The 205,556-nt window shown below is 46.3% G+C and overlaps 3 protein-coding genes across 6 annotated transcripts; 2 read left to right on the forward strand and 1 right to left on the reverse strand.

Moving 5' to 3' along the window:
• Positions 1-935: 935 nt before the first annotated feature.
• Positions 936-86,416, reverse strand: usp28 (ubiquitin specific peptidase 28). 4 transcript variants are annotated; one of them, XM_038778849.1, is made up of 26 exons: positions 86,159-86,416; positions 58,939-59,016; positions 51,712-51,844; positions 51,235-51,358; positions 49,805-49,967; positions 43,289-43,375; positions 42,848-42,985; positions 41,239-41,309; positions 40,671-40,747; positions 39,669-39,817; positions 36,990-37,117; positions 35,688-35,783; positions 32,000-32,182; positions 31,117-31,334; positions 30,744-30,814; positions 29,262-29,490; positions 27,828-28,028; positions 22,624-22,763; positions 18,542-18,709; positions 16,682-16,777; positions 10,837-11,015; positions 9,607-9,685; positions 8,638-8,717; positions 5,643-5,766; positions 3,074-3,269; positions 936-1,370 (listed from the first exon to the last, which is right to left on the reverse strand). In XM_038778849.1, the coding sequence occupies exons 1-26, from the start codon at positions 86,201-86,203 to the stop codon at positions 1,195-1,197; spliced, it is 3,429 nt and encodes a 1,142-aa protein (XP_038634777.1). In that variant the 5' UTR covers positions 86,204-86,416; the 3' UTR covers positions 936-1,194. The 4 variants fall into 4 exon arrangements, with proteins under 4 accessions (XP_038634777.1, XP_038634778.1, XP_038634779.1 ...); XM_038778850.1 differs by lacking the exon at positions 58,939-59,016; XM_038778851.1 differs by lacking the exon at positions 18,542-18,709.
• A 4,017-nt stretch (positions 86,417-90,433) lies between these two features.
• htr3b (5-hydroxytryptamine (serotonin) receptor 3B) lies at positions 90,434-125,891 on the forward strand. The gene is made up of 10 exons (XM_038778808.1): positions 90,434-90,499; positions 91,729-91,840; positions 105,629-105,786; positions 109,114-109,158; positions 110,844-110,953; positions 112,611-112,780; positions 120,264-120,421; positions 121,137-121,347; positions 124,093-124,296; positions 125,226-125,891. The coding sequence occupies exons 1-10, from the start codon at positions 90,434-90,436 to the stop codon at positions 125,507-125,509; spliced, it is 1,518 nt and encodes a 505-aa protein (XP_038634736.1). The 3' UTR covers positions 125,510-125,891.
• Positions 125,892-147,501: 21,610 nt separating this feature from the next.
• On the forward strand, positions 147,502-172,308 carry htr3a (5-hydroxytryptamine (serotonin) receptor 3A). Its single transcript, XM_038778810.1, has 9 exons — positions 147,502-147,565; positions 153,005-153,165; positions 156,178-156,222; positions 158,349-158,458; positions 160,464-160,633; positions 163,977-164,143; positions 165,689-165,899; positions 168,304-168,537; positions 172,025-172,308. The coding sequence occupies exons 1-9, from the start codon at positions 147,502-147,504 to the stop codon at positions 172,306-172,308; spliced, it is 1,446 nt and encodes a 481-aa protein (XP_038634738.1).
• Positions 172,309-205,556: the final 33,248 nt, after the last annotated feature.

Raw genomic sequence — 205,556 nt, forward strand, 5'->3', positions numbered from 1 at the left:
CCCGGACTCGCAAGCCAGGGGAAATAGCCTCTCAGTATCTAACTATTCAGCCCTCTTTAGAATGTCATGGGCTGGATTCTCTGTTTTCGGGACTATGTCTCCATGCCGTTGTGAAAACTGTGGTCTTTTACGCCAGGAAAACTGGCATCAAAAGGCCACTGATTCCCCGTTTTGCTGGGGGCTAGCAGACAGCTGTCGTGGAGCTCGCATCTCCAGCTGCCGATGCGGCCCCCCGCACTTCCGGGTCAGAGGCCATGCATGTGCACGGCGGCGGCCTCCAGCGGCCACGCTGTGCTCCATGGCGGACTCAGCCCGTGGACCTGGACCGCCAAAATAGTGCCCCCGATCGGCTGCTCGTCCAACCCAGACCGCCGCGCACATAGCCCCCAGTCCCGAATGAGGCCCCCCCTGCCTTCCGAACGGCCCTCCCCTGACTGTGGCAGCCGCGGGCTGAGTCCGTAGCCGCCTGGTGAATTTCCCGAATGGCAGGACCACATTAGAAATAAGCCGTCGGGAATTCGGCCGGTCGGGGACCTGTTCTAATACCTCCTTATGTGGCTCAGTGTCAAATTTTGTTTGCTAACTCTCCTGTGAAGTGCCTTGCAATATTTTGTTATAGAGTAATCATTATTGTTACAAGTAGGCTTACATTGACACTGCAGTGAAGTTACTGTGAAAATACTCGTGTCGCCACACTCCGGTGCCTATTCGGGTACATGGAGGGAGAATTCAGAATGTCCAATTCACCTAACAAATCTTTAGGAACTTGTGGGAGGAAACCAGAGGAAAGTTGCTACAAGTATGTTGCTTTCATTTCTGTCAGCAGTTTGCCCCACCCTCCTGTTGTGGTTTGCAGGCTTTCAGGATTTTTTATTTTTAAATAAAAACATGCAAATGCTCATGCAATTGTAAAAAAAGTACTTACACACTGCAAGGAAATAAAACACAAAAGGTATTTATTGCACAACAAATACAAAATAAACGGTCACATGAAAATAAAGGCACGCAATATTTCACATAACCATTGCTATTCTGCACCTGCACACCCGCCCCAGTCCTGATGTAACAGATAACAGTGATTGACAATTAACTGCAGGATCAATGCTTGCAAAGGGCTTTGGTACTCAAAGACCGCACATTTGAATGGGTCCAGTGTTCAAATTTCCAATCTTGAGCTGTCGTCTGGTGGAATAGCTATTTGACGGTGACTGGCGATGTGCTGTGAATTGACTCCATTACTGCAGCAAACCTGTTACAAAGGTCATGGGGTGAGTTTGGGCGAATCTTTGGTGGCTCTCGAAGGATTCGAACTTCGGCAGAACAGTCCAAAAGTCTCGGGAGGAATTCGGTAAGTTTCTCCTGCAGCCGAGCTGTAAAAGAAAGTTACATTTCAGGCATTTGTTTGAGGCATAAATAACAGCTCTGTGTTAACAGAACATATTCTCAGGCCATCTCCAAAACAACTCACATCCAACAAGTTACAAGTCCCGATGAATATAGAAGTCAGTTTTGTATGTACATAAATGGCCAGTTATTTGGTTTTTGGTGACAGTCGGTGTGGTGATTGTCCCCCTAAGGGCAACACAGCAGAGTAAGCGTCACCTGGCCTGGGTGACCTATAGGGACTCAGTGGGGAATCACCCCAGGGGGAGTAGCTCTCCTGGGCAGCATGGTAGCACAAGTGGATAGCACTGTGGCTTCACAGCTCCAGGGTCCCAGGCTGGTTCACTGTCTGTGCAGAGTCTGCACCTTCTCCCAGTGTCTGCGTGGTTTTCCTCCTGGTGCTCTGGTTTCCGCCCACAGTTCAAAGACGAGCAGTTTAGGTGGATTGGCCATGATAAATTGCCCTTAGTGTCCAAAAAGTTTAGGAGGGGTTATTGGGTTACAGGGATGAGGGCTTAAGTGGGTCGGTGCAGATCCAATGGGCCAAATGGCCTCCTTCTGCACAGTATGTTCTGTTCTATATGTATTTTAGAATTTGCTTCAAACATGCTACTGCTTTTTAAGGTCACTAAATAAATCCCAACTGTAATGTTCACTGTTCACCAATGAAGTCTCTGAAAGTGCATCATTACAGTGGATTGAAGGGTGAATGTTGGCCAAGAAATTAGGATAACCTCCTGCCCTTCTTTCCATAATGCCACAGGATCCACCTGAGCCGCTCCAGCAGGCGCAGCAGGCCTTGATTTGACATTGTATCAGAGAGATGGCTCCACCAGTAATTCAGCACTTTGAAGTATGCTTGGACACCAGGTTGGGGCAGCACGGTAGCATTGTGGATAGCACAATCGCTTCACAGCTCCAGGGTCCCAGGTTCGATTCCGGCTTGGGTTAGGTGGACTGGCCATGATAAATTGCCCTTAGTGTCCAAAATTGCCCTTAGTGTTGGGTGGGGTTACTCAGTATGGGGATAGGGTGTTGATCTTGGGTAGGGTGCTCTTTCCAAGAGCCGGTGCAGACTTAATGGGCCGATTGGCCTCCTTCTGCACTGTAAATGCTATGTAATAATGCAGAATGGTTGTATAAAAACAACAGTATTAGCCAATATATTAAAGCTTGTGGTTTAAAACCCTTTTGGGCTGAATTATTTATCACAAAAGCAAATATGACCAGAAATTCACAAAAAACAAACAAAAGATTGAGATCAGCTGTAATGCCCCTCATAGCTACGATCATAATTAAAACGGTTCTATTGTTGACCAGTCTACCAAATTCTAGCAAGGACTCAAAAACAAATGCCCACTTGATTCAGAACAGAGGTGCCCAAAAGTATTGGGAGTCTTCAAGGATAGATTGACAGAGCTACTTCCAGCAGGAGGGTCAGTAACTGGAAGACAGTCAGTTGACAAAAGAGTTAGAGGTGGGATAAGGACGAGTTATTTTATGCAGTGCGTTCAGGTGATTTGGAAGGCGTTGCCTGAGAGAGTGGTGGGAACAAATTGGATCGTAACATCGGAAAGGGAATTGGATATTTACTTGGAAAGTTCTTCCAAAGAGCTTCCACAGTTGTGCTGGGCAAAATGGCCTCCCTCTGCAGTATCCGACTGAGAACAAGTGGTTCACAAAGACTTACAATCCATGTCTTCGCCGAGGTAGGAACACCAGTGGTTTCTCATCATCTCCACCGCAGCCAGGTCTTCCTTGGCGAGCTCATTGGTAACTATCAGGTGCATGCACGGAATGACCATGTCGTTCATTATGCTCAACCCTTCTGCTACATCGTTTTCATTGCCACTTTCAAACAGGTCTGCTGCAGAGGCATTCAGCTCCTGCAATGATAGGTGTGACATTAGTGAAAGGAATGCAAAAATTATGGAACAATAATATGAAGCGTTCAGCCCTCCACTATCAGGCAGCTGTGTTTTCTTTTCCACATTTTGTTGGTGTTGCTGATACTTGTCTATCAACTCGGGTCATTACCTGGCAAAGACAGCAGGCAAAATACCTTCTTCTAGGCTGCTGAACTAGCATTCTCTAACCAGCCACTCAGAGAAAAGTGTTTTTTTTCCCCAGGGAAACACTGTGTAGACTTCCCTACCTGTGTGAGCACCTGGCTTCCACTCTGTATTTGTGTTCATGGACACACGGAGAACTATCAAGATAGATTGAAAAGGTTGGGGCTCTTTTTTGGGGAGCCAACGTCAAGATTGAGGGTTGACCAGACGGAGATCTTCATCATTCCAATAGGGATTGATAGGGTAGAGATAGAGATTATGCTTCCACTGGCAGACAAGAACAGAATTAGAAGTCCTCAATGGAACTCAGGAGATTTTATCTTTATCCACAGACTAGCTAGTATATATAACTTTCTACCAGGGGTTGAGGTGAGTAGCATTCAAAGGGAAGCAAGGTGAGCAGACAAGCAAAAAAGGGATAGAAAGTTATGTTGATGAGGTAGGTAGGAGGAGGTTTCTTGTGAAACATGAACACCAGCATGGATCGGAGCAGAATGGCCAACATCTGTGCTATAAGTTAACACTTTAGAACTGTTGCCACATTACATAGAATATGCATCAGAGAAACAGGCCTTTGGTCCCTTTCCTTAGGTTTGTACTCCACACAAGTCTTCCCCCATTGTATGTACTTTATCTCGGTCTTTCAGAATACCTTTCTGTTCCCTTTTCTCTCATGTATCCATTTAATTTAATTCTGAAGTCATCTAAGCTATTTGTCTCAATTATTCCCCGAGGTAGCAAGTTTATTCTAATCAACTTTGGGATTTAACGGGACTGTCGGTTATTGGCCTATACGGAAAACATCAGCACAAAGATTCTCAATGAATTTTTCCTAATCGACTGCACACCAGAAAAAGTAGATTTAACAATTGCGAGAAGCGGAAGAGCGAGACAGAGAAGTAAATACAAAGTTAGAAGTCAAATTAGAATTAGATGGGGGAAGAGAGAAATAACGAGAGGAAAGAAAGATTTGTTTTTAAAAAAGCCAAAAGAAAAGCAAAAAGCAATTTACATTACAAAATCTCCAACAATATTTTATTACCTCTAAGAACGAGAATCCATTGCTTTAATTGTTCCCTATCTGGGGCAAGTGTGGTATCGCAACAGCAAAATGTTCCTTACGTTGAGAAGTTTCGCTCTTAACTTTATATGATGAGTTTAATTGGCAATTAATATGCAACTGTATCAACGTCTTGAGAGTCATGGGAGGTTGATGTCTAGCTGACATTTCGACAAGGCTAATGGCCGAGTGGTACAACAACCTGTGGATGACCCCCAAATCAAAGGGTTCCTTGCCACAAGATGATGGATGATTTACTAATTAATAAGGGCATCCACCATTAAACTCGCAGTGATGGTGGCTGCAAATTCTGTCCCAATGCATCTGACAAGAGCTGGCTGCTGTCCAGTTCAGGACTGGGACAGAGATGCTGTAAGTGATGCTCAGCTGCAGGAGCTGCAGCCCAAGTCTTGAATGTACCCGGGACGCGTGAAGCTCACCTAGACGTCTTTCAGCGCCCTGAAACTGGCGGGAAGCAACAGCAGTAGACATTGTGGCATTATAGAAATGTACAGCATGCGAAGAGTTAATGTCATGTTACAATTAGCCACTAGATGGAGCTAGGGACAGTACTATAAAAGGCACCGACTCTTCGGCTTCTGGGAGAGAGTGGAGTAGAGGAGAAGAGATTGGAGTGAAGTGCATAGTAGAGCTAGAGAAGATAGAACATAGTTACAGTTAGAGTAGAGTGAGTGTAGTTTAATATAATCTATTTGTTTACTATAGGAATAAGTGTCAAACGTTAATTTTAGTGTAAATAAATTTAGCTTTGTTGATGAACATTGCTTCAAGTGTCTTTGTGAACACTACGCTTTCCATCCTGAAGTCAACCTCAAAGATCACCACAGACACCAACAAAACATTAAAAATGGCAAGAGCTGAAGATCTGTAATAGAACTGGAAAACACTTGAAACACACAACTGCAGTGATATCTGGTGGATAAGGCATGATTAACTTTTTGAACAATGGGTATTTCAGATCTGACAAGGCTACACCTGAAATATTAACCTGCCCTCTCTCTTTCAGATGTTGCATTTTCCCAATTTTCTAAAGTTTTCAACAACAGTGCCAAACCTTGCCCCATGTATTTTACTTGGTATACCTCTTCTAAAAAATAATAACTGACCAAAAGGCACTTTCTCCTGTAATATGCAATTAGTGTATCATCAATCCCTCTGTTCTTCCCGTTCTTCAGCAGCTTCAGATTGCTATGGTACGCATGAACCAAGTAAGTCAGAGATTCACGACATCTACAAGTAGATACAAAATATTAGTGCAAGTACTTCATTAAGTACATCCATGAACCTACCATGGATATAAGAACCGTGAATATCGAGAAGAGGAAGAGGACACTCAGTTCTCTGCCCTATGGTGTACACCTTTTCCGGTAAATCTCAAGCCAAGAGTGTCCTATCTTTCCGTAAACACGGAGACACTCTTTAACCCGCAACAATCTGACAGACGCGAGTCTCACTTCAGAGCCTTAGCACATAAAACAATTTGGCACTCTACTGGAAGAACTGAAGCGATGCCACTCTGCAAAGTGCTGTCTTTCCAATGAGATATTAAGGGCGAAATTCTCCCAACGGGAGACAAAGTGCCGACGCAGGAGTGAAAACGGGAGTGTTTCACTCTGGCGTCGGAGACCGCTCCTCGCCCCATATTCTCCGACCCCCAGGGGGCTAAGAGCCGCACCGCGTCAATTTCGCACGCCGGGCCTTGGCGCCGCGTCAAAGCGGCGCCGCGTAAATGATGCAGCCGGCGGCGCTTAAATGACGTCACCCGCGCATGCGCAGGTTGGCCGGCGCCAACCCGTGCATGCGCAGTTGCCATCCTCTCCCCGTGGGCGCCCTGCAAGACATGGAGGACTGATCTTGCGGGGTGGCGGAGGAAAAAGAGTGCGTCCTTTAGAGACGCCTGCCCGCTGATCGGTGGGCACCAATCGCGGGCCAGACCCCTACTGAGCACCCCCCTGGTGCTCGATCCTCCCCCCCTCCCTACCCCCCCACAGGCCTCTCACGCAGCGTTCGCGCGCTGTTCACACCGGCAGTGACCAGGTGTGGTTGGCGCTGGCGTGAACCCGTCGGATTGGGCAGGCTGCTCGGCCCAATCGGGCCGGAGAATCGGCGCTCGCCTATTAGAAACAGCGAGCGCCGATTCTCTGAGTGGCCTGTCGTGAATCTCAGCACGCCACTTTGGGGGGGTGGGATGTGGGAGAATCGTGTGCGGGTGCCAGGGCGGCGTGGCGGGAATCGCCCGGCACTCCCGCGATTCACCCACCCGGCGTGGGGGTCGGAGAATCGCGCCCTAAACATCTGCCCTCACCTGGGGACATGGAAGATCCCACGGTACGTGAGTGAAGAGCTTGGGCATTCTCCCCAGTGTCTGGACAACATATGTCCCTCAAACAACATTACTAAAGTAGATTATACGATCATTATTACATTGCTGTGTGTAGAAGCTCGCTGTGGGTAAATTGGTTATAATATTTCCTACATTGCAACACTGTTAATACTTCAAAAAGTACTTTACTGGCTGCAAAATATTGTGCCACCTGACATTAGGTGCCACAGAAATGCAAGTCCTTTTCTTTTCCGTCTCTCACTGAGCCAACTTGATCCCATTCATTGTGTACTTAAGACGGCCATTCCATTTGCCAATGTGGAATACTTAATATTTATCAGCAATCAACTGTTATTTGCAGCTTGTATTGCTCCTCAAGCTCTTTTGCTGCACCTCCTCTTTCTCTCTACTGCCCCCCTACTTCAGGACACGTTGTCAACCTTGGATACAATGAACCTGTTCTACTTTAGGCCTTTTGGAAAGATAATAATAATAATGTAGATTAGCTACACCATTAAAATAAGTTTCCAAATAAATTTACAGAACTCTCTGACCCTGTGAGAATCTCATCACTGGGAAAAGGAGGAAGCTGCAGTTACTAATTCCTCACACCCCACCCTATATGGAGCCTTGTTAAAGCCTTCTCCAGATTAGTTGGGTGCTCCTCCTCTGTGGCTCCCATGATTAGCTCATCAACTAAATAGACGACTACCGTAGGCAAATCTTGCAATAGGCTCTCCAATGTGTGTTGAAAAATTGCACAAGCAGACGAGACTTCAAACGGCAATGTGGCGTAGTGGCAGAGGCCCTTGTGTGTATTAACAGTGACAAGCTCCCTGGAAGCCTCGGCCAGCTCTAGCTTCTGGTATGCATGGCTCATGTCTAACTGCGTGTATGTTAGACCTCTGTTTAGGTTTTGGGTACATGTCTAATTTTTGGTGTCCGGTTTATTGTTATTTTGTAGTCTCTGCATATTCCTACAGTGTTATCTGGCATGACCACTGTCTTTCTTCGTGGCAATTTGAAGATGCTTCCGTTGATCCTCATTGCCAAAGTAATAATTCAAAGATAGGCGACCACCAAGGTTAGTAACTAAACAAACTATTTACGATAAGGAATAAACTATGTGCAAAGTATAAGAGACTATAACGAAAGAGAAAATGATCGAAAATGAGCTTTGACAAAGAGTCATTGGACTCGAAATGTTAGCTCTTTTCTTTCCCTACAGATGCTGCCAGACCTGCTGAGAATTTCCAGCATTTTCTCTTTCGTTTCAGATTCCAGCATCTGCAGTAATTTGCTTTTATAAGAAACTATAAGGCTGGCTATAAGACAGTGCTCAGCTCCAGGATGCGTGCTCTTCGGCCCGAATGGTTCAACGGGTTATATAATAATAATAATTTTTATTAGTGTCACACGTAGACAGACATTAGCACTGCAATGTAGTTACTGTGGAAAGCCCCCAGTTGCCACATTCCTGTGCCCGTTCGGGTACACAGAGGGAGAACTCAGAATGTCCAAATTACCTAACATGTCGCCCCCCCCCACCCCACCCCCACCTTAAAGGGGCACGCTATCACACAATCCATTCCCCTATGGCCCAGGAAAAATTTGGATATTCCCCGTGTTGCAATCGCAGCCTTGCATTCAGCTTGTGCCACTACTTGCAAAGAGGTGGGAGGCACTGTATGTTCAGACAGGAAAGCGCGGGTCACACAATTAACTCTTCAAACATTCCAAAAGAGAATCTCACTGCTTTCGAAACATTCAATACATACTTTCCATTCTGATAGCACTCCAGCCCGGTCAGAAGATAGACGGAAACCTTCCGGAACAGACTGTAGTCCTCGTGCCATTCCTGCAAATGAAACCAGGAGCCACATTATTGAAATGTGATGAAAAAAGGTGCCAAGAGCCGACCCATCCTGGCCATTGTTTGCTGCCATTGTACGTGGCGCGGGTGCAAATTTGCTGCCTATGACGGCATATTTATACGGCCAATATGCAACTCCAAGGTTTATTTGCCACCCAAACACAGGACAGAAACAAGAGGTACTGATTCTCAGGGAAACCCAAAAATGGGTTTCCAACTTGACAATGATAGGAACTTTACAGTAAAAGCGAAAAATCTGGGGCCCCAGATATACAGGATGCACGTGCAACAATGCTCAATATCCGAAAATACGAAGTGAAAGGAGTAGGCCATTCGGCCCCTCATGTTTGCGCCGCCATTCAATAAGATCACGGTTGATCTGATTGTAACCTCAACCCCACAAACCTGCCGACCCCCAACAACTTTACATCCCCTTGATAATCATGAGTCTATCTAGATCTGCCTTAAAAATATTCAAACACTCTGTCTCTACCGCCTTTTGAGGAAGAGACTCATGACCCTCAAGTGAATAAAATGTATCCTCATTTCTGTCTTAAATGAACGACTCCTTATTTTTCAACAGTGGTGACCCCTAGTTCTAGATTCTCCGACAAGAGGAACCATCCTCTCCGCATCCACCCTGTCAATACCTTTGAGGCTCTTAAACGTTTTGATCAAGTCGCCTCCTACTCTTCTTAACTCCAGTCCTAACCTCTCCAACCTTTCCTCATAAGACCACCTGCCTATTCCTGGTATCAGTCAATAAACCTTCTCTGAGCTGCTTCTAATGCAGTTTTGTCCTTTCAGCTCTATGTTAAAGTGCATAAAAATATCTCTGCAATAGAAATCACACAACAGGCGAGTGCAGTCGCACCTTGTACTCCTGCATGTCCATATCAGAGGGTCCAATGAGCTTCAGTTTTGACTGTGCCACCTTCATTATACTTATGGATCTACGAGTTGAACACAAAATAGTTTGATTACATTTTGGAGCAATGTTCCAGTTGGAAGATGGTTAAATACATTTTGATTTGAGAGTCAGTGGGTCAGACTGTCTCCTTTCACCTTGGGATCTGAGGTCCGACACGTCCGACAGGGAGTAAGGTCATTTCTCTGTCAGTTGCTTATATTCCAAGTTTAATCATGTTTACACAGTTCCCAATGGGTAGCAGCATTTCACAGCACGAAGCTATCCTGCAACTTGCAGTGAAAAGATCAAAAACCTCAAGAATTGCGTGTGAAACAGGAAATTTCACAATCTGGTTTGGCCTGACGCACTTGTTTTTAAATCCGAAGGCTTAACCTACATCTTTATTATTGTCACAAGTAGGCTTACATCAACGCTGCAATGAAGTTACTGTGAAAATCCCCGAGTCGCCACATTCCAGCGCGTGTTCAGTTACACTGAGGGAAAATTCAGAATGTCCAATTCACCTAACAGCACGTCTTTCGGAATTGCGGGAGGAAACCGGAGCACCCGGAGGAAATCCACGCAGACACGGGGAGAACGTGCAGACTCCGCACTGACAGTGACCCAAATGGGAATCAAACCTGGGACCCTAGAGCGGCGAAGCAACAATGCTAACCCCTGTGCTACCATGCCGCGACTCTCTGCTGTGTTACACCCAATCTAAATGCACATTCCCAGTAATATTACCAAGTTTGCTTTATTGACCAGTTATGGTCTAAATGTCACTTGGTTGAATCCAAGGAGGCAGACTTTTGGAATGAAGTAAAGCTCTAACTCTGAATTGACATTGTATGTACTTAGTGTTGCCATGAAATGCAAACTGGCAATAAGACTGCAGGGTTTTCAAACTTGATGCTGAAGCAGCGTGCAGAAAGGAACTCTCCAGGAATATCCCCCCCCAGTCCAACATTGATGTCCCTTACTGAGCACAATAACACATTCTCCTTCCTTAGGTCATTTTGGCTTGGTCTCACACTTTGTTTAATGACGAGCCTGTGAAGCACTTTGGGGCGTTTTATTACATTACTGTATAAATATAAACTGTAGCCGCTAATGATGTATGAAGGGTGGAGAACCAGACTTTGAAAGGTGCAGTTGCATATTTGACACACGCGTGGTTAAATCGATCTCTACCTTTCATCGTAGCTCAGGTTCTTATCTGCAAACTGCTCCAGGAGTGTCCGCTCGATCACCCGCTTGGAAGCTTTATTCTGGAAGAAGTAGATGAGGACGTGCTGGAGCCGAGGATCATTCTGGGGTGTTGGTTTATCCTTCGCCAACTCAAACAGCCGTGAGTATTCTTCATGGAATGCCTAGGCATGATTTTGGGGGGGGGGGGGGGGGGGGGGGGGAGAAGAGAAAGATCAAGATACAATTCAGCACTAAAATCTGTCCAATCGTGAAAACCTAAAATTATTTTTTTTTTTTTTTTAAATGCTGGAATATATTCAACTGCCCCCACGCCCCACAAAAAAAAACTTAAAATAGGAAAGGTGGAGAGGGTTCATAATTGCTGTGCAGCAAGCAACACAGCTAATTTATGGGACCGATCAGGTCAAGAGGTGGGGCTGGGGAGTAGAAGTGCTCTTACACGAACTCCGATAAAGCGACTCCACACAGATCACTAACTTGTGAGCTGTAGTATGTGTAGTTTTGGTCTCTGCATTTAAGGAACGATATGGTGGAAGTAGCACAGCAAAAGATCACCAGATTGGTTCCTGGATTGCCTTGTGGTAAGAGGCTGAGTAAATTGGGTCTTTTTTCTCTTGAGAATGAGAGGTGAACGCATTGAAACATGCAACGTTCTGACGGGGCTGGAGAGGGTAGAGACAGAGGCTGTATTCTCTGACAGGGGAATATAGAATCCATGGAATCCCTACAGCGCAAAAGGAGGCCATTCAGCCTGTCAGGTCTGCACCGACCCTCCAAAAGAGCATTCCGCCCAGGTCCATTCCCCCGTATCCCCATAACCTAACCTGCACATCCCTGAACACAAAGGGACAATTTATCATGGCCAATTCATCCAATCTGCACATCTTTGGACTGTGGGAGGAAACCGGAGCACCCGGGGGAAACCCACGCAGACACAGCGAGAAAGCGCCAACTCCACACAGTCACCCAAGGCTGGAATCAAACCCGGATCCACCGTGCTACCCAAGGGATGTTCTTGCCTTCAAGATGCTGACAGATCGAGTCATGTTTTTCTGTTTTGCCCAGAGACCCGACAATCTAGGACTCATATTTGACACACAATTTATAATAATAATCTTTATTATTGTCACAAGTAGGCTTACATTAACAAGGTGAAAAGCCCCGAGTCGCCACATTCCGGTGCCTGTTCGTGTACACAGAACGGGAATTCAGAATGTCCAAATTACCTAACAGTACGTCTTTCGGGCCTTGTGCGAGGAAACCAGAGCGCCCGAAGGAAACCCACACAGACACGGGGAGAATTTGCAGACTCGCACAGTAAGTGACCAAGGCTGGAATCGAACCTGGGATCCTGGCACTGTGAAGCAACAGTGCTAACCAATGTGCTACGCTGCTGCCCACTCTTGATCTTAGTGACACATCATTTTACATTCCAACTTCTAACATGTCAGAAGGCTTTTTTCACTTCAAGATAACAAGCAGCCAACCTTTTAAATAAAGCCATTTATAGACAGTGCAGTAATTAAGAGGGCTGATACATCAATGTCAAAAAACGTGCAATGAAGCTGTATCTTAGTTACTATCCTTCAAATTAATTATCATAACTATTGTGGATCAGAACACATGTTTAATATCCTAATGGGATTGAATTAGTGCCACCTCAAGATGTTTCTAGGCGTGTGATGTGATCATAGGTGCCTGTAATCACTCACTTAAGTGCTGATTTTGGAATGATTGGTGAGAGAAAATGATTCTCACATAAAGAATAAAAGGCTCCCATTAATTTAAATGAGTGTAAAATGCAAATACACTACCAACAGCATGGTGGAGAAAGGGAGACCCCTGCCAAAGTTCAGCTAGATTTCATTCAAGCTACAACTGTTGTGTTTGTACAAAGTGATTTCACTTTGCACAGATGCTTTGCTGGTAGTTGCATGTGCAGCCTACGGCTGGATTCAGGACTTGACTGGACACTGGACTGAAGCAAGTGATCTTCTCTGGCGTGAGGAAACCCAATTCATGGGGAAGAAGTGGCGTAGTGGTATTGTCACTGGACTAGTAAACCAGAGACCCAGAGCTCCAGGGACCCATGTTCAAATCCCACCACTGCAGATGGTGAAATTTGAATTCAATAAAAATCTGGAATTAATGATGAACGTGAAATAATTGCCGATTATCGTAAAAACACATCTGGTTCACTAATGTCCTTTAGGGAAGGAAATCTGTCATCCTTACCTGACCTGGCCTACATGTGACTCCAGATCCACAGTAATGTGGCTGACTCTTAACTGTGCCCTCAATAGTGAACAACAAATGCTGACCCAGCCTGTGATGCTCAAGTCCCGTGAACTCCTCGATACCAATTCATGTGACACAGGCTGGGTCAGTGCAAAGCGGAAACATCCTTCAAACTTTGCAGAACTGATGAATTATTAGACACAATATTTAATTTCCTAAAGTTCAATATTGCATTCATTGGAAATATTTTCCTGGTCAGTGAACACCAAGCCTATTTCCCCACTCTATCAGATCATGGCTGCTGTCCTTGTTTCTCTAATGCTCAAAACCCACAACTATCAAAATTATATCTCAATTTTCAATTGATTCCCAACTTCAAACGTTTCTTGGGGGGGGGGGGGTCCACTACACTTTACGTGATGTCCCCTTCCTGACATCATTTTTGAACGACCGAGCTCTAATGTTAATGCTCTGCCTCCTTCCACTTGGCTTCATCCACCAGAGGAAATAGTTTCGCTTTATCTACCCAATCAACTCATTTCATCACTTCTTAATCTGCTTTATTCATGAGGGCCAAGCCTAGACTAGCAGTGCGGAAATTATAGCACTGATGGCTCAAAATATCTTCCATATGTTTGACAAAATGACACAATTTCGTCCTTAGATGTCACTATCGTTTGAAATAGGCAGAAAATATTATAACTGTAACACCATTGTCTAAATTGACAGTCCATTAGCCCTATATCTAACTATCAAACATCTTGGGAATCAGTTAAACAAAACAGTGGGGATGGACAGGGGGGTGTCATGGTTACTAATCATGCATATTCAGAAGTGCAAAACATGATTGTTATTGGAGCAATTTCATTTCACGGGTTCTTTGCTGTTCTTCATTTCAGGCAACACGACAGATGCACAGGCCAGAGGATTTGGGTGACCAAGCCTTTGTGGGTCACTTTAGTGTACAATGCAAAGTTTAAATCGATAGTTTCATCAATGTGCAGGTGCCTCGAATTGTTGGCACAAACCTATCTATCATTAGAGAATCTATCGTTAGATAAGGGCAGCAGGGTAGCATGGTGGTTAGCACAATTGCTTCACAGCTCCAGGGTCCCAGGTTCGATTCCCGGCTTGGGTCACTGTCTGTGAGGAGTCTGCACATCCTCCCCATGTGTGCGTGGGTTTCCTCCGGGTGCTCCGGTTTCTTCCCACAGTCCAAAAGATGTGCAGGTTAGGTGGATTGGCCATGATAAATTGCCCTTAGTGTCCAAAATTGCCCTTAGCGTTGGGTGGGGTTACTGGGTTATGGGATAGGGTGGAGGTGTTGACCTCGGGTAGGGTGCTCTTTCCAAGAGCCGGTGTAGACTCGATGGGCCGAGTGGCCTCCTTCTGCACTGTAAATTCTATGATAATCTATGATTAACTGCGACCCTTTCCAAAACCTCCAGGGCCACCATATTCAAAGACGACAACCAATCAAATAAGACACTTAAACACAAGTAGTACGTACTCATGGGCTGAATTACAAGGTCCCGGAGGTAGTGAGTGGCCCCTGCCTGGGTCAGTAGTCCACCAGCCATTCAAGAGGTGCAATAATAGATTTACAGTGCCAGTTAATAGTCGCACAAGGTCAAAAACAATGGTGCAATTTCCCATCAAATAACTTGTTAAATTCAGTAGCTACAGCTTGGGAATGAGCCATACTGGCCTGGGAGGTACAACTAAAAGGAAATAAAAAATGTTGGAAAAATGAAATAAAAAAATAAAATTCTGGGTTACCTCCTAAATGTGTTTTCCCATTCCGTTAATCTACTGTGCATTTTCAACAATTTCTACTCTTGTTCCATGGGTTTGAGCTAAAACCCTGCTGCCTGTATCCTAACTCTCACCAAATCCCATTCATGCATCACTTCCTGTGCTCACTGACCTGCACTGACTCTGATCCAGCAAAGCTTCAATTTTAGAATTCTCGGCTCATTTTCATATGGTCCCACCCCCTTCAGCCTTCAGAGATAGCCTCCAATTCGAAGCTTTGGAGCACCCCAAATAATATTTTTTTAATATATAAATTTAGAGTACCCAATTTTTTTTTTTCCAATTAAGGGGCAATTTAGCATGACCAATCCACCTAACCTGCACATCTTTTTGGGTTGTGGGGGTGAGACCCACGCAGACACGGAGAGAATGTGCAAACTCCACACAGACAGTGACCCAGGGCCGGGATTCGAACCCGGTTCCTCAGCGCGCAGTCCCAGTGCTAACCACTGTGCCACCGCGCTGCCCAGCACCCCAAATATTAATTGCCCCACCAATGCAGACTGGGTCCCAAGGTCTGGAATTCCCCCTTTAAGCCTCTCCGTCTCTCTCTACTTTTAAGATGCTCCTTAAAATCTATTGCTTTTTCACGGTGCCGAGGACCCGGGTTCGATCCCGGCCCACTGTCCGTGTGGAGTTTGCACATTCTCCCCGTGTGTGCGTGGGTCTCACTCCCACAACCCAAAGATGTGCAGGGTAGGTGGATTGGCCACGCTAAATTGGCCCCGAATTGGAAAAAAAAAAGAGAATTGGGTACTCTAAATTTTTAAAAAAATCTATTGCTTTGGCCAATATGATTTTGGTCACCTGTCCTAATAGTTCCTTATGTGGCTCAGTGTCGAATTTTGTCGAATATCGCACTGACAAAGCACATTGTAACTAGAAATGCAAGTTGGGGCAGCACGGTGGCGCAGTGGGTTGGCCCTGCTGCCTCGGGGCGCCGAGGTCACAGGTTCGGTCCCGGCTCCGGGTCACTGTCCGTGTGGAGTTTGCACGTTCTCCCGGTGCTTGCGTGGGTTTCGCTCCCACGGCCCAGGGATGTGCAGGCTGGGTGGATTGGCCATGCTGAATTGCCCCTTAGTTGGAAATAATTAATTGGGTACTCTTGATTTAAAGAAAAAAAGAAATGCAAGTTGGAGTTGCAGGTATCAGTTTTAATTCCAGGTTTATGGGTTATGTGGAGTTAGCCAGTTGCCACAGCAGCATCACTTTCAACATCATTGGGAGTTGGGATCTGACAAAGAATCATCCAGATGCAAAATGTTAGCTCCCTTTTCTCTCCACAGATGATGTCAGATCTGCTAAGATTGTCCAGTTTTTTCTGTTTTGTGTTTCAGATTCCACCTTCCGCAGTAATTTGCTTTGAGGTTTTCTGCCCCTGGTTGCTATCCAGTGGTCTGCTTGGGTCAGTAATTGCAAGTGTGGATGCCAGACAAGTGACTTTAAAAAGGGAATTGGATGAATGATTGAAGGGCGATACATTTGCCGGGTCATGGGGGAACAGCTGAGACATTGCGACTAATTGGACAATTCTTTCAAAGAGCTAGCACGGACACAATAGGATGAACGGCCTCCACCTGTGCTGTAAGGTTGTGTCAGAAACTGCCTCAGCATGAGGAGCTTAGAAATAGAGGAGAGGGAGTTGGAAGTTATCAGAAGACATTAAATCCATAAAATATTTACAATACCAAGGCAGAAAATCAGCATAAAAAACATCTGCAAAGTTGCATTCACAGCAAAGCACAAGACTCGCAGAGCACTTAATATTATGTACCTTTCTGAACCCTGCCTCGGCCCCATCCCGATCATAGGCTTCTCTGGACTTGGCAATAGCCAGGATGATGCCTTGCATAGCCGGGCTTAACATTTCCTGCCACAAGAGGGCAGAAAGAGGAAAGACAGCAGGAATAGACAAAGAGAGACAGGTCATCAAACCACAGAGAAATATAGGACCCAAGTCTTAACGTACACCACAAAATCATTCATTAACAACATCTACACATGGATGGCAATGAGGGAGATATTGGGCTATTGAGATATTGAGTACCTTGTCCAGAAGGACATAAATTGAGAAGCAGCTCAGTGTTTATAAGCAGGGGAGGTATTTACTCGGAAAGTAAGGATAGGAGAAAGGAAGAATAACTGAAGTTACATAGAACATACGGGGCAGAAGGAGGCCATTCGGCTCATCGAGTCTGCACCAACTCACTTAAGCCCTCACTTCCACCCTATCCCCGTAACCCATTAACCCCTCCTAACCTTTTTTGGTCACTAAGGGCAATTTATCATGGCCAATCCACCTAATCTGCACATCTTTGGACTGTGGGATGAAACCGGAGCACCCGGAGGAAACCCACGCAGACACAGGGAGAACGTGCAGACTCCGCACAGACAGTGACCCAGCGGGGAATCGAACCTGGGACCCTGGAGCTGTGAAGCCATAATACTAATCACTTGTGCTACCGTGCTGCCCTTACAATTAAATACAAATAGAGGCTTCAGGGCTGCGGGCCTATCCCGACACCTACATTCTTAAAAGATGTGCGTCCGTCTATATCCATCTCTTCACGTTTCTGTACTGTTGACTTATTAACAATTTTTTTTCCTGTCGCAATCTAGACTAGGTCAGTAGTTACAGGAGCCCCACCCCCCGCTCCCACAGGGAATGCACCAACATTCTAAGGGAGTCCACAGGGAATCTGTACTACCAGAAACAGTAATGGATGAGAGTTCCAACGTGGCTTTTCAAAGGAGAGTGGACAATTATTTCAGAAAGAAAATAAGTGCAATATAACAGAGAAAGGGTGGTTGGGGGAGAGGGGGGGGGGGGGGGGGGTTAATGGATAGCTCTTTCAAACTCAAAGACCATACAACAACATTACCTGTGACTTAACATGCGCTGTGACAAGGTGGCAAAATATTAATTCGTTCCAGAGCCATTGTGTAAAAATATTGAGGAAAATTAGGCATTTAATTGATTCAATGCACATTACAGGGTACAAATTGGTTTCGGAAGGGGAAATTGGACAGGTTGAAAACCCAAACTAGTCTTATCCCTTTACAGAAGTCAAGTTATGGAGCGGCAATGATAAAGTTGCAGGAAAAAGTCCCAAGCCCAGTGGTGCACAACATGTGGAGAGGGTTAAGCAGTGGGACAGACTGTGAACATGCTGTACCTCGCACTGGAGTAAAACATGGCATTATTAAAAATAAAAAAGATGGTATCTCGCAAAATAAACTTTTTTTGCATTTACAATTACCTTAAAAAGCATTTTTCTAACTTTTAAGTATATTTCTGGCAAATTTAGGGCTTCACATTTGCATCACCTACTATAGTAACTGTATGAAAGAGTTCTACTTCACAATGACACTATCGTTACAGTGTGACTACAGCCAAGACCCCAAACCAATACTGAAGTGAATACATCCTGCAGGATGGAATCTCATGCTGGGCTCACACTGGTCTACACCACTGCACAGGGTCAGCACTGGTGCTAAAATTAAGGAGCGATCTTTCCTCTTTGAATTTTAATCTGAGTCACTTCAAAAGATAATTGAGGGACCACAGATACCCCTTCAGCAAAGAATGGTTAATGATCTCAGCTGGTTATAAGGTCTTCCATTGACTTGGTACCTCCTCATTGTAACCATCAGCATCGTGTCGAACCGTAACCGTCCCAACATTAGGTATCTCCACCTCAGAGATTTGGGTAGCAGTGCTTTCAGGCTGTTGTACTTGCTCTCTGGCTGGCTCTGGCTCAGGCTCCACTGCAGCTTCCCTGGTCTCCTGCTCTGTATCTGACTAGCTCAGCCATCATTTAGGGTGATGGGGAAGAGCAGAAAGGAAAGTGAACAGGAGGGAGGGAGGGAGGGAAGAAGTAGAAAAGAAAAGATGATAGAAGCAGGTAAGAATGATAATCAAGTTAGGCATGACAGAGCGCAAATATTGGTGCTAAAATACCATCACACCCCTCGAGCAAAAGGGCATTATGTTTGGGTACAACTGTGGTGCAGTTACTACTGGACGAATAATCCCAAGCCCTGAATTAATGACCTGGAGACAGGAATTCAAATCCCACCGCGGCAGCGTGTGAATTTATACAAAGTAATGGTGACCATAAAGTTAATAAAAATCCAGCTGGTTCACTAATGTCCTTTCGGAAAGGAAATTGGCCATCCTTACACGATCTGGCCGACGTAGGACTCCAGAGTCACAGCAACAAGATTGGCTCTTAACTGCCCTCAAACAGCTGAGAAAGCCACTCAGTTGAGCCAAGAGCTACAAAAAGCTATAATCTACACGGACCTCAGCGGTTCAAGACGGTAGCTGACCAAACGTTTTCCGAGGGAATTAGGGAATAGTTGGTGAACTTGCCAGCAGCTTCCACATCCCCAAGAAAAAGGTTTGAAAGATACATGTGATTGTTAGATGGGGAATAGGGAAATTGTTGCTCCCACTGTATAGCTCACACATAAAGGATAGGCACCAGGACAGGGTCGTGAAGGGTTACGGTGCCATAGTACATATTCAGTAAGTGTAAGGTGATGCATTTAGGAAAGCCCAACAAGACAAAGGAATATACAATGAATGGAAGGACCCTCAGAGGTACAGAGGATCAGAGGGACCTTGGGGCACCTGTCACAATCAAGAGAGATTGTTTTCCTTGAAGCAGAGGAAGCTGAGGGAGGACCTGATTGAGGTGTATAGAATTGTGAGGGGCATAGGCAGAATGGATGGGAAAGAACTTTTCCCCTTTGAAGAGGGGGTCAATAACTAGGGGGCATAGGTTTAAGGTAATGGGCAAGATGAACAGGATGTCTAGAGGAGACGAGAGGAAAAACATTTTAACCTAGAGAGAAGTGGGAATCTGGAACTCACTGCCTGAAAGGGTGGTAGAGGCAGAAACCCTCACAACATTTAAGTAGTATTTAGATGAGCACTTGAACCACCAATGCATACAAAGCTATGGGCCAAGTGCTGCAAAATGGGATTAGAGTAGATGGGTGTTTGATGGCCGGCGCAGAAACGAAGGGCCGAAAGGCCTCTTTCCTTTCTGTAAACTCTGTGACTGTGAGGAAAGGAAGGAACTGTGTCTTTCAGTAGAGGAGTGGAATTTACAATATAAATGAATCTGCCAAACAATGTTTCTTGGAAATGAACTAGATGATCAGCTGGACTTCGCTCATCAACCATATCACTCCTTGGTGTAGTCAGACCTTACGTCAGCTCCTCCTCTCACTCATTAATCCCTGTTTAAATGGTTCTAAACACACAAATTAAACACATCTCCACTGATGATTCATGTGGACTGTGGAATCCTCTTCAACTGTGCAAGCTCATCGCCCCGTGGTCCTGACCGCTCCCATGTACATCCCACAAAACTGTGCCATCTCGATGTACCAACACGCTGCATTAGGACTTGCCTGGTGCTCATCCATCTCCTGGTCACATTCCTCAGAAATACCTCAAGGTACTTCGCATACAATTGCTTTTTATTTTTAATTGCAATGAATACCTCGAGGCAGGCAAATCTCACAGTCCACTTGCCCCGGACTCCAATGACCAGTTAATCAGTTTACAGCAGTGCTGGATAAGAGGGGAATCCTGCTCAGGACACTTGGAGAAGATCTTGCCCCAATCCCCTTGTGGTCATGTGAATTTGAAAATCAGCCTGGATTACCTGAAGGGGAATATCTCTGACAATGCAGCCGTCCTCATCTAGTGCAGTAGCGACCAAATTACTTCAAAATGCAGCCACATTGTTCTTAGTTTCAGAGCACAAATTGATATCAAAACATGTGCTGCAGCCACATTCCACAAAGCACAATAACCACGCAAACAGCAAGCTAATCGGTTTCTTGTTTCGGGAGGACTGATAGTCAGGATACTGGGAGAAATTCTTTCCGAGAATGCAGTAGACCCTTTGCTGCCCGTCTATCTACTACAGGAACAGATAAACCGCTCTTTAGATTAATTAATTGACCAAAGGATTGGTGGATCCGTCTATTGTGGGGCTCATGGACATTCTTTTCATTAAAATGTTTTTGTAAAAATCAACAAATTATCAAAATCTGATATTGCTTCCAAAAGGAAGTTAATATTTCGCGCCCCCCACCCCCGCCCAAGCACAGAAAATGGAGTGTCCACCCACACAGATCACTAGAAATCAAAAAGATTTGTACTAAAAGCAATCAAAAAGGGTAAAGAATACTTTTGCATTCATCTCAAGGGTCTGGAATACAAGGGAAAGCAGATATGGTTGGAGGGAACACAGTTTAGATTGTTTAGGATAATACCCGGATTCCAAGGTCTAAATTAAATGGAGAACTTGCACAAAACACGGTTACATTCGCTGAAGGAGCAATTTGATCAAAGTTTTGAGACATCAAAAGTAATAGAACATAGAACATAACAGTGCAGTACGGGCCCTTCGGCCCTCGATGTTGCGCCGACCTGTGAAACCATCTGAAGCCTATCTGACCTACACTATTCCATTTTCATCCATATGTCTATCCAGTGACCGCTTAAATGCCCTTAAAGTTGGCGAGTCTACTACTGTTGCAGGCAGGGCGTTCCACACCCCTACTACTCTCTGAGTAAAGAAACTGCCTCTGACATCTGTACTATATCTACCACCCCTCAATTTAAAGCTATGTCCCCTCGTGTTTGTCATCACCATCCAAGGAAAAAGACTCTCACTGTCCACCCTATCTAACCCTCTGACTATCTTGTATGTCTCTATTAAGTCACCTCTCAGCCTTCTCCTCTCTAACGAAAACAACCTCAAGTCCCTGAGCCTTTCCTCGTAAGACCTTCCCTCCATACCAGGCAACATCCTAGTAAATCTCCTCTGAACCCTTTCCAAAGCTTCCACATCCTTCCTGTAATGTGGTGACCAGAACTGCACGCAGTACTCCAGGTGCGGCCGCACCAGAGTTTTGCACAGCTGCAGCATGACCTCGTGGTTCCGAAACTCAATCCCCCTACTGATAAAGCTAGCACACCATATGCCTTCTTAACAGCCCTATTAACCTGGGTGGCAACTTTCAGGGATTTATGTACCTGGATGCCGAGATCTCTCTGTTCATCTACACTACCAAGAATCTTGCCATTAGCCCAGTACTCTGCATTCCTGTTACTCCTTCCAAAGTGAACCACCTCACACTTTTCCGCATTAAACTCCATCTGCCACCTCTCAGCCCAGCTCTGCAGCTTATCTATGTCCCTTTGTATCCTATAACATCCTTCAGCACTATCCACAACTCCACCAACCTTTGTGTCATCTGCAAATTTACTAACCCATGGAGAGGGTAGATGGAAATAAACCACTGTTTGGGAATTCTATGATTAGATTGGAACCAAACATTTCCAGAGTGAAATTAGAAAAATATTCCATATACAAAGGCTGGTAGAAGTCTGGAACTCTCTTTTGCAAATGGCAACTGGTGCCAGGTCAAATGTTAAGTTTAAACCGGAGATTGATACATTTTTGTTAACCCAAGGTATGAAGGGTATAGGGAACAAAGGCAGGAATATGGAAGTGTTAGATTAACCGTGATTGCATTGACTGGTGAGATAGGTCCCGGGCTAAGTGGCACTGTACTGTTGCTATGTTCATACCTAACCTGCTTAAAACTGCAATGTCATTTTTCTATTATAACCTCTACAGTAGGGAAGGTGCCAGTGAAATGATTGGGTACACCTCAGACTCTCACCTCCTTCAAAGCAGCCTCTGCCCCAGCGCTCTGGTAAGAGGTTGCTGCTTTCTCAATAGCCTGGGCAGTCTGCTCCTTCACCATGGCAGCGTGCTTGGCAGAAACAGAGCATGTATTCTGCTGGCAGGTTACAACCTCTTCTGTGGGGTACAGAACAAAATAACAATTGGGAGAGAGAATCACCAAACTTTAGACACAGTAATGCAGCAATAATTGATCTATCAAAGGAGAGTTAAGAATGTTGGTCAAAAATTTTAACTCATAGCCTTAAGATTACATATATATATATATATATATATATATATATAAAACAAAACAAAACATGATGTATTAGAATTGTGGACTGCATTAATCAGTATCTAGGAATAATGTAATCTGATGCCTACAGACATAAAATTATTAACCTATCCTTCCTCTCCAGAATATTGACATCCATTCCAAGGCTAACATAATTAGAAACTTGTAAGATGCGGAGAGAAGCTCGGCATTTTGCATTTCAACAAAATATAGACTTGATCTGTGTTCATGGTCAGTTACGTCCCAGAGTCCAACAACCCTAGAGAGCTCTGCACTGGATTTCTGCACTCCTTCAGTTCTGGCCCCTTGTGCATCGCTTACCATTGTCGGTCATGCCTTCAACAGCCTAGGGCCTGTGACATTGTCATAAATGTAAGAAATGCAAGGGTTAATGAAATGTCTAGATCAGCTACTAGAGGGAGCTAGAGTTACAAGTATACAAGACATTGATGTGAAGCCTTGGGGGAGAGATGTGAAGGAGATAGCTCAAGTGCAGACTGAAGGAAAGATAGTGTGAGTGAAAGCAGATCATAGTTTATATCTTTATTAACCTATTAGAGAGATTAGCAATAGATGAATATAGATTATATGTTAATTATCAACTGTGTATTATATAGGAGTAAGTGTCGAATCCCATTAAGTAGTGTCAATAAATATATACTTTGTTCAAGTTAAAGCTATTTTGTGGTCTTTGTGAACAGTACGTTAACCATCCTGAATTTAGCAACACAAAGTACACCACAGGGCCCAGCGCTGGAATTCCTTCCCTAAACTCTCCAACGCTCTCTACCTCTCCTCCTTTAAGGCACCCCTTAAAAAATATCCCACTGACCAAACATTTGGTCACCATTTCCAAAATTTTCATGAATCAAGGATTCGAGCACTAAGGCAATATGGGTGGAGCTAAGAAATAGGAAGGGTTCAGTAACATTGTTGGGACTTTACTACAGGCCTCCCAAAAGTGAGCATGAAGTAGAGGTACAAATATGCAGACAGATTATAGAAAAATATAGGAGCAATAGGGTGGTTGTGATGGGAGATTTTAACTTCCCCAACATTGAATGGGATTCGTGTAGTGTTGGAGGCGTAGATGGAGCAGAGTTTGTAAGGAGCATCCAGGAGAGGTTTTTAGAGCAGTATGTAAATAGTCCAACTCGGGAAGGGGCCATACTGGACCTGGTATTGGGGAATGATCCCGGCCAGGTGGTTGATGTTTCAGTCGGTAATTACTTTGGGATTAGTGATCACAATTCCGTAAGTTTTAGAATACTCATGGACAAGGACAAGAGTGGTCCGAAAGGAAGAGTGCTAAATTGGGGAAAGGCAGAGTATAACAAAATTCGGCAGGAGCTAGGGAATGTGGATTGGGAGCAGCTGTTTAAGGGTAAATCCACATTTGAAATGTGTGAGACTTTTAAGGAAAGGTTGATTAGAGTGCAGGACAGACATGTTCCTGTGAAAATGAGAGATAGAAATGGCAAGATTAGGGAACCATGGATGACGGGTGAAATTGTGAGACTCGCTAAGATGAAAAAGGAAGCATACATAGGATCGAGGCAACTCAAAACTGATGAAGCTTTGGAGGAATATCGGGAAAGTAGGACAAATCTCAAACGCGCAATAAAAAGGGCTAAAAGGGGTCATGAAATATCTTTGGCTAACAGGGTTAAGGAAAATTCCAAAGACTTTTATTCGTATGTAAGGAGCAAGAGGGTAACGAGGGAAAGGATTGGCCCACCCAAAGACAAGAGAGGGAATTTATGCGTGGACTCAGAGGAAATGGGTGAGATTCTTAATGAGTACTTTGCATCGGTATTCACAAAGGAGAGGGACAAGATAGATGTTGATGCTAGGGATGGATGTTTAAATACTCTAGGTCAAGTTGTCATACAGAAAGGGGAAGTTTTGGGTATTCTAAAAGACATTAAGGTGGACAAGTCCCCAGGACCGGATGGGATCTATCCCAGGTTACTGAGGGAAGCGAGGGTCGAAATAGCTGGGGCCTTAACAGATATCTTTGCAGCACCTTTGAGCATGGGTGAGGTCCCGGAGGACTGGAGAATTGCTAATGTTGTCCCTTTGTTTAAGAAAGGTAGCAGGGAAAATCCAGGGAATTACAGGCCTGTGAGCTTGACGTCAGTGGTAGGCAAACTGTTGAAGAAGATACTGAGGGATAGGATCTATTCACATCTGGAAGAAAATAGACTTATCGGTGATAGGCAGCATGGTTTTGTGCAGGGAAGGTCATGTCTTACAAACGTAATAGAATTCTTTGAGGAAGTGACAAAGTTCATTGATGAGGGAAGGTCTGTAGATGTCATATACATGGACTTTAGTAAGGCGTTTGATAAGGTTTCTCATGGCAGGTTGATGGCAAAAGTGAAGTCGTATGGGGTTCAGGGTGTACTAGCTAGATGGATAAAGAACTGGCTGGGCAACAGGAGACAGAGTAGTGGTGGAAGGGAATGTCTCAAAATGGAGAAGGGTGACTAGTGGTGTTCCACAGGGATCCGTGCTCGGACCACTGTTGTTTGTGATCTACATAAATGACCTGATTAGCAAGTTTGCAGATGATACTAAGATTGGTGGATTTGCAGATAGCGAGGAGGACTGTCAGAGAATACAACAAAATATAGATAGATTGGAGAGTTGGGCAGAGAAATGGCAGATGGAGTTCAATCCAGGCAAATGCAAGGTGATGCATTTTGGAAGATCAAATTCAAGAGCGGACTATATGGTCAATGGAAGAGTCCGGGGGAAAATTGATGTACAGAGTGATCTGGGAGTTCAGGTCCATTGTACCCTGAAGGTGGCAACGCAGGTTGATAGAGTGGTCAAGAAGGCATACAGCATGCTTGCCTTCATCGGACGGGGTATTGATTACAAGAGTAGGAAGGTCATGTTACAGTTTTATAGGACTTTGGTTAGGCCACATTTGGAATACTGCGTGCAGTTCTGGTCGCCACATTACCAGAAGGATGTGGATGCTTTGGAGAGGGTGCAGAGGAGGTTCACCAGGATGTTGTCTGGTATGGAGGGTGCTAGCTATGAAGAAAGGTTGAGTAGATTAGGATTGTTTTAGTTGGAAAGACGGAGGTTGAGGGGGGACCTGATTGAGATACACAAAATTATGAGAGGTATGGACAGGGTGGATAGCAACAAGCTTTTTCCAAAGAGTGGGGGTGTCAGTTACAAGGGGTCACGATTTCAAGGTGAGAGGGGGAAAGTTTAAGGGAGATGTGCGTGGAAAGTTTTTTACGCAGAGGGTGGTGGGTGCCTGGAAAACTTTACCAGCGGAGGTGGTAGAGGCGGGCACGATAGCATCATTTAAGAGGCATCTAGACAGGTATATGAACGGGCGGCAACAGAGGGAAGTAGACCTTGGAAAATAAGAGACAGGTTTAGATAAAGGATCTGGATCGGCGCAGGCTGGGAGGGCCGAAGGCCCTGTTCCTGTGCTGTAATTTTTCTTTGTCTTTGTTCTATGTAGTGTCAAATTTTGGCCCAACAACAAACTCACCCACCAAAGTTTTTTTAAATGAGCCGCAGCAAGTAGAACCTGTGACTAAAACCACCGCTATCTCTTTTGATAAAATCACAATGATTTCTCCACTCCCTGTTCTGTCAGGGCGGGTCAGTAAGTGCAACCACCTCAGCGCCCTGCTAGTGCTCAAAGCTCAGCTTCCTCCTCGATGTGCTCTCCATCACTTCCAACCCTGGAATATCTGTCCCACCTCATGTCCGCCCTTTACCACAGAATCTCCAGTCCATTCTTTAATTCCCCTCAAGACCTAACTCGCCCTGTTAGCTACTCTGTCAGCTCCACAAGCTTGAAACCAACCAAAATGCTGCATTCTCATCAACACTCTGGCCTGCACACCCTCTAACTGTTTCTATCAAAATTTTTCTCCTGGTTTTCACAATCCCTTCATGACCCTTACCACCCCATGGTGATGTCCTGTCTTCAACCTCTGATGTCCACTCCGCTCTTCCAAAGCCTCCAATTTCCCACCTACCCATTAGTGACCCCTCATTCAACTATTGTATCCCTTCTGGAATTCTCGTTCCAGTTCCTCTGCCTGGCCACCATGCTGTCCATTTACAAAAATACATCTTCAGTTTCCCTCTTTGCCCCTAATTGGGATGCACGCTCTCCTTTTCTTCCTCACTGTGAATTACTCAGGCATCTTCCTGCACGAGGAACCTCAATGCAAGATACTACTTTAAGCTCCAATAAGCCATTGCATGTGTTTCCTTAATTGAGACATACAAACTCATTCTTTGCCTGTGCTTCAAAATTATGGATCTCCTTCGTCCTGTTAGCTCTCAGAGCTTAATGAAGCCGAATCATTATTCCTTTATCTTGGCTTCTCTCCTACTCTTTGATACATGGGTAATCGTTCTTCTCCCAGCTCTTTGAAATAACTATCTAATTAACCCCATTTCCCTGCACTTTTCCCACAACCCTAAAAATGTTCCTCCAAGTATTGATTCAAGTCCCTTTTGATAGTTACAATTAAATTGCCTTTTCAGGTCGTGCTTTCCGGATCAAAAAGCTTCCCATAAAAATTCTCATTTTCCCCCTAGTTCTTCAGCCAAGTACCTTAAAAGTGCATTTTCTCGTTACTGACCATCCTGCCAGTGGGAAGTTCTCACTATATGCTCCTCGCAACACTATATCATTTGGAGCAACTCAATTAAATGTCGCCTTAGCCTTCTCTGCTCGAAAGAGAACAATCCAGCTTCACTAATCGATACATAAATGGAAACAAACATCCCTAAGACTGTTCTTGTAAATCTCCTCTGCATTCTCTCCAAGGCCTCGACATCTGTCCTGTGGTCTAGTGCCCAAAACTGGACACTGTTCACATTGTTTTGTCTCGATGTCCCACTAAGACGACAAGTACCTTCCTTAAGAGTGACCACAGGCTCCTGAACCTCTGCCGCGGGGATAAGCTCCTTTTGCGGAATCTTTCGGACCTGCTCCTCATTCCACTCGTCAAGTTCTTGCATAAAGTGCTGGTTGTCTTCACGAACGTACTGCCTGAGTTCGGGTGGAAGGGCATGGATGGCTTTCAAAATCTGCCCAGTTTCCACATCGGTATCCTCTGCAATTTGGATAAAACTAATTATTTTTCAGTACGTCGAGTAAAAAAAAAATACAAAAATAGGCTAAGGACTTTTCAACTGGATTGCATTCTTGGTCAAACCAGGAGTTGGCCATTTCAGACTGAAGTGAGGAGAAGTTTTTTCACTCAGAGTGAATCCTTGGAATTCCACATCTCATTAGCCTGTCAATGCTCAATCATTGGGTGTACTAAAGACTGAGGTTGATAGATAGTTTGTCACTATAGACATCAATGTATACGGGGGGGGGGGGGGGGCAAGAAGGGAAAGTGGAGTTGACCTAGAAGATCAGTTATGATCTTATTGAACGGTGCAGTAGGCCCGAGGTCTGACTGGTGCCCACTCCTATTTCTGACGCTCTTGTAAACAGGAATGTATGCACTTCTTACCTTTCACAGGGATATTCTGTCTAAGGATGGCCGTCTCTGCAACTATTTTGCAAATTTTAAACTAATATCAAACCATCAGTACAGTAAGCGGTACACTTTGTGCCCAAAAACGGGTACCAACCATGCCATACATGGCTAGGCCAACATGGCTGTGATTTTGATGGTTTTTGACAGAGGGAGAAAGGTTGGGCAGGGGACTGGAAAACCAAACTGATGTACTCCATATTGTGCAATGGATTGCTAAATCACTAGGCATACTGTGACTAGTCTCAAACAGAAGAGCCCTGACTTGAAATGCTAACCCAGGGTGGTTAAGGTCTCCAGTGGAAGTTGATCTAAAAGGACTTCCAGGGAATGAGATTCTGTCACCACCACCACTTGCTTCTGTGTGTCACCTTTAGTGTAGCAAACATCCCAAGGTGCTTCACACAAACATTATTAGCTAAAATTTGACATTGAGCCACATAAGGAGGAAAAAGGACAGATGATTAAAAGTTTGGTCAAAGACATTGGCTTGAGGAACTTCCAAAAGGAGAGGGAGAACAAGAAGGAGAGAGGGGTTTAGGGTGGGAATTCCATAGTTTAGAGTCTTGGCAGCTGAAGGCATGGCTATCAATAATAGGGAAATTAAATCAATGATGCTCAAGAGGCCAGAATCAAAGGAATGCCAATATTTCGGATTGTTGAAGGGGTGAAGGAGGTCACAGAGATAAGGAGACATGAGGATTTAAAAAAAAACAAGGATGTGAATTTTAAAATGGACTGTTCACCTGGATAAGCAAGATTAGAAAATGAACATAGATAGTGGAAAGGTCCATCTTTTACCTGCAATGAGTTGTGGTAAATTATCATTGATGTACATCAGACAATAAGCACTGGCATTCCGCGACCCTCCGTATGAATCTCGCTGCAGCTCTTCCCACGACGATTCTGCTACTGAGACATCGTTGTACTTGAGCCACATGCTCTGGCTGTGGTCATAGATGTAGGCCCAATAATGGCCAGCCGAAGCCTGGCCTTCGTGTACCAGCACTGCGTGAAGTCGATAAGGAACCTAATTGACAGACAAGGAGACGTCAGTTCATTCAAAAGCAAAAATCCCATCTGCGCAGAAATAACTAACACGGTGGAAATCAGACCCTGATGTACCACGCTTGCTTGGCCATCTCCATAGTTACCAACAGTGTATTACAGTTGACCCCAAAACCCGTATCCCAATCTAGTGGTGTAACTAGCACTGGAGTAAAAATCATCAGTGCTACTGGAATGTTGCCAGGACCCATGGCTTTGGCTGTGTCCAGTGTACTCAACCACTTCTCAGTATTACGTGGAGTGAATCAAACTGAACAAAGACTGACACCTTTGATGGTGGCGTCATGAGGAAGAAGTCAAAGGGCATCATGCTGATTGGCACTTCTGGCTGAAGAGGATGGGGCTTCCTCTTCCCATGCGTTGCTTAACCATCCGCCACTGCTGTTTGCGACTGGGCCTGACAGCACTCCCCAGCTGTCACAGCTCTTAGCTGACCCAGCGAGGGTGAGGAGATTTGAGAATCCAGGAACTGCCAAGTCTGGACGGTCATTTTAACATCATATTACAGTAGCCCACCGTTATACCGCGCTCCGCAATACCGCGGTTCGCGATATACGGCGGGGGGGCTTATGGACCCCAACTGTCGGCTTCCCTCTCCGGATCAAAGTGAGCCGGCCGCTGAAATTGACACTGCCGGCTGATTGGAGGGAGAGAGCGGCCGGCAGTGTCAATTTCAGCGGCCGGCTCACTTTGATCCGGAGAGGGAAGCTGCTCTCTCACTGAAACAATCAGCCGGCCGCTGAAATTGACACTGCCGGCTGCTCTCTCCCTCCAATCCAACTTTTAAGTTTTAATGTTTCTGATTGGAGGGAGAGAGCAGCCGGCAGTGTCAACTTCAGCGGCCGGCTGATTGTTTCAGTGAGAGAGCAGCTTCCCTCTCCGGATCAAAGTGAGCCGGCCGCTGAAATTGACACTGCCGGCTGATTGGAGGGAGAGAGCAGAGAACACAGGAGGAGGTCATACGGGCCTCTGCAAGACCAGCATTGTCTCACATCGCCCCTCCCCTCTGTAGCCCTGTATTCTAAAATTAACCCCCATCGTGGATATCCGCGGCTCGGATGCAACGCGGGTGGCTATCTTGGACCCCAACACCTGCGTTATAAAGGGGGACTACTGTATTGCCATATGCACTGGGCCAAAAAAGGAGCTAATTTTTTCACCCGAGATGCTGATGGCTACATGCACCCGAGGAACAGACGTGGATTTGGTCTTTACCTGACACACTAAGCTGTCCATGTACATCTGTTCAACTGACTGTGAGATCTGTGTGATGTTGTCCTTTAGATCTTCAAATAAAAAAGGTACAAACAAATTAAAAGGGTGGGTGAATGAAGTGGACCGGCAATTCTTCGTTTCTTCAACCTTACATATCTGGTTCTGATGAAGGATCATCAAGCCGAAACGCAGATTTCTCTTTCTCTGCGCAGATGCTGCCTGAACAGCTGTATACTTTTGGAATTATCTATTTTTATTACAGATTTTCAGCAACTGCGGTATTTCACTTTTGTATTGTATTGCTGTGCATCTAATTCACTATCTCTTCCAAGCACAGTCACAGAGGTTTCCATTTGGTTCTCAGTCTGTTTACCTGTAATATCATGTTCAACCTCTGTCCTCCAACGCTGAAGGCAGTTCTCCAAGAATTTGAGCTCTTCTGCTGTGATGTGTTGGGGTGCAGGATGTGCCTGCATTTCCATGGGGGGTCTGGTCTGGGTGAACGGCTTGTGCACGGTTGCATGGGGTGGTTGCGGTGTGCTCGGGGGATGTGTAGTTTCGGGGGTTTCGGCAATCAGCGATTCTGAGGAACTGAACAGAAATTGAACTGAAGCATGTAGGTGTTGCACGGGCTCAGTGCTACTTAATTCAGTTCTGGATGGGCGCAGATGCAACAACACTCGAAAAGCTTGCCCCATTGAGGAGGAGGCATTTTGCTGAATTTTGGCACTCCCCCACCACCGTAAATGCCCATTCCCTCGCCGTGGAAATCACGCTCAGTTTCACATTCTCCGGCAAGTCGCACATCACACTAACATGGACAAATATCACCCCCATTTGTTTATTCTCATTAGATCAAAATCCTGGAAATCCCTGCCTGACAGCACTGTGGGAATGCCGTTATCACACAGGCTGCAGTGGTCTCAGAAGTTAACTCACCACTGTTGCCTCAGTGGTAGCTTCTCAACAGCACCTGGAGAACGGCAATAAAAAAACAGCCTTGCCAACAAATGCCCACATCCTATGAATTTTTAAAAAGTCAGTTCTCAGTTTCTTTCCCAATGAATTCTCTTTCTCCCTCTATGTTTGTTCAATTTACATGGCAAACTCATGATTGAAGATAGCAGACACAGTACAATGAACCTCACACTATGGTTGCTCAATCGCTCCTTTGTGGAGCTTCCAAGGAAGGTTACTTTATGCGAAAGGCGCGACGTAAACACAAGGAGCTTCTCCCCCCCTCCAGATAGGATTACCTGATTTGCATCCCTGATGCCGTGTTAGTGTTAGGATGAGATTTTGTTGCCGGTGTTGGCAGTGTGCCCACAACGTCCTGAGTGGGGGGCACGCATGATGGTTTGGTCTTGGTAAACTCCCAGACATACTGCAGCATGTCAGCCAAGGGGTAACGTTCGGGACCAGATCCATAATTCATATACCTAAAAACGAGGGGGGAAAATAGGAAAAAAATCAACTCCTTTATCTAGAATTTACAGGCCATTTGGTCTAAATGGTCCAAGATACTGTGTATACTCCACACCATATACCCCCCACACCATACTTCATCACAGCCCATCAAATTTTCATTTTTTCTCACCGAATTTTATACTTTTGCCATAAATGCTATTTGCCTCAACTACTCAATGTGATTTCAACTTTCACATTCTAACCACCATCTCTGGTCAAGAAATTTAACCTGAATTTCCTGTTAAGATTTACAGGTGACAGCGGGCGGCACGGTGGCGCAGTCGTAAGCACTGCTGACTCACAGCGCCGAGGTCCCAGGTTCGATCCCGGCTCTGGGTCACTGACCGCGTGGAGTTTCCACATTCTCCCCGTGCATGGTAGCACAGTGGTTAGCACTGTAGCTTCACAGCCCAAGGGTCCCAGGTTCGATTCCCGCTCGGGTCACCGTCTGTGCGGAGTCTGCACGTTCTCACCGTTTCTGGGTGTGTTTCCTCAGGGTGCTCCCGTTTCCTCCCACAAGTCCCGAAAGATGTGCTGTTAAGGTAATTTGGACATTCTGAATTCTCCGTGTACCAGAAAAGGCGCCGGAATGTGGCGAGTGGGGGCTTTTCACAGTAACTCCATGGCAGTGTTGATGTAAGCCTACTTGTGACAATAAAGGTTACTAAAAAAACAAATTGCCACTTAATTGGAAAAAAATGAATTTGGTACTCTAAAATTCAAAAGAAAAAAAAAGGGAAAAAGATTTATTGGCGACTGTGTGTTGAATATTTACCATCCCTTGTTTTGAATCAACTCACAAGTGAAAATATTTTCTCCACATCTACCCCATCAAATCCGTCCATAATTTTATACCCCCTCATTTCTGGCATCAATACCGATTTACTACTACTAACCCGAGAAAAACAAAGCCAAGATTATTTTTCTCTAAAGTTCCAAATACCAAGTTTCCTTTTGGACCCCACAGCTTTTCAATGATGTTAACTTTAGTAAGGATGTGAAGGCTTTACAGAGGATGGAAAGGTGATTTCCCTGAAAGGAAATAGGAGATATGGGGCTTCAATTATGTGGAGAGGCATGGGGTGCTTGGATTGTTGTGTTTAGTGCAGATAATGTTACGGGGAGAATTAAGAGGTGTTCAAAATGATGAAGGATTTTGGAAGATTAATAAGGAAAAATTGTTTTCGTTGGCAGGAGGGTCATTAAACAAAGGCCACAGATTATGAATAATTCACAAAACAAGCAGGGGAGATTTTCTTTCAACCCAGTGAGGTGTTATGGATCAGGAATGCACTGTATCAGGCGCCGGAATGTGGCGACTAGGGGCTTTTCACAGTAACCTCATTTGAAGCCTACTAGTGACAATAAGTGATTTTCATTTCATTTCACTGTCTAAAAGGGCGGTAGAAACTGAATCAATTGTAACTTTCAAAAATGAATATATCTGCGAGGGGCAGAGGATTTACAGTCACAATATGGTAACTGGATGCATAATGGAAGAGGAAAACAAATTGCAATGCTAGGGAGAGAACACACTGGAGTGGGACAAACTGCGTATGACTTTCAAAGATCCATCAGAGACATGAAGGGTTGAATATCTCTTTCTGTGTTGTGAGATTCTTTAGCGCCGTCCGTGAAAACACTAGACTGAGCCTGAAGCAAGGTGAATTTTCACAGATTGTTCAGTCTCACGATTAGACAGACAAGGTATGCAGGGATTTTTCAGTCCATGCAAGCTGCAGACTGATGTCCTTTATCATCATGTCATTGCAAGAATGGAAGTGCAGCCCATTCTTATGATCACGTAGAGGAAATATAGCAGCAGAATGGAAAAGAAGTTCCTGATTATCTACATAAAGTGCACTCCAATGTGTAATTGGACTACCTACAGTCTTAACTGAGGTCTTTCATTTCTCTAACATCTCACACCAATGCTTTCTACTACGTCTATCATTCAATCAACCTCTATCCTTTACCGGAGCACAGATCACTCATTCTTCCCTCATCCCTTTCCTTCTTTAGAAGCCACCCATTCCATAACAGCATCCGGTTCTTTGATGTTGAAATGTGAATCGCACTTTTCTGCAACCACAGATGCTACATGGCCTGCTACGTGCATTTCCATCACTGTCACGCATTTCCAGTTTTGCAGTTCTTTACTCTTGTTAAACCGGAGCGTTGGTTAACACCATCATGAAAGTAGTTTGAGAAACGTATCGACCAAAATCATTAAGTCTCCATAACCTAGCATGACCAGCTGAAACTTCCAATTTGATAAAACTTAATTGAAACTGGTGTGGGCACTTCCATTTCTCACTCCAACCACCGCCGAGGTCTGATCACGTGTCCCTGGTCTACTGGCCCAAGGAAAGTGCCAGTCTTTTCTCCTTTCTAGTTTCAACGAGCTGGTTCTGTGTATCCAACTTTTTCCTGTTTGTATTCCAGACTGAGCAAAATTTGCAGCTTAACATGGGCGATAGGGGAGGGGAGTGAACTTGCTGAGATTGTGAGAACTTCAAAACAGAGAATGATAGGTTGTTTGTCAATGGGATCAAGGGATATGGAATTAAGGCAGAAAAATGGAGCTGAGTTGGAGATTAACCGCTGTCTAATGGAATGGCAGAACAGGCTCGAAGGGCTGATCGGGGCTTCCTGTACTTGTATATCCGCAACAAGCTAACTGTAGGATGCTGGTTAACACGTTCCCATCAAATGGCCGCTTGTGCTATTGCAGTGCAGCAGCATCTCGAACAAACAAATTAAAGGAATGGCAGAAAGGAAATTAATGCCAGCGAATTCACCAGACAGCAGAAATAATTAAACCAAATGAAGAATTGGAACCAATGGACGTAGGGTTTAGATTAGGAAGGATATCAATTTCTTTGAAGGGTTATGGAATAGATTTACTAGAATGGTGTCAGGGAAGAGGGACTTCAGTAATGTGGAGCCGCTGGAGAACTGGTTTGTTCTCCTTAGAATGGAGAAAATATGGGGATTTGATGGAGGTGTTTAAAATCATGAATGGTTTCAAAAAAGTAAATCAGGAGATACTTTCCACGGTGAGTAACCGGAGAAAATGGAACTGAAGTGAATTGCGAAAGAATTAAGAGTGAAATGAAGAAACAAACTTTTTATTTTAAGAACAGCAAGGTGCCGTGATCTGGGGCAGACTGCCTGAATAGTCGGTCGAAGTAGGTTCAAAGTAACTTTTGAAAAAGGAATGGGCTAAATACTTGAAGGGAAAACAATTACAAAGAGCAGGGGAGTAGAGTTAATTTGATAACTCTACCAATGTGGTAGCACAGGCACAATAGTCTAAATGGCTTCCCTTCTACACTGTACCACTCCATGATGGCACTCAATCACTTCAGTCCAGACCATCACTGCTGTAAGTTAGATAAGGTTGTCAGCCCTTTAATCGAAGCTGATACAAACTCAGGTCTAAGTGTATAACTGTGTCTGATTGCACGCTGGTACCTCTCCAGTCGCTGCTGTAGGACGGTTGACTGTTCTTTCAGCTTCTTCACCTCCTCCCTCCTGCTGCGGGTGAGTTCCTTGTTCTTGTGTAGATACCTGTGCACACATAAGCAGGAGGTTAAGGCCACATTTACAGTGTCAAATGGCTTACGCTTCACAAAGTGGAAGACAGCCACTATTGGTATCCAATTTTTCTTTTTTTCACTCATAGGATGTGTGCATCACTGGCCTTTCACAGCTAATGAATTACTAATGAAGGTCATTGCTGTAATGCAGTGAAACAAGCAGCCAATTTGTACAGCAAGGAGATAATGACCAGCTCATGTGTTTCAGTGACGTTGGTTGAAAGATAAAAGTTGGGAGACTGGAGAATGTTTGCGCCCTTTTTTTAAAATAGTGTTGTGAAATCTTTTATGTCCACCTGAGTCCAGATGGGGTGGTATTCTCTCTCGTGGCATTGGAGTGCCAGCCTGGATTATACAATCAAACCTCTGGAGAAGGCTTTGAACTCACAACCTTCTGCGTCAGAGTTCAAGAGAGGATAATTAAAACAATTTGAAACGTGTCCACTGGATTCACACCTCAACCCCCACTTTGAAATTGCACCGACCTTCAACTTTCCTCAATAGTGTGAATATCTCCCCTCCGTCACCAAGGGTACAAGTAACAGCAACAGGAAAGGACATAATTCAACCTCACCCGTTCACATTTCAGATAAGAAAGCGGAGTTTAGTAGCTCTAATTAAAGCCTAAGAACAAATGGGAAATTGAGAAACATTAGCCCATCAAAATTAGGGCTTGGATATCTGGGCATTTTAATGCAAGTTCTGTTAATGCAATGCACACTCTCTCACAGTGGACTGGAGCCAAAGAGATGATGGACCATTTCTGTGGTGGTCTATTCCAAAGTCAAGTCTTACAAGTCTCCAATTTACCCAGGAGGACCTCAGATCACCTGCGCTAGCCAACTCCAAAGTCTGCAATTAAATCTCCTAGCTGCATTAAACAAACACACTGTCCTTTGCAATGTTTCCTACATTCCAGGAATGATCAAACTGACACAAGAAATCGCTTCTTTGGCTGCAAAGCCCTTTGGCATTTACAAAGGTTGTGAAAGGTGCTATAAAAATTCAAGTCTTTGCTTCTTTATATCTGGACTTGTAAGTCTATCTATCTACAACATCAGACAAATTGACTCTACACAGAAGACCCTCTCAAGAGATTTGCAAGCCATCCAAATTACATTTAGAATTTCATTGATTCCCTATAAAACATTTTTCATTGCCCAGCAGATCGACTCACCTGTCCATATAAATGATATGAGGAAATTCCAGTTTCTTGTGTATTTTTTCTGGTCTGCCCAAAGACTGATTGAACTCAAATCTAGAGAGTTCAAAAGTCAATACAGGAGGTAGTTTTGTAAACCAGTTCTGGAAAAGAAATAGACAGAATTAAATATTGAGAGTGTTTAAAGTTCATCACTTATTGGCTAACTTCACACACAGCATGATAGAATGTACTTAAGTAATTCATAGATTAACCTAGAAGGTAAGAAGACACATCTTGTAAAGTGATAATGTTCCTCATTACAGCCCTTTAATTTGACTCCACTGTAACAGTTAAATAAGCAAATTTGCAACCACAAGTAGCTGTATGATGCAGGATCAGTTATCGACCTAGAAATTCAGGCATTAATTTGTGGGTGCGAGGGGAGAGGAAAGGCGAGGCACGGTGGCTAGCACTGCTGCCTCTCAGTGCCATAGATCCAGGTTCAATTCCGGCCTTGGCTTTCTGTTTGTGTGAAGTTTGTACTTTCTCCCGATGTCTGCGTGGGTTTCTTCCGGGTGCTCTGCCCACAGTCCAGAAATGTGCAGGTTAGTGTTATGTGAGAGTACCTTTAAGAAATGGGTGTTTATAAATGGGTATGTATATAAATATCTGTAGTGAGAGTACCTTTAAGAAATGGGTGTTTACTACTCTGCAGTGATGTCAGAAAGTGATTGGAGCTGGGTTGTCTGTCAGCTTTTTACTTTCGTTTTAGGCTGTTTGCTGCAGGGTGTGTTTTAGTTTAGTTTTCAGAGCTGGATAGCTGCAGTCACAGCCAGAAGGTGTACGAGTCTCTCTGTAATCTAAAAACTGTAAATCGATCCTTTGGTGATTTAAAACTAATAACTGTTCTCAGTGACTTTAACCTGATGTGCTTCTGTTAAAAGTTATTTTTTAAGTCTTCTGGATGTTAAAAGGACAGCTTAAGGATTACTTTGTGTTTTATTCTTTGGGGGTTGTATTTGAATTAATGGTTGCTAAGATGTTCACTGTATGTTTTAAAAAGGTTAACTTGAGATCATAGAATAAACACTGTTTTGCTTTAAGAAAATACTTTTCCATTTCTGCTGTACTACACCTGTAGAGTGGGCCGTGTGCTCCCCATACCACAATCTATTAAAATTTGTGGGTCAGGTGAACTCCATGATACACTTTGGGGTTCTCTAAACTCTGGCCCATAACATTAGGTAGATTGGCCATGCCATTAATATAAATGCCTCTTAAGAGTCCAAAGGTGTGCAGGTTAGGTGGGATTACGGGGTTGTGGGAATAGGGCAGGAGAGTGGGTCTGGGTGAGGTGCTCTCTCGGAGGGTTGGTGCAGACCCAATGGGCCAAATGGCCTCCTTCCACACTAAGGATTTTATGAATTATATGGAAGTTATAATCCCTGCATCCTCTCATCCCTGTGTTTCTTTTATTTATTATTTCATAGGATGTGGGTGTCATGACGAGGGCCGGCATCTATTGCCATCGTCATCTGTTTTGCAAAAATATATTTTAATCATAGAATATCTGAAAAAAAAAGTACGAAACATGCAAATTGTCCTAACAGGAAAATGCGATGATATTCACATTCCCTAGTGGCACAGCGGTTAGCACTGCTGCCTCACAGTGCCAGGGACCTGCGTTCGATTCCAACCTTGGGGATTGCCTGTGTGGAGTTTGCACTTTCTCTTCATGTCTGCGTGGGTTTCCTTCGGGGGCTCCAGTTTCCTCCCACAGTCACAAAATGTGCAGCACTGAAAATATGCCTACACCACATGAACCACAGCAGTTCAAAGCGGTGGCTCACCACTACCTTCCCGAGAATAATTTATAACGGTGATCCTGCATCCCATGGACAAATGTTAGGACTCCAGAACTCAATTCTATGAAGACAAGATTTTGGCATTTTTACGGGCCAGGGTTTAGAGACCACCAAAGAATATCGTGGAGTTCACCTGACCCACAACTTAAAATAGATTTTGGTTATGGGGAGCACAAGGATCCACTTTACATGTGTGGTGCGACAGAGAGCTAAAGTACATTTAAAACAAAACAATGTTTATGAACCCAGTTAAGATTTTATAAACACACAGTAAACATTTTATCAACTACAAACACTGATACTTTCCCAAATACAATATTCTATAGTAACCCATAATATCTTCCCAAACAACATCCATAAGTTAAATCCTTTTTAAAATAAAGACATCAGGTTTAAATGCTCTACAGAAATAGGTATTACTTTGAAATCATCAATGATCTGGAGACATTCTTTAGCTTGTAGAGAGAGAGATCATTACACAGCTGCTTGCTTTGAATGCAGCTCGCCACCTCTGAAAAACGCACTGTTGCTGCCAGCTCAAAAACAAAAGTGAAAGTCAGACAGCCCAGCTCCAACCACACACTGACATCACTGCCGCTATTTGATAAAGGTACATCCACCTGACAAGCATAATATCTGAAGCATTGGTGTATTATAGATCGTGCTTTCCGGTTCCATAGAGGAATGTTTGATGCACGTTTCCTAAATTGGTTAGGGGCCTCACTTTCACTCTTAGCTAGGCAGGTTGGAGATACAGGGATGAGTCCAGTAAGAGTAATTTGGAGGAATGCGTGCATGAGCTGCTGGCTATTTCTCCTCAACGCACGACATTCGAAAGACAGCTCACCTCTTGGTCAGATGTGACCGACTGATCCGAATGCAATGTCTCTATCTCCCCAACCACCATGGCTCCTTCCAGACACTCATGGAGATCGTTGAAGCCATTAACCTGCAGAGGATACTGTCCGAACGTTTCAATGTTAGAGAACATTTTGCCTGTATTAAGAGTGGCAGAGAGAGATAAGAGAATCTCAGCCTGTTTCACACGATGCACCTGTTACAATGACATAATGCAGCTCAATATTCAGATCAATCTGTTCATGCTTTGTCAGGAAAACAGCGACTGTTTTCATTCACATCAGCTGTAACTAGTGTTAAAAACAAACTTTAAAAAAAGTTATATAAATGAGAGCTTGCTGAAAGGGTGATCAGTCAAATTTCTGCTGTTTGGAGGAGTTAAATCTTAAATAATATAATGACCTTCCTGTACAGTCAAAGGTATGGTTGTATGGTGGGTGTATTATTGTACTAATGTTACAGAGACAGAAGTTCAAATAACACCATGGCAGATGTGGAAATTAAACTCAGTTAACTAAATAAATCTTGGGAAAAAAAGCTTATATCAGTAATCGTAACTATAAAACTACCAGACTGTCATAAATCCATCTGGTTCCCTGACGCCCTTTAAGGAAGGAAATCTGCCATTCTTAGCCAGTCTGATCTACATGTGACTCCAGACCCACAGCAATGTGGTTAACTCTTAACTGCCCTCTGAAATGGTCAAACAAGCCAGCCAGTTAAATTCACAAAGATGCCCCTTCTCCACCTTCTTCGAGGGTAATTAGTAACGGGTGATCAATACTGGTCTTGTCAAGATGAATTAAGAAAAAAATTAACCAGCGCATCAGGGATGGATTGATAATCAATCTCCCAATAGTCACAGGACAAGCTGTCAACTTATCCTGCTTATTCCGAGCAATTTATAAAGATATGACAAAAGTGACAACTATAAATAACTTTTGACTAGTTAATGAAGAAGAGTTGACAAATCACAGCATGATTTTCGTACCATCGTGGATGCCTTCAGCCAGGAACGTCCCATAGAAGAGTTCCACCATTGGGTTTTGTGATTTTTTGTGTGAATTTCTGCAGCATATCAAAGACAGTGAATATTTTTAATTACATCCAACAGCCTCCTTTTAATAGTTAATTGAGACAAAAGACAGAATAAACAGCTGCAGTGCCACATGATAGACTTATTAGAAAAACTGATTAATGAGACGGTTAAAAAAATTGGCACAGCAGAGAGTCGGATGGATGGTTGTTCGGCAGGTGAAGCGCACAGTGGGATTCCGCAGGAGAGTGTTGGTGATAGAATTGGGGAAGCTGGCTGAAAATAATTACTACCGAGTATGGAGGAGCTCAGCGGGGATACGAATCATGCAGCCAGAGGAGATTTCCATTACATTTTCCAGTAACTCAATGACAAAATAATTATAACTCCCGTTTTTGTATTTTAAAACCATGAACTACGATTGTTAATTGATGATGAACCTGGTATCTACTGCAGGTAACAATGATCCCTCTGGCATCCCTTCACATGGAATTGCCCTTCAAGTACAGCGAGCTTAACTTACTTTCTATTTGTTGCCATTTGGAATGCATCCTCCAACCAGTCCAGGAGTTTGTGGGTAAACTCACTCACATCCTAGTGTTTAAAAAAAAAAAGAATAATGCAGGCAGCAATAAGAGGTTTGTTCAAATAAACACAGCTCTTGACCTGCTCTTAATGTCCCCCATTCCAGATACACTAACCCCAGATTAGGTAGGACCTCGGGTTAATGCCTCCTCTGAAAGGTGGCACCGCCGAAAATGTAGCTGGGCTGAAATATTAGCCTATGTTAGGAGCTCAAACCCTGGCATGGGGTTCAAAACTGAGGTTCCTAACTCACAGAATAAAATAATGTGAATAAAGTAACAGCCTCCCTGAACAGGCGCCGGAATGTGGCGACTAAGGGCTTTTCACAGAACTTAATTTGAAGCCTACTCGTGACAATAAGCAATTTTCATTTCAAGTAACGCCAGCAAAGCAATGCCAAGAGACTCAAACTGACAAGGGTCCAGATCTAGGAGTCAATGTACAGCCCTAGGACCAACTTCAGTATTGAGCTAAGGAGAAGTTAACTCAAGTTACAACAAAACGACCTGAAGAAATGGGCAGGGCCTCCAACCAAAGAGAGACCATCACTGACGATGCATCGCTTTTCTACAATACTGCATTTGCCCATGTTATGTGGCAAAACATTTATTTTTGCTTCAGAGGTTTCAATAGTGCCAAACAAGCACTAGAAGCTTTCAGACTTCACTTAGGAAATTCTTCCACAAGGTGAAATGGATCTGAAATCATTTCCTATATTTTCAGTTGTGATGTGCCTATCAGCATAGTTGCAATGGATGAAGCAACTTGAAATATCGGAAATGCAAAGGAAGTAATATTGAAATAAATGGAGCAAAGTGTATGGTAAGATGTAACTTATTCAGCACACCAGTTGAGTGACCTACATTCATTCGGCATTCTATGAGTCATCAAGTCAGCCCAGTGTTAAATGCGTTATATTTCAATAACAGTACATCAGCAGGTAACGTGTATCAGATTCTGAGGGAGCCCGATAGGGTAGGTGGAGAGAGGATGTTTCCTTTTGTGGGGAAATCTAAAACAAGGGTGCACAGTTTAAAAACAAGATGTCTCCAATTTAAGGTGGAGATGAGAAGGATTTTCTTCCCTAACTCTCTCTCTCTCAAGAGGGTAGTCAGTGGGTGGAATTCACTTCCCCAACAAACTGGAGGCTGGGTCACTGAGTATGTTGAAGGTTAACTCAGACAGATTTTTAACCTACAAGAGATTCAAGTGTTAAGGGGGCCAGGCAGGAAAGTAGAGTTAAGGCCACACTCGGGTCAGTCATGATATTATTGAATGACGGAGCAGGCTCAAAGGGCCAAATGGCTTACTCCTGCTCCAATTTCTAACCATCTTATCTTATTTAACGCAAATCAGAAATCCTGCAACTTTCCAACTGAACCATTAACTTATGATTTTCTTCCACATGTTGGCTAATCTAGAGGATATAATTCTAGAATTTTCCAGTTATCAGCTTTGTGTTCAAATCCCGCAATCTAGTTGCACACCTCTATTGATTTTAGAATTTCTGCACGATTTTGAGTATAAGGAGTGATTCTCAGACCCACCTGCTGTGCTTCGCTTGATCGAAATGCGTCCTTAAGGAGATCTACTGCATTTGATGGATCAATGTACTTCCGCTTGGAGGCAACCATCAAGGCGAACAGACATCGCAGTTCTTGCATAAATGCCAAGTTTCGCTGCTCCTGGTCAGTGAACAGCACAATTAGGAATTTGCAAGTGACGACTGAATGTATTCAACCCAAGCGGCCCAGGCCAGTGTTGATGCAGCACACAACCGCCCCCTGTTCTATTTCACCTCACCTGACCCCTAAAACTGATCTTCCCCACAAGCGGACTTTTACCCAATTGAAATTAAACCCTTTCTAATTTGAAAAGCCTCTAATAGATCACTCCTCCGCATGCATGGTCTTTCTCGATAGTTCTAAAATCTTAATTCTGGGATCACCCCTTTGTAAATCTCTTTTTCATTTCACAGGTGAACTTACAGCGTGGCTTCTGCAGTTTTCGTGTGGATTTTCTGGTATTGTGTAGTTCAGCACTAGCCGTCGGAATTCAGGCAGTTGGAATAGGGACTAAAATCAAGATATACAAAAGAGTTAAAAGCATTGCGCAGAAACTCAACTGGACCAAAAACTGTTCTCTGTAAATTGCAAACAGCCTCTTCCCAAAGGTGCAGAACAGAAATTAATGGCCATCACACAGGATTCAACTGGACTTGCTCCGTAGCTTACAGGTATATCACTGCCCCATCAGTTAATCAGGAAATAATCCCAAAGATATTTTCACTGCTCACATTTGCACTAACAATTCCCACAGAATAAACATTGGAGCAATTGCACTTAGCAGCACTTCAATCAGTGTCTGATGTGTTATTAAGTTTTGGGAGTACGGAACCGAGGATATAAAGACCGTAATCTATTTCCTATTGTTATTGCTAGTTCGGGTGAAAGTACACGCTAGCAACAGAGGAATTACTCAATGAAAAAAAGACCAAGGTTTATCTAGTCCACTGTCTACTATCCCAATCGTTGCATGATGCAATGGCAACGGACTAATTAGAGCACAACTGTTAAATCAGGGCTTCAGGAGAACTCCCCATCTTCTCTTTGAAATAATGCCATGGGATATTTTACATCTACCCTCCGGGCTTGAATCCACAACTTTCTGAAGCAAAGAGCGCCATCGATGGCTGACACAAATCATCCAGAACAGCTGGAACTGTGCTGACAAACACAAGAACCTGACAATATCACAGCCTTGGGGAGAGCTATGCCACTCTCAGCATTGAGTTACACTGCAGTAAATATGTACCACCACTGAATTGTCAACAAAGGGAGGTATCTGTAACTCAAGTCATTGCTTGAACAGTTTTAGCTTAGGGGAAAACAAACATCGTGTACTATTGCTTCTGCTGTATTTTCTTAGTGTCAACAATGTGAACCGTTGCTTATCATCCCTGATCATGTTGCTTCACTGTGTTGAATTTATAGCTGGTGGTTGAGCAGGTAAACTCAAGGCGTGCTGCAATATTAAGTCACGCAGACCAGTGAAATCCCAGGTTCAGTCGCTAGTCCTTTCTGAATTAGGTGATGTGAGCCTATGGCTGTGCTTCAACTGACCTCGGTATCTTTGGTGTGAGGCCCTGTGCTCTCTGATCTACTGCAGTTAATGGTCCAGTGCCATTCTCAAAATTCTCATCTTGCGTTTCAAATCTCTCTCCACTGCCATGCCTCTCCCCATTTCCGTCAGCACTTTGACTCCTGAAGATCTCAATGTTCCTCCCAATCTGGACTCTTGTCCATGTACACTGAACAAGTTACATTTGTTTCTTAGGTCCTGAGCGCTGCAATTCCTGCCCTAAACCTGTCAGCCTTTCTCACTCCTTCCTTTAAAACCCAAATTTCAAATAAACTTTTGAGGTTTTTTTTTAAAATTTAGAGTACCCAATTCTTTTTTCCCAATTAAGAGGCAATTTAGCGTGACAAATCCACCTACCCTACACATCTTTGGGTTGTGGGGATGAGACCCATGCAGACACGGGGAGAATGTGCAAACTCCACACGGACAGTGACCCAGGGCCGGGATCGAACCTGGGACCTCGGCGCTGTGAGGCACCAGTGCTAACCACTGCGCCACCGTGCTGCCCCAATAAGCTTTTGAGTTACCTCCCACAAGATTAGCTCGCTCAGTGTCAACACGTTAGCTGTATTTTAATTGTGTTAAATTACGAAGGTCGAGGGCATTGATTTGGGGTTTCACTTGAGCATGTTTAAAGACACGCTTACTGAAACTCTGGTGTCATTAAGCCAAGAGGTGTAATACTAGGGTGTAATACATGGGGCTGGTTTAGCTCACTGGGCTAAATCGCTGGCTTTTAAAGCAGACCAAGCAGGCCAGCAGCCTCCCCGAACAGGCACTGGAATGTGGCGACTAGGGGCTTTTCACAGTAACTTCATTGAAGCCTACTCGTGACAATAAGTGATTTTCTTTTTTGTTTTTTCACTTACAGTTATTTAGAGTGAAACATTACAAGCCTGAGTGAAGATTGGCTCCCGTATAATCCTTCACCAACTGGGATTCCGAATTAAAACATCTGCAAGTGGCTTAGGAAACTTTACAAGTTAAAAGTGATGATGAAAAGTGTGTCGTAATGAAGCAGGGTGCGGCATGGTGTCTGTTCCCGATTCCTATCTAGTGCCTTCTACAGGAAATGTTCAAGCATTCATATTAGATAATGACAAAAATCAAAGTTGATCTTAATGTTCCCCAACAGTGAAATAACGCATTGATAGTCACTGTTCAGACTCACAGGTCACATGAGAAAAATAGCTCAGGGGAGAAAGTTAGGGGAGAAAAGCCACAGAAGGATAAAAAAAAATCAGAGACAGGGGGCGCAACCAGAAAGGAAGGGGGGGAATTCTCCCATTCTGGGACGAGGTCCTGTTGTGCAATGGGAACATGGAGGGCGCGAATCTCCGGCCACGTTGGGCTCGTGCTTGAGCGCAACGCAGCCGGAGAACGCTCGGAGAGGTTTCCAGTGAACATTCCAACAGGCTCTGTGCCTCCCGGGATTCTCCAAAATCTCGCGCGACGTGCCCCGCCCCAAATGGCCGTGATCGACTGGCCTCCCTCGATTCTTTGACTTCCTCAGGGAGGCTGCAGCCGGGTGCTGATCAGTGCCGGTCCATATAAACGTGGACCAGACAGAACGGCACCGAGGGGGTCTCCCGGGCCACCGGAGACCCCTGGGTGGTCAGCGCAAGTGTAGGGTGGCCCCCTGGACCTCCCTCTGGAACGCGGGCACAGTGGCACTGCCCAGCTGGCACTGCCAAGGTGCTCGGATGGCACGGCCAAGCCAGCAGGAGGACTGCCTGGGTGCCAGTGCAAGGGTGCCAGAGTGCCACTGCAGGTGCACTGCAAAGGGCCAGGGCGAGGGGGGTCATGCCCATAAAATGTGTGTGGAAGTGGGGTTTGAAGGGTGGGAGAGTGCAGGACAGATAAGTAGGGTCTCTGGGAGGTTGGGTGGGGGACCTGAAGAGGGGGGGGGTTTGAGTGGTAGTGTCCATCTGTGTGGAGGGGTGACATTGCCCATGAGTGGGAGGGTGTGGGGGACCCACAAGCTAACCGAGAGATCGGGAACCCTTTCAAAATGGCAGCCCAATCTCCGAGTTCAGCTCCACAGTGCTAAAAGAAATCCTAAGTATGGGCCAAACTGATGAGAAACACCCCAGGGCCCAAAAAAGTGACTAAGTGTCATTGAACAGCGGTGGGGAACTCTCATTGTGGAGGCTGATGGGGAAAAATTTATTTATTCGGCCCTGACCTTATTAGTTATGCAACTGGTGTTTTACGCTAGCTTCCATGGTGGGGCATGTCTAATGGCATGTAGTCAACCATTGTATCTCGATGCCCAACATCACTGACCCACTATTGAGGAAAGATGGTGGACCTCCCAATATTGAAGATTGATCTCCAGTAGCACTCTGAAGCCGGAGGATGGGCCCCCTCATGGACACTAAATCTGGAAGATCCACTTGCAGATACTCACCCGACCCCTGCTGCGGTGTTCCGGATGCCAAGGTTGATGGCGGCCTCCATCCTGAAATCCAGAGGCAGCCCCAAGCATTGTTCAGGCGAGTCCCGACATCCACATGTCCGTTATTCCAAACGTGTTTCCCACCAGTGAGTTTTCCCGTTGCCGCGCAGAGAATCAGATGTAGGTGGCCGGGCCTTCATCTGCACCCCATTAACAAGATGTTCAGTTTCACACTGGCCTCCAGTGGGATTTCTGACCCACCATGGCGGGCCTTGGAAGAAATCCACCCAAAGGGTGGGTGGGAAGGATAAAGGCTACTCCCAAATTAAAGGGCAGAGTGGAGAGGGCACCAAACAGTCATGGTGAAGAGTTGGAGCCATGTTTGGCTGATAGTTCTCCCTATTCCATAGACCTTCATGTGCCCGACTGTCCACTCTTCCTTCCCCCACCCCCACCCACCACTCAGTTATTGCACCTATTCAAAGGCACACTTAATTTATGATTCTACAGTGAAAATGTTCTTTGAAAGATGTATTTCTCATTCTATTGACTGAAAAATTAAATTCCCTTGAGTTTTAACCCCGCTGCAGTTTTAAATGCAGGATGTGATTGGATCTACAGATCTCAGTTGACCCATTTTCACCTGTTTACCTCTTACTAAGGTCAGAACTGTTCCAATAAACATAACAAGATACGCCTTCTGTCTCAGCACATTTGCGGCCATCTGATACGAACCTTCTAATGATACTCAATGCGAATTTTGTGCTCAGTGCCAAATGAGATTGGATGAAAAGTCATCCATCTCAAAAGACAGATGCTCTCCACAGATGCTGTCAGACCTGCTGAGATTTTCCAATTTTCTATTCTTGCTCAAAACTTGAGGTTTGATTTGGATATCTTAATTCTGCAGCCAATTTGGCTGGAGCTCAGGGAACGAATCACAAGGATTAGATTCCCAGTGAAAATGCCATTTCCATGATCTCTCCGTTTGCTACAGTGCCTTCTGATTGGTAGACTTGAGCAGAAGATGCCATGAAACCCACAAAGTGCACTGGCAACTCTGAATTTCATCTAAACATTTGGTGCTCCAATCTCAGTAACTCACCAAGGTTTATTGGACAGCACCTCCATGACCACTACCATCCAAAAAGACAAGAGCTGCAGGCACCTCGGAACCCCACCACCTGGAAGTTCCCCTCCAAGTCACTCACCATAACAGCACAGCGGGTGTACCTACAACTTAAGGACTACAGCGTTTCAAGAAGGCAGCCCGCCACCACCTTCTGAAGGGCAACTAGGGATGGGCAATATATGCTGCTCTAACCAGCGACTCCTGCATCCCATAAATGAATTTTAATTTTTTTTTTTAATTCTGCCTTCGTGAATTCTTCAATCATCTATCTATTTGTTTGTGTTTAAAGTGAATTCTTTATGCTTTTATGTTTAATGCTTTTCTTGCCATGTATTTGACTCGCTTATTTCTCCCATCATCTCTGCCCCTCTTGTACCACTGGCCAATCCTCACGTTCCCAATCAGGTGGGTTGGGAGAATCACCCCATACTTCGCACCTCTTCCTCTTCAACCTCCTTAAAGAGACATGGCACAGCTGGGAGCACTGTTACCCCGGAGTCACAAGCTTCTGGATTTAAGACTCCTGCTCGGATTTCTGGTAAAATGTCGAAACTGACATTCCAGCGCAGTACTGAGGGAGTGCCGCACTGTTGAAAGTGTGGCGTTAATCCAAAGCCCCAGATGCCCTTTCAGGTCAATATAAAAGATGCTCTGGCATTATTTTGAAGAAGAGTCAAAGAGTTATCACCTGTATCCTGGCGAGGAATTGAGTTTCGGAGCCACGAGGCCATGTTGCAGCTGTACAAAACTCTGTTGCAGCCGCATTTGGAGTATTGCGTGCAGTTCTGGTCGCCGCATTACAGGAAGGATGTGGAAGCATTGGAAAGGGTACAGAGGAGATTTACAAGGATGTTGCCTGGTATGGAGGGAAGATCTTATGAGGAAAGGCTGAAGGACTTGAGGCTGTTTTCGTTAGAGAGAAGGTTAAGACGTGACTTAATTGAGGCATACAAGATGATCAGAGGATTAGATAGGGTGGACAGTGAGAGCCTTTTTCCTCGAATGGTGATGTCTAGCATGAGGGGACATAGCTTTAAATTGAGGGGAGATAGATATAGGACAGATGTCAGAGGTAGGTTCTTTACTCAGAGAGTAGTAAGGGCGTGGAATGCCCTGCCTGCAACAGTAGTGGACTCGCCAACACTAAACGCATTCAAATGGTCATTGGATAGGCATATGGACGATAAAGGAATAGTGTAGAGGGACTTTAGAAGGGTTTCACAGGACGGTGCAACATCGTGGGCCGAAGGGCCTGTACTGCGCTGTAATGTTCCATGTTCTATAATATTAGTTGCTGAACCAACATCACAACAACAGATGTTTGTTTTTTTTGGTTGGGGGGGGGGGGGGGGGGGGGGGGGGGGGGGGGGGGGGAGAGGCTTGCTGTGTACAAATTGTCTGCCACATTTTCTACATTACAACAGAGACCACACTTCCAAAGTACTTAGCCACCTATAATGTGCTTTGATACATCCAGTAGTCATGAACACCATTGTGAAATAAATTATTTTTCTCTTTACCTCTTTGGCAAAGGTACCTAAATATCTCTATGTAGCTTGGTGTAAAATTTAATTTCATAACTGCTTCTATGAAGTGCCTTGGGATGTTTTGCTACAATAAAGGTGCTTAACAAACGCAATTTATTATTATTGCACTGTTACAGATGAGGAGAGCTACGAGGTAAGAAAGTAATAGATATCCACACAGCCGGAGATTGGCGACAAGGGGGTTTTCACAGTAACCTCTTTGCATTGTTAATCTAAGCCTACTTGTGACACTAATAAAGATCATTATTATTAGGCTTGTGTTCTCCTTAGTACTCAGCCTCATTACCTGTATTACTGCACTGAACCAGCAGGTGTTTCCAACATTCTTGAGTCCCACCGGCCACTTGTCCTCACGTTTCCGATCGTGTGGGTTGGGGGAATCGCCCCATACTTCGCACCGCTTCCTTTTCAACCCAACTTTATTCTCACTGGCATTCGTGTCACCCGCTCTGTAAGAAAAGAGCCAATTCTAGTACATACAAACCAAGAGGCCCAAAATTACACACGGACACGTGATTAAATCTACATCAAGTTGGGACAAAAAAAAAAGTGGTTTTTAAAATCAGGAAGCACATTTACCAAATAAACCAAAGAGGGGAGAGAGTGGGGCGAACAGACCCACTCGGATTTAAAGTCTATTACTCCGAGGGGGGGGGGGGGGGCGCAACAAAGACCAGAGGCTGGATTTGCCGCTGCTGGGATTCTCCGTTGCGCCGGCAGCCCGTGGATTTCCCGACGGCGTGGGGCTGCCCACAATGTGAAGCCCCATCCGCCGGCTGGCGAGATGGAGAATTCTGGGGGTGTGCTGCACCAGAAATCTGGCGCGGCGGGACGGAGAATCCTGCCCCGGGCGTCTCCCACAAGAAACGACCGGTTGGAAAGTTTCAGTTTAAGACGCTGTTCCCAATCAGTCCGGGACTAAAATAGACAGTGACTTGAAATCCAGAAAGGAGTTTCAAAACAAGCTCAGGGTGAGGATGGGGTGAGATCAGGAAAAAACAAAAAAGACTCAAAGGGCTTGTTTTCTTTAATTAATTCATGTTACGTCAGCTATGTTAGCCCATCCCTAATTGCACTTGAGAATGTGGTGGCGAGCTGCCTACTCGACAGCTGGGTGGCTTACTCAGACATTTCTGAGGGCACTCAAGTCGAGTGTTGGGTCTGAGTTGTTACAGGTCTGGGTCTGGAATCACACATAGGCTTGACCAGATTAGGATGATAGTTCTTTCTTCCCCTGAAGGACACTGGTGAAACAGATGGCCTTTTATAACAATCAGTAGTTTCGGGGTCACAATTCGAGATTTATTTTCGTTTTAAATCCAATGTATTTAGCTAACTTAATTTAAATTCCCCAGCTGCTCAGGGTACTGAATATATACTGTCTGGATCATTAGTCCAGTAAGATAATCACAGTACAACCATCCCCCACAGGTGCCGTGCTTTCATACTGGGATAGTGTTCCCTCCCCCCTTGACAAAAGGCAGTTGGGTTGAGCTTTACAGAAAAAGCCGATTGGACGGTCAAAGCAAAACAACAAATCGAGAGCTGTGAATAAAAAACACACTGCACAAATTCTTAAATGGAACTTGGCATCGAGTAAACTTTCAAGGCTCATCCCAGATTCCTGAACAGTACTGATTATTGTGACTTGTACCAAAAAAAAGGGAAATAAAGGGCCTATTCAATTCTTAAATCCAATAATATGTAGCACTATACTGGTTAGTGTCCTGAGTCTCTGTAGCAATTTCAGCTTCTTTCTGTAACTTCTCGCTTTCTTTCAAGCTCAGTGCTATCGCCTTCTGGAGGTCCTCCTTCTCATCGTGAGTGAGGTCAATGACACCTGAAAAAAAAATAGTTACCATTGGTACCGGTTTACGAACCAGAAACTGGGCTGAAATAACAACATTATTCAAGTTGCTGCAGATAGTTTTTCAGATGGTGGTTGTACTTTTTAGCTTGCACTGTGAGTAGGCAGGGGTTTTCTTTTGATTAGTATTCGTACTGATGACGGAACTGATACAAGTGACGGGGGGGAGATGGGCAATACACATGGTGTACTGCAGTTATTCAGAGGCGCACAATGCAACCTTTCTCTCCGCTGATCAGCTCCTTCCCTCAACACGGTCTCCTCCTTCACCCAAACCAAATAGCGCCATGCTGAAGAGAGGTCAGCATCAGACTTAAGGTACTCACTCCCACGTGGCTGGCTGCCCGTGGCTCCGCTAGACTCGTTGTCTGGTTCATTGGCTGTCGCTCCATAACCCGGTTCCCTAGCGCTTTCATCGGTGAGGAAGCTCACCGCCCGATTCACATCCCTGTTGCTGACCTGCAAATAGACAATAATCACGTTAAAATGTTACAATTCAACATGCTCGTCAAAGCCAATTTTATAAAAAGGAAATAGAAATTATTTCTAATAAATTTTTCTGCAAGGCGAGTGGATTATTTGAACACTGACCTTGGAACATATCAGAGAGAGGATGTTAGCTTTAAAGAGGAGCTGACTAAATATATCATCCCTCTCAGCCTTCTCCTCCCTTAAAACCTACTTCTTTGACCAGGTTTTTGGCCACTTGCTAATTTCATACGTGGTTCATGCGATATGTGCCTGAATGCATTGTAATGTGAATTTGCTTGGCAGAGCAAGGGTTAACATAGGACTGGAGAGTGGCACTGCCCATGGTGTGAGGTATGCAATCACATGGTAGGAGACCCACAAGAAAACAGTCAAAGCAGCACTCTGTCAGTAGCTAACCTGCACGGTGCAGCACCATGTAAGACCATACTTGCAACTGTAAATAGTTAAAGCCGACCAATAAAAGGTGCTCATGTTCAAAAAGGAAGTCGCAAGATCTCGTCAATGAGACACCATCACAGCAAGACAAAGAACCCACATTCTGAAAAATCAGGGCTAGAAAGTTTTCTCGGATGACACCCCCATGGTGCGCCTTGGGACGCCTGACCAATGTTAAAAGAGCTATACAAATGCAGGAGGTTGTTGTACAGAGTGATGGAAACATCCATGCAGTTATTTGCTGATTTGGGCAAGCGGTGGGGTTTCGTCACTGATGTCATGTTGTAAATGCTTGAGAGGGGGAGATAGTCGTCCTCTATCGGATTGCCATTTAGTAGCCACTCCCTCCTCTCCCTCAGTCTGCAAGCCAGTAGCAGAGTGAGGGTAGAACGGAGCTCGAAAATCCACAGTCCACTTATCCTCACTGCATTGACTCACCCACATATAGTGGATAAGGCAGCAGATGGTTACACGAAGAAACAGTGCGCATGAGAAATGGAGAAACGATGGGTGAAAAACATAGAACATAGGAACATAGAACATACAGTGCAGAAAGAGGCCATTCGGCCCATCGAATCTGCACTGACCCACTTAAGCCCTCACTTCCACCCTATCCCCATAACCCCTCCTAACCTTTTTGGACACCAAGGGCAACTTTATCTGCACCGGCTCTTGGAAAGATCACCCTACCCGAGGTCAACAACTCCACCCTATCCCCATAACCCAGTAACCCCACCCAACACTAAGGGCAATTTTGGACACTAAGGGCAATTTATCATGTCCAATCCACCTAACCTGCACATCTTTGGACTGTGGGAGGAAGCCGGAGCACCCGGAGAGAACCCGCGCAGACACGGGGAGAACGTGCAGACTCGGCACAGACAGTGACCCAGCGGGGAATCGAACCAAGGACCCTGGCGCTGTGAAGCCACAGTGCTAACCACCCATGCTACCGCGCTGCCCCTACCTTGGCTCACAAGAATTAAGGGCCCCATCAGTACGAGGAACCGGAGTCATCAGCAATGCACCTCGATTGTTCACTTTGCTGGCTTCCATACGCGAAAGGGTCGACGTCAGCCCAGATTGCAACCACCTTACCTGTGGTTTCAGAGCTTTGGGAAGGAGGGAGAGGCATGATTTAGGAAGTGGGGGGGGGGGGGGGGGGGGGGGGGGGGGAGAATTGGATTTTACATTAGTCAGGGGCACGGAGACAGGAGGAATGATTCCTTGAATTGGGTAGAAAGTCACTGATCAAAACATGTCTGCATGTGGTGATAGGAAACAACACAGAGAAGTGAAGGAGCTGCTACGGAAAGTAAATCAGCTGAAACTCCAGGTGTGTATAAAGGAAATGCCGTGTTACTCAAGAAGTCTTTCTTTGGGTCAGCTATTAAACTAAGATCTTGCTCAATGAAACATTCAAAGAATAATCAAGAGTTCTCCTGGTGCTCGAGCCATCTCTCCCTTCTTCAGTGGAACAAAAAACAAACAAATTGACTGGTCATTTCTCCCAGTGCTGGCTGTAGAATCTTGCTTTGTGCTAAACAAAATGGTTGCACATGTGCTAATACAGGCATTTCATTTCAAAGCAACTTACTGTACGTGAAAGGTTTTGAAGAGGTGCATTAGGTACCGTACAAGAGGTGTTTTCTTCCACAGATTCAATCACTAAAATGGATGGCTACAATTTCAGACTTCTGCCACCAGAGGCCACAAGTGAGTTATGTAAACGCGATACCATGCCTTTGCAAAAGGAACCAAGTTCTTCAGTTACTGGGGAGCGTGGCCCTGCTGTTACAGACAGCACGCTACATCCATGCCATTAACTATCTGGCACTTGGCATGCTCAGTGTGAATAATCACATCTCTGGACACATTCACTGGGGAAAATTGCAGCAGATTTGCAGGCAAGTCAGATGGAAGATCCACTTTACAATATCCGATTGAAATCCATAGAAACCCTACAGCGCAGGAGGTCATTTTCCCCATCGAGTCTGCACCGACCCACCCAAAGAGACTCTATCTAGGCCCATTCCCCAGCCCGATCTCTGTAACCCCATCTGACTTGCACATCTTTGGACACTAAGGGGCAATTTAGCGTGGCCAATGCACTTGACCTGCACATCTGTGGACTGTGGGGGAAACCGGAGCACCCGGAGGAAACCCACACAGACACAAGGAGAACGTGCAAACTCCACACAGTTACCCAAGACTGGAATTGAACCCAGGCCCCTGGTGCTAATCACTGTGGCACCAAGAGACAGCTACTTTGGTGATGCCTTGGACATCATCAGAACACGGGGCAGCACGGTAGCATGGTGGTTAGCATAAATGCTTCACAGCTCCAGGGTCCCAGGTTCGATTCCTGTCTGGGTCACTGTCTGTCTGTGTGGAGTCTGCACGTCCTCCCCGTGTCTGCGTGGGTTTCCTCCGGGTGCTCCGGTTTCCTCCCACAGTCCACAGATGTGCGGGTTAGGTGGATTGGCCATGCTAAATTGCCCGTAGTGTCCTAAAAAGTAAGGTTAAGGGGGGGTTGTTGGGTTACGGGTATAGGGTGGATACGTGGGTTTGAGTAGGGTGATCATTGCTTGGCACATCATTGAGGGCCGAAGGGCCTGTTCTGTGCTGTACTGTTCTATGTTCTATGTTCTAACACTATATGGTGCCTCTGCTTTTCCCAAGCCTGTTGCTTCCACCACCTCTATCAGACAATTGTTTCCACACCATTATGCAAAACTATATAGAATTTATAGCATAGAAACAGGCCATTTGGCTTCACCTGCTCACATCAGTGTTCATGATTCACATCAACCTTCACCCAGCATATTTCCTCTCGCCCTTTCTCCCTCATGTACCCATCCAATTTCCTCCAAAATGCATAGAACTACATCCAATGCCAGAAAATGGGTTCCTTCATGCTCGGGGGTGGCGTAGGTGTTCTAGGGTGGCACAAAAACCATGGCCAGCATAGATGTCCTCTTCAATTTATTCCTCCCGCATCCCCCCAGACTCATGCCCACCGGAGATGCATGGACAGGAACAACTATCAATGCAAAAAAAGCTCCTCGTACTTAAAAGAAAAAGTGAATTCCACACTTGTTAAGACACGTCGGAATGAAGAACGTACTACAACCAGGAAAATGACAGACAGCTTGGAGTACCGTCTTAGGATCTGGAGAAACAATCTCAGGCCCGACACCCGTAGCGCTACAGGTTCTGCTCCTTTGGATACATCCTGAAGTGTCAGAGACACGGAGCGAGGGTGGGAGAGATTGAATGGAGTCCAAATCAGCTTTTTTATTTAAATTCATTTATAGGATGTGGTTGGCACTGGTTGAGCCGGCATATATCACCCATCCCTAATTGCCCTTCAACAGAGTGGGTTTGCTGGGCCATTTCAGAGGGCGTTTAAGAGTCAACCGCATTGCTGTGGATTCGGAGTCACATATAGGCCAGACTAGGTAAGGACGGCAGATTTCCTTCCCTAAAGGATATTAGTGAACCAGAAGGTTTTTTGCAACAATCAAAATGGTTTCATGGCCATCATTAGATGCTTAATTCCAGATTTTTATTGAATTCATAGTTCGCCATCTGCCATGGTGGGATTCGAACTCTGACACCAGAACATTACCCTGGGTCTCTCTCTGGATTACCAGTCCAGCGACAATACCACTCTATCACTGCTTTCCCAATTTGGGAGCCCAAGACCTATTTGCTTCAGTTGAACTGATATTTAATAGAACATAGAACAGTACAGCACAGAACAGGCCCTTCGGCCCTCGATGTTGTGCCGAGCAATGATCACCCTACTCAAACCCACGTATCCACCCTATACCCGTAACCCAACAACCCCCCCCTTAACCTTACTTTTTAGGACACTACGGACAATTTAACATGGCCAGTCCACCTAACCTGCACATCTTTGGACTGTGGGAGGAAACCGGAGCACCTGGAGGAAACCCACGCACACACGGGGAGGACGTGCAGACTCCGCACAGACAGTGACCCAGCCGGGAATCGAACCTGGGACCCTGGAGCTGTGAAGCATTTATGCTAACCACCATGCTACCGTGCTGCCCAAACGGTGCCTAATCTGTTGGAAATTCTGAGTCAACCACCATTCAACGTTGGATTGGCAGGTGGACAGGATAATTGGGGTAGAAATGATGATGAGTTAGAAACATAACACGGTTATCTGGATCCACATCAAGAGGAGCATATGCATCATCAACTTGCATTTTCTATTGCATCTTGAATGTTCTAAGATGCATCATAGGGGCATATGAAACCAAATCTGTCACTGATCCACCATCAGAGATGTTAAGAGAAGTGATCAAATTCTTGGTCAATGTGATACCAGGTTAATTCACCTTAGAAAACCTTTTGCAGCTGTGCCAGTCACAAGCGAGATGCCTTTGTGTCAAGCTAGTGGTAAATGTTTACTGGTTTGTGCGTATGTAAAGATATTGCTTGGGTAAAGGAATAGTGCGAATTTGAATTGTCTTCTTGTGTCTGTAATGAGATCTTTCCAACCTTTTTGTCTGGTGTAAGATGGTTCTTTTTTTTTGTTTCACAAATATTTTATTCTGGGTGTTAAAGGTTTACCAGCAGACTCTTGTGAATTTGCTCGGCTCAGTAGCTCACATCCCCAGTATCGGGGGGGAAAAAAGCTAGGATCTATCAAGCCAGGTTTCACTCTTGTCCAGTATTATCAGCAAGCAGTAATGATCTGAAACTTGCTGTCCCACAAGGATGCTGGATGTGTAGATGATGAACAGTTCCACAGGGAAATTGGATGGGTATTTCAGGGAAATAAGCTTGCAGGGTTCTGCAAGGAGAGTGGGGAAATGGCACTGACTAGATTCCTCTGCAGACATCGGGAATGCAATCGGCGGGACCTATTCTCTAGATCCTCCACCTTCTTCAGGAGCCTTTTCTGCTGGTCTCTCAACATCCCCATCTCCACCTCTATTGCTGTTTGGTTTTCCTCGTGCTCGGTCAGTGCCTTCTCTACTTTCTGGATTGCCTGATCTTGAACATCCAATCTCTGTTCCAGCCGAGCAATCAATTCCCGAATCAGGTCCAAGCATTCCTGTTTCTGCTTGGCGAAGTCCTCTTGGATAAACATCATCAACTTCTCCGCCGACCGCTGGGTCGTCGAGCCAGAACTCCGCTCGTCCGCCATGCTTTTTCCCGCTGCAGCGTCAACCCAGGCCTTCTCTGTTCGCCTATTTCTTCCTTTGCAAGCACTCCTGGTCTACCTATCCATGCACTGGTGTGGGACTCATCCTCACAGTTGCATCCACTATCGATTTTTCCAAGTAAAATCCAAGAAAAAAATTGGGGGGGGGGAAGATCCAAAGGTCCGTCCTGAGCGGGAGCTACCAAATGTGCGACCTTCTCCTTCTAGGGGCAGCAGGGTAGCATGGTGGTTAGCATAAATGCTTCACAGCTCCAGGGTCCCAGGTTCGATTCCCGGCTGGGTCACTGTCTGTGTGGAGTCTGCACGTCCTCCCCCTGTGTGCGTGGGTTTCCTCCGGGTGCTCCGGTTTCCTCCCACAGTTAAAAGATGTGCGGGTTAGGTGGATTGGCCATGCTAAATTGCCCGTAGTGTCCTAATAAAAGTAAGGTTAAGGGGGGGGGTTGTTGGGTTACAGGTATAGGGTGGATACGTGGGTTTGAGTGGGGTGATCATGGCTCGGCACAACATTGAGGGCCGAAGGGCCTGTTCTGTGCTGTACTGTTCTATGTTCTATGTTCATGGCTGCCACCGGAAGTGTAGCTGGAATATAGTCAATTGGCTAAATGGCCTCCTTCTGTGCCATTAAGACTCGATGATATGATATAAAATAATCTGCTCAATATTATCCAAAGATAATTTTTTAAAGCATTCTGCATCCATTACCACAGTTATTACTGACCAGGCTTTTCTTTACGGAGTTGTTCTGTCAAATAAGCAAGGTTGAACAGTACTCTACTAATCAAGACATAATTCTCTTATATATTTCAACTAAAGTGACGGAAGAAGGGTTAGTTGTTCCTGATGCTGTGTAGATACTGATCCTGTGCAATTTGCAAAGCTACCTACCTGAATTACTGATTAAAGAACAGAAAGTAGGCAGCATGGTGGCGCAGTGGTTAGCATTGCTGCCCCGCGGCGCCGAGGTGCCAGGTTCGATCCCGGCCCTAGCTCACCGTCTGTGTGGAGTTTGCACATTCTCCCCGTGTTGGCGTGGGTTTCGCCCCACAACCCAAAGATGTGCAGGTCAGTGGATTGGCCATGCTAAATTGCCCCTTAATTGGAAAAAATTAATTGAGTACTCTAAATTTATTTTTTAAAAAGGAACGGAACTAAGACTGATCTCATGGTTTCTGTATCCAGGTACCAGCTTTTCGGTTAAACTTTTCACTTCATAGGTGATATTTGCTTCACAATGACTAACACACAGGGTAGTGGAAGCCTAACTCAGGTATTCATTAAGCAGTTAGATAATGGTTGTGTTGAGGGATAACGGCTTTGGTGTCTTTCAGGCTGGGTGGGTTAAGATTGGTCAAATTGTCTTCCTCGCCCCCATCTGCCGTACCGTCCAGCTTGAACTTAAATACACGAGTCAGCAATTGCTAACCTGGAGTGCCTTCTGCAGCAGTCGATTGTCGTGAATCCCTGTGATTTCTCGCAGCTGGTTGATGATAAAGCAAATGTTCTGCAAACAAAATGGGAGAAAGAGGAGGTTGTGAGATGGAGCAACAATCAGCAGGTTGCTCATGTTGCATAGACATTGAGACCATGAAATTTGTCAAGTTACCGATGTGAACCGCCGATTGGGGATCAGAATGCATAGAACTCAACCCGGTCAAGATTCCTACACCGAGACACTGCCATTTCAGTAAACCTTCTCACTCCATAGGCTCAGAGAAATTACAGCACCAAAAGTCAGCATCGTGTTGGTGCCAGATCTGGCACTTCAAACTAATCTAAACTCACTTTTCTTTATCCTACACACTCGCACATTAATTATCCAGTTACCTTCAAAATTGTGCCAATTGCACGAACACATTTCATTTTCTAAAGTAGAGAACTTTCATTTCTACAGCACTTTCATGGCTGTCCCAAAGCACTTTACTTTTGGAAGTGTGGTCACAGGTTGTACTTTCGGAGAAAGGGTAGTTGACTTCTGCACAGCAAGATCCCACAAACAGCAATGTGATTACGATTGGATAACGTTTTTAGATATTGGTTGGGGGTGAATATTGACCAGGAACACTGCAAAAAAATAAAACTCTCCTGCTGTGCATGGAATAATTTTCTTCTACCCGAGTGAGCAGATGGAGTCTGTTTAATATCTCAAGTGAAAGATGACAGGGGAGTGTTGCCTCAGTAGTCCTCAGAGTGGGACTTCCAAGGTCACAACCTTCTGATTCAGTGCTGACCCAAATGAGCCGCAGCTAACACTCAAACTTCCACAGCAGGTCTCTTTATGTGACACCTGGTCAAAGTTCATATACACAACATCTATTGAAACCCCGTCATCATTTTGCAGGCTGAGGTTTCTCAAAAAAATTAAATTCAATAGCCAAGCACCAGCTTCCCTTGACAAATCCACGTTGGCTGCTCTAATTAGCCTTATTCTAAGTGCTCAATTTCCTTGTGGTTGACTGGAGTTAAAGGTCAGACTTGCCTAGTTTTCCAGCCCCTGAGGCACAAGGATAGTGTTGCAACTCTCGGCGTTATTAAAAATCAATCTTCTGTTACAGGAGCGATATTGTCTTTCCAATGAGGACAAAAAAAAACCGCTCCCTACACTTTCCTTCACTTCAAATTAGGCTTCTTGCATTCTCTCTCTTTCTATATATCGACTTGCTAATTGAATAAAGGAGCTGAGAACATGGTTTTGTCCCCCGCTTTGAGTAAGAGTATGCCAGGCCATTAGAGCCTATTTTCTGATGGCCCTGTGCTATGTATCAGAGTAACGTCACGTGTTGAGTAACGATGTCATCGGAGTGTGTCGCGCGTGGGCTTTTGTGGAGTTTACCATTGTACCCTGTTTAAGCAGCATCTTGCAAATAAATGCCTTCCACGTGGTTGTACCAACTTGGCGTGTGCCACCTCTGATTCTCTCCGTTTGCAGCTACAACAAAGAATACAACGAAAAGCGACACTGGTGACGAGATCTGGGCTGTTATTAAAAAAAAGGGAGAAAAACAACTTCCGACGACCATTTTGTGAGCCAGAAGGAGGAATCACCGACAGAGATCCAGGCCCCGACACCATCAGGGGTGAGGTTGGGAGAAATATCATCAACTTCCAAGTTGAAGTCACCATTGTAATAATAATAACAACCTTTATTGTCACAAGTAGGCTAACATTAACACTGCAATTAAGTTACTGTGAAAATCCCCTCGTCGCCACACCACATTCCGGCGCCTGTTCGGGTACACAGAGGGAAAATTCAGAATGTTCAATTCACCCGACAGCACGTCTTTCGGGACTTCTGGGAGGAAACCGGAGCACCCGGAGGAAACCCACACAGACACGGGGAGAACGTGCAAACTCCACTCAGACAGTGACCCAAGCCGGTAATTGAACCTGGGACCCTGGTGCTGTGAAGCAACGGTGCTAACCACTGTGCTACCATGCCATCCTTGTGATAAGTAAAAGCACCTTTCAGGTAAATACTTGGACACCGTTCTGTCTGTTGCGGGGCATCGGCGAATCATCCGGGCGGTCGCGACAGCCGCTAGTGCAAGCGATAAGGGTTTTCCCAAAAATAAGCTATCGGACAGCTGCGAGCTATTGGAGGCTTACTTCAAACGAAGGATCAAATTTTTCAGTACACTTACCACGAGGCACTGAAACGGGCCTCAGGAATGCGAACCTAAGGGGCAACCTACTGCCCGGGAATCGATAGCGAGCTACACGGAATAGCTAGTCTGCTTGTGCGCTGAGCGTTTGTCTGCTCTAAACAGAGAGAAAATAAATGGCAGGGAAGACAGGCTGGAGTCAGAGTCACCCAGATCAGGAAGCTGCAATCCAAAAATGGAGGAATGAAAAGCCGCCATGGACACGTTTGATGAGGTGGGGGAGACATTGAACTCTTATGAGGAAAGGTTCCAGACGTTCCTTACAGCCAATCAAAACCAACAGACCTGCACACTGCGACCTTTCCTCAGCTCAGTGGGGAGGAAAACATTCACGTTGCTACAGAATATAGTACACCCACCTAAACCTGGAGACAAGTCTTATGATGAGCCAACGACTGTCTTGCAAGAACATTTCTCTCCCCGTCCATCATTAATAGCTTAAAGATTCCGTTTTCACCATCGTGCACAGAAAGGAAGGGGAAAACATTTCACAATTTGTTGCTTTGCTGTAAAAACTAGCAAAGCACTGCAAATTTGACCAGACTTTGGATGATACACTTCGGGGCCGATTAGTTTGCGGCCTCAGGAACGTAACCATCCAAAGGAAATTGTGGAGGGGAAGGTGCATTAACCTTAAAATCTGCTAGAGAAATCGCAACTTCTGTGGAACTTGCTGTGTGAGAATTTCGCTGACTGGAGTTCGAGCTAAAGTCCATAAGAGGTCTGTGAGAAGCAGGTCCACCAAGGACCCACCAGGTCATCGCTGAAACCGAGTGGGACATATGACTGGAGATTGTTGGTTAAGGAGAACAAATGCAAAGGTTCTGGTAAAGTTGGTCACATTGCTACAGCATGATGGTCACAACAACCATCATTAGCATAAAAAGTGTACCAAGAAAAACACTGCAAAGTCTACAGGGCGATTTTACCAGTTAAGTGATCCAACCGAAGACCTACTGTCAGCTTGAGAAATGTAAGCGTTGCCTTCTAGAGTACAAGGAGACAAGCATCAATTTTGGGTCTATCCAAAATGAAATGGGAACACTATTAAGGCGGAGGTGCATACGAGCGCTGCAGTATCACTTATACATGAATCGATACACCATAAGAAATTGAAGTGTCTGCCAGTACAATCATCTGGTGTGGTCTTGGGGACATATACCGATGATGTGGTGCTGCTGAAGGACTTCATAAAGTGACTGCGGAAGTTAGCGAGCATAAAGTGGAGTTGTCTCTTCACATCGTTCAAGGAGATTTTCCAGCATTGTTTGGGAGATATTGGGTAAGGAGAATTAAGCTAAACTGGGCTGTAGTAAACCAACTTGTTAATTCTACGAACGATCCTCAACTATTTCTGAGAAAAGTATATGAAGGTGTTCGAGGAGTCACTTGGATCCATGACTCAGGTCAAAGTGAAACTCAAGGTAAAGGCAGAGTGCGCCTAAGTGTTTGAAAGCGTGTAGCGTACCCTATGCTTTTTGACCTGAAGTGGAAGAACTCGAGAGGTTACTAAAGTCATTGAGCCTGTTACCACCAGCAATTGGGCAACACCAATTATCCCAGTCTTACAGAAGGATGGTACGGTACGAATATGCGGGGATTTCAAAATGACTAACAACTCTGTATTATGTGCTGATCAGTTGCCTCCACCACTTATCGAAGACCTTTTTGCAGGCGGTCAAACATTTGAGCAAAACGTATCGCTCCCAAGCCTATCTGCAAATGGACGTAGCTAGTGAGTGTCAATCCATTACTGACCATAATAACCTACAAGGGTGTGTTTCGGTATTGGAGGCTTCCATTTGGGATAACATCAGCACAACTTCCAACGCTCTATGGATCAGATCTGGAATGGGCTATCGGGTGTGCAATGCTACCTGAAAGACATTTTGATTACAGGTTCGAACAATGTAGAGCATGTAAAGCACCTGGAAGTTACTCTTGCAATTGAATAATCTCAGGCTCAAGAAAGGGAAGTACAAATGTTTTAAATCTTCTATTCAGTATCTTGGACACATCATCGACCAAGACGGTCTTCACAAAGAACCGAAGATAATGTTTGAGATCCTGGATGCTTCACGACCTTAGAACGTGACTCAGTGAAGGTCCTTTTAAGGATTATTACATTACTATGGAAAGTTCACATCACACTCAGTGACAAGGCTAAAGCTTTTACACACATCGCTTTGTAGAAAACAAGCTTGGCACTGGATGAAAGATTGTGAGGATGCTTACCATAACGTAAAAGAAATTACAGGAATCGGAGTTATTGGTCCATTGTAACCCAAAACTGAAGCTGCAGCTTGCTTGTGACACATCACCCTATGGGGTTGTTGCGATTGTCTCGCATATAATGTCTTCAGGTGAAGAGGCCAAGCATTTGCTTTCAGGATGTTGACTAGTGCCGAGTCAAACTATACCCGCTTGAGAAAGAAACTCTTGGCATCATTTTTAATATTCGAAGATTCCATCATTATCTATTTGGCCATCAATTTACTCTATTGACCAACCATGACTCAGCAATTTTTGGGCCACATGAGATGATCCCTTCGCTTGCTGCTAGTTGAATACATTGGGCGTTACTCTTGTCGGCACATGATTATGTCATTGAATATTGCAGGTCTGAACAACACGTGAACACAGATGCCTTGTCTAGACTGCTGCTACCAGATCAACAAGACCAAAAAGGTAAGCACAAATCTGATGAGCACTTCAACGACATATTCTGTCTCCTGTGAAAATGCTCTGGTAACGTCTTCTCATTTACCAGAACGGATCCGGTAATGGAGAAGGTTTTGGACATGTTTCAAAAAGGTTCTCTGATAAAAGTGCACAAAAAGAATCCAGACCTTAAACCCTATCCTACCAGGCATCTTTGAGTTGATAGTACAAAATGGAGTATTGCTGTCAGGTATTAGAGTATTCATTCCATCATGTCTAAAAAGTAAAATCCTGAACACCTGCACGAGCTCATTCCAGTATAGTTAGAATGAAAGAGTTGGCGAAAAGCTACTTCTGGTTGCCTGGGTTGGATGATCAAATGGAGGAGAAGGTTGAGTTATGCCAATACTGTGCAGGGAAATGTACCTCCACTACAACCTTTGCATCCATGGGAATGGCCCACATGGTTATAGCAAAGGATCCATGTTGATTATGCTTGACCATTTGAAGGACACATAAGACCATAAGACATAGAATTAGGCCACTTGGCCCATCGAGTCTGCTCCGCTATTCAATCATGGCTGATATTTTTGATCCCCATTCTCGTTATCCCCTTATTAATCAAGAACCTATCTATTTCTGTCTTCAAGACACTCAGTGATTTGGCCTCCACAGCCTTCTGCGGCAAAGAGTTCCACAGCTTCACCACCCTCTGGCTGAAGAAATTCCTCCTCATCTCTGTTGTAAAGGATCGTCCCTTTAGTCTGAGATAGTGTCCTCTGGTTCTACCACGTCCACTGTATCCAGGCTAGGGCACGTTCCTCCATCCAGACATAATTTGGACGGACGGACGGATGCACGTGCACACACACCCCCCCCCCCCCCCCCCAGACACACACACACTCACCCCCCCCCCACCACACACAAACACCCCACCCCCCCCACCCACCCACAAACACCCCACCCCCCCACCCACACACACCCCACCCACACACACACACCCCACCCACACACACACACCCCACCCACACACACACCCCACCCACACACATACCCCCCCACCCACCCACACACATACCCCCCCACCCACCCACACACATACCCCCCCACCCACCCACACACATACCCCCCCACCACACACATACACCCCCACCACACACATACCCCCCCCAACCACACACACACCCCCCCCACCACACACACACCCCCCCCCACCACACACACACACCCCCCCACCACACACACCCCCCCCCACCACACACACACCCCCCCCCCCCCACCACACACACCCCCCCCCCACCACCACAAACACACACCCCCCCACCACCACACACACCCCCCCACCACCACACACACCCCACCACCACCACACACACCCCACCACCACCACACACCCCACCACCACCACACACACCCCACCACACACCCCCCCCACCACACACCCACACACACACCCCCCCACCACCACACCCCCCCCACCACACACCCACACACACACCCCCCCACCACACACACACACCCCCCACCACACACACACCCCCACCACACAAACACACACACCCACCACACACACACACCCCCACCACACAAACACACACACCCACCACACACACACATACGCCCCCACCACACACACACACACCCACCACACACACATACGCCCCCACCACACACACATACGCCCCCACCACACACACATACGCCCCCACCACACACACACACACCCACCACACACACACACACACCACACACATATACCCCCCCACCACACACACCCCCCCCACCACACACACATACGCCCCCACCACCACACACACACCCCCACCACCCACACATACCCCCCACCACCACACACACACACCCACCACACACACATACCCCCCCACCACACACACACACCCCCACCACACACACACACACGTCCACCCCACACACACACACCCCCACCACACACACACACACCCCCACCACACACACACACCCCCACCACACACACATACCCCCCCCACACACACACACATACCCCCCCCACACACACACACATACCCCCCCACCACACACACACACACATACCCCCCACCACACACATACACACATACCCCCCACCACACACATACCCCCACCACCCACACATACCCCCCACCACACACACATACCCCCCACCACACACACATACCCCCCACCACACACACATACCCCCCCCACCACACACACATACCCCCCCACCACACACACATACCCCCCCACCACACACACATACCCCCCCCCCACCACACACACACATACCCCCCACCCACACACACACATACCCCCCCACCACACACACACATACCCCCCCACCACACACACACATACCCCCCCCACCACACACACACATACCCCCCCACCACACACACATACTCCCCCCCACACACACACACACATACCCCCCACCACACACACACACACCCCCACCACACACACACACATACCCCTCCACCACACACACACACACATACCCCCCACCACACACACATACCCCCCCACCACACACACATACCCCCCCCACCACACACACATACCCCCCCCACCACACACACACCCCCCACCACACACACACATACCCCCCCACCACACACACACATACCCCCCCCACCACACACACACATACCCCCCCACCACACACACACATACCCCCCCACCACACACACACACATACCCCCCACCACACACGCACACATACCCCCCACCACACACGCACACATACCCCCCACCACACACGCACACATACCCCCCACCACACACGCACACATACCCCCCCACCACACACGCACATACCCCCCCACCACACACACACACACCCCCACCACACACACACCCCCACCACACACACACCCCCACCACACACACACCCCCACCACACACACACCCCCACCACACACACACCCCCACCACACACACACCCCCACCACACACACACATAGGTACATAGGTAAACAACAATGCAGGTGATCCAATATTTAGACGGGATACCTGGGAAGGTGTCATTATTTGCATGGGGCACTCAGGAGTGTGCCAATATTTACACAGGTCTCATAGTTTGCCAGCATTTGCATATGGTCCACTCTGCAAAATAACGTTTGTCATGTGTTGTGTGGAGCAGTGGGCTACGTTCACACTGGCACATAGCCTTCACTCCCCTTCGGTAACAGACTCTACACAGATACAATTGAAAACTTCAGAAAAATAGATCAGCTTGAAACATTCACTAAGTATTATATAATTTGAGAAGTATTTAAATACAGTGGGGTTCAAGAGAGCAACAACCAACAAGCTAATAATAATCTTTATTAGTGTCACAAGTAGGCTGACATTAACACTGCAATGAAGTTACTGTGAAAATCCCCTAGTCGCCACATTCCAGCACCTGTTCGGGTACACAGAGGGAGATTTCAGAAAGTCCTATTCACCTTTCGGACTCGTGGGAGGAAACTGGAGCATCCGGAGGAAACACAAGGAGATACAGGGAGAACGTGCAGACTCCGTGCAGACTCCGCACAGACAGCGACCCAAGCGGGAATCGAACCTTAGACCCTGGCACTCTGAAGCAACAGTGCTAACCACTATGCTGCCATGCCGCTCCTTGTATGGGCGCTCAGCGGTGATGATGGAGGGAGATGGTATTCGGTGATACTAGACAGATTATATTTTTCTACATTATCCTGAGAAATGACAGATAATTGTTAAGTGTGAGTAATAGACAGAAACCATATTCGGAAGGAGGCCCAAGTTTTCCATCGACTGCAACACATCGGAGATTCAACTGGGTACGGTTTTCTCTGAAGATAATTCCCATCATAAACAACAAGATACTTTTAAACTCACAATAAACAGCAAAACAGTCATTGGCCAAGTATAACATGCCCTTTGCTGCAGACATGTTATTCGATCCTTCCATGAAAAATTGCTGCGAGTGTGCATCAGAGGCTAAGAAAAGAACGGAGTCCAGCATAGATGTGAATCTGTTTACTTCTTCTCAGGAGTCAAGGCATGTGCTGTCAGACATATATGGAGGTCATTCCGGCAACGGCCTGGTAACAGAGTTATTTTCAGCATGGTCACAAATACCATTCCACTTCTCACATGACACATCGCCGAGGAACTGTTGAGCATTTATTTTTCATGCGAAGGACCAAACACAGGCCTGAGGTTTGACTGCTCTATCGTCCCTCTGCTCTTCTCAAGGTGCTGGTTCTTGTTCGGGGCTAATGGCAGATGCCTCGCTGTTCAGAGCATGTCCAAGCTGTCAATGACTTCCTCATCTTCTGCGGGTCAGTCCTCCCATGACATGGACGTCCACAAAACCGACATGTCGTGGTTGTTGGTGCTTGGGGGACACTTCTGTGGCGGTGTCACCTCTGGTCCTCTGGGCTTGTCAGATGTTGAGAGTTTGGCATACCAGGTCAAAATCAGGCCATTCGACCCAACCGGCCCATGCCAGCATTTATGCTTTACTCGAGCCCCTGCCCATCTTTCCTCATCTACACCCAATCATCAGGGCATCACATGGCGCAGTGGTTAGCATTGCTGCCTCACGGCGCCGAGGTCCCAGGCTCGATCCCGGCTTTGGATCACTGTCCATGTGGAGTTTGCACGTTCTCTCCGTGTTTGCATGGGTTTCGCCCCTACAACCCAAAGATGTGCAGGGCAGGTGGATTGGCCACGCTAAATTGCCCCTTAATTGGAAAAAATGAACTGTGTCCTCTAAATTAAAAAAAAATCTACATCAATCATCATGACTCTCTATTCCCTGCTCCTTCACCTGCTTGCCCAGTTTCTCCTTGCATCTATAATACTTGCCTCAACCACTCCCTGTGGTAGTGAGTTCCACATTCTCACCACACTTCAGGGAAAGATGTTTCCTCTGAATTCTCCATTGAAGATATGAATGACTATCTTATACTGGTGGCCTCTAGTTATGCCCTTTCCCACGAGGAAACATTCTCTCTGTATCTGTTTCAGCAAACCTTTCATAATTTTAAATATCTCCATAAGGTCATCACTCGGTCTTCTTTTGTTAAAGAGAACAATTAATTAATTTAATTCTTAAGAATTAACAGCACAGAAACAGGTCATTAGCCCGATTGGTCGATGAAAGTTTCTTTCAAATTTTTTTGCCCGGGACCCATTTTTACCAACCGGCCATCCTTCAGGACCCACGCCGGCCGACCTTTGCGACCCACGCCGGCCGACCTTTGCGACCCACGCCGGCCGACCTTTGCGACCCACGCCGGCCGACCTTTGCGACCTACGCCGGCCGACCTTTGCGACCCACGCCGGCCGACCTTTGCGACCCACGCCGGCCGACCTTTGCGACCCACGCCGGCCGACCTTTGCGACCCACGCCCGCCGACCTCTGCGAACCACGCCCGCCGACCTTTGCGAACCACGCCCGCCGACCTTTGCGACCCACGCCCGCCGACCTTTGCGACCCACGCCGGCTGATCTTCGCATCCACCATTTTCTATTACTTTTAATGCGAGAAGTGAGCCTGGGCTTATATCCTATAGTCTAGGGGAGCGAAGAATGAGAAATTACATCATTGAAATAGGCATTATTCTCTCAGGATTCTACAGAGCAGATGCAGAATGTAACTTTTCCTCAATGGGTGGTTTATAGACTGGAGGATGTAGTCTGCAAATTACAATGCGATGAATTTTGACATAGAGAGGAGGAATTACTTAACTCAAAGTATTGTGAATCTTTTAAATCTCTACACTTCAGTCAGAGGGAGCTCTGCAGGCTCAGCCATTGAGCATATTCAAGTCAGATGCAGGAACTGAATTGAATTTTTAAAAAAATCTTCTCCTGGGTCTATGCGCAGGAGAAGGCGGTATTTCTCTCTGGGCTCCGAGCACGTGCATCGATGAGCAGGCACGCACGCACAGCATGCCCGCATTTTTAAAGCGGGCCACTGCTGTCATATTTAAAGCCGTTCACAGCCAGCATTTTTAGAAGCCGATAGCTGTGGCCGTTATGCCTGAATTCCTGCGATCGGGAACGCCACGAAGGACGGATCGACGACCCTCCCGACACCCGCCTACAACCCACCCGCGGGTCGCGACCCCCACTTTGAAAATGCCTGGTCTGAGGTGTTAAGTGTTCCAAACAAGTTCCTCCAATCCCAGTTCATCTGACTGTATCGCCACAACCCTTCCACTCCTTTCTCCTTCATATGCCTATCCAGCTTCCTTTGAAATGCATCTCTGCTATGCACCAAACTGCTCCATCTGGAAGCGAGTTCCACATTCGCACCACTCTCTAGGTTAAAGCGTTCCTCCTGAATTCCCGACTTATTAATGACTACCTTATATTTATGTCCCGAGTTCTGGACTTCCCAAAAGCAGACACATTTTCTCGACGCCTGCCGATCGAGCCCCTTTATAATTTTAAAGATCTCCATTAGGTCACATCCAGACCTCTGGATTGCTAGTTTAGTAACATAAACAATACATTACTATAGCCTTTGAAATTTCTTTTTAAAATACAGAGGGCTACATTTGACATGGAAGTGCTTTCAGGAGCTGAATCACAAGGGCTACTGAGTGGAAAAAGACTGAATTATAATCTTGACCTCTTACTTTCCATTACACCACAACAGATAATATGAAGGGAAGACATTACGAACCCACTATAAATAACTTCAGCAATAAGGGCACTAGACCATTCTCTGGTGGGGTCTCCCAATTTGGAATGGCTACATATCTCTCTGAATGGATGCATTGAATGTACTCACAGCTGTGACTTACATCTGCATGAATGGTTTTAAAAATCTGGGATTATTAAAGAAACTCTCCCTAACCTCTTCAGTTGCCAGGGAAGGATTTTTATAATTAGCAGTGATCACATGTCAGAGCTGCATTCCATCAGTACAAAAATGTTAGAAGTGCTTTCTGCCTGTTCAGGCAGATGTTAGCGCTCGCATTGCACAACTGGAAATGCAAGGAGTTACACCGGTGTCCTGGATAGCATTCCTATTTTGGGTAAATCAAATAACCAAAGTAAGTCAAGTAAACTGAGGGACAAATAAAAGGGGCATTCCCTTAAAGGGATATCGCCTGAATCAAAAAGCAAACGACAAATTAAACCTACAACATTAAATCAAAATGCGATCAAGAGGGTCAATGAGACACCCCATCCCCGCAGTGCCCACCAGGCATGGAAGGCTATGATGGTGGCATTAGACACCGCGTGCACCCACTCTAAGGACACCCGAGCGTAACCGTAGCCTTGGAAGAGGTGCAAGCAGTCAGGTTGGATGACCCTCTCGATAGCCCACTGCCTGGGCCTGTTTATGGCAGGTTTGACCAGACCCAGGAGCAGATGAAGGAGGGGGTCCTCTTTCCCCACCCCTCCCCAGACCGAGTACCCGGAGATCAGGAGCGTGAGGCTTTAGTGTAAACAAACCTGTAGCAAAGGGTTTTTTTTTAAAAAGAAACTGAAAAGGTTTTTTTCCCCCCAAATTTTTGTTGCTCCCTCAGCCAGTTGATCAAAAGAGAATTAGAAGCATAAAAAATAAAAGTCGGAGTAGGCCTTTGACCCTTCGAGCCTGTTCTGCCATTCATTACGGTCATCCAACTGAGGTCTCTGTTCCTGCCTTCCCCCACAGCCTTTGATCCCTGTAGCCCCAAGAGAAATATCTGACTCCTTGAAAACATACAATATTTCAGCCTCAACTACTTCCTGTGGTAGTTATTTACACCGACTCACCACTCTCTTGGCGAAAAAAGGTCTCCTCATCTCAATCCTGTATGGGTTATCCTGTGTGCAGCACAGTGGTTAGCACTGTTGCTTCACAGCTCCAGGGTCCCAGGTTCGATTCCTGGCTTGGGTCACTGTCTGTGTGGAGTCTGCACCTTCTTCCCATGTCTGCGCGGGTTTCCTCCGGGTGCTCCGGTTTCCTCCCACAAGTCCCGAAAGAAGTACTGTTAGGTGAATTGGACATTCTGAATTCTCCCTGTGTACCCGAACAGGTGCCGGAGTGGGGCGACTCGGGGCTTTTCACAGTAACTTCATTGCAGTGTTAATGTCAGCCTACTTGTCATACTAAAGATTTTTTCTTTTTAAACCCTTAAGACTGTGGCCCCTGGTGTTGGACTCCCCCACCATTGGGAACATCCTTCCTTCATCTCCGCTATCTAGTCCTGTTAGAATTTTATAGGTTTCTATGAGAATCCCCCCTAAACTCCAGCGAATATAATCCTAACTGGCGTAATCTCTCCTCATATAACGGTCCCACCATCCCAGGAATCAGTCTGGTAAACCTTCACTGCATCTCCTCGATAGAAAGAACATTCTTCCCTCGATAAGGAGACCAAAACTGCAAACAATATTCCAGGTGCAGTCTCACCAAGGCCCTACATGATTGCAGCAAGATATCCCTGCTCCTGTACTCAAGCGCTCGCGTTATGAAGGCCAACATACTATTTGCCTTGGTCACTGCCTTGCACCTGCATGATTACTTTCGGTGACTGGTGTACAAGGGCTCCCAGGTCTCGTTGCACATTCCCCTCTATCAATTTATAGCCATTCGGATAATAATCTGCCCTTCTATTTTGCTACCAAAGTGGATAAACCTCACGTTTATCAACATTATTCTGCACCTGCCATGAATTTGCCCATTGGCTCAACTTGTCCAAATCACACTGAAGCATCTCTGCATCCTCCTCACAGCTCACCCTCCCACCCAGCTTTGTGTCACCTGCAAATCTGGAGATATTACATTTAGTTCCCTCATGTAACTTATTTATATTGTGAATAGCTGAGATCCCAGCACTGATCCCTGTGGTACCTGATTAGTCACTGCCTGCCAGTTGGAAAAAGACCCGTTTAGTCCTACAATTTGTTTCCCGTCAGGCAACCAGTTTTCGACCCATTACAATGCACTCCCCCAATCCTATGTGCTTCAATCTTGCATGCTAATCTTTTTGATTTGATTTATTGTCATATGTACCGAAGTACAGTGAAAAGTATTGTTCTGCGACCGAGGAACGTACACATGTATTCTCATGTATTTTCTTGAATTCTGTTCAATTCCCTTTTCTTCCCATGTACTGAATGATCTGTTGAGCTGCTTGCAGAAAAATACTTTTCACTGTACCTCGGTACACGTGACAATAAACAAATCCAACCAACACAGTACGTACATAGTAGACACAAGAATAATCAACAGAGAACATTGACAAATGGTACATCTACAAAACAGTGATTGGTTACAGTGCGGAACAAGGGGCCAAACAAAGCAAATACATGAGCAAGAGCAGCATAGGGCGTCGTGAATAATGTTCTTACAGGGAACCGATCAGTCCGAGGGGGAGTCGTTGAGGAGTCTTGTAGCGGTGGGAAGAAGCTGTTCCTATGTCTGGATGTGCGAGTCTTCAGACTTCTGGGGCGGAATTCTCTGACCCCCCCCCCCCCCCCCGCAAGGTCGGGGAATCGCCCGGGGCCTGCGTAAGTCCCACCCCCGCCGTGGCTGGAATTCTCCGCCACCCGGGAATCGGCGGGCCCGGGAATCGCGCCCCGCTGATTGGCATGCCCCCGCGGAGATTCTCCGGCCCGCGATGGGCCGAAGTCCCGCCGCTGTCAGGCCTCTCCCGCCGACGTGATTTAAGACACCTCTGTGCCAGCAGGATTGGCTGCGCGAGCGAGCCCCCGGGGTCCTGGGGGGGGGCGCAGGGCGATCGGACCCCGGGGGGGGTGCCCCCACGGTAGCCTGGCCCGCGATCAGGGCCCACCAAACGGCCGGCGGGCCAGTGCCGTGGGGGCACTCTTTTTCTTGTGGCCGCCGCCATGGCCTCCACCATGGCGGATGCGGAAGAGACCCCCTCCAACACACATGCGGCGGTGGCGACGTCAGCGGCCACTGATGCTCCAGCGCATGCGTGGACTCACGGCGACTGGCAAAGGCCTTTCGGCCAGCCCCGGCGCTGGGCGGCGTGGCGCCAAAGGCTGTTGGCGCCAGTTTTGGTGCCAGTCAGCGGAGCGGGAGCCACTCCGGCTCGGGCCTAGCCCCTAAAGGTGCAGAGAATTCCGCACCTTTGGGGAGGCCCGACGCCGGAGTGGTTGGCGTCACTCCGCTACGCCGGGACCCCCCGCCCCGCCAGGTAGGGGAGAATTTCGCCCCTGTATCTTCTGCCTGATGGAAGGGCCTGGAAGATGCAATGCCTGGGTGGGAGGGGTCTCTGATAATGCTGTCTTCCTTCCTGAGGCAGTGAGAGGGGTGTACAGAATCAATGTGGGGGTGGCAAGTTTGCGTGATGCATTGTGGGACTTTGTCAAAAGCCTTCTGAAAGTCTAAAATAAACTATATCCACTGGCTCCCCCTTGTCAACTCTACCCTTGAAGAATTCCAGTGCTTTTCAACTATGATTCCCCTTTCATAAATCCATGCTGACTCTGTCCAATGCTGCCATTGTTTTCCAAGTGCTCTGCTATTATATCTTTTATAATGAACTTTTGCATTTTCTCCACTATTGACGTCATACTGATTAGTTGAGAGTTCCATGTTTTCTCTCTACCCCTCTTTTAATAGTGGGGTTACATTAGCTACCCTCCAATCTGTAAGTACTATTTCAGAGTCTACAAACTGTTTCTAGGGCCACTACCTTAAGAATTCTGAAATGTAGATTAGCAGGCTCTGGGGATTTATCTGTCTTCAATCTCCCAATACCATTTCCTTATTAATACTGATTTCCTTCAGTTCCTTCCTGTCGCTGTTTAATCTGATTGCATTATAGAAAGGCGGCATAAACGTACCTGCACACAAAAACGTTTTCAGAACTTTTGACATGATAACGATGAAGCAATTTTACAGGAGTGTTGACATTGAGTCACTCAAGGACAGGTGATGAAATTCTTAGTAAGAGACAGAGCATTTTGAGGAATATTTTAAACGATGGGCAGGTAGAGGCAACTGAAAACATGGTGCTGGCAGTGATCAGAGCCGCTGTCTAACGCTGCTGACCAAAGGCAGGATTTCCTGGCCTTTTTCATCTCAGTTTCTGTTGCCCTAGATGCTCATCAACATGAGATGGGTGAAGTCACAGAACAGAGTACCCCAATTCCTTTTGGTAAACAACGTCATTATACAGATAGAGGAAAAGCTTAAAACAACCAACACATTGCTGTCATTCTCCATAGCAGGCTAATTACGCCAGTTGATGCTAACACTTGCAACTCTCAATCACCGAGTTAGTCATGACCTCCAACACATTTTCACAAAGTATATATAGGATCACCCGAACTGAAAATCTGCAGAGATCGAATAGCGCTCCATGAGTTTGGTTGTGCGTGAAGTGCCAATGAGGGTTCTGGTCAACAATTCTCAAACAAGTACTTTGAAGCTGTAACCTAACATTTGTTATTGATACTGTACAGCACGGCTTCGGGGAAAAAAAAGTTCTGATGTGAATTAGACATTTGTAATATATAACTTGTTACTTTGCTACAGCATGTCAAATTATGCAATGTGAATTTTGCAGCAATTGCAATAGCAGAGCAGAGACACTAATCTCCCCTCTTCCACCAACACCCCCCCCCCACCCCTCACCAGCAAATCCCATCTCCCATGAAAGTATTTTGAAAGGTTCTGACTTTGAGACCAGGCATTACCAACTAAGACAGATTGATGACTATGCAGACAGAGCCATACATTGACATCATAAGTTTTACGATTGTCACCAAAAAATGAGACTTCCTGCAGTCAACATAGTCACACAGTCACATTTATCACTGAATTATAGCAAATCATTAATTTGGAGTTTCAATTAAAGGGATCACTAATTACACAGAATCTGTTGCTGTGTGTAAATTTTACTTCTTGAAAAAACATAAGGTAATAATCCCATAATCATCAGGAATGTTTAGTGCAAACGCAAAGTGATTATCTACAGCTAAGAAATCAGTTTTCTAACCAGGAAGCAACTGTGTACACTGGCCTTTCCCCGGTCTTCATTTCCTTGTTTTCTCATGAGTAAACAAAAACTATTTTTATGCCATGCTCCATCACACCGAACCTAAAGAGCAATTACCAACCCGAGAGCGAGCCTGAACATCCACTGTTTAAACTCACACAACAGCTTGTGTTTATGGACAGTCTTTAGTAAAGTGTCACAAGATGTTTCACAGCGTCAGCCCTGGCTCAGAGGGTAGTGGTCTCGCCGCAGAGTTAGTAGGTTACGGTTTCAAGTCCCACTCCCGAGACTGGAGCACAAAATCTAGGCTGACGCTTCAAGTGCCGGACTGTCAGAGAAGAGTCACCTTTCGGACGGCTGGTGAGAACAAGATTCCATTTATTCTCTCTGGAGCCCAATAGGTCTAATCAAACTAGTAAGAGTGGAGTATTTATCCCCGGTGCCCTGCAATATTGATCACTCAACCAGCATCACACAAATATAATTTGCACATTCTTAGAGCTGTTGGTGGGACAAATGAATGGCGAATTTTCTTACTTGCAAAAGTGACTACTCCTCATTGGAAGTTTTTCCATTTTCACAAATAACAGGTGTGATGGGGCAGTCGGAGATTCAGTGAATGGCCTCTTGGAGATAGTTCAGGAGTTTAGAAACATGGAAAGGAACAAGTGACTTCATAGAACGCTGACTGTGCAGAAGGCCGGCATTCAGCTCATCGAATCTGCACCGACCCTCTGAAAGAGCCCCCCCCCCCCCCCCCCCCCCCGATCCCCATAACCCCACCTCACCCCCACATCTTTGGACTGTGGGAGGAAACCCATGCAGACACAGGGAGAACGTGCAAACTCCACACAGTCACCCAAGTTTGAATCAAAATCGGGTCCCTAGTGCCGAGGCAGCAGTGCTAACCAATGTGTCCCCATAAGATCATAGGGAAGAGGTAGAAAAACACATGACTGAGAAGAAAATGGGGGACATGGGAGCCAGGCAGTCCTGTGACTGCAACATCTTCTGCATGAGTACCACTTCTTTGAGAATTTGTTTCACTCAATTACTGCAACCATCCTATAATCAGCTGCTGCGCTTGGAAACTAGATACAATATTTTGCAAACCACCTTTTAACTTAAAGTTTATCTAACTAACATATCATTAGGATGAATCTGGCACAAATGACTTGCTTTAGTTGCTTGCAGGTGCGACAGCGCTGAAACCTGAACAACTTCAGGCCACCTAATGTCAGCCTCCAGAAATATCTCAGTTGCTACGTCCTTAACATGAGGAAGACTCAGAAATAGAACCTGCTGGACAGCTGCTCAAAGAGGTAGCAATATGAGGAAATATTAAACTAACTCCCCCTTCCCCGGCCACATCCAACGTTGTGAGATTCCAGTCATCGAGTGGAACACAACAAATCGGAAATGCAATTTCAAAATTTGTGATTGACATCAAATTGGGTGGAGGGTAGCACAAAATACAGAAAGACGTTGGTACATTCTCGGAATTGCAATTAACAAATTAATTTTAATGTAGATCAGTGTGAAGTGGTGCATTTTGTGAGGAGATTAAGGATGCCACGTACTCCTTGGAAAATAAGGGTGTAAACGTAAGCGAGGAGCAAAGTGGTCCCACTGCACAAATCACTAAACAAAGCCGCGCAGGTTACAGGAGCTCTGTTCTCCAGAAAATAAATGGTTGAGGGTTGAGCTGATGGAGCTCTTCGATCAGGTAAATGTAGAGAAGACATTTTCACTGGTGGGGAGTCCAAAACTAGGGGTTTGCAAACATGCTGTAAAATAGTCACCATTACATTCAGTTCAGGACAAACTTAGTTACTCTGAAAATGGCTATCATGCACAATTAGCTGTTACATGGGTAGCTGATGCAAGCGGCATTGATGCATTTGAGGGCAGGTTGGGTTAACGCAAAAAGGAGAAAAGAATATGCTAATCGGATGACATGACTGACGTGGAGCATGGACCAGTTAAGCCAAAGGCCATGTTACTACGCTGAACTTTCGATGCAAAAGAGCGGCAACGGATACATGGAAAGATGGATACAACAGCAGCAGATACCTGGAAACACCGCCATTTGGAATTTCCCTCCAAGTCATTCACCATCCTGACTTGTAAATATATCACCACTCCGTCACGGTGTCAAAATCCTGGGACTCCCTCCCTAACAGCATTGTGGGTGAATCTACAGCATATGGTTCAAGAAAGAAGCTCACCACCACCTTCTCAAGGTCAATTATGGATGGGCAATAAATGCTGGTGTAGCCAGCAACGCCCACGTCTCGCAAATGAATAAAAACCTGCTTTCCCATAACAAAAAACAGGCAAACATCAAACAGCGACTCCCATGAAGGGTCATCGGCCAAATTCGGGAGGTTATATCAATCAGGAAGATTCTAGGTTTTACCGGGGGGGGGGGGGGGGGGGGGGGGCTATGTAACTTTCCAGCTGCAGGCAGGATGGTACGGACTGCTACAAGGGAGGGCGGCGATGGGTGGAAGAGGCAATTGGTACCTGTGTTGTTGTCAAGGAGAGGGAAGAATAGCCAGCCATGAATCAGTGAATACTCCAATTCTTATTGCCGTGACGCCTGCTGGATGGGTATACATGTCCTGACGATAGGATCGCTGTCAGCAGTGATGCACCCCCCCCCCCCCACCCCCACCGTCCCCCAATGGTCAAATAGTCTGTTAACCCTCACTATCCAGACTCACATGTGGAAAGAGTCACATTAATAACAATAATCTTTATTATTCTAACAATAGGCTTACGTTAACACTGCAATGAAGTTACTGTGAAAATCCCCTCGTCGCCACATTCCGACGTCTGTTCATAATAATATCTGATACATTCCCCAGCCTAACTCACAGAAAACAAAAGTATAGCGTTCTAACAGATGAGATTCAATTCAAAACCAGTACTGTACAGTACACAAAATAAAGAGTGCTGGAGCAGATCAAAGATTCTAGGAATGAACTAGGTGCTTAAAAGTAAGATACAGATCGGAGGCAAAAAAGCATCACACAACCTAAAAACTATCACTTGTCAGGGCTAAATCCATCATGATTCAATTAGAGAAGTGGTATTGTCACTGGATTAATAATGATCTGGGGACCCGGGTTCGAAGCCCAAATGGAAGATGATCATGAAAATCTGGAATTAAAAGTCTAACGATGACCATGAAATCATTGCCAATTGCCCGAAAAATCTATCTGGTTCACTAATGCACTTTACCAAAGTAAATCTGCCAACCTTATCTGGTCTGGCTTACAAGTGTTGACAGCTCCAAAGAAATGTAGTTGACTCTTAAATGCCACTAAAATACCGGTGAAAGGAATGAAACTGGGCAGGCCACCAAGCATCGACCAAGGCACTGGAAGCAACAACGGCAAACCCAGCCGTATTGACCCTGAAGTCTTGCTTACTAACATCTGGGGGTTAGTGCCAAGATTCGGAGAGCTGTCTCAGACTAGTCAAGCCTGATAAAGTCATGTTCATGGAATAATACCTTCCCAAACATCACCATCCATGGGTATGTCCTGTCCCATTGGCAGGACTGAGCCAGTATAGGTGGTGGTGCAGTTATACAGCTGGCAGCGAGTTACCCTGGGAGAATTCAAAATCAAATACGGACCCCCATGAAGTCTCATAGTATCAGATCAAACATAGGCAAGGAAATTTCCTGCTGATTACCACAACCTTCCTCTCCCCCTATTGAACACGACTTGCAGGAAGCAATGAGAGTGGCCTGGGTTCAGAATATACTCTGGATAGAAGACTTCAGTGTCCGTCACCAAGAGTGGCTCAGAAGCATCACTGCAGACCAAGCACCAAATCCTCAAGGGGATAGATGCCAGTATATAACATATCTAGCATATCTGTATCTGTAGCAGGTGGCGAGGGAACCAACAAGAGGGAAAAATATACTTGACATCAACCTCACCAATCTGCTTGCTGCAGTTGCATCTGTCCATGGCAGCATTGGTAGGACTAACCTCTGCGCAGTGCTTGTGGAGGCAAAGTCCCGTTTTCACATGGAGAATACCCTCCATTGTGTGGCACTACCACGGTGCTAAATGGGATAGACTTCGAACGTATCTAGCAACTCAAGTCTGGACATCTATCAGACACTGTGGGCCATCAGCAGCAGCAGAATTGTACTCAACCAGAAACTGTGACCTCATAGCCCAGCATATCCCGCACTCTGCCATTACTATCAAGCCAGGGGATCAACCCTGGTTCAATGAAGAATGCAGGAGAGCATGCCAAGTGCAACACCGGGCATACTGAAAAACAAGGTGTCAACCTAGTGAAGCTATTAAACAGGATTACTTGCATGCCAAATGGCATAAGCAGCAAGGGCTAGACAGACCTAAATGATCCACAATCAACGGGTCAGATCTAAGTTCTGCAGCCCTGCCACATCCAGTCTTGAATGTTGGTGGACAATTAAACAACTCGCTGGAGGAGGAGGTTCCACAAACATTCCCATCCTCAAAGATGGAGGAGCCCAGCACACCAGTGCAAAAGACAAGGTTGAAGCATTCACAACAATCTTCAGCCAGAATTGCCAGGTGGATGATCCATATTGACCTTCTCTGAAAGTTCCCTGCATCACAATATCAGCCTTTTGCCAATTTGATTCATTCCACAGATAGCTGTAGACACAGGATACTGCAAAGGCTATGAGCCCTGACATTATCGGCAATGTGGAAAGTTACCCAGGTGTGCTCTGTACACAAAAGGCAGGACAAATCCAACCTGGCCAATTACTGCCCCAGTGGTTAGCCCTGCTGCCTCACGGCACCGAGGTCCCAGGTTCGATCCCGGCTCTGGGTTACTGACCATGTGGAGTTTGCACATTCTCCCCATGTTTGTGTGGGTTTCGCCCCCACAACCCAAAGATGTGCAGGGTAGATGGACCGGCCACGCTAAATTGCCCCTTAATTGGAAAAAGTGAATTTCATACTCTAAATTTTAAAGAAAAGTAATGGGGTGGATCATGAGAAACACTATCAAATAACACTAGCTGATGACCAGTTTAGGTTCCACCAGGGCCACTCATAATTTGCACCATGGTCACTCATTGCACAGAAAGCTCTCATGGGTGAGGTAACACACTGTAAACTTATTAGACCAAGCCTGAATATTGTTCAGGTCTTGGCGGCATTTTGACATGGACTATTTCAGTATCCGAGGAGTTGTAAACGGTGCGGAATATTGGGCAGCCATCCGCAAACATTACCACTTCTGACCATATGATGGAAGGAAGGTCAAACTCCAGCTTGAAGATGTGCATGCACTGTTACTTCAAGCCGCATGCCGCAGATTCTCCAAGTAAACAAGACTGCATTCCCCTCATTAAACATCAACCAATTTTCCATTAGCTCCTGGTCTCTTGTCCATGTGTTGTAGAGTATTCCTGTTAGCTGGAAATCTTCCCTAATCATTAAGTGTTTATCAGGATTAAAGATGATAAGAGATGCTGCACTTGTTGCAAGCAACAAGATAGGATTTGTATTTGTACAGAACAATTGAAATGGCACGCGATGATAAAGCTGATGATTAATCTCAAGTTTAACACTTTTGCAATCGGCCAGGATGTGAAAGCCCAAAGGCACAATGCCGCGGATGCTGGAAATCAGAAATAAAAAAACATTGCTGGAAATACTCAGGTGGCATCTGTGGAGAGAAACCGAGTTCACATTTCAGTAGTATGACCGCTGGTCAGAAAAGAAGGAAGATCGAAATGTGAAGGTTTTTAAACCATGAGAAAGGGCAGAAGGCAGGAGAACACAAAAGAGAAGGTCTCTGATAGGCTAGAGGGAGGTTGGAGGGAGGGCAGGAGAGGGCAACTCACAAAATATTTCATGATGCAAAAGCCAAGGAGAGTGGTAGTGGGTATGATATGGAAACAAAGGCCGTGCCCAAATGAGGCATGAATGGTGTGGCAGTTGACTTGCACTCAGTAAACCGATGCAAAACCCCTGTGGCAGACAAGGTCGTGCAGTGTGTTCTTCTGATTTTCCGGCTCTCCCAGCAAGTTTGCCACACAGCAAGATGCAAATCCCTGTTTCTGGGGCAGGTTGGGTGGGTGGGTCAATGGCATGGTGTACACCCATCACCATCTGCACTGCCGACACAGCCAAATGGGTTCAAAATGCCGAATAAAACCACTGCTTGCTAAGGCTGCAGCAAATCTACACAGTGGATGAGTAATTTGAGACCTGACACCTGGTGAGAGTAGCATGGCTCTGGAGAAACAGGCGATTCGAGAGCTTTGGGGTATTCCTCGCTTCATGTCTGGGTCTGTTGTAGACTAACCCATACAGATTGTTCGTTATGATCATTCAACGGTAGCATGGTGGTTAGCATCAATGCTTCACAGCTCCAGGGTCCCAGGTTCGATTCCCGGCTGGGTCACTGTCTGTGTGGAGTCTGCACATCCTCCCCGTGTGTGCGTGGGTTTCCTCCGGGTGCTCCGGTTTCCTCCCACAGTCCAAAGATGTGCGGGTTAGGTGGATTGGCCATGCTAAATTGCCCGTAGTGTAAGGTTAATGGGGGGATTGTTGGGTTATGGGTATACTGGTTACGTGGGTTTAAGTAGGGTGATCATTGCTCGGCACAACATCGAGGGCCGAAGGGCCTGTTCTGTGCTGTACTGTTCTATGTTCTATAACAACTCCATTCTCATTGTAGAATATGACAAGTGGGACCATCGGTCGATGGTATTTTTCCTCCCTCTCTCTGAAGATGCTGCCTGACCTGCTGAGTATTTCCAACATCTTCTGTTTTGATTTATGTTAGAAGGCGAGCTAGATGGACAGCGGTTATTTTTCATACACAAATTCCAAAATGAAATAGAATTCAGATGAGTTGTTGATGGCTTGAATGTCAATCTCCCCAGTTATTATAGAACCCAAATCCCTTCGTCACATTACTACCATGTAATCAAGGGATATGACCTATTTACTACCCGACTCAACACTTGCAGCCTAACAGTACTGCATGTGAACTCCAACTGTGATTGTGCTAGAATGCAACCAACATTTGAGTAACTCGCGTAAAAAGTGATTAAGGAATAAAGTGCAGATGCAACTACAATTCCCCTGTAAAATAATCAAATTCAGTTTTTGCTTTTCACAGGGTCTCAGTGACAGCCTTCTGAGGCATTAGACAGTCTGAGGCATGAATGTGTTGTTCCACAGCATCGATGTGACCTCAGGAAGAAAGTACTAGCCTTTCCACCACTCCCTTCATGCTATGCTCTCGGTTCCAGCCTATTGACAATCAGATACCCCATCCACTGCATCTGACATCTCAAATTAACCATCTCAGACTTGTTTGGTCAGGGCACATATCTTTTCTTGAGACGACTGCAAGAATTTATGTTTCTACAGGACCTGTTTATCATAGTAAAACGCCCCGAGCTACATCCTAGAGGCATTATAACACAAAATTTGACAACGAGCCGCATATCCAGGCAGATCTGTCAAGCTTTGCCACGGGTTGGCTTTAATGAACATCTGAAAGGAGAAACGATATGTCGAGCCGTGAAGGGGATTAGGGAGGCATTCTGGAACCTAGGGCCCAGGCAGCTGAAGTCACGATCTCCAATGGTGGAATATTTCGAATTGAACCTTAGAATTTACAGTGCTGAAGGAGGCCAATCGGCCCATTGAGTCTGCACTGGCCCTTGGAAAGAGCACCCTACTCAAGCCCACACCTCCACCCGATCCCCGTAACCTCACCTAACTTTTTTTGAAAATAAGGGCAATTGAGCATGGCCAATCCACCTAACCTGCACATCTTGGACTGTGGGAGGAAACCGGAGCACCCGGAGGAAACCCACGCAGACATGGGGAGAACTTGCAGACTCCGCACAGGCAGTGACCGAAGCTGAGAATCGAACCTGGGGCCCTGGAGCTGTGCAGCAACAGTGCTACACATTGTGCTACCATGACGCCCGAGGCTCAAGAGACAATTCTAATTCTCTTAACTCTTTATTCAAGAAAGCCAACTGGTGAAGGACAGAAATGGAGCCAATCTGTACTCACTTTTATACGTATTTAAGTTCCGCAGTACACTACACCTAGCCCAATAACTAAGTTTGGGTTACATTATCAACTGAGCAAATTTGACCTCCATGAGCTCTGAGAGATTTCCCAATGGGGAAAAAATATCAACAGATAACAAGGATCAATATTTTATCACATGTTAGTTAAATAAATAGATATAAGAGGTGATTGACCAGCAGTTTCCCAGCCACAACAAAATCACCACGACTTTTAGATAAAGACTTTGGATGACCTTGGCTACCAAAGATATGCCAAACTCAAAATAGCATAAAAGGTCACTGTCGGCTTCAAGGGGAGGTTTTGGAACCAGCTGAAACCCACTCCAAATCTTCCTCTCAAATTCTGCATTTCTGGTGGATGGGACGATTTGTAGCTTCAGATCATTCAGATTAACTTTCAAAAACGCCCGTTCAGTTTCCTATTTTCTCTTTCGCTTCTCAAACGGGCTGGAGGCCAGGGTTCTGCTAATTCTGCTCCTGGGTCTTGGGGGGGATGGGCAGCCCTCACGGGGGGGGGGGGGGGGGGGGGGGGGGGAAGAGAGGGGAAAGCTCCCAAGGTGTTGGGGGGGGGGGGGAAGGGGGAAGCCCCCCAAGTTGCAGGGGATGGGGGGGAAGCTTCCAAGGTGTGGGGGAAGCAGGAAAGCTCCCAAGGTGCGGGGAAAGGGAGGGGAATCTCCCAAGGTTGGGGGGGGGGGGGGGGAGAGAGAGGGGGGGGGGCAGCCTCATAGGGAGGGGGAGCTCCAGAGGGGATGGGGTGACAACCCCAGAGGGGTTGGGTGGAAGCCCACGAAGGGAGAAGAGGGGCAGCCACCAAGGGGAGAGATATTCAAGATCCTGATGAGAATGGACAGGATAAATAGCAAGGAAATACTTGCATTCCCCCCCCCCCCCTTTCCTTCCCCTTCTCCCGGAGTACCAATCTATGTAGAGGGCACAGATTCAAAATCATTATTAAAAGGTGTAAAGATGATGAGAGGAAAAAAGATATTCACCAGAGTCTGGTTGGAGTCTGGAAACAACCTCCTGATTGTGTGGTCGAGGGAGGTTCAATGGAGGTATTGAAAACACTATTGAATTCCTATCAGAAAAGAACGTGTTGCAGGAATGAGGCAGGAGAATGGGACGAGGTAGAACGCCTTTCAGTGAACCAGTGCAGACCCCAAGGGCCAAATGGCCTCCTTCTGCATTGTAAAGATTGTCAATCTATGAAATGTTGAGAGGGCTTGGCAAGGTAGGTGCGGAGAGACTGCTTCTGCTGGCTGGCGGGTCTAGAACGAGTCTCAGTTTAAGGGGATCAGCAACTTAGGGCTGAGGAGAAGGAGGAATTTATCTACCCAGAGGGTTGCAAGTACTCAGCTGTTGAATCACTCAAAGCACAGAATGAGACCATTCAGTCCTGCAAATATTTATAGATTCTCCTCCACTGAAGAATAAAGGATGTGGAGATAGGCTTGATGCGGTGGGTCAGACATGATCATGGATTTTACATTGCAGAAGGCGGCTATTTAGCTTTGTGTAAAGAGCACCTTACTTAAACCGGCACCTCCAACCTATCCCCGTAATCCAGTAACCCCACCTAACCTTTTTGGACACCAAGGGCAATTTAGCATGGCCAATCCACCTAAACTGCACATCTTTGGACTGTGGGAGGAAACCGGAGCACCCGGAAGAAGCCCACGCAGACACGGGGAGAACGTGCAGACTCCGCAGAGACAGTGACCCAAGCCCGCAATCGAACCCAGGTCCCTGCCGCTGTGAAGCAACAGTGCTACCCCAAGCCCCATTTATTGAAAGAGGGAACAGGGTTGAGGGGCCATCGAGCCGTCTCCTGCAACTGTCTGCTGTGCCCCATTCCAAGTCTGCGGGAATCAGCTCCATAGCAGAGGGGGCACAGGAGCAAAACAAAGCAGAGGGACTTGGGTGTGCTGCCGATGTAACCGAAAACAGGCCAGTGTGGAGGGGCTGAATGGCCTCCTCCTTCCACCTGCCAGACGCCGTGAAGCGGGCAAACCTTTGAAACCCATACTTCTCTGGACACAGGTGGCAATGCATGTCCTCCTGGGGAGGTAGCAGGGGCGACACCAAGTTAAAATAAATGATTGGAGGTAATGGACGACAGGATTTTTAAAAAAGCAAACACACAGAGATTGGCTCAGAACTTTGCCAAAGTGGAGAGAGTAGAACTTGGAGTTGCCGCCGAGAGGGAAAGTGTTACAAAGTATCTGTGCCATTGTCTGCAGGGTTAAACCGGACACATTGTTGCTGAGGGAGTGACTTTGTTACCTTCTCTTCGCCACTCGCTCCGGGCTCACTCTCCCCCGCCGTCATCTTCCCTCGGCCACTTCTCAAAGTTGGAATCAGATTGCTGGGTGGTGTGTGGGGTTTTTTGTTTTGTTCAATCCCAATTTTTGTTCCTTTGTTGTTGTTTTGTTTTTTGTCTCCTTCTGCCGAGGATTTGCAGCCAGGAAGCGGAGCAGCCACCACCACACAGGGAGGCAAGCGACAAGCGACCCCCCTTCCTCAAACACCCGCCCACCAGCCCCCGGGGGCGCGCACGCCCCCCACCCCCAATGACGCGCGCGATCGACTGCGTCCGCGCTCCCCCCTGCCCAGCCACCCTGGGCGTGCGCGCCCCCTGCTGGAGGCTGGTCTGTTCCTCAAACAGAGCAATTGGGGGTTGAATTTCTTCACCTCTTTCCCCTCCCCTCAGTGTGTTCGTCCCCCTGCTCCCCTCAGCAGCAGCAGCAATCTCATTCTTTTGGTTCTATTTCGTTTTGGAAAGTAGGCTCCGGTCTAGGTACATTTGAACAATCACACAGGACAGAAAGAGGCTATTAAGCTCATGGTGCTACTTTGATAGCATCATCCAATTTCCCTGCTCTCCCTTCTCCCTTTCAAGTATTTCCACACAGTGCAGAAGGAGGCCATTCGGTCCAGCGAGTCTGCACCAACCCTCTGAATGAGCACCCTACTTAGGCCCGTACGCCCCTCTCTAATCTCTGTCACTCCACCTAACCTGCCCATTTTTGGGCTGTGGGATTGGGGGTGGGTTTGCTCAGTTGGCTGGACGGCCAGTTGGCGGTGTGGAGCATCACCAACAGTGCGGGTTCAATTCCTGTACCGGCTGAGGTTATCCATGAAAGTCCGGCCTTCTCAACCCCATGCCTGAGGTGTGGTGACCCTCAGGTTAAATCACCACCAGTCAGCTCTCTCTCTCAAAAGGGGGAGAGCAGCCAATGGTCCTCGGAAACTATAGAACATACAGTTCAGAAGGAGGGCATTCGGCCCATCGAGCCTGCACCAACCCACTTAAGCCTTCACTTACACCCGTAACCCCTCCTAACTATTTTGGTCACTAAGGGCAATTTATCATGGCCAATCCACCTAACCTGCACATCTTTGGACTGTGGGAGGAAACCAGAGCACCCGGAGGAAACCCACGCAGACACAGGAGAACGTGCAGACTCTGCACAGTGACCCAGCGGGGAATCGAACCTGGGATCCTGGCGCTGTGAAGCCACAGTGCTATCCACTTGTGTTACTGTGCTGCCCAGGTGGTGACTTTCAGTTGTGGATTTCAATACAGCTTTATCGTTGGACTGTAGGATGAAACCAAAGCATCTGGAGGAAACCCACGCAGAGACAGGGAGAATGTGCAAACTCCACACAAACAGCCACCCAAGGCCAAAATCAAACCCGGGTCCCCAGCGGTGTGAAGCAGCCGTGCTAACCACCATGCCACCCTAATTATCCAATTCATTTTGATACTTTTGAAATTCAACAAAAAATTTCAATTAAGGGGCAATTTAGCAAACCAATCCACCTACTCTGCACATCTTTGGGTTGTGGAGGTGAGACCCACGCAGACACGGGGAGAATGTGCAAACTCCACAAGGGACAGTGGATTGAACCCAGATCCTTGGTGCCACTGCGCCACTATGCTGCCCCCTTCCCACCCTTTCGATAGTTACCCTTGAATCTGCTTCCACCTGTGTATTTCAGATCACAACAATTCACCCGCCATACAATCTCATCTCTCCTCTGCTTCTTCCTTTGATCTGACCTAATTACCTTAAATCATCCGGCCACCAATCCTTCTGCCACTGGAAACAGTGATTTACTCCATCAAGAACCCTTGATTATTTTGCATGCCTCTATGAAATCTCCCCTCGACCTTTTTCTGCCCTAAAGAGAACAATCCAGTCTCACCTTGTAACCCAAGCTTCTCACCCCCACGCCCACCCCACCCACCACCCTGGATCATTGTCATAAATCACCTCAGCAAGGTCGTGCCCACATTCATTTTCAAGGCGGGTATATATTGCCAACAGGGTTGGTTATCTCAGTTGACTGGATGGCTGGTTCATGATGCGGACCGATGCCAGCAATGGGGGTTCAATTCCCATGCCACCTGAGGCTATTTATGAAGGTGCCGCCTTCTCAACCTTGCCCCCGGCCGGAGGTGTGGTGACCCTTGGGATATAACACCACCAATCAGCTCTGAGAGGGGAGAGCAGCCTATGGTCATCCGGGACTGTGGCGACCTTTACATTTATATTGCCAATCGCTACTCACCCTCAGTTTGACTTAACAATGTAGAATGATGGGCCACTTCAGTGAGTAGTTAGAAAGCAACCACATTGATGTGGGACTTGAGTCACATGTCAGCCAGACCAGGTAAGGATGGCAGATTTCCTTCGCTACAGGAACTTAATGAAACAGATAGGTGTTACTCAATCCCACCGTCTCACCATCATTTTACTGATGCCAGATTTTTACATAACACCACGCGTTGAAGTATTTGAAGGTGTTGCGCACAATTAATTAATTAATAAGTTATGCTAGTGGCTTCACAGTTGTAACAGGAGAGGAGCATTTAAAGAGCAGATTTACAAAACAATATTTACAGAACAATAGCATTTCTATAGCATCTCTCAGACCACAGAGATTCATAAAGAATTTTACAGACAATGAAGTTCGAGTTCACTGTTGTAATGCAGGAAACTGTAGGCCTGGGTAGTCAAATTTATGTTTAAAAATCAATCACTTTCATTACAAATTCATTGTTATAAGTAACAAGGTCAAGGAAGCCATTTTAATTTCTTAACATTGGGCTCACAGCCTTTTCACATTCTATACTTTTTCTTTATTAATTATATATTGATTTTGTATTAAAAGTCAGTCATGAAGTGTAAAATTATTCAGGGATCAATTTTGATGATCTTATTAATGAGCGGCACGGTATCACAGTGGTTAGCACTGTTGCTTCACAGCGCCAGGGCCCCACGTTGTACTCTCTACTTGGATTACTGTCTGTGCGGAGTCTGCACGTTCTCCCATGTCTGCCCTCTGGACGCTCCGGTTTCCTCCGACAAGTCGCGAAAGACGTGCTTGTTAGGTGACATTCTGAATTCTCCCACTGTGTACCCGAAGAGGCGCCGAAGTGTGGCGACGAGGGGATTTTCACAGAACGTCTTTGCAGTGTTAATGTAAGCCTACTTGTGACACTAATAAATATGGTGAAGAGCTGAGACCCATTAGTCAGACATAGCCAAGTTGAAGGTCAAATAATATTGAGTGACCTATAGATTTTCGGGGGGATATCTGGGGCACATTCAATTAATATTTTAAAGATATAATTATATTATATTGTCATTGTAATTATATTGCATGTCACATCATAATCTAAATCTTGTATATATTGCACATGCACCATATAATCTACATTGAAAGTCACAAACTCCAAAGTGTTAATGCTACTAAATATACCTTTCCCCAATTGGTTCTGTGAGCTTAGTGAAAATGTGTTGAGATAACCACTAACGTGATGATTGGGGGCTAGATTGACAGCATTAGAAAGTGTAATTAGCTGTTTATAGTAAATGATAGCAGTGGATTCACAGGTGGCATTAAATGTGTCCCAAGCTGTCAGCTTGACTCAGTTGTATAATTCCTGCCTCTGCGTCAGAATGTGTTGATTCAAATCTTGCTTACGTTGGACTGGGGGCTGGTTTAGCTCATTTGGCTGGATGGCTGGGTTGTGACTTAGAGCAAGGTCAGCAGCGTGGGTTCAATTCCCCTACTGGCTGAGGTTATTCATGAAGGCCCCGCCTTCTCAACTTTGCCCCTCTCCTAAGGCAACCCTCAAGTTAAATCCCCATCAGTCAGCTCTCCCCCTCAAAGCGGAGGTCAACTTATTGTCATTTGGGACTATGGTGATTTCACTTTACACTGGACTGACACCACATTGCAGTACTAAGAGAGTGCTGCACCATCACAGCAAACCTTGTCCAACCCCAACACCTGATTATATACGTGCACAAAATACCAACATGGCACCTTAGCATGCCAGCTTGGCACCCTAGTAGTGCCCATGCCAGCTGGCAGTGCCATCAGCAACCTCAGAACCTCAGTTCTTTTGGGAGTGAATCACTGCCTCTGGGTACAGTGGGCTCAAGTGTTGCCGAAGGAGTTATTCACTTTACATGTAAACATATGAATTAGGAGCAGGAGCAGACCATTTGGCCCCTCGAACCTGTTCCAGCAACCAATAAGATCATGGCTGATCTGACTGTGGCCGCAACGTCACATTTGCGCCTACGCCCGATGACCTTTGACTCCCTTGTTAGTCAAGAATACATCTAATTCTGCCTTAAAAATATTCAATGGCTGTGCCTCTACCACTCTCTGGAGAAGAGAATTCCCCAGCCTCATGACCCTCTGAAAGAAATACGTTTCCTCATTTTCACCGTAAATAGGCAACTGCTTATTTTTAAATTGTGTCCCTTAGTTCTAGTCTCTAGGGAATAACATGGCTCAGTTTCCAATGATTGTCTGTTTAGCTGTCGCTATTTAGCTGTCTCTATAGGCATAGTTTTTCCTCAAGGCAGAAGTTTTAAAATTAACAATCAGGATATGGGCTTTGCTAGGAAGGAGAGCATTTTTTGTCCATCATGACTTTTCCTGGGCCTGAATGTTCAGGATGGCACCCGTCATCCGGAGAATTGGTGAAAAATGCATCCTGCCAACTCCGACAAGCCCACAGTCAATTCATACTCAAATGAGTGTTGATTGGCAGCAAGAACAACTGCTATTCTCACATAGCTCACCAGCCCCTCTGGACAAAGCACTACGGTGGCCAGAAGAGATGCTGCAGCCCCTTGCCTGAGACTCACGGCGCGATTCAACTAATTGGGAACAAAGTTCCACAGCAAGCATTTGTAGCCGTATCTTTCCCGGCACGCATAGCGTTGAGAAACACATGGGTATACACGCGACTCATGTTGTATAAGAAGCCTCAGCGGGGTATGCGCAGACAAGGCCCCAGGGCTTCCCAGTATAGTGAGAGATCCAAGGCTCCCTGAAGCAACCCCCAACACCCCCAGCCTGAACGCATTGTGGCCAGGTCCCCAGCCCCTCCCCCCTCAGCCCAATCACACACACACACACAAAATACCAATGTGGCACCTTGGCATGCCAGCCTGGAACCCTGGCAGTGCCCATGCCAGCTGGCAGTGCCACCAGGGCACCCTGACAATGCCAAGCTGGCACCAGGGCACAACCCTGCCCAATGGGCATGCAGCTGGGCGCCTCAGATCCCCTGAGAGACTCCACAAGTGCCATTCCATCTGTTCCCCATTTGTGCTTAACGGCACTCGCTCAGAAGTCTCCAAGTCAAAGTGGATGAATCCCAAAGCCTCAGATACCGTGGGAATCTGCACATTAAAGTGAGGCTAACTGTCTCGCTCTAATGTGCAGCTTTGCCAAAAAGTGATCCTGCCCACAATGGGCGGGATTTACATCGCATCATCTCGGGAGATTGCGTTGGATCTCTCGAGACGTGAGCCGGGTAGATTCTGGGAGCGGGGTCCTCCGGCTTTTATTGGCCACGCTTCGCCACGGCGAGCTGCATTTCGGGCAGTGTGGCCATTGGATCCCACCCTAAATTCCATGAACGCGGTATTAGTAAGTACCAAGGTCCCAGGAAGGGGAGGGGAGGGGATGCTAGGAGGTGGGGGGGGGGGGAGAGAGAACCTCGCTGTCGTGTAGACCGAGGGGTGAGGTGGGAGGGCTGGAGGCTGGAGGGGAGGATATCGCCAGTCTGAAGGGGCCTTACAATTCAGGCACCAACACCACCCCCCCCCCCCAATTTGCCCCCTCCCCACCCGAGATCGAGGGTGAGAACATTTTCTGCGTCCCATTCTCAGTCATCAGCCACCCGCCAGCCTAAAAATTGAGGCTGAATGGGAAAAGGCCATTAAGTGGCCACTTAAGGGGAATGGATCCCAGAGGGAACCGCATCCATGCTCTGTTCAGCTCCCCCGCCACTGCCTCAGAACCCGCCAGAGGGAATGGGGAAAGCATAAAATTCTGACCCTAGAGAATTAGAAATAAGAGCTGGAGTGGGGCATTCAGCCCTTCTAACTTGCTCCACCATTCAACAAGATGGCCGATCTTGACTGTACTTTTCTGCTTGATCCCCGTAACCCTTTATTTCCCTGTCAACCTCTTTCTTAAGTTCACTCGACAATTGAACATCCAGAGCTCTCTGGGGTCGAGAATTCCAATGATTGACAGCCATTTGAATAAAGAAATGTCAGAGTCTTCAAAAAATCCATTCATGCCATGAATAAATATGATCCCAGATGACTGACTCCTTAATTTAAGGCCGTGACCCTCATGTTCTGGATTCCTGAGCCAAGGGGAACATCTTCTCAGAATCTACCCTGTCTAATCACTTAAGAATTACACATGTTTCAGTGAGATCAGCGGAAATTAGACCTGAAAAAAAACACCAAAAATCTAAAGGTGCAACTTTAAATGGACGCTGTTTGGCCAAGTTTTGTTTTAAATTTTATTTACATACCCATGACATAATTCACTTTGTGGCCATGTAAAAATTGATACACACTCCTCATTAAAATGTATTATTTTTGTCAAACTAAAAGGATGGGAAGCTGTTACTCTTCCTCTGGCCTTTATCGCCCCCATATGGACATCCTCTGAACTGCAGCGTATTCTGGAATTTACTCGTTGAAGAGCAACAGAAAGCGAAAGGCAACAGACACCTGCCCGAAGGCCTCGTCAATCCCAATTTAGAATAAAAGAGAACTCATGATTAAGCCCAAATGGTGTTTGCACAGAACCAGTCAAAATCCACCTGAGATACCAATGATCTATTGTCAAAGCCTCCAGAAGAGGAATGTCTTTATGTGACAGTACTTCAGTGGGTAGCATTCTTACCTCTTAAACCAAAAGGTTGTGGATTCGAGTTGGGTCGGTGGTGACGTAGTGGTATTATTACTGGACAAGTAATCCCGAGACCCAGGGTAATGGTCTGGGGACCTGGGTTTGAATGCCACAATGGCAGCTACTGAAATCTGAATTCAATTAACTGGAATTAAAAGTTTATGGCGGACGTGAAACCTTTGCTGATTGTTATTAAAAATCCATCTGGTTGACCAATGCCCTTAATGTCCTTTACCTGGTCTGGCCTAGCCTACTTGTGACTCCACACATTAACCAATGTCTCTAAATGCCCCTGTGAAATGGCCGGGCAAGCCACTTATTTCAGTGAGGGATGGCCCAGCCAGCAACACCCGCATCCACATCCCATGAAAGAATTTGTTAAAAGCTCCAGAGGTTTGAACATATGATCTAGGTGGAGGCAGTGACGAGGAGCACTGCTCTGTTGGATGTGATGGTAAATTAAACCCTGCCTGCTGTGGCAGGTGGATGTGGAAGATCGTGTGCCAATATTTTGAAGAGCAGGGGAACTTTCCCAGTGTCTTGGACAATATTTATCCCCTTCAGCAAAATTATCATAAGATTATTTGTCCATTTATCTTTCTGCAGTTTGTGCCAGCTTTCCATGTGCAGATCGGCTGCCACAACGTTACAACAATGACCACACTTCAAAAGTACTTCATTGCTGTGGGACCCCTGAGACTGTGAAAGAAGCTATATCGATCCAGATTTATGGTAACTTATGGAACTCGTGGAGCCTTTGCTCCAAATTCAGGGTCACCTTCAGTCCATCTTCTACAACAGTTCCAGCACTTTCATCTTAGCAAAGTTGACAGTTTTATCGATGCACCGACCTGACTTTCTCATCACTGATGGAATAAATTGTTTAGCAGAAAAAGCTATGGAAAGCTAATGTTTGTCAATGATGTCACATGGCCACCCCCCACTGTGCTCCCATTCGCTAGCCCACCCAGCTAGCCTGGCAGCCCCAATCCCAAGGCTACTGAGCCTCTTTCTCCCCCCCCCCCCCCCCCCCCCCCCCCCCCCCCCCCCCCGCCCCGGCCACTGTATTCCCCATCCCACCACTCGCATACCTCCATAAAACAACATCAATGAAAGAAGAAAAAAGATGCACTGACCCTCGTCGCTCCCCAAGCATTCCGTCGCCAAACCCAACAAAACATCTCAAGGAGAAAAGTTCTCCAACAACCAACAAACAAAAAGACAGTAAAAAACAATCATCTCCTCACACGTCCTTCAAAGTTCAGTGCCCTCCTTCTCCTGCCAGTCCACTGTCTCTCAAAAATTCCACCGCCTCCTCTGGTGTCCCAAAATAATGTTCTCGGCTGTCAAAATTAACCCAGATGCGGCCCGGATACAGCATCCCAAACTTCACCCCATTTTTAAAGAGGGCAGCCTTCACCCGATTGAACCCGGCTCTCCTCTTTGCCAGGTCCTGCTACACCAGAATCTCCTTCCCTTCCCAGGTGCACCTCCTCGTCTGCCTCACCCATCTCAGTATCTTTTCCTAATCCAGGAACCCCGTGGACGTACGCAACCATCACCCTCGGCGGCCCATTCGCCTGTGGCTTCCTCGTCAGCCCTCCCCCCCCCCCCTCCCCCCCGCGCTCCCCATCAACCTCTCCAGCAACTTTGCCACATACGTGCCAGTGTCCACTCCCTCAGCCTTCAGGCATCCCCACAATTCTTAAGTTCTGTCTCTTGGAGCGATTCTCAGGTCCTGCACCTTTTAAAAAATAAATTTAGAGTACCCAATTCATTTTTTCCAATTAAGGGGCAATTCAGCCTGGTCAATCCACCTTTGGGTTTTGGGAGCGAAACCTACGCAAACATGGGGAGAATGTGCAAACTCCACACGGGCAGTGACCCAGAAGCGGGATCAAACCTGGGACCTCGGCACCGTGAACCTTCTCCTTTAACCGCTTCTGAGTTTCCCACATCACACCTTTTTCAGCCGCCAATGAGGCAAACTGCTCCCCGTGCTCCCCCACCATCTCCGCCACTTTCCGAATAGCCTGGCCCTGGGACTCCAACCTCAATTCCACAAGGTCAATTCCCGCTTTTGATGGATCCACCGTCTTGGTTAGGTCCTCCTGGCTAAACCTCTCATTTAAGAATTCCACCAGTTGCTCCGTTGACCACTAGGTAGGCAGGCCAGGCCCTTTACCCTCCGCCATCTTGACCTGTGGTGCACAAAGGTTCTTTTGCTCCCTTCTTTTCGTCCCACCTCTGCTCCGTAGATCCATCCACTTGCCCCAGTGGAGTTTACCTTTCTTCAGTCACCCTGCACTTTCTTTCAGCGAAACATTCCCCCAACAAGTGGGGAAAAGTTCCGAAGAAAAGGCCTCAAGCGGGAGCTGCCAAATGTGTGACCACTCACTCTAAGGCCATCATCGGAAGCGTTTCTCAATGATATTCGATCTGATGCTAAAGGGTTATTGAGGTCACGATGGATTTCCCAGCCACAGTGTGTATGGAAGGCAAATGTTGTTCATATGAATATACCTGCAATCTGCTGTGGGAACGATATATCCTTCCTGCGATAAGGTGCTCAGAATCCATCTAGATGGACTCTGTAAAACTGAAGCATAAATTCCCTCTCTAACCCAACCCTCTGGAGATAAAAGCCAACATTCTACTGGCCTTCTTGGTAATGTACCATTCTTTGGTAAAGAATGACACAACTCTCCAGGTTACCTTGGCAAGTACCTGGGGCAATCTCAGACTGGGATTCTATCAAAATTATTAATTTTAATGTTACTCAAAATTAGTGCCTCTGAAGAACAAACCAAAGAAGATGCAAATGTCAATCGTACAACTTGTGAAAACCACGTGATTCTACGCAAAGAAGCAAATGCTTGCAATAAGCAACAGAGCCGTTTCACTGAGAGTATGAGGATGTCACAGGCTTCACCACTCCTGTTTCGGCCTGCATCAAACCCGCCCTGTCGCTGGAGGGGCTGCATTGTCCGAACCAGAGAATATGCCTGTATGTGTGTTGGTGTCTGACCAGCAGAACAGTCACAGGAGCTTGAAGACGAAACGTGAAATCTAAAAGGAGGAACTTGCGTTCTAAAGTCAGGGGCCAGAATTTTATGTTGCTCAGGCAGGCAGTGCACCCCACCTGAAAGCACGTGAAACCGTGCGTCCCAACGTCATCGCGCACTCACGCAATATCCCTGCCAGCGGGTGCGCACGAGAGTCGGAAGCATGCCCGCCGACAGTCAAGCAGGCAATTCAGCGCATTAAGGGGCTAATTGATTGCTATTTTACGTGGCCTGTCTGCTTGCTTTCCATGCCTGGTGGGCACCGCAGGGGTTGGAGTGCTTTATTGACCCTTTAATTGCACTCTCATGTGACGTTTTTAAGTTTCCGTTGATCTTTGTTACGTTCAGGCAGTGCCCCATATACCATAAACTTGCATGGGTGATGCGCTGGGGGTGGGGGGAGGGGGTGGTTGTTGGTTTGAGTAAACCACCTGAAAGGCAGCAGAAATGCAGCACTCCCCTCAGTGCTGCACTGATTGTGTAGTTGGGTCTTGGAGTGGAGTTTAAACCCAGAAATCCGGATGCATTAGCGCTAACTTAACTCGCCACTGATCAGAGAGTTGCACTGCAATGTGAACTGAGAGGAGGTGGGTTGAATGGCAAAGCAGGCCCGAAGGGCCAAGTGGCCATCGCCTGCTGCTAATTCATTCTTTCTTCGATTCAAGAAAGTAATTTATATTTTTGAATACTAATCAAGGAATATGGGGACAGTACGAGAAGGTGAAGTTGAGGTAGAAGATCAACCACGATCTTGCTGGCTGCTGGGGCAGGTTTGAATGGCTGAAGCACCTACTCCAGCCCTTATTTCCTATGAGTTATTGCCACCAGTTGTTTTTAGTAATGCTACACAATCATTTTCACATAAACATTGGCCTTTTGCATTGTAGTTATCCGGCAAGGCTGGCTCCATAGAGATTGGGCGACATCTTAAAGGGCACCCTGATCTGAACTGAAGAGTAACTCGCCACAACCCCACAGAGGTATCGCCGGCATTCTCCACCCAGCTCCCCCACACAATCATAGAACATAGAACAGTACAGCACAGAACAGGCCCTTCGGCCCTCGATGTTGTGCCGAACAATGATCACCCCACTTAAACCCACGTAACCCATATACCCATAACCCAACAATCCCCCCATTAACCTTACACTACGGGCAATTTAGCATGGCCAATCCACCTAACCAATCATTGGGGGCTTTCCTCTCCCCCACTGTAGTGGTATCGCCAGCATCGCCCCCCTCACTGCCGCATGCCTGTAGGTTTCCCCCACTGCCCTCAGCCTCCCCAACCCACCCCATGCCTGCAAGTGACCCCCCCCCCATGGCCTCAGCTCTCTCCCCCCAACCCCCCAAGTGGTTCCCATGGCACTGCCCTGGCACCGCCCCTTGGCACAGGTTGGCACTGCCAGGTTGGCACTGCACCAACATAGCAGTTCCAACCTGCCCCAAGGGGCAGTGGTAGGAGGAAGTGTCAGGGCACTGCCCAGACATGCTCCTCTGCCCCAGAGGCTATACTTAGCTTTGCTACCCGGGGGGGGGGGGGGGGGGGGGGGGGGGGGGGGGGGGAATGGGGGGTGGGTGGCATACGGGGGGGGGCATGCCGGGGGGGGGGGGTTATCCCTTTGCTGAATCACATCTTTAAATAGTTGTTGTAAACCACGCCAATATTTCAATATCCAGTGAAGGAGGATCATGCGGCTGGGTAATTACATTGAAATGTATTCAAATACATTAAAATGAGGCTCTGTGGGCATGAATCTCACGTATCACTGGTGAGGGCCATGGAAAATCGGGAATCTCGATCTGTCCAGATTTTCCATCCGTGCGGCGATCCCGGGCACAGGTAGCACGGGCTCACAATCACACCCAATGGGAGTTTACTAACAATAGTTACGTCTAATTTGCAAACTCTGCAATTTGTGCCTTCTCTCTGCCCATTGACAGGCTTTCTAAGTAGAACTTTCACAAGAACACTCCGCGGAATCCCTTGCCGTCAGGGCTTATGTTGAATTTGCATTGTCGATAACCACTTTGCACAATTTAGTAAATATTGGCAGGCAGTGTCGTGAAACGACGGTGAAATTAGGGAAATTTCACAGGATCATTGGCAATGCATCAGGAATGGCACATGTAGTGAATGAATGAATTAATGAAATGAATGAAAATTGCTTATTGTCACGAGTAGGCTTCAATGAAGTTACTGTGAAAAGCCCCTAGTCGCCACATTCCGGCGCCTGTTCGGGGAGGCTGGTACGGGAAGGCTGGTAGTGAGTGTACTTTGTGGAACCTGGTTAGGGTTCCCTAAGATTGGGATATGGTTCTAAAATATCATAGCAATCAACCTCTATCAATTAATCTGCAACAGACCGCTATGATGACATGAAATGAATGAAAATCGCTTATTGTCACAAGTAGGCTTCAAATGAAGTTACTGTGAAAAGCCCCTAGTCGCCACATTCTGGCACCTGTTCGGGGAGGCTGGTACGGGAATTCAACCGTGCTGCTGGCCTGCCTTGGTCTTCTTTAAAAGCCAGCGATTTAGCCCAGTGTGCTAAACCAGCCCCTGTATATTGGTCAGCAAATCCATTATCGTTGCATCATGCGACTGCCAGGATGGTAGAAAGAAACTTTAAAGGATCTTGGATGGATTTTAATAATAATAATCTTTACTAATGCCACAAGTAGGCTTACATCAACAATGCAATGAAGTTACTGTGAAAATCCCCTCGTCGCCATTTGTTCAGCAATTCCTATCTGCAGTTGATTTTTCACAATGCATCTTATTTCTGGTGGATAGAACTTTCTCGCTGACTGGCGAATACCCATTTAAAGCTGTAAGAAGTAGCAGTAGAAGCGCAGTGGTTAGCACTGCTGCCTCACGGCGCCGAGGACCCGGGTTCGATCCTAGCCCCGGGTCACTGTCCGTGTGGAGTTTGCACATTCTCCCCGTGTCTGCGTGTTCACCCCCACAGCCCAAAGGTATGCAGGGTAGGTGGATTGGCCACGCTAAATTACCCCTTAATTGGACATTTTTTTTAAAATTAGCAAAGGAATGTGCCTAGAGCTCTGATAGAATAGGGTGAAATCTGCTCTGGAAATGACCCTTCTTGATGACTTTAATTCAGAAAGGGAGTCATTCTGACCACCAGGCTCACCTCCAAATGTGCTTGTCTTATCTTTACAGCAGCATTGAGTCATAGTTGAGTCATAGGGGCTGGTTTAGCCCACTGGGCTAAATTGCTGGCTTTTAAAGCAGACCAAGGCAGGCCAGCAGCACGGTTCGATTCCCGTACCAGCCTCCCCGAACAGGCGCCTGAATGTGGCGACTAGGGGCTTTTCACAGTAACTTAATTGAAGCCTACTCGTGACAATAAATTATTTTCATTAATGGTGTGATCACTGAAATCACCGGCTGCACAATGGTAATGGCACTCTGAGATAAATTCAGCAAAGTCCCTGCCATTAGTGTCTCGGAATTCACAATTGTTTTATAATCATTTGTCCGTGGCGTGTGAGAGTTACTGGCAAGGTAGACCGTTTATACTCACTTCCCCTGTTGTGAGGGGCCTATTCGGACATTTCAGAGGGTAGTTTAGCACCTGATTTATACCACCGAAATGTCTGGACAGCTCGCTCAGAAAGCATAGCCCTCTGCTCAAAACCCAAAGCGGTAACAGGTGAGAATGTTGGGCGTCAGCCATGTCTGGGATGATATTATCCCTGACTGCAGACAATTGTAGGAAAGCAGTAAGTGTATTTATATTTGCTCAGAGTAGGTATTGCAAGCCCCAGGAGATCCACTCCCATTAAACCATTATCCATTTAACTTCTCTCACTTCACAACGAAATCAAATTGCAATCTCCAGTCAGAAAACTGGAGTCCAAATTACAATCTTGAGGAAATCTCTCCGAGCTTTGACCTTTTGCTTCAAGATAATGTCAGAGATCAGGTTATAACAGAAAGGAACAGATTGATAATGCTAACGTGAGATTTGGGACTAATTAACCAGGCTGCTATTTAAACCATACATAAGTCAGTCTGCTGAGACTTGCTAAGTAATTTCCGCCTGGTTTCAGCGTGTCTGTAGTAGATAAAGCAACAAAGACTAGAACCCAATTCATGCAGGACAGAAATGGCATTGTTTCCACTCCTCTTCTACCTGTTTTCAGGTAAGTTCTTGTCAAAAAAAATTCCTCTTGTCCATCTCTGAACTCTGAATGAGCTTGTGTGTATTTTGAAAAAATAATTGAATGTCTTTAAAAAGGTTCAACCAATTTCATCCCAATTTATTGAACAACCGTAACAATGCAGAGTACAGAATGTGTTTGTCATTGATATGGGATGGTTTTTATCAGTAGTGTTGCAAGTGCCATTTTGAGGGAAAAGTACAAACGAGAGGATTTTATTTGAGCCAAAATGTATTTGAAAGCCTAGGCCAAATTTGTAAATAAACCTGTGCATCTGAATGAATAGATAATTGCAATGATACTTCACATAAGCACAGTACAAATTGTTCTAAATCATTTTCATCTATAATTCTATTATGCATTTCCAATTCTACTCTGAAAGAATACAAATTGAAACAGGGTATGGCAAAGGTTTTATTTTTCACCATTTGTATTCTCGGGGGTTTGTGAAGTTCAGACGATGAACACATTTGCAATGCAGTAACTTTTGTGTCTCTATGTTGATAAGGAATTGGTTCAATAATTGCAACAAAAAAAAGCAACAAATAATTGAACCTACGGGTTGCCCAGGAGTCATTCGACTGCTAGAACGCAGTTCTTTATTTCATATGAAGGAATATTGTTATTTGTACGATAATTGCCGTATTTTCACTTCCTGCTACAATGTGCAGACTTTGAAACCGATGCTTGATCACTTAAACAGTTTTTCATTTATCTTTTTCTCTCTCTTACTCTTCTGAGCCTTGGCCCTTTGCCAAAGTTTCTCAATATAGATAAGCTCCACACTGCTGATGATAGACCGTTTTAGTAATGTGTTGATATTGTTGAAATATAGTTGGATCACGGGCAGAATTATATATCCTGTTTCATAACAGTTTGGAGAGTGAACCTTCAGACGTCAGTTAAAATTCCTTAGTCCTGCCGTTCTCAATATTTAAATATCTCCAGCGATATGTTTTGATAGATTTTCACCCCTTTCAATTAATCTGCAACTTTCTATCCCTCTACAAGAATCTTTCTTACCTCTCACTGTTTTATTAGTTCTACTTATTGGTTCTCTTATTCCTCCTTGCTGCATTCTTCCTGTGTGGAATGTTGAATCCCAGGCCCTGTGCGTTTGTGTGTTCCAAATCATTCCTTTCCTTGTGTGAATTAACGTTTAAAGAATGACACAAACAAGGAGACTCGGAAAATAAATTTATGGAGTAGTTAAAGCAAAGAAACAATCCATTCGATCCAACAGATCTGAGTTGCAGTTTATTCTACAGAACCTCCTCCCATTCTGCTTCACCCAATCGCATCAACATATCCACAGAATAGAATCCATAGAATCGCTACAGTGCACATCTTTGGACTGTGGGAGGCAACCGGAGCACCCGGAGGAAGCCCACGTAGACAAGGGGACAATGTGCAGACTCCACACGGACAGTGACCCGGGGCTGGAATTGAACCTGGGACCCTGGCGCTATGAGGCAGCTGTGCTAACCACTGTGCCACCGTGCAGTCCTGAATACACTCTATAATGTACAACTTATCCTTCTATTTTATTCTTCCTTTTCTGTTTATCAAACTGCCCATTGATTGAAATTAAGTTATTTACCTATTTCACTTGGTAACTGCACATTTGAATTGATGCCGAAAGTTTCAGTTCTTCAAACTGTTGTGGAAGCACAAACTATAACGATAATTTTTTTTTTCCCAAATGGATTTTGTTCGCACAAAGCTTCACTCATTTCAAACTGGAAAATCATAAGCACTCTCCTCATAACTGGGGAGATGATGACATAGTGGGAATGTCACTGAGCTGGTAATCCAGAGGCCCAAGCTAATGCTCCAAAAATACATGGGTTCAAATCTCACGACAGCGGCAGCTAGAAATTGATTTCAATTAATAAGTGGGTCTAGACAGGGTGTTCTTTCAGAGGCCGAATGGGCTGATTGGCCTCCTTCTGCACTGGAGGAATTCTATATTCTAAATCAGGATTGTAAAGCTAGTCTCCTAAACAGCAGCCTTGAAGATACCACCAATTGTTCTAAAGACCCATCTGGTTCACGAGTGTCCTGTAAAGGGAGTGCGGGGGGGCAGCGGGCGGGGGGGCAGGGGGGGGCGGGGGGGGGCGGGGGCGGGGGGGCGGGGGGGGGGGGGGGGGTTGATACAATCTGCTTGTCCTTACTCTATTCTGGCTACATGTGATTCCAGACCTACAGGAATGTGGTTGACTCCACTGTCCTCTGAAATCTTCAGTTCAAGGGCAATTAGAGGTGGACAGCAAACACTGGCTTTGCTAGATACACCCTCACTCCATTAAAAATAAAGGGGGGAAAACTCTGTGCCCCTAGTGCATGTAGTTAGACATCTGAGGCTTACATCACTTCTTGCATTCGTGTCTGATAGATATCGTGGGGTATTTAAAAGTAACAGAATTCCACTCAGACACCCCTCCCCAGTAAAACAGTCGTTCAAAGGTTAATGTTAAAAGGAAAAGAGGCATAGGTTTAAGAAAATCTTGATGTTCCCCGTTAACTCTCTCCATTTGGAGAATACAGCATAGTCCTGCAGGCTCATGATCGAAGCATTAATTAGCTAGTAGAAAATCTCTACAGTGATCATTTGCACAGTAAGTGCGCTTTGGCAAACAGCTCTTCAGAGACATAATTACTTTGGAAATCAGGCCCTTAACGCACATCCATTAACAGGCCACGGTGGTCGGGAATAAGTGCTGAAAATTGAATTCGAATGAAGTGGGCCTCAAATGAGAATCCTAAACAAGGGTTATGTCATAACCATCAAATTATATCACGAATATCACGGTGAATGGGTCTGGCGGGATCACTTGAAGATCTGAAAGCAAAAATTAGCATTGCAGTAATAAATATAATCCCCCACTTATTAGCAGGTGGGGGCATGAAAATGAAATGAAAATCGCTTATTGTCACAAGTAGGCTTCAAATGAAGTTACTGTGAAAAGCCCCTAGTCGCCACATTCCGGCGCCTGTTCGGGGAGGCTGTACGGGAACTCATGACATGACATACTCTCTGGGGCCGTCCATTACGGTTTGAGACAGGATAATCTTTATAGACCACTATCTGTTCGTAGTTGGAACAGGAAGACTCTTGTTCAAACAGGTTATCCAATTAGTCCCACATACTCCCCCGCTCTTGCGTCAGATCTCTCCACATTTGTCTCTTTTGAGTATTAATCAGTTCCTTTTTGGAAAGCTATCACAAAGGCTTGCTTTGATCTCTCGAAGCATATCCCATATTACAACAACTTGTTACTTTCAAAAATACTCTCTTCGTCATCTCCCTTTTCTTTTATCAATTACCTTAAACCAGTTCCCTTTTCTAACTGACTCTCCTGCCAGCGGAAAAACTTTTTCTCCCTATTCACTCCATCAAAACTCCTCACAATATTGAACACATCTATTGGATCCCCTCATTAACCTTCTCTGCGCACATTCGCAACTTCTCTAGTCTCTCTCTCTACATAAGTGCAGTTCCTGGGGCCTGATGCCATTGTAATAAATCTCTTGCGTACCCTCTTCAAGGTCCTTGACATCTTTTCTAAAACGTGTGCCCTGAATTGGACACAGTACTCCAGTTGAGACCTAGCCAGATATTTTTTTTAAGATTTGACACAACTTCCTTGCTCTTGTATGCTATGTCCCTTCCTTGCTCTTGTATGCTATGTCCCCACCTATAAAGCCAAAGATCCTGGGCTGGATTCAGCGTTCCTGAGACTAAGTGCGGAGGATCTGTGGCGTTTTACTTCAATATGTCCTTCGAAGGTCTCTCTGCTCCTTCACCCTGTGTAAAATTGGGCCATTTAGTTTCTATTGCCTCACCTCATTCTTCCTTTCAAAACCCATGATCATACTTCCTTGCATTACGTTTCACCTGTCATGTGTCTGCCTATTCCTTCAGTTTGTCTGCATCCACCCAAAGTCTGCTTCTATATTCCTCGCTGCTATCTACGTTTCTGAGGTTTGTGTCATCTGCAGACTTTGAAATTATGTCCTCTTGTACCCAAGGTGAGGTCATTAATATAAACCCAAAGAGCAGCAGATCTAAAACAGCCTCCTAGGGAAAACCACTGTCGACCTCCCTCCACCCTGGAAAAAGCCACTACTCTCTGAGTGTTTCTCACTTGGCAAATGGACTTCATTTGGCTCATACAGACTTATTAGTAGTTGGGACAGGAAGAACTTCACAGATCAGTGCCTTTCAATGTTTGAAACAGAAGGTGCTGAGCACGGTTGGGACAAGAGCAAACTATTGGTTCGTATCTATTGGTGGCTGGGACAAGAGAAACTCTGTAGCTTGATGAATGTCAGGGATTTTGCAAGAGGAATTCTGTTGGATAGAAATTCAGCTTGGAAACAGTGCATAACTTGTTGAATCACACTGCCCATTACTATGTGCTATGTGGGCGGCACGGTGGCACAGCGGTTAGCACTGCTGCCTCACAGCAGCAGGGATCCGGGTTCAATTCCTTGGTGACTGTCTGTGTGGAGTTTGCACCTTCTCCCCGTGTCTGCGTGGGTTTCCTCCTGGTGCTCTGGTTTCCCCCCACAGTCCAAAGGTGTGCAGGTTAGGTGGATAGGCCACGATAAATTGCCCCTTTGTGTCCAAGGCTCTGTACGTTAGGTGGGGTTGTGGGGATAGAGTGGGGAAGTGGGTCTAGGTAGGGTGCTCTTTCAGGGGGTCAGTACAGACTTGATGGACTGAATGGCCTTCTTCTGTGCTGGAGGAAGTCTATGGTTCTGAACTTTCAGTTCCATTCAAGGCAAACTGGTGATACTTGTACAGGAAACATCCTGAGTCAATTTCCTGAGTGCAAAAATTAATCAACTTCCACAATTATTTGTGCTCCTAATTAGATATTTTGAAATATAATTTTAGGTCACAGATCAGTTACAATCTGCATGGGGGAACTTTACACCAAGATAACCAAATTTACCAAATTAAGAAATTACCGTCAAATGTCACTTTTTGTAACTTTTACTGTAACACAATCAGAATGAACATAAATTAAACATGAATTAACAGGTGAATGATGCTTCAAATAAAAAAGTAAATTTCACCTTAAATAGTTGTGCAACAACGATACGTCTTTCGCAATCACAAGCATTCCTCTACTCTTTCAGGGTGCGCATTCCAGATCATAGCAACTTGCTGCATGAAATTAATTCCCCTCATCGGCCCCCTGTTTCTTTTGCCGATCAACTTGGCACGTTCTGTTATTTTCAGGAGGTTTTGCTTATACGGCACCCCCTCAGAATTCAACATTACATCAACTAATGGAGAAATTACTGACAAACTACAACAAAGCAATTCGACCGGTTAAAGACTGGACACAGCCCACAACCATTTACATTGACTTCATCCTTCATGCTGTCCTGGAAGTGGTAAGTGTTCACCATTAGAGAAAACTATTCTCAAGACACATGTATATGTATGCCACATGATGTGTTTTGCTTATTTAAATGTCATAAAATGACAACACAATCAGATTTTACAGCGACAAAGTTCCTGCTTGTAGTTGCTTTGTGTACGATGAAACTGTGTGGATTCTCCACTGGCGGGATTCTCCGTCTCTCCGGCAGCGCACCCACGCCCGGGGATTTCCCGACAGCGTGGGGGCTGCCCACAATGGGAAACCCCATTGGGCCGGCTGGCAGGGTGGAGAATGCTGCTGCCGGCGGGGTGGAGAATCCTGCCACGTACGTATAGAATCCTCACATTCCAGCCTTGGGATGTCCCAGAGAACGTTACAGCCATTCTAGAATTCACTGTCGTAACGTAGGAAATGGAGCAACTAATTTGGGACCCACAAGCAGAAATATTGACCAGATAATCCGATAGATGATGACTCCAACAATAGGACACTCCCTCAGCATTACAATAGAGAGCAGGGGGTGATGGTGACGTTATGATAATGTTATTGGGCTGGTAATTCAGAGGCTCAGGCTAATATTCTGGAGAGATGGATTCAAATCCTACCATGGAAGCTGGTGAAGTTTAAATTCAAATTGATTGATTAATTAAGCTTGTCTCATAAATTATTATAAAAGCTCAGGGAGGCCCGAGAAGGTGAATTTAACAACATCTAATTCGTAAATATAAAGTAACGGCCGCATCGTGGCTCACAGCTCACAGGTCCCAGTTGAGACTACCGGAAGTGACGGGTGAGTTTACGAGCAGGGGAAATCGTATTCTAGGAGTTCAATAGGAAGATTGATTGATGTGTGCCCATGGGTCTCGTGAGGTTGATTGTATCCTCCCCCCCCCCCCCCCCCCCCCAAGTCTGAAGGTTTGGTTTCTCTGCAATGGGTTGTTCAGAGGGTCTCCTTCGGCATTTTGCCCATGGCTGTGCTTCCACTAGCTGTGGGGCCAGGTCAGTGGGTGTATATCCTGTCGGGAGGTGTAGAACGACAAAGGGGCCCTGCTGGGGGGCCATCTCCGATTGTGCCATCTTCTGAGAATACTGAGGATTCAGTGTCCATATGTGGGAAGTGTTTCCTGACTAAAGGATGGCAGAGAGGGTGATCTCGGCACAGATTCATCCATCGTGGCTTGCTCCGGGGGTGGGGCGGGGGGTGGATTCCTGCCCTTGAGGTGGTCCATGAGCTTCCACATGGTCCACTCTCTAGTCCCGACCGTATACGTCCCGTTTCCTACACTATAGTCCCTGGAATCCACTGAGAGCCATCCCCGAAATTCCGACCGTGAACAGTGTCCCTTAATTTGAAACCTTTGACATGCGTTCAGTGATCAGGGTACCTATTCTGGAGATCCTGCTTCATTTCTACCTTCCCACCAAGACTCGGGAACATTAAACCCAGGTGGATCCGGAGGCATCGGCCCATCAGCAATTCTGCCGGCGTTACTCCAGTTGGGATGTGCGGCATCATTCGGGAGTTGAATAAAAACCGTGCCAACTTTGATATAAGGGAATCCATGTTCTGTTTCCTGATACCTCGTTTAAACGTTTTGGCGGCCCGCTCAGGCAAAGCATTTGAGGGTGGATGGTATGGAGCACCTCTGGAATCCCATGAGTCCTGAATGATTGGCGTAATCTTTCCATGCTGTTATCGGCCTTTCCATCCGACCGGTGGGAGGACACTATCCCAATGCCGTACGGGAAGAGAGTACATGTGACGACGAGCGGTCTCGATGGATGGCAGTGCGACAATAGCTTAGATGACACCAATTGCCGTTTCACTCTGGCTAGGTTTGGGACGAACTTCCCATAATAATTTATGAGCCCCAAAAACAACCAAAAAATTGCTTTTTCAAAACACACAAATTCTCTGCCGTTGGGATGCTTCTTTTTGCCGGCAGCACGGGGGTTTCCCGAAGGTGTGGGGCTGCCCCACAATGGGAAACCCCATTGACCAGCCGGCGAAACGGAGAATCCCAATGGCGTGCAGCATCAGAAATCTGCCGTGGCGGGACTGAGAAACCCACCCATTGTGTTTTGGCCTTAACTGCTTTGTGTGGTCAAGAATTCCTCAGGCTCACTACTCTCTGGGTGAAGAAATGTTTCCTCAACTCAGTCCTAAATGGTCTACCCCAGACTGCGGCCTCTGGTTCTGGACACACACACACACACACACACCCCCGCCCCCCCCAATCGGGAACATCTGTCCAGTCATGTTAGAATTTAATAGGTTTCTATGAGATCCCCCATATTCTTTTGAACTCCAGTAACAATCCTAACTGACTCAATCTCTCCTCATACGCCAGTCCTGACATCCCAGGAATCAGACTGGCAACCCTTCCTTGCATTCCCTCTATATCAAGGACATCTTTCCTCAGATAAGGAGATTAAAACTGCACACAATATTCCAGATATGGCCTCACCAAGGCCCTGTATAATTGCAGAAAGACATCCCTGCTCCTGCACTCCAATCCTCACGCAATGAAGGCCAACATACCATTAGCCTTCTTTACCACCTGCTGCACCTGCTTGCTTACCTTCAGTGACTGGTGTAGAAGGACACCCAGATCTTGTTGCACAGTCCCCTCTCTCAATCTATAGCTATTCAGATAATAATCTGCTTTCCTGTTTCTGCGACCAAAGTGGATAAGCTCACATTTATCCATTTTATACTACATCTGCCACTCATTTGCCCACTCACTCAACTTGTCCAAATCACACTGAAGGCTCTCTGCATCCTCCTCACAGCTCACCCTCCCACCCAGCTTTGTGTCATATGTCGATCAATCAATGTGTCCCCATCGCCTTGCATATGTTATTATAGTCATGATACCCTTCGAATAAGGAAATCTACCATCCTTACCCGGTCTGGCCTCCACGTGATTCCAGACCCACAGCAATGTGGTTGACTCTTAATTGCTGCATGAAATGACCGAGCCACTTCAGTTCAAGGGCAATTTGATATGGGCAACAAATGCTGGCCTGGCCAATGATGCCCTTACACCATGGAAGAATTAAAATAACAATCAGCTTGGGCTTTGTGCTCAGGTCTGTGGAGTGAACGCACAATCTTCTGACTCAAGAAGAGGCAAGATGTTGCCCATTGACCATTTACCCGCCACCATTATAACCCAAGCACAACAACCTCTGGCAAAGCTAGTTAGGCATATTTGATGTTGATGGATTGGTTTAAATAATTGACTGGTATTGATGAATATTCTCCTTGCAGATTTGCATAAACATTGATCTGAACTGACAATGTCCCCTGTTGAAACAAAATTTGTGTTTTCAGGATGGCCAGAACCAAAAGCTGAGAACAAATATCTGGTACCAACAGGTATGTTTCATATGAATCTATTAACTTCTATCAGACCCATAACATGTGTAATGCAATGGCCTAAATATTCTTGTATTCTTGTGGAGCTCCCATTGCCTGAAACGTACTGCTCCTGGAGCGCTACTAGAGGGGTCGGGGTGGGAATAACAGGCGCTGGCATCAATGAAAGGCTTGCAGCCCGCCCCAAATCACTTAGTGTGTCTCATTTTTTAAAACAAAGACCCTCATGAAGAATTGGAATCTAGAGGCCGAGCAAACTCATAGGAGTGATTCTGTTCGAAGGAGAGGGCTGCGCACAAGAGAGAAGTCTTAACTGTAAAGTTGTGTGCCCCCTCCGCCTCACCCCCCCCCCCCCCCCCCCTTTGCTGTAGGATGCAGTGTTAATGAGTAATTGGGTATCTTCAGCACGCAGCCGCCACACGAGTTATAATTACGTGCTTCTGTCTCACTTCAATATAGTTTGTGGCTTCGGTGGAGTCTCCTACAACAGATGGACTGCAGAAGGCAGCTCACCACTGTGGTAAACACCACTAGTGCTATATTGTATGTATTAGGGCACTGCCCATATATTACAGGTATAACGGTAAATCTCTGCCTGCTGGCTCCGCCCAGCAGGCAGCGTATAAATGTGTGTGCACTCCTGCGCTGCAGCCATTCTGGTTCTAGCTACAGGAGGCACAACATCTTGTTCAATAAAGCCTCGACTGTTCCACCATTCTCGTCTGGTGGTAATTGACGGTACATCAACCACCACCTTCACAAGGACATTTAGGGATGGGCTTTATATGCCAGCCTAACCAGCAATGCACACATCCCATGAGCAAATATTAATAAATAAACAGTTGTAAAGTGGCCCATTCACTATTAGGGACATACTGAGCGCATCGAGCACAGAATATTCTTCTGACCTGCCAATAATACCAGACCGCCAAGCCATAGCATTATGGACCCCATGTATCTTTCTGAGTTTTCATTTATATTGTATCATTTTTTTCTCAACCTCTCTCCTTCCCTATTTCCATGCCAAAAGCAGCATGACTTGGCAGTGCCTTACAAATAGTTGGATAGACTTGCATTTATATAGCACAGTTCAGGATGTCCCTCACCATTTTACAGGTAAGAGTGAAGTCCAGTCGCTGTTGTAAAGTAGGAAATACAGCAGCTGATTTGTGCACAGCAAGCTCCCATAACCGCAATGCGATAATGACCAGATAATCTGTTTTTGTGATTTTGGTTGAGGATTAATATTGGCCGGGACAACTCTCTCCCTCTAAATAGTGTCAGATCTGAAAGGGCAGGCAGGATCTCAATTTGACATCCCATCCACTACACCTCCAATGGTGCAGGGCTCCCTAAACACTGCAGTGTTGTGTCGGCCAAGATTTTGCTCTGAAGTCTCTGAAGTACAATGCACACAGACGTTGCGGCAGAGGTCACTGCAGGACAATCAAGGTCATGAACTCTGACTCAGGGGTCAATCGTTGGCTTGGTACCATAAGATCAAACAATGCAACACAACCCAGGAGTTAAATTTGAAACCTTTGCGATCTGGATCGACAAGCCGGGGCCACTGATGCCCAGCCCCAACACCCAGCCACAGGTCGTACTCTTCCACAGCCTATCGTAAAGAATATCACAAGTATATCCGTGCGTCTTCACATAGTCTCCCTGTAATCTTGTGGCAGATATGGACGGATGAGTTCCTCATGTGGAACCCCACAAGCTTTGATGGCATCAATGAAATTTCGCTGCCTGTTGAAACTATTTGGATCCCTGATGTACTAATTCAAGAGTTGTGAGTAACAATTGTTTTGTGAACTGTAGTTAAGGGAACTTTTCCCTATTTTTTTTATTATTGAACAGATTTTTCATTTCACCAAGATAATCAAAAAGAAAGATGTGCAGTTTTTTTTTAAGTTTTAAAAATAAATTTAGAGGACCCAATTTCTTTCCAATTAAGAGGCAATTTAGCACGGACAAACTACCTACCCTGCACATCTTTTAGGGTTATGGGGGTGAGACCCATGCAATCACAAGGGAGGATGTGCAAACTCCTCACGGGAAAGATGTGCAATTATGTAGCACCTTTCACAACCTCAGAACATCCCAAGACACTTTTACAATGTTGTCAATGTTGCAATTTCAGAACCTCAGCATCCAAATGATCCATAAGGGTCCCACAAATAGCAATGTGATTAAGACCATGAGTTCCTCTAGGTAGCATCCTTGGCCCAACCGTCTTCAGCTACTTCATCAATGACATTCCCTGCATCATAAGGCCAGAAGTTGGGATGTTCCCTGATGATTGGATAACATCACGGTAGCATGGTGGTTAGCATAAATGCTTCACAGCTCCAGGGTCCCAGGTTCGATTCCCGGCTGGGTCACTGTCTGTGCGGAGTCTGCACGTCCTCCCCGTGTGTGCGTGGGTTTCCTCCGGGTGCTCCGGTTTCCTCCCACAGTCCAAAGATATGCGGGTTAGGTGGCTTGGCCATGCTAAATTGCCCGTAGTGTCCTAAAAAGTAAGGTTAAGGGGGGGGTTATTGGGTTACGGGTATAGGGTGGATACGTGGGTTTGAGTAGGGTGATCATGGCTCGGCACAACATCGAGGGCTGAAGGGCCTGTTCTGTGCTGTACTGTTCTATGTTCTATGTTCTATCAGCACCATTTGCGATGTTATCCTCAGTTCCATACTCAAATTTTTGGAGGGGGCCTTGAACCCCCTAACCTTCTGATTCACAAATATGACTTGTACCGACTAAGCCACAGCCCATAGCTGACACTGTAGGACTGCATGTCTGCTTCACAATGGACAGCCACTAATAAAGAGAGTAGCAGTGCTGTAAAAGCAACGTTTCCCAGTCCCACATTTATTCTCTCAGCTATTAACATTTTGAAGGATAAATTATAAACTTCACGAGGGGGAAAGTTTTGGAACAGTTTTATTGTCAGTGAGAGCACAACCATGCCTGTGGGTTTTAAGGGTCTATGTTATGTCCCTTGTTTAGTTTCACCACATGAATACTGCCTTGACTGGATGGTTTGTCAGGCTCTGTATCTGCCTGATTTTCTCTATGGGCAGCATGGTAGCACAGTGGTTAACACTGTTGCTTCACAGTGCCAGAGTCCCAGGTTCGATTCCCGGCTTGGGTCACTGTCTGTGTGGAGTCTGCCCATGTCTGCGTGGGCTTCCAATGTGTGCTCCAGTTTCCTCCCAGAAGTCCTGAAAGATGTGCTTGTTCGGTGAATTCGACATTCTGAATTCTCCCTCCGTGTACCCGAACAGGCGCCAGAATTTGGCGACTCGGGGATTTTCACAGTAACTTCATTGCAGTGTTCATGTAAGCCTACTTGTGACACTAATAAAGATTATTATTGTTATTATGTCATTCAGAGTTTGTGAGCCCAACCCAGATATACATAACTGAGCCATGTTATTTTCCTCATGCAGCATTGACGTGGGCAGATCACCGTACCTGCCCTATGTGTACGTGAATTCCTCAGGCGCCGTTAAAAACTACAAGCCAATCCAGGTTGTGTCTGCTTGCAGCCTGGAGATATATGCCTTTCCGTTTGACAAGCAGAACTGCACCTTCACATTCTGTAGCTGGCTGCATACAGGTGAGCAGAGGAAAGTCAGTAACAACTTGCATTCATGCAGCGTCCGTAACACACTGAAACATCAACAGGAGTGTTGTCAGGCAAGATTAAATGCCAAGTGACATTGCTACGACACTGTGGTCCAGTGCATAGTCAATTCCAGCCCCACTTGACCTGATGTCGCATTACAGTTGAAATGAACATTTATTTTAAAATACTCAAGGCCTGCGGCTGCTCAATAATCAGTCACCAGGGGCGAAATTCTCCGACCCCCAGCAGGGTCGGAGAATCGCCTGGGGCCGCCTAAAATCCCGCCCCCGCCGTGGCAGGGATTCTCCGCCACCCGGGAAGTGGTGGCGGCGGAATCTCGCCACTCCGATCGGAGATGCCCCTGCGGTGATTCTCTGGCCCGATTGGGCCGAAGTCCCGCCGCTAGGAGGCCTCTCCCGCCGCCGAGGTTTAAACCACCTCTGGAACGGCGGGATCAGCGGCGCGAGCGGGCCCCCAGGGTCCTGGGGGGAGGGGGCAATCGAACCCCGGGGGGGTGCCCCCACGGTGGCCTGGCCCGCGATCGGGGCCCCCCGCTCAGACTCCGGGCCAGTGCCCTGGCTGCACTATTTTCCTCCGCGTCCGCCACGGCCTCCGCCATGGCGGAAGCGGAAGAGAACCCCACATCGCGCATGCGCCGGCAGTGACGTCAGCGGCCAGCCTTCTGGTGCAAACCGCTCCGGCGCGGGGCTGGCAGGGAGGCCCGACCCCTGAGTGGTTGGCGCTACTCCCCTACGCCGGCACCCTCCGTCACGCCGGGTAGTGGAGAATGCCGCCCATGGTTTGTAAATTTAAACACAGTTAACTTCTTATGAATAACAGTAACTATAATTAAGTAGGCAATAAATATAACTGGTTAACTACTGTATAATTTCTAACCCCTTCCCTCTTTTAACTCGCCCCACTCTCTATACACACACACACACACACACACGGACAAACAAACACAGAGGGGAAAGAGGGGGTAAAAGAATGATGAAAGTAAAAGGATACAGTCTTTGTTTCAGATAGACATCTTCCAGTTAGTTTCTTCTTCATCTTGACTTTCAGATGGATGTTCTCTTTTATTTCAGCTTCTGGTGATTTTCACTGTACTCACAGAAATAACGAGCAGCCAGCATTCGAGAGAGAGAGAGAGACAGCCTTTTCAGCGTCCAGAAGCTTTTGCCTTCAGACATTAGGCAGTAGAGCAGAGAGAGAGAGCTGCTTCCACGTTGAGGGACCAATGGCTTCTCCTGGGTTCTCTCGAAAAAACCCTACCCGACAGGAACTGTCGGTTGCCGGGCAGAAAACTGTCCCTGCCCAATCCATTGACCACCAGCCAACCAATCAAAACCAATCCCTCCAATCTCTCGGATGCCAAAAAATTCTGGGTTCTTCTACGTCCAATACAAGACTTTATAACACAGTGCACTATTCTGACACTTTGAGTTCCTTACTTCCTCTGCTCGACTTAAAGGTTTGTCCCCATTAACGATCCAAGAACCAAAAACTATAAAGACAAAATTATATAATAGAAACTTAGAATCATAGAATCCTACAGTGCGGAAGGAGGCCATTTGGCCCACCGAGTCTGCACTACCCTTAGAAAGAGCACCCTACTTAAGCCCACGTTTGCACCCTATCCCCGTAACCCAGTAACCCCACCTAATCTTTTGGACACTAAGGGGCAATTTACCATGGCCAATCCACCTAAACTGCACATCTTTGGAGTGTGGGAGGAAAGCGGAGAACTCGAAGGAAACCCACGCAGACATGGGGAGAAAGTGCAAACTCCACACAGACAGAATTGAACCCAGGTCCCTGAAGCGGTGAGGCAGCAGAGCTAACCACTGTGCCACTGTGCCACCGTGCAGTGGCGTAATGAGGAGAGTGACACGATCATGGCATTGGCTAAAAGAATGAGGGAAGCAGATTCAATCATAAGTTTCCAAAGGGAATTGGATAATGTTTGGAAGGAAAGGTGTGCTGGGCTGTGGGAAAAGGGCAGGGGAGGGGGCAGGGGAAAGCTGGCACAGGCATTAAATGGGGTGAAGTTAAGAAAAAAAATCAAAACTATCTGGTCAGTGAGGAAATAAGCAAGGGAGCCTTTCTTGACATCTACGAAGGAGCTCTTTTCATCAGAGCCAGGAATGACATGAAATGAGGCCTTTCGGCCAAATCAGTCTGTGCTGGTGCTTATGGTCCATCTGAATCTCATCTTTGTTGTGTGCATCTCAGCAAACTGGTAACTGGAGCGCTTAAATTTAAGACCATTCAGAGAGGTTCGGAGAATTTTCTTCCTGCAGTCTGGTCAGGGTCAAAATACAGAGTGTCCTATCCGAAACAATGGTGGAAATAAAGTCCACAATAGTTTTTTTGAAATGCAAATGGATAAATAGATGAAAAGGAGGAAAGCATTACAGTGTGTCGAGAAAGTGTGGGGAAAAGAGGGCTGCAGAATGCAGATAACCTTGTCCGAGACTCAATATCAGTTGACGCGGTGGTACTGGACTAGTACCACTGACGCTAAAGTGTGAAGGACATGGATCCAAACCTCATCATGGCCCCTGGAGGAATTTAAATTCAATTAAATAAACCTGGAAAATGAAACTCTCATGGATTGTCTCGAAAATCCATGTTCATTCCCATTTAGGGAAGGAAATTTGCCTACGTGTCTCTCCAGATCTGCAGCAATGTGGTTGACTCTTAACTGTCCTCCGAAATGGCTTAGCGAGACACTCGGTTCAAGGGCAGTCTAGGGATGGGTAATAAATGCAGGCCTTGCCAGCAGCACCCACAACCCATAAAAGAATAAATGAAAGAGAACACGCCATTCTCGGTGGTTCTGTTATGCGGCAGATTCAATTCCTCCTTTAAATGTTTCTCGGTCTCGCTAAATCAAGGTCAGGATAAAATGATTCGGCGCGGGGGGTTGGTGGGTGAGTTTTGTGAAGTCCTGTCAGGGCTATTAGAACCTCTTTTATCAACAATTAGAGAGACACAATAAAAGTAAGCATCAAGTAGACAAACCTTCTGGGGATAACAATTCAGACAAGAGCTGTGGCTTTGCGGTGGGGTATCTATTCCCTGTCCTTTCTCAACAGGCCTTCACTTCATAATGTAATTACTATCCCTCAGATATCCACATCCACATTAAAAATTATCCCATTAAATATCTTTTTTATGATCAATTTTCCATTTGCTTTTCTGTGAGAGAGGCCTCCATTATCTTGTCTTCCTCGTTTACAATCCACGGCACTTACACTGATCACAGAGCCAAAAACAAAACCTTATTCTTGTCAGTGCTTTGTGCATTAAGGAAAAGGACATTTTGATGGCAAATAGAGGGTGAAGAGCCTGCCTAGATTTGTACAAGAGAACCTTGCTCCTGTACTTAGAAAGGGGTGTTGTATAGACAGCTCTTTGTTCAAAGGTTTAATGATGTTGAAAATCTTCAGACATTGGCTCTTGGCTCAGAAATAATGTAGGATTACATTGGATATGCACCAGGCATGACCATAGCTGAGGAAATTAAATATCATCACAGAATCATATAATGGTTATAACACAAAAGGAGACCATTCAGCCCATCATGTCAATACTTGCCCTCTGAAGGTACAATGCACCTAGTGTCATTTCCCTGCCTTTTCCCCATTGTCTTGCACATTTTTCCCTTTCCACTAATGATCCAATCCCCTTTTGAAAGCCTCGATTCACTCTCCCTCCACCACACTCTCAGGCAGTTCATTCCAGATCCTAACCACTCACTGCACGATGAAGTTATTCTTCATGCCACTATTGCTTCGTCTGCCAATTACTTTAAATTGACCTCTCTGATTCTCCATCCTTCCACCAATGGCAACAGTTTCTCCTGATCTACTCTGTTCAGACCCCACATGATTGGGAATACCTCTATCAAATCTCCTTTCCACCTTCTCTTCTTCAAGAAGAACAATCCCAACTTATCCAATTTTCCTACATAACTAAAGTTCCTCATCCCCAGAACCATTCTCATGATTTTTTTCTGCACCCCCTCCAAAGCCTTCATGTCCTTCCAAAAGGGTGGTGCCCAGTACGAGACGTAATACTCCAATTGAGGCCAAACTAGTGCTTTTTTAAAGTTTTGACATGACCTCTTTACTTTTGCACTCTGTGCCCATATTGATCAAACCTAGGGTGCCAAATGCCACACTCTCAACCCGTCCTACCACCTTAAATAATACACATATACACTCAGATCTCTCTACTCCTGCATCCCCTTTAGAATTGGACCCTTAGTGCCCCTTCCCACCAGCAGGATATTCCACCCCGACCAAAGGCATCCCCCACCGCTGGTTCCCCAGCGGCAGGACGGGCAGGCCATACAAAGCACTGTGGACATCAGCGGGACTGGAAGATGCCACCGGCGAACATTGGCGAGCCGCAGCCGCCATGGGAAAACACACCGGTAAGGGGGGAGGGGGGAGGGGGGGGGGGGCAGAAACCCTGACCCGTTATTTCACATGCGTTCTTCCTACCAAAATGTATCATTTCACGCTTCTCTACATTAAGTTACATCCGAAACTTGTCTGCCCATTCCACCAACCCAAAGTTCTATCCTTCTTAAGGTTCACAATGCTTCTAAGTTTCGGTGCATCAGCAAATTTTGAAATGGTGCTCTGCATACCAAGGTCTAAGTCAGTAATATATATCAGGAAAAGCACGTGGCCCAAACACGGACCCATGGGGAACTACACGATAAACCTTCCTCTAGTCTGAAAAACAAACATTCATTACTACTCTTTGTTTCCTGTCACATCACTCAGCCAATTCTGTACAGTTTCCTACTGTCCTGATGCGCAATCAATGGACACGAAAACGAAGGAGTAGTCCGAATCAAAGGCTGTAATCAGCAAGAAGTGTGCCCAGTAGCAAGAGTACAGAAATTACCTGGCTGCTGGGGAACACGGGTTCTTATACCCCGCCTCGTAGACGGAGCTACCTTCCTCTTGACCAATGAGAATAGAGAGAACACAACACTTGGGCCAATGGGCAGCGAGCCTTCTGCACCAATGGCAGCTCACACTCCCAGGTACCGTAATACCCCTAGTCATACTACCACATGTCCCCTTTATTTTATGACCTCTAATTTTGCTTACAAGTCTGTTGTGCAACACAAATGCCTTTTGGAAATCCATGTGCACCGCATTACCCTTATCGGTCCTTTCTATTACCTCATCAGAAGTTAATTAAATATAATTTGCCCATAAGAATTCTAAAGGAGGAGAGAGATCTGAGCGTATATGTGCATACATCATTTAAGGTGGCAGGACAGGTTGAGAGTGTAGCATTTGGCACCCTAGGGTTGATCAATATGGTAAGAAGTCTTACAAAGTCCAACACTAGCTTTTGGAGCACTGCTCCTTCCTCCGGTGAATGATTCATCAATCTGAGGAAGGAGCAGTGCTCTGAAAGCTAGTATTTGAAACCATTCTGTTGGACTTTAACCTGGTGATGTAAGACTTCTTACTGTGCTCACCCCAGTCCAACGCCGGCATCTCTACATCTTGATCAATATGGGCACAGAGTGCAAAAGTAAAGAGGTCATGTCAAAACTTTTAAGAAACACTAGTTTGGCCTCTATTGGAGTATTACATCTCGTACTGGGCACCACCCTTTAGGACTTGCCTTAATTAACCTGCATTTTCCCAAGTGTCCATTAATTTTGACCCTATCATATTTTCTCAAGGCTTGCCCACCACCAAGGTTAAACTGGTCTGCAGTTGCTGGCTTAGCTTTGCACCCTTTTTGAGCAAGAGTGTAACATTAGCCATTCTCCAGTCCTCTGGCCCCACCCCGAGTCTTAGGAAGACTGGAAAATTATAGCCAGTGCCTCCACTATTTCCACTCTCACTTCCTTCATTATCCTTGGATTCTTCTTATCAAGTTCTGGTGCATTATTGACTTTAAGACAGATAGCCTTTCCAATACGTCTTCCTTATCAATTTAAACCCTCCAAGTGTCTGAATTAACTTCTCTTATGCCATGATGTGGAGATGCCATGACCAGGCAAACAACTTCCTTTGTAAAGACAGATGCAAAGTATCCATTTAAATACCTCAGCTTCTATATTCCATCTGCTTCTCAATTGTATTATTTACCTGTCATCTGCCATTTAAGCACATTTTTTCTGCTTCATTTTGATCTCCATGTCTTTCAGCATCCGAGGTCCTGATTTTTCCTGATAATCTTTGACTCCAATTTATATGGGCCAGATCCATTCTTACCCCATTGAAGTTGGCTTTTCCCCAGTTGATTTTTCTTCTTATTTGATTAACTAAAACGGGAATAAAAAGATAGTATCAGTAATGGTGACCATGAAACTACCGGATTCTCAGAAAGAAACCCATCTGGTTCACTAGTCTCCTTAAGGGAAGGAAATCTGTCGTCGTTACCTGGCCTGGTCTCCAGGTGACTCCAGACCCACAGCAATGTGGTTGACTCTTCACTGCCCTCTGAAATGGCCTAGCAATGGCAGCACAGTAGCATTGTGGATAGCACAATCGCTTCACAGCTCCAGGGTCCCAGGTTCGATTCCGGCTTGGATCACTGTCTGTGCGGAGTCTGCACATCCTCCCCGTGTGTGCGTGGGTTTCCTCCGGGTGCTCCGGTTTCCTCCCACAGTCCAAAGATGTGCAGGTTAGGTGTATTGGACATGATAAATTGCCCTTAGTGTCAAAAATTGCCCTTAGTGTTGGGTAGGGTTACTGGGTTATGGGGATAGGGTGGAGGTGTTAACCTTGGGTAGGGTGCTCTTTACAGGAGCAGGTGCAGACTCGATGGGCCGAATGGCCTCCTTCTGCACTGTAAATTCTATAAATTCTATGAAATCTCTGAAATCACCCAGTTGCCTGAAGAAACACGTCAAGGGAAGTTAAAGATGAGCAATAAATGCTGCTTTTGCAAATGATGCCCCCATTCTGTGAATGAATAAAAGATACACAGGGAGCACCAGCCTCAGTCAAGGGGCAGTGTGGGGTCACGGTAGCACAGTGGTTAGCACTGCTGCTTCACACCGCCAGGGTCCCAAGTTCAATTCTAGGCTTGGAATTCTTTCTTGCACGTTCTCCCTGTGTTTGCGTGGGTTTCCTTTGGGTACTCGAAAGACGTGCTGTTAGGTGAATTGGACATTCTGAATTCTACCTCTGTGCACCTGAACAGGCGCCGGAATGAGGTGACTAGGGGCTTTTCACAGTAACTTCATTGCAGAGTTAATGTAAGCCTACTTGTGACAATTAAAATTATTATTACAGGGATGAGGAGGGAAGGGGATGGGGGTGAGGTTAGTGCATGGTTGTGAAAGCTGTGATCCTCCTCGTGAGGCCTCTAAAAGCAGTATTCCTGCTTCTCTTGGCTCCACGTGTGAAAGGTTTAAGGTTAACTGACGAGCCTCTTCAGTTGCCACCTCACCCCCTTCTCTCTCTTCATTTTGCAGTGAACGATATCAATCTCAAACTTTGGAGAAGCTTCGAAGAGATTGAGAATAATACCAGGGCGTTCTTAGGCGATGGTGAATGGGAACTCCTTTCTGTGCCTTCCAAATATGAAAAGATGTTCGATGAAGGGAGGGAATATGCGCAAATTCAGTTCAACGTAAGTAGATATGAGGGTTCATGTTCAAGCCATGCGCATCACGATCGGCAAGGTTCGCAAACTTTTTTCAAATTAATACATTCAGTGCAGCTAATTACAAAACCACCTAGTCATACAGGGGCTCTCAGGTTCCCTGGCGAGGGGGTGGCGTAATTTTGCAGATACAGCGCCCCAGGATTACACCTCACTCCCACCTTCAAAATTGCAGTTTGAAGGTTGAGGGGGTTGGGGGATCATGGACAATTTATGAAGCAGCCACGACACCCTCCCACACACACACATTGACCTCTTTATTGGGAAATATCTTGGGGTGGGGAAATTGTTTTCCAAAGCTGCCTCAGGGATTCCCTTCCTTTAAGCCCTTGGAGTCTCAGTAGGCACCCTTGGCTAAGGTCTCATTTCAGACCATTTAAAATCCTACAAAACCTTTACCAGTCGGATAATTGATGCCGGAGGGGTGATCCAGGGTGTTCCACGTTCAGGGTGGGGTGGTAGGGGCTAGATTTAAAAAGTAAATGATTCTTTGATCCATTGGGCGTTGGGAGCACCCCTCAACATATTGCAATGAGAGATTGGTTCAGGTCAAGGAGGTCACAGCTGAGGCGTCCTGGGACCTGCCTGGGACTGGCTTTGCAAATCTCTCATCATCTCTCCTCCCCCTTCTTAAAGAGGATGGCAAAAATAATGAACAGTCAACTCAAATTTTGCATTGCAGATTGTAATAAGACGTAGGCCACTGCTTTACGTGGTCCGTCTGCTGCTGCCCAGCATATTTCTAATGCTTGTAGATGTGACCAGCTACTTCCTGCCCCCGAACAGCAGTGGACGAATAACTTTCAAATGCAGCATCCTACTGGGGTACACTGTGTTCCGGATGAATCTAAGTGACGACATTCCTGCTACTGCGATGAAAACACCTCTCATTGGTAATATCCCCTTTTCATTTCTATGTCCTGAGCCATTTGTTAAAATAAACAGTGAGGCAGAAATGAGCAACTATCTGCATTCAAATGTCTCATACTGGCAGAGTTTTGGCCCTTGGCACGTTATTCCTTGGCCTTCCATCTTCCAGACTTTGGCTCAAATCCGGCCCAGATGTAGCATCAAAATGAGGATCCAAAATTTTGGATATCCCTCTCAAGATGGTGGGGAGAAGCTTTCGTTACCTAGGTATGCAGGTGGCGAGGAACTGGGATGCCCTACACAGTCTCAATCTATCTCGGCTTGTAGAGCAGATGGAGGGAGACTTTAAAAGGTCGGACATGCTCCCGCTTTCCCTGGCGGGAAGAGTGCAGACTGTGAAGATGACGGTTCTCCCCAGATTCCTGTACTTTTTTCAGTGCCTTCCCATCTTCATCCCCAAATCCTTCTTCAAGCGGGTGAACAGGATTATCACGGGATTTGTGTGGGCAAACAAGACCCCGCTTTAAAAAACTGTTGGGGGTGGGGGGGTTAGCACTGCCGAACTTCTGCAGCTACTATTGGGCGGCTAATGTGGCCATGATTAGGAAATGGGTAATGGAGGAAGGGTCGGCATGGGGGCGGCTAGAGGCGGCTTCATGCAAAGGCACCAGCCTAGGGGCACTAGTAACGGCACCGCTGCCATTCTCGCCGGCACGATACACCACAAGCCCGGTGGTGATGGCGACACTGAGGGTCTGGGGTCAGTGGAGAAGGCACAGGAAGGAGGAGGGGGCCTCAGTTTAGACCCCAATACGGAACAACCATAGATTTGCTCCGGGCAAGATAGACGGGGTGTTTCAAGGCTGGCATAGGACAGGCAGTAGAAGGATGGGAGACCTGTGTATAGATGGAACTTTCCCTGGTTTGAAGGCGCTGGAGGAGAAGTTCAGCCTGCCCCCGGGGAAATGCCTTCAGATACCTCCAAGTCCGCGACTTTCTCAAAAAACAGGTGGGGACATTTCCGTTGCTACCCCCTCGAAGGATACAGGACAGGGTGGTGTCTGGCATCTGGGTAGGAGAGGGGAAGGTGTCGGACATCTACCAAGAACTGCAGGAGGCAGAGGAAGCCCAGTGGAGGAACTGAAGGGCAAGTGGGAAGAGAAGCTGGGTGAGGAGCTAGATGAGGGCCTGTGGACTTTTGCCCTGGGTGGGGTAAATTCCTCCTCATCATGTGCCAGGCTCAGCTTAATTCAGTTTAAGTGGTACACCGGGCTCACATGACGACGGCGAGAATGAGCAAGTTCTTTGGGGTGGAGGACAGATGTGCGAGGTGTTCGGAGAGCTCAACGGACCATGTCCATATGTTCTGAGCATGCCCGGTGCTTAAGGAATTCTGGCAGGGCTTTGCGAGGGCTGTGTCCAGGATTTTGGACACGCGGGTGAAGCCGAGTCCAACAGTAGCGATCTTTGGGGTGTCAGAGGGTCCGGGAGTGCAGGAAGCGAAAGAGGCCGAGGTTTTGGCCTTTGCCTCCCTGGTAGCCCGGAGACGGATCTTGTTAATGTGGAGAGACTCGAAACCCCCGAGTGTGGAGACCTGGATTAGTGACATGGCTGTGTTCCTCAGCATGGAGCGAATAAAGTTTGCCTTGAGAGGGTCCTTGCTGACGTTCTCCCGGCGGTGGCAACCTTCCCTTGACTTTCTAGAGGAGTGGTAAAATGTCAGCAGCAGCAGCAATCGGTGTGGGGGGGTTCAGGTGGGGGAACTGTCTATTTAATGTATATTTTCCTTTTGTATAATGATAACAGCCACCTAGTTTTGTGAAACATTTTTCGTTTATTTTTCTGTTATTAGTTATGTAAAAATTCTGTTTGAAAAAAGCTTTAATAAAAACAAATTTTTTAAAAAAAGAAAAGAAAATTTTGGACAGGGAAAAGGCAATCAATTTACTGTCAGGAAATGGGTAAGACAGTAAAATCATTGAAGGAAAGCGTGTAACTGCGTTTTAACAATAGTTTTATTTTGTTAACTGATGCCCTCAGGAAATCTGTCAGGTGAAAGAAGGCCCGAAAATCTAGATCCTTAGGACAGTTGCATTTACAGCGCTGCTTGTGGTCCAAGAGAAACAGAAGAGCTCCCCCTACCCCATTCCCCACCTCCCACCTCCCATGTAACAACCTTAAATACAACCCATCTGTCTGCTTCCCCCTCTGCCCCCACCACACTCCACCTGCCTGACCACCACCTCTCTCCCCTTGTGAACTATCCCGAGACTCTTCCCTCAAGATGGCGATCTCTCCTTGACTCCTCCCCGCCCTCGCTGCTACTACTTCTATCAATCGGGCTAATTATAGCAGAGGCTTCTGTCAATCAGGTTAATTGTCAGAAGAGAAACGCTGGGGAAATAATTTTAAAGTTAAAACTTGAAGTTGTGTATCTGATGGGAAACAAGGAGTAATGTGCCCGAATAAGCCTTTTCGTACTCAGGCCGGCACGGCGGTGCAGTGGTTAGCACTGCTGCCTCACGGCGCCAAGGACCCAGGCTCGATCCCGGCCCTGGGTCACTGTCCGTGTGGAGTTTGCACGTTCTCCCCGTGTTTGCGTGGGTTTCGCCCCCACAACCCAAAGATGTGCAGGGTAGGTGGATTGGCCTCGCTAAATTGCCCCTTGATTGAGAAAAAAAAGAATTGGGTACTCTAAATTTATTTTTAATAAAGTCTTTGGGTACTCACCGAAACTAAACATCTGCCATTGATCTGCCCTTCCTCAGGGGTGTTCTTTGCTGTCTGTATGGCCCTACTTGGGATCAGTTTGGCGGAATCGATCCTAATTGCAAAGCTCCTGAGCATGAATGAGGAATCCAAGCCCAAGACTGTTTTCTCCGAGTGCTGTCTCGCTGAGGATCCCACTTCAAGCACCACCGACAGCCCCTGCACTTCACTGCGGACTCAAGAAGGAATCTGTGACGACAGGGGTGAGAACCCATTTACGGCTGCAAACACTCTTCACTCCCAGTCCCCACGATAGCTCCCAACAGCTGGCCTTTTATTGTTTTTCCATCCCTTTTCATCCTTCTCTGGGTTTCACAGGTGCAGCTGCTCTCCATTACCACCCTCACATTGTTATTCTCACCGGGAGGCACCAACAGGCTTTTCAATCTGTGAGAACAATCATAGTCAGCCTCCATCCCGCCCCCACCTGGTTTCCAGGTTACAAATACTTTCAAAAAAGGGATCACTGGATAGGATTCTGGATCTGGAATCCTGCCTGGTCTCTAACTCACTCTAATCCCAGCAGGATGGTGGCTGTAGAGTGTGTGACATTATACAAATGGACAGCATGTGAAGAGTTAATGTTATGTTAAAACTAGCCACTAGAGGGAGCTAAGGGACAGTACTATAAATTGCACTGACTTTTGGATTTCTGGGCGAGTGAGCTGGAGAGGGTAAATTAGAGTTAGAGGGGACTGGAGTGGAGTGCATTGTAGAGCTAGTAGGATAAGATATAATTGTAGTTAGAATATAGAGATAGCGTTAGTGAGTGTAGTTTAATAATATTTGTTTACCAAAGGAATAAGTGTCGAACTCTGGTTTAGCACAGTGGGCTAAACAGCTGGCTTGTAATGCAGAACAAGGCAGGTTCAATTCCCATACCGGCCTCCCCGAACAGGCGTTGGAATGTGGCGACTAGGGGCTTTTCACAGTAACTTCATTGAAGCCTAATTGTGACAATAAGTGATTATTATATTAATTATTATTAAACAAAATTAGTTTAGTTCATGAAAAGAGCTTCACGTGTCTTTGTGATCACCACGCTTTCCATCCTGAAGTCAACCTCACAAAGATCACCACACCTCCAACTCTCAACACTTACTGAAGTGCTCTTGTGTTCCTCTTAACACAGTTTCTGACGGCGAGACTGGAACTCCGCTACAACCGCAAGAGGACGTCCTCGACAGAGAGGCCCAAAGTGAGGAGACCGAGGAGTTAACCTTGAAAGAGGTGCTGAGGGAGATTTCCTCAATCAAGCTCTGCTTGAGCCAGCTGGAGAATGAGACCGATCCCAAGAACGACTGGCTGGCATTTTGCTACAGATTTGATACGTTTCTTTTCCGTTTGTATTTGGTGATACTCGGAGTTTACACTATTACGATGACAGCTCTCTGGCTGATATGGAGTAGCTCATAGTCCTGAAATATCAAAGCCCAAAGAGACTGCAGACTGAACCAGCAAAAACAGTCAGTCATCACAATATTACCCCACTCAGATATTTCTTGCCCCTTTTGCTGAAAGCTGGGCTGTCCGGGGGTTTGGGGAGGGAACCAACCTTCAATGTAAGATTAGCAGATTTTTAGTGCCGACGGGATGACATAACAAAGAACAAAGAAAAGTACAGCATAGGAACAGGCCCTTTGGCCCTCCAAGCCTGCGCCGACCACGCTGCCCGTCTAAAACTAAAATCTTCTACACTTCCGGGGTCCGTATTCCTCTATTCCCATCCTATTCATGTATTTGTCAATATGCCCCTTAAACGTCACTATCAACATGTCAAGCCTGAGCAGTTCGGTTGTGAGTGAAGTAAGGTGCCGTGAGACGTTGGTTTGTCCCTTGGTCAGTTCCTCCCTTCATTTTATTGGGGGTGGGCCAGTGAGGGAATGATGGGCTGACTGGCCTGCATCCCTGATGTACCATTCTTTGTCACGGCATCATTATCTGCGAGGGGTAGTAAATCCATCAGCTACCCCGTACCGATTTGTGCCGCTTCTCAATCCCGCCAAACAAGACTCTTCACACAAGCTGCTCTGAAATCAGCGGCTGAATTTCCATCCTGTGACCCTCAACAGCGAAATATTTCAGCAAGAAGCAAGTGTTTCATTCTGCAGTCTCTGATCTAAACACTTAACGATAAAAAATCAATAAAAGATCCTCACATACCTTAAAAACCTGAAGGCGGAACAGATTACCCATCAGGATGCATGTTGTGAGAAATAGTATTACGAGAGTATAACCATTCAGCGTGAAGTGTGTGTAATTAAGGATAGTTTCAAAGTGATTCTTAAATCCGACCAAAATGATTTCAAGGTCATTTGCTATTTTTTTCTGCTTGAAAATACCCAATTCCAGACTAAGGTAAATATGATACTGTTGCAAATACGCAGCATAGAACATAGAACATAGAACGATACAGTGCAGTACAGGCCCTTCGGCCCTCGATGTTGCACCGACATGGAAAAAATCTAAAGGCCATCTAACCTACACTATGCCCTTATCATCCATATGCTTATCCAATAAATTTTTAAATGCCCTCAATGTTGGCATGTTCACTACTGTTGCAGGTAGGGCATTCCACGGCCTCACCACTCTTTGCGTAAAAAACCCACCTCTGACCTCTGTCCTATATCTATTACCCCTCAATTTAAGGCTATGTCCCCTCGTGCTAGCCACCTCCATCCGCGGGAGAAGGCTCTCGCTGTCCACCCTATCTAACCCTCTGATCATTTTGTATGCCTCTATTAAGTCACCTCTTAACCTTCTTCTCTCTAACGAAAACAACCTCAAGTCCATCAGCCTTTCCTCATAAGATTTTCCCTCCATACCAGGCAACATCCTGGTAAATCTCCTCTGCACCCGTTCCAAAGCTTCCACGTCCTTCCTATAATGAGGCGACCAGAACTGTACGCAATACTCCAAATGCGGCCGTACTAGAGTTTTGTACAACTGCAACATGACCTCATGGCTCCGGAACTCAATCCCTCTACCAATAAAGGCCAACACACCATAGGCCTTCTTCACAACCCTATCAACCTGGGTGGCAACTTTCAGGGATCTATGTACATGGACACCGAGATCCCTCTGCTCATCCACACTACCAAGAATTTTACCATTAGCCAAATATTCCGCATTTCTGTTATTCTTTCCAAAGTGAATCACCTCACACTTCTCCACATTAAACTCCATTTGCCACCTCTCAGCCCAGCTCTGCAGCCTATCTATGTCCCTCTGTAACCTGCAACATCCTTCCGCACTGTCTACAACTCCACCGACTTTAGTGTCGTCTGCAAATTTACTCACCCATCCTTCTGCGCCCTCCTCTAGGTCATTTATAAAAATGACAAACAGCAACGGCCCCAGAACAGATCCTTGTGGTACGCCACTCATAACTGAACTCCATTCTGAACATTTCCCATCAACTACCACTCTCTGTCTTCTTTCAACTAGCCAATTTCTGATCCACATCTCTAAATCACCCTCAATCCCCAGCCTCCGTATTTTCTGCAATAGACGACCGTGGGGAACCTTATCAAACGCTTTACTGAAATCCATATACACCACATCAACTGCTCTACCCTCGTCTACCTGTTCAGTCACCTTCTCAAAGAACTCGATAAGGTTTGTGAGGCATGACCTACCCTTCACAAAACCATGCTGACTGTCCCTAATCATATTATTCCTATCTAGATGATTATAAATCGTATCTTTTATAATCCTCTCCAAGACTTTACCCACCACAGACGTTAGGCTCACCGGCCTATAGTTACCGGGGTTATCTCTACTCCCCTTCTTGAACAAAGGGACCACATTTGCTATCCTCCAGTCCTCTGGCACTATTCCTGTAGCCAATGATGACCTAAAAATCAAAGCCAAAGGCTCAGCAATCTCTTCCCTGGCTTCCCAGAGAATCCTAGGATAAATCCCATCCGGCCCCGGGGACTTATCTATTTTCACCTTGTCCAGAATTGCCAACACTTCTTCCCTACGCACCTCAATGCCATCTATTCTAATAGCCTGGGTCTCAGCATTCTCCTCCACAATATTATCTTTTTCTTGAGTGAATACTGACGAAAAGTATTCATTTAGTATCTCGCTTATCTCCTCAGCCTCCACACACAACTTCCCACCACTGTCCTTGACTGGCCCTACTCTTACCCTAGTCATTCTTTTATTCCTGACATACCTATAGAAAGCTTTTGGGTTTTCCTTGATCCTACCTGCCAAAGACTTCTCATGTCCTCTCCTTGCTCGTCTCAGCTCTCTCTTTAGATCCTTCCTCGCTTCCTTGTAAATATCAAGCGCCCCAACTGAAACTTCACGCCTCATCTTTACATAGGCCTCCTTCTTCCTCTTAACAAGAGATTCCACTTCTTTGGTAAACCACGGTTCCCTCGCTCGACCCCTTCCTCCCTGCCTGAATGGTACGTACTTATCAAGAACATGCAATAGCTGTTCCTTGAACAAACTCCACATATCCAGTGTGCCCAACCCTTGCAGCCTACTTCTCCAACCAACACATCCTAAGTCATGTCTAATGGCATCATAATTGCCCTTCCCCCAGCTATAACTCTTGCCCTGCGGGGTATACTTATCCCTTTCCATCACTAACGTAAAGGTCACCGAATTGTGGTCACTGTTTCCAAAGTGCTCACCTACCTCCAGATCTAACACCTGGCCTGGTTCATTACCCAAAACCAAATCCAATGTGGCCTCGCCTCTTGTTGGCCTGTCAACATATTGTGTCAGGAAACCCTCCTGCACACATTGTACAAAGAATGACCCATCTAATGTACTCGAACTATATCTTTTCCAGTCAATGTTTGGAAAGTTAAAGTCTCCCATAACAACTACCCTGTTACTTTCGCTCTTTTCCAGAATCATCTTCGCCATCCTTTCCTCTACATCCCTAGAACTATTAGGTGGCCTATAGAAAACTCCCAACAGGGTGACCTCTCCTTTCCTGTTTCTAACCTCAGCCCATACTACCTCAGAAGAAGAGTCCCCATCTAGCATCCTTTCCGCCACCGTAATACTGTCCTTGACTAGCAGCGCCACACCTCCCCCTCTTTTGCCCCCTTCTCTGAACTTACTAAAACACCTAAACCCCGGAACCTGCAACAACCATTCCTGTCCCTGCTCTATCCATGTCTCTGAAATGGCCACAACATCGAAGTCCCAGGTACCAACCCATGCTGCCAGTTCCCCTACCTTATTTCGTATACTCCTGGCATTGAAGTAGACACACTTCAAACCACCTACCTGAACACTGGCACCCTCCTGCGAAGTCAAATCTGTGCTCCTGACCTCTATACTCTCAATCTCCCGTACCCTAAAACTACAATTCAGGTTCCCATGCCCCTGCTGAATTAGTTTAAACCCCCCCAAAGAGCACTAACAAATCTCCCCCCCAGGATATTGGTGCCCCTCAGGTTCAGATGTAGACCATCCTGTCTATAGAGGTCCCACCTTCCCCAGAAAGAGCCCCAGTTATCCAGAAATCTGAATCCCTCCCGCCTGCACCATCCCTGTAGCCACGTGTTTAATTGCTCTCTCTCCCTATTCCTCATCTCACTATCACGTGGCACGGGCAACAACCCAGAGATAACAACTCTGTTTGTTCTCGCTCTGAGCTTCCATCCTAGCTCCCTAAAGGCCTGCCTGACATCCTTGTCCCCTTTCCTACCTATGTCGTTAGTGCCAATGTGGACTACGACTTGGGGCTGCTCCCCCTCCCCCTTAAGGACCCGGAAAACACGATCCGAGACATCACGTACCCTTGCACCTGGGAGGCAACATACCAAACGTGAGTCTCTGTCGCTCCCACAAAATCTCCTATCTGTGCCCCTGACTATTGAGTCCCCAATGACTAATGTTCTACTCCTTTCCCCCCTTCCCTTCTGAGCAACAGGGACAGACTCCGTGCCAGAGGCCCGTACCCCATGGCTTACCCCTGGTAAGTCGTCCCCCCCACAAGTATCCAAAACGGTATACTTGTTACTTGTAGTGTGGTAGCAGATCTGCTACCACACTACAGGAGAGGACAGTTCAATGTATCAGCCTGAGATCTTTTCTGTCAGGTTTCTACTGAATGATCTCAATGCTCAATGTTTTATCTTAATCTCACTCGCCACCTGGTGGACACGAATCGACTGCCCTGTTTGCACCCCTCCCTGCTTTGATTTCCATTTACGTTTTTTAGTCAGAAGGTGGTTGGTCGTGGGGGTGGGATGTTGGAGGGGGGGGCAATCAAGGGTGGGGGTGTAGTCAGGGGTGGGGGTGTAGTCAGGGTTTGAGGGATTGTCAGGGAACTGGGAGGGTAGTTGGTCATGGGAGGAGGATAGTCAGGAGTGGGGGTGTAGTCAGGGATCGGATAGTCAGGGGTTGAGGGATTATCAAGGAGTGACATGTACAGGCTTGGAGGGCCGAAGGGCCTGTTCCTGTTTTCTATTGTTCTTTGTTTTTTTTTAAATTTAGAATACCCAATTATTTTTTCCAATTAAGGGGCAATTTAGTGTGGCCAATCCACCTAACCTGCACATCTTTGGGTTATGGGAGTGAAACCCATGCAAACACGGGGAGAATGTGCAAACTCCAGAGCCGGGATTCGAACCCGGGTCCTCAGCGCCGTAGCCAGCAATGCTAATCACTGTGTCACTGTGCTGCCCCTGGTTCTTTGTTCTTTGAGTCGGGTGGGTAGTTGGTTATGGGAGGTGCAGCCAAGAGTGGGGTATAGTCACGGGATGAAGGATTGTCAGGGAGTTGGGAGGGGAGTGTGGGGTGGGGGCTAGTAGGAGTAGGGATTAGTCTGTGGTTGGGAAGTGTGGGATGGGAAAGCACAGGGTAGTCAGAGGATGGGGATAGTTGGAGGATGGAGGAAGACTCAGGGGTTTGGAAGGATTACGGGGGGGTAAGTAGAGATCAGTTTGGGGTGGGGATTGTGGAGGAATGGGGGGTGGGGAGGGCGGGTGGTAGCCAGGAGAATGGGGGGGCGGGGTCAAGGGGTCGGGAGACAGGTCAAGTGTGGAGGAATAGTTAGGGGGTTGAGAGGAGTTTTCGGTTGTCGGGACGGGGGTCCAGTAGGGGTATCAGTACCATAGCTACTCAGGAGCTCCCCCCCACCCCCCCCACCCCCCCCCCCCCCACCCTCCTCCAGGGAATGGAAGACCTGAACTACTTCAAAGTTTTCAGGTTATACAAAACAGGCAGCATTGCAAACTGTTGGGAGGACATTGTAGAACTCAAAGACAAGATGGTGGAGTGAGCAGAAAGGTGGGAGATGAAGTTCAATGTAGAGAAGTGTGAGAGTAATGCATTTTGATAGGAAGAACATGGAGAGACAAGGGGTGTAGGAACAGAGGGGGCTGCAGGAACAGAGGGACCTGGGTGTATATGTGCAGGGATCACTGAAGGTGGCACGACAGATGGCGAGAGCGGTTGATGAAGCATACAGTTTCCAGCTTTATAAATAAGAGAATAGAGTAGAAAGGCAAGGAGGTATGTTAAATTTATACAAGACATTAGTTCGACCTCAGGTGGAGTTTTGTGAACTATTCTGGTCACCAAACTATTGGAAGGGCGTGAAGGAAAGAATGCAGAAAAATAATCCCAGGGATGAGAAACTTCCTTAGACTCCCGCTAACACACGGGGACCAGGGTGTGGGGTTGGCACTGCCAGCATTCCAATGGCATTGCCTGGGTGCCAGGGCCTGAGGGGGGGGGGGGGCATGCCCATGAAAGGGGTATGAAAGGGTTGCAGAAAGTTTTGGGGGGTGAAGAGGGTGGTCCTGAAAGGAAGACTATGAAAAGGAGGGTTGTGGTGGACTCTCACTCTCGCATAGAGATTGGGCAGCCTTTCAAAATGGCGGCCTGAATCTCTGAGGAGAGGGTCGGGCTGGTGAGTTCAGCTCCCCAGTGCCGTAAAAATTTCAAAGTGTGACCTCAACCGGGGTGAAACTCCCCAAAACCCAAATAGACGGCTGAGTTCCGTTGAATAGCGGTCTCCACCTTGACAATGTAGGCATGGTGACGCACCCTGTCAAGTGCGCCCGAATTCACACTTTAAAATTTTCCCGTTGAATCAAGCCCTTCATCTCTAAAGACTCCAAGTTTAAAATATTTGAGCCATAACATCAAACGAAATCCAGTCGAAAAGTATTTTGCCCAATCCCTGTTGAGAATTGAGGATTTCAATTTTTAGATATCGAAATCTGAACGATGAACTGGGATTTCTCCACAGTCCAAAGCATCTTCTGGGGTCTTTACCTGAGGTCATGGTGAAAAAATATGAAACACCCAAGAATAAGGGTGCCTCACCGTGAATGGTGTAGAGACAAAACCCAAACTGAATCATGTGGGCAAGTAAATCACATTAAGAGACAATTTTGTGTCAAGTGTTTGTAAAGCTAGCACTATCCATACCCTTCACCCTAGATATCTGTGGACAAATGACCCATTGAGACTCATTTAGAAAATTATCCTGCGATACTCCACTTGTGCACATAGCTCTTGGATAGGGCCATCTTGTAGCTTTGGACTGGCACCCTATATTCACTGGGATTCACCAGATAGACTCCAATGATGCTTCGCCATCCTGTATGTTTTTATTCCTGTATTAAGTGAATGCCCAGTTGCATGTACATTTCCTGCCCCTGACAAAAGAGCTCTTGTGTAAATTGTATGTAGAAAAAAAATAAACTTATTATTCTGAATGAAATGCGACCTTTTGTCTGACTTTTTCTGTGGAGAGACACAAGACGCGATTCAGCAACCGTGTTGTGCCCGGCGCGAATCCGGGCACAACAGGTGAATTGCATGTGAGCCCCAAATCTGGCTCCATGCCAGGTATCGGTGGTACAGCAGAAATGGAAAAGTATTTTTTAAAAGCAAAACAATGTTTATTCTATGAACTCAAGTTAACCTTTTTAAAACATACATTGAACATCTTAGCAACCATTAATTCAAATACAGCCACCAAAGAATACAACACTACGTAATCCTTATTAACTTCCCAAACAACATCCAGAAGACAAAAGAAACTCCTCTTAACAGAAGCACATCAGGTTTACATTCACTACTGAGAACATTTATAATTCTGAATTCGCCAAATGATCAAGAGATAGTCTTTTCATGGCAGAGAGATGAACAGTACACCTGCTCTGTCTGGCTTCAGCTCCAACACTGAAAACAAAACTAAAACACACCCTGCAGCAAACAGCCTAAAACAAAAGTAAAAAGCTGACAGACAGCCCAGCTCCACCCACACTCTGACATCACTGCAGTAGTATGAGCAGCCAAACATTTCTTAAAGCGACATTCTCATGACAGGTGATTTTAGGCGGCAGCCGCTGAAAAACATCCCACCAAACGGGCCCCAAAGCGGACTTTAACCATTGTCCGCTGAATCACGCTCACAGAACAGGGCCAAGGTCCTGTTGCATTCCTAATGGTGGAAAGACTCAGGGCAGACATTAATCAGTTGGATTCGATGAGATTTAACCTTGGTTTTAAAAATCTGAAGAGCCCAGGAGGAGAGAAATCAAGCAAGGTCAATGACTCTTTGATATTTTCTGCAAGATTACCGAGTGGGGCAATTAATTCAGCTTTTGCTTCAGCACAGTGAGGGTGTGAGAGAAAGAACCTGCATTTCTAGAGCACTTTTCATGACCTCAGGACATCCTGAAGCACTTGAATATCAATGCAGTAGTTTTGAAGTGTAGTCACCTTTGTAAGGTAGGAAACACAGCAGTCAATTTGCAGAGAGCAAACTTCCACACACAGCAATGTGTTACTGTCTAAATGAGGGATAAACATCGGCTGGGCCACGACAGGAGAACCTTCCTGCTCTTCAAAGTTGTGCCAAAGGATTTTTCACATCTGCCTGAGAGGATAAAAAGGGAGCCTTGGTTTAACACTTCAGCACCTCCAACAGTACAGCCCCCTCAGCAGTTCACTGGGCATGTCAACCTGGATTCTATGCTCAAGTGTCTGTAGAAAGGCCTGACCCCACAACTCACTGAATCAGAGGCAAGGGAAAGGAAGCAATAGATGCAACGAGACAGGCACAAAACTGAAGGGGATAAAATAGAGTGTTACGGAGAGAAACAAAATTGGAGAGTACATGTGAGGAAAACACCATGTGACAAACGATGAGTTTATTCACACACCCTTTCCAGGAGAGAAAAAATATTGGGGAGATTCCCTGATTTGGGAATAATGGTCTAAGTTGATTCCACTCCTGTCAAGCACCTTGACATGTTTTACTAGTAAAGGAGCTTGATCAATTCAATCAGTTGCTATTGGCTGAATAGTGAAACTAAGGTAAAAATTGTGTTTTCAAATAAAGACCATTCCACATGACGTCTTAGAAATATCCCCAAATTGGAGCACTGAGTAAATTGGATAAGTGGAAATTCAATGATAATCCAAAACGGGGGTCATACAAACATACAGACATATGCACTAGGAGTAGAAGTGGGCCACTCGGCCCCTCGAGCCTGTTCCGCCATTCAATGAGACCATGGCTGATCTGACTGTTGTCTAAACTCCACGGGCGGGATTCTTCCCTACCCGGTGGGGCGGGCGGTCCCAGCGTCGAGGAGTGAAACACTCTGGCGTCGGGCTGCCCGGAAGGTGCGGAATCTTCCGCAGCATCAGGGGCTAGGCCGGCGGGGTTGGGGCCGCGCCAACCGGTGCGGAAGGGCCTCCGCCGTCCGGCGCGAGTTTACGCATGCGCGGGAGCGGCAGCGCGTGATGATGTCATCCCAGCGCATGCGCAGGGGCTTTCGTCTCCGCACCAGCCATGGCGGAGGTCCACAGCAGCCGGTGTGGAGGGAAAGAGTGCCTCCACGGCACAGGCCATCGGTGGGCCTCGATCGCGGGCCAGGCCACCGTGGGGACACTCCCCAGGGCCAGATCCCCCGCGGCTCCCCGAGGACCCCGGAGGCCGCCCGCTGAGCCAGGTCCCGCCAGTAAGTATCAGGTCTATTTTACGCTGGCAGGACCGGCCTAAAGCGGGCGGAGAATCGCCGGGGGGCGGGGGGTACGCTGTCAGCGGCTGCCGACCGGCGTGGTGCTATTCCCGCCCCTGCCAAAACCCAGACGCTGGAGAATTCGGCAGTCGGATGGGCGGGGTTCACGCTGTCCCCCGGCGATTCTCCGACCCAATGGGGGGGGGGGGGGGGGGGGGGGGGGGGGGGTCGGAGAATCCTGCCCCACATTCCTGCCTACCCCTGATAACTTTTCACCAGCTTGCATATCAAGAATCTCTGCCTTTAAAATATTCAAAGACTCTGCTTCCGCTGCCTTTTGAGGAAGAGGCTTCCAGAGACTCACTGGGCTAGTAAACGGTCAAATCCAGCCTCACTTGGACCGTAGTCGCAACACAGGTAAATTAGATTTTATTTAAAACACCCCTGGTCCTTGGTTCAACCCAAATATTACAGTCACCAGGTTTGTAACTTTAACATAAGTAACATTTTGTACAGTATTATAATTAAATGAGCAGAAAATGTAATGGACTATCTAATACCCCTTTCTCAACTCCCCCTTTCTAACTCCCCCCCCCCGCTCTCTATGTACAAACTCACACACCCACACAGAAAGACAGAGAGGGAGAGAGAGAGTGAGACAGAGAGACAGAGGGCGGGATTGTTCCGTACCCGACGGGGTGAATGGTGTAAACCACTCCGGCATCAGCCCGCACCAAAGGTGTGGAATCCTACGCACCTTCAGGGGCTAGGCCGGTGACGGAGTGGTTTGCGCCCCGCCGGCCGGCGTGGAAGGCCTTTGGCGCCATGCCAGCTGGGGCACACGTGGGTGTGTCAGCGACTGCTGCTGTCATCCCTGTGCATGCGCAGTGCGGGGTCAACTACGCGTCGGCCATCGCGGAGGCTGACATGGCCGACGTGCAGTAAAAGAGTGCCCCCACGGCAGGTCCGCCCACCGATTGGTGGGCCCCGATCGTGGGCCAGGCCACCGTGGGGGCACCCCCTGGGGCCAGATCGCCCCGCGCCCCCCAGGACCCCAGAGCCCGCCCACACCGGTAGGTCCCGCCGGTAAGGGACCTAGTCTGATCCACACCGGCGGGTGCGGCCAAAAACCAGCGGGTCATTGGCCCATCGCGGGCCGGAGACTTCGGGCAGCCCAGGGCCCATTGTGTCGCGCCGGTCCCCGCCATTCTCCGGGGCGGGCAGCGCGACTCACGCCTCGCCGACTTTTGGAGGGCTGGATAATTCAGCGGCCGGCGAGGGCGAAATTCACGCCGACGCCTGCCGATTCTCCAACCCGGCGGGGGGTCGGAGAATCCCGCCCAGAGACACAGAGACAGAGACAGAGAGAAAGAGAGATATAGACAGCGAGAGAGAGAGAGAGAGAGAGAGGGGGAGATAGTTCATTTCACTTCCAAGGTGAGCGCCTCTGCCCAGTTCTTTCTGAAAGCATCACACCAGAATCAGTCACTGGCCATTGACAGGTAGAACACTGACCCTGGCCAACCTACTAGTTGCCAACCAACCAATCAAGTAAACTCCCTTCAAACCTGGTTCTTAAGATGCACTCAGTGCTGACGAGTCTGGCTAAAGTCAAAACCTGGGAACACAGTGTCCTGATATGCAGGCTGCTTCAACGCTGAGTCTTCTGTTTGAAGGCACATTCCAATTATGTTCCACAGACCAAAATAATAGAATAGCATAGCAGAAATGGGAACAACGGAAATAAACAGGAAGGACTCTTACAATAGTGACCCCTGGTTCTAGATTCTCCCACAAGAGGTAGAATCCTCTCCACATTATTAGTCAACACCCCTCAGGATCTTATATGTTTCAACAAAGTCGTCTCTTACTCAAGAAGATCCAATAGAATCCCTACAGTGCAGAAGGAGGTCTAAAGAAAGCCTAAACTCCAGTGGATACAAACCTAGCCTGTTGAATCTTTCAGCATAAGACAACTCACCCATTCCAAGTATTAGTCCAGTAAACATCTGAATTGCTTCTAATGCATTTATATCCTTCCTTAAATAACAAAATTGATACTATACACAGTACTCCAGATGTGGTTTCACCAAACCATGTTGACCCTGCCTTGAATTTTTCGAAGTGCTCTACTGTAACATGTTCAATAATAGCTTCTAACATTTCCCCTAAGACTGATTTCTGCTCGCTCCCCTTCTGAATAAATGAGTTACATTGGTTAATTTCCAATCTATTGGAACATTCCCTGAATTTAGGGAATTTTGGAACATTAAAACCGAAGCATCAACTATTTCATTAGCTCCTCTCTTAAAACCCTAAAATGAAATCCATCAGGACTCAGAGACTTCTTGGCTTGTGGCTCCAACATGTTTCTCAATTCCACTTCCCTGGTGATTGTAATTTTCTGGATTTGCAGTTGAAACAAATGAAATGAAAATCGCTTATTGTCACGGGTCGGCTTCAATGAAGTTACTGTGAAAAGCCCCTAGTCGCCACATTCTGGCGCCTGTTTGGGGAGGCTGGTACGGGGACGGTTATTTCTCCATTCACATCCATTCGTTTTCAATGGATAGCAGGATAGACATTTTTCCATCGGCAAGACTTAGAATGAGCAAAAGTGGAAAATGCCATATGTTCGCAGTAAACATAACATGCCAGCTCTTATTGACAGTGACACAAATGTTGTGACATGGCTCCTAATTCTCCACTCTTCTTATATAAGGCGGCATTGGAGATCCAAAGGAAAACCTGGAGACAAAACGTCTTTGCAATGACCACAACCATCCTGATTGGCAGCAGAGCTAATCTAATGGTACATGGGGAACTGTATCAATATTGCTGCGTGCTGCCTTGTGATTGAAAAACGGTTGCATTGAAATGAAAGCGTCTGTGCCCAATTAGTAAAACAGCACTGGTCTCTGCTCTATAAATGAAGGTTAACTGCATCACGGTCCTATTCAAGTCCATTTTCCTGAACTCGAGTGACACAGAGGAAAGAAGATGAATGAACAATCAACTGATCCATATGCATTTCAGGCGCAGTTAATGACCATCATTAGACTTCAAAAAGACCATAATGACATTGGATAAACACACAGGTTAGTTAAATTGTTCCACTTAAAAAAGGTCAGGGGAGAAAATTATGATAATTTCTTGACCTTTTCAGAAGCGCCATCTTGAGTTAGAGACAGATTGAAGCAATCGTTAGTTTTCTTGTATAATTCATTGCTGATTGTACTCAGAGATCACCTTTCCCCTTGACTCAGTCCCTTGGTTGTATTCACAGAAGATTTCAATAAACTTTAACGGGAATGTCTTTATTGCGGCCCGCACTTTGAAGCGTAAGGACATTTAGAAACAGGAAAAGCAAATTAAACTGAAAAAAGCCTGCACCTTTATCAGGGGAGCATCCATCTCCTAAAACTGATGCAATTGCAAAGGGTTTCACATCTCTTTCTTCAATTAGTGGCTCAGCGAGTAGCACTCCCACCCTGGAGCAGGAACGATGTCAGTCCAACTCCCGTTCTAGAGAACTGAGAACAAAAATGAGATTGGCATTGCCAATGCAGTGCTGAGGGAATATTGCACTTTTGGAGACGCTGTCGTGCAGGTGAAATGTTAGGCCAAGGCCTGGTCTGCCCTCTCAGGTGGGCATACAAGATCCAATGGCATGGGAGTTCTCCCTGGTGTTCTGCTCAATATTTATCCCTCAACCAACATCATTGAACCAGGTTATCTGATCATTACAGCATTGTTATTTGTGGGAGCTTGCTGTGCACAAGTTAGGTGCCGCATTTCCTGTATTACAACAGGAGCTACATTTCGAAAAGGACATAATTGGTTGTACGGTGCTTTGGGGTGTCTGTTATAGAGCGGCAAGATTTTCTTTCAATAATTTCACCCTCCAGAAATGTATCTAAATGTATTTTAACATGGTGATGTTAATTTTAACCGAGTTGGACTCCATCAGGCGCTGCTTTCCCCACCTACATTTGCACATCATGCCCATCTTTTTCAGTCACACGGCAAACATGAACCTGGCAAATTAGGTAAAAATTCATAAGACCAATAAAGAGTGGACAGCATGGTAACACAGTGGTTAGCACTGTTGCTTCACAGCGCCAGGGACCCGGGTTCGATTCCCGACTTGGGTCACTGTCTGTGCGGAGTCTGCACGTTTTCCCCGTGTCTGCGTGGGATTCCTCCGGGTGCTCCGGTTGCCTCCCACAAGTCGTGAAAGACATGCTTAATTGGACATTCTGAATTCTCCCTCAGTGTGCCCGAACAGGAGCCGCAGTGTGGCGACTAGGAGATTTTCACAGTAACTCCATTGCAGTGTTACTGTAAGCCTATTTGTGACACTAATAAAGATTACATAACTGGAAAGATAAGTTGGAAAATTATAGAACGAGACAATCAACTATGGATTTTAAACATACAGGTAGTTAGTTAAACCCATTACTACTGCTTATTTCAATATTTATTCTGCAACTCTTTACCCTGTTAATGTTAATGGTTGACATCACATCTGACACCAATTTCCCCAATTGAACTTGTTTCTTCCGATATTTGAAGGATATCCTTCATATAACTTGAAAAACTTTCCTCAGGGCACCCTAGGTCATGTCTTTTCCAACAGAAGGCATCTTAACAGTTTGCTTCGAGGCAAATTCTTTCCATTTTGTGACTGTTAGAGATTTGTACACTTAAAGCAAAAAATTGGTCAGGATGGTTTGAAGCTAGTTTGTGTGAATGTCAACAGCATAACAGCATTGGGAAACAAAATAGCAATGTGGCAGCATGTTGCTCATCAGTAACTCACTATTAACCAACTTTTTGGGTTTGTTTTAACTGAGAGTCGATGTTAAGCTATTGTCCAGCTGTGGAAACGAAACTATAATGTCACAATAGGCTAACAAGCGATTTGTCTAAAAACTTCTGTTCATACAAAGCTCTGCCAATAGTATCCAAACTCGCAACAAAACCCATTCACCCATCACCCTTATTGCTTGAAAAAGAGACATGCTATCAAAGTTTTCACCTTGTACTTTTCAGGACAGATTCAGAAGAATACCAAATCTAAGGGGAATAACAATTTATACAGTTTGAGCAGAGAGTACTGATTGGGTTGCAAGTGGACTCTGATTGGCATTGCCATTGCCCACATTATTTCTAATCAAGAATTCACCAATGATCCTTAGGCAGCATCTTCCAAACCTGCGACAGCTACCATCTAGATTCTAGAAGGTCTCCAGCAGACATATGGAAACCCCACAACCTGGAGGTTCCCTGCCAAATCTCCACTGTCCTGATTTAGAAGTATATCACTGCTCCTTCACTGTCACTGGATACTCCTGGAACTCCCTCTCTAACAGCACTGTGGGTGTACCTACACCACATGGACTGCAGCAGTTCGAGAAGGCAGCTCACCACCAATTTCTCGAGGGCAATTACGGATGGACAATGTAGAACCTGCTAAAGCAGCAGGCATTGACCAAGCAGGTAGGAAACAAAGGTTAGGTTTTATTTACGAAATACAATCTCTCCACTTCCCTGAGGGTCTCCCTCCCTGAGCCTGCACCCAGGTCAGGATTTTTATACTCGTAATCTAACCCCCGTTAAGGGGATGCCCCCCCCCCCCACTCGTTATCGGGAGGGTTCAGATTCAGTGGAAGTCACGGGGAGTCTGATAGTCCTGATGCAATTACCTCCATGAGGTTTATAACAAGCAATAAATGCTGGCCTAGCTATCTATACTGGCATGCCATGCCATGGATGAATTTATTCTGTGTTATTCTGTTAAAGACACTTTTGGGTGGGATTTTCTGGCCCCCTCCCGCTGGCAAGATCTTATGGTCCTGCCTTAGTTTCCCCCTCGCACGGGTTACCCAGCAGTGGGTGGGTGGACCACACAGAAGCCCACAGGCTTCACCGGGACTAGGAGATCTTGCATTGCATCTACCGTACAAAAAGCTACCGCGAGGTGGGGGGATAGAAAATGCTAATTTTTCCCTGTTGGTGTTGTTCGCTCAAAGCCATGGGCTTGAATTAGGCCCGAATTAGTGGAGCAGAAACACCTTCTTGTTACAACCAAAAGAACTTGGGATTAAAGATTCTGTCACACTGAATCCCAACTATTCTACGAGCAGGAGGGGGTGGCGGCACGGGGCTACTTAACTTTTAAGCAAGGCTTTTTCTCATTTAAAAATGAAATGATGTGCAGTTTAATACTGACCACTCCAAACAGCGTGGCAAATCTTCCATCCCCTTACAAGATAGGCCAGTGATCTGACTTTTGAGCAAGGTAGAAGGGGATTGATCTCATCAAGACTAAACAGATTAAAAATAATGAACTAGTAAATTGAAGCAATTTGAATATCAATTTCCAATTTAATTGGTTGCATGGCAAATTTAAGAGATGATTACCAACAGACTTCTGGTAATTTGAAAGGCAACAGGTCAAATGACATTGAACGTAAGAGGTAACTGGAGCCACAAGCTTTGATGGTCAAAGGGATGAATGTTCTGCCAGATTCCAATTATGTTTGTGAATTGCGCTCCATCAGGGTTTGAGTTCGGAAGAACAGAACCACTTTTTCTTTGAATTTTCAATCCCTCATCATTTACCATATCGGCCAGGCTGAGTCTTCCCCGACTGAGGTTGTCGCCATGTGCTGTTGAATGGAATGACCGTTATAATGAGGTACTAAGGGGCTGATCGACAATGATGGAACTGTACATCAACCTGAGTCAACTTTAGCAAAGGAGGGGGGAGGGGGGGGGGGGGGGATTTAAAGGGTGTTCCTGCGCTCATTGAGCTGACGGAGGGCACTGATGAAAAATTGAAACACTTTCAAGTTCAAGCACTTGTCACACCAAACCATTCTAGATCACATACAGAAATGGCAAGTACCTTCCACATCATCTCCAATCATTGGCTTTCTCTCCAATCCTATTGCCCTAGACCAGCATTTCTCTCTCCTCTCTCGAACAATCCTTAGCTCTGCTTGAATGACAGTAATAACAGGTGTCAAATTAGGGACAGTTTGACAATGTGCACACATGCCTAGTGTAAACTGGGTTGAAACTAGCAAAATTAATTACACACCGGACGTTTACAGATGGAAGAGATTATAATCCCATGAATTGTTTAAACCGCTGTTACCAGACTCCTAAATGACCCTCTTATGGTCATTTGGGGCAGCACGGTAGCATTGCGGATAGCACAAATGCTTCACAGCTCCAGGGTCCCATGTTCGATTCCGGCTTGGGTCACTGTCTGTGCGGAGCCTGCACATCCTCCTCGTGTGTGCGTGGGTTTCCTCCGGGTGCTCCGGTTTCCTCCCACAGTCTAAAGATGTGCAGGGTAGGTGGATTGGCCATGATAAATTGCCCATAGTGTCCAAAATTGCTCTTAGTGTTGGGTGGGGTTACTGGGTTATGGGGATAGGGTGGAGGTGTTGACCTTGGGTAGGGTGCTCTTTCCAAGAGCCGGTGCAGACTCGTTGGGCTGAATGGCCTCCTTCTGCACTGTAAATTCTATGATAATTATGGACTGACCTGATTAAAACTACACTCTTGTACGCTTCACCCGATGCCGTTGTCTATGTATTTACATAGTGTACCTTGTGTTGCCCTGTTATGTATTTTCTTTTCATGTACTAAATGATCTGTTTGAGCTGCTTTCAGAAAAATACTTTTCACTGTACCCCAGAACACGTGACAATAAACAAAATCCATCCATCAAGCCATCCAAAAAAATATCCATTCAAGATTGATGGGTTTTGTGGCTGAAGAGAATTTGGAGATATGGGGATAGTACGGAAAGCAGAGTTGAGACAAAAAGTTCAACCATGATCATACTGAATGGCAGAGCAGGTTCAAAGGGACGAATGGCCTACTCCTGCTCTAATGTCATAAGTTCTATTCAAGTCATTGTTTAAACTGTAGCTAGAATATTGGGTCCAGTTTGGAGCCCCTTGTCTTAGGAAGCATGTCAGGATCCTGGTGAGGATAAATATAGATTTATTGAGATGATGTGTCAGGTGGGAGTTTCTCATTTTGAGAAAGTGGGCATTTGTCCGGTTGGACAGAGAAGGTTAACGAGCTCGGATGAAGGTGTTCAGACTTATGGATTGGACTGGATTTGTTTATTGTCTGGTGGCCCTGACATCGATCGCAATGAAGTACTTTGAGAGGTTGGTCATGAGGTGCATCAACTCGATACTCTCAGGATGTCTTGATCCACTGAAATTCTCAACCTGTCCACAGCAGATGCCATCACCCTGGCCCTACACTCATCCCTGAAGCATATTGACAACAAGGACTCCTACATCAGACTCCTATTTATTAACTACAGCTCTGCCATACTCCCAGCCAGGCTCATATCAAAGCTCCAAAACCTCAGACTTGGCTCCTAACTCTGCAACTGGATCCTCGAATTTCTGACCCAGAGACCATAATCGGTAAGAATAAACAACAACACCTCCTCCACGATAGTTCTCAATACCGCGGCCCCGCAAGGCTGCGTACTTAGACCCTTACTATGCTCCCTATACACAAGCGACTGCGTGGCAAAATTTGGCTCCAACACCATCTACAAGTTTTCTGACGACACGACCATATCTCGTCGGATCTCGAACAACAACGAATCAGAGTACAGGAGGGAGATAGAGAACCTAGTGGAGTGGCGTAACGACAACAATCTCTCCCTCAATGTCAGCAAAACTAAAGAGCTGGTCATTGACTTCAGGAATCAAAGTACTGTACACACCCCTGTCAGCATCAACGGGGCTGAGGTGGAGATGGTTAGCAGTTTCAAATTCCCACGTGTGCACATCACCAAAAATCCCACGTCGCGCTACGACCAAGAAAGCACAACAGCGCCTATACTTCCTCAGGAAACTAAGGAAATTCGGCATGTCCACATTGACTCTTACCAACTTTTACAGATGCACTATAGAAAGCATCCTATCTGGCTGTATCACAGCCTGGGTATGGCAACTGCTTGGCCCAGGACCGCAAGAAACTTCAGAGAGTCGTGAATACCGCCCAGTCCATCACACGAACCTGCCTCCCATCCATTGACCCTGTCTACACTTCCCGCTGCTTGGGGAAAGCGGGCAGCATAATCAAAGACCCCTCCCACCCGGCTTACTCACTCTTCCAACTTCTTCCATCGGGCAGGAGATACAAAAGTCTGAGAACACGCACGAACGGACTCAAAAACAGCTTCTTCCCCGCTGTTACCAGATTCCTAAATGACCCTCGTATGGACCGATCTGATTAACACTACACCCTGTATGCGTCATCCGACACCGGTGTTATGTAGTTACATTGTATACCTTGTGTTGCCCTATTATGTATTTTCTTTTATTCCCTTTTCTTCCCATGTACTTAATGATCTGTTGAGCTGCTCACAGAAAAATACTTTTCACTGTACCTCGGTACACATGACAATAAACAAATCCAATCCAACACACCACCTGCCACAATTAGCTATGTGATAATGACCAGATAATCTGTTTTAGCACCCGAGGCATGTTGGAGGAGTGGGTAGCCTCCCTGCTGCTGAATCTGGAGCCCTGGGTTCGTGTCCTATCTCAGAATGGCCAAGGGAAGTGTGTGAAGAAAATCTGCCTTGCGTACCATTATGTGTGGGAACAGAAACACAATGGTCTGTTTCAGTGAGGTTGATTCAGGGATTGACGAACTTGGAGGGGAAGGCCCCCTGTTCTGCAGTGAAATATCTCCATTGGATTTAGTCATCCACCTGAAAGAGCAGACAGGGTTATGGTCATAGAATCATAGAATTTTCAGTGTAGAAGGAGGCCATTCGGCCCATCGAGTCTGCATCAGCCTTTGGAAAGAGCACCCTATTGAAGCCTTCACCTCCACCCTATCCCCGAAACCCAGTTACCCAACCTAACCTTTTTGGACACTAAGGGCAATTTAGCACGGCCAATCCACCTAACCTGCACATCTTTGGACTATGGGAGGAAACCGGAGTACCCGGAGGAAACCCACACAGACACGGGGAGAATGTGCAGGCATTCGCCCAAGGCCGGAATTGAACCTGGTGCCCTGGAGCTGTGAGGTAGCAATGCTAACCACTGTGCCACCGTGCCGCCCTTAGGGCACAAGACAAACTCCCTTGTTCTTCTTTGACAGGGCTTTGGTTTAATATTTCACTCGAAAGATGGATCCTCCAACAGTTACAGCATTCCCTCAGAACAGCGCTGGCGTATCAGCCCAGATTGTGTCTCTGGAGTGAGGAGCTTACAATCTTCTGAAGACAAAGGTGACAATTTAAAAGGTATGCGTGGCTGACTGAGCTGCTTCTTGCTGTAACTTTCTGTGGTGTCATACCACCATAATAGATCCAATAGGTTTTCCTGCTCCTTTTATGGCTATAGTCCAGCTGGTTGCAACTGCCTCACTCCACCATTTGCACCTTACAGGTTAATTACAGATGGGGTCCTACAACTGGCCAGTAACCCGGCTCATTATACTTGGAGCAGCTTGCCTGAAATTTACACGAGGCACGATCTTTGGCACTATTGGAACAACCAAACACGCTTTCCCCAAACATTCAACCGCAGTCGTAGCATTTTCCAGGCAAGGATCGTGCAGATGGTGAATGGAAATCACTCTTTTCCCTCTCCCCCACATAACTCTTCACAGCTTGCCATGGAAAGAAAAAGGGGACATTTCGTAGTTTTCCTGAAAAGTGGAAACCAACAACTTGCTGCTGCGCTGAGAGCACATCTAGTAATGTTTAGGAGCCAGTAATTTAAAATGGGACACCAGAGATTGAAAGAAAATGTTTTAATAACTCACTTAAATTATATTATAAATCTACTCATAGGATCATACTGTTCCTTGTGTTATTGATAATGAAAATTTTCAAAGTCATTTTGGAACAAATTTAATTAATATTGGTTTTTTTTGTAAAAAGTTTTGTTTTTTAAATCTATGAATCTCAGAGCCGGCAGTAATTCATCCAGAATCCGATCATATTTCTGGTCACTTTAATAAGATTTGGTTACAGCTGATCTGCCTAGTAAATTTTCTGGAAGACATTCGACCTGATTACTGGTAGGCCGGACTGCTGCGAGCCTTGAGGGGAGAGATTCCTATGGGAAAATATCAAGTGCAGAGCACAGACGGATAAACACACATCATTGAATTTTCCCTCTCTATATGAAACTGGATGCTATATGGTTCTGGTTTATTACATTATTGAAAGAAGCCAACTATAAAGATAGGTAGGTGGACCCATTAGCACCATTAGTAAGCTGTAGAACAATTGGATTAAGCCCCTCTCTTGTTTCTTGCCTCTAACACGCTACCCCCCCCCCCCCCCTCCCCCCACCCCCCCCCCCCCCCCCCCCCCCCCCCACCCTCATTCCTCAATGCAACCTGCTCCTGGAGAACTGAGAAGAAATATAAATAATTTCTTGCGAAAGGTTGACAAGAGACTGAATTTGTGAAAAACAAAACCTTGTCCTTGAAATATGGACAGTATGAAGTCTTACAACACCAGGTTAAAGTCCAACAGGTTTGTTTCAAACACGAGCTTTCGGAGCACTGCTCCTTCCTCAGGTGAGACTTCTTACTGTGCTCACCCCAGTCCAACGCCGGCATCTCCACATCATTGAAATATAGGGCAACAGGAATGTTTGCACCCGTGCATTAGTTCCCACTTCTCCCCTCAGTATCAACAACTGTAAAACTACAAACCATGTAATTGTTGTGAATTGTGGACTCCCTTGTTTACTACATAATCAATTGCCTCATAAAAAATTCTACAAATCGATGAATTGAAATTAAATGAAATGAAAATTGCTTATTGTCACAAGTAGGCTTCAAATGAAGTTACTGTGAAAAGCCCCTAGTCGCCACATTCCGGCGCCTGTTCAGGGAGGCTGGTTTAATATTTAAACATCCTACCATCAAGTAATAAAGAATTATTATCCATACAAATGACCACATAGATCATATCATAGTGCATTAAATATCCTTGCTCTATCTTTTGCCCGTTTGTTTTTATGTCTGCTACCAATTTTATTTGAATGTGATTTCTATCTTGGTTCCTGGGCTGGGAGCACGCTGTTGTTACTGGAATCACCAGCACTCTTTGGCTGTACAATAAAGACCACAGGAATGACATCAGCCTGCAACACTGTCTGAAACTCAATGCATATCTGTCCTTCACATCTAATTACATGACCGTTTAATCATCCTCAAATGCCAAAACATATGGGGAGGCCAGGCAAAAAAAAAGAAACCGGCAACGGATTTGAGTTGAACTCAGTTTTAATGGAGAGAGGAGATCACAAGGCTGTCCCAGAGAGCTCTGGATCCATCTGCAGCTCACTTCTCCACAGAGCCTAAGAAAGGCACTGGTTAACATTGCCCAGAGGAGATAGAAAAGACAACATGTGTTCCTACTGGTTCCGGGCAACTGCTCCCTTGATTCTCATGGCTTTCATGCTTTCTGAAGGTACGTCAATCTTTATTAATCCTTCGAAATCAAATAGCGACGGCTGTCCCTTTAATTTCCACACGTATCATGTTGGGTATCCAGCTTTTGAAGACCCCTAAAAAACGTATTTCACAGGCCTTGTATATGTGAATTATTGCCGTGCTCATCCTGATAGAGTTGGTTAGTATAAACTAATATTGACTGCTATGTAATTCTACTATGTGATCTAATACTTAAGTGGCTATTCATGATTGGTTATTGGCAGGGTTAATTGAAAGATAACTTGACAATATGAGACTGCAAATAGTACATTGATGTCCCTCTCTGTCAGGACAATCATGGCTTCTCAATAAATGAGCCGGTCTCGGCAGTCCTCTATGAAAATCACTGAGCCTTGAGGTAGAAGGACCTTAAAACTGTAGCACAGGTATTCTGATGTCCTTTCACAATAATTGTGCGAAAGAAATCTCTTTCATTTAAATTGTTTGATAGTTTTCACTGGTGATAGTAAAAACTATCAACTGCACTTCTGGTAAGCAGCATTGTGCATTTTCTACAATGTCCTTAAACCTCATTCATACCAAAATAGAACAGAATAAAAATTAAAGCATTCTGAAATAATGTCGACCAAACAATAGTGGCAATTGAGTTTACCAGGAGTTCAGCTCTAATCTAGGTTCTAAGAGCGCCGTAATAGTGTGCTAGCACAGCGAGCTACAGTTTGGTAGAATGGGTGATTTCAGACCATTCCTTCCTCTGAGTTCTCAATCTTGGCTTGGTTGGCACAAGTTTCCAGACAGTTTCTTTCTTCCAAAAACCAGTGATCCATTTAGTACATGAATTGCAACATCACTTCAACAATAATCCTTTCTTGCAATGAAGGGGCATTATGTTTCTGATCATTAGAGAACAGCAATAGTGAATATCTGAGAGCAGTTAGCCTGCCCACCGAGAGACCAGGCACATTATTAACGCATTGAATTGGGAAATTAAACACTAAGTAATTGGTATTGGTCAGTTATAACGAAGCTGTAGTAACCTTGAAGGGGCAGGAAAATGTGGATGAGGTTGACATCATTTCTGGTCCATTATATAATAATTGCAGATGCTTGCACTGAGGATCTGCTTTGACTCTTTAAAAAGAAAACACCAATTTGTGCAAAGCAAGCTCCCACAAACAGCAATGTAATTACGACCAGATCATCAGTTTTTGGTTGTGGGGTAAATGTGACCTGGACACTGAGAAGAACTCCATTGTTCTTCTTGGAGATAGTCTCATCAATGTTTTTACATCCACCTGAAAAGACAGCACCTCTCTCAGTATTGGAGGATCAGCATAGATTTTATGCTGAAGTGGGGTTTGAACCCACAACCTTCTGACCCAGATGCACCAGTGATGCCAACTGGGCCATGGCTGACACTTATCTGATGTCTCCTCGATACCCTTTGTGTAGAGAGTTGGGAGTGATTTCTCAGCAATGGACGAATGCGAGATTGGCCCTCAGGTTTGCATTCAACCACTTGAGTTTTATATGGAATTTTAGCCTTCGAGTTTGTCCAGCGGCATTTGTTACTGAAGGAGGCAGCCATTCTGCATGAGCCAGCTTGATAACCATTGACAAACTTGATTAAAACCATTTGGAAAGGTTAAGCGGCCAACCAATATCAATGGATAAAATGGTGGTCATTATACTTGGAGTAGCTCTACAAAACATGCATCGAAAACAGCACAGTTTTGCAGCTGACCTCTCACCAAAATGCAAATACTGAGTAAAGTACAAGTATTTTATAAAGCCATGAAGGAGTCCACACCGAGTAGTTCAAAGAAAGTTAGTTTATTTATAATAACTATTATATACGTCACACGATAGATCCTAATCGGGTCTGCCTTGCCGGTGTCTGACTGACCGGCTTTATATACCCTAAACTATACATTGTTTAGTGGTCAGCACCCCCTTAATGAGGGAGCTGATATTCTGCAGGATTCACGGGGAAGTTAATTGTTCCCCACTCCGTAAGGTACTTGCGGTTATAACAAAATAATAAAGTACAAATAGAGAAAAAGACAACCAATCACTTCCTCAGTTTGGTAACTTATTGCAATATTGGACATCACTACAATGTATCAATGTAAAAGCAAATTGAACTCCAAATCCATTTATTTTCCCTATGGAGTTTAACATTTCTGGATATGTTTCTGTAGCTATCAATTTCTAGACGGTTTCTTTCTTCCAAAAAACATTGATCCATTTTATACATGAATTGCAACATCACTTCAATGATACTAAATAGATAATAATGAAGGTAATTGAAACAACTCGACTTCCAAAGGCTCCCCTTTGTGAAATGGCAGATCAAGCTTCAGCCATGTTCTGTGTTGAGTTAGTTGAAATCAGTTGTGACGGAGAAAAAGTAGCCAATGTTCACACTCGATTACCTATTGACCCCAACAGCGCTGTACTGATGGAGCTGACCACATGGTCGACGTTGAACAGAATGGTTTCCATGTTCTGCACAGTCTTTACCCATTGGGAGTTGGTCTCCAACATGCTTTGTGACATGGTCACAGTGGGGGGGGGGGGGGGGGGGGGGGGGGGGGCAAGAGGAGCAAATGAGGGAGTGCTGAGGGGGTGACATTGGTTGTCTATGGGAGGGGACGCCAGGAGATACTCAAATGACAGCCCGCTTTAAACACTGCTCAAGGATTTTTTTCAATTGACTTCAAAGGGAAAGAAAATTGCGAAGCTGGGTGGGTAAAAGCAGTATAAAGTAAGCTGTCAAATCCTCTGTTGTCCATTTTGAAGTCCTGAAGACCAATTTCACCGTCTCACTCATATGCGGGTAATTTCGATGCTGTCACAATCCCATTTGATGTTGTAACTGGTTTCCTCCCACAGTCCAAAGATGTGCAGGTTCGGTGGATTGGCCATGCTAAATTAGCCCTTAGTGTCCAAAATTGCCCTTAGTGTCCAAAAAGGGTTAGGAGGGGTTACTGAGTTACGGGGAGAAGGTGGAGGTGTGGGCTTAGATAGGGTGTTCTTTCCAAGGGCCGGTGCAGACTCGATAAGCTGAATGGCCTCCTTCTGCAGTATAAATTCTATGATGATATGATGGACGGGAGGATCCCAGAATGTTACGCTCGTCAGAACTTTTATTTTTGTCATAAAACACGGAGGAACAGAGTTGCAGAACCACAAATTGCTTTTCACAACAAGTAAAAACATTTATTAAACACAAGATCCTGACCTGTTTGCAAAAAGCATTTATGGAGTGTCATTGAACAATAAATTGTGAATAGTCAACTTGACAATTCATTGAGGACATTATTCTAATCCCCACAATAATTATTGGGAATTATTGCATTGGCCTCAAGTGCTTAGTATCAACTAGGTTAAACTCTCCTACAATATTGTCCGAACTAATATTCTCAAAACAGCACACATGTCTGCTCCAGTGTAGCATGCTCCAAGTCAGTGCAGGAAATGAAGTCTGAGAGTGCTTTGTGTAGATAAATATGATGCTGTACCCACCTTCTAAACCCACTACTATATAAGAACAAGGGAAGCAAATACATGGAAACACTACAACCTGGAGTTTTACCTCCAAGCCACCCACCATTCTGACGTAGGACTATATCACCATTCCTTCACTGTCACTGGGTCAAAATCCTGGAACCCCTGGGGGTGGCCTGGTGGCATAATGGTTAGCACTGCTGCCTCACGGTGCCAGGAACCCTGGTTCAATTCCAGCCTCGGGTGACTGTCTGTGTGGAATTTGTATGTTCTCACCCGTGTATGCGTGGGTTTCCTCGGGCGCTCCGGTTTCCCCCCCCCCCCCACCCCCCACCCCCAATGCACACAGTCCAAAGGTGTGCAAGTTAAGTGGATTTTCCATGCTAAATTGCCCCTTAGTTTCCAAAGAATTGTAGGTTAGGTAGGGTTACAGGGATAGGGCGGGTGAGTGGGCATTGTAGGTTGATGGGCCGAAAGGCCTCCTTCTGTACTCTCGGGATTCTGTGGATCCCTCCCTTACAGCATTGTGGGTGTACCTACACCACATATGTTCGGAAGATATAGGAGCAGAATTAGGCCATTCGGCCCATCAGGTCTGATCCGCCACTCTACCATGGCTGACATCTTCCTCATCTGCTACCTACAATGTTACAGACCACGTGCTGGATTGTAAAATCAACCAGAGCATCTCCTCCCTACAACACATGACCTAGGAGCCGGAGTCGGCAATTTAGCTTCCCGAGCCTAACACCCTCAATGTGATCATGGCTGATCCCATCCTGGCCTCAACTCCACCATCCTGCCCGTTCTCCATAACCCTTCAACCCATTACCAATTAAAAATCTGTCGAAAGCCTCTTAAATTTACTCACTATCCCTTCATCCACTGTACTCTGGAGTAGCGAATTCCACAGATTCACAACCCTTTGGGGGAAGTAGGTTTTCCTCAAATCTGTTTTAAATTTGCTGCCTCTTATTTTAGAACGTCCCACAAGAGGAAGCATCAGCTCCACGTCTACTTTATCTATACCTTTGAGCACCTTGTAGACCTCAATTAGTTCTCCCCTCATTCTTCTAAACTCTACAGAGTATAGGAGTATAGACATAAACTGTTCAATCTCTCTTCATACGACAAACCCCTCATCTCTGGAATCAATCTAGTGAACCTCCTCTGAACTGCCTCCAATGCCACTACATCTTTCCTCAAAAACGGGGACCAAAACTTTGCACAATACTGCGGCGGTCCAAGAAGGCAGCTGACCACCACCTTCTCAAGGGCAACTCGGGATGGGCAATAAATGCTGGTCTAGCCAGCGAATTCCAAATCCCTTGAATGATTAAAAAAAAACAATAATATTTAAAAGGGAATTGGATGAACACTTGAAAGGAAAATGATTACAGAGAAATGGGAAAGAGCAGGTCAATGAGTTAGAAAGACAGGTCAGTGAGTTAGAAAGGCATGCTCCAATCTGTTGCCCCATGCTTTGATTTTCAAGTTTGAGCATATTTACAGTCATATGTTTGAGTCCATTTAATTGTTCATTTCCCAACCAACATCACTACAACAGTCATCATCATATTGTTTTTTGTGGATGATGAGGTAACTGAGACAGTCAAAACTGAGGCCTATCGATCTTTGTTAGGTGAAGGGTGTGTGGGAGCGTGCTGTGCTCAAATTGCCTGCCAGGTGTCCTACATTATAGCCGACAGCAATGACTGCAAAAAGTGTTTCAAAGGGTGGGACACCCTCAGGTCAGAGAGTCAGAGACCAGCACAGCACAGAAGGAGGACATTTGGCCCATCGAGTTTATGCTGCCTCTTTTGAAGAACAATGACGTTCCTCTCGCTCCCAGCTATTTCCCCCCACCATCCTTCAACTTTCTTCCCCTTGTTCTTCCTCTTGTGATACCCTTGCAAATAAGAAAACCAGCAATTATTTTTTACAGGGCGGAAAAGTGGAAACCAAACAGCAGGTCCGACACCAGGTTTACTCCAGCTGTCTGACTATCTCATGGCCAATTATTCCAAGGGAGTTCGCCCTGTACGGGACTGGAGGAAAACAACAACAGTGGCCATCGATGTTATGGTGTACGCGATCCTAAATGTGGTATGTACACTCAACCTCTATGGGCCCTGTAGCATACTATTAAAATGTTAGCAATTCCAAAATTGGGTTCTAATAAAGATCCAAAGTGGCCCCTCTCTTTGAATTGTCCTTCATTTCATCATTCCTCTTGTTTAACTGAAGGAGTTAAGAAACATAGAAAATTGGAGCAGGAGTAGGCCATTCGGCCCCTCAAGCCTGCTCCACCATTCAACATGTTCATGGCTGTTCCTCTATCTCAACGCCATACTCCCGTGTTCTCCCCATTCCCCTTGATGCCTTTAGTGTCTAGTAGTCTATTTATTTGCATCTTCACTATATTCAGTGACTTGGCCTCCACAACCTTCTGTGGTGGAGAATTCCACAGGTTCACCACCCTCTGAGCAATAAGGGGCGGGATTCTCCCAAATCCCTGCGATAGCCCGACGCCGGCATAAAAAGCGGCGCGAACCACTCCGGCGCCGGGCCAACTGGAAGTTGCGGAATCCTCCGCACTTCCGGGGGCTAGGCCGTGCCAGAGGGGTTAGCGTCGCGCTAACCGGCACCGAAGAGCCGGCGCAAGTTAGCGCATGTGCAGAACCACCGGCGTGGTTCCACACATGCGCAGACCGGCCGGTTTATTCTAGCGCATGTGCAGGGGGGTGCCTTCGCGCCGGCCGTGGCGGAGCCCTATAGGAGACGGAGCGGAAGGAAGGAGTGCCCCCACGGCACAGGCCTGCTTGCAGATCGGTGGGCCCCGATCGCGAGCCAGGCCACCGTGGCCCCCCCCGGAACCCGGGGCCGGATCCCCCCATGCCCCCCCCGAGGGCCGCACCAGCCAGGTCCCGCCGTGTGAGACCATGCCCAATCCACACCGGCAGGAGTGGCCAGATACCGAAAGCAGCTTGGCCCATTGGGGCCTAGAGAATTGCCGGGGGGGTGGGGGGGCTCTGCCAGTGGCCCCTGACCGGCGGGGCGTGAATATGGCAGCCGGCGTTGGAGCTGTGGGGCGGGATTCACGCTGCCGCCCCGGGGATTCTCCGACCGGGCCGGGGGGGGGGGGGGGGGGGGGGGGGGGTCGGGGGGGGGGGGTTCGGAGAATCCCACCCAAGGTTTCTCCTCATCTCAATCCTAACTGGCCTATTCCATATCCTGAAACTGCGACCCCTTGTTCTAGACCCCTCCCCCAGCCAGAGGGATCAGCACCCTTACATCTAACCTCACTCATAGATGTCCCTTCGGGGAGGAAACTTTATATACATCACCAGTCTAGTCTGTATGTGACTCCAGTCCTACTTGTGGTTGACTCTTAACTGCCCACTCTGATGCGGCCTAGCAAGTTGGCAGTTCTAAAAAGGGGCAGGTAATAAATTTAGGCTTTGCCACCAATCCAATCACTGTGGGACCTTTGTTGTGTATCTGGCTACTAAGCGATGCTTTAGTAAATACCTAGCTGGGAGACATACATTAAACACATGCACAAAGATCTTGCAAAACAAGTGATTTTTCTTCATTATTCTTACTGTGATCATTAAAATCGCAGGAACAGAAATAATGTCTGATGAAATACTGGGGTGAGATTCCCTGTCCTCCCCCGGCATGTTTCTCAGCAGCGGGAGATGTCCCACCATTGGCCGATGGTGGGATCTTCTGGTCCTGCCGCTGTCAATGGGATTTCCCATTGAATCCACCCCATGTCACCAGAAACCCCGGGGGGGGGGGGGGGGGGGGGGGGGGGGGTGCACCGTCAGCAGAGCCGAAAGATCCCATTGGCATGAACAGCCAGACGATCTCGCCCCTGGTCTTTATTTCACTGGGGCTGGAATACAGGGGAGAGAAGGTTATGCTTCAGTTGTACACAACCTCAGTATAAAGACCCCATCTGGAGTAACTGTGTTCACTTCTGAGCACCGAGCTTTGGTAAGGATATATTGGCTTAGAAAGGGTGCAACGCAGATTTACCAGGGTGCAGATTAACCATGGATTAAACTGTTAAATTACAAGGACAGGTTTCATAAACTTGATTTTTATTCCTTGGGCATATTGCAGATCAAAGGGTAATCTGATCGATAGATTTAACATGATGAAAGAGTTTGACAGGGTAGAGGAAGAGAAATGATTTTGTCTGGTGGAAGACGCATGAACAAGATGGCACATAATTAGACGAGGTGAAATTAAGAAGCACTTTTTCACAAAGGGTATGGAAATCTGGAAATCTCTCTCAAAACATTGTGGATGCTGAGGTAACTAACTGTCAAAACTGAGGTCAATCGATCTTTGGACCTTTGGTAAAGGATGTGATTAAAAGCAGATAAATTGATTTAAGATAGAGATCACAATATAATTGAATGGTGGAAAAGTCTCGAAGGGCTGAATGGCTTTTTATTCTTATATTTAAGCCCAATCTGAATCAAACACACACAGACATGGGCCGGGCTTCTCCAGTCGTCGTGATTCACTTTTCCCACTGGCAGCACACGCCCACTAGCAATTTTGGTGGAGGTGTGAGGTGGTCTCAACGGGAAATGACATTGACAAGCGGTCGGCAGATGGAATCCCACCGCCAGCGAACAGCGCGCGGCTGAGAAACACAGGGCTAAGTGACCGGAGAATCCCGCCCACACCCTCACAATGCAAAACACCCACTATTCTGGAGCAACACGTTTTGGTGATATGCCGGTAGATAATATTACATGTACTCAACTGTGTGATCTCCCAACAGCAGGTGGCGACAGATATAAGTCAGGGCACATCCGGCTATCTGGAGAAGGTTGTAAGACGTGCATGAGGACAGTCGTGCATAGGGGTAGCTCCAGGGGAGTTTAAAGAACTCTATGATAACTTGCACTGTATCTGATTGTTACATCACCACATGTACATCAATAAATCCGAGTTGTGGCTAAGTCACCGGCAGTTCTGTAGATTAATTGTGAGACAAAGAACACAGAACACAACACATGTATCTATGGATCACTCCCTCCACATTTATAACTGATAATGTCTCTTTGGTTAATGGTGTCATTTGTCTAATTTCAGGATGAGAAAAATCAAGTTTTGACCACCTATATCTGGTATCGACAGGTAAGAACGTGTGATTGGAACATATGTTACAAAAATGGTAAAAAGGTATTTGTTTAGAATCAGGTTCTCCTTTCCTCTGCCAAAACATTTCATAGTACCTGATTTGTGACACTATAGCTTTCCTTCATTTGGACCCGTGCATCAAATGCTGAAGCATCAAACTTGTCATAAGTGAGGTTCGGATCACAAAGGCCCTTCAGCCCATTTGGGAACAGATTGGGCGGCACGGTAGCACAGTGGTTAGCCCTGTTGCATCACAGCGCCAGGGAAATACGTTCGATTTTCGGCTTGGGTCACTGTCTGTGTGGAGTCTGCACGTTCTCCCCGTGTCTGCGTGGGCTCCCTCCGGGTCCTCTAGTTTACTCCCACAAGACTTGAAAGGCGTGCTTGTTCGGTGAACTGGACATTCTGAATTCTCCCTCTGTGTCCCCGAACAGGCGCCGGAATGTGGCGACTAGGGGATTTTCACAGTAACGTCATCGCAGGGTTAGTGTAAGCCTACTTGTGACACTAATAAAGATTATTATTATTTTTATTATTTCTCATTGTTCCATTGTGTTTCACCATTTCTTATCCTGTTCTGAAACCTGGAACATCAGCTTAGGTTGTGTACATAAATCCTATGGTCCAGTAGCGAGATTTCTATCAGATCATATACACGCCAGGGAAAGATCAGCTGGTCAAGCAAGCCTGCCCGACACATCATGATGACTGGAGCATCGTGGCTAAATACTCTCTTTCCCTCCACCCCACCTTTCCTCCCACAACCAAATAATGTCTTGTGAGAGGCAAGAAAAGGGAGAGAGAGAGGGGATGCCAAGCCTCTCCAAGCTGCTCAGGCAATTGAATCAATCCAGAAATTTGGAGATCACATGGACCTGGATTTATAAATACCTAGACATGATTCTGCCCAATTCAAGAACTGGTCCAACTCTGTTTAGAATCATAGAATTCCTCAGTGCTAAAGGATACCATCCAACCAATAGATTCTGCACCAACCCTTTGAAAGAGCACCCTACCTCAGCCCACTCCCCTGCCTTATTCCCGGAACCACACCTAAAGGACACTAAGGGGCAATTTTAGCATGGCCAATCCACCTAACCTGTACATCTTTGGACTTTCAAAGGCAGAGAGTGAAGTCTCACTGCAGTCGGTTCAATATTCATATTGAAACAAGTCCTACCGATCAGCTTAGGATGGCCAAATTAACTCAGCTTCTGTTAAATTGAATATTCACAAGTTTGGAGACTTTTTTCATCGAATTTACAGTGCAGAAGGAGGCCATTCGGCCCACCGAGTCTGCACCGGCTCTTGGAAAGAGCACCCTACCCAAGATCAACACCTCCACCCTATCCCCATAGCCCAGTTGCACCAACATGGACTGCGGCGGTCCAAGAAAGCAGCTGACCACCACCTTCTCAAGGGCAACTCGGGATGGGCAATAAATGCTGGTCTTGCCAGCGAATTCCAGATCCCTGGAATGATTGAAAAAAAACAAGAATATTCAAAAGGGAATTGGATAAACACATGAAAGGAAAACGATTCCAGAGAAATGGGAAAGAGCAGGTCAATGAGTTAGAAAGGCAGGTCAGTAAGTTAGAAAGGCATGCTCCAATCTATTGCCCCATGCTTTGATTTTCAGGTTTGAGTGTATTTACAGTCATATGTTTGAGTCCATTTAATTGTTCATCTCCCAACCAACATCACTAAAACAGATTATCTGGTCATTATCACATTGTTTTTCGTGGGTGATGAGGTAACTGAGACAGTCAGTCTCACCCAACACTAAGGGCAATTTTGGACACTAAGGGCAATTTATCATGGCCAATCCTCCTAACCTGTGGACTGTGGGAGGAAACCGGAGCACCCGGAGGAAACCCACGCACACACGGGAAGGATGTGCAGACTCCGCACAGACAGTGACCCAAGCCGGAATCGAACCTGGGACCCTGGAGCTGTGAAGCAATTGTGCTATCCACAATTATCTTGTATATTTTTAAAATATCTGAATGTTGGGGTCCATATCTCGGTAAACAATAGTCCAACTATTCACTTACATTGTAGGTAGAATCTTTGCATGGATCACGACACAAACTCTAAATAACTGGTTCCCCAATGTCTTTCAGGTTTGGACAGATGAATTCTTGATGTGGAATCCCAAGGACTTTGATGATATCGAGCAGATATCGATTCCCACTGCAAACATATGGGTGCCAGATATTTTAATAAATGAATTGTAAGTAATCTTAGCATTAACGTAACAGTGGGGAAGAAACTACAGCGAGTATCTAGGGTTGTCCTTTACACATCTGAGCCAGACAAGCATTTTTGGATGCATTCTCTAATGGTTTCGAAACACTAATTTAAAAAAGTCTGATTTTCTTTTCATCCAGATCCAATTTTCCTCTCGCCTCTCGCCTTATACTCTGAACACTTTAGTTATTGAATATATCAATGATTTTTTTTTGTCATGAGCAAATTAAATCTCAGAACTTGTGCTTTAATTTCACATCCCCTCCACCCAACAAGATGTGGGGAGAACCATATAGACATTGAGTAATAAGGGTCTTGGAACAGTGTTTCCATAATCTTCAACATGTAATTCCCAAAAAGGGATAAGCAGCGTTCGTTGATCGGCCGTGGAGAATCAAAGTTCCCGACCAAATCGGGGGTGTCGCCGCTTTCGCGATGCTCTGCCCCTTCCAAAACGGCTTACTCACAGAGTATGCCACACCACGTATCAATGGCCCGCCCCCTGATGCTCCCCCCCCTGACTGGCCGGGTTCCGGATGGCGTGGGTCTCTCATGGTGCCATTCATCGGGAACGCAGCGTGGTGGCAGTGGGCTCAGTCCAGCGCCGTCACAGTTGGGGGAGGGACGATCTGCTGGCATGGGGATCTGCATCTGGGGCTGGGGACCCGTGGGGGGGGGGGGTGGTCTGGGGCGCTCGGGCCGGCCAAAGGGAGGGGCTATTTCAAGGGCCGGGTCCGCGAACGGCTGCCGCCATATAGCACATCATGGCCGCTGCAGTCCGCTGCGGTGCGCATCCGCGGCAACGGACCCGCCAATTCTCTGGGCCGTATCGGCAGCTAGAGCGGGTGCACTACGCTGCTGGCATGCTAGCCCCCAGCAAAAGGAGGAATCGGTGGCTGTTTTATGCCAGTTTCTCTGGCGTAAACCACCACCGTTCCCACCCTGGCGTGGGGACATAGCTCCAGAATCAGAGAATCCAGCCCCTTCAATTCTGGCCTTCTGAGTGCATCCCGATGTTCATTGCTCCACAAATGTTGGTCATCTCTCCAGCTGACTGGACCGTTCTCTGAAATACCCTCACTAAACCTCTCCACTCTTCCTGCCTCCTGTAACATGCTTATGTAACCTACCTTTTTGACCAAGTTTTCACTCACCTGTCAACATCTGTGCCAAAATGATGTTTTGGCATATTCCAAAAAATTCACCTTGTTGGAGCGTGAATTCTCACTCGCGTTTGTCATTCTTGCGTCGAGGAGCGTGGAATAGAAGAATGGCATAAAATTGATCAGCTGACCAACCCATTCTCATTCACCTTCGGGCAGCCAGTTACAAGGTTGAATGGAAATGGCAGCTTACCTGCAGAGAATTTCACCTGGGAAAGAATACTCCACATTCTTGCAACCCGTCATAAACTTTGTAACATTTTTAACAACATTCATTGAACTCGCCAGTGACCAGTTGGTCTTCTTGCCTTAAGGTTGTTAATCATAGAAATTACAGTGCAGAAGGAGGCCATTCGGCCCATCGAGTCTGCACCGGCTCCTGGAAAGAGCACCCTACCCAAGGTTAACACCTCCACCCTATCCCCATAACCCAGTAACCCCACCCAACACTAAGGGCAATTTATCATGTCCAATCCAACTAACTAATAATTCAGCATTAATTGATAAATGAAAAGGTGAATAACAGGAGTCAATCATGATTTTATACAAATTTACACTGAGTGACTAGATTCTGCTTTCAGCCTCCATCATGTGGACCTATTGACCACAGCCTGAATGTAACCAATTGCTGCTGTTTAGGGGAATGACCCTCAATTCTCACACTTCCCCAATCGTGCTGAGGTTTATGGTCCATGTGTGTCTCCTCTCACCCTACTTCATCCAACTCCATCATCATATCCTTCTATTCCTTTCTACCTCAAACTAACCTTCAAATTCACCTCAGCTAGTCCTCGTGGTAGTGCGTTTAAACAAGTATTTTCTTAGTGTTGACGTAGGCAAATCACCTGAAATCCCATACGTTTACGTTGATAATCGAGGCCGAGTGAAGAACTACAAGCCCATCCAGGTGGTCACCGCTTGTAGCCTGGACATTTACAACTTCCCGTTTGATGTCCAGAACTGTACGTTCACATTCACAAGCTGGCTGCACAACAGTAAGTAGCACTAGAAGCTAAAAAAAAAAAATCCATGTTACTTGTTGTGACTTTGGAAGAAAAATAGGAGAAAGGTGGAGGGGGAGGGGGATACTTTTGACTTGGGAAAAAATCAAGAGGTGAAAAGGGGATTGTTGGTTCACAATTGCACAAAGTAAACATCATGATTCTGAATGGATCATGATTCCTGTCAGAGAGGCTATTGAAGTTAATATTCAGGACAGCAGAGTAGTTTGGTGCTTCTGTGAAACTACAGCTGAAAATATTGTTAAAGGTCAGGCTGAGGGGCAGCACGGTGGCGCAGTGGTTAGCACTTCTGCCACAAGGCGCCAAGGTATCAGGTTCGATCCCGGCCCCAGTTCACTCTCTGTGTGGAGTTTGCATATTCCCCCCATGTTTGCGTGGGTTTCACCCCCACAACCCAAAGATGTGCAAGGTGGGTGAATTGGCCACGCTAAATTACCCCTTACTTGGAATAAATGAATTGGGTACTCTAAATATTTTTTAAAAGACAGGCTGAGAATATGAACAGTAACAGTACATGGACCAGGAAAGGCCATTCAGTCCATTGACATTAATTCCTCTTGTTCACCAATCCTGGCATGGAGCTTATTTGATAGGCTACTATAAACATTTATCATATAATCATGTATTTCATCTTAATGTACCTTTTCATCATCTTACAAATCGGCCAATGTTTCTCTATAGATTTTACATTTACTTTCATTCATTTAATGTTCTCTAGTCCTACTAGTTGTCTTAATTTTCAGTAAGATTCTGGGTTCAACTTATCTCCACCATTTAACACTTTGGGCCGGATTCTCCGAAATGGAGACAGAGTGTCCGCGCCGTCGTGAACGCCGTCGCGTTTCATGATGGCGTGAAACGGGCACGGGCACTACCGATTCTGGCCCCCACAGGGGCCCAGCACGGCGCTGGAGTGGTTTACGCCGGTCCAGCTTCCCTTCCCAGCACCAACTGACGCCGTGGCAACCCACGCATGTGTGAGGGTATCCTCAACGCGCCGGCCCCGACGCAACATGGCGTGGGGGTTCAGGGGCCGATTGCGTAACAAAATAGGGCCGGGGCTGGAGAGGTCGGCCCGCCGATCGGTGGGCCCCGATCGTGGGCCAGACCTCATTGGAGGCCAACCCGGTGAAGGAGCCCCCCCCCTCCCCCCCCCAGGCCAACCCCGACCCTCCGCGCAGAGTTCCCGCCAGCTGCGAGCAGGACGGCGCCGGCGGGACTCTGCCGTTTCCGCGCGGCTGCTCGGCCCATCAAGGCCGGAGAATCGGCGGCCCTCGACCGGCGCCGCGCCAAACACGCCAGCGCAAATGGCGCTGATTCTCCGCTCCTCGGAGAATTGCGTGCAGCCGTCGGGTCAGCATGGCGCGGTTGCGCCGATTCTCCAGCGCGGGGCTCGGAGAATCCCACCCTTTATGTCCCTTGATCCAGTTCCTTCTTTAACTATCTCTTCTCCAAGTTCAAAAACAGATTCTTCCCCGCTGTTACCGGACTCCTAAACGACCCTCGTCTGGACTGATCTGATCTCTTCAAACATCTTCTCTACTGAGTAGTACTACACTCCTGCATACTTCACCCGATACCTGTGTCTGTGTATTTACATTGTGTATTTATATTTGCCCTGTGTTTTTTTCATGTACGGAATGATGTGTCTGGACCGTACGCAGAACAATACTTTTCGCTGTGCCTCGGTACACGTGACACTAAAACAAATCCAATCCAAAGCCAAATCAGCGAGTGGAGGATACTTAGACAGTAAAAAGTACATACATAAAATTAATCGAAGCAATTTACAACAAACAGAAGTGACGAGTCTCTGAGTGGGAATAATGGTGTTACTGTAGCAGTTATGCTATATCGTATGTAGGCAGAGCCAGGATTAATTTCCTGGAGGCAGGAGGGAAACAAAATAAAACCTGTGAATAAACCATACTGCTGCTGGGAACCATCTAGTGGTTAGTTTAAGAATAATTTAACAGAATCACAGAATGGTTACAGCACAGAAGGATTTTAATCAGCCCATTAATCAGCCAGCTCTCTGCAAGAGATATATTTCCTCTCCTTTGGAAACTAAGACTCAATCTGCCCTCACCACACTCTCAGTGCGACCAAGATCCTGACTCACCCTGTTAAACAAAGATTTTCCTGTCTCTGGTGGTTTGGAAAATCAGCTTAAATCGGTGTTCTTTGATTCTTGGCTGTGCGGAAAGAATGGAAGGGATTTTATTATTTTAATTTACAAAATAATGTTATTAATATATTAGATACAATGGCCCCGACACAATAAAATCATAGAATTTACAGTGCAGAAGGAGGCCACTCGGCCCATCGAGTCTACTCCGGCCCTTGAAACATCACCCCACTCAAGCCCACCCCCCCCCCCCACCCCCCCCCCCCCCCCCCCCCCCCCTCCCCACCCTCTCCCCGCAACACCACCTAACCTACGGCCAATTTATCACGGCCAATCCACCTAACCCATCTTTGGACTGTGGGAGGAAACTGGAGCACCCGGCGGAAACCCACGCAGACACAGGGAGAATGTGCGAACTCCACACAGATAGTGACCAAGCCATGAATCGAGCCCGGGTCCCTGGTGCCATGAAGCAACAGGGCTAACCGCTGTGCTACCACGCCGTCCCTTGATATGGATATTTTAACATTATTTTATTTTTTGGAGATAATCATGAGGAAACCCATAACAATGCTGATGAGATCTATTTGTTTTTGAGGAGAATGGTTTTAATCATGTTATTGTTTCTTTATTTATCTGCTATATTTTGGTCATATTAAGGAGATATTATAAATTGAATTAAAATCTATTAGATTAGTTGCTTAGCTCACTTGTAGTCCTAACGTGACTCTGTTGGCAATGGCATCCACTGCACAATGTAGAGGTTCACCTTGTGCTTCATGCTTCACTAAACAGGAGCAGGGGTTTGGAGAAGTTGGTGTCGGGGTCAGTATCCTGTCTGGCAGCCCTCACCATTCTCACCAAAGAATGGGGAGAAATAACTTTCATTTCTTTAACTCCTTTCAGCACCACAGCGTTCCCCAAAGGGCTTTAGAGCCAATAAAGAACCTTCGAACTATAGTCACTGTTGTAATATAGGAAATGCTGCAGTTAATTGACGCATTGCGTTGATTATATTAAACCCTGCCCTAATATCTCCTTTCGTGGCTCGGTTGGTTTGATAACGCTTCTGAGAAGCAACTTTGCACGTTTTACGAAACGAAAGCGCTATGCAAATTTGTGTTGTTGTAGTATTATTCTCAAATTGGATTGCAAACCTGTCCAACTGTTTCGCTTTAATACTTTCAGTTCGAGATATTAATATCTCGCTGTGGCGATCGCCGGAAGTCGTGAAATACGACAGGAGCGTGTTCATGAATCAAGGCGAATGGGAGCTCCTTTACGTTGATACCCAATTCAATGAATTTAACCTTGAGAGAGGAGTATCTGATGGCTACGCAGAAATGCGTTTTTTTGTAAGTCACCTCTTGCGTAACACTTAATGATTAGCTTTGGGTCTTTGTCAGACATGTACGATGACACCATCATCATGAGCTATGCACATCAGCAGATTCTTGAAATATTGCAGCCAAAAGAGTTCTTCCACATCTGGAGCTTGAGCGCAAACACAGCGCAAGATGATGGGACACGGGTCTTTCTCTTGTATTCAAAACATTTAAGAGTAGACGAGTATTAATTGTTGTATGGGGCTCTCAGGTTGAAAAAGGATCAGAGAAAAGATGAGAAAAATTGGAAAGCAGTAACATCGGCCTTGGGTTGATTTTAGGAATTAGGAAACCTGAGGGAAAATTGTTGTTAAAAGAACAGAAAGACTTTTTATAGCCCCTTTGGCAACCTCAATGTTCTAAATTGCTCTACAGCCAATTACACGTTTGACGTATAGTTGCTGTTGTAATATAGGAAACACAGGAGCCAATTTGCGCACAGAAAACTCCTTCAAACAGCAATGTGATCATTAACAGACAATCTGTTTGCAATGATGTTAATTGAGGGATAAATATCGGCCAGTACACCATGAACAGCTCCCCTGCTCTTCTTGAGAATAGGGCCATGGGATCTCTTACATCCACAATAAACAGGCCCTTAGTCTAAGGGCTCAACTGCAAGATGATACCTCGAAATGTCAGCCTGGGTTTTGTGTTCAAGTCCTGGAGTGGGCCTTCAACACCCAATCTTCTCGCTCAGAGTCAAGAGTGTAACCCACTGTGCGTCGCCCAATCACTACTCCTGAGCTGATTCTGTCATCGCTTGGTATCGCCCTGGGCTATGAACTTTGACCTTTTATTTGCCTGTATTTTTTGTTAGTTTGCATAATTACAGCCTCAATTTCTTTATCTTTTGAAACTAGCAGCCAATTAGTGTGATGCCATCTGGTGTTCATGAGGGAAATGGGGTTGCAAATGTCTTTGAAGGCGGGGGACATGGCCACACTTACCCCTTATAACCTGTTCTGCCATTTGATTAAACCAGGACTGATCTGTGATATAACTTAATGAATGACTATCTTTAACAAAACTGTATCAACTTCAGAATCAAAATGAACAATTGACTTAGTATCAATTGCTGCTTGCAAAAGGGATTTCCAAACTCCTTCCACTCTTTGCAGGTGTAAATGTTTCCCAAACTCATTCATGAAATGATCATCCCTAATCTTGAGGCTATGTCCACTAGTCCTATGGCCGACTCTCCAACCAATGGAAATAATTCTCTTTACCAACTCTAACAGTTCCCTTAATATCCTGATAGCGTAAATCAAGTCACCCCTTATTTTAAATTCCAGGGATACTGCATGAGTTTGTTTAATTTCGCCTCGTGGTTTAAACCTCGGAGTCCGCCTATCATTCTGGTAAATCTGCACTGCCAATATGTCCTTCCTGAGATGTGGTGTCAGATGTGAACACGGTACTCCAGGTGTGGTCTAACCAGAGTGTTATTTGGCAGGAGTATAACTCCAGCCCAGGTTATTTTCATGACAATATTTCTCTCTTGTTCTATCTTAGCTCGTCATTCGAAGACGCCCCCTGTTCTATGCAGTGAGTTTGCTGTTGCCTAGTATCTTTCTGATGGTCATGGACATCATAGGGTTTTATCTGCCTCCAGACAGTGGTGAGAGAGTTTCGTTTAAAATTACGCTTCTTCTGGGGTATTCCGTCTTCCTAATCATCGTGTCTGACACCCTTCCAGCGACAGCCATCGGCACGCCATTGATAGGTAAATGGGCACTTTGAAGTCTGCTCTTATTTTGCGTCAGCTGTCGGTTTGGTCAAGAGCTGAATGAAGCAATAATCTGCAGTTTGCTTGTTAAAAAACAAAAAGTGCTTGTGTGTTGTATCTTTTAAAGAGATCCTGTACCTTGGACACTGACATAGGCTGGGATTTCCCCCCCACCCCCACCCCCCTCCCTTACGGTGGGCTCCCCCCCCCCTTATGGTGGGCTTTCCCCCCTCCCCTTACGGTGGGCTTCCCCCCCTCCCCTTACGGTGGGCTCCCCCCCCTCCCCTTACGGTGGGCTTCCCCCCCTCCCCTTACGGTGGGCTTCCCCCCCCTCCCCTTACAGTGGGCTTCCCCCCCCCTCCCCTTACGGTGGGCTTCCCCCCCTCCCCTAACGGTGGGCTTCCCCCCCCTCCCCTTACAGTGGGCTTCCCCCCCCCCTTACGGTGGGCTTCCCCCCCCTCCCCTAACGGTGGGCTTCCCCCCCCTCCCCTTACAGTGGGCTTCCCCCCCCCCCTTACGGTGGGCTTTCCCATGCCGGAGACAGTTTGGCATTGACCGGCAGTGGGATCTTCCCATCCTACCAAAATCAATGGCCTGTCCTGCAGTCGGTGGGCCCATGGCAGGGAATGGATTTGGTGGGATTGGAAGATACTGCCGATGGGAAGGGCCAATGTGAGAACGCTCAAATATATCACAGGGTGGGAACAATTAACTCCCTCGTGAATCTAGCAGAATATGAGAGGGGTTGTGGACCTCTAAACAATATATAGCTGTAGGGATATAAAGCCAGCCAGTTAGGCACCGGCAGTTGGGATCTAGCGTGTGATGTATATAATAGTTTTTGTAACTAAACTAAGTTTCTTTGAACTCTTTGGTGTGGACTCCTTCATGACCTTATAAAAGCCAGAAAATCCCACCTACCGATTCATTACGGCACAGAAGGACCCATTTGATCAATCAAGTTGATGCGGGTTCTCCTGTGGAGCAATTCAGCCAATTCCATCGTCCCGCTCTGTACCCATGGTCCTACAAGACTATTGGCTCTCAAGTGCCCATCTTATTTCCTTTTGAATTAATTCATCATCTTTGACTCTGAAAGAACTGCACGGTGCTGGTATAGACCTCTCCTGGATTTCTCCTGCTCCCTGATTAAACCAGCAGGGTCTCCATGACAAGTGACATTTAAATTGGGTATCAATGTGTTAGTCAATCGGGAGGATTTGCCACTGCCACTTCACACTTGGCTGCATCTGGCATCACTAATTACACTCAGAGTTAGGATGATTGGCTAATTCCCCTGCCAGTCACCGCTGTAAATGTTTGGGACCGATTTTACTTACATAATTTGTATTTGCATTTTGCTGGTGAAATCACCCCTTCTTTTAACTGGAGATTTCATAGAATTTACAGTGCAGAAGGAGGCCATTCAGCCCATCGAGTCTGCACCGGCTCTTTGAAAGAGCACTCTACCCAACCCCACACCTCCACCCTATCCCCATAACCCAGTAACCCCACCCAACACTAAGGGCAATTTTGGACACTAAGGGCAATTCAGCATGGCCAATCCACCTAACCTGCACATCTTTGGATTGTGGGAGGAAACCGGAGCACCCGGAGGAAACCCCCGCAGACACGGGGAGAATGTGCAGACTCCGCACAGACAGTGACCCAAGCCGGGAATCAAACCTGGGACCCTGGAGCTGTGAAGCAATTGTGCTACCCACTGTGCTACCGTGTTGCTGAAGTTTTGGCCATGAGTTTTGTTTGCTGTATTTTACACAGACTCTTTTAACGTAGGCTCTAGATCAGGGGTGGGCAAACTTTTCCGTGCAAGGGCCACATTCAGAAATTCACAATTCACAAAGGGCCGTATAGTATATTAAGTAAAATAATTACTTCACCCGGTTATGATTCTGGGCGCCTCATATAGAACATAGAACAGTACAGCACAGAACAGGCCCTTCGGCCCTCGATGTTGTGCCGAGCAATGATCACCCTACTCAAGTCAACGTATCCACCATATACCAGTAAGTAACCCAAAAGCCCCCCCCCCCCCATTAACCTTTTAAAAATAAATTTTATTTAAAAAAAAAAAATTTTTTTTTTTTTAAATTTTTTTTTTTTTTTTTTTAATGACTTGGTGGGCCGCAGAAATACCTTTGGCGGGCCGCATGCGGCCCGCGGGCCGTAGTTTGCCCACCCCTGCTCTAGATCGTTTGCTGTGTTATTTGGAGTCCTGACATCAGCCACATTCTGCCTCCAATTCATCGAATGACCCAATGGTGTCCTACGTCACTCTGCTCGAGGGTTTACCTTGGGGAAACGACTATTTCAGTAACCAAATCCTATTCTTTGCCCACCCCCCCCCCCCCCCCCCCCCAACTCCCCCATTCCTCCTCAGGTGTGTACTTTGTGGTGTGCATGGCTCTGCTGGTGATCAGCCTGACCGAGACCATTCTAATTGTGCGGCTGGTACACAAGCAGGACCTCCAGCCACATGTGCCAGAGTGGGTGAAGCGTTTGGTTCTGGAAAAAGCTACGATCTTGCTCTGTCTCCGCAACAAAAAGCGATTCCATTCCACGAGTCAAAACAGCGAAACACCAGATAGCCCCAGGGACAGGAAAGGAAGCACAGGTTGGTGGAATAAATGCCAGGGCAAACAAGAATAAAAATAAGCTCACTTGATTTTATAATCACACATACACATAAAGGAATTGGCAAGCAAGGGGAGACTAACTGATCCATCAGAACTGACTCGCGCACATCGATGACTGGTCCAAATGGTGTGGTATCCTGGGGTGCAATGTAAATGGAAGTTCTTTTTATTTGGACTTTGTACAAAATACATAGAAACAACCTACATAAACATGGAAGGTGCAATATCAATGAAAGATATATGTTTATTTCATTTGATGGCTATGGATGACTAGGATTGGAAAGTCAATTTGGGGAAATTGATGGAAGCTGTAATGAAGAATAGGGGGCGGGATTCTCACAGCCCAGGCCGAGCCGGAGAATCGGCGGGATGGGCGCGAATCGCGCGACACACCCCGACGCCGGTCGGCCGATTCTCCGGAGAGCGATTCTCCACCCGGGGTGGGCCGAGCGGCCACGCAAAACAACCCAAGTCCCGCTGGCGCCGTTCACACCTGGACTTACCCGGTGGGACCTTGGCGTGCATGCATCCGGGGGGGCGGCCTGGTTGGTGGGGGTGGGGGGGCGGGGGGGGGGGGGGGGGGTCCGACCCCAGGGGGGTGCCTCCGCTGTGGCCTGGTCTGCGATCGGGGCCTACCGGTCGGCGGGCCGGCCTCTCGGGCTGGGGGCCTTTTTTTCTCCCCGCTGGCCCCTGTAGCCCTACGCCATGTTGCGTCAGGGCCGGCGCGGAGAAGGGAGCCACCGCGCATGAGCGCATTGCCGCTGGTCACACTGCGCATATGCAGATCTGCGGCGCCGATCTGACGCCCATCTAACTCCAGTGCCGTGCTGGCCCCCTGTAGGTGTCAGAATCACTGCGCCTGAGGCCATGTTGACGCCGTCGAGAAACACAATGGCGTTTACGACGGCATCAACACTTAGCCTCAGGATCAAAGAATTCTGCCTAGGGTAACTGAACACGTTGAAAATGTTCAGTTTATCTGAGAGAACCGGCATGGATTCATGACAGATAGATCATGCGTGACAATCCTCATTGAATTCCTTTGAAGTGTTGACTAAGGTAGTGGACAGGGGAATGCTTATGGATGTCATTTGTATTGACTTCCAGAAGGCATTTGATAAAGTACCACATAAAAGACTGTTAACCACGGTAGAAGCCCTTGAATTGAGAGCAAATTACTGACATGGCCAGGAAATTGGTTGAGTGGCAGGTGACAGAAAGTAAGGATAACAGGTTGTGACTTGTGGTGTTCATTACTCGTTAATGACTTGGATAATGGCATAGAAAGTCATATATCCAAATTTGCTGATGACATAAAATTGGGTGGAATTGTAGATGGCGTAGACGACAGCATCAAATTACAAAGGGATATTGATAGACTAGGTGAGTGGGCAAAACTGTGGCAGATAGATTTTAGTGTCCGCAAGTGTGAGGTTATCCATTTTGGACCAAAAAAGAATAGATCAGTATGCTTGTTTGAAAAATATTGCAGAGTGACGTCACTGGAAAAGCGGTAGGCTAATTGGTTGGTGAATAACTGATATTAGGGACTTTGTCTAAATAGCTGAAGCTGGGAAGAATATTGCTTCTAGATTTGTTCCAGTTTAAGGCCTAAGTTTTTACTTTTGAGACATGTTGGGTGAGGGCAGCTGAGTGGAATGTGTGACCTGTTATATGTGGGGAGCTTTGGACCCTCCCAGTGTCCTAGATGAACAAGTGAGTGGGAAGTGCTGTCAACTGCAGAAACTGGAGCTCTGGGTTTCGGAGCTTGGGCAGCAGCTGGAGACAGTGTGACACATCCACGAGACTGAGGGTTACGTCAATAGCACATTTAGAGAGGGGGCGGGGAAAAGCTAAGAACAGCAATTGTAATAGGAGATTCATTAATCAGCAGAGCAGTCTGCGGCCAGAGACGTGACTCCAGGATGGTGTGTTGCCTCTCTGGTGCCAGGGTCAGGGATGTCCCTAAACGGCTGCAGGGCATCCTAAAGGGGAAAGGTAAAAGTCAGAGGTCATGGGAAATGCTGGGTCCATCAATATAGGTAAAATGTAGGATGAAGTCTTGCATCAAGAATCCAGGGAGCTAGGCAATAGATTAAAAAGCAAGACCTCTAAGGTTGTAATCTCTGGATTATTCCCGGTGCCACGTGCTAGCACGTATAGAAATAGAAAAATAGGGCTCAAGAAGGGAGGGTTTTAGATTCTTGGATCACTGGGACCGTTTCTGGGGACGGTGGGAAATGTACAAGAGGGATGGTCTGCACCTGAATCACATTGGGAAGAACATCCTTGTAGGTAGGTTTGCTAGTGCTGTTGGGAGGAGTTTAAACTAGTTTGGAAGGGGGGCGGGACACAGAGTATTAGTAAAATAGAGACATATCATGCTGATAAAGTAAGAAAATCAGAGTGAGTTCAGCTTTGTTGAATGTCAGGAGTGTAATAGGCAAGACTGATGAGTTAACAGCGTGGATTGACACATGGAATTGTGACATTGTTGCCATCACAGAGACATGGTTAAAGGGAAGGGCAGGACTGGTAACGTAACATTCCAGGATATAGAATCTTTAGGCAAGACAGGGGAGGGTGCAAAAAGGGAGGTGGTGTTGCGTAATTAATGAAGGAATCAATTAATGCAATGAAGAGAGATGATATCTTGGAAGGATCAATTCACTGAAGTGTTTAAGAATAATAATTAGCTAATTATGCTAGAGGATTTCAACTTCCCCAACATGAATTTGGATAGCCGTAGTGTAAAGAGTTTAGATGGGGTGAATTTCTTGAAATGCATTCAGGGGAGTTTTTTGTATTGATATGTAGAAGGCCCAACAAACGATGGATTGTGCTGGATCTGGTTCTTGGGAATGAAGTCAGGCAAGTGTAAAATGCACTTGGATGATAACTTGAAACACCATCACATTGAAGGATAAGGGACAAATGCAGGTAAATGGGATTAGCGGGAGATTAGGGGTAGTTATTGTCGGTGCAGACTCAATGGGCCGAAGGGCCTTTTCTGTGCTGTGCGACTCTATGACTCTAGAGGGACATAGGAGCAGGAATTGGCCATTCAGCCTGTCCACCCTGCTCTCCCATTCAGTGAGACTAAGGCTGACCATCTACCTCACTGCCACTTTCCTGCAATATCCCCATGTCCCTTAATGTCATCAATCTCCAGAAACCTATTGATTTCTGACTTGAACATACTCAGTAATTGAGCTTCCACAGCCTCTGGGGTAGAAGATTCCAAAGATTCTGCATCCCTGAGTGAAGGAATTCCTCCTCATCTCGGTGTTAAATGGTCTTTCCCTTTTCCTGAGACGGTGCTGCCTGATTCTAGACTCAGCAGTCAGGAAAAACATGCTACCCACATCTACGGCCAGCTAAGGTGACAGAGATTGGGAGGGTTGTGGCCATGGAGAGAGTTTAAATAAAGAAACCGTGTTTCTTTTTGCATCTTTATCTTGACAGTGCAACTGAATCACTTCTCCTGCGAGAACGGGCTGGATTGCGAGAAACAGGTTGGCTCCAGCGTACCTCAGGTGGACTCGCTCCTCACGGTGGACAACATCCTCCACGAGATCTCCGCCATTCGCCAATTTCTGGAGAAGCGGGATGAGTGCAGAGATATCGCCAAGGAGTGGCTGCAAGTGGGGTACGTTTTGGATGTGCTCCTCTTCCGCGTCTACCTGGTGGCGGTCCTGGCCTATGGAATCAGCTTGGGCACTCTGTGGTCCATATGGCAGTACTCTTGAGTCAGCAAGGCCCAGGTTGGGCACCTGCTCCACTTGATGCAGCATACGTGCAGAGTTTACCTTGTATCTTTTAGTTGGATTGAGTTATGTCAAGTTTACAGCTATTCAATTCAACAGGCCTATGCTGGCTGCATACAAACCTGTTCCCATCCCTCTTCATCTAATCTGTCAGTGTAAGCTTCTAGACCTTTCTTGCTCATGCGCTTTCCCTGAAGTACTTCTATGATTTTCTATAAAATACTAAAACTATTATCTGCAGTCGCACATGGTGAATTACACATCTTTGTGTCTTGGGTAAGGGGAGGTTTTAACTTCGGGACAGGGAGGGTTTCATATTCAGATGGGGACATTTGCATAGATTACACAGAATTTACAGTGCAGAAGGAGGCCATTCGACCCATCGAGTCTGCACCGGCTCTTGGAAAGAGCATCCTACCCAAGATGAACACCCTATCCCCATACTGAGTAACCCCACCCAACACTAAGGGCAATTTTGGACACTAAGGGCAATTTATCATGGCTAATCCACCTAACCCGCACATCTTTGAACTGTGGGAGGAAACCGGAGCACCCGGAGGAAACCCACGCACACACGGGGAGGATGTGCAGACTCCGCACAGACAGTGACCCAAGCCGGGAATCGAACCCGGCTATCCACAATGCTACCGTGCTGCGGATGTGGAACTGCATGAATTGTTAAACATGATTCTTTATTATATGTCCCTTGCAGACTCCCTGTGCTGGTACATGTGTGTATGGTAGCCTCAAGTGTACAAAAGGCACATTGTAATTTTAAATACACCACACCAGCAAGAAACTGGCATAACCAAGACAATCACTCATTTTGTACAGCACGCAAATTGAATGCTGTACAAAATCATCATCCGATCATGTCAATTTCCTATACAGCTGGCCTATTTAACTTTTATTGTGATGTGTAAAATATAACGTATCTGACTAAGTCATTGTGCACAAAGGAGAGGAATTCCTTTGGTCCAATGTTGACCCTGTGATAGGGAATCTGATAGGATTGAGTGCAGAGCTTATTTCGCACCTCGTTGGATTTTATTTTCTCTTGAAGCCTCAGAGCACTGTTTTCGGAAATGTTTTATTACATTTTTAACCTTTTATACAAAATTACAAAACATACAAACAAATACCTTTAAGCAAACACCAACTCCATACAAATCGGCCCACAACTTTCCAACCCATGAAACAATAAAAACAAAGAAGAAACTAACCCCCCCCCTCCCCAGCTACCCATCCCCCCCCCCACCCAACACGGGCTAATTCTCTGAAGTACATACAATATAAACGGCCTCCATTTCCGGTAGAACTCTTCACTCAAGCCCCTCACAGTGTATTTGACCTTCATGAGGAGCAAAAGCTCCATCAAATCCCCGAGTCACCCCGAGGCACTTGGCAGTGTCGCCATCCTCCAGCCCAGCAGGACATGCCTCTGCGCCACCAACTAGGTAAAAGACAAGGACATCCGCCACCACATCTGTCCGATGCTCCGGCACATCTGAAACCTCCAAAATAGCCACCAGGGGGCCGGGCTCCATCCAGCTCAATATAAAAGATCACCGACATGATGCTGAAAAAGGATCTCCAAAAACCGACCAGCTTGGAACAGAAGTAAAACATGCGTGTGCGATGTGCAGGCTCCCTCGAGCAACGCTCACACCTATCCTCCATCCCCTCAAAAATACGCCTCACCTTAGCCTTTGTACGGTGTGTTCAAAACACTACCTTTAGCTGGATGTGGCAACTAGGGGATTTTCACGGTTGCAAATGGGAGCCAGTCTTGAAGCTGCATTCCACGTAAAATGCTGCCGGAGTTGCCTCCATATTTTTAGCACAGATGCCATCACTGGGCTCATTGAATACTTTGCCGATGCCAACAGAAGTGGCGCTGTTACCAATGGCCCCAAACGTGTCCCCCTACATGACCCCGGCTCCATCTGAACCAAGAGAGCCCCTGGGTCCCAGTACCATCCCAACACCTGCTCCGCATTGGTTGCCCAATAATAGTACAGAAAATGCTAGATCTCCTGCCTGCCTCTCCCTCTGAAGCATCCCCTTCCAAATCCTCGGGGTCTTACCCGCCCAAATAAAACCAGAAATAAAGCTGCTCAGCCCTTTGGAAAAATAGACTTGGGCAGGCACACCGGGAGACACTAAAATAAAAATCTCGGCTAGGTGTTCACCATAACTGATTGGACCCGACCCGCCAACGACAGCGGGAGACTATTCCTCCTCTGCAAGTCCACTTTAAGGGTATCCACTCGGCTTGTATAATTCAACTTCCAAAGCCGCCCCAGTCCCCCATCATCTGGAGACCTAGATAGCGAAAACTAGTCCCCGCTAACTGAAACAGCAACCCCCCCCCCCCCTCCCCCCCCCCGCCCCAAATTCGGATCCCCTCCCTGATGCATCAACCACAAAATTTTCACTCTTCCTTTTGTTCAATTTGTAACCAGAGAAGGCACCAAAGCTCTACAAAAATAACCATAATATTCCCAAAGACGACTTCGGGTCCCTGATGTACAGCAGCAAATGATCAGGGTATGGTGATACCCGATGTTCTACTCCATCTCTAAATTATCCCACTCCATGCATTGAGGTCCTCTAGGCAATGGCTCAATTATCAATGGCTCAATTGTCAATGCAAACAGCAAGGGAGATATCAGACACCAGTGCCTCGTGCCACTAGACAACCTGAAGAGCTCAGACCTCATGGTGTTCGGACAAACACTATCGAACAGAGCTGCATGCAGCAACTGAACCCACAACACAAAACCAGGGCCAAACCCAAACTTTTCCAACACCGCAAAAATGTACCCCTGCTCCACCCAGTCAAACACCTTCTCCGCATCCAATGATACAATTATCTCCAGTGTCTGCCTGGCTGCAGGAGGAAGCACCACATTCAGCAACAGACGCGCGCTTGACTTCCGCCCTTCCACAACCCCGTCGGATCATCCCCAACTTTAAAGTCAATACCTTGGCCAGTAATTTGGCATCTACATTTAACAGGGAAATCGGATGATGCGACCTACACTCTGTGGGGTCCTTATTCTTCTTCTGAAGTAGCGAGATGGGCGCCTGCCCCAAAGTCTCTGGGAGAGCGCCCCATACCAAAGAGTCTCCAAACATGTCCAGCAACAACGGACCCAACTGATGCGCAAACGTTTTATAAAGTTCCACCGGGCCCATACTCCCCACTCCCTTGTTCCAATCACAGCATCCTCACCCATACGTCTCTTTCCCCCCATTACCATATCAATCCCCCCCCCCCCCGACTCTATCTTCTCCCATGACTCTAGCTTCCAGGAAAAAAATCCCCCCACTATCCTCCAAGAAAAGGAAGAGCAAAAACATAACACAACATATTGTAATATATATAACTACCCATTTTAAACGCAATAAAACCAGTGCTGCACCCAATTCCATTGTGATGGGCACGATTAGTTAATATTGGTAATAATCAGCGGGTAAAATCTTACCTCACCAGACCCTGTCGCCTCATTTAATATTACACATGGCCCAAAATATAATTGAATCCCTATGTTTGAACAGTTGGTTTAGCTCAGTGGGCTAGACAGCTGGTTTGTGATGCAGAACAAGGCCAGCAGCGCGGGTTCAATTCCCGTACCAGCTTACCCGAATAGGCGCCGGAATGTGGCGACTGGGGGCTTTTCACAGTAGCTTCATACTTGTGACAATAAAAGATTATTATTATGATGATCATCATTCCTCTTCCGAGCTTTCCTTTTGTGCCCCTGGTCTGCCAATATAGGGCGAGACAGTGACGTACTGGTAACATCGCTGAACCAGTAATCTGGAAGCGTGGGACACGGGTTCAAATCTCACCACGGCAGCTGGTGGAACTTAAGTTAAGAAATCTGGAACTAAAAGCTAACCATCAGTGATTGTGATCATAATGGCTTTCATCGGCTGCCATAAAGTCCCATTTGGTTCCGGGAAGGAGATCTGTCAACTTTATATGTTCCAGCCTCCACGTGACTCCAGACCCCACAGCAACGTGGTTGCACCTTAACTGCCCCTCTGAGATAGGTGAGCAAGTCACTCAGTTCATTTTGGGATGGGGTTGCCAATGACGATCACCTCCCATCAGATACTAATGAGAAAATTCCATCCTATATGACCTGACAGTCTAACTGTGTTGTGACAAAGGGATATCGAAGCATTAACTTGAACTCACTCTTTCTCCTGAAACTGTTGAACTCTTCACTTTGCCTCATATCCTCCCTCTGACAATCTTCAGGATTGTAAACAAAAATCCAAGCTCGGCGTCATCAAACTGTTCATTATTAATATGTCTCATGTTGGTTCACCCCGATGGTGGCCTGTATCAAGGGCCCTGACTTGCACTTCTCAATTCAAAATAAAGTTCCCCGGCACTAAAGATGTTAATTTAGGCCACTTCCTGCAGGAGACACGTGACCCTGTGTTTATTTTTGAGTATACTTGGGCCAGAGATTCCTGAATGAATCGGTTCCCTAAGGTATTTCTTCTATCAATATTCTGACCAAACATACTGCACCCCTAATCCTCTCAATACAGGTAGCTAGCAGTAAAACGACCAAATGTTTAACTAAAATACAGGACTGAATATAGATAGCTTGCAAGTGTCCATGTGTAATCTAAATGTTCACAACTTGTATATCATAGAATTTACAGTGCAGAAGGAGGCCATTCGGCCCATCGAGTCTGCACCAGCTCCTAGAAAGAGCACCCTACCCAAGGTTAACACCTCCACCCTATCCCCATAACCCAGTAACCCCACCCAACACTAAGGGTAATTTTGGACACTAAGGGCAATTTATCATGTCCAATCCACCTAACTTGCACATCTTTGGACTGTGGGAGGAAACCGGAGCACCCGGAGGAAACCCACGCACACACGGGGAGGATGTGCAGACTCCGCACAGACAGTGACCCAAGCCGGAATCGAACCTGGGACCCTGGAGCTGTGAAGCGGTTGTGCTATCCACAATGCTACCGTGTTGCCCACTATCAACTATTTAACCCATTAATATTTGAGATATATTTCCCCAGTTGACTTGCTCATGGAACCCTGGTCCCAACAGAGCATAGGTCAGGCAATCATGAAACCACAGGCCTTGATTTTAACCGTTCATTTTAATGGACGGGTTACGCGTTTGGAGCTTCCTGATCTGCTCCTCAGAAATGCCTGATTGCAGGATCAGCCAATAGTTGTCAGCATTGTTAATCATTTTGCGAGGTAATTAAACACTGCATTTTTAATGCTGCATTAGTCATATATAAAGGCCCATATAACATGAGAAAGGTTTCCCTCTGGCTATGAGCTGAAAGTTTTGTGCACGTACGGATCAATAGCCTCAAACTTTGCGCAAAGTTTCAATAAGTTGTCCCTGTCTAAAATCATATGGATGGAAATACCTGGGCCCGGGAAAGTGAAAATTCCCCATTTACATTCCCAGGATAAACTCGGAGCACAAAGTTGACAAAGTGCCAAAGAATCAGTAATTAGAGGGTGTCACCTTTGTAAACCTTTTTTACCTAACATCCAAGGCTATGGGCCAATTGCTGGCAAGTGGGATTAGGTGTGCAGGTCAGGACCTTTCATGTGTCGGTGCAGACTCGATGGGTCGAAGGGTCTCTTCTGCACTCTACTATTCGGTGATTCTGTAATGCATCAGGAACTTGATTGATTCTTTGTACAGGTTCTGTGAGGGGCAGCACAGTGATTAGCACTGCTGCCTTACGAAGCAGAGGTCCCAGGTTCGATCCCGGCTCTGGGTCACTGTCCATGTGGCGTTTGCACATTCTCCCCGTGTCTGCGTGGGTCTCACCCCCACAACCCAAAGATGTGCAGGCTAGGTGGATTGGCCATGCTAAATTGCCCCTTAATTGGAAAAAATTAATTGGATACTCTAAATTTATAAAAAGAAAGTACAGGTTCTGTGTGTTTCGAATCAGTTATTTAACACTAATGTTAAGACTATATATATATGTGCAGTAAAAACAGAGTTACAGTTTTGGAGAAAATTGAAACAAATTAGCCGAACTTTACAACCAAACATTAACTCTTGAAAACCTCGTACTACTGTTGCGTTATGTACTCTGGGATAACACAGGCTGCCACTCGCTGCAGCTTTGACCAAAATATACTCCAGACGTTGAAGTAAGTTCAATGTGATTTATTGAACCATTAGCACAGTTCTCTATGAGTTCGACTCTCCTGATAATCTTGCTATAGTAACTCAATCTAACTAACCAGTCTGCTCTAAGCCACATGGTGGGTGTGATACTTCTGATCTGCCCCTGTCCTACTCTCTAAGTGTCGCCTGTGGAAAGAGACAGAGCATGTGTGCCCTGTCCTTATATATGGGTTGTGTAATGCCCCCTTGTGGTAGTGTCACCTCTGGGTGTCTTGAATGCCCATTGGTCATGTCCTATTCTATGTGTTCATTAGCTGTATGTCTGCATGTCATGCCATCTCTGGTGCTCCCTCTAGTGTTTATTTAGTCATAGTGTATTTACATTAACCCCTTGTGTATTTACAGTGATGCATATCACCACAACTACCATGCTCAGTATTGGTACAAATCTGTCTGAAGTGTAGCGTGGAATGATAGCAACCATTTGCATTTATATAGCCCCTCGATAGTAAAACATCCCAAGGCGCTTCACATAATCAAAATTCAACACTACAAGGAGACACTCGGTCAGCTGCTGAAACGTTTGGTCAAAGAGTCGGGTTTTAATGAGTGCCTGAAGGAGCAGAGGGTGAGGTGAAGGAACAGAGAGGCTCCAGCAGGGAATTCAGGAGCTGGTCTGCACAGCGAGCTGAAGGCAGGGCCTCCAGTGGTAGAGGGACGCCGAGATTTCAGAGTCTCCACACTAATGCCAGATACAGAGATTAGCATTTGCGAATCAATGTTTAAACCCGCTGTGACTATTTTCTACCTTTATGGTCAATAATTTCAATGCATTTTCAATGTTATTTTATCTGCTGTTTAAATAGAAAATGTAAGGACGTAAGGATAAACCACTCACAATTAAAGAGAATGCGGTTTTGAGAATTACAAGGCCTGCTTTGTTTCACTATAACACCCCTTTCAATGTGGTACCCTGTTGGAGACAGATGTGTGAATTTATCCTTTAATTAAAATGTGAAGTGGAAACCACTCTCCGTAAGAGTAGCATCCCATGTGTTGTATTGCACTGTGTCCCTCCAGATTGCACATTAATACAACTAGGTATTAAGGTTGTATTTCTTTTCACCATTTTGATCGATTGGCCAATGTAATACCATCATGTGGGACGATACCTCCTTTAAGGTGAGTGGGACTAATTGAACAAACACAGTGGTCAAATGGTCTTTCTATGTATGATTGTCTAGTACAGAGACTTGCTCTGCTCTACATGCAGTTCTGACAGGAGCAATCACCCAGCGACTACACTTCCACATGAGTTCTGTTCGATCAGCAAATCTGTTGGAAATTATGTAGTCCATTTTATCAAATTCTCCCGCCCTACACAGAGTTGTTTCTGTAAAGACATTTACAGCGGTTAATTTATGACTTTACCAGTGACGAACTGCCCACCGTAGATCACAAACAACTGACAAAACTGGAACAGGCCTTTCAATCAAACTAGTCCATGATGGTCCCATGTGAACCTTGACCCACTCCACCAAACCCTATCCGCATATCCTTCAATTCCTTCCTCCTTCATGTACTTAAATAGATTCTTCTTGTGGCTAAATGGCTAATATTTACATCTTGGCCAAAGTGGGAGGAGAATAAATGTCCACCTGGTCAAAAAAAGTCTTTAGTTCTTCTTTTGAAAATGCCAGGGAGTTGTTATTTGTTTATTAACTCCACGACGTCTTGGATTGGCTTGTAAGCTTTCTCCTGAGGTAAGATTTGTAACTAATTTTACTCGGGTGGGATTTTCTGGCCCATTTCGCTGATTGTGACTCCATGGCGGGTTCCCTGGGGGGAGGCGGAAAATCCCACTGTCTGATGAAGATTGCATCTGTCCACGTACTCAACCAAAACTTGATGTATTTTATAGCTGCATGTCCTTCTGAACGATATGAACCCTCTGCTCAATAAATGGTGTATGACAATGACGCGTGTTGCTATGGCTCACAATAGTAATAAACTCTTCGAAAATGACGCGTAATGCTTCCATTAAAATGCACTGCAAAGTCATCCTAAACTGCTAAGTTTGACGAGGGGCATTTGAGGAAGAGGAGTTGGGTTAGTGTCAGATGTACCTGCTTCTTCAGAATTATTACATGGAATTACAATATGATTTACAGCACTAACAGGTTTAATATGGTGTAATGTCCACATTAGTTTCCTCCCACCTAATCTGGTCAGCATCGTATTGTACCTTTCTCCCTCATGTACTGACAGTACTCGTTTACTCCTCATAGCAGTCATTCCGAAGAGGGGTGTTCACTTGAAGTGATGGCTCACCTTTCCTCCGTGCAGACCCTGACGGGCTGTTGAGCATGTCCAACATTTTTGGTTTTCATTTCAGTTTTTCAATATTTGCAGCTGGTCAGAAAGAATGGGGGGGGGGGGAATACTTGCATTTATATAGCGCCTTTCTCAACATCAGGATATCCCGATTGGCTCAACATTTTTGACGGGTGCTCACTGTCGTAATGCAGGAAACACGGCAGCCAATTTGCACACAGCAGGATCCCACATTCGGCAATGGCCAGGTAATCCGTTTGAACAATTTTGATCAAGGAATGAATCACGGTCAAATCGCAGGCGAGGACTTCTCCCTGCCTTTCTCTAAAACAACATTATGGGTGCATTCCTATGCAGCTGAGTGAGCAGACAACAACATGGGCAGCACGGTAGCATGGTGGTTAGCACAATTGCTTCACAGCTCCAGGGTCCCAGGTTCGATTCCCCGCTTGGGTTACTGTCTGTGCGGAGTCTGCACATCCTTCCCGTGCGTGGGTTTCCTCCGGGTGCTCCGGTTTCCTCCCACAGTCCAAAGATATGCAGGTTAGGTGGATTGGCCACGCTAAATTGCCCTTAGTGTCCAAAATTGCAGTTTGTGTTGGGTGGGATTACTGGGTTATGGGGATAGGGTGGAGGTGTTGACCTTGGGTAGGGTGCTCTTTCCAGGAGCCGGTGCAGACTCGATGGGCCGAGTGGCCTCCTTCTGCACTGTAAATTCTATGATAAATTCTATGAACATCTCATCCCAAAGACAGCGCCTCCCACCTCTCTCAGTTTCTTTTGGAAAGGCTGATCTTCAAGCCAATTTACAAGTCCGCATCTGAAGTTTGACTCAGTTGTTACAACAGGGCATAGGAGGAACAGGCATTGATGGGGGAGTAACAGTACTGACTTGGTAAACTTTAATGGAATGGTTAGGGGGTAATTATTATAGAATCCCCACAGTTCAGAAGGAGGCCATTCGGCCCATCGGGTCTGCACCGGCCCTTGCTCCAATACAGCACCCTACTTAGACCCAATCCCACACTCCTATCCTCATACCCCCACCCCCACCGCAATATTAGTACGGCCAATTCACCTAACCTGCACATCTTTGGACTGTGGGAGGAAATTGGAGCACCTGGAGGAACCCACGCACACACGGGGAGAACGTGCAGACTCGGCACAGACAGTCACCCGATGTCGGAATTGAACCTGTTGTCCCTGGCACTGTGAGGCAGCAGTGCGATTCAAAAATTACATTTAGAGTACCCAATTCTTTTTTTTCCAATTTAGGGGTAATTTAGCGTGGCCAATCCACCTACCCTGCAGATCTTTGGGTTGTGGGGATGAGACCCACGCAGACACGGGGAGAATGTGCAAACTCCACACGGTCAGTGACCCAGGGCCATGATTCAAACTCGGGTCCTCAGCGCCGTGAGGCAGCAGTGCTAACCACTGTGCCACTGTGTCACCCTGACCAGACCAGATCCCAACAGTGCCTAAGATACTGTCCAGAAACCCAAATGTTTTATTTTAATTTTGTAAGACTGTGAGGAAAGTATTACTCGCTCCAGGAGTGATTTCACAAAGGAATAGGGAAACGGTATATTAAACAACACTTTATTATTAAAATATATTTAACATAACACCAGACGATAGCTCACAATTACCCTTTAAACAATGCCAATCAATTCAATAAATATAATACCCTTAACTGCTATCTTTATTCCCACTTAAACAACAAGAAAACAATTGCAGCTCTAAATCCACTTGAACTACCATTATCACGTAGGAGCAGCTGCTTTACAGAGATATTCTTTGAGAAAGAGAAATCTTGTGACACTGCTGTAAAGAAAAGATCTGAAGCCTGTCAGAACCATGCAGAAACTTTGGCTGTATTTCTTCAGAAGCTGTTTCAGCTAGTTTGTTCATCTTTACAACCACACTGCTCTTTTTTCTGCCGATACATATTTATCTGGACTGCAGAGAGCTAGCTGCTTGACTTCTGTTCACAGCTTCATCTGACTCACACCTGACCTGCTTTTCCTGCAAAATGCCTGATACCTTAGCTTCACCCAGCAGTGACATCATCTTACCAAGCTGAAATCTAATTAACTCCACTTAATCCAAACAAAACTGGCATGAAAGCTGGGGCTGGTTTAGCACAGTGGGCGAAGACAGCTGGCTTATAATACAGAACAATGCCGGCAGCGCAGGTTAAATTCCTGTTCCAGACTCCCCGAACAGGCGCCGGAATGTGGCGACTAGGGGCTTTTCACAGTAACTTCATTGAAGCCTACTTGTGACAATAAGCAGTTATTATTATTAGCCCAAGCTTTTTATGATGGTTTAATTGCGCCCCTGGCTCCCAAAATCTTTGCTGCCTTTCAAACCCTGATTTATTTACTGTAGCAGCCACACATTAACCCAGGATTTTAACCCTTACTGCACCAAATGCCTGTAATACAATATATCTGAAATGTCTACATTCATCACATAATGCAGCGGTGATCATTAGAGTCATAAAATGGTGACTGAACAAAAGGCGGTCATTGAGCCAGTTGTGTCCATGCCAGGCCAATGGGAGGGTTAGGGAATAACATCAAATGAAACCATTCTTATCCAGCAATGAGCAACCAACCTCCCCAATCACATTGTTGGTGAACGTAATGCTCAGTGTACAGCAAAGCCTCCTAGTCCATAAGGATGGAACGTTCCTCCGCTGATCTGCTGCCGATGAAGGAATGGAACAGTGAAATGAAAAATGAATGAAAATCACTTATTGTCACGAGTCGGCTTCAAATGAAGTTACTGTGAAAAGCCCCTAGTCGCCACATTCCGGCACCTGTTCGGGGAGGCTGTTACGGGAATCGAACCGTGCTGCTGGCCTGCTTGGTCTGCTTTCAAAGCCAGTTATTTAGCTGTGTGCTAAACAGTGTAAGACTACATTGGCTGTAGTGAGCCTCGCGTAAGGTGGCGGAATAAAATCAACCTGAGACGGGGAAGCTTCAGAGCTGGTGCCAATCCTGTCGCCGCTCCGGATTTCCACACGCTCGTTTCCCAAGACAATACTAGCTCAGTTGGGTGGACAGCTGGTTCATGATGCAGAGCGAGGCCAGCAGCGAGGGTTCAATTCCCGTACCGGCTGAGGTTATTCGTGAAGGCCGCGCCTTCTCAAACTTGCTTCTCCTACCTGAAGTGTGGGGTGACCCTTACCACCAGTCAGCTCTCCCCCTCAAAGGGCAAAGTAGCCTCGAGGACAATAGCAACTTTATTAAAGAGTGATCAGCAGCAACATCCTCTTTTTCTAGGTGACAAATTCAGTCAATGTGACGTTATTTACTGTTTATATATTGACAGAAGCTGTAGTCAATCAATCAATAAGAGCAGTAAATCAGAGCATTGATTTTAGAAATGAGTCAATAAAACTACAGAGCTAACCTATCATAACAGGCAACTGACAACATGTGAAACACAGTAATACAGATCAGTGAAGAGACAGAAACGAAGAGGGAGCAGCTTCTATCCCACAGAACACAGCTCAGTACGATTTAAATGTAACACCTCTGAGTTGCAACGTGCTCCAAAGAATGCAAGGGCTCCCTTCGTACAGTTTTCATTGTTTTATAGGTCAAGGGGCAAAGTGCCGAAAATCATCACTGTTGAAACAAAGAAGATGAGTTGTAACTAAAAGTCGGGAGGAGGCAGGAAGTCAGGGAGTGGGTGAGAAGATTCATAGATTGAAGTTGAAGGGGAAAAGAATGTTAATGTCAGATGTGATACGACACAGCAAGGGGATAAGATATGGGTGCGAGGAGTGCCTATCGATATTCATCAGTAAATATGGAGAGTTACAAACACCGATTATTCTCATTGGGCACATGGTTCCCGGTTTCTGTTGAATTCAGTGTTTGGTCGTTTGTAACCCGCTACCCTGGAATCAATGGAAACTGTCCGAATATATTACACCGCCAATCCCTTTAAAACACAAGGAACAAATGGGTTGTGCTGTGCTGGTCTTTATGGAATCGGCCGCTCGTGGTGAAATAACAACTTCTCCTGATGGCTCAGCTCCAGGATTAATCAGTAACAGTGAAAAAAGGAGTTTCTGATAAGGGCAATTCCTGACATGTTTGTTCCTGGTGAATCAAATGCGCTGTTAACAGGAGTTGATGTACTGCAGAGTATAACAGGAAACATAAGTAAAGAGGCTGTGTAAACTGATCCAAGATACAGTGGGACCTCCTATATAGCACCATTATATACAATACAATGAGTCTCTGTGACCTGAGGTATTTCTCTGCTCCACTCAATAGCTCCTTGTCTCAATGAAAGTTCCATTTCATTTTTGTTTAAGAGTTATTTGTACCTGGTACTATTGGTTCTTTAAGGGGAGCAAACTTAATTTTGATGAATCAAAAAAAAAAGAACATTGTTACTCAGGAAGAGAAACTTAATTTGTAATTGTAGGTCCTGGGACCACAGGCTTGTTATTTCCACTCTTGTGTTTCAAAAGATGTCCTCATATCTGCTTTCGCCTTTTTGAATGTCTTCCGATAATCAAAGTTTGCATTCCCCGGAAAAACGGATGGAATTGGGGAATGTGATCCCGGTAAGGTACCCATAAAAATCCCAGAACACGTGTAACAAAGTTTGATTTAATTATTTGTCCAGCCTGTGTCAATAACCCTGTGCAGGTAAGCAATCTGCAACCTCGATCTTACAGGACATAAACAGGCCATTCTGCCCATCTGGTCTATGATGGTATTTTTTCTTCAAACCAGCTTCCCCGACCTTACTTCATCTCAGTCTATCAACATCATCCTTCCTATTCCTTTCTTCCTTGTTCACCTATCCACTTTCCCCAAAACATCCATGCTATCCGGCTCAATCACTCCACATCACAGTGAGTTCCTCATTCTAATCATCCTCTGCAAAGAGGTTTCTCCTGAATACTTAATCAGATTTATTAGTGACTCGCTGTCAGTTATGGTTCCCAGTTTTGGACTCCTCAAAAGTCTTTTGGAAAAGGTTTTCATCCAACCCTTTCAGAATCTTTTCTTTTTATAAATTTAGAGTACCCAATTCATTTTTTTTTCCAATTAAGGGGCAATTTAGCATGGCCAATCCACCTAGCCTGCACATCTTTGGGTTGTGGGGGCGAAACCCATGCAAACACAGGGAGAATGTGCAAACCCGACACATGATCCAGAGCCGGGGTCGAACCGGGGTCCTTGGTGCCGTGAGGCAGCAGGGCTAACCCACTGTGCCACTGTGTGCCCTTCCCTTTCAGAATCTTCGAGGACTTGTCTGAAGTCACTCCTCGGTCTTGTCTATTCAAGAAAAAAAAACTAACCTGCTCACTCTAGAGCTGTTCCCCTAATTCCAATGCGATCTGACCAAGGTTCATGGAAACCAGAGCTCATAGGATCATTATAGAATCATTCAATCCTCACAATGCAGAAGGAGGTCATTCGGCCCATCGAGTCTGCACCAACCCTCTGAAAGAGCACCCTACCCAGGTCCCCACCCTATCACCGCTACCCCACCTAACCCGCACAGCTCTGGACTTAGGGAGGAAACCAGAGCACCCGGAGGGAACCCACTCAGGCACGAGAAGAACATGCAAACTCCGCACAGTCCTCAAGGCCCGAATTGAACTTGAGTCCCTGGCATTGTGAGGCAGCAGTGCTAACCACTGTGCCACCATGCCATCCAGAGCTGTGCACAATCATCCAGTGCTGTAAGCACTGCGCTCTGGGGATATCGGATCACTTAACCTCCAGGTAACACCTTCCGGAAAACATTCTCCCAAATTTCTGCCTATCTCCTCAGCTATTCACGGGTCAGTTTGCTTCTTTCCAGCTCAACCTGACAATCAGATCACCCAGACCCAGCTTTGATAACAGGTTTATCCAGCACTAGCTGCAAAAAATCCAGAAGGCAAAACAGGTGTGCCGTCCATGAGTGTGAAGCCAATTCCAGGCTATTCAGTGATGGATTCTAATTGAGATATATTCCAGACTGCTTCTCGGGGCTAGATTTTCCAGCAGGCATCGGGACCCTGACCCAGGTAGGGGGGTCTCAAGCCTGCCCAGGTTGTTAGCACACCATTAGATGTGACATTTTGGGAGCTCGCGCCCCATTAAGGCCAACAGGTGGGAGAATGTGTTTGAGAGTCTTCAGCCACTTGGCGTGAAGTTGAGATCTGTACTTGAGATGCCTCGCCACAAGATGGCGACAAACTCCCTAATCATAAACAGTGACTGACTGCATTTCATAAAGTTCACAACAGTCGGATGCGTTCTTTTAAACAAGTTGGGGGGTGGATATTGCCAATAGAGGAAGAAAACTTGCATTAATATTATTACACGACATGGAAATACATTGAACATGTAGCTCAGAGACTGGTTTAACCAGTAAACATCAGTTTATGCTGCATGCAATCAGCATATACTTCTGTTCCTATCTCCCTCTCATTTTCCCTTAAATGTTTTGATACATTCACTTCCGTTGCTTCTTGCGACAGTGACTTACATATCCTCTCACTTCAACACAGTGAGTGGGCCGCATGAACGACCCTCCCTCATCTCCAGAAGGCCCCAAGTTTGAAACTGGCTTGTTCAGTAACCATGACCCTATGATTACGATTAAATGCATTTAATACACAACAAATACTTCACAATGAGTTGTGGAAAATGCTGAAATTATTTATCTACTGATAGAACGGTCATCAACTTCAAATGGTGAAAACAAAATAAATCTTTGCACTTTGGACAGAGTGGTGGAGTCTGCACGCTCTCCCTCTGTCTGCGTCGGTTTCCTCCGGGTGCTCCGGTTTCCTCCCACAGTCCAAAGGTGTGCAGATTAGGTGGATTGCCCATGCTAAATTGCCCCTTAGTTTCCAAAGGGTGGGATTACGGGGATGGGGGAGTGGGCCTAGGTAGGGTACTCTTTCAGAGGGCGAATGCAGATTCGATGGGCCAAATGGCCTCCTTCTGCAGTGTAGGGATTCTATGATTCTACAAGCATGCTGCCCTAACAGTCAATGTTGTGAGCAATCGGCACACATCTCACTTCACTTATCCTCGCTTTACCTGCCAATCTCTTCAGTCAAACCGGTCGGGAAAAACAACTTGGTGGGTGGAAATCAGCGGAATGCGGGAACCCTGCGCCTGGGTAACGGTCAACAAAATGCCTCGTGGGCCGCACTCAGAACCCAGGTGGGCCGCATGTGACCCCTGGGCTGCAGGTTGCCCACCGCTGACCCGCAACCTTCTGGCCTGGGGTGTGGGTGAGCCCAGCCCCAGCTGTATGAATAAACTGGAGATCACTTTAATGCTCCTTGGTTGGAGCAGGAAGCAGGTTCGCTGAATCTCCCACATCCCGAAAGACGTGGGGTGAATTGAACATTCTGAATTCTCCCTCTGTGTACCCGAACAGGCGCCGAAATGTGGCGACTAGGGGCTTTTCACAGTAACTTCATTGCGGTGTTAATGTAAACCTACTGTGACACGAATAAAGATTATCTCCCTGCTGGGTGTGGGCAGGTGGGGATAGGACTTGTCTCAGTGACGGTGCCAAACCCCCTTCCCCACATGGTGGGGCAGCCTATTGACACTCACAACCCGGGGGGGAAGCGACCTGGAAATTAGTTCTCACCTGTAGAGGTGGAAGCATGGAGAGAATCGCAGAGGGGGAGTGGGGGGAGGTGATGGTGTGAGGAGGCCGGGGGGGGGGGGGGGGGGGGGGGGGGATTAATTCCAATGTCAGGGCAACCGGGCAATGTGTTGTTTGCGATTCTTGTGCAGCAGATTAATTGCTCCCATTCTCACACCGAGAGCCAGCCGGCTTTGGGCGGAATGTTGGTTTGTGTACACTGGGGGGGGCGAGGGAGGGGAATAACCCCCATGTTCATTGTGTGACCCCCCACACCGTAAGTCACTGGCTGCATGTCCTGGGTCACATCGTCAAGGAGCAAATCCACCCCCCCCCCCCAGAGAGGTCGAGCGGATAAAATTCGGGGGGGATTTAAAAGGAGTCAAAATTCATGTTGGCATTGTGGAGTTTCTTATCCATCAGATCATATCTGGGTCAGAGATCATGTAAAGACAAAATCCTCGGCGCCAAACACAAAGCGCATTCACTGAACTACACAGCCCTCTATTCACTCACCTCTCCTCACCCAGAGCCACATGATTCACGCTGAATGCCTCAGACCAACTTTGATGTGGGCGATGGAAAGAACTTTTCGTTGAGAAAAAAATGCAAGGAACCTCAGGCCATTTACGATAAACCGCCCCCATTTACACACGTTACAAAGGAAGATCCCATTCGCTCGCCCATCTGACAGGTACCGTGGATAGGCATGTGCTGTCTGCTGGAATAGCGTTAAACTACATCAAAATAAACTCGGTTAAAGCCAACCTTGTCACCCAGCTGCATTGCAATTCACAGTACCTGGATTTCTTGTTAAAACATTGGGGCTGGATTTTCCGATTTTGAGGCGATGTCCAGAGTATCCGTGGCGTTATACGTGGGAAAAATCGGCAGCGTGCCCGCACCGATCCTCCGACCAGTCAGAGACTGGCAGCCGAGCCATGTAAAAAGCCCGGCCTCCACATAATAAACGGGTGGAGAATTGCCGGGTCCGTGGCCGCACATGCGCATGGCGACGACCTGCAGCGGTCGCCCCGTACAACATGGCACCAGCTGTGCGCGGACCCGACCTGCCAGATAGTGCCCTCTGGACACCCCCTGGCCATCTCCCACCAGTCCCCCAGCCCTCGCCGAAGCCCCCCCCCCCCCCCCCCCCCACCCACCCACCACCCGGCCAGCAGCACGCCTTCCGCCCGACTGTGGCGGCGCTGGACACAGGAGGAGATGAGGAGGAATTTCTTCTCTCAGAGGGGAGACAGTCTTTGGAATTCTCTCCCCTCCCCGAGGACACTTGAGGCTGGGCCATTGAAGATAGTCAAGGCTCAGTTCGACAAAGGTTTGCTCACATGAAGGGAGGCAAGGGCTGTGAAGAAGGCAGGCAGGGAATGGAGTAAAGGCCAGGCCACATCATATCAACCATGATCGTATTGACCGGTGGGGCAGGAACAAAGGGCCGAATGGTCTACACCTGCTTCTAGCTTCTATGTACCCTGGGTTAGTGCGTGGTCAATTCCAACCTTACTTGACCTGGATTCGCAACACAGGTGAAATAAGATTTTATTTAAAATACCTGAGGTGTTTGGTTGATTCCAGTAAACTGCAGTCACCATGTTTGTTACTTTATTATGTACAGAATTATAATTAAACAGAAACTGTAACTGACTATCTAATATCCCTTTCCAACCCCCCTTTCCTAACTACCCCCACTCTCTACATACACACACAGACAAACCAACACCGAGGGGAAAGGGTGGTGGAAAGGGAAAGAAAATATTGATAAACATAAAAAGATCTTTGATGCACTGAAATGACGTCCAGTTAATGTCGTTCTGGGGTTCAGCTTTCATTTTGATACTTCTTCCTTCTAGACTTGAGAGGGTTTTCTCAGGCAAGGTTGTCTACCTTCTCTGCAGATTCAGGATCATTTCAGGTTCACATAAAGGAAGTGCTGGGCATTCACTGCTTTCAGAACAATAAAGCAGTTCTTTCACATCAGCAAGCAGGAGAGGGAGAGAGAGGGTTCCTTTCACTTCCAAGGTTTAAACACTTCTGCCCAGTTCTCTCAGAAAGTATCACGTGGGATCACTGACCATTATCAGGTAGAACATTGTCCCTGGCCAACCCATCAGTTGTCAGCCAACCAATCCATTTGACTCCCTCCAAACCTGGTTCCCAATAGCCACTCCGTGCCAAGGAGTCTGGCCAAGAACAAAACCTGGGAACATAGCGTCCTGACCAGCAGGCTGCTTCAACCTTGAGCAGAGATGACTGTGTTGCCCTTAAACATCTTAAAATGCCAGAAGACACCAAGGCGACCTCTGTCCACAACTATATGGGGCTGGTTTAGCACAGTGGGCTAAACAGCTTGCTTGTAATACGGAACAAGGCCAGCAGCGCGGTTCAATTCCCGTACCGGCCTCCCCGAACAGGCGCCGGAATGTGGCGACCAGGGCCGGTGCTAGGAATTGCGGGCCCAATTAGAAAAGTGATGGCGAGGCCCCTACTCTACAAAAGTAAAAATTTATGTATGTTTATATTTCGTGTAGTATGCTCGTCTTTAACCAAAAAAAAAATTAAATGCTTGATATACTAACATTTTGAAACTTACTTACCCGGGCGGAAGGATTTGGCGGCGCAGGGCTGAAGGATTTGTCGACGGTAATGCGGTGCATTCCCCAAAAGTAAAAACTACCCTATAGTTCCTCTTAGAATACAGAAAAGGCTTCAAACGGTAACTCTGTCGCCGCTGGCGCGGGGCCCCCTTAAGGTGCGGGGCCCAATTTGATGAAATTGGTTAAATAGGCTTAAAACCGGCCCTGGTGGCGACTAGGGGCCTTTCACAAGTAACTTCATTGAAGCCTACTTGTGGCGATAAGTGACTATTATTATATGGAACTGCAAGTTCCCGAGAGACTTCCCTGTCAACTGGCACATAACTCTTTGCAAAGGCGGTTGGTCCAATTTCCTTGCAGACCTTCAGATAATTGTACCTCGATGGGGAACACTCAGGGAAATGACCAGCAACAGAAGAATGAGCAGCAGCCCCAGCCCAGGCTCCTATGGTTTCTGCCACCCTACCTGTAAACACCACGGCACAGACGCTGCAACCTCCAGGCAACACACCAAGCTGCAAGATAATGCTGGAGCAAGGAACCATCAACCATCGACTCACCAGAACTCTCCCCAGTCAGGCACAGAGACACATGGGATAAACACCAAGCTGCAAGGTGAGCCCATTGATGAGGAGCATCCCAACGATAGGGAGAGACAACGTCGACTCCGGCAAAGGTCACGGCGGACCAGATGGAAAGAGAAAAAACAGGTTTGTGCCGGCAATGAACGGAGTGAATACTCCCGCCAGAAAGAATGGGACAAGCCGGTGGTTCCCCCAGCAGAGCAGACGGGGAGCTGACAAAGAGAAGTTCAACCCCACGGAGCAGAAAAAGCCAATCAGAAGAAGACAACCAAATTCCAGACTCCAACTCAAACTCTAGATCAGCAAAGGTTGTTCAATCAATGAATGAAATCTGAATGTGACCAGAACAAGATCTGAAAGAATGATCAAATCTCCAAACTGTTTAGAGGGGGGGGGCTGTTGGTGAGAAGAGGTAGCAGAATTGTAATGCAAAAATGATGGGTAAAGACTTGGGGGGGGGGGGGGGGGTGGAAGATATAGTATATGGGCATTTTACATAGCATGGGTTAATGAAAATCACTTATTGTCACAAGTAGGCTTCAAATGAAGTTACTGTGAATGTCGCCACATTCTGATGCCTGTTCGGGGAGGCTGGTGCAGGAATTGAACCGTACTGCTGGCCTGCCTTGGTCTGCTTTCAAAGCCAGCGATTTAGTCCAGTGAGCTAAACCAGCCCCTGGGTGGGACTGAGAAACAGTGCCACCCACAGAGTGTAATGTTAAGAGACATCTGACCAGGGATTGGGTCAGTTGTGAATTGGACAGAGACCTGTGTAGAAGCAAGCATAGAGTTAGCTTTGGCTATACCCTGCATATATGTATATAGCTATGTGTTATCAATAAACAGTTAATGTTCCACCACCAGAACCTCTTTGTGAGAGCTGCTGAACGCACAATGAACAAGAACAAACAAAAACTTGGAGCTTACAAATCTCAGGGTTTGTGCATTGCAAATGTGGGCTGATTCGCATATGTTTGATTTTGCTTTTACCCTGCTTCATCTGAAGCACATGGGGCTGCCTTTATAAAGGCCTTAGAAAAAGCGAGAGTAAATGGGATCAGTGTGGGAGCAAGGCCATCCAAAGGTGCGTGCTAAAAGCTGTATTTCCCACACATTGCAGCTGTGAGTATCTAGTTAACTGCTGGGTGTTCTGGGATGTCCCAGTCAGTGGAAGGCTCTATAGAAATGTAGGACTCTCTCTTGTTGGCCTCTTTGACTCAGAAACTTGGAACACCACCATCTGTAAGATCCCCTCCGATCCACACACCACCTTGACTTGGAAATATATCGTCCACTCCTTTACTGTCGCTGAGTCTAAATTCTGGAGCTCCCGCCCTAACAGCACTGTGGGTGCACCTACACTGCAGGGACTGCAGTGGTTCAAAAAGGCAGCTCACCACCACCTTCTGAAGTGGCAATTAGGAATGTTCAGAAAATTCTGGCCAAGCTAGCAATGCTAATGCTCTTGAATTAATTAAATAAAAAGTGGCCTGCCTTTAGAAGCCATCAGATTTTCTCTGAGGCAGTGGAGTAGATGTATTGTGTGCAGTTCTGGTCACCTCATTATAGGAAGGATGTGGAAGCATTGGAAAGGGTGCAATGGAGATTTACCAGGATGCTGCCTGGTTTGCAGGATAGGTCTTATGAGGAAAGGTTGAAGGAGCTAGGGCTTTTCTCTTTGGAGCGGAGGAGGATGAGAGGCGACTTACTAGAGGTTTATAAGATGATGAGGGGGATAGATAGAGTGGACGTTCAAAGACTATTTCCTCGGGTGGATGTAGCTGTTACAAGGGGGCATAGCTATAAAATTCAGGGTGGGAGATATAGGAGGGATATCCGAGGTAGGTTCTTTACTCAGAGAGTGGTTAGGGTGTGGAATGGACTACAGGGAGTGGGATAGCTTGATCTTGGTTTCGGACAATGCTCGGCACAACATCGAGGGCCGAAGGACCTGTTCTGTGCTGTACTGTTCTATGTTCTATGGTCACTGGACTAATAGTCCAAAGACCCAGAGCGCTCTGAGGTCCCAGGTTCAAATCCCACCACCGCAGATGGTGAAATTTGAATTCAATAAAAATCTGGAATTGAAAGTCTAATGATGACCATGAAAGCATTGTCAATTGTCGGGGGGTCGGGGGGTCGGGTCGGGTCGGGGGGTGGGGGGGGGGGGTGGGTGCCAGTGTAGCACAGTGGTTAGCGCAGTTGCTTCACGGCTCCGGGATCCCAGGTTCGATTCCCGGCTGGGTCACTGTCTGTGCGGAGTCTGCACGTTCTCCCAGTGTCTGCGTGGGTTTCCTCCGGGTGCTCCGGTTTCCTCCCACAGTCCAAAGATGAAAAATGAAAATGAAATGAAAATCGCTTATTGTCACAAGTAGGCTTCAATGAAGTTACTGTGAAAAGCCCCTAGTCGCCACATTCCGACACCTGTCCGGGGAGGCTGGTACGGGAATCGAACCGTGCTGCTGGCCTGCTTGATCTGATTTAAAAGCCAGCGATTTAGCCAAGTGAGCTAAACCAGCCCCAGTGAAGATGTGAAGGTTAGGTGGATTGCTAAATTGCCCTCTGTGTCCAAATAAAAAGGTTAGGTAGGGTTACGGGGATAGGGTGGAGGTGTGGGCTTAGGTAGTGTGCTCTTTCCAAGGACTGGTGCAGACTCGATGGGCCGAGTGGCCTCCTTCAACACTGTAAATTCAAATCAAGTCAAACTAAACAAGAGTAAATTCCCTTTAATTTCAATAAAATGATATATTAATAACTGGTGAGGTGATCATAAACACTGACACAGACCAGTTGGGCTGAATGATAATATTCAGTAGAGAAGGTACTTTAACAGCAAGAATAAAATGTGTGTACATTTGTTAGCTCGGATAGGGGGAGGGAGTGGTTGGGATAATGTAGAAAGAAAATATCACTCCCGCACAACAATTCACAGTCATCGTATCCAACTGGAAGGATATATGGCAGAGATTTGACAAATGTAGAGATTGAGGAGGTTCACATAAACTAGCATGAACCAGTTGTGCTGAATGGCCTGTTTCTCCAGAATGGGGCAGCGCTCCTAATGTAGGGAATAACCACACAAACTGCTGGGATAAAACTGGACCTAGCCAAATTGCATTGTGTCAAAAATTCACCCGAGCACCACTCACCCTCTCTAGGCATTTGATTAAATACAGTTCTTTAGTCTATAGCCACAATGCAAGTGACTTCCCTTTAAAAACATTGCTGCGTTAATTGTTCTTCAGTTAGTTTAATACTTCATCGGTTTTAATACTTCAGTAGTTACTATCAGCTCCTCCTCCCGTGTCCTTGGGCTAGAATGTGTTTGAGAGATCTGGGAAATCAGCCTCTCTCTAATGAATTAAAAAACACCTCGCAGCTCCCAAAGGGCCAATTGGGCAGCTGGATCATTATGTCACATAAGTTTTTTAAAAATGTAGGGAAATGAGAAAAGGCAATTTGCTCATTTGAGTCTTTTATTCCCCAATCGACCGTGTACAATCTTAACAATCATGGACACTCCCTAATTTGTTTAATCTGTTCAAGGAAGTGAATAAACCCAAGTAATGGCTCCCAAAGGCACAAACTCTGCAATTAACTCCCAACTGGAAAACTCCAGGATATTGATTGAGCAGGAATAAACTAATACTTCAGTGCACTGCTGGATAAATCCACTGTTCAGACAGGGGAAGACAGAGATGGAATTAAATGAAATGAAAATTGCTTATTGTCACAAGTAGGCTTCAAATGAAGTTACTGTGAAAAGCCCCTAGTCGCCACATTCCGGCCCCTGTTCGGGGAGGCTGGTACGGGAATTGAACCGTGCTGCTGGCTTGCCTTGGTCTGCTTTCAAAGCCAGCGATTTAGCCCTGTGCTAAACCAACCCCTGGAGGTTCGAAGGTTTGGGTTTAATCTGCAGGCTGTGCTCATAGGGAGATGCGGAAAAGTTATTTCCTCATGTGGATGGTGACCAGGACTAGGGATGTAAGTATAAGATAGTCACTAATATTCAGGAGAAGCTACTTCACCCAGCTGAACTCAGAAACCAAGAGTAATTGAGGTGAATCAAATGGTAAGTGTTATCTTACCTTTGGTGGTAATATGTCATTGTTCTTTGCCTTCTGATCCAGAATGGACCGATCAGTTGATGACAGAGAAACCACCAATCATTAGATTGAATCAAAACTAATTTATTGGATAACGATTAATTAAATGAAGTTTGTGCACACTACTGAGCTATAATTGATAATAAAGCAGCATTGAATCTGTCTAGCAATAATCTTGTAGTCAGTAATGATATCTTCGTGCTAACTCTCTCTAATCTATTCTACTCCTCATGCTGTACTCAGTCTTTCTCCTTTGCTAACTCCCCAGCATTCCCTGAGGTCTGATATTTATACTGAGAACTGGTGGTGCCCTCTAGTGTTTGTATTACAATGAGATGTAATAATTAACCCTTTACTGGCGTGTGTATATACATATCATTACAGTAAGCTCTTACAGGGAAGCTGGGACAAGGAGTAGAAGGTTATGATGATCTTGTTAAATGAAGAGGAGTAGAAGTCATGCGTGGACCATAAACACTGGCATAGACCAATTGGGTTGAATAAGTTCCCATACTGCATGGTCAATAATCTTGGCCAACTAAGCCACTACAATGTCCACTTATACCAGAGAGGACTGTGCAACCTGGGGTACCACTTCTGATTGCTTTCAGTTGGCCCTCGATTTTCCATATAGTCATTGAGGAGGAAAGGGTCTCCTTCAGATGCAATCATGTCACAGGCCAATTTACGCTCCGCACACAAACAATAGCCTCTGAGGTGAGATACTGAAGCAATGGGGTAGGAGTCAGCATCTGCAGAGGAGGAAGAAATATGTTTTTTAAAATCCTTTTATATTCATTCCAAGAAAGAATTAGGAAACAAGGAATGGTTTTCAAATTGTATTTTTAAAATAAAGCAATTTTAATTTAAACTTGGTTCTATTTTTTCCACTTAGTCTTGAAGTCCATAGTCAGGTAAGGTTCATATCTGCTATTTTGTTTCTGTAGTTTTGAATCTTTTCCATATCCTGAAATAGAAAAGCAATTCACACATCTTGGTGGATCCAGCTTGTAAACCGCTTAACCTAGGAACACACAAATAAACGGAGGCTATTCAACCCCTTGAGTCAGATCTGTTATTTAATGGGTTTATGGCTGATCTTTATCTTAATTTCATTCACCATTCATGTGCCTTAACTCCAGTGACAATAGAACATAGAACATAGAACATGTTCTTCAGCCTGGGCCTCCTGCAGTTCTGACACTGGCCACCGCTCCTGGTGGTGCTGTTGACACTGGAGAGATGCCGGCCTGTGATTGGCCAGTAGCTCTTAAAGGCAAGATAGTTGCCTCGAACATACCCAGGAGCCCAATCTGATTGGCACAATATCTGGTTAAGGTGGGGAAGAAAGACCATAGCGAGGTTCCCACTGGTTCCCAGCCTGTGAACTAGCCTACCGTCAGCTGCATTAAATTTGGTTCATAAAATCTATCCTCCACCCCGTTACTTAAATCCCTTGACAGGAGGTCCGGTATGAAACCATGACGTATTTGGTAATCCTGGTTTATGACCCTCCAACTTCCAATCATTTTCCAATCAGGTATTTATCCAGCTCCTGCATGGAATATTTCCTGATCTCCAAAGGTGAAGAAGAAAAATTTCAGAGTGTTCATCGACCTTCATCTTTCCAATAAGAACAAAAGAAATATCAAGAGGCCAAATGGCTTCATCAACCAGCTCCGTCATTCAATATGAACGTGATTGATCTCCAACCTCAACTCCATTTTCTTGCTCTATCTTCATATCTCTTGTTCGCCTTAGGGTTCAAAAAAATCTATCGATAGCAGGCTTGAACAATTGAGCATGCACAGCCTTTGGTGAGAGAATCCCAAAGATTCACAAGCCTCTGAGTGAAGACCTGGTCCGCTGCCCTCTCGAGAGGACTCCTCCCTAGCTCCAGACGCTGCTACATAACCATGGCATATTTGGCAATCTCAGTTTATGATGCTCAGAACCTCCGGTCATTCTCCAATCAGATATTTATCCAGCTCCTTCCTCTGAGCAGTTTGTTATCTCGCCGTCCACTGCCTTTTCTGGGATGGCACAGTCATAACTCAATGTGTGAAACATCTCTTTGCATGATCATATTTGCCTGGTCATTCATAACACAGCTTTCCTGTTTGAGTTCTCTGCAGTATGGATGAATGAAAAGATGTTTGTCCAATGATTAAAATTAGAGAGTAGGCTTTTGACAATCTCACCAGTCTTGAATGCTGTCAAGTACTCAGTGTTTAGAATTTTAATGACCTCCTTGTCTGTAATTCTTTGATCACTTTTTACTGTAATGGAGGAACTGCAACAATTTTGCTTTATAAATGCATTGCCACAATTTCTCATTGCCAAAGGAATACCCACACCTCCTTCATTGCTAAATAAGCCGCCAAAAGAGTTTGGTTTCCTCTTTCACACCGAGCACTTCATTTCCCCTCCTTTTCAAGTCTGCTGAGGATTTATGCCCAGCTCTGTGCCTGGGAAGTTTCATTGAACACCCCACTCAAACTCCAGAGGGGACTCAGGAAAAGCACATCATTTAATGGATGATCTTGTGTTACCTCCAACCTCCAAACTGTCTCTGTTGTAAATTGTCTTATCTACTTCTGTCCTACAAGACTTCTCTTGGTAATTGCTCAGGCACTCTCTTGTCTTGCTCTTCCTAAATTCTATATACAGCATCTTACAAACCCTTCCACACCCTCAATGTTAAACTCAAGACTCATTGTTCCATCTGCTCCCTGGCCCACTATTCATCTCGCTTTGCCTAATTTATTTGGTACCCTTTTCCATCATCCTGTATGAAGGATCTTGAGTTCCTCATCAAATCATTCTGAAAAAAAGAACCCTCAAGAACCAATTTATATAATCATAGAATTTACAGTGCAGCAGGAGGCCATTCGGCCCATTGAGTCTGCCGGCCCTCGGAAAGAGTACCCTGCCCAAGCCCACACCTCCACCCTATCCCCATAACCCTACTTAACCTTTTTGTGGGACGCAAAGGGCAATTTAGCATGGCTAATCCACCTAACTTGCACATCTTTGGACTGTGGAGGAAACCGGAGCACCCAGAGGAAACCCACGCAGACACGGGGAGAACGTGCAGACTCCGCATAGCCAGTGACCCAAGCCGGAATCGAACCTGGGACCCTGGAGCTGTGAAGTAACTGTGCTAATCACTGTGCTACCATGCTGCCCAATCAGATATTTTGATCAGGTAACATTTGATCCTAAAATACTTCCTGTACAACCTTTTAGCTTTGTCACTAAGTTTAATACAAACAGGAGTTGGGTTTCGGTTCTGAACCCAGGGTGGAATTTCTGCTAAAGACTCCGAATCCCCTTATTGCCACTTCTCGAGAGTTTCAGTCAATCTTCCGATGGAATTACACCAGACCATCAGGAACAATCCTGTGGAAACTTTGGCTGGAAAATTAGGAGACGTACCCTGATCTGTGGGTGTGTCATAGGTCTCCCTGGATTTTGTCTCCCTTGATTTATTGGGATAACCTCCCGAATGGAAACTATAAATAATGTTTCATCATTCTTCAGTCAGTCTCTTCTAGACGTTGCCAAGTGGTTGATTTATGGGACTTTAGTGACCTGCTGCTTTGATATTTAAGAGCACAGGAACTTTTCAATGTTGGACATCAATCAGTGCTACTGCTGGCCAAATCTTTGAAAATTGGTTTAATTTATGCTTCTCAATACTGGCAATTTTACAAACTATATATCATCTGTTTATGGATCTTTATTACCACCTGACTGATCATTATTTTCCCATCTGCACAAAGCTCAGTGATTCCACCCGGAATTTACAGTTTTAAATACTACATTTGACATTGCCTAACATCACTTTATCTGCCTGGCACTTTTCCACACGGTATTTGCCATATCGCTAAACTAATCTTGCTTCTCTTGACCAGCCACAACTTGCATTTGTGTAGCACCTGTGAAGTAGTTTCTTTAAAATTCCAAGGCACTTCACGGGAGCATCATCAAGCAAAATTGACAATCTCAGAAGGAGTTAATAAGATAGGTGATCAAAAGTGTGGTCAAAGAAATAGGTTTTAAGGAGCATGTTGAAGGAGAGAGCAATGGAAAGGTTTAAGGCGGGGATTCCAGAGTTCAATCAATCGATGAAGGAGCAATGGAAATCAGTCATGTGCAAGGGGCCAGAATTGGAGGAACACAGAAATTTCAGAGAGATACTGTTGAAGAGTCAAAGGGCTCAGAACGTTAACTCTATTTCACTCCTAATAGATGCTGCCACAATTACTGGTCTTTACCAGCATCTCCTGTTCTTGTTTCCAAATCCAGCATCAACAGTATCTTGTTTAGTCAGAGAGAGTTGTTGAGCTGGATCATGGAATTTACGTAGAATTTACAATGCAGCAGGAGGCTATTCGGCCCATTGAGGCCACACCAGTCCCTGAAGAGCACCCGACTTAAGTCCACACCTTCACCCTACCCCCCCCCCCCCCCCCCCCCCCCCCCCCGTAACCCAGCAACCCCACCTAACTTTTGGACACTGCAGGGCAACTTAGCATGACCAATCCACCTACCAGCACCTCTTTTAGGACTTGTGGGAGGAAACCGGAGTGCCCGGAGGAAACGCACGCAGACACGGGCAGAAGGTTCAGACTCCACACAGACAGTGACCCTAGCCGGGAATCGAACCCGGGTCCCTGGCGCTGTGAAGTAACAGAGCCAACCACTGTGCTACCGTGGCGCCCCACAGGAGAGGTGAAGAAGGGGATGAGGCCATGGAAAGATTTGGAAAGAGGACAGCATATGGAAAGGTTGCCTTCATTGGACGGGGCATTGAGTATGAAAACTGGCAAGTCATGCTACAGTTGCAGAGAACCTTGGGAAGAACGCACTTGGAATATTGCGCACACTTCTGGGCGCCATACTACCAGAAGGATGTGGAGGCATTCGAGAGGATGCAGAGGAGGTTTACCAGGAGGTTGCCTGGTCTGAACAGTGTTAGCTACGTGGAGAGCCTGAACAGACTCAGACTGTCTTCATTAGAACAATGGAGATTAGCGGGTGGTGAAGATCAAGGAGAAATGGGAAGTGGAGTTGGGAGGGGAGATCAATTGGGGATATGGAGTGAGGCACTGCGTAGGGTAAACGGGACCTCCTCCCGTGCAAGGATGAGCCTGATACAGTTTAAGGTGGTGCACAAGGTGCATATGACTTGGTCGAGAATGAGTGGGTTCTTTCAGGAGGTAGCAGATGATTGTGAGAGGTGTGGGCAGGGGCCAACAAATCTCGCACACATGTTTTGGGGTTGCGAAAACGTGGGAAGATTCTGGGCGGGAGTGTTCACGGCCTTAGCCAGGAGAGTGAGGAGGAGGTGAACCCGAACCGTTTGGTGACGATATCTCGGGTTTCAGAGAAGCCGGAGCTCATGGAGAGGGGGAAGGCCGATGTCTTGGCCTTCGCCTCTCTGATTGCACGGCGGCAGATTTTGCTGGAGTGGTGGTCGGCATCGCCACCTGGGGTAGCGGCTTGATTGGGTGACCAGCATAACTTCCTGTGGTTAGAGAAGATAAAGTATCAGTTAAGTGGCTCAGCAGGGGAGTTAGAGAAAAGGTGGGGGATGTTTGTGACCGTGTTTGAGGAGCTGTTCGTCGCAGGGGGGTGGGGGGGAGTGGGGGGGGGGGGGGTGATGGGGAGGGGGGGGGGTGTGAAAAAGGGGGGAAATCTGGACAGACTGTATAGTTGATTGTTGGGAAGTACGTTTCTCCGAGTGTTTACTTGCTGTAACCTGCTTTGATACATGTTTGTAATAAAATATGTTTAAAAAAAAAGAAAGACGGATGTTGAGGAGTGACCTGATTGAGGTCCACAAGATTATGAGGGGCATGGATAGAGTGGATGGGCAGGCACTCTTTCCCAGGGTGGAGGGTCAATCACCAAGGGGAGGGTGGAGGGATCAATCACCAAGGGGAGGGTGGAGGGGTCAATCACCAAGGGGAGGGTGGAGGGGTCACTCACCAAGGGGAAGGTGGAGGGATCAATCACCATGGGGCATAGGTTTAAGGTCCATGGGGCAATGTTTAGAGATGAGCGAGGCAGGTTTTTCGGGTGGTGAATGCCTGGAACGTGTTGCCAGGGGAGGTTGTGAAGCAGATACATTAAAGGCGTTCAAAAGGCATCTTTACAAACACATGGATAGGATCGGTATAGAGGGATATGGCACAAAGAAGTGCTGAGGGTTTTCGCAAAAGTTGATATCATGACCGGTACAGGCTTGGAGGGGCGAAGGGCCTGTTCCTGTGCTGTATTGTTCTTTGTTCCTTAAGATTTTTAAAACTAAGACATCGTCGTAACAGGAGCCAGGTTACCAGGGCTTACTTTCGGCTAGAATATTGGCAACTCTTGGGTTTGGATTCTGTTGGTGTATTTGGGTGAGGTGGTGGGTGGGATTGTGGTGGGGTCGGTGGGGGGTGGGGGGGGGGGGGGGGGGGGGGGGGGGGTTGGTGGCTTAGTTTGCTGATGAAAAAATGAAATGAAATGAAAATCGCTTATTGCCACGAGTAGGCTTCAAGTGAAGTTACTGTGAAAAGCCCCTAGTCGCCACATTCCGGCGCCTGTTCGGGAAGGCTGTTACGGGAATCGAACCGTGCTGCTGGCCTGCTTGGTCTGGTTTCAAAGCCAGCAATTTAGCCCTGTGCTAAACAGCCCTGTGATGGTAACTGTAGCACTTCTTTTGTTTTACTCAAGGGTGGGTTTGGTGGCCATCTTGTGAGGGCCTTCAGTCTGTCCTCTGGGATGGGGAAAGGGTGGGGTGGGGGGGTGGGGGGTAAGGGGTGGGAGACCCCCCAATTCGGTTGTTCACCTGGAACGTAAGGGGGTTGGGTGGCCCAATGAAGAGGTCGAGAGCATTTGCTCACCTAAGGAATCTAAACGCAGATGTGGTGTAGAATCTAAACGCAGGGGACTCACTTGTTCACAAGAGGTCAGGTCAGACTGCGGAGGGAGTGGGTGGGACGTGTGTTTCACTCGAGCTTGGATGGAAGGGCCCAAGGCGCGGCAATTGTGATGAATAAATGGGTCCCCTTATTGGCCACCAGGTTCGTGGCAAATCCTGAAGGTAGATACGTGATGGTTAGTGGGTCTTTGGCAGGTATATTTGTGGTACTGGTTAATGTCAGTGCCCCCAACTGGAGGGTTTTGTCTATTATTAATAATTTGTTGGCTTCCATTCCCGATCTAGATACGCATCATCTGGTTCTGGGAGGTATCATTGGGAATGTCCCTTTAAGAAAGGTTTTTGTCATATCACATGACTTCTGTGATGCCATTTTGTGGGTGGAGCTGAGCTGTAGCTGTGAGGGTTTTTTTAGTTTAATTTTTAGTTTGACTGCTGTGGACTCAGAGGGAGAAAGAAGTGTTTCTTTCCTGTCTTTCTATGGTTTCATTTGAAAGAGTTTTTCCAGTAAAAAAAAACATTGATTATAGCTACCTGTTTTGGTAACTTAAAATATATAGTTTGCTTTCTGAAAGGAGTTAAATCTGCTGGTGAGATGGGATCAGAATCTCAGGGAAATCTCATAATAATAATAATAATTGCTTATTGTCACAAGTAGGCTTCAATGAAGTTACTGTGAAAAGTCCCTAGTCGCCACATTCCAGCTCCTGTTCGGGGAGGCTGGTACGGGAATTTAACCCACTGGTGGTGTTGTTCTGCATTACAAGCCAGCTATTTAGCCCACTGTGCTAAACCAGCCCTATTCAAGTGAGAATGCAATGTTGGGCATGCCCTTGAAAAGGTTTTTTTTTGGTTTATGGGATTTTGTTTTTGAATTGGAACAGTTAAGGGGGAATTCATTAAGTGTTATACATAGATTACTGCAGCTGGTGTCTTTATGTTTGTAATTGAGAAAATTATTTCTGTGTGTTTATTAACTAAGTTCTTAGAATAAAGCTTGTTTTGATTAAAGTGTCGAGGCAGACTGATGAATCACACCTCAAGTGAAGGCTCTTGTGCTCATCCTAGCCAAATTTAACATGAAGGTTGTAGATCAGGTGGACCTCATAATGCACTTTGGACTTTCTGAGCCCTGGCCCATAAGAGAGGGGACTTCAATTGTGTACTGGATTCTAAAATGGACTGGTCCAGGCCTAAATCGTTGGCTCTCTCAGGAGGGGCTTCTGGCCATTATTTAGCAAACGGGGAGAGGGGTGGACCCTCGGAGATTTCTGCACCCAAGCCATAAGGAGCTTGTGTTCTGTTCCCATGTGCATAAGGTTCTATTCCAGGATTGACTGCATTCCACTGGGTGGAATGCTCCCGTGGGTGAAAAGGGTGGAATATTCGGCAATGGTGATTTCTGGCCACGCTCCACACTTTGTGAACCCGGAGCTGGATCCCATTCAGCACTCACTGTGGAGGTTAGATGTGGCGCTAATAGTGGAGAAGGGATTTTGTCAGCACATGTCTACGACCATCAAGGAATATATTAGGTTTAACAGGAGTAACTCGGTCTCTCCCTCCACTCTGTGGGAGTCCCTGAAGCCAGTTGTAAGAAGGAAGGTAATCTCCTATAGAGCGCACGTAGATAGGACTGTGAAGGCAGAATGACAGCGACTGGTGGGCACAATTTTGGAGATGGATAGCCGCTATTCGAAGGACCCTACTCGAGCGTTGCTGGCGACTAGCTGCAAATGCAGTTTAATCTGGTGCCACGGGGAAGGCAGTGGGCCATCTGCGGCCCCTGAGAGGGGTGGTTTATGAGAACAAGGAGAAGGCAGGCCATCTTTTGACTCACTAGCTGAGGCAGCAGGAGGCATCCCTGGAGATTGTACAGATTAAGGGCTCGGGCGGCAGCTAGGCTTTTGCTCGGAGGAAAGTCAATGCAGCATTTGAAGTTTTTCCAGGGATCTCTATAGGCCAGAGCACCTGGGGAGTGGATCAGACATGTCGGAGTTCCTAGATGGGTTGTCCTTCCCAGAGGTGAAGAGAGAGAGAAGTGAGGAGTTAGAGGCCCTGTTAAGCCCTGAGGATGTACTAAAGGGCATTGGGCTGATGCAGACAGGTAAGGCCCCAGTTCCAGATGGGTTTCCCATCAAATTTTATGAGAAGTTTGTGGAGCAGTGGGTGCCATTGATGGTAGATATGTTCAATGATTCTTTAGTTTGTAGATCATTACTCAATGCACTTTTACAGGCCTCTATCTCCCTCATTCTGAAAAAGAATAAGGACCCCACGGTTTGTGGATCATATAGGCCTATCTGTCTTTTAAACGTGGACGTGTTTGGAAGCCTGTGTCCTGGAGGTAATTGCAGAAGTCCAGACAGGCATTGTGAAGGGACGGCAGTTGTTGGCCAATATACGGCGGGTGCCGAATGTTGTCCTCTTCCCCCTCTCCAGCCCCAAACCAGAGGCGATTATATCTATGGATGCTGAGAAAACCTTCAACCGAGTGGAGTGGGAATAGGCTTCTGAGGTGCTTGGATTTGGGCAGAAGTTCATTTCATGGGTTCGGCTGGTGGATAGAGCCCCTACGTCTCAATGTACGCACTAATACATCCAGCTCAGGTTATTTTCTACTGAGTAGGGGTACAAAGCAAGGGTTCCCATTGTCGCCGATCCTGTTCGTGCTCGCGATAGATCCTTTGGCTAGAGCACTGAGGTCTTTGGGTGAATGGAGGGGGATAAGGCAGGGAAGGGGAGGCATCATGTGGTGTTTCTCGATGCTGATGGCCTGCTTTTGATCCAGTTTCCTCGATGGACGAAATAATGAAGGTACTGAGGAGCTTTGGCTCCTTTCTGGGGTATGAATTGAACCTGGA

This window comes from Scyliorhinus canicula, chromosome 19 (assembly GCF_902713615.1).
Source record: "Scyliorhinus canicula chromosome 19, sScyCan1.1, whole genome shotgun sequence".
NCBI lineage: Eukaryota > Metazoa > Chordata > Chondrichthyes > Carcharhiniformes > Scyliorhinidae > Scyliorhinus > Scyliorhinus canicula.

Coding starts and splice junctions, on each gene's coding strand:
- htr3b (XM_038778808.1), top strand. CDS start 90,434: ATGGCTGATCTGACTGTGGCCGCAACGTCACATTTGCGCCTACGCCCG. Junction 91,841..105,628: donor ATTCCATGAACGCGGTATTA/GTAAGTACCAAG, acceptor TGTTATTTTCAG/GAGGTTTTGCTTATACGGCA. Junction 112,781..120,263: donor CTGTAGCTGGCTGCATACAG/GTGAGCAGAGGA, acceptor TTCATTTTGCAG/TGAACGATATCAATCTCAAA.
- htr3a (XM_038778810.1), top strand. CDS start 147,502: ATGTGTTCCTACTGGTTCCGGGCAACTGCTCCCTTGATTCTCATGGCT. Junction 156,223..158,348: donor CCTATATCTGGTATCGACAG/GTAAGAACGTGT, acceptor AATGTCTTTCAG/GTTTGGACAGATGAATTCTT. Junction 168,538..172,024: donor GGACAGGAAAGGAAGCACAG/GTTGGTGGAATA, acceptor TTATCTTGACAG/TGCAACTGAATCACTTCTCC.
- usp28 (XM_038778849.1), bottom strand. CDS start 86,203: ATGACGGCGGGGGAGAGTGAGCCCGGAGCGAGTGGCGAAGAGAAG. Junction 37,118..39,668: donor CGGTCACATCTGACCAAGAG/GTGAGCTGTCTT, acceptor TTTCTTTTCCAG/AACTGGTTTACAAAACTACC. Junction 18,710..22,623: donor CAGAGGCTGCTTTGAAGGAG/GTGAGAGTCTGA, acceptor TGGCTGAGCTAG/TCAGATACAGAGCAGGAGAC.